Here is a 271,100-nt window from a genome sequence, read left to right as displayed (position 1 = left end):
GTTCGGAAAGTAAATTTTTTAATACATTATTATTTTTAATCCAAAGCTGTCCAACAGTTTATTGCACCTATTTTAACGCATGCTGTAATTTATTTTTTCAAATTCATTTTTGTTTTTGCTTTTATGTTTTCTTTCGCATTATATTAATATTACAGTGTGTTCGTTTTTTTAGTAATTCGTTATTATTACATGATAAATGATAATCTCCTGTAAATATCTAAATCATTAAGGGATTCCCGCATTTCCATTCTCTCTTTCGAAAGACACGAAAGCTTTTCTTTTTTTGGGATAAGGAGATTCTACAATAGGTCCAAAAATCAAGTTAAGGCGGTTCCAGCATAGGTGCAAGAGCTAAGTATGTACACTCATGGTCAGATATGCCCATACTTTTTTTGTTCTTTTCCAACTCATATGTTGCCATGACAACACGTGCGTAAGACAAGGACAGAAAAGTATAGGCATATACGGCCAAAAGTGTACAAGTAGTTCTACAAAAGGTGCAAAAGGCAAGTGTAAGTCCAAAAAAACCATGAGTGCAAGAGAGATAGACTACCAGAAATTAGGTTTCTATTCCAGAATTAGGCTCTGTCACTTGTGACATCAGGGGTCCTATTCTCGAAATCATTCGAATATTGTTCGTATGCGAGCAAATTCGATGGGTAAGTTTCGTGCACGAAGCAACAACCATATTCTCGAGCACCATTCGAAACTTCGTTCGACGATCGTTCGTAGACGAATAGGTTGTATAGTGTTGCCGTCGTTTATTTCTAGTGACTTTCCAGTGTAATTTTTTTGAACCAATGAAATTACTTATGATATAAGAAATATTTATTGACTGCATCATTATTATTATTATTATTATTATTATTACTATCATTATAATTATTCTCATTATTATTATTATTATTATTATTATTATTATTATTATTATTATTATGAATGAAACTCTATAATTGATTACAATTCGAAACTTTGAATCCCTTTTAATATGTGTACATAATATTATTAAATAATACTACTGCGCATGAGCAGTACCAAAATTCGAACACGAAACTGTTGCTTCGAGTGGTTAAGACCACTCGTTGCATTTCACTCGAATCGTTTCGTCTATGAACGCCTAGTGAACAGTTCGAGAATACAGTTTTCGACAAAGTTATTCGAAAGTCTTCGATTCGTGCACGGAACTCATTTCGAGAATAGCACCCCTGATCGAAATTTGAGGTATAAAAGCACCTTAATGGAGCGGTTACACCTCGGCTGCAGGAGCAGTTGCCCATGGCAACCGTGTAAGAGTAAGAGAGATAGATTTTCCATCTCTCTTACTCTTACATGGTTGCCATTGGCAACTGCTCCTGCAGGCGAGGTGTGACCGCTCCATAATAGGTGCAAAAGTAAAGGTGGTTCCAGAATAGGTGCAAAAGCCAAGTACAAGTGCAAGGCCAAGTGACAATCTCATGAGTGCGAAAGAGATAGGTAGTCTATCTATCTCTCTTGCACTCATGGGATTTGCACTTGGACTTGCACTTGTACTTGGCTTTTGCACCTATTCTGGAACCACCTTTAAGGTATGCTTTTAAGTTGGTTTTGTTTGTTGGCCTCTTGTCCCAAAGGTCAAATAGCCATGACTCGTAAGGAGCTTTTATATTTCTAGTATTTTGGTTAAGAAATCGCATAGGCTGGATTGAATTTTCATGGTTGTATCACTGAATGTGATTGACTCTGACAAATATTCCATTTCCACTGTGAAAATTGAATATTTTTAGAGCTAATCAAATTCAGTGATTCGCCGTGAAAATTCAATCCAGCCGATCGTTTGACCAAAATACAGGAGGTATAAAATACGGAAGCTTCTATGCGCCACCACTAAGCACTCACTCGCATTACGAAGCACGATTAAAATCGACCAACTCGTGCGTGCCTCGTAGCGTGCTCCGTATCCGTATCTCACGGAAGCTTTGACGATGCTTATTTGTTTTGATTGCAAACCCAGTATAATTATTATTTTTATTGTTATTACCGTGTTTTAATAAATAAAATGACATCAAATGTAACAAAACAGTTAAATAAAAATTAATTTATAAGCATAAATAGATTTTTATAGGTACTGGTTAACATTATCGATAGAATATTATTTACAGTGATTAAATATAATAAGTGCAAAAATGTTTACGTTTATCCAATTTGTTTAAGTCTTAAAATTTAATTTCGTTTTTTACATAAATTACAAGTTAAAAATCAGATAATAATTTCATTTCTTTATACTTAAATGTTGTTAAATATACATATATTGTTGTTATTTAAAACTTGATAAATATTTTTATTTTTTATTTAACGTATTAAAATCAACTTCATCTTGAAACCTTTTTATCAGTAACATATTTCTCTATTTCTTAATATTTTCTTTGTAAATAATTTATATCAGCAATGTATGTATATAATATGACAGAATAAATATAAAATTTCCAGAAATAATTTTTTTATTTTGTTTTTAACAAAACGATCATATATTAACCTTAAACTAATAAAACGAAAGCACATTCAAAATCCAACTGTTTAATAAAATCTATCAAGAATACGAATATTTTTGATTAAGTATATCAGATAATTTTACATTTGATGTGATTTCTTTTTTTAAAACACGGTAATAACAATAAAATAATTATACTGGGTTTGCAATCAAAACAAATAAGCATCGTCAAAGCTTCCGTGAGATACGGATACGGAGCACGCTACGAGGCACGCACGAGTTGGTCGATTTTAATCGTGCTTCGTAATGCGAGTGAGTGCTTAGTGGTGGCGCATAGAAGCTTCCGTAATAAAAGCACCTTTAGCATAGCAGTATACTGCATAGGGCGGTATTCATAGTCGATACTCATTTCTTAAGCAGCGACTTAAGCTGACACCTAGATTCATAGTCGTGCATTGTGGATTGACTTAAGTCGCAACTTAAGCATTTGCTTAAAGAAGTAAATGCTTTGATTTTGAGATGCATAGTCCCATCTTAAGAATGCCAAGTATTCATAGTCAAATAGGATTTTCTTATTTGACATTACCGGTGAACTTATTTGAACGAATTGAGGTTATGATTTAAAGTCAACGTTTTAGTTGACTTAAGCAATAACTTATTAGTGTATTTATAGTGAAAAAAGTGTTAACAATGGATATAATGCATTATTTAAGAGACATTGAGGATGATATTGATAATGAAGATGGTCCAAACAATATAAGACGTGCAAAACGATACATTCGAGATGCGGAAAATTCTTTTGAAATAGATGAGTGAGAGTTTCAGAGACGTTATCGTTTTCACTCCACGCAGCCTCCTTAGCTTTCAAGGAACAATCGCTTTTGCGATTTTCAATAACATGGGCAAAAATTTTGATAGTTTGCAGGAAAAGTTTTCTTTATCCGTATTGGTGTAATGCTTTTTAGACATTTTATTACTACAAAAAGTTTCATTAATTAGTATTAAAATTTAGTATTATTTATAATAATTTAATTATTTATTGTTTACAAATTTTATATTCCATTATATTTTTATTTTAATATATAATTTAAGGGAGTGAGAGTAGCAGATTTATATTTGGATACATTTATTATTTCTACAAGAAAAAAGAATTTATGTATGAAAGTAGTTATTTTATGTTTATAAACAATTAAAATTTTTTAGCGTACAGCACTTTTTTAAAAACGAGAGTATATAAGATAAGATATAAAAAAAATTACCAGTCTTTTTAATTTGAAAAAGAAAAAATAAATTGTGTTCTACAAATTGTACGCCTAATTTTAAAAATATTAATGTTAATATATTGATCATTATTTTGAATATTTCACTATTATGTATCATTATTTATCAAATTTTAAATATATTTCATTCGTTGATTATTAAAAATTTTTACTTTTAAACAACATTAATTATATTCACAGGTTTATATTTTTGAATTTTGTTTTATTACTGTTTTTTATTACAAACATTTAATAAGAAAAATATTTTACAAATTTACTTTTTTCAAATGATTAAACAAAACAATTTTATAAATAACATTAAAAACGCTGAAACGAAAAACTCAAATTGAATACAACGCAAGTATAAATATTCCTTGGCGCATTGAGGCGAATTTTCAAAACCATTTCTTATTGGTGGATTCAAAAGAATATTGACGGAAAAATCCGATCGTTCAATAAGATCATCTTAAGCATTTGCTTGGTCAAGAAATTCTTAAGCTGCATTTCCTTTACCAAGCAATTGCTTATTTTTGACTATGAATATATATGGTCTTAAGCTCGACTCATTCGAATAAGACCGTCTTGATCAAGCAACTCTTAAGTCCTTGCTTAAGTCGGAACTATGAATACCGCCCATAGAGTGTGAGTATGCCTTCATTCATTAAGGAGGTTCTACAATAGGTGCAAAAGGCAAGTGAAAGTCCAAGAAAACCATGAGTGCAAGAAAGATGTCTAGCAATCTCTCTTGCACTTGTAGTTAAGTTAGATTTGAAATTGCCTTCTGCACTTATTGTAGAACCACCTTTAGGGTGGCGTAGTATAGAGGCGCTTCGGTAATTTTGCCTATTGTGGAATTAACCTGATTTGTCCGTGACCATATAGTTAACCTAAAAAAAGGTTATTGAAACGTTTTAATCGGTATAAATATAAATTATAGTATTGAAATTTCTTTTTAAATTTTGAAGGGGGTTTTAATATGATTTTATGTGAAGACAGTTTTAGTTATAAATTATTAAACCTAAATTTGTGAATATTTAAGTTCTTGATATTAGGGTATCAAAAAAATTAAAATAATTGAGCAATTTTTTATGACAAAAATTTAGTTGGCAACTTAATTAAATTTTTTTAGAGGTTAAAGGTACAAGAAATACAGTAAGTGACATATAAAAGTAGTTGATTCAATGAATAATCTTTATATAATTGACTGTATTAAATAGGTATGTCCTTTTGGTTAATACAGGTGAAGAGCAAGTTTTTTCAAATGGATTTAATTGTTTATCATCAGCGAATGAAGCTCTATAGTTTATTTATCAGAACAGTTTCGAATTATTTGCCAAGTACATGTTGTCAGTCATCTATTTGTGTTACGCAAATTAATAGAAAGCTGCAAGATAGTGCTTTTAGAGGTAGGATTAAATACGTTCTTTTGAAACTGTATGTATGTTTATTATAACTGATTGTAAGTACTGTATTGTACTAAAATACTTTATAAACTAATTTTTGTAAAATAAATGAAAATGTATTTTAGAATATTCCACTAATGTTGAAAAGACAACCTGTCAACGACTTTTACCAACTTATATTTCTACAAATCAAAATTTTTTTGACCGTGGGTACCGTAAATTTCAATTGCAATCAAGAGTTTGTAAATACACCACTGAGAGTTCTAGAAAAGATGCAAACAATTCTTCCGAAGTTCAACAAACCCTTTTTCAAAGGATGAAACAGATGGCAAAGGATTATTGGTACATTTTAATTCCAGTGCACGTGGCTACTTCAATTATATGGTTTTCAGTATTTTATATAGCTGCAAAAAAGTATGTAACTTTATAACATACTACATATAATTACTAAACTAGTAGTACTCACTCATATAACTTGTTACACTTGCCTGAATATTATGGTGTAAAGTCTAAAATATTCAGGTCAGGCAAGACTGCTAATATCTGCTTTGCAGGATTCAGTAAATCTTAGTACATTCAATTTCTGCCCTCTATATTTATATATATAAAAATTGTCCATATTTAATGGTTTCTTGCGGTGCAATATTTCTGTAAAGTTATATTTTCTTAAGCTTGCAGAGCAACATTTCTTTCTGATAGTAGCTTTGTACAGCTTTAAACATGACGTGTAATATTCCTGCAAGGCGGAGATTGATAACTTTGCATTATATTCCATCACAATGTAGGAAAAAAAACTCGTAAAATTAAAATATTTATGTTTTACCTAATCTTTTAGTGGCGTCAATGTTGAAGAAGTTCTGAGATATTTAAATTTAAGTGAAACATACCTGGAAAAAATTCGCAATTCTAGTGCCGGTCACTTGGCAGTAGCATATGCTTTGTATAAAGTGTGTACCCCATTCAGATATACTGTCACACTTGGTGAGTTTCTAAGTTTAATTTTTGTATTTTTCTTTTCTTTATAGCCTCTAAATTATGCTAAACGTTTTTTTTTTAAATTTGATTTTTCTTAAGCTCTATATAATAAATAAAAATATGCATGATCAGAATCTTCCGAATATTTTGATCACCCTATTTAATGTAAAATTGTTTTTTGCAATATAAATTTTAAAGATTTATTGGAAGTTCGATGCTTAACGTTAAAAATGTTTAGTTCAAAAGCACCAACTAACTACATATAGATTAATTTATATCTAATCTTTATTGAAAAGTACATATTTTAAATTTCAGGAGGAACAACAATGACCATCAGGTATCTTAATAAATGGGGAATAATGAAATTTAAAACTCCAGAGAAAATGAAAGTAAGTAATAATATTCTTACGTTTATCTCTGCCCTGAAAATTTTTTAAGAACGCCGCTGTTATTGTAAAGAGAAAAATTATCTTGTATACGAGAAAGCGGCGCTACTTTTCATTGGTAAATTTTACTATTAAAAATTTTAACAACTTTCATGGTCAATTATCAATTTTGTCAAGTAGTTTTTTCTAGAACTTAATCAAAAATGAATTATTCAAATTTAAAATAGATTTTATATTAATTTTATATTTAGAATTTGGTAAATTTAAAATTTTCATCTCAAATTTTAGAAAATTTCTGTCTATAATAAATCGCTGGTGCTCATTCTTTCCTGCGTTTTAAAGTGAATGGCTATGGGCTACACTGTGAACCTAGGTTTTTTCCTGTAATTCTTTTTTTTTTTTTTTTTTTTTTTTTTTTTTTTTTTTTTTTTAAATTAAATTAGAGGCCAGGCCATATATTTATTTTGGTTGAACAGTTTAAACTTGAGGGGTTTCATTGTAACTATAAACATAATCTTTTAATTTCTGTTGTCAAAAAAAAAAAGAAATTTGAAATACTTTTGGTACTGTTTACTGTATATTCTCATTGTTTTCACAGGACATGCTGTCAAGTAAAACGGTTGTGCAAACGAAAGCTAAATTTGGTAAAACAAACGAAAAAACGAAAACTGTGACCAATTCTTCTAAAACGTAGCATTAAATTATTTATTTCGATGTTTTCAATTTAAAGTATGTGAGTTACATTTTAGTTAATTATTTGCGCAAATGTTTATTTTGACATTATCAACAGTAGACTTGTTCGTTTTATTGTTAAATGGCAATATAAATTGTAACAGAAACTACAAGAGATACAATTTTTTATTTATCTTAATCAATGATGAACATCTAGATATATTTATAAATAATTAATATTTTAATATTATTTTTATTTACACCTTTTTATAATATTTATCGGATGTATTTATGCGCTTTGATATGCGTGTAAGTGTATAATTTTGTCTGTGAACGATCATTACAGATTTAAATATGAGGGTCAGTTCGAAAAGCTAGTAGATAAATAATGTTTATAATTGAAGCAATGAAAACATGTTACTGTTATTCAAAAAATACAAATTATCACAGTTGCCTGCGCAACCTATTAATCTTGGTGGCATAATTCTTTGTACATAAACTCAATGTTAATATTTAAAATGATTTAAATATAAATACTTAAAAGAAATCTTTAAAGTATAAAACTAGTCAATTGAACATTCGTTTTTTAAATGAAATATTAATTTGTATATATATATATATATGTATATACAAACTCGACTGTGTTTCTGAGCGTACATATATAAATTATATAAATATTGTTTAATAACAAATACAAAAATTCAATTTATTGGTAAACCTCAATATTATAAAGTTTTCAATATATAATCTTTTCATCTACAATTTATTCTGGTCAACACCTTAATACATCTCTAATTTAAAAAAAGTTTTAAACATTACAACTCAAGAATTTTTAAGCAAATATTTGTATGAATATACATGTACAATAAAAAGATAATGTCATGTCAAGAATAATTTTCCTTTTTTAATTGATTACACTATTTAAGAAATACATTTCAAATCAGTTTATCTTTAGTGATTAACAAATTTTGCGAGGGGTGGTTAGTACTAGAAAAATTTGGAAATTTTTAATGCAGTTAATTATAGGTATGGTCCTTGTAAAAATTTAATTGAAATTTCAATATTAACTTTATGTTATATAATTATGTTGACATCCATATGAAAAAACCAAAAAAGAAGAGAAAAATTGATGATATAAAAAAAGGAGACTGAGTTTGAGCCAAGTACAGTACTTATCCTCCACTCGCTGGCATAATACTTTCGGTAGGATATGGAATATCAAAAAATTTCTTTTTGAATTGAAAGAATTTAATAATAATACGGAGTATTTAATCAAAAATAATTATTTATGGAGTTTCAAAGAATTAATTTAAAAAAATATGTTCGAAAAGTAACAAATTACGAAATGCTAGCCTCACTAAAATGTTATGAATTAAAATAAAAATTAAATTGAATTACATTAAAATGTATTGTCACAATTTGAATCAGTGCAATCAATGTTGTACGTTTAAGATTGTAAAAAATTGTTACGTTAAAATAAATTAAATTATTTGCATTAATATTTCGTTGTGCTCTTACCTTTTTGACGGCAAAGGTAAGAAAACATAGTTACCGACACGACTATATTATACAATAATTAATAATTATTAAACAAAGTATGTTTTTAACATTTTTATTATTTTGTTGCCTTCTATGGACCTAAATGCATTGTACACCAAATGTCAAATAGATTTATTAATATTTGTCCAAGTTTCGACGGTTTATGTTTTAAAATTGGATGAAATTTGAGAATAAAAATTTGTCAGTTTTTGGCCTTTATTTTCTAAAATGTTTGTTCTTAAAAAAACTGAAAAAAAGAAAGATGCACCTTTTTATTTCCTACAATAGTAGTTTTGAAAAATAAAAATTTTGAATTTGAATTTTTTTTTTAACAATTTTGTCCGCTTCACTTTAGAACATGTGGCCAAGCGCGTATCCCCTTATTATCCAAGCATTCAATTGTTAATGGAATTGACGCGGAAGCGAAACTCAATTGATCCCTGCGACAGGTGACAGGTTTTTATTGCCTAAACCTTATTGAAAAACCTTGAAATTTCGTTAACTCAGCTGTCACCTGTTCTTACATTAACTGTTAACATATATCTTTTGTTTTCAAATTTAGGAATTAAAATATAATTAACAATACATATTATATACTGAATAAAAATTGCAAAAATAAATATTATTCAAAAACTAAATTTCGAATGACGTCGTTTCTTGTTGAATGCTGTCAGACATGCAACATTTGAGTATGTATGACTAACAATAAATGAAGTGTAGTTTTTCTCAGTTAAGAAAAATTGAAGGGTATGTAGAATACTTGAGACCAATTAGTTTTTTCCACCAGTTGACATGCAAAATAATGATTAAATTAATGCATTTTGTCAACATTTGCAAATTGTTGTTTATTGGTGTGAAAAATTCCAATTGTTTTGTCTCATGTTTTTCACTGCTTATGAAATATTTTGTATGATAAGTAGATTAAGGAATGTAAAATTTTATTCCTATCTAGGGAACATTTTCAGTCTTTGAAACGTTAAGTAAATTAATTATTAGGTTCGAAATTTAAGTTTCTAACAAATCAATTAATATTCTAATGTACGTATAAATACTGTATAATATAAGCAATTCAGTTGCGTTATGTTTCGGTAGGTTATTTATTGCGCAGTTTACAAGAACTAATTAGTTTTTGTCATATTCAACCCATAAATTGATAACTAGCCGACACAGGTTGAGGAGCTCTCGGTTGGGTATGTGATATTCGCTGAATGTGGCAAGCTCTGCACATCAATCTTCCTTCTAACGGATAACATCGTTTATCAGGTTCGTCTGTCAATTGCATTCCACAGTCTTCACATACATAACAATCTACATGAAAATCTTTGTCCATCGACACAACTCGAACTGTTTCTTCTGTCCCCTAAAAGAAATAAAATATTTTTTCATGTTATCGTCGGGCAAACTGTCAATGTGGTTCAATTTATACAATTGCCAATTGAAATTACAGGCTTTTTCTACATTTTGAGTACTCTAATCTATAAAAAATTTACCTCTACAGGTGTAATTCCTTTGCCGCAAGAAGCACATTTTGGAGCGAACATGCGGTGATAATCATTTACGCAATATATTTTGTTATCTACGTCCACGGTGAACGGAACACCATCAAGACACTCATTACAAACACAACATCTAAAGCATCCTGGATGATATGATTTCCCCATCGCTTGCAAAATCTGTAAATTGACCAATGTTTTTGAGCATTTTAAAAAGTTTGTGATCAAAAAAAATATATATTTATATTACCATTTCCATTATTAAGTGACCACAAATTGCACATTTTTCAGCAGTTTGTTGAAACCCAGAATACTGAAAATAAAAAATTTATGCTTTAGTATGAAAAACAGTTACTGATCATCTTCATTTACATGGTATATTATATAATATTTTACTAAAGATTAAATCAAAATGGCCGCCCGTTTGACAAGTATTTTTTTAAAGAAATTTTTTCCGTATAATTCTAACAGTTGTCGTAAAATATTTTAATTTTCTAGCTTTCATTTGAGAACAAGAAATTGAAAAATTCCAAACAGATACTAATTTGAGATAACTGTTAGAAATGTACAGATCTGGTACTAATTTTGGATATATGGCATTCTAGAACACCGTTATTCTTCATTAGAACACAATTTGCAACTGTTTGAAATCAAAACAAGAAAAGCTTCTTTTTCACGAATTTAGTCTTTAAATACTTACAAGATAGTCCTCTTCACAATATACCCGACCATGAACATTGTAAAATGCTTTTCCACGTAGAGCTCTTCCACATGAACAACAAATAAAACAGTTTGTATGATACAGATTTCCCATTGCTTGACATGCTTGTCCTGCTCCGGTAACTTTTTCTCCACAAGTATGACAAATACCTAAGTTAATCATTTTCGATTTAAAATAATTTCTACAAAAATAATTAATACTTATTTATTTGCATGATGCAAAAATATGTATATAAATATGATCGAACTAATAAAAAACAATTGTCCAACTTATTAACTTACCAAAATATTCTCCTTCTTCTTCTTGCTTTTCCATTTCTTCTTCAAGTTGACGAGTCAGTTCTTCAATCTTCCTTTCTGCTTCAGTAGGTCCCTGTAGAAAATAAAAAGTGTAAAATATTATGTTATATTTATTATTTTTTTTTTTAAATCACATATAATGCGAGTTACTTAATTTATAAAAATAATAAAAAGTTTAAAAATATCTAACAGTGTGTGTGTAAGTAATCCGTTGTCATAACTAGTTTAGAAAGCCTGTATTTTTTCGAACAAAGTTCGTAACAGGGTTGGTTCAACGAATTTTTAATAGTATAGAGCTGGAGAATAAAAACGTATGTTTGCTACTCCAAATACGTCCTTTTTACATTTAGAAAAATAGAAAATTTATTTTCTTTAACTAATAAAAAATAAAAAATTGGAAAAGTATTTTAAAAAACAATTCAAAATTCAGTCACTAGAGCATTTACCTAAATCTAGTGACTGGTACCCATTAAAAAAAAATGAAAAAAAACAACACTTACCGTCACTTCACCCTAATTGAAAAATTGCTAATTAAAATAGTGTAATATTTAATATAAATAAATTACCGAAGGTCTAGGAGGAGTAACATTATATGGTAACAGTCCTTTTCCAGATAGTGATTTAATTGCTGGACTAATGTCTTCTGAGTACTCCACGTTTGGCTCTGTCGATCTTTGAAGTATTGGTACTCCTGCATTAAGAAACACTGGACCAGCAACTCCACTTGTAACACCAGGTGGAAGACTCGTAATTCTTGGTCTATGGATTACAAGGTCGTGTCCTGAAGCAGTCGAAGCACTTGTAACAGGAGCATGTACTTGACCTCGAAGAGGATTGTCCAGTGGAGCACCAGATGAAACAGTGGATTCTAATCCAGATGCCACTAAAATATGATGTGTGGGACTAGCTTTCGGAGAACTTACCGCAACACCGTTATTTGGAACATTTTGCTTTGTGTCACTACGAGTTGCTAAAAATAATGAAGAATTTTGTGATAAAGATGATGACTCGGAATTATCTAATCCAAAGTTTCTATCATTTTGTGTTCCAAGACGACTTTCGCCCGCTCGATTTAGGGAATAGTACATGGACGAGCTTTTAGAAGACAGTTCTCCTGGACTTTCCTGTAATATCGAAAGAACATTAGTGAAAATAAAGTCAGAGAACGTGGGAAAAATAGAAACTTTCTACCCTTACCTGAGGACGATAATGTCTTTCAATTTGAGATATAGAGCCTCGGACTGGTGAGCAACATTGTGAATTTTTGTAAGTAATAGATTCTCCAGAACGAGAAGAGGTTCCATAGCCTTGAGAAGTTTTCGATTGAGAATCTCCATGGTAGTTGGTATACTTATAGGGTTGTAAATTTTCTTGATGAAACTGAACTTGAGAACTATTGCCATCAATGGACGTTTGCCCGGGGACATGATTTGTACTGCCATCCATAGAGGAGGATCGATGATACTGCTGTGATTCTATTTGCATTCTAGTGGGAGATTCACTGTGATAAGGTAAATTAGATCTGGAGGAGTGTTGCTGCGGTTGTTGATCAAGAGGATAAGTGAAGTTTTTATTGGTTTGAAGTTCCGAGGGGGGGACGTATGCATTTCTTCCGGATTGATTGTCCGCAAAAGACAATGAGTTGGAAGAAGGAGGCAAATACTTTCTACATGAGGAATTTTCAGAAGAAATTCCGGAGCATTGAATGTTAGAACCATCATAGCTTTGACCACGAGCTCTTTGGAATTGTGTGTACGAGGAGCCCGAACTTTGGGCTGAATTTCTCGACCCCGGAATCTTTCCAGTCATAACAACATAGTCACTTCCATTTATATTAGCCGGGTAGTAACTAGCACACGGCCGGCTTGGATTGCCATCACCAAAGTGCACTTCCTGAATGTTTTCATAAACAGGAGGTGCTTCGTACGGTGGAAGATCCTTCGCAGGAGATGCCGATTGATAACGATTCCCTATTGGCATTTGAGATTGAGCTTTTCTAAAACCAATGTCATAAGAATCACTCACTATGGAATCTCTGGGACTGTTTCGAGGACTTTTTTTTGATTCAACTGAGTGATAATATGGCGGATAGTTTTGCGACTGCTGAGGATAAAAGTCGATATTTTCATAAACTGGAGCTTGCTGACTATTTGAGCGACTTTGAATGTGTTGTTGGTCTATTGATTTCGGTGTGGCAAAGCGGGAAGCCGCTATGATATTTTCACGTTCATATATTTTGTAATCAGCAACTGGAACTGTAGATCGACAAGTGTCAGGTGCTGCTTCCAGAAAACTTTCAATTGTTCCAAGAGATCTACTGGAGGATCTTGGGGTAACCTGAATCTCAGGTCGAGGACCCAGAATGCGTTCATTTGAAGTTTCATCGCTCAACTGTAGGTAACCTAACTTTTCAATGTAAGAAGTGTCTTCGGAATTACACATCGATAGATCTGTTCAAAATCAAATTGCATACAAAAATTTATTTTTAAGTGCACTAACACAGGAGTATCAAAGTTTCATTAAGTTGTAATATATGTAAACAAAGCGATTTGTAACATTTTTCTCAACTATTGATGAATGATAGCAAGTCGTTGGAAATGATTCACCTAAATTAGCAATGAAAGAATTTTTAAAGAATGTCACGGATTTTTTAAAGCACACTTTTATTTACCTTTCAAATGTCCATTCGTAAAAAGTAGAATAAATACATGCACAATTCAATTTGTATGCCGACAAGGTTTTCCTCGAATTCAGATATGCCTACAACTTTTACTTTTATTTCTACAAGTAGTTACAAATTTGCGATAGATAGGAAACAAGATATTTTTAAAATTAATTAAATAGAAAATTTACATCACAAAAGTTTCCACACGATAATTTTTTCCAAACTTAGATGGTTCGGACTTTTTGGGTGAATATTGTCCATAGAAAGTAGATAATACGAGAGTCCCGACACATGTTATGTACAGTACATAGTGTCTACGAAACGAATGAGATAGTGAGATATGTTCATCTCTTTCGTTCTCATGCTTTCCGCTTTTCGCCAGCGTTTCACGCTGTCATGCTGATTTTACACTCACCTAAAGGCCTTTCTCCAATAGGATCCTAAACTCTTGCGTTGCGTATGCATTGCGTCGGTTGCTATTGGCAACCAATGCTAAAATCAACGCGTCAGTCACGCAACGCAAAAGTTTAGGTTCCTATTGGAGAAAGGCCTTAAAACTGTGCGAGCGGTCCGCACTTGCGTTACGTTTTTTATATATAAAGATATAGTTAACTATAGGAAGCGTCACGGAAAAGCGGACCGCTCGCTCAGTTTTCGGTGAGTGTAGAATCAGCATTATGTGGCGTATAGGCGCTTCCGTATGGCCCTTTCCGAATTGGGATTTTTAGCGCACTTTTAAGGCCTTTCTCCAATAGGATCCTAAACTCTTGCGTTGCGTATGCATTGCGTCGGTTGCTATTGGCAACCAATGCTAAAATCAACGCGTCAGTTACGCAACGCAAAAGTTTAGGTTCCTATTGGAGAAAGGCCTTTAATAAAATGTATACTCGGCTCGGGAAGTATGCAGTGTCCTTTTTCCCAATTCGGAGCTGTATTGTGCGTTGCCCTTGAAGATTTGATGTAAAATGCATAATATGTTTACAAGCATTTTTATATATGTGAAAGAAATTTCAACGAACAATATAAACAAACATTTTTAATGGAGTAACAATTTATAATAATACGTATTTTCCAAATTTCTTCTATTTATTTGTAACCACAGAAAGCTTAAATTAGGTTAGACTTTGTGAAAATAATAAATAAATTTGTTTAACAAAAGTTATCTGTACAGATAATTTTCAGAAATAAAAATATCTTTATTTTTTTATGTTTACAAATAAGTATTAAATAATTATGTCTATTTCGCCACATGTCTGGTAAAATAAGTCAAGTATATTATTTTGCCAGTAACAGTAAAAAATTAAGGTTACTCGCGTCAATATTTGACTTTAACCATTTATCATTAAAAAAAAATTATAGATAAATGTGGATATTAGAAAAAATAGGTCTATTTGGTTGTTTCTCAGAGATGTATGAATTAAAAAAATTATCTTCCGCTTAACTTTCCAGAAGAAATAAAGATATTTGTCCCTTAATCTTTGATTTCGTCTTTTCAAAAGGAGGTTTTCGGTATTTTTAACTTTAAACTTTTAAATTCCACTTATTGGAAATTATAAGTCACTCTCTCGTTCACTAGAAATGTATACTTAAAATAAGTGAAAAATTCATTTATTTGAACGAAAGAGCGATTTATAACTTGAAATAAGTGGAATTTTACTTATTCAGATTTAGGGTAGTACAGACGGTAAAAACAATTTCTTAAAAGTAATTTGAAAAGCTGTAAATCACACGAAATTTTGTAAAATGTCTAATATTTTAGCACTGAAAACTAGTCTGACTGATAAAAGAAATTTTCAGAATTAAAATAAAATTTTTTACAAGTTATTGGCAACAAGTCGATCTAATTTAATATGCATTAAAAAAATTATTCTAGCTGATGGTGTAGACATACTCTTACACGAAACAAATTAAAATTTGAAATGCTCATATAGAATTAAAATAAAATATGGAAAAAATCGAGTGTCCAGTTTGCTCAAAAGAATTTCCTCTACTGGTTATTGAAGAACATGTCAGTCGATGCTTGTTCTTGAGTGAACCATCACAAGTATTACAAGAAAGCCACGGTGTGCAAAAAAGACCGGCTTCTAAAGAGAAAAACAACAGCCCTGTTTTAAAAAAATCTAAATCAGAGTACAAAAAATGTGGAAATTTGCAGAATAAGTTTTCATCTTCTAATCCTTCTAATTCGGAAAATAATGTTGAAGAAATAAGTATTAACATGAACGTAAGTAAAATAATGATATTGATAATTTAATGTTTGACATACATATAATGAATCCCGCACATTATATTTTTTCTTATTTCAGAGTAAGAATGAAGGTCATCACCATCAGAAAGATGTTGCAGGTAGTAAGGCACATCTTCCACTTGCTGAAAGAATGAGGCCTTCGTCTCTTACAACTTACGTTGGACAGGAACATATTCTTGGACCACAGTGTCTATTACATCAATTACTAAACAAAGCAGAAATACCTAACATTATTCTTTGGGGTCCACCAGGATGCGGAAAGGTTAGAGTCTGATTTTGTAAATGCTTTTTGAAACATGTACTATATTTTATTGAAAAAAAATTTCAGACTTCTTTGGCAAATGTCATTGCTGGAATATGTAGGAATGAAAAACAAAAACTTCGCTATGTTAAGCTGTCTGCTGCTTCTTCAGGCGTGAATGATGTTAAGGAAGCAGTTAGTCTCGCTGCTAATGAGTTAAGGTTTGGTCGACGAACAGTCATGTTTATGGATGAGATTCATCGATTCAATAAATTGCAACAAGATATATTTTTACCTCACGTAGAGTCTGGTAAAATAACTTTAATAGGTGCAACTACTGAAAATCCATCTTTCAGTTTAAATTCCGCTCTTCTTAGCCGCTGTCGTGTAATTGTTTTGGAAAAATTGTCAACTCAAAATGTAGTAGTTATTTTGAAAAATGCTGTAAAATTCTTAAAAGGCCATGATACTTCACACGAGGGGGTCAATTCTGAGTTTCTCATAGATTATGCGACCTTGGAGTGGCTGGCAGAAACATGCGACGGAGATGCTAGAATAGCTCTTGGTGGATTAGAATTAGCTATTCAATCAAAGGTTTCTGGTGAAAACGAAAGTCTCAGTACAAGCCAATGTGTAATAACGTTAAATGATGTAAAAGAAAGTCTTAAGAAAACACATATGCTCTATGATCGAAAAGGTGATCAACACTATGATATTATTTCTGCTTTACACAAATCGTTACGAGCAAGCGACGAAAACGCCTCTATATACTGGTTGGCTCGAATGATGTCTGGCGGGGAAGATCCAGTTTATATTGCTAGAAGATTAGTGCGATTTGCGAGTGAAGACATCGGGTTGGAAGATACAAATGCATTGAGTGAGCTTGCAATTTAAACTAGGCAATCCAAGATTTTTTTTCTCCAACGCCTGCTCTGAAAGTGCAACTTGTCAGGTTAGTAGAGGTGACGAAAAAATCTGCCGACAGTGATCTAAAATTACATATCTTCTCATCGGCCTCTACATAAAAGATAAATTAATAAATAGAAAATAATGCATTTAACTTTTTTCCATTGAATCATAAGTGACATTTCATCACTATAGGCGTTGGAGAAAGTATAATATTGCTGAAAAGAAATTAAAATGTACAATAACTTTCAGGTGTTGCAGTGAATACTATGCATGCTTGTAAAATGATTGGCATGCCTGAATGTGATGTCTTACTGGCACAGTGTGTTGTTTATTTGGCTAGAGCACCAAAGTCCAGATTAATGGAAGATGTTCTTAGAGCAGCTCAAAAAATTATTGCAGAACATAAAGGTCCACAACCTTCTGTACCTTTAGTTTTGCGAAATGCTCCAACCAGGCTAATGGAAAAATTAGGTACATATTTCATTTTCAACAATTCGAATTTAAAATTAATTTTTAATAGCATTTTATTTTTTCCAGGACATGGAGCAGGTTATAATATGCAGCACAAGGATTATTCTGGTTTAACTTACCTTCCTGAAGGTTTAGAGCATATTAACTTTTTCAACATAAAGCCGTAAACATCTTGATCGTGTATTAAGAATATAAAATATTTTTTGTATTTGTTACTCTGGGTTTTACAATATCTCTTCCTTGTAGGGGGCCATCCCCCCCTCGTTACCATTGCGTTAAATTCCTAAAGTTTTTTTCCAAGTTAAACATTTATAAATATTTAAATCTCTTTTACTTTTCTACAACATAGAAATTATGTGCGGCATTCAATTTTTAAAAACTTGAAATTGTTATAAAAATGCCTTTGAAAACAAGTTTATGTAAAGGCCAACATTTTTTAGAGTCAACTTACGTATAAGTTCCTAACTTCCTAACATTTTCCTATTTTAATTTTTTAAAACAATCTAATCACACAGGATTGATATCTTAAAAAATTATTAAGATTTCTGCACATTCAAATTCAAATTCAAACGCAAGCGCATCTTGAGAACGAATCAAATTTCATTTTTATCGGAATATGTTCATAACATCTTGCAGCCATGCTCGACTTTATTGATATTTTAGAAGAATAGGAAGAAGAGTAAAACACTTAAATATTAAAAGATTAAAAATTCTATATTTGTTGAATAATAAGTCTGTAAAGTGTGATTTCATTTTATTTACTCACTCTATAACACAGTGATATTTATTTACGTACGTACATTACATAGAAGCACTGTATTTTAATTAAAAATACTTTGTGTACATACAATATTGAAACGTAAATCATTTTTAATGTTAAACACTATTTCATAAGTGAACACAAACATTATTTTTCATCCTTGAGTCATTGTTACATTACAGTATTTACCGAAACACTCAGTTTCTTCGATTATTTTAAAAATTATATAATTCATGTCTTTTTACAAAAATTTAAACATTTCCAAATAATTCTGTAATTATACTGCTAAGAATAAGTTAAATATAATTAAACAATGGACACTGAAAAGTACAAATACAGGTTCGTAATTTTTGTCTAAAACATACACATAAATAGATAGTTGTCTTTTATTTTCATTTATTTATAATTTTTCACTGACAATAATTCTGTGCTGTATATAATGGGATGAAACACAATCTTAATTAATATTTTTTCTCGTAAAGAGAATTATTATAATAAAGATCTTTTAGTTATAATGGTAAAAATAATTCTAAAATAAAAAAATTTGATGACTGAAGCTTATTACTTTATTAAAAGTCTGATTTTATATAAAAGTATGTATATTATGTATTTAATTAATTTATTTAATTTTAAAAATCAATACATTTTAATTAATTAAAATTGAATATTGATCTGTTCTTAAGTTTCGCTAATGAAATTGTGGATTAAAGATCTTTTTAAAATTAAAATGAAAATATTTAAAAGTGAAATTAAACCTAAATAATGCATTTAAGTTTTATATTTGTAAAATGTAAATATGTATTTTTAATGCACATAATCCTATATTTTTTCCTGTAAAAGGACATCGCTCCCTGCCGAAGGACATTCAGAAGTAAATATTTGCTCAGTTTTGTCTTTGGGAAAGGATTTAAGTAAAATTACAATGCCAGTTATATTCAATGAACCTTTGTCGTTTCTTCAGCGAGTAGCTGAGTATATGGAATACTCAAATTTACTAGAAAAGGCGTCTTTGGAACCAACATCCGTTGGTAGACTACAGGTCAATTTAAAAATTTAATAATAGAATAAAAAATACTATACCAAGTTAAAGCAATAATTTTATTAATATCGACTAAATTCAAAAACAAAATATTGATAAAATTTTTTTCTTTTTATGAGGATTAAAAAAATTTCTATCGAGTAACAATACATATTTTTCAGAAAGTTTGCACTTGAAAATTTTTTGCAAAAAAAATAAATATAGTTTGAAATTAAAGGCACCATGGTTTATATAATATATGTAGCTGAAAAAGCACTACATTATAAAATTATTTTATTTATTCAGATTGGCAGATAAATGATTCTAATTGTAAATAAGAATTTTTTTTACAGTACGTGGCTGCATTTGCAGTAAGTGCTCTGGCTTCTAATTGGGAAAGATTGGGAAAGCCGTTCAATCCACTACTTGGTGAAACATATGAATTACAACAAGATGGTTTTCGGTAATACCTCTTCATGTGCATACTACATTCATTCACGGTATTTAACTCTTTAAGGCATACAAATTTTTCATTATAATAATGAAATTATTTTTCTTGCTACAAAAAATTAGTGTACTATTCAAACAATAGGTATATAAAAAAAATTGCAATTTCTTAATATTTTTCTTAGTAATTAATAATAACTTTGAACTCTGCATTTCTGCTGCGCTGCAAAGGGTTAAACAGTCAAATTTAGAATTATTTGAGAAAATTATTCCTTTAATCTGCATTTAAATCAGCAAACCAAACATTTATAAAATTGTTTTGCTGATTTTTTTATAGGGAAAATCATTTGAAATTTCAGGACTTTTACAAGATATTTATAGACATTTTATCATCTTTGAAAGTGTTATTATTAATTATTATATTATCATTTATCAAAAATATAATAGAAAATTTTTAAATAAGAAGAATAAATTGACTGAAATATACATATAGCATTTCAATTTAAGGAAAAGAATTTTTTTTATTCAGAGGTGATTGTCGTTAAAAATATCGGGGGTTTGTAACAAATGAAAAAGGAAGAATTTTATCATATTCTATATATATCATTTTTCAATTTGAAAAATGATGAAAGTATTACAAATATGACTATTGATTTGCTTGTAGAATATTATGTGAACAAGTTTCTCATCATCCACCAATTTCCGCTTTTCATGCGGAGAGTAAAGACTTTACATTCCATGGGAGTATAAATCCCAAATTAAAATTTTGTGGCAAATCTATAGAGATACATCCGAAAGGAGTATTAACAGTGAAATTGATAAAGTGAGTATACCATATATTTATATTGATTCAAAAATTTCTTGGCTACAAACTTGTTTCATATTAGAACGGGTCATAAAATAACACTTGAATCTTACTTTACTAATATTTTTTATAAGTTTACGGTAAACTTCCAATGGTTATTCCAATTTTTGTTTTTTAATAGATAAAATATTTTAATATCAGAGGGATTTTATAAGCTTTTTAAGTAATATTTTAAATAAATTTGTATCAGATGGAATGAAACATATACCTGGCAAAATGTTAACTGTATTCTACATAATGTTTTGGTTGGACAAATATGGATGGAACAATTGGGTGCCTTAGAAATAAAACAACATGAAGAAAAAATGTTAACAGCCACTTTAAACTTTAAAAATGCTGGTACAAACGGGAAAGATCTTCACAGAGTAGAAGGATTCATTACGGATCAAAAGTGAGTATTAGTATTAGAATTTATGCGTTCAGTTATCTGGCATTCTATTATACTTTTAATTTTAATTTTTAGTAAAAGGAAATTGCTTTATTTGTATGGCAAATGGACTGAGGGTTTGCGATCTTGTGACCCATTATTATATGAAGATGCACTTGAAAAAATAAGAAGAGAAACGAAAAGTCCTTTAGGAAGTTCAGGACATAAAAAAGTTTTAGCAAAATTGCATAGTTTAAAAGTGGGAGCTTTTAAACCAGTACATCAGGTTGGTTTACAATATTCATATAAATTTGTTTTTTTTATTACTATTATGTACGCTATCATCTTATGCTTGCAAACGTATATGTTTAAGACGATAGTGTACATAGAGGGTACAACTTTTATGAAACATAGTATATATTAGTTTATAGTATGAAAAAATTACAGGATGCCGTTGATGATTCTTCAAGTTTTGAAGGTGATGAAAATTCTTCGTTTCTAGATGAAATACCAGAATCAACTACTTTGTGGGAAGCAGTCTCAAGACCTGCTAACAGTTCAGATGTATGCACTTTATTAATGATTCGAACCAATGCAAGCACTTATTAGCACTATTAGATTTATAAGAAATTAATAAGCAGAATACCTTTTGAAAATGTAGTTTTTATTTGCTATCTAGAAAAAGCAACCAGAAATGACAAAAAGTTTCTATTTCTTTAATTAACTTGAGCCTTTTTGGATAAACCTGTTTATACAATTATAAACTTGAAGTGTTTTTCTATGTATTTATAGTTTTATCAATTCACAACATTCACAATGTCGTTAAATGAGATGGTGCCAGGTATGGAAAAATATCTTTGTCCAACTGATTCAAGACTGAGATCAGATATTCGTAAATTAGAATTTGGAGATCGAAGTGGTGCAGCGGTGGAAAAAGCGAGGCTTGAAGAAAAACAACGTGATTGTAAAAAATTAAGGAAGCAAAAGAAATGCCCAGATTGGGCTCCTAGGTAATGTCAATTTAATAATTTATACTAGTAACTATTTTTTACTATTCTAAATCATTTTAAATATTAGGTGGTTTCGAACTGAAATTAATCCCTACACTAGTCAAGACGATTGGATATTTCTTGGAAATTACTGGGACCGAAATTATTCAGAAATCGAAAATATTTTTTAAAAATATCATTCGCATTTTTAAACAGAATAAGTTTCAAAGTAAACAGGTACTATGACACACTTTAATTCTCATTTTTTTAGCAAATTTTATTTATATTAAGTTAATATCAAGAATAAGTAGAAGTAAATTTGAATATTAAATTAATTATTCTATGTAGAACTGCATATTCAATTTTTTTTAATGCGCATTAATTGTCACATTATTTAATAGGTATATTTGATTGATTGATCGATTGATTGTGGTGAAATATATGTATATATGTAGATTTAGCTCTTCGAGTTAAATTAAATGAATAGAAAAATCTTTACAAAATGTCATTGACACTTGAAATCTGAAATATTTAGACTTTGAAAAAATAAAAATCTTAAATGTCCTAAATATATTTATTAAAAAATTCTGTACTCTGAAAATAAAATTCAGTATGCTGTAGGATATCTTCAGTATCTGAATGTTTCCCAAATAATTCGGGAGAACTATAATTTAGTAAAAAAGTGCTTCGGGAAATACAAATTCGGGATAAAAGGAGTTCGGGAAAATGGGCGGATATCAGACGGTATTCGCATTAACGTTAACACAAAATACTTCATAATTTGAAAAAATTATATAACCATATTAATCAAATAGGTTCTGAGTTACGGTTTCTCAGAAATATGTAGTCAATTTTTCATCAATTTTGCTCGAAAACCCTTGATTCTAAGAATCTGGGGTTTAATGTTTGAATGTTTGACTTTCTGTCAAATCATTGACAGAATCATTTCTTCTGAATCCATCGAGAAAGGTGACGAACTCAATAACATTTTTCTCAAATCACTTTTCACGTATATGAGATAAGTATGAAACAAATTTTTACATATTTTTCAATTGGACGGTTATGATACAAGTTTGTAAAGTAAGTAATTATTACTATATGTCACTATTTCTCTTTAAAATGACACAGCGGTGCGTAAAGTGATCATTTTATGCACTAAAATTTACTTCACGCATTGAAAAGTAAATATTTTACACATAGTAAAGTTCGTTTATTTAAAAAAATTTAGCCTAAACTTAAACGATTTTTTCGATTTTATTATCTATATGAAATCTTTTCTATCTAGATAGTCTAGAGTGTGCAATATAAAAAAGATAAAAAAATTTTGAAAGTTAAACGTTGAAATTTAATTTACTATAATTTCTATTTTTTAAAAAGGTATTTTTTTTTAATTGACATTTTTTAGGTTAATTAAACAACTCAATATAATTTATATTCTTGAGTTATTTTAAGAAAAAAATTTATAAAATTAACTTGAGAAACATATATGGGTAATTCTCTCAAAAAGGACAAATCACGCTTTCACGGTAATTTGTTCAAAAATAATAAAATTGATTGAAATTATTAAAAATTCTGTTAGCCATACGTTCAAGAAAAGGCCAAATAACTGAAATATTAAATAAAATCTGATGTTACGGAGGGGAGTTTTAACACTACTTTTCATTTAATAATGAACCGGCTGGCAGATTTTTATTAATTGAAATTAATTTTATTATTTTTTAACAAAAACACCGTCTAAAATCGTGCACGTTTTGATTTTTCCTTTTTGAAAGAATCAACCATATAAATATTATAAAGAAAATTAAATTTCTGAGCTTACGTTGCACTCTTTTTAAAACTAATAATTTTACTTATTACAAAGCTAATTTAAAAAAATAATTTATTTTAAGTAATCTACGATAAATATGCTCAGTTTTGATTATTATTGTTTTATTTCAATGTGAAATTTAATAACACTTAACTTTAATTACTTTTTCTAACGCTCTCGCTCATGAGTTTTTTAAAAACATAATTTTAAAATTAGAACAAGAAACTTACTTATTCAGGTAATGAAGAAAAAAATAAAACTTGAAATAATATATAGAAAAAGACTCATCAATTTATATTATTTGATACTTTCAATATTACAACTTCATCAATACAAAATAATATATTAACTAAATTGCTCACATTTGACAATAAACTTTGAAGTAAACCAGTAGATGAATAAAAAATTTGTGAAATAAAACAAACTTTCCCTTAAATAAGTAAAATCGACTCACTGAATTCGAGAACAAATGAAATTGACATATAAATAATAGAAGATATAACCAGATGAACTTGAGAAATAACTTCATAATATCCACATCAGCTGTTTACCAAATTGAATCAGATGCACTGCAAAAAAAATGTTATTTAATAATATTTAACGTGAAACTCGCATTCAAAATTATACATAAAAACAGATTCTTTAAATATTTCAATATTTGTCTTGGGAATTTATCATTTTTAATGCAATTAAAATTCGGCACAAAGTTTTATTCATTATTGGAAAGATTTGAAGTTAAATAACAAATATTAGTGTAAAGCACATATTTGCTGTCCAAAGTAAAAACCCAGTATGTCGTTTTTTCATCAGAAGTTTCAAAGTTGATAGATCCGACCAAAACAGGGTTTCTACAAATTTCTCTTCGCAAAATTCCATGATTTCCAGTTGATAAATGATAAAATTTCCATGATACTATAAACATAAATTATGATACATTAAAATACTGAAAATGGGTCATTTTCAACGAACGTATAAATTCGAGTCTTAGAAACGAAAATTGAAATAATTTCCATGATATGATCAGAAATTCCATAATTTGTAGAAACCCTGCAAAAGATTTTCATCCTTACGAAAAAGCGACTTACTAGGTTTTTACTTTTAGCAGCAGGTATGTATAACGTTATGTTAGAGAGAAAAAATGTACAAATTTTTATTTATTTATTATTAAATGATGAAATTTTTCTACGCTAAAATACGCAAGGATTCGCCTGTTTCTCTAAAAATTTAGAATATTTCAGTTTTACTTAAAAAACCATAACAGCTGAATTGATGCTCATTTTAAAAAACAACACGGAACTTAACTACTAACTCACTTTTAAGGTACATCATAATCATCTTCTTCCCTCTTTCTTTTAATTGAATCTGACTCAGTTTTTAATTTTACCACAGACAAAGCTTGTCCAGGCGTTTGCTGCATTTGAGACTTTATAATTGGTGTTTTCATCGTCGGTGCTGATGTTCCTGTAAATCATTTAGACCAGCAATAAGATTTAATTCCAAAAGAATTATTTTACAAATAAATTTTTGGACTTACCAGCTGAAAATTTAAAGACAGGTTTAGGTACAGAAATAGTTTGCGTTCTTGCAACAGTAGAAAGCGTTCCTGGCCTTTTAACTACCGAGAGGCTTGCTTTATTATTATCTAATTTCATTCTTGCCTGCCCACCAGCACTATTATTTCCCATGGCACTTAAAGATTTAACAATTGTCTTCTTGGAAGTATTCTTCAATTTGTAGTTAGTAACATTTAAGCAATATCTATCTGGTGGCAATCGTAGGCCATTATTTGGCTTTACAAATGGTAAAGGAACATTATTTTTTAAGCGTGCCACATCCAGCAATACATCTCGAGGTGGTGGATTAGTGAAACTCCGTTCCAATTGCATTTTCACTGCTAATCGAACATCATCTAAATCTATAAACTTCTTTTTTGCATGATTTGCATAGATTCTACTGTCGTCGAGTATACAAGTAACATAGCCTATGTAAAAAATTTCATTTTGTATCATTAATCTGTTTTTTCATTTTTAAAATTAAGTACTGTAAACAAACTTACGATAAGTAAATTCAAGGAGTTGATTTATAACTCTAGGCTCATATTCCACTATACCCATATCCTTCATAATGGACATAATAACTTGAGCATCTTTGGGAATATGTTTTACATGACTTAAAGATTTGTTCTTCTCAGCCATTTTATTTTATTAGAATGTAATAATAATACAAGACAGTTCAAATATTAGATTATATCGATTATATTTAGATTCAGACAGACATTTTGTTGATATGTATTAGGCCTTAGCACAATGAATATTTGAAATGCAAAACTTTCATAGGGTGTTTTCGGGAGTTGCTGACAGTAAAAAATTACCCAATCAGAATAAACATGCTGATGGATCAGCCAATCACAACATACTGACAGTATACTCACAGCAGTCACAGCAACTCTCGAAAACACCCATTGTAAGTGCCAACGCATAATTGCTTCGCGAACGAGATTCATGCGTTAGAAACGGACAGAGATACATATATTTGTGTCCTTTTAAGGCCTTTCTCCAATATGTTTCTAAAGCAGCGTCTACAATAAGCGCGTCCACGTCCGACGCGCTTATTGTAGACGCTGCTTAAATGTTTGCGTTGCGTGACTGACGCGTTGTTGGTTCGCAAGCGCAGTGACGTCATCAAAGCATTGATACCAATCTCGAACAAAATGTTTGGTTTATGATTTTAAGACACTGAATTTTTTAATTATGGATATTAATTAATTAAAATTATTAAAAGCCGTCGAGAAACATTTGCATTAAAAATTGTAAAGTTGGAAAACAGGGATAAGAGGAACATAAACCAAACTTTTTGTTCGCGATTGCTATCAATGCGCTTGCGAACCAACGCGTCAGTCACGTAATGCAAACATTTAGGTCCATTCCACAATAGCTAAACGCAAAGTTAAAGCGCACGCAAAGATGACGCGCGCGTTTTTGGTTGGTTAGGTCCATTCCACAATAGCTAAACGCAAAGTTAAAGCGCACGCAAAGATGACGCGCGCGTTGGTTTGATTGGTTAGAACCAACTAGTGTTTTTAAATTCTCGGTAAAATTGAAACCTGAGAAGGTAAGAAAGAAAATTGCGGTAAATTACCGAAAAAAAGAGAATTTATGAGAATATTCATTTAAGTGATTGATAATTGCCTTTTTTAAATCTAAATATGTATTTTTATAGTATGTAAGTTATAAATAAACGACCGACATGTTATTAAATGAATAATTTGAACAATGAATATAATAGACTGTAAGGGTGCAGTCCCATGGAGCAGATTAGGAGAATAGATTTCAGCCAATCAAAAGTTAGTCTCTCGCGGCAAATTTTGCATTTCCGTTAGAGACTGTTTTTTTATTGGTCAACGTCTAATCTGCTAATCTGCTCCATGGGACTGCACCCTCATTTTCTCTGTGTTCTTACTGATAAGATGACAGTCGGGTATATATGCCTGCACTTTTATCATTGTCTAACACGTGCGTCGTCATGACAACATGTGTGTTAGACAAGGATAAAAGTGCAGGCATATAAATGTACCTGATTCAATATAATAATGTAATATTATATCAATATTAATATATTAATATATATATTATATATTGTAACAAAGATATTTTTCATTATAATAATAATTGTACAGTCAGGAACATATGTCTGTACTTTTATCCTCGTCATACACGTTGTCATGACAACGCACGTGTCAGACAAGGATAAAAGTACAAGTAAAAATTCTCATAAATTCTCAGAGAAAAAACGATCCGGTAATTTACCGGTAAATTACCGTAATCTTCTTTCTCTTCTTGACGTAATTTACTGTCTTTAGAACACTAGAACCAACGCGCGCGTCATCTTTGCGTGCGCTTTAACTTTGCGTTTAGCTATTGTGGAATGGACCTTAGAACCAACGCGCGCGTCATCTTTGCGTGCGCTTTAACTTTGCGTTTAGCTATTGTGGAATGGACCTTAGGAACCTATTGGAGAAAGGCCTTAAAAGCTGAAAGCATGAGAACGAAAGAGATGAACATATCTCACTATCTCTTTCATGCTCATGCTTTCCGCTTTTATGCTTGCGTTTCACGCTGTCATGGGACGGGGCCTTTATAATTTATTGTTATTATCGTTTTTTTAATAAGTGAAATGACATCAAATGTAAAATTATCTGATATACTTAATCTGATAATATTCATATTCTTGATAGATTTTATTAAACGATTGGATTTTGTCCTATTATATACATATATCTGCTGTTATAAATTATTTACAAAGAATTAAAATATTCAAAAATAGAGAAATATATAAATAATAAAAGGGTTTTAAGATTAAGTTGATTTTATAATACATTAAATAAAAAATAACAATATTTATAAAGTTTTGAATAATAAATATATGTACATTTTAAAAAATGTAATTATTATCTGATGTTTAACATGAAATTAATAAAGAAACGAATTAAAATTTTAAGACTTAAACAAATGAATGAACGTAAACATTTTTGTACTTCAGAGTCAAGTTCCATGACTATGTTTTGCCTTTGTTATAATAAATTATTATTTATTTATTATTATCGTTAAAAATGTTGTCAAATAATTAAATATATTAACAAACCAATTTTTTTATAATAATAAATTATGTTAAAAAATACTCTCCTTACTCTAAAAAAATATTTATAAAAATTGTATTAATATTTAAAAATAATATTTAGAACTTTAATTAATTAAAATATTTTTAATTTAACATGTTGTTCAAATTTTCTTAATATTTGTTTTCTGATTTGATTTGAAAGCGCGCGGTTAATATGATTCAATATGGCCGGTGTATTTGGATGTGTATTTGGATCATGCATTGCAGTATGAAAGTGTCAGGCTGATTATTAACTTGAATTACAAATTTTTAGGATTGTTTTCTTGTTTAATGAAAAGCTGAAAAAACCAATATGAATATTACATCTGCTGGTAAATTTATTATCTTAATTATCTAGAAATATTTTTATAATGAATTATAATATAGTTTATTAATGAATTTAGTTTTTCCTTTATTTCTGTATGTACAGTGATTTGCAAATTATGTGTAACATAACCTGAATTGAAACAAATAATATATATTAATTAATATTGTTAAACTGAGAAACATTTTGTTTGTAATAAAAGATATTTATCAAATATATATAATTGTAATCTCAGTTAATCTTTACGTTTTATTGATAAATTAATGTTAACAGCAGGTATAATATCCCTCCTTGAGGAGCCAATGCCGGAGTTGAAAGTGTTTGCTTTAAAAAAATTAGATGTTATAGTTGACGAGTTTTGGCCCGAAATTTCTGAAGCTATCGAAAAAATGTAAGTTTTTAAGAATTTGTTTTCATGAAAGTTATATGTATATAGAACTTGTTTTACATACATTTTTTAATGAAAAATATTGATGTTAATAGAATAATTTAAATTTGATTTGCATTTCAGTGAAATACTTCATGAAGACAAAAACTTCAATCATCATGAACTTGCAGCTTTAGTTGCGAGTAAAGTTTATTATCATCTTGGAAGTTTTGAAGATTCTCTCACTTATGCTTTAGGGGCAGGAGAATTATTTGATGTCAATGCTCGAAATGAATATGTTGACACAACAATAGGTTCAGTTTTAAAAAAATGATATGCATTAGTGGGTTCCAAATTGTATTAATTCATTCCTTTTAAAATATGTTTTAGCTAAATGTATTGACTTTTATACACAACAACGTGTGTTAGAAGCCGAAGGAAAATTATCCTTAGATAATAAAGGCATAGATCCCAGATTGGAAGGAATCGTCAATAGAATGTTTCAACGATGTCTTGACGACAATCAGTATCGCCAAGCATTAGGACTCTCGCTTGAAACTAGGAGGATGGATATATTTGAAGCAGCTATTATGCAATCCGTTAGAGACACATATTTATTTCTACTATTCTATTCTAGTGAATTTAATTTTTTAAGTTTTAATGATTTTGTAATTGTTTATAGGATGATGTTAGTGGTATGTTATCGTATGCTTTTCAAGTGGTAATGAGTTTAATCCAGAATCGTGGTTTCCGAAACACTGTTCTGCGATGCTTGGTTTCACTGTACCGCAATTTGGGAACTCCTGACTACGTAAATATGTGTCAGTGTTTGATTTTTCTTGACGATCCGTTGGCAGTAGCTGAACTCTTAGATAGGTTGAGTAAAGGATCTCAAGATTGCGTTTTAATGGCCTATCAAATAGCATTTGATCTTTATGAATCTGCAACTCAACAATTTCTTGGGCGTGTTCTACAAGCATTAAGAGCTACTGCCCCTATTCCAGGCGCTCTTATGGTTAAACCAATTGTCAAACCAACAAACGTCAGTACTCCTGAAACAGTTACTAATTCCGTTTCCGTTTCCGTTTCTGCAGAAGTTGAAAATAAAGTAAAGGTCACGGAGGAAGTTTCCCAACGTAGTATAGACAGTTTGGTGAGTAATATTGTATTTTCTTTAATCGTTACTTAAAAACCATATCTCAGTTTGCACATTGAGATTTCTTATTTTTTATACTCTATTAATAACTGTTCCTTATAGTATCAAATGGATTACTTTTCGAAGTCAAATGTTTCTGAAATGTGCCCATTAGCAAACAGAAAAAAAACATTTTCTTTACTTTAATAAAAAGTTTGATTCAATATTTTTAGAATTCAGAAGAACGAGAACAACAAGAAAGAGTTGATGCTTTATCCAGTATTTTGGGAGGTGAAGTGTCCATTGATTTACACTTACAATTTTTAATTCGTAGTAATCATACTGATATGCTGATACTAAAAAATACTAAGGATGCAATTCGTGTTTCAATATGTCATACCGCTACTGTTATTGCCAATGCCTTTATGCACTCTGGTACTACCAGTGATCAGTTTCTTAGGTTCGTATTACAAAATTTTCATATTTTAAATTCAAATTTGCGTTTCTTTGTTAAAAATAATTTCGGGCTACTATTACAGAGATAATTTGGAATGGTTGGCTCGAGCTACCAATTGGGCAAAACTTACTGCAACTGCTTCCTTGGGAGTGATTCATAGAGGACACGAACAAGAAGCTTTAGCTCTAATGCAGTCTTACTTGCCCCGTGATACTGGTGCTGGAGCAGGTTATTCAGAAGGCGGTGGATTATATGCGCTTGGTCTTATTCATGCAAATCATGGAGCAGCCATTACCGACTATCTACTTGGTCAGTTAAAGGATGCTCAAAATGAGGTAAGTTTTTTATTTCAAGTTTTATTCAATTTCTACGTACTCTTATTAAAAATTGATAAAATAATCGATTTAGATGGTGCGACATGGAGGCTGCTTAGGTTTAGGATTAGCTGCCATGGGATCTCATAGACAGGACGTGTACGAGCAGTTAAAATTTAATCTGTACCAAGACGATGCGGTAACTGGTGAAGCGGCTGGTATTGCTATGGGGATGGTAATGTTGGGTTCAAAATCAACTCAAGCTATTGAAGATATGGTTGCGGTAAGTCATTTTTATTCAAATAGTTGTATAAATGAATCTCATATTATAGTTAACATTTTAATTTTCTTTTCATTCAATTTTTTTTATTATTATTTATTTAATATCTTAGATTTGTGAGACTCGAGTCCTAAGTCCTCGATATTTTTAGAACTTTAATCATTTTTAAATTATCATGTGAAAATAATATTACATAGGTATGAAATTTGTTGAATTTTTCCTCAATATTTTAAATATGAAATAAAAATTAACGTAACTACTATACGGAAGCATCTAAAAAATTGAAATTAAATCTAAAAAGTGAATTTTATCAAATCCGAAGTAATCGATTTTTGATATTTTTTTTAATCGAGGGTATCGATTATGTAATACGATTTGATTCTGACGTCAAAGTCGAATTTATTTTAATTTGTCAGAATCAAATAAAATGACATAATTGACACCCTGGATTAAAAAAAATTCAAAAATCGATCACTTCGGATTTGACAAAATTCACTTTTTAGATTTAATTTCAATTTTTTAGATGCTTCCGTATAGTAGTTACGTTAATTTTTATTTCATATTTAAAATATTGAGGAAAAATCCAATAAATTTCACATGCAATATTATTTATACTGTTTTTGACGACCTTAAATTTTTAAAAATCATAACTTCCATAATTTTAATCAAATATTTTCTTATTTTTCATAAAGATTTTGAAAAAAATGTTCATGTCAAAAAAAATTTTTTAATGAAAATCTCACGTGGAATAATTTAACTTATGAATTAAATTTTTTTAACATTATCATCTTCATCATCATTTCAATTGAAAAAGTTTTCTATAATACTCTGTGAATGTAGATAACATTTAATAATGATTTAATTTAAATTTGACTAATTTAGTATGCACAAGAGACTCAGCACGAAAAAATTTTACGGGGACTTGCCGTCGGAATAGCTTTTACCATGTACGGTCGTCTCGAAGAGGCCGATCCTTTGGTGGCTTCTCTAACTGCTGACAAGGATCCTATTCTTCGAAGAAGTGGAATGTACACTTTAGCCATGGCTTATTGCGGGACAGGAAATAACCAAGCTATTCGCAAATTGCTTCACGTTGCTGTAAGTTTCATATGATAAGCAAGCTCTTGAGCAATTAAATTTTGAAATGAAAATAATTATTTTACTTTTATATAGGTTTCAGATGTGAACGATGACGTAAGACGTGCTGCAGTTACAGGTCTAGGATTTCTTTTATTCAGGTAAAATAAAAAATGTAACCAATAATTTATAAGTGTTATTTTAAATGATTTATTATTTAGGACCCCAGAGCAGTGCCCCAGTGTAGTATCTCTTTTGGCAGAAAGTTACAATCCACATGTCAGATATGGTGCAGCAATGGCGTTAGGAATTGCTTGTGCAGGTACTGGATTGAAGGAAGCAATTGTACTTTTGGATCCAATGACTAATGACCCAGTTAATTTCGTAAGACAAGGAGCTTTAATCGCCTCTGCGATGATTCTGATCCAACAAACCGAGGCTACGTGTCCTCGAGTTAAAGATTTTCGTTCCCTGTATGCCAAAGTTATTGTGGACAAACATGAAGATGTTATGGCAAAATTTGGTGCTATATTGGCTCAGGGCATAATTGATGCAGGTATGTATATACATACTACAATATTAGCAATACGTCTATTTTAACTTATTTAACTTATTTTCTTTTGCAGGTGGCCGTAACGTAACTGTTTCACTTCAATCCAGGACTGGACATACAAATATGTTAGCTGTAGTTGGAGCTTTAGTATTTACTCAGTATTGGTATTGGTATCCTCTGGCTCATTGTTTAGCATTGGCTTTTACTCCTACTTGCATAGTAGCTTTAAATGTTCAGCTAAAAATGCCTAAGTTGGAAATAAAGTCAAACGCACGCCCCAGTATTTACGCTTATCCGGCGCCCTTAGAAGAAAAGAAACGAGAGGAACGAGAGAAAGTGACTACAGCTGTGCTGAGTATAGCAGCTCGTGCTAGAAGGAGAGAATCGGAAAGACGTGCTCGAGACACCCATGAAAAAATGGATGTGGTAAGTGAAAACAGTATTTAAACAATATTTAATACATGTATTGTGCCTATTAATTGTCTTTTATTTTACATTCTCTTAGGATGTATCAACTACTGAAATAAAAGAAATCGCGGAAGTCAAAGAGACAGGCTCAAAAGATAAAGATGAGAAAAAGAAAGATAAAGAAGAAAAAGAATCCAAGGATGTTAAAGAAAAGAAAGGAAAAGAGGAGAAAGATGAAAAACTCGAGAGGAAGGAATCAGAACCAAGTTTTGAAATTCTACAAAATCCAGCACGAGTTCTTCGTCAACAGATGAAAGTGGTACAGTTAGTTGAAGATAGTCGTTATATTCCTGTTAAAGATATTCAGATAGGAGGAATAGTTATGGTTAAGCACATTCAAACAGGCAAGGAGGAAGAACTTGTGGAACCTGTCGCTGGTAACTTTGAAATACCTATATCATTTAAAGAATAATAGACTTGAAACTTGAAAAAAAAAAATACTAATTCATCATTTTTGTTGTAGCGTTTGGTCCAAAACCAGATGAAGAGAAAGAAGCAGACACTCCAGAGCCATTTGATTATACTGAGGAATAAACTTAATAAATTATTATTCATCTTCAGTAAGATAAGTAAATACAATAAAATATTCATTCATATATAACGATCACAATGTATTACATTTACTAAAATTTGTAATAAAAGTTATCAATAAAAAAAACTCACTAAAAGTGTTTTTTTTACAACTTATAATTACCTACAGGTCTTAAAAACGTGTTAACTTCACTGAATGAGTAAATTTTATCTACCATATCATAACAAATTTAATTAAAATTTTAATTCTCCTATCGAAATATTTATTTAAATCGATATATCAATGCAAAATTGAATTCATTTCAGTAAAGATAGTATAACATTAAAGCTCTTATTTTATTGGTAAATTATTTTATTTTATTCACGTAACAAAAGCGATTTGTGCACAAAAGTAAAAAATTATTATTTATACTTATCAATACATAGAATAGTATGTATGTATAACTCAAGTCGAAATTTTTATTTTCATTGAATCTTTTATTGGGGTCATTAGAAAGGAGATTATAATATGTTTATTAATTTTTTTTAATGAAAAAGTAATAAGCATTGATGATTTTAATGTTATTTTCTATTTGAAATACCCTCGACGTTCAAAGCCCCTGATTACAAAATATATGCATATACTGTGAGTCAACTTTTGGACTTATCTGGAATTTGACTATTCTTTCACATAGCACAACATATGACCGATCGGAAGTTGGAATTATTTTAAGACAAAATTATTCAAGATGAATCATCAAACTAAATTCGGGTGGGTTAATTTTAAAATAATATTTAAACGTCAATATTGACAATAGGATACGTCGAAAAGTATTTCATTGAGTTATATATAGTTAAATAGAAATTTAAAAAACTGCCCCTTTTTCTTCGTGCGTCATCTTCATTCTTAAATATGTCTTTTATAAGAATCAGCCGAAAATGTAAATTTCGACTTGACAATAATATACATATATATATTACAATAGTTGTAATTTTAAGACGCAGAATATTGTTATGTGATATTTCACAGGCAGTGCTTACGGCTATTTGAAGCTGTATAGACTTACTAATTATTTCCAACACATACAGGGAAATTTTTACCAACTAATTAATTTATTATACAAGACGATCACGGGTCATCTACTATATATGAACGAAATAAAAATATAAGTGTATCAAGAAAAAAATTGTAATACACTCTGTAAAGGTAACATAATATATACTACACTATATTCTTATTCGGAGCGTATAAATTTTTGATCGCACCTTTTGTTGACAAATAAACCTTGAAAATTTGTCATTTTTGCTCATTTATGCAATAATACGAACAAACAATAACTTTTTTCTGCATAAAAATGTTATGATTTGCAGACTGCTTATTTTTCAACCGGATCTTCAGCACACACAACCATTGTCGTTTTCTGATTCTGCTCCATTCTGTAATGACTGGTTTTGCAAATCGACAGCTAATTGTGAAAAGCGTTAAGGCACATAAGAAATATTTATGTTATTATATAAATGTAACAACATACATATCCTCAAAGTACTTGAAATGCATTTTAAATTAAAAATTTATATTTAACAATAACTATGTTTATTGTTTATACATGCAGACAGTATTTAGCCCTTACTTGTCACTTCTCTAGAGTCACGTACTTGCCACACAACAAAAATTGTTATAAAACATAAAGTCAACAAAAATATGAAAAATATGGCTTTTTTTACTAAAAAAACATTTCATAATTTCATTACTCTATAATATAAAGAGCTAATATTTTAGTCAATTCTTCTATTGATGTATTAGAAGCATCAAGAAAAGCAAATAGTTGTTAAGTAGCTTCTTTAAAGAAGATATTTTTTCTGAAAATTGAAGAAAAATAGACTTGAGATCCATTCAACCTCATAGTGACAAGTATGGGTTAATGGAAACCAAAAGTTTAAACTTTTCGCAAAATTCATGTTCGATGTCCAAGTAAAGCTTGAACCAACAATTTCCCTGCGCAATACAATATCTTTTCAAAATTACTTGAAACTTGCATTTGAATATGAATAATTGGCTACTGCAAACAAGTTTCAGGCAATCTTTGAAAGAAGTATTGTCCTGTACAGAGCATACGCATTTACGAAAACTTGTAAAAAGAATTGAAAGGTACGGAAAGAATGGAAATTGTTATAATAATGCACGATCACTATTTAGGAAAATTTGACTAAAATAATATAATTTTTTCCTCATTTTAACAAATCCATATAATTAATTTAGTTAATGAATATACAAAGAAATTTACTACCCTATTGAAAATGCTCAAATCCAAATTGGGGTATAAAAATCCATACGAAATCATATAATACACCGTTTTCGTTATTTAAAGGCTTTTATGATAACTGAGTACCAATTAATTGTCATAGGTATTCGTAACTTAGCGACCCCGAAAACTTCCGAGTAATGAATTTTAAGCTATATATCAAAAGAAAAGCGCATTATTATTGTCTTGTTTAGTTTAAATCAGTTTTTTCGGAAAGTTAATTTTTGTCGATAACACCATTTTTCAGACGCGTTCAGTGGAATCTTTTATGAAATCTATATCATGTTTAGCACCCTGTGCAGTATTATTCAATTAATTCTACTATATTACTTTCTACTTATTTCAAATTACCTTCCAAATTTATATAAAACACTAAAGAACTTCTCAGGTCAAAATTGACAATAACTATTGTGAAAATGAAAAAATTTTGTGCAGAAAATTTGATTGGAATCCAACCAATACTTGACAGATATTAATGTAGATTTCCACACCAATTTGTGTTCAAAAACCATACATGATTTCGTACGGTTTCCATGAGGGGATACTCTATTAATCTGAATCAGTGATAAGTATACCACTTATTCAAATAAGTGAAATTCCACTGATTCAGATTAAGAGGGTACATAAAGAAATCTATAATATGAGAATTTTTAATAGAGCTAACTAAACTAATGTCTAATATAGTATGTAAAATAATAATTATAATGTTTTAGACTTATAAGAATTTTAATGCTCGCATGTCTATTTTTCATTTTGACCCTGAATAGCAACCGTGTATTACTCTGTATAAGTCTTTTGTTCAATTTTGTAAGTTAACATAATTATACTCTTATTATATTTGTTATATTATGCGACCATCTTTTTTTTGATGATTGTAGAACAACATTAAACTTTAAAAAAAAAAAAAAAAAAAAAAAAAAAATTGTTTTCTATTAATTTTCTAAAAACTGAAAATTTTTTGAATGTTATAGAAAAATTAGAAAAGACATTAAAAATTGTATTTTTCTTAAATATCTAATTAAATAGTTAACATACTCTTTTCATATAGCTTTCAGAATTAACACCTTTTAAAAAATAAAAAGAATAAAATGTAATTCTTATGTTTTTTAGTTTACAGTTGTTTTTCAATCATGAAAAAAGAAGAGGGCGCATAATTCCCGCCGGTATTAGTGTATGTAAAAAAATGTCTTAAATTTTATGTAGTTATTTAAAATTTGCGAAATACGCAATTGTTTAAAATACTCGTCTTATTGGTATACAGAGTGTTCAAAAAGTATGGTAACTTGCAAATATCTCGAAAAGTACGCATTTTCATGATACTTCTTTTTTCACTGCTGGGTCCAGGGCCCACTGTTTTGGGTTCAAAAATGTGGATCTTTTTGTTGGGAACAACTTTTGTGTTGAACATTTTTCATGAAAATGCGTACTTTTCGAGATATTTGCAAGTTTCTATACTTTTTGAACACTCTGTATATTATTTATAATAAATTACAGTTATAAATCAGTCACATTACTCATTTCTTCAATTATATACCCTATGGAATACCTATCCGGCATCCACTTTATTTAAAAGTATAATAAATTTTTATAATATTAGAAGCAGATTTCTTATTTAAAATATATGAATAATATTATAATTCCGTGTTATATTTGAAATTTAAAACATAATGGCAACATTTTTATTTTCCAGATATAAAAAAATTATTACGTTTTATAAAAACGCACGTACAATTTTAGAAAAATATACGATGCAAATACACACTCTACAAAATAATGTAATATGTATAGCAAATAAATTATAGAAATAATTAAATTTGCAATTCATCAATAATAATTAAATTATTTATATTCATTTTCAATTTTTTTTCTTCTTCTCAATATCTTTTTGATTGGAATGTAAGTCATTCTTAAATTCTATACATAAGACTCTAAATTATTGAAAAAACTAACAAATTAATTTTAGAAACCATCAAATAATTTCATTAGTTATTATTCATGAAATGTTAGAGTAATTAGGTCTACAATCTGAGTATTTTTTACACACGCTATATATATAATTATATATTATAGTCTGATTTGTTCATTATTTAATTCAAAAGTTGTGAAAAAGTAGTCTATTAAACTCGTTTTAGAATGTTAACTCATTTTAACCAGCAGTATTGACTTAAATTACTTGTTTATATTTTTTCAATCAAGTCAGTATTTCAACATAAGATAAATAAATTATTTATTCAAGTGAAATAAATAAGTCACATGCAGTAAGCTGTTATACCTCTGAAATGAAGATATTTTTTCATATTCACTTAATTTTTACTTTTTATAAAATAATTCTTTTGTCACAAATTTTATTCCATTTTAAAGTTTCTCGTACAAACAATTTCTCTAGATTTTCCAACTGAACCTAAAATTACGTAATCACGCTTTTTTATACATTTTACACTGAGAAAAAATGTTATTGAATTTGTAGCACGCATATTTACATACGTACAAAAGCAAATGTAATTCGTGTAATATTATATGTACTTGATTTTATAGTATTACTGTTGGAGCAAAAACTAATTCCTTCGATTGAAAATTATCTAAATATCACATTAAATAAATTAAATTTGCGCTTCTGAACGTATCTGAATAAGCGTGCTATAAATTCAAAAGGATTTTTTCTCAGTGATACAAATAGTGTTTTTCATAATATTTGAAACTAGAAATCCAGATAGCACGATAGATTGTGGCAATATCGGCGTGGAAGCTTGCAAATCTTGCAGAGAAGGTTGCTGCAAGAATGCAGTAAAATTGCGTACAATTTCCAAAATATTTGATTAAAACTTTGTGCAGTTAATTTATATATGGCATCTAGAGGTGGTACTTGAAACGCAATAATACTTTTCATATTGCCTTCCTATTATAAAACAAAAGAAATTTCTATTAAATTCAAACATTTTTAATTAATCTTTCCACAAGCTTGTCATAACTTTGCACTGCTCGTGCCAATCTTTAACAGTATGTAATCTTTCTGACATGGAAATATTTCTTTACTCGCTGCAGTTTTGGGACAACTTTGCCGTGAAATGTTAGTAGACTTACACTGCAATGTTACCGCAACCTAACGGGATATCTGGGAATTTAAGTAGCTATGTTTCAAAGAGGAGTACATATTCCTATTAAAGTCTTTTTTTCTTTCTTTATCATATACCAGTTGAATAATAATTTAACATTTTTTTTGCTAACGCTTCTTTAAAAGAAATAATTGATATTTGCAAATTGATGCAAAAGACTTATAAATAAATAAATATAATATAATGAAACAAATAAAATGCAAAGAATGAAAATAAATAAAGACTAAAAATGACAATCACTGTGTGCGTTGTAAACGCTGTCAATTTATGTGCCTTGAAACATTAAATAAATTATCGACTCTACAGAACATTAAACTTATTACTTTTGTAAAAAAAATTTATAACACAAATTTTACTCTTTAAATTTTCTTAAATTAGATTGTGGTAATACCACTAGGACCGTTGAAGATTTAACATGCACAACTGCTCTCCGACGATTTCAGTTCAATTGGCGTGTCCTTGAGAACTACTTCTTGCACTACAGGTTAAAGACAATTTAAGGAAAACATAAAAAATTTAACTGAAAATATAAACAAAAAAGTGATTCAAATATTTAACTGAAAAGAATATAAAACCTAAGCAAACAGATATTTGAAAATACTTGAAGATACACAAGTCATAATAAATGTCAGACGATTTTCAATATTTTCGCCTGCGATTAATTTCATTCGTGAAATACTTATGAGTATTCAATTAGGTCGTATTTTATCCTAGTAGATTCCTCACAACTATTAAGAACATTTCCACTTGACTTTAATTCTGCAAGTCTTTACTTAACCAAATTAAAATTTATTTATAATTTAAAAAATCACAGATCTGTATTAATGTTTAATAATTCAAAACCATATATAAAGTGTTTAAATTAAATATTTACATTTTTCATCTTAAAATGAAAATGTAGAAATCTACATAAATGCCCATTTTCTCCGTACAGTTTTGAACTTCCTTTTTATTAAAAAATGTGCTTGTTATTTGAAAGATTAATTAAATAAAAAGCATGCATTTCTTAAATTCTAATATTTGAAAGTTATTTTTATCACAACAAAATTTAATAGTATGCTTTAGTGTGAACAGGCATTACTAAAATTTTTACTAAAAGGATACTGTCTTCTGGAGGCTTATTTTCAGTGGAATCCATTCCAGGTAAAGCTGCTGCTACTCTTCTAAATAACTAAAAAGAAAAATATTTTAACTGTTGAATAAATACAAGCATTGTTACCTTTCAAGGAAAATTAAATTAGATTTCTTTTAAATTAAAAAAAACGGTCAAATTTTGTAAAATGAACTATTAAATATTAATATTATTAAATATTAACTTAAGGCCATATATGGGAAAAAGACATCTTTTAGAACTCTCAAACTTTTTCTAAAATGAAAAAATATTTCGGGTCTATGTATGCGCCGCTTGTTGTTTGCTAACAGCAGCACAGAGTAGTTGATTTCTGCTTAATAAAGTAAGTAGTCTACAGCGCATGCGAATCTACTTTTCTGTACCCAAATCAAAGCTTTGGGGCCGCTCATTAATTATTCTTATATATGTATATGAGGCAAAATTCCTGAAATGTCCGAACAAAAAATTAAAAGTTCTCGAATTTAATCCATACTTTTATAAAATGTTGTCATTGTTGGTGAAAGTCTAAAAATCAATTATTATTGAATTTGATAAAATAGTTTTTGAATTACAACGTTTTTAATTTTTGACTTTTGAAAAAAAAAATTTTCAATGTACAATATTTATAAGTAGAATGCATAAAAGTTAACATATATATATATAAAATGATTTTTTTATTTTTAAATAAAATTTGACCTTTAAATTCAAGGTCAAAATGTTAATTTACGTATATCTCAAAATCGGATTTAAAAATTTTTTTTTAACTTTCTCAATGGAAAGCTTCACAAATTTCTTACAAAATATGTAATTTTCAGAGTGGGATCTTTTAAAGTTTTTGAGATATTAATTAATTAATTAATCCCACTCTGAAAATTACATATTTTGTAAGAAATTTGTGAAGCTTTCCATTGAGAAAGTTAAAAAAAAATTTTAAAATCCGCTTTTGAGATATACGTAAATTAACATTTTGACCTTGAATTTCAAGGTCAAATTTTATTTAAAAATAAAAAACTTTATCACCATCGTGTAGCCCGTCAAAAAAGCTTTAAAAATCATTTTATATATATGTTAACTTTTATGCATTCTACTTTTTTTTTCTTTTTGCTTTGGGACTATTGGGAAATCTGTATACAGATACCTTGGCTTCCGCATGCCAAGGTTATGTGGGGTTGGTAAAAAAAAATAGAACAATAAACAAAATAAGCACACCAGAAAAGAAAACAATAAAAAGTCAATAAATAAAATAAAAAGTAAAATAAACAAAGTCAAAAATAAAATTGTAAAAAGACAGATGAACACACAAAATATAACATAAAACTGTAAAAAGACTAAAATAAATAAACAGAAAATTGTAAAAAGACAATAAAAGACAAAATAAATAATAAAATGGAGACGGTCAATTTCGCCTATCTGCGGCCATCGAGATCCTTTCTCATCATAACAGAGATGATAAAGGTCTCGATGAGCCGCCAGTTTTCCTGGGAATGGATCATCAGCGCTACCATGTTCTCCGGTGTAACTGTAGCGTTTACACCGGTGAACCTGGCCTGCCTCTCCAAGTCCCATCGACTGCAGGCAAAGAGGGTGTGCTCTGCGTTGTCCACAGGGAACTGGCAGTAAGCACACACCTCACTCTCTCTCCCTTCTTAAAGCTTATGCATTCTACTTATAAATATTGTACATTGAAAAAATTTTTTTTTTAAACGTTGTAAGGTGAATGTGCCAGTGCTCGTCACCTTAAGACTAAATCCATTTTTAAAAGAAGTAATTAATAATCTTAGAGACAACATTGATTAATAAAACAAATTTTATCGTTTAAAGTAGAGTTTCTAGAAGAGAACTGTTATTAATTTTGATAATATTAAATTATAGGTTATATTTATTTGTAAATTAATGTTAAAAATATCTAAATGCTTTAGTAATCGGCAGGTACTAAAACTAGTCGATTCAGTAATAGTTACTGTCAGATGCACTCTCATTGGTCGGTTCAGTGTTCGTCACTTGCGTGCCTTAGTTACCGTTAGGTACGTTTAAGATGGTATTTAAACAAACAGCTTTTATCTGACGAACACTAAAACATTACGCTTTGTCATTCAATTGCTTCAGTTATCGTCATCAAATTAGATAGAAAGTATTTTTATTTAACAAGCAGATATTACCTGACGAATACTAAAATTTACTACCATTAATATGTATAGAATTAAGTATTGCAAAGAAATAACAGTTTTTTTAATGTTATACTATTAGAATATGCGATTACTTTAGTCCATGTCAATTTTCAGTGTTCGTCAGTCGCGACGACTTTACAAGTAATACGTAAATAAATGTTTCAGTCGTCGTCATTGCTATTTTAAACCAAATTTATGAAAATAAAAGTACTAAAAAACATAATTAAACAATAATAGTGATATTGACAAATACAATAAGCATAAACTTACTTTATAAAATGCAATGGTTTTGAACCTGCAATGTTTTTAATTTCTCGTGTTTTCTTAACCTCAAATTTAACGATTTCGCTACATCGAATTACGTTTACTTACCTACCACAAAAAAATTAATAATTTTCAATTGAAAATGAATTATGAGCGAAAACAATAGTTGCTATTCAATGTTGCAATATATAAACTTACTAAAAATCTTATAATTTGACCCATAAAACGACCATGCGTCTTATTTTTAGGTAATATTGTGAATAGTTGACGAGGATTAACGCACTGACGAGCACTGGCACATTCACCTTCATTCAAAAACTATTTTATCAAATTCAATAATAATTGATTTTTAGACTTTCACCAACAATGACAACATTTTACAAAAGTATGGATTAAATTCGAGAACTTTTAATTTTTTGTTCGGACATTTCAGGAATTTTGCCTCATATATTAAATTATGGAAGAGTAATACCGAAAGCCATTGAGAAATCTCTCTTAGACTGATATGCTTTCCGCTTTTACGCCACCATGGAACGCGCCCTCAATAACATTTTTATCGAGGTAGGGAGGAGTGATCAAAATTGACCAAAATTATTGATCTAATAGTTCCAGTTCTCATCCAGTACAATCATACAAAAGATTAACAATGTTAATTTGACAAATATAGTTTGCAGTTAGTATAATGTCACATAGTTTCCACAACACCCCTCTAATCATGGTCACAAATTATATACAGCAAATTTTGTTATGTTATGATGCTTTTCCTTGTTCGGTTCTCCATTTATCAGTCTTTGTCTTTTAAGTTGGTTTTACGATAGGTGCAAAAGACAAGTGCAAGTCGAAAACAAATTTAAACTTGGTCTTCAGAACTAAGTTCCCGACTTCACATACGATATGGCGCATTGAATTCAAACAAACGCAAACAGAAGATTTCTTTAGGTGCAATTTTACCGTTCGATATATTACAAGTCACACCCGCAATCGGCAAATCGGGGCTGTACGAAAAGTTCTTTATTTAGAAAATGTGATTATGTGCATTGGACCACAACATAATACATATTTTAATATATCATAGCATAATACGGCTAGTGTACATAATCACGGTCTTTGACTAGCATTTTTCATGCAGATTTCTCAGACATTTTTAGATACGCTTTCTATAGCATGTTAAGTCTCCTTAATATTTCTCCAAAAAAATATGAGACAATGATGTTTTTGGAATTCCATATTCCAATTCCATTGTTTGTCAAAACTGAAGGTTACTCTGTGAAAAAAGTATTGGGATGTCCACGCATATTTCATATAAACAAAGTAAACGTATCCTTCCGTTTTTAATTTTGACATTGTAAAATTTCTTTATAATTGCACTTGCATAAATAATGTAATAAATTTTAACATAACATGCTTTAACATAAAAAATAAAAACATGCAAAAAAAATCAGTGCCGAAATATGAACCAGCAAAAATAAATTATACATCAACTTAATGCGTTTTTACTGCCCTGTTGACCACATATTCCTTGCTATTCATCAAACCAGCAATAAGTTTTTCTCAAAAACTGCTTTGTAGGTAGTATAAATGAGAAGCAAGTTTTCAAAACCTGATAAATCCATATATTTTTATTTCGAGAAATTCAAACAAATGACTTTCCACACATAACCACTAGAGTTAATTTTAAAATAAAAAATGTATAATAATTTATTTCTATAACAATGTTTTTATATTCAATACGTTATGTTTCTAATTGAACTTTGTCATAATTGAGTGATTTACAGGTTTTGGTAATTTTTTCTAATATAAAACATACAAATTGTAAATCATCTTGGTTATGTCAATAAGTTTTTAAATTAAAAATTTGTAATTAATAAATTTTTTTCCTTAAATTTAACAGTGACAGATCGATTTGTGAGGTCCTTAAAATATTAAATTTATGGTTTTCTCCATTTTTTTGAAAAATGGATTTATCAAGTTTTAAAATTTGCTCCTCAAATTATAACACAGAACGGTTTTCGAGATATGACTAAATTTCAATTTTTTGAGTTTCGAAAAAAGTAGGTTGACCGTTTTTAATTTATTTTAAAGTAATTTAAAGGTACATAATTAAATTTCTTGTAAAAAAGTATTTATAACATTTTTTAATCAGACTTACGGTTTAGGAGCTATTTATGAATTCTTCTGGAATTTTTCATTATTTTTAACAAAATTTTTGAAAATGATTTACTTTTTCTGTAAATGACGTCATAAAAAACGTGTTTACTTCATCATTTTCAGTACCTAGATTTTCTGGCAAGAAATCCTAGTGGGAGTGTATATAGGAAATGGATTTTCAAAGACATATTTAACCTATTTTAATAAAATAGGATTAATATAAATAAAGTTAGGAAGTTAAGACTGTATTTGGGCGACTTTGTCAAATAAAAATGCCACACACTGGCATCATTAAAAATGAAATATTAAAAATTACCCTGATTTTCTTATAGTTTGTAAACATGGTTTTTATCACGCAATTTACAGAAAAAGTCAATCATTATCTACAAAGTTAAAAATAATGATAAATTCCAGACAAGTTCATAAATTAGCTCCTAAACCATCACTTAACTAACCCATTAACGCCCATGCTTAGACACATGGAAATATCTGCAAAATCAAAATTAGAAACAAGACTGTGGTCCAAACAATGACTTTTGACATTAAAAATTGTTTAAAAATAGTTTGTTCAAACAAATTGTTATAAACAAATAAAGTGAAAATTTGTTGGATTTTCAAAAATTAATATCGCCATTCGATCCTACCGGAAAAATTACTACAGGAACATGTACATATGTCTTTTTCAAATTTTTTTTTTAAATTTGTTTTAAAAAATTATTTGTTAAACAATTTTTAACATCAAAAGTCATTGTTTAGACCGCAGTCCTATTTCCAATTCAGATTTTGCAGATATTTCCATGTGTCTAAGCATGGGCGTTAATGGGTTAATATATGACATCATATTTGGATTCAGGAGAAAATTTTACATATAGTGTATATAAATTTTACTTATAGGCTTAAAAATTTCATTTTTTAAATTTAAAATCAATAAATATAATACAACCAAGTTAAACTCAAGAAGGGGAGATAAATTTAGATACATACTTTAAAAGAGCAATTTATAGACGATTGCTAGAGTAACACATATTAAGTAAAAAGTACAAAAAATAATCTTACCTGTTTAACATTATAACCTGCTTTAGCACTAGTCTCAATGAACATTACATTTAACTCTTTAGCCTTTCTTTCACCTTCTTCAGTGGACACTTGTCGTTTATCACTTAAATCAGTTTTATTCCCAACCAGCATAATTATTACGTCACTACCTCGTTCCGTTCTGACATCATCAATCCATTTTGAAGTTTGATGAAAAGAATTTGCATCTACAAAAATCAATTCAAGTAAAATATGAAGAATATGAATAAATATTATATATATATTATACACAAAAACGTGTGAAGAAACAATTTGATTGTCAAAGTACATAAGATCTATATTATTATTATTATCATCATTAATATTAAGATTTTTAGAAATTATAAAATTCATTGAGTTTTTTGGGAATTTTAAAGGTGATTTTTTCAGAAAATATTTAATTGGAGAACGTTTACAAATATAATAGTCACGCATTTTTTAAAATATTTTTTTACATAGAAAAAACACATTACGTTTGGTAAAAACTTCCTACTTCCTCCTCAGTACCCCAAGTAGCACGGAATAGTGCTTGAATGTCACGGTGATATCAAGCGGAAATATTCTTGTGAGATTCATGCGATATTATAATGTCCGCTTTACGGGGACATTCCATGACATTCGTATGATACTGAGGGAATATTAGTGTGATGCATATTGATGGAGTAATTTTTAAATGTCTATTATTTGTTTGTTTTGACTATTTAAATAAGAAAATAAACAAATACATAAAAATAAAATAAAATTTAGAATTTTTTAAATTACCCCATCAATATCACCATGAAACGGACATTATGATATCGCCTGAATGTCACATTCATCCCGCTTGATATCACCATAACATTTAAGCAATATTCCGTGCTACTTGGGACGTGGCGTCATTTGTGAAATTCCCTTTTTACAATTACCTAAGTTAATTATAAAAGACACACATAATTAATAAATCAATATTTTAATTCCTTAGATAAATAAATCCTGCAAAAAATTATTTAATTTATTTGTGAAATGTTTTTTGTTTTTGTAAATCTTTAAAAGGTTAATTGCATTAACCTTTATTCTTTATATTTCATAGACTTTTAAATACGGAAATTTGAAAAATTTATTGTGGAATATTAGGAAAAGATAAAATAAAACTTACTTGTGATATCATACACTACAACTGCCACTGTAGAGTCTCTAATGTAACTAGGAATTAAAGATCGGAAACGCTCTTGTCCTGCAGTATCCCACAATTGTAATCTAACAGTTCTATCCTCCAAGTACATAGTTTTACTTAAAAAATCTATACCTATTGTAGCCTGAAAAATGACGGTTAATAATATAACAAAATAAATTTGCGTTTAAGTCAATATTTATAAATAAAGAGAATTTTTAAAACATACCTGATAAGTGTTGTCAAAACTGTCATACATAAAGCGAGTGATAAGAGATGTTTTTCCCACTGTAAAAAACCAGAAAAATGGTTCAATTCTTCTAAAGTTGGAATTATCCATAAAGGATAACACATATTAAATTCTATTCACAACTTAATACTTAATAGTTAGCCTCTGCTAACTTTTCCTTATTCCAACGCTACATAAACTATACGTTTACATTATTCCCAAAGTCACCGCCGGGTGTTCGAATAGAAGATTTTATATTACAGTTAAATGAGTAAGTAGTGGATTAATTGGTTAAAAATTAAAATGCATTTTTCTCAATAAATATTTAGGTTTATTTCTGCGAATTTTCATAAAATATTTTGAAATATTTTAGATAAAATTAGAAATCAATTTAAAATAAACTATAACTTTTATATTGTAAATGTAATAAAATGTATACTTATAAACAAGAAATTAACATATACGTACACATGCGTTTTTTGTGTATTTACGGATTCTTAAAAAAAATTTTAATTTATTTACATTTACCCAATATATTTAATTTTTTAACAACATGCAAATGTAATATTAGAAAATACATTTGTCTACTTTAATTTAGTACTTATAATTTTTTTAAACATACCCATAAACAAGGGTCATTTTAATTCAGATGCATTCACGCATGATTGTTTATGGATTTAGGACATGAATAAAGAAACAAATGGTTTGTCTACATCCTTTATAATATTGTGAGAGTTTTTATTTAAATATACTAGCAGATTTTGTTGCATAGTTTAAATATGTATCAAATTACTTTTTCTTTATATGTGTACGTCCGCATGAAAAGGGACCACTTTGTCGATTTTATTTTAGGAGATAATCGCAATTTTCTAAAAGTAGTTCAGATTTTTGATTTCTTTTTTATTCTTGAAAATCAATCTACAAAGTGTTCGACGTTAAATTATGCATTCACGATGTACTCATGACATTGTAATTAAAACAATTATTATTCTTATTTTTAATTTTTAATTAACATGGGAATTAATGGTAGATTTGAACTTCAAACTCGTTTTTCTTTAAATTAGGTTTTTGGCACTTCTAACTTTGAATCTCTATAACTTCGCGAATTTTTCACTTAGAGCAGCTTAAGACCGTTCAAATTGTTCGAAATTTAATCAAGAATGCACTCATGTCCCTTTTCATGCAGACGTACACATATTTTGTTCTCTATTTTATTTAAGACATAATTTAATTTAATTTAATTCTTCTCAAATATCCAGGATTATAATCAATTCTTTTTATACGACACTATATTAATTTCTAGAAATTTATAGAAAAGCCTAATTTTATTACTTCAAATAGTTGATGATTTCTTATGACTCTTATTATTTTTTGTCTAAGCCACTTTTCTTTCGAAAAAAATATATGAATATTATTTTCCAGTTACAACAAATTATTAAAAGTAAATTACAAAAAAAAATTTTCTATAAATAAATAACTTATAGCAATCAATAAAATAAAAATTATTAATAAAAGTTGAGATGAAAAAATATTTATTCTCTCTTAAAAACAGAATATTTTTAATGAGTAACCTAATATTCTTTATAAGAATAAAACTTGTACAATACTATATTTCTTACGGAATTGAAGCAAACTTATAATGTTGTACACTTTCTCACCACTTTGTTCGCCAAGAAAGACAAGTTTAAACTTCCTTAATGGATTTCCAAAATCGCCTGAAGACGACATCTTTTAAAATTACTAGTTATCGTATATAATTTATTATTTCTAACTATCACTAACAAAATATCAGAAAAATAAACAGTCTTCGCATTTGATCAAGAAATCAAACTACTTTGACAGCTCTACAATGTAACAGCCACTCCTTTTTAATGCGGCAGCCACGTTTGGCATTAACTAGGAAATGACGTCACTTAAAAGTTGCAAATGTGGGAAACAACACAGTCGTACTCGTACATACAGGCCGTGATGTTTCAAACTGGATGGACACCAGATAAAGGCCTTTCTCCAATGGAACCTAAACTTTTGCGTTGCGTGACTGACGCGTTGATTTTAGCATTGGTTGCCAATAGCAACCGACGCAATGCATACGCAACGCAAGAGTTTAGGATCCTATTGGAAAAAGGCCTTAACGGAACCAAAAGTTTCTGTCAGGCGGCGCAGTTATCGACTAGTGTATAGGCCTTAAGGTACGGTCACACGACTTTTGGAAAAACCATTCATGTCTTTCTCTCTCCTAAGACAGAGGCATAAGATTGTCTCACTCTGCATTTTCTTACATTTCCCAAAGACGGAAAATGCAGAGTGAGACAAACTTATGCGTCTGTAATAGGAGAGAGAAAGACAAGAATGGTTTTTCCAAAAGTCGTGTGACCGTACCCTAAGCCGAAAGTTATGCGAAAAGCGTTCGCGAACATGAAGAAGAAGATAATATATTCGTGTCCTTTTCTATTTCATGCATCTCGTTCCCGCCGAAAAGTGTTTTGTCATAACACAAACAAATTAATTTGTTACTCACAGCAAAAAAATGGCGCTAATGTATACAAAAATCTGTTACATGGGGGAGGGGGTTCAAATTTCAAAGAAAAAGCATTACGTAATTAAGGTACGGCCCCTTAATTGTGCGTTGGAAAACGGATGCGTCAATAGGCCTTTTTATGCTGACAGTTCTGTCCTTATCTATCGCGTATAATGACGCATGAGTTGGAAGAGGACAGAATGATCAGCATGAAAAGGTCTATGTTTCGCGCAACCGTTTTTCAACGCACAATTAAGGCCTTTCTCCAATAGTGCTCGCACACCTCCGGCTGCCTGCCTGCAGGTTACCATGGCAATGCATGAGAGTGAGTGCGACAGAAAGTTTGAATATTTAAATTTTGTCTCACTCACACCCGTGTGTTGCCATGGTAACCTGCAGGCAGGCCGGCAGCCAAGAGGTGAGAGTGCCTCTTAAGGTTCTTTTATACCTCTAATATTTTGGTCAAGCAATCAGGTAGATTGAATTTTCGCGGAGAATCACTGAATTTGATTGCCTCTAACAAAATTTAATGTTCACGGTGAAAATGTAATAGTTGTCAGAGCCAATCAAATTTAGTGATACAACTGTGAAAATCCAGCTGATTACTTGACCAAAATACTAGAGGTAAAAAAACACCTTTAAAGGAGGTTCTACAATAAGTGCAAAAAGCAAGTGCAAGTATACATGTCCAAATACAAATCCTATGAGTGCAAGAGAGATAGATAGACTATCTATCTCTTTCGCACTCATGTACGGAAGCTTCTATGCGCCACCACTAAGTACTCACTAGCTTTACGAGGCACAATTTGGCTCTGTCACTTGTGACGTCAGAGTCGATTCTAGGTGTGACGTCAGAAGCCTGGAGGGACAACAAACAGACGACACAATGTTATTCTTATGGAGAAGAAAATTAGTTTCCACTTTCATCAATTTTATTCATACTTTAAATATGGAAAACGCTTGTTGACATATAATAAAATTAAAATGTGTGTTGATAATTAATTTTATTATATATTTGATTCAATTGCATTGATAGATTCTCTGAATTTGTGATAAAATATAAATTTTGAGGTTAAGGGTGTTTGTTTACTAACTTAAAATCTTTTACTGCTGCGGTTATTCCCACTTAAAATATATATTTTATTTCTTTTTTACTAACATGCATACTGGATATTGTTTAATAATGTAGTTAAAATGTAAAATGTGATTAGTAAATAAACATCGATAACCTCAAAATATATAACAAAATTAATTATCAACGCACATTTTAATTTTATTATATGTCAACAAGCGTTTTCTATGTTTAAAATATGAATAAAATTGATGAAAGTGGAAACTAATTTTCTTCCCCATAAGAATAACATTGTGTCGTCTGTTTGTTGTCCCTCCAGGCCTCTGACGTCATATCTTGAACTCGAAATATTTAATTTATAATTAAAAATTGAATCCAGTATTTTCAACTGCGCCTCAGCGACAGTTGGCAATACGTTGCGCGCGCATCCAAGTACAATAAATTTGCACTTGTACTTGTACTTGGTCTTGCATCTATTGTAGAACCTCCTTACGAGGCGCGCACGAGTGGGTCGATTCAATTGTTTGTATGTTTGTTTTGTATAAATGGCCTCCGATTCAATCGTGCCTCGATATGTGTCTCGTAACGCGAGTGAGTGCTTAGTGGTGGCGCATAGAAGCTTCCGTACTCATGAGATTGGCGCTTGGACTTGCATACATTTTTAAACGGGAACGCAATTGTGAACGGAAACGTAAGAATGAGTGAGAAAAGAATAAAGATATTTGCTATCTTTCTCTTACACATTCTTACGTTTTCGATTACGATTGCGTTCCCGTTCAAGAATCTATTCTGCTTAAGCCTATAGTGTGAGCGAAAATGAAAGTTTAATGGAGCTTCTACAATAGCTCCGTTTGGCAAGTCCAAGTCGGTTGGAGTTGGTTGCGCGCGCATGGTGTTGCCAACTGTCGCCGAGTTGAAAATGAAAAAAAAATTGTGCGTGATCTCGTGCTCACGAAATAGTTGAGGTTATGTACCTTTGAAGCTGTAAACACTTTGTAAAGTTTAATAAATTATTTGTTGTTGCTGTTGATGTTGCAGCCGTCTCATCGTTTTTTAAAAGGTAAGAAAAATATAAATTATTAATCTTTTAATAAATTTTTCTTTTATTAATAATAAAATTTTTTTCCCCGAATAATACACACACATGCAATGAATTTAATATTTGTAATATATAAATATAGTAATAAAGAAATATCCAATAAATAAGATGAACTGTCATTACAAAATTTTTTTTATGTTTTTTATTGACATTATAATAAAAGTCTTTCATCATTTTGATTTTACAATATATTAAAAAGGTATTGTTTATAAAAGAAAAATTTATTAAAAGATTAATAATTTATATTTTTCTTACCTTTTAAAAAACGATGAGATGGCGGCAACATCAACAGCAACAACAAATAATTTATTAAACTTTACAACGTGTTTACAGCTTCAAAGGTACATAACCTCAACTATTTCGTGAGCACGAGATCACGCACAATTTTTTTTTTCATTTTCAACTCGGCGACAGTTGGCAACACCATGCGCGCGCAACCAACTCCAACCGACTTGGACTTGGAGTTTGAGTTGCCAAACGGAGCTATTGTAGAAGCTCCATAACTTTTTCTTCTTCTTGCTCACATTCATGCCGCCCCCTTGCCCCGTCAACCACAGGCAGACAGGCAGAGGCAGCCGAGTTGTGACCGCACCTTTACAATGACGATTATGGTGAAATACCCCTCCACAATCCTCCATGAGAGAGAAATTAAATGATAAAAACAGTTTTATTCTAAAAGTTTTTTTAGAATCAATACTTCTTTTCAAAATCTGATTAATGCATTTATTTAAAGTATCTTATGTGACGAGTAAAAATGACTGAAGAATTTATTTTACTTCTTCAGATATATTATTTAAAATCAGTATTAAAGCAAGAGTTAAATATTATCTTGAAATATAAGTAAAAAAAAATTCTTCATGTTTTAATTCAATGTAAATAGTAATTTTTTGGTAAAACGATTTTACGTGATGTTTTCAAGTATTCGAGAAGCTGTAAGAGTTAAAGTTAAGGTATAATCGAATACTCTTATTACCTTTTTAATCAATTATTATACTTATAATTGTTTTATAATATAAATGTAAATAAATTAAATATTTTTTTAATATTGATACTTTGGAAAAGAATATAGTACTGAGAAATATAATTGAAATATTATTAGGTGTAACGCATTGATAGTTTCTTATTGTACGTATAAATATGAATATAATTATTTGCATATATACTGTAGACGTCATTTATTTTGTTTACGCACGTCCTTATTACACTTAAGGGGTTAATCAGTTTTCCATAAGGATGGAATATGTGTATATACATAAATATTGAATCCTATTTTACTGAATAAATATTATATACATATTTTTAGAAATGTGAAACACTGCATCAACCTGAATATCGAAAATTTTCTGTTGATCCTCAAATTACATCTATAGAAGTTTTACAAAGTATATTAATTAAGGCCTTTGATATTAAAGGGTACAGTATATAATTGATTTTACTTAATTTATATAATTAAACTGCCTCACATGTAAATGTGAACGATTTTTACAGAGACTTTTCTATTTCTTATCGCGCCATTGATGATTATGGTTCTGAAACTTATTTGTTTCTTCTATCCGATTGGGATTTGGATGCAGCATTTATTAGGTAAAACCCATTAGTAAATTTTACTTACAATTAAGGGCATATGATAGTTGTGATTTCAAATGTAAATATTCTCCAAAAGTTTTCTCGCAAAATACTTGACAGATTGAGCTAAAATTTTGTAAAAAAAAAAATCAAAAATAGTATATAAGAATTCGTTGTCATGTGCCAGAGTATATTAATATTTTCTTAAAAATTGCATAATTTGATAAATCACTAAAATCGTACTGCCGTCATATTAAACTTTACAGAAACATGCAATTTTTTAAGAATAATTTTTTTGACAAAATATTCATGAACGAATCATTTACTATTTTTGAGTTCTTTATACAATTTTAGCTCAATCTATAGAGTATTTTGCGTAAAAACCTGCTGAGAACATTTACATCTGGATTTAAAACAATAACGTGACCTTAAAACAATTTTTTTATTGATAATCAATATTAGTAATTTAGTAGTTAATAATTTGCGTTAAATTTTTGTTTCTGGGTAAATCTACGGAATCGTGTGATTTTAGAAATTATTTGACTTACTACTTTGGGTATTTTTTCGACTTGTACGAATATAATTTTTCAGCAGAAAACAAAATCATTTGAAATTCACGGCGCTTGATATTTCTAACATTGAAAAATGAATTATACATGACGAAAAAAGTTTTTGCTTCCTAATTAAAACTAAATGACAACTATTGAAACTATTAAAACTCCTATTTTCAATAAAATTAAAAATGAAGATAATATAGCAATATGTTTGTTCAAAATAAAATATTTTAAAAAATATAATGTTTATATTGCATTCAATGAATATTTAAATCAATTTAAATTATTTAAATTAAATCTAAAAAAATTGTCAGTTTAAATAATTTTTGAGATTTCAACATCTGTCCCCTGTTCAGAAGTCTTTATTTGTTTTGAACAATGTAATCTTTAAGCACTAAAGAAAAATGGTTAACATATAACAATTACATATTATTATTTATTGTAATTTAAATATTTTAATATGGTTCCGTGAATTTGCCCTTATTTCGTTGTATAATTTTACAGTGCATCGGAACCTTATCTTTATCTTCAAGTAAACTTAAAGCCATTAGGTAAAAAAGAGAGCTTTAAATATGACTACGATGAAAGTTTAAGAGAAGTATCGACTAGGCAAACGAGCACAGGGTTTCCATGTAAGACTCAAAAACTTCCGGGTTTAATATTGAACAAGGTAAATTATTTTATTATAAAGTAATAGATTTCTAATAGTCATTCATTTACCATAAGCTTACATCGTAATGTAACTGTAACTTTAGATCATTGCATTTAGATTTATTGAAATTCACAATTTGCTTATCTTATTAAAATAGATTTAGACACTGTATTTTAAAGTTGTTTATTTGAATTAATTGTTGTGCACATTTGAAATATATTAGGTGCTAAACCAACTCTCCAGGATACAAACGGCTAGCAATGCAGCAACATCATCTTTACAGATGGAAAGGACATTTAATTTAGTACAAAGAGCTCTTGGAAATTTAGCTGATGATAACGTTGAACCACCTCGTCCACCACTAACAGATACTGAATTTAGAAAATTTTTAGATCCAATAGGACAAATAATTTATTCAAAGGAATTAAGAGCTGTAATTTACTTTGGTGGTGTTGAACCTAGTTTGCGAAAAGTTGTATGGAAACATCTTTTGAATGTCTATCCTAACGGAATGTCAGGACGCGAAAGAATTGATTATATGAAAAGGAAAGCTCAAGAATATGAAAATTTGAAAGAGAAATGGAAGTCGTTGATTCACCAGGGTCAAAATGTAGGCGACATTGAATATGTTACAAATATGGTTAGAAAAGATGTTCTTCGAACAGATAGGCATCACAAATTTTATGCAGGATCTGATGACAATCAGAACATTGCTAGTCTTTTTAATATTCTGACAACTTATGCCCTTAATCATCCAAGTATCAGCTATTGTCAGGGTATGAGCGACCTTGCTTCTCCTCTCTTGGTTATGATGCGTGACGAAGCTCAAGCCTATATTTGTTTATGTGCCTTGATGAGAAGACTTAAGGATAACTTTATGTTAGATGGAATTACCATGACTACTAAGTTTGCTCATTTGTCCGAAGGTATAGTGATAATGAAATGAAGTAATCATTGAAACCGATATTTGTCGAGTGCTTGTACCGCATTTTTTATGTCACAGGTATACAGTATTATGACCCGCAATTTTATGCCTATCTTAAGTCTCATCAAGCCGATGACCTTCTCTTCACTTATCGATGGTTATTACTGGAAATGAAGCGGGAATTTGCATTGGATGATGCTTTAAGAATGCTTGAAGTAAGTTGGGCAGCTTTACCTGCTTTACCTCCTATTGGAGAATTAAGTTTGACGGAAGCACCGTTTCCTCCATCTTCACCACAGCCAAGTTCTGGTTTAAAACAAATTCGAGGAAATGCCTATACTAAAGTTTGCGCCATTCGTCGACAAAGTTCTCTGGCAAATATCGCGACTAGTAAAAGAGGACAAGCAGTCGCAGAAGAATCTGTTTTGGAAAGTGATTATGTGGATAGTAGTTTAGAAAAGTAATATATTATTATATAATATTTAATATAGAAAGAAAATATTAGACTACAGATTTCGTGAGAATCTTTTGCTAAGTACGAACTCTCTGATGTCTTTGTAAAATGTAATCTTTATGGCCCAATTATTAAGTCAAATATTCCAGTAAGAAGGGTTTCATTTAATAGTTCTGGAAAATTCAGTCAAATGAATGTTGGCTATTTTGAATTCAGTCCGTAGTAACACACGCACACTAACTAAAATAGAGAAAATTTTAAGTCTTATACGCGACCTTTTACATTAGGTGCTTTAAATGTCTCGTTACGTACATTTCTACAATGTAAACTAAATTAAACTTTTATATATTTAAATGAAAGAAATTATATTACTTTATTAATTTACAATCATTTCTAACAATTTGGTGATGCATGGGAATTTATATGGATTGGTGTGTGTGTGTACACAGAACAAGTTGGACCTTTAGAGTTATGTTTTGGTCACTTCGTAAGGCTGCGTCTACAATAGATTAAAAAATTTGTAACGATCGTGTAGTGTAGTGTAAAGTCGTGTATCTTGTATGACTTAGATATTGCAAATTAACATTTTTTTTTGTTTTTGTTAATAAACAAAAACATAACCTCAAATTCAGATTTTTAATATATTAAAATTTAATATATTAAAAATCTGAATTTGAGGTTATGTTTTTGTTTATTAACAGCAGTTAATTTGCAATATCTAAGTCATACAAGATACACGACTTTACACTACACTACACGATCGTTACAAATTTTTTAATCTATTGTAGACGCAGCCTAAAGGAAACCCTAAATAAACAAAAAATAGATTGAATTGATTTTTTATACTTTTTAATCTAAGTTTTGTTACTGGAATACTATATAAGGAAAAAAATAATTTATTAAATTTTATAAGATTGTTTGTATTTTTAGATATATTAATCAATTTTAATTACAAAAGTTTGTTACCTATATTTGTAGAGGAGTTTTATAAAATATTCTATAATTTCAGTAAAAAAAAGAAAATTACACTGTGCTAGTTCTAAAAATGAACAATAGTGTATTAACCTACTTTGGGTACGTTGAATTCAATGGCGTTAGCCGTTTTTCAAAATCGAATCAAATTTTTAAAATAATTGACATTTTTTTTGGTTCATTATCAAAATACAATATATCAAATTATTTCCTAATCAAAAAGTATAAAATTGACTTGAAACACGTTACTCGGGGGGTTTTCGGGATCGCTGATTTCGAATCCAGTATCAGTTTTTCAAAATTCAAAATGGCAGCTCTAATATGGCGGACTTTTTTTTAAATCGTTTGGATTCCATTGCTTAGAAGCTCTTGTAAACATTTCGAAATACATATGTGACTAGTCTACTAAAAGGAACACAAGATTCAAAAAAACAATGTTCTCTTTTTGGCGATTTTGATAGGAAAAACACGCTGTTTAGGAATCCTTCAGTCAGTTTCAAGAATTTCAAATTTAATATGGTAAATGAATTTCTTACAATACATCGAATTCACTTAAAACTCGTTACTTGTTGGTGTTTTGGGGTCGTTCATACCAGATTTGTAATTGGCGACCCAAAGACCTTTGAGTAATAAATTTCAAATTAAATACTTGAATTTTTAATAAATTCATCCGACATTTTGAATTTTGAAAAACTGACTCTAGATTTAAAATCATTTGTATTTTGATAATGAACCAAAAAAATGTCGATTATTTTAAAAATTTGACCAGATCTTGAAAAACGGCTAACGCCATTGAATTCAGCATACCCAAATTCTGTTAATACACTAAATGCCCAGTTTTTTCCAAAAAAAAGTACTTCTTTCGAGCACAGTGTTATTTAAATTAAACTTTAAACAGATCTACAGATTCTGCCAAAATTTGCTATAATACATGCTAAACATATTTATAAGAAACTTTAACTAATTATTTTTTTCCGTCAACTATTTGCATCTATTCTCATCATAATTTAAAGTTGTACTTGAAAATTTTTCACAATTTTTCTGGTACTAGAGGAGACATGTAAACGTTCAAGTAGCACTCTAGTCTGAATCAAAGTCTATTCAAGATCAATACGCTACTCGAACATTTACATGCCTTTTTTATGGTCTCACCTGTATGTATACTGAGTTCTAGACCCAGAAAGTACGCAACTTGGCAAACTCAGATTTTTGCGAAATCTTCCTGCAAGCTTGCATAGAACGCATTTGATAACTAACTCAATATTTTTAATGAAAATTATATAGTTGCGCAATAGATTTTAGTAACCACTGATGCTCAATGGATCAGTAATTCTTCTAATGCATTATAAAAACAATTATTAAACCTTTCTGAATAATTTTCATATACTCGCAGACAGCATCCTTTCTTTCTAAATCTGAATTATTACAATTTTACTAACTTTTAGTCAGATACACTCATTAAAAAGAAAAATGATGCAAGAGAATATATTTTTTCATTTCAACAAAAAATATGAGGCCATTTATAAACTATGTGACCCATTTTTTTTTTTGAAATTTTAACCTTCTCCCCCATTTATGTGCCATTTTTTCAATATATAATTTCAATATTTCGAAAAAGATTATTTTAATCAACTTCTAGCAAATTCGCTATCATTTTAGCAAAAATAACTCGTAAAAATACACCAGAATACCAAATGGTAGCCCTTTTGGTTAAAAATTGTAAAATTAATAGGGGAAAAAAATTATTTAAATCAATTTCAATTGGATTCTCTGTAATTTTTCTGTAATCTTTAGTTGAGATACACTACCAGAAACAAATTTAAAAAAAATTCATCAAAACTTTTGTTTTTGGAGGGGGGAATCAATCAGACGGATAGTTTATTTTCTAGAGCAGGATAAAATTGGACGGATGGACAACGTAGCAAAAACAATAGGGTTCCGTACTAGGATACCATAATAGGGTTTCCCTAAAAAAATAAAAATTTCACATTCATACTCGAATAATAATGTTCGAAAAATTAAGAGTTTTGTCTGCTGAATACGAATCTAAATCAGATTTAAAAAGTTGGTCGGATTCGCTTGAAACTCGTCATTCGGGGGTTTTTGGGGTCGCTTATTACGAATCACTATAAATAACTAATTCAATATCAAAATATTTCTTATTAAATTAAATAAATGTTTGTTAATTCACATTTAGAGAAGGTTGCTAACTGCATCTGTCAAGCTTGCTAATCGCATGTATGAATATGTATGTATCAAGTTTGCTTGTTATATATAAAAAGAATACATTAAAATTTATGCAAATTATAAATCTGTATAGATCATCTTCTGGGCCAACATCATCAAAAGAATTGCCTTCAGAAATGAGTACAAATGCAAAGCTCATGACAAATAAAAATATTTATTCAAAGGATGAGTCTTTAAGCACTGAAAATTTATCAAATAAAAGTCCAACTATAAAGGTAAACTTGAGAGAAGAATTAAGTCTTGTTGATGGAGGACAGAAAGTTTTAGAATTAAATGAATCTGAAAAAAAATCCTTGCGAGTCGTTAAAAATTTAAATGAATTTTTAAATTTCACAAGTTCCAATCGCAGTAAAGTTATGAGCGCAGATAATGATCATCAACAAAAGGAAATTTCTATGGAAATGACGGATGCTAAATCACTTAACGATTCTTCTCCAGATGATTTAACTGATTTTTATCCTATGACTACTGCACTGACAAAAGAATTGAAGCTGGAAATTGAATCCTTAAATCGTCAGGTTCGTTCATCTTTATGAAATATTAAAACGTATATATGTATTGTTGTATTATATGAATTCTGTCAACTCAGAATAAGGTTTTTCTGATGGAAGCCTTTTTTAAAAAATGATGGGGAAATAGGACTTTGAATTTTGATAAACCATAACTTTGTTTCGATTCAGTTATAATCTAAAATTTCAAGGTTTCAAATAATAATTTGTCTCAAAATATATTTCAACTTCTGCGTACTCAAAGTGGCCATTATCGCTTTTCTACATTTAGAGTTTATATAGCTACTTGATACTATATGACTATATTTAATTTTAATTTTTTTTATTTAAAAAAGTTTATGGTTACAAAATTTTTAGTGACATTTATTGTTTAAGACATGTGCAAATTTTGACAAACATCTATTAGACTGCAAATTATATTATAACATATCGTTGTACTTCCACTTTTTTACATCTTTTATTTGAACGAAGAAAATGAAAATTTTGTAAAGAAGGAATTTTTAAAATATTTAAGTAATAGTTTATTTCGAAAAATTGACATATAAATTTTTTAGGTATTTGGTCCATCTTCATCTAATATACACACGTACGAGGAAAATAAGGCAAATGAGTTTGACGAGTGTCAAGTAGAAACAAGTGAAGATAATTACAGTTCTGCAGATACTGAATTTAGTTGGAGGAATCCAATGTGGAAATTGGAAAAAGAAAATAATCTTTTAACTTCAAATGAGCATATAAATCTTGAAAATAGTGAGGATGGTCAAGATGAAAACGGAATAACATCTGTTACACCAGTTAGGTTATTTAAATACTCTTTGAGGTAAGTACCTATATATTTATTTAACATGAGTATAATACAAAATATACATGGGTGATTCTCGGCGTAGCGCAAAATTTCATGCTCCTCATGTTTTGCAATCAACATTCTAGTAATAAATTCAACGTGAAAATATTAATTCTATGTTCAAAAACAAAAGTCAATAATCGTTTCTATTTATAACTTTTTATAAAAACAGTAAAAAGGTGCCAAAACCTCATGGTCTGGCCTGTCCCTAAATTAATATTTTTAGTAAAATATAGTAATAAATAATATAATTATTATTGTACAAGTTACTAGAATTAAGGAAAACAAAGTACTTGTCAAAATTATTTTTTATTTTTTTGCTGTGATTATGAAACAGAATAGCAATCGCTGATAAATTGTTTAAAAAATCAGTAATTGTTAAGCGTCATGATCTGGCTCTTTTCTATTTATTTGCATGTATCATAAAATTATTAGAAAAATTACAAATATTTCATTTTAGACCCTTCTGCTTGTAGAATATGTATTGATATTAATTTTTTTACAGGCCTGAGAACTGCTCAGAAGGAGTGGGAACTGACAATGTCAAAATTGAGAGTACTCAAATATCAATTCAAGAACAGTGTCAAGAAGCAACAGAAATTATGAATCTTATACCATCTGGTGCAAGTGAAGATGCATTGACTGGATATTCACTTCCTCCTCCAAATGAATTTGGACGTGGTAATCCATTTTTAATGTTTTTATGCATTACATTGCTTTTGCAACATAGAGATTATGTAATGCGTAATCAAATGGATTATAACGAAATGGCCATGCACTTTGATAAAATGGTTCGTCGACATAATGTTACAAAAGTCTTAAATCAGGCAAGACAATTATTTGCTGGATATATGAGGACGCATTCTAAATCCGATTATATTAATGTATAATAGTATTTAAAAAGTGTTTATTAAACATTATTACGCGCTTACAATGCAAGAATGACAATTTTTTTCTATTGTATAGAAATTGAAATCCTAATTTATTTTTTAATTCAAAAGTATTTCTCAAAATAGTCAAAATGGAAATACTATAACAAAATCATATTTTGTTGAAAATGAAAAATGGATGTAAACACTATAAATAAAAACATTATTATTTAAATATCATTAAACTACTTTCTAATTTTAGTTATAAGAGATTGCACTGAAATTTGTCGAGTTTAGACTGCACTTATGATGTTTTCGACGGCGGAAATTATAAGCACTTAAGATATTTCTTCTAAGTACAGTCACCCTTCAAAGTTTTGTGTATTTTCATTGACGTATTTACAATCTTCCATACTTTGAAACTGTACCTCTAGACTTTGTCTGTTTTATGTATTGTTATTTTTCATGGATCAATGCAATTTTTTAAGTAAATGCGTATAGAAATATTTCCAATATGTTTAATACAAGTTCAAAAGCACAAAAGGTTAGTGCAAGTTTTCTATTCTAAAGTAGCAGGGTGGTTCATCATACTGTTAATCTTATAAAATTTATTCAATTTTATTCTGTAATATTAATATTTAGCATGCACAGAATATTCTGAAAGAAATGTTAATTAATTTTTATAAGCCAAATGTGCGTAGGAACAAAATTTTTTTTCATCTCCTTGCCATGCATTGCCATGTCTCTAGCGCGACTTCTATCAGTTGATTACATTTTTAGAGAAACTTTTAAATCTTTAAATTTATGTAAAAAAAACTTCAAATAAAGTTTTAATATGTATTAAATGGAAGTTTGTAACTTAATGTTTATTTTCCTAAATATTGTTTATATACAATAACAATATTTATAATGTATTTATATTATATTAAAGTCAAATATTGTTGAGAGAAAAAATTCTATTCATCTTCTAAGTCACATTATTTTCTAAGATTTCTTAAAACATGTTTGTTTAATTACATTTGAATATTTATAAAAAGTTGAAAATAAATATTTTTCATCTCTGAAGTCTTTTTGCGAAGTACACTGTAAGATTTCATTTTGTTAGATATAAACAGTTAATAATTTTTTCGTTTTGACATGTCCAACCTAATTTAATATTTTTGTAATTACAAATAAACGAAATAAATTAGAGGCTTTCAGTATGGTTTAATATAAATTTTTATTCTTTTAATAATTTTTCGCATTTAATGTTCACTGAAATTCATTCCATATATGTATAAAAATGTAATTTATTATTTCATTTTTTCTGAGACTAGGATGCATAAAAATAATTTACTGTAGAACCCATATTTTTAAAAATTAAATTTACGCCACTTGTTTTCTCAAAGTTGACTATCATTAAATTTGAAGTGGTTACAAAAAAGAATTGTAAATTTAAAAGTTTCTTTAATGAAAATTTGAAATGGTTATAGTTTTCGAAGAATCACCCAACAACATTTTTTAACAATAAAAATATTTTAGGAACATTCATAAAGAATTTTATACTTTTTAATTAATTCCCCCCCCCCCCCTCTGTTACATGCTAACGCAGGGTTTCTACAGAATTCTGTTTTTAAATTTCCATGACTTTTTCAGGTTTACCAGGACCAGTTTTGAGAAATTTCCAGGTCCACTTTTTAACATTATTAAATAGAATTTTGACAATTTTTATACAAAAAATGGGGCATTCTATGGGAAATTTTCATTGAAAATTTTTTTTGTCCGAAACATTTTTTTTCGAAATCTATATGAAAAATAAGGAAATACGTATTTTTTTATTTTTTTATTTGATGAAAATGAAGGAAGTTATGATTTTTTGAAATTTAACGTCAACGAAGTTTTTGGCACATTTTTTAATCTACTGTACTAAGAAATTAAAAATTATGCTATATATGAAATTTGTTAATTTTTTCTCAAATTTTTCAAATATGTGCTCAAAAATAACGTACCTATAACAGAAGCAACAAAAAAGTTGAAATTAAACTTATAAAGTGAGTTTTCTCAAAAGAGACACTTTCGATTTTTAATTTTTTTTTTGCATTACAATCTCTGATGATTGAAGAATTTTTTCCCCTATCTGCGAAAGTGGTACTTTTAGTTTTTAAATTACTATTTATAATTTTTTTAGTACGGCTCACAGAATTTAAGCATTTTTCATTTTTAACCCCTTTTCCCCTCTTAAAAAATTTTTTTGTTATTTTTATTTGAAAGATGAGATTTTTTCCAACAAAACTGTATAAATATAAAAAAGGGACAACATTAGGTTTAAGAGAAAATGTAAAAAAAACCTATTTTTTGCCCTGTTTTTTATATTTTCTCGCCGACACAATGTTGTCCTGTTTTTATATTTATACTCTTTCGTTGGAAAAAATTTCAGCTTTCAAATGAAAATAACAAAAAATTTTCGAAGGGAGAAAAGGGGTTAAAAATGAAAAATAAGGGTTAATTTTGAAAAAATAGGGTTAAAAATTTCTTTTTGAAAAAAACATTTTAGGCATTGAAAAGTTTATGAAAAACTGAACAAAAAATCCTCATGATAAATTAAAATCCATAAAGTTTTGTAGAATAAACGGATTAGAACTTCATTCTCCTCTACTTTTCATAATTTTTTAAAAAATAAGTTTATATTTTAAGATTTTGTTACTTTCATATAGGATGTCCAATAATTTACCAAAGTATCAAGCCATTTTTCAAAGACAAAATTTTTTTTTTTAATATGAAGTGGAATAAAATTTCAGGGATTTTTTTTTCAAATTTCCATGACTTTTCCAGGTTTTCCAGGTCCTGTAGCAACCCTATTACGTCTACTTTAGAGCAATTTTTTTTACAAATAGCTTCCCCCTATACCTAGATGCGCAAACATCTTTATGGATGTGCTGGGAGATGATCAAAATATACCAGACCCCTAAAAAAAATTTATTTTTCCAAATTGACTTTTTTTGGTTTTTAAATAGGTATAAAAAAAGTCAAGTTAGAAAAAATTTTTTTTGAGGGGTCCGATACATTTTGATCATCTTGTAGGTATATTTTTCAACTCATTTTGAAAGAAAGAAGAAAAGAGCCTCGGCAAAAAGTGCCCCTTTTTCGTATCTCGAATTTTGAAACTTTTTTTATGACAAATGGTTACATATGATGACCCAATAATCCCTGCAAAATTTCAAGATGAGCATGTGCCCCCTTTCCGAAATACAGGGGGTCAAAGGGGGCCATGTCCAAAATTAGAATATGCAATATAATCGAATAATAATGTTTAAAAAAATCTGACCAAATGGTTCCCTTAAGATTTTCGTCTGCTGATTACGAATCTAAAGTTCGTTTTTAAAAATTCAAAATGGCGGATCCAATATGGCGGACGACATTTTTCAAAATCGATCCAATTGACTTAAAACTTGTTACTCGGGGGTTTTTGGGGTCGCTGATTACGAATATGATGTCCGTTTTTACAAATTCAAAATGTCGGATCTAATATGGCGGACGACATTCATCTTACCTTTGTTGGTTGGATTATTATCTCTTATCTTTGCTGATCGGGTTGTCGATTACATCTTGCCTTCATTGGTTGGGATACTACTTCTTATCTTTGTTGATTGGAATATTACATCTTACTTTAGATGGTTTTGTAATTATTACATCTGGCCTTTGCAAGCTGAATTTAGCCTTAAATCTTGCCTTTATTCGTTATATTAGATCCGACATTTTGAATTTTTAAAAACGGACATCATATTCGTAATCAGCGACCCCAAAAACCCCCGAGTAACAAGTTTTAAGTCAATTAGATCGATTTTCAAAAATGTCGTCCGCCATATTGGATCCGCCATTTTGAATTTTTAAAAACGGACATCATATTCGTAATCAGAAACCCAAAAACCCCCGAGTAACGATTTTCACGTCAATTAGATCGATTTTTAAAAATGTCGTCCGCCATATTGGATCCGCCATTTTGAATTTTTAAAAACGGACTTTAGATTCGTAATCAGCAGACGAAAATCTTAAGGGAACCATTTGGTCTGATTTTTTTTTAACATTATTATTCGATTATATTGCATATTCTAATTTTGGACATGGCCCCCTTTAACCCCCTGTATTTCGGAAAGGGGGCACATGCTCATCTTGAAATTTTGCAGGGATTATTGGGTCATCATATGTAACTATTTGGCATAAAAAAAGTTTCAAAATTCGAGGTACGAAAAAGGGGCATTTTTTGCATGGGGCTTGCCGAGGCTCTTTATAGGAAATTGTTTTTTATAGAAAAATGCACCTTACAGAAGATTGTGCATATACTGAAGTACTGAAAAATATACTAAAAACTTTAACATTTTTGCTTATTTTTTAATTTTTTTTATTCATAAAAATTTGAAAATAAGGAAAAGAAATTTAAACTTATCTTAATTTAAATACTTAATATCAAAATATCGGTAATAGGCCTTAAAAATATTTCATTTATCATCAAATATTAATAATACTTATTTCAAAAAATTTCTTAACTTACATGAGTTATTAGAAACGATTAAAATATCCATTTCCAAAAGTATTATAAATGTAAAAACAAATTCACTTTGAAACTGTCAATAAAGTACATCTAATATTTATCTATTCATAGTCCATATAGGTACTTTTGGGTTTCGAACGAACATCCAGTTTTTATATTAATAAATAATTGTCACCAATAAAAAATGTTTAATTAGTTTATCATTCTTTAAAATACATACAGTTTAAAGCTGTTTCTTTTAAATAAATTTTTAATTTATATTCACTTTAAAAAATTTTAATTTAATCTATACCTCAAATACCTTTAATTTTCTATATTTCGCACGGCTTTTATTTGCGATTACCGCCACCAAGGATGGAGAAAACACGAACAAAAATATTAATAATGTCCGTGTAAATATGAAGCGCACTGAAAAGAATAGTATTAAATTTTTTATTTTACTATAAAAATAAATTATAAATACTGAGGGTAATGGGTACAGTATCGACGCTACATAAATAGCAGGTAAATAATAAAATATAGGGTCAGCCGGGGTAAATCCGAACGCTAATTATTTCAGCTTAATTAAAATTTTTAAAAAAAAGTTCGATATGAGAATTTTTACCTCAGATCCTCTTTAAGAGATTCTAAGTATTATCCCATTTTTCGTTTGGTAATTAGCAACAGCATAAACAAAGATAACGAGTATTGCAAAAAAGATTGAAAATCAAAGATGACACTCTTTCAGTATTTTGTCTCGTATTTGAAGAAAAAGAAGCTAAAAATTTATTTTATTATTTATAATTGTTTGTTATGAATACTAGAACAAACTATTTTTCATTTTTGCCTTCTGTAAAATTTTATTAATAATATCAGACCGTTCGTATTTACCCAGGAAAATTGGAAAACCGGGGTAAATCCGAACGGTATTTTCAATCATTTTTTTTACATCAGAGCCACACAAAATTCTTTTTATTTCATTATACTATTATTTTAACATTATAAAAGTACATAGAAAAAAGTTTTTCTTTCTATACGTATCCTCGTTAGTAATTAATAAGCAGAAACTTAATCTCTGTTCTCTCGAAGGAGTGTTTCAATTTTTTTGCCAAATGGTTTGTTGAAAAAAGTTTTTCAGGATCTTAATAAAATTTGGTATTCTACGGTTTTTGGGGTCGCTAATTACCAATTTCAAGTCAGTTTTTCAAAATTCAAAATGGCGGACGAGAATTAAAAAATTCATTGGATTCGCTCACAGTTTTCCTAAAAGTATCAAATTGAGACCAAAAATTGCATCAAATCTTTGCAACGTTTTGATGCACATAAGTTATATCAAAAAGAGATCGTTTTGTGTATCATTTTTAGAAATGATACACGAAACGGTCTCATTTTTTTATGCAAAAAATTTAATCAATTTATATCAATCATGGCCGAATTGAATCGACTCAAAATTAAACGAATTTTTTTCAGATATTTTGGTAATAGTACAATTGCGCAGACCATTTCACTATTTAATTTGAAAATGAAAATAACAGAAAATCAAAGACAATGTGCAATTCGATAATTAAAAAGTGACAGCTTATAAACATAACCTAAAATGCATGAGAAAAAATTTGTCGATAAAATCAATATAGCCGAGCTTTTTAGAAGGTAGATGTCAGCACTCATCTATTTTCTTTCTTTAAATTTTTTCTGAATCGTTTTTATAAAAAGCAAAACTGCCATCTACCTTCTAAAAAGCTCGGCTATATTGATTTTATCGACAAATTTTTTCTCATGCATTTTAGGTTATGTTTATAAGCTGTCACTTTTTAATTATCGAATTGCACATTGTCTTTGATTTTCTGTTATTTTCATTTTCAAATTAAATAGTGAAATGGTCTCCGCAATTGTACTATTACCAAAATATCTGAAAAAAATTCGTTTAATTTTGAGTCGATTCAATTCGGCCATGATTGATATAAATTGATTAAATTTTTTGCATAAAAAAATGAGACCGTTTCGTTTATCATTTCTAAAAATGATACACAAAACGATCTCTTTTTGATATAACTTATGTGCATCAAAACGTTGCAATAGAAAAAGATACAACCAAGTTTACTGTGCTCGAAAATTGTTACTCGGGGGGTTTCAGGGTCGCTGATTACGAATTTGGAGTTAGCAAATTTGATCATTTTTAAAAATAAGTTTTAGGAAAGTCCGCCATTTTGAATTTAAAAAATTTGACTTTTATTTTTGTATTTACATTCAATCACTCCAAAATACTTTCTGTAGCAAGTTTTGCAAAAATCCGTTATGATTTGATAAAGTTATTGAAGGTTTTAATTGTGTAATGCATTTTAATTTTTAACCTGTTTGATTTTTGTATTTATATATGATGCATTATTACATAATAGGTTTATTATCGTATTTTTTGAGTTTTTATATAAGTTTAACAATTGCAATACTTTAAATTTATTTTTCCTAAGATTTTTCTGAAATACAGTGGCGTTCGTATTTACCCCGGTATTTTAGGAAAGTTGCAAAGTATCGAGGTAAATACGAACGCTAAGTTTCCTGCGATTGTAATTTATCAAAAATTTTTGCTACCCCATAAAATTGTTCTATGGAAGTAAAGTAACAACTTCATGCACCAGAATACCGGAAGTATTTTTTTTTAAAGAAAAAACTTATGTTATTGTTGAAACTTACTAAAAGCGTTCGGATTTACCCCGGTTGACCCTACTGATTCATCAAATTCAGTCTAGACAAAAAATATGTATTGTAATTAATCAGATCAGAATGTTGTGTTGCATTCTCTCGAGTTTCTGGTTTTCTAGTTGATTGCAATACCTTTTTCTTTGCTTAAGGATGGATTTATATGTTGATGTAAATGCAGAATGCAAAACAGAAAATAATGAGAGTAAAGGGGATAATGATATATTCCTGTCGTTTTCACTCTCATTATTTTCGGTTTTGCATTCTGCATTTACATCAACATGTAAATCCATCGTAACGCTTTTAAAAAAATCCTCTATATATGACTTGAATCTTTTAAATATAAAAAAAAAAAATAATAACCAATAGAGAAGTCTGATTCGATATCAAGTTTGAAGTTTGAAATCAGTCATGCATGTATCTTAAGAAAAAAAAGTGAACAAGACAACTTACTTGTTTATAGGATCATAAGCTTCATAGCCCTTCATGTTGTACTTTGGATATGTTTCTGCTTTTTTAATAGCCTTTTGTGTATCGTACAAAAGAAACATTGAAAAGAGAATGAGACCTCCGTACAGGGCAACTGAATAAAGACCAGATCCCAAAACACTTGTTGGCGGAATAAAGAGAGTAGCAATGGAACTGGCGAACACGACTCCGAATCCAATTGCAAGTGGTCCACCTAGCATAAGGAATTTCTCACTAGGAGCACAAACCGCTAAAGTAGACAATCCTCCGACTATTCCAGCAGTGTAGGCACCAGCTCTCAAAACTAGAGCTCCTCCCATAAGATATAGAGGGGCAAATATTGAGCCTACGATGGCTGTATGCAGCAACCATGCCATGTGCTTCATAGTAAATTTACCCTCCTCATAAGGCAAATTAAGCACGACCGAGGAGGACAACATTAATGTTGCAATGGTGGCACCAATAGCGAGCCAACTTTGGCTAGCTACTGCTCTCATTACAATTGGTGACCGCAAAGCCACAGCAGCCGCTGCTACGGTTGATGCCACTGATGCTGCAGTATACATATATGTTGCATGAATCCTATCTTTCACATACTGCGGCCAAATACTGCACAAGTTCATAACAAATTAAACAAATTAATCTCTATTGTTGTTAGTTTATAATATTTATTTTACTAACTGTACATGATCGATGGCTCCACTTTGTGATGACAATCCTAATCCATAAAAACATAAGGCACCTAATCCTAGAGCGGATCCACCAGCAACAGCGCCTTTACCAATGTTAAAAGCTATGGCAAAATTCAAAAGCATGTACTAATTTTATTATTTTAAAATAGTAAAATTACACAAAAATGACACCAAGTTTTACACAGTTGTGTAAATGAACAACTATCTAAATGAGGAAAAACTTACAACTGAAAAATAATATATTAATTAGTTAAAGCAGTCAGTTTTTACATATCAATTTTAAATAAAAATTCTATTTGAGTGGCAAATGAGAAAACTTTGACTAGAAGAGAGCAAGAACAGAAATTGATAGTAGAACGAGTGACTAGCATTATTTTCTTCGAGCGGACATTACAAACAATGGAGAGTATGATTTGGAACACGACAATATAAATTATTTATTTTAAAAAGTACAGAATTTCATTCTCTTAATATTTACAATGAAAAATACAGTTTACGGTTTTAGAAAAATTAATTAACTAATATTCCATTTCATTAACGAATTCTTAACTTAGTCATTTATAACAGTTGAAAAGTTTCCCTGAACTTCCTTATCGAAATAATCAGAGTATCTTTAACTTGGTTTCTAATTTTTACGTTACAGTTAATAGTATTTTTAAATTGTTATATTTGTTAAGTATATAAATAAATATTATAACAGAATAATTAAGTAACTATATCTTTGGTATGTTGTTATTTTGACTGATCGACATCATTTTCTTTCCTGTAGTATCTTTTCTTGTTTTTTGATGTCAAAGATTTATCTCACTAATTAAAATACCCCCTGATCAGTGGCCACTATGAGCCTTAGTATCCGAAGCAAAAAATTGCCTCTTTGCAATAAGCAAAAATTGCTTTATTCTGCTTTGGTTAGCATAGTAGAAATTTCCTTGTTTCAAAGTATATTCTCCATTATTTTTTTAAGTGCTTTTTTAAATCGTTTCACCAACGATTCTGAAATGATTTTAAGGTTAAGTTGGCATAAATGGTACAACTCAGGGGCAATTTGCCCAAGACGGGTATGACGCATATTTTCGATGAAATATGAAATAGTTAATTAAATGATAACCCACCTTTCTAATCGAGAAATTTTAGCGTAAACAAAAGTGCCATAAATGTAAATTTACTCGATTATTTCTATAACCTAAAAAAATAATTACCACATATTGAATGAAGCGAAAAATCATTTAGGTATAAAATTGCGGTGCATAATTGTGTAATTATACTATTTAAACTCCTAAAATTCATTGTCTTTTTTTTAAAATTAATTCATCAAACAATAAATACACTTACCAGTACCCCCAGCAGGTTTCGAAAGTTTTTCAGTTATAGTTTCTCGAGAACGAGCAGTCCTTGTAAATGTTTGTTTTCCATCGTTTGTAAATGATCTAGCAATTTGCGTATTTCGGAACAAACCCGGAGATTTCAACAAGGATACTTGTGGCAATTTTGATTGGCAAATTCTCAAAAACATGCTTTATTCTTTATTTTGTTTTTATAATGTCAAAAATATCTTGTCGTTGTATACAGACTTGAATAATTGCAGATAATTCCGATTTCCAAAAAATTTTAAACTCTGTTGATGTTGACCGGTGTTGAAATATGTTGTAATATAGCAGAAAGCAAAATTTGAGACCCAAAGAAGACTAAGACTACAAACTCGATTACAGTATTCATTTGGGCCAACGCATAATAGCTTCGAGAAAGAGGTGCATGCGTTAGAAGATGATGGAGACATATTTGTGTCCTTTTCTATATCACAGGGATTCCACATGTATGCGAAGTCGGCACTAAAAGTTTAACTGGATTGATTCTTATAAATATAATTTTAACATTATAATATATTTATAATTAATATACATATTTATAACACAGGAAAGTAATATTTCATATTTAGATTCTTAAAATTACTGATCGGCACATTGCACGCCCGCCTAACAAGCAATTAATATAAAAATACAAAGCAAAAGCAAAGCAAGTACAAATGCAGGTTGTTGTGGAACCACCTTCAGGTGGCCCCTGAGTCAGAGAAGGACACAACATTTCCTCATGCTTCACGATGATTACGTCACATCCACGTCAGATATAATATTGTTCAGGTCTTTGTAAATATATATTCTATATATTTTTTCTTTGTCTGCTTCTGCTATGTGATCGTGATTCTTGTTTATTTTGAATTGAAAATCATTGCCTCCTTTGATTTATTTATTTATTAATTTTGAAATATACCTATGATAATATTTATAAAATCTAGAAGATTTTTAAAAGATTAGAGAATTAGTATTTTTCTGAAGCAATATACAAATATAAAACGAATTATTCTGTTAATTGATAATGCATTTTAAACTAAATAGCAGTGTTATGTTAATATTATGCCTACTTTCTTATTTAACAGAGTGTTTTCTAGTTGAAAAAAACTTGTCTCCTGTTATATTTAGTAAGTTTCAACATTAAGAATTACATACTTTTACTTAATTCGCTAAAGAATAATAAAATCATAACCTTTCAGCTAATGAAAATTAATTCAGAAATTTATTTCTCATAGTACCTTTAATAATTTTTTTTCTTCTACTACTGAGCATGTTAAATTACTTTTTGTGGGGTAAAAATAATGAAATACAATAATAAATTACAGTGTAGAGATATATGTTTTACTTTTAAGTTATATGCACAATATTTTTTTTATTTTCTCACTCACATAATTGTTTTAACGAATTCGTTGTTTTAATTCTAAACATAAATAATGAAATGCATTTATACATAGTTCCAGGTGATGGAGGTAGTCAGGTTGAAGCAAAATTAAATAAACCATCAGTAGTTCATTATATTTGTGAAAAAACTTCATCTGATTTTTTTAACATCTGGTTAAATTTAGAATTGTTAGTTCCAGTTGTTATCGATTGTTGGGTATGTATATTTTATATTAAATAGATTTACATATAAGGAAAATTCAGAAATTTTAAAGTTTTTTCATTTTTGAATGCTTATAACATCTTTGAAAATGCAACAATTTTAAAAGATTTTTTTTAATGTGTGTGTTTTAAACGTACTTAAAAAAAATGAAATTTTTTGCCTAGTCAGGTCGTGGGCAAACGATTTTTCTAATATTTTCAAAATTTTGAATTTTTCAACACCTTTTGAAAAAAAACTTTTAAAATTGATGCATTTTTAAGGAATTTATAAGCATTCAAAAATAAAAAATCATTAAAATTCTGAAATTTTGAAAAATTTATATCTCAAGACGTCTTAGTCTTAGAGGACTGTCACGGAACAATCGTATCGTGGCTGGTCTGGTCCTAGGTACTATACGATTATTAACTTCACAATCGTATCGTGTCCGAGTACGATACCAATAGTGACTTGAGATTTGTATATTGTCCAGATACGATACGTAAAATGATTTAGGGAATCGTACTGTACCCGGCCACGATACGAAAAATTACTAGAGAATCGTATTGTATCCGGGCACGATACGAATAATGACTTGAGAATCATATTGTTTACGGGCACGATACGAAAAGAGACTTGAGAATCGTATTGTATCTGGGCACCATACGAATAAAGATTTGAGAATCGTATCTTGTTTATAAACAATCTAAATAGTAAATAGAGAACTTATTTTAAATTTATTAGATTATTTTATAACAAAATCTTTTTTTTATGACAAATTAAATTTTTAAAACATAACCCAGAAAATATTATAATATAATATAATTAAATATTTTGTGAAACGATAAGATTCTAAAATTACAAATTGTATCGTGTCGGTCACGACACTTTCAACCCATTACTAATCGTATCGTTCTTGAGCCCGATACTTTTCTCCTATTATTAATCGTATCGAGTGGGGACACGATACGTTCCATCTATTACTAATCGTATAGTGTCTTGAACCCGACTAGATACGATCATCATATACCGTATAGTTTCCTGCAGGTTTTAGTTTTTTTAGCAGATTTTAATGATTATTAAAAAAATCGCAGACGTCGACCTTACGGCCTTTAATTTGGATTTGTTTGCCTCAATTGTTTGAAAAAAACATTCTAATAAATAAGCTATTCCAAAAAATGACTTATTCTGGAATTAAAGTTTTTTATTTTTAACAGATTGATAATATGAAGTTAAATTACGATAATATAACACGAACAACTAAAAATCAGGAAGGAGTAGAAATAAGAATTCCAGGTTGGGGTGACCCATTCAGTGTTGAATATTTGGATCCTAGCAAAGCATTTCCTGGTAGCTATTTTAAAGATATTGGAAATATGCTGGTGAATGAGTTAGGATATGTACGCAATTTGTCTCTTCGAGGTGCGCCATACGACTTCAGAAAAGGACCAAGTAAGTTATACATTTGTGACGCGCTCCAAGAAGTTAACGAAATATAGGATACCTTTACGATAGTATTGTACTTTAAATAAATTTGAGGCTTTCGCAAAGGTATTCGTCTTAGGCCTTCACTGGTGATTGCGGGTCTCACAATGTTGCATGCTTATTTTTAATCAGACTTATAGAATGTTTGCAATGATTTAAAATATTTCGGCAGACTTTCATTCCTTAAAATTTTTTTCCTTTCTTAAACTTGCGAACGGTTTAACAAATTAAACTTAAAAATTCTGGCTATTTTGCTTATAAAAGTTATTTAAATTTAATGAAAATAAGATATTGCTAAATTGGTCCCACAAGAATATTCTATTGCAACTTTTTTTAAAATTTATAAATTACAAGTTTGACAAAAAGTAAAAATAACTTAACCATAATCCGTCAGGTTAAGATGTTTTAAATTTTTATTCACTTTTAATAATTGCATTTGTTGTTAATTAATGCGTATGTGCATTTACAGATGAAAGTGAAGAATTTTTTGTTAAATTAAAATCACTTATTGAAGAAACGTACACAATAAATAATAATGCACCAGTAACTTTAATAGCTCATAGTATGGGAGCTCCTATGACTTTAATATTTTTACAGCGTCAAACTCAAAAATGGAAGGATAAATATTTAAGTTCCTTAATTACTTTAGCAGGAGTTTGGGCAGGCTCTGTGAAAGCATTAAAAGTTTTTGCAATTGGTAAGTAATTTTTGTATGTATTAAAATAATTGATGGTTGTTTACAGTTTACACAATTAAACCTCCCAATTCTGTAACTCGTTAAGCGCTCGGCCGAACGCTCTATTGGTAGTCGGGTAGCAGCGAGGGAGCCATTGACGCTCGCCGCTACCCGACTACTAATAGAGCGTCCGTCCGAGCGCTAAATAAGTTATAGAATTGGGAGGTTCAATTAAACTTAAAAATGTAGGATAAGGACATAATATTATCCCACAAATAACTTGTTTTTTGTATTAAAAAAAAATTATAACTTTCGCCTTCTCCGGTTATGTTTAAATAATCTGTGTAGCAATATTTTGAGGTTCTAGTAAGGCATTAGTTAGGCCGCCTCATCGCTAGTAGGGCGATAACTAGACTATTATAGCGATATCATTGACATAATAATTATAATCATTGAAATAATAATAAATTTTTAACATAATATATTTCATCAATAAATTTAATATAAATATTGATTATAAAATTATTGAACCATGTAATTGTACTATTCAATATTTATATTAAATGTACATAACAAAATATGTATTATTTTTCTAAGCATAAATATTTTATTAATACAAAAAAAGAATTATCACTTTTATTGAAACATTCTTTTAAACAAATAATCATTTTAAGTGTTTCAATTAATTTGTAAAGTTAATATAAATAACAAATGTATTGTTTTAAATTTTGTTGCACCATATTACCAAAAAGTTATAATTTTTTAACTATTTCATATGGTGCACAATTATATAGGTACAGTAAGCAGGAACTCTTAAGACGTACATATCTGACTTGAAGACTTTCTAAAATATTCCCATCTTCACACATGGAAAATATTTGTTCTGGCAGCGAACTTTTTGCTGACACATCAAATAACGTTAGCTAATGTAGGGACAGCGAACAAATTTTCTGTGAGGTCAAAAAAGTTTGCTGTGAAAGTCAATTTTTAAAATTTTTAACTGTTATTGTTTATCACAGCAAACTTTGTCGTTGTCATAGCAAATAATTTAACTAATATTACTAACGTAATACATTTAATAGATTCGACAGCAAACATCAGTTAGCTTCTGTAAGCAATTTCTTTTTTCCGTGTTGAATCTACTAATAGGTATGAACCACACTTGATTTTTGCTAATCGGGAAATCATTGAACTAGGCTACCATAAAATATTGCTACCCGGGAAAATTTTTTATTTCAATTCTGAGTACACATTTTGAATTTTTAACACAATATTTTTTTTTAGACAAAATGAACTCTTAAAAATATTATTTAGGGGAGACTACACTACAATAGATAATAAAAAAAATTTTTTGCATCGGCAAAGGAAGGAAAGATCACGTATCATTAATTTACTGTAAGTTACAAATTTTCATTTTATTTTTTCTTTAATTTATTTAAAACGTGTTTTCCTACAAATTTTGTTTTTGGGGCTTTCTATGTGAAGCGGACCACCCGAAATTTCTAATGTAAAAAGCAACATTTTTTAAATGTTGTTATTTTCACAAAAATCATAAAATGGAAAAAATTACGGCTGTTTTTTGTAGTAAATTTGATGATCTTTAATGTGGTATAGGGTCAGTTGGGGTAAATGGGGACAAGAAGTGTTGGAGCTTAATTTACAGTTTTAAAATTAAGTTCTACGTCAATATTTTAACCTCAGATCACCTACAAGAGGTTCTGAGTATTGCCAAGCTTTTATCTTGACAATTGGCAGCAAGATAATTTAAATTATCGCTCAATGCATAAAAACATGAAAATAAAAATGAAACTGTTTCAGTATTTTGTCGAGCATTTCAAAGAAAACAGGCTTAAAAATCATACAAAACTTTTATGAGCCAAAAGTTCTGAACGTTCAAATGAACAAAATATTTTTTTCAATCTATAAATTATTAAAAATTATGATGTAAATATAAAACAAAACAGTAAATTAAACAAATATTAAATTAATAACTTCTTTTTAGATATTTAAAACAATATTTTGTAATAAAATTCGTAATTAAAAAAAATGGCAAAAAAAATTTTGTTCATTTGAACGTTTAAAACTTTTGGCTCATAAAATTTTTTCTTATTCCTTATGACTCCTATAATAGAAATTCACTTAAATTTTTGATTTTTATCAATTTGTTTAATAATAACAAGCTGTCCCCATTTACCCTGAGTTTTCAAATTTTTGGGGTAAATGGGGACAGCTTGTTATTATTAACCAAATTGACAAAAGTCAAAAATTCAAGTGAATTTCTGTTATGGGAGTCATAAGGAATAAGAAAAAAATTTTGTATGATATTTAAGTACGTTTTTTTTTAAATGCGAGACAAAATACTGAAAAAAAAATAAATTAATTAATACTTAAGGAAACTTTTTTCTTAAATCTTTCTTAGAAACTATGCTGTACCAATTTACCCCAAATTTTATGAAATTTTCTAAATTTTGGGGTAAATGGGGACAGTCAGTTTCATGCGTTTAAAACTGATCTAAATTTTTTTCTGCTGCATAAAATTAATCCTTGGAATGTAAATAACAACTTAAAAAAATATAAACCCGCAAATATTACCTTTAAAGCAAAAAACTTACGTAATTTGTGAAAAATAGGGATTTTGTCCCCATTTACCCCAACGACCCTACTTGATTTTTAGAATTAAATTTATTTTCATTAAAAAAATTAAATTTTCAATTTTATTTTTTATGACCTTCGACCATTTAAAAAAATGAAAAAAAATAATTAAAAAAATAGTTTAAAGTATTAAGATTCTGTATGCCAAGTTACAGAATGGCATTTTTCATGGTTGAAAAATTATGAAATTTAAAAAGCTGGGATTATTTTTATAGAAAATGAGACAATTTTAATTAATGATTAGACGTTTTCGACATATATGCTAGAATGTTCAAAGTAATGTTTAAAAAAGTGACACAAGAAACGTAATATTTTGAATTTATTTAAATTAATAACCACAAAAATCTTTATTATTTATTACTTTTAAGTAGATAAAGAATTTTATCATCAACAAAATGTCTCCTCTAGGTGATAGGTGTTTTAATCCTTTCCAAATAGCTGAATTTGAAAATTTATAGACAGGGCATGACTGCAATCCAAGTTTTTATTTATTTATTTATTGAAGATAAATCTTGCGTTAATCAATTTAACAGGCAAAATATATTTAAATTATATTTTAAACTAGGTAATTATTATAATTATATTTTCAAAAAAAAATTTATTTTATTTATTTTTTAAATTAAAAATTTATTATTTGAAAATTACAGTTGAGTGCGTCAATAATTAATAAGATGACTTGATAAAAAAGTAAATAGATAAAAATATAGATGGAAAAATAATTAAATGTACATTGAAAAAACCAAATTAATAAAATATTAACTAAAACATATCAAATTATTTTACATTAAAATGTATCAAACTTCTACGATTATAAATTTAAAAAAATTCAAAATATTACATTAATATTAAAATAAATAATTATGAATATTATAATTATAAATAATTAATAAAAATATTATATTAATTAAAATTTGTTCATTTTCTATAAAAATAATCCCAGCTTTTTAAATATAATAATAATTTTTTAACCATGAAAAATGCCATTCTGTAACTTGGCACACAGAATCTGAATACCTTAAACTATTTTTTAAGTATTTTTTTTTTATTTTGTCAAATGGTCGAAGGTCATAAAAAATAAAATTGAAAATTTAATTTTTTTAATGAAAATAAATTTAATTTTAAAAATGGTGTGTGATAACCACACCGATCACCCGACTAAATTTTTTATATTGCACATTAAATTATTATCTTTATTCATAATAATTCGAGTGATGACCATTCAACCTGAGTCACGTCATTGCTTGCAGTAGCAATATTTTTTAAGTTATTTCATAAAATTTGTTTTCTGAAATTATTCTTTAATATTATTAATAACAGAGAATTTTAAAAATTGTGTTTTCTTGTCATCTGCTACATGTGCAAGTTATATATATTGTATATATTTACACATTAAAATGTAGAAATAGAATATTTAACACATTAAAATTTCTTAAGCTTTGCCGAGCAAAATTTTTTTATTTGAATAATAATGTTCGAAACTAGTTGGGAGTAATAACTACACATGAATTAAAACAAAATAACCGTTCTAAGTTAAAGTAAATTTTTGAGAATAAAATTCTATATCCTATTGGAAAAATCGTTATTTTATAATTATAAATATAAAAGTATGTGTTGTGGTAATTTTCAGGTGATAACTTAGGAGCTTATGTCTTAAGAGAAAGTGTTATGAGAAATGAACAAATTACAAGTCCAAGTTTAGGTTGGCTTATCCCGTCAAAATTGTTCTGGAAAAATTCTGAAGTTTTGGTGCAAACAGATGAAAAGAATTACACACTACTCAATCTAAAGGAGTTCTTTATGTAAATATGCTTAAAATTTACTACTGTTTGGGATACGCGCATATAATACCTAAGTTAATTTATTTTATTTTCTATTCATGTAAATTGGAATTGCTAATGTGATACGTAAAATTGAATTATGTATCGCAACAAAAATTTCGGTTTAAACCTCAGTTATCAATTCGTATTCGTCTTTTCTGGGCGACTGACTTTGGCCTTTTGTTATCTTCATTAATCCAATGACGGATGACTAAGGTTCTATCCATTTGAATCCGCGAAGTAAACCTTTTTTATTCGTTAGGTGTGATTTTACATGAGTGGTATTAATTAATAAAGACGGACATGAAATTGGATTAGTCCAGTTGGTAAAATACCTAACGGAAAAAGAAAGTTTAGCTCGCCTATAGGAAAATGAAAAATTGAAGCATATGAAAATGAAAAAGGTTAGGAATACTTTCAGAGTGGATTAATGAAGATGGATAGATAGTTAAGGATAGCACGTATGCTTGCGGCAAGCTTACACTGCAAGTATGCTACTTACCCCAGTCAACAAAATCTACTGTGCAGCCCTAGATGCCAATGCAAATTATTGTGGACCTTACCTTGCAAGAGACTTACGCTGCAAGTTTGCCATAAAGTGGATATTTTGCAACTTGCGGAATGGTTGCAGTGTAAGCTTATCAAGCATGTCGAAAGCATGCGTGCTATTCAGGTAAAATATGTTTGTAGCTTAGTGGCCGTCCACAAATTAGGTAAGGCTTATTTTGGAAATTTTAATCCCCTCCTCATACAAGAACCTGTTTCATACATTAGCGCAATCTTTTCTGCTGATCGTAAAAAATAGCTTGACCCTCCCCCCTTAAAGCCTTACGTAATTTGTGTACAGTTCCTTACTGAGTCTTTCAAAAAATGTTTATTTACAGTTTGTTTTTCATAATTGTTTTTGCAGTGATATTAATGTTCCAAATGGATGGGAATACCGGCTAGATAATGAAAAATATCAAGCATACTTTGAAGCTCCTGGAGTAACACTGCATTGCTTACATGGTGTTAAAGTGGATACAGTTGAAAGGTATTATTTAAATGTATTAAAATAATAAAAAAAATATATTCCTATGTGGGGTAAAATTCCTGTACTGTCTAGGTCTAAAGTAAATTTTCGTCCTATATATGAGAGTAACAAATCCCTAAAATATTAGCTCATTTAAATATAGGGCAACAATTTACCAAAATTACAATCCAACTCAATAACTCAATTTCAGACCTGGACAGTTAAGGAATTTTACCTCATATATATACTTTTTATATCATTTTTCACGTCCTTTCGATTGGTAAAATCGAACTGACTAAGAAGAGTGAAAATAAAATATAAATTTGATTTTTTTTAGTAAAATATCTATTCATTTATTTTGTACTTTTTGACAATAAATTATAATGCGTAACTAAAGTCGCTTTTATTTTATGAACGCAATAATTTTTGCTGTAAATTTATTTAGCTCCATATATTATATTATAAAATTATTTTCAGGTTATACTATAAACCTGGTACATCAATTGATGGGTATCCTGAACTTATCAATGGCGATGGAGACGGTACGGTTAATCTTAGAAGTTTAAAAGCTTGTCTTAATTGGCAAGAAAAGCAAATTCAGAAAATATATCATACAGAATTTGATGGTGTAAATCATATGGATATTTTGAAACATATTGATGTTTTAAATTACATAAAAAGTGCACTACAAATGAAAACATAATTAGTGATTTTGTTAATCTGTCAACAATAAAAATCTTTCATATTTATACATAAATATATTTAAAATTTATTTTATTATTAATTTCTAGTCAAATCTACCTATCTGCTATTCTATTATCTTAAAACTCAAATTAATGTTCTTCTCAAATCCTTCTACATTGGTTGAAATGAAGTTCCATGATTTTTTCTATCTCTTTTTTTTAATAGCGATTTAAGAAACAAATGTTTTTGAAAAATTACCTTATTTTTTTTAAAAGCTCATAACTCGGACAAATATTTACTAAATTAGACGTTTTTTGTTTTATACGTACTTTTCAAAAAAAAATATAGAAATTTAAATGTATCAGTTGATTCTACGTGTTGAAAAATATCTAAAAATATTTTACGTTATTAAAATTTAAAAAAATATATTTTTGACTGTTGAAGTATTTAGAAATTTTATTTTGTGAAAAAATGACAAATTTTTAAAATCCATTGTCGAAAATGGACGAAGAAAAATATTTAAAATTGTGGAAAAAGTTCTATTTTAAAAGAATTACCAGTTAAATAATAAAAATTTTTACATAATATAATGTATTTATTACTTTTTAAATTAAATTAATAGAAAAGTATATTTCCCAGTGAATAGAATTTGATAGAGTTTTACTACAAAAATTATATTATATTTATCAATTTACTTTAGAAAACTTTAAATTGCTTTAATCATATAGGTATAAGCTCCTTTCAACCAGTACTAAAAGATAAAACATAGTTAAAATAAATCAGAGATACAAAAACAAAATGGTGTCCAATTTGACGTGGAATGCCCCATATTCTATATACCAAAACATATTTATTTAATTTTAACAGTGGATTAACAATTTGGAAATAATTCATAACTAAAATTAAATAACATTTTAAATAATAATAATAATAAACATAATTTGAGATAAATTTTACATAGGTGTTTTTGTATTGGAAACTTACAATTCAGTTAATTGTATATTAGTTTGTTTAAGAGTCAGGCAAAAAACCGATTCACATATGTTATTTTCCCCTCTAAATAGACAAGGTGTAACCTAACAACACCTGTCAGAAGCGTAGTTGTTTCAAACGACATTTTATGCTGGGGTCAGCAGAAAGTTTAGTTGCTTTCTTATAAGTACAGTAAAAACGAAGTAATGCTGCGTACACGATCACAAACTAATATATGGTATTTATTTTTTCTATTTTATTTAAATATTATATAAAGTTTATTATCTATAAATATTTTAATTGTTAAAAGTGAACAAGAAGCGAAATTTGTTCAAGAAAGAATTTCTACAACAGAAAAAAACTTTTCTGAACTTCATACAGCTTTTGCTGCATATACGAGGAAGTTGGCTAGGTCAGTATATATAATTTTTTATGAACCTATAAGTTTATTGTATAGTTATGACACTTTTTTAATTGATTAATTTATTTTATATTTTTAAAAATTTCAATTTATTAATTTTCGCAAATGTATATCAAAACTCACTCGAGGAACCTTTAAATAATTTAAAAAAAAAAAAAAAAAAAAATTAAGAAGACTGAAACCGCAACTTTTCCTCTCCGTACCTTAAACGAAAGACAATGCATTGATCCTATTGTAATTTGCATTTCAGGCTTAGGGACAAGAATGACGAAGTTGCTGAAGTAATTAACACTTATGCTAAATCAGAAAGCATAAATCGTTCTTTAAGCATATGTCTTAATAATTTTTCATCCACTTTCGCTGTTATTAGTGATTACAGGTAAGGCAAACATCAGCACATACTTCTTAAGTTTAACCCTTAAGAAATATGAATGCCAAACAGAATCCTAATAAATGTACGATTCTAATTATTATAAGAAAAGACAGTCTAAATTTGCTATAAGATGACAAAATGTTAATGTATTATCAGTAATAGATCCATAAATTTTTCAATTTTTTCATATCTACAATAATTTTTATTAACAAAAACTCTCAAAAAAGTTGCAAAACTGCATTTTTCCTGGATTGTTGCGACGGCGGTCATCTCTAATACGTGGAGCGTTAAGCAATTATTCTTTTCTTACAGAACGATTTACAATTATACGTGATGAAGTTCTTTTACGAATAAAATTTAAATCAACTTATTTTCTAGAGACGCTGCAGTAAAACGAGTTGATGCAAAAGTTGTTTCTCCGTTATTCCAATACTCAACAAGTTGTAAGCATGCTCGGGAAGATGTTAAAAATACATTTTCTGTTCAAGAAAAAGAATTTAATCGAAGACGTCAATTGGATAAAATTCGAGAACGAAATCCGAAAAACCGTCAATTAATTGTATCCTTTTTAAAATATCTTGTTATAATGTGCCTGCGAAGTTATGAACGTTCAAATGAACGCAAAATTTCTTTACTACTTCTTTAACTTTAAATTTTATTATAAAATATTATTTTCTTTATCCAAAAATAAATTAAATTTAATGTACTTTTTTATGTTTCATTGCTGTAGTAATGTTCAGAACTGCAGGCACATCCTTTATCGAATTAACATATGGATTAGCTTTCAAAATTACAATATTATTATTATTATTATTATTATTATTTGAAACCTTAAACACAAGTATTAGTCCCAAGCAGAGACTGAATTAATTAAGGCTTCAATGGAAATGACGCGAGTGGTTAAAGGATTAGAAGAACAAATTGATTCATTTGAAAAGCAAAAGTTGCATGACGTGAAATCAATACTTTTGGATTTTATAACTATTGAGCTCTGTTTTCACACTAAAGCTGTTGAGTTGTTAACAAAAGGATTTCAAGACATTTCTGATATCGATGAAGTGAAAGATTTACAGGTAATAAGTTACGATAGATGGGTAGTTTTTTTTATTACCGAGATACTTTGCCACAAACTTGCAATTTTTTAAGAATAATTTTTTGACCGAATATTAATATATACTCTGGCACTTGGCAACGAATTCTAATACTATTTTTTATGTTCATCACAAAATTTATTTAGTTCAATCTATCAAGTACTTTGCCTAATCCTTCAAAACATTCCAAATAACTATTATAACATAGTTCCAAGCGAATCTGGTCAGTTTTTAAAATTTTTTGTCGATGCACATTGGATTGCCTACTTTGTATTTTTTAAATATAACATTTAATTCGGATTCAACTATCCCGAAACGAAAAGCATCGAATAAACAAGTGTCAAAAGTTAATTAAACTGTCGGAGGCTTTAAACTAATTTTCAACATTTTACAGGAATTTCGAGAAGTAATGCAGATACCAAACTTTATGACTCGAATTGATGCTATTAAAAGAAAATCATTTCGTCAAGCTAATTCTCTGTCAAATTTAACAAACAGATTTTTGTTTCTTGGTACACAAAAAAAAACTACTACTTGGACCGTGAGTATAATTTATTAGGATAAATTAAAAAAAAATGTGGACTACAGAATTAGAATTAAAAAACAGCTCATATATCATCAGAATATTTCCAGAATGTATTGAATGTTTTAAAATACTGAAATGTGAGTTTGAAAGATACTATAGTATGAAAATGTTTGCTTACGAGGTACTGTTTTGTGTCAAACTTTAGATTAGAAAATATGTACTTGATTCATGTACATAATACATACAGGGATTTTCAATAGAGTAGTAGACAATACGGTTTTATCAAATAATCAATTCTTATGAAACTTATACTTTTTAAAAAGTATACCGATAAATTCGTCAACGAAGTCAAACGTAATTTAATTTAAATAATTAATTTTTCTATATGCAACATTATCTCATAAGCGGATAATTTATACTCGAGTTTATACTTATAGTTTGACAAAAACTAAAAATGATTCTTAACGAGATTCTTATTAAATTTAACATGCGTTTTTGTATTTATTTTTCCACATATTACAGGATTCATTAAAAGCAAACACTACTCATTCATCTGAATCAGCTCAAATTGAAGATTACGAAGAAACATCTGTAGATACAGAATCCGAGTTTGAGCAAACGATACCAGTGAGAGTTAGGCATAAAACTGTATGATGTTTTTCGATGATTTTAGATTATGTGTAATGAAATGCTTTCTAAGTATAATACATCTCTTTTATTTTATTTGAATACGATTACATATTTTAAGTACTAGAAGAAATTATATTACATTTAAACCAAGCCAAAGCACTTATAAACTTACAGCGATATTGCAGAAATAATATGTGACAGACAAGTATCATCGCAGGCAACTACATTAAGAAATCGTTGAAGAATTTATGTTCAAGCTATGTGACACTGACACTGTCATTTTCAAATTCGTATAAAATACGACAAAACTTTATAGATTTTAATTTTTAAATAGGGTTTTTTGAAGGATTTTTCATAAACTTTGTAATTTAAAATAAAAAAATTTTTTAACTCCCTTTTATTGAAAATTAACCTGTATTTTTCACTGTTGACCCATTTGTGTATTTTAAAAAAGTTCTATTTTATTTTCATTTCAAAGCTGAGTTTTTTTCTATTGGCCCCTTGTTGCTTAATATACCATTCTTTTATATTTTTCGCAAAAAAATATATATTAAGCAACAAGGGGCGAAAGGCAGCCATTCTTTACGTTAGCGTTTGCAGCACGAGTGGCAGACGAGCCCAAGGTGTGAACGAGTGCATAGAAGCAAATTTAAAAAAGGTTAAAAAATTTTTTTTATAAACAAAATATAGTCATTTCAATTTATTAATTAAATTTATTTTATAAGAACAAATATTACATTGATTTTCAATATATTATTCAATATTATTTCTCTGTTCCTTCTACTCCAGCTTGCGTCATAAGGTCTGCAATATTTTTTTCGAGATCATCTATTTTGTTTCCCATATCATCAAGTAAGTCTTGTTAAGGATTACTATAAAAATATTAATTTGGACATTTGCCATGAACATGCCTAACAGGAATTATGTTTGATTTTTTATTATCTGTCAATAATCAAGATATTTACTTCGGTATTATAATTATGATATTATTATATTTTACAATATTCTAACATCTAAGAATTTCCGAAAAAAGAAATTTGATTGTTTTCTCATGGTGGGATTCGAATACCACATACACCCATTGTCGGTGGGGTGCTCTGTAACAAATTGAGCTACACAGTTTGGGAATTTTAGTTATTATATCAGTGGATTTCTATACAGCTTTCCAGTGTTCGAAACTCACCATGAGAGAACAAGAAGATTTGTTTCTTTCAGAAATTCTTAAAACAATTTAAATTAAATAAAATTTAAATATAATAACATTATGTATAGATAAACAGGCCTCGTAAAACAATTATTACCATCACTCAAGCCAGTTGAACGGACAAAAAAGTGAAGAAAATTGAAATTGAACAATTTTTTTTTCAAATTTTAAATAATAAATAATAAAAACTGAGAATCTTGATTCAAAAATTTCATTAATTTTTAAAAAATAAATCATCGTATTTTCAAAATTATTAATTGATTTGATTAAAACTTGGTGTACACATGAATTTGGGTCTACAGAAGGCGACAATATATTGAAAAATTATTGACCTGTCGAAAATGACGTTTTTTTTACATTCAGCGACAAATACCGAGTGGGTTACGTTTCAATAATGGCGCAATATTGGTAACCAACATTGGCCTAAACTTCCAGAAATCTTGGGATGATCACGACATTGCCAATAATTGGTTTCCGCATCATTGGCTCATCAGTGGCTGCCAATAATAAACCAAGAGTAAACAAGTTGTAAATTCAGATGTTCATTACATGAACATTTTGCTTCCTCTTTACGATCATCAAAAAAATTTGTTTCCTCGTGGAGAAAGCATTAACATTGAAATAAACATACAAAAATAATATAATAATAATATAAACATTTGAGTACCTATAGATTTGAGTTAAATTTAAAGAATTAATGGAAGTTAAAAAATCAAAAATTCACATTTTAGCTGAAATTCCTAAAAATTAATGAAAAATAATATATAATTTATAATTATTTACAATTATATCGGTTTGTTTCAATGCAAGGAACACAATTATTTTATATTTTAACTTGAATTTAAAGAAATATAAAATTTTTCAGCTAAAATGGGAATTTGTTTTTTAACTTTCATTAATTTATTAAATTTACCTCAAATGTATACTTTATATATACCAATCGATTCGTTTTCATTGAAGGAATACAATTATTTCATATATAAACTTCAATTTAAAAAATCACAAAATTTTATTGCCAAAATGTGAATTTTTCTTTTTTTAACTTTCATTAATTCTTTAAATTTAAATTGAAACTATACTTTATATATACCAATCGATTTGTCTTGACGTAAGGAATACGATTTTATTATATATAACCTTAAATTTTTTGTATTTAAAAATTTTTTTGGGTATTTTTTAAAATCCTTTGGTTAGATTTGAGATATTAATATGATAAATGAGCCTACCAAATTTTATCTAAATCCATTAAAACCTGTTAAAGTTATCGTCTAAACAAAAAAGGGATCCACACACACACACACACCCGGACAATTGATCAGGATCTCATATAACATGTTTCTATATAGAAAAAAATTTGTTTCCGCCACTTTGAAAATTTTTATAAACGAAAGGACTACAAAGCTTCCTCCACGAGGAAGCAAAAATTTTTTATTTTTTTAAATAACCAAATTAATTAAAACTTTATTTTAATAACGTTTTTAAATATTTTATTAAAATAAATATAAAATTATTTAATTTATTTAAAGTCTATGACAGTAATTTTTACTAAAAAAAATAATATTTAAACATTGTTATTTGCTCAATATGCACTTCGCAATAGAGAGGAATAGGAAATTCAACTATGTACGAATTAATCAAGACTGTTATCGTTTTATATAGGGTAACTGCACCAGTGGTGGATCAGTTAAGCCCCTTAACTTTCTTATTTTGACTTTGAAGTTCTGTATAGGTTGTTTTTAGACAAATTCGAGGTTATTCTTTATAGTATTCTGCCGCCCCAACAAGAATAACCGTATCTGCATTTAGGATGAGTCACCTACTTGCCACTGCCACTGCCACTAATAAGTGACTTATCCAAAATGTAGTTACTGCTACTCTTGTTGGGACGGCAGTATTATGGACCAGATAGTTCCAATAGACATTTCCTTCAAGGTTAGACTTAATTTTGACACCTACGTTTACTTTAATGCTCCATCAAAGATAATTTGTCAATGATCCTATTCTGGATCACTGTTTGCACCAGTCATGGTTATAGATTGCTCCAGTGCACGCACTGGTGCATGATCCACCACTGGTGCAGTTACCCTACATAATATGACAAGATTATCTCGACAGTGAGAGGGAAAGTGGTGGCCATCTATTGACCACAGCTCCAAGTGAAATTGTCAATCAAGTTTGATCGTTTACTTACCAGTGATACAAACTTTTCTTCTTATGCGGAGAGAAAAATCTAGCTTTTATAGCTTGAAAATGATACCTACCATTAAAGCATGAATTTTTCCTAAAAAGAAAGCATGAATTCATACTTTCTTAGTATGATTGAGAAACATGCTTTCGTAGTATAAATTTAATACTTTGAATGCATATAAGCGCCACGAGCAAATCGTATGAAACCATAACCTACTACTATTGCAGGAGTCTAATGCTTTTTCGGTATTAGAGTCCTGCAACTGGCGATCACCAAGTTTGAGTCAAATTGAGAGTGTACGATTTGCGCGTGGCGCTTATGCATTTAAAGTATTAAATGCATACTACGAAAGCATGTTTCTCAAACCTTTTAAACATGGACACCAATCATACTAATAACGTATGAATGCTTACATATTCATGCGTTAAACGTATGCCTTATCATGCTATAAAAGCTAGATTTTTCTCTCCAACATTATATAAAGGGGTAGTGATTTTGATCAAGACGTAGTTATATGTTCTTGTATTACAGCTCTCCACTAATAAGTGGATATTTCGAGCAAATAAATTTCTTAATATTGAGGGTATCCAGCAAGAAGTAGAAAAAAATTCCCTGACTTTTTCCTAACCTTTTTCCAACATTTTTTTAATAAATATTTAATATTAAAAAAATGAAAAGTATCAAATATTAAAGTATTTTTAATAATAATTTAAGATAATAAAAAACATTTTATTTATTAGCATTATAAACTTTTTCTTGCACCAAAAAATTTAAAAAAGTCATAAAAATGTTCATTTTTGGAAAATTTTTAAAGGTATGTGGGAACCTCCCACGTGACCTAGTATGGGAAAAAGTGTTTTGGTAGTATACATTTCACTCTAAAATGAGAAAAGATTTTTGTCTACAATTTTGAGGGATGATAGATTAGGGTACAAGGAATCTCGCTGTTCTCCGAAAAATACATAATTTTGCGTTAAATTATTAAAAAATGAAATTAAAGTGTGATTTTTAAACGAAAATGAAAAGAAACATGGCGGTGCATACACAGACGTTGCTTTAGTGTGTCAGTGTTCCAGTAAACAGAGTCAATTCGAGCAAGTGGTCGCTGAATCAACTATGATATAATACATTATTTTACTATTTATTGCTTTATTTTTATTATTTTTGCGTTAAGTTATGGTAAATGAGTAGAACAGCGAGATTCCTTGTACCAAACAAAATCATTTATCCAAAATTTTAACCCGAAATCATTTTTTATTTCAGAGAAAGTTTCAAACCACAAGAAAACGTCCTTTGCCCACATACCCTTTTTTTTTTTTTTTTTTGCTTAGGGACTATTGGGAAAATCTGTATACAGATACCTTGGCTTCCGCATGCCAAGGTTATGTGGGGTTGGTAAAAAAAAAGGAGAACAATAAACAAAATAAGCTGGCGAACTACTACCAGCCCCGACCCACCAAAAACCGTTGGACACCCTTATATTGTTCATGAACTAGAAAGTTTTCAAATTTGGTATACAGAATCTAGACAATTTTAACCATCTTTTACAAAATTTTTTAATATTTTAAAAATTGTCGAAATGTATTTTCCGATCGAGGTCAGTGTAGATAAAAAAAAATTTTTATTGATGTGTAAAATTTCATTAACAAATTGTTAAGTTCTATGAAAAGGATATTTCTTCCAATAATTTGGTCGGACATCGACTGAAATTTGTCCTGCATATTTTGTAGAAGCGTCTGAACCTAAAAATTATGTATTGTTAAACTTAACAAATCATAATGTTATTGTTTTTCTGTTGCTAAATATCTTAAAATTTTTTAAACATTTTTCATCTAATTAGAGAGGAAATCGAGGGGGAATTTACTCAGGTAGTCAAGTGTACACTCTTCCTGTAATACTTGTGTAATAACGTGTAATACCGTGTAATAATGCGTTATTACGGTGCTGTAATAACGCAAAAAACTCTGTAATATCTCTGTAATAATGTGTAATACTCTGTAATAACGTGTAATACTTAGTAATAAGGGTAATATGAGATGTAATACTGGTAGTCAAGTGTACACGTTTTTAACTAGTAAATTCCTCCTCGGAGGAAATATACAGTTACAGTAGGACTTTGGTCTACTACAACTACTATAAAAATAAATTTATAGAAGGAAAATTCAGTAAAATGTATACGACGCACGGTGAAACTAGCCATTAGATTAGGGATGAACAGAAAAACTAAAAATCGTCTAGACTAAAGCTTCTAGTATCGCCAACATAACCGCCGCCACTTGAAATGCCGAGAAAAATAAATTATGTTGTGTCAATTATGATTAAAATATTCTTTGTCACTTATGTATACTGTATACGAAAAGGCAGAGATTGTTGGGATAAAAGATATTACTGACAAATGGATTTTCTTATTGACAGAATGTATATAACGAGTAAGATTATTTTTTTGTGACTTGATAGTAAAAAAATAAGATTTTTAAGTAAAAATTTTTAAATATAAATATTAAAATTTTAGAAATAAATATTTTTGATAAAGTCAATGTTCGATGATTTTTTATAATCTTTGAAATTACAAAAAATTAGTTTTCCTAAATATTTTTTTGTATTTTCTATAAATATTTCGTTGCAAATGAAAATTTAAAATTTATGTTTTTTTTCAAAAAATTTAATTAATTGATAATTAATAAATATTAAAAAATTATGTAATCAAAAAGAAAATTAAATTAACTGAAAATTATTAATTATATTTTAAAAAGTATTGAGCAATTAAAAAATATTTAAAAATTTTGAAAAAAAAGTAAACTATTTTTATATTGTTTACAGATAAAAAAATATAACAATTTAATATTTAATAATAAAAACAAATTAATAATAATAAATTTATAAATAATAATAAAAATTATATTATAATTGAAACTTTTTTTTCTATAAATACCAAGTAGGAAATATACTGGTACTGCACACAATGAACAATATTTTTTTTTTAGTTTAAACTGTCACTTAGTATATGACTTAATTAATGACGATGAATAAAAATATCCGTCGCGTTAACCATAAAATATTACGAAATCAAGAATTGTCAAAATTTTAGAAAAACAAAAGGAACAAAATAAGAGTAACTTCAAGTGTGGACAGACGGAATTAATGAATGAATGAATACGGAAATTATTATAGTTAATTTTTATAATAATCTTCGAAAATACGTCCCTATCAATAATATTTGTGTTTTTAATGTTTTGTTTAAACTATGATTTTAACCTCCGGTCACTGGATTTGTGGAACTGTCAATGACTGATTATTATGTTAAATAAATAACTTACGTATTGGGTTAGTTCTTGCATATTTTTTGGATCTGCACTATTACCAACATTATAATTTTCAGAATCTTCCGATTTGGGATCTTGTTTAATTTCAGCCATAATAGGAATTTACTAATCAAACGCTTGTTTGAATTGCTTTGAATCTAGTACGAACTTGAGAGAGATTAAGTTTTAGATAGACAAACTTTCTATAAAAAATTTGCTGCTCTTGATTTTATCTATAATGCATAAGAAACTTGCATAGAAACATTCCTTCGATTTAACAATATAAGAATTGATTTAACATAGAACTATGAAATTATAATTGTTCAATGTATGTTTATATACATGTTTATTATGATAGAAATGCTAGTTAAGGGTCAACGCACAGTAGATTTGTGTAAGTCATTTTCTAAAGCCTTAAAGGCAAGAGCAGAATAAATTCGCAAACTTAGGGTACGGTCACACCTGGATATTAGATATTGACAGAGATGGGTACGTAGAAAATCTCGAGTATAATACAAGGTATTTTACGTGTGATATACACGTATCATACATGAATTTGTAACACGCAGGAATATGAAACTATATAATGGTCCGTCTACAATCTCGCTGACACAAAAACTGAATGGTCAGGAATATGATTTTGTAGATGAAGTTGTGTAGGAACAACTAACGGTTGGTTTAGAGGTGTTTTCATAACATAATTAGTATAAACATTTTAAATAGTTCACTTTGTTTTTATTGTTTAAAAATGTTAATTGTTTATACCAATTTTTTAACTTCACTATAGTTTTATTCATTGAGTCCGAATCTTATTAAAATCCTTAAGGATTAACTTGTTGAGAGGAATTAAATATAAAATAAAACACAATTAAATTTCATATAAAATCGCTAATTGTTTTATTCAGTAATTAACTGAATCTGAGTTCGATTAAATTAAATCTTTCTATGATTTATCACAAAACATTTCACTACGCAATATTAACTTAAGGTGCTTTTATACCTCTAGTATTTTGGTCAAGCAATACAGGTGTGCTTGCAGGTGTCCATAAAACGCAGTTCTTGTACTAAAATACGCATTATGAGTCACGTTCTTGTTTGCGTATTTTAAAGAGTGTCCTTGACATTTACAAACGGTCATTTACATTTACGGCATGAGTCATACATAACCTTCTACCTCTGAGCTTGAAAGGCTTGAAATATGCAGGTGTTCTTGAGATGACTCATCTAGCCAAAGTAATTCCTTAAATCTAACAGTAGCTTTTTGACCTTGTATTTATTATTCGTAAAAACTTCCTTTTGACAAATTTTAACCTTTCTATCAAAGTTTGATCAAAAAATAATTAATTATTTACAAATTAAAAATATTTAAAAGGAAGAACTCAGATTCATTGTAAAAGGACATTAATTACATTATTTCTTATGTCTTTTTAACGTCTGCAGACGATTTCTAAATAGGTACTCGCATTCGCCTGAAACAACCTTTCAGAGGATAGGGGAAACTGCAGAAAACCCTTCCAAAGTACCTATTAAATTTTATCATTTCCTTATCATTATTCTCATCTCTCTCTCTCTTTCTCATGTCTCTCAATGTATATATATATATATATATATATATATATATATATATATATATATATATATATATATATATATATATATATATATATATATATATATATATATATATATATATATATATTTACATGCAAATACACAGATACATACATATACACATACTCCTTTTATCAAATTTCATACTAACTCACAAATATACATATACATAAACATATTCTTATACATATATACTTTTATTCTTATTTGCCCTTTTTAAACCAGTCAATTCGTTTTTCCTTCCCTTTTCTCTCTCCTCTTTTTTTGAAAGTTGGTATCAGTTCTCAGTATTGCTTAATAATAACGTTAAAATATTTTATCAAGTTTCCCAACCCTGTTGGTTGGTAACAGCGCAGCGTTACTTTTCTACATGTGTATTATACATAAGGCATAAGAAACATAACCCTGAATCGGCTTATTTCGAATTTTCAAAAGTTCTGATATTAGCAAAAATTAATTATCGGTGCTTTGATAAAATTTAAATTATATTAGTATTTCTCTTCTAAATTGAGAACGGAAGCACATTTAAAATGTTAACAATTTTTACGTAATTATTGCAAATAAGATAATATTAGTTAACTCAACTGAATGTTCACAATTGACCAATATTTAAGTATTTTATTTATTAATTAATACTTATTTACCAACAATAAACCAGAAAGTAAATAACCAAAAAAGGTTATGTTGCCTTTGATGCAGATTCAATGTAGAAAACTTGGTTTTCTACAGTATTATACGTTTAATACGTCATTTATGTATTATACGTAGAAAACTTCCAGAAAAGCACTTTTACCTATCTCTGGATATTGAGGCTATCTCCCTATAAATATAGTATTAGAGTGAAATATATATGAGTATATAATATATATAAGAATACTAGGGGGGCTTCGCCCCCCTGCGCGCTTCGCGCGCCAACCCCCTATTTTTTATTTTTTATTGGTTTTGTAGATGTTTGAGTTAATGTTTAAATAATTTCTGGAATTTAAAACTATTATTAATATTTTATTATTTATTTCTTCAAATGTTATTTACGATTTTTATTAACAATAATTTTTATTATTTTTAATTTTTAAAACAAAATTTATCTAATTTTTTAAATTTTCCAGCTAAAATTTGACCTACATTTAAGGTTATGTTCGTTTTTTGGTAATTTTCCTTCAAAGTTTGACCTACATTTTGAAGTTATGTTTGTTTCTTTGTCTTTTTGCACTAAATTTTCGCCTAAATTTTGAGGTTATGTTTGTTTCTTGGTCGTTTCCCGACAAAATAACATAACCTTAAAATTTATATCAATTTCGGCGGAAAATCCACCTCTCCTTCAACGTAAGGAAGGAGGGGGGGCTTGCGTCTATATTCACAGTCTTGAAACGAAAATAACCTTTAAATTCAGGTCATATTTGGCGGGAAATCTACCTCCACTTGCTATATTTAGAGGCTTGAAACGAACATAACTTCAAAATTTAGGTGATTTTTGGTGGGAAATACGGAGAGAGGGTAAGGGAGGGGGGAGGACTTGCGGCCCTATTCAGAGTCTTGTAACGAACGTAACCTTAAAATTTAGGTCATTTTTTGCGCGGAAGGGGGAGGAGAGGGGGGGACTTGCAGCTATATTCAGATGGGTCATTCCATATCAAATGTAACCAAATATTGTACTATCCATGTAAAAAACATGGGTTGGCTCACCCTTACCTAACCTTGTCAAAAACATGTGTTGGGTACACTTGACACGGAATGACCCATCCTTGTCAACATTTCTGAAATAGCGGCGGCGGCGAAATCTTTTTATAATATGGGTCATTCTACATGAAGTGTAACCAACCCATGTTTTTGATATGGTTAGTAGTTTTTGGCGGAGGAGGGGAAATGAGAGGAGGGAGGGGGGACTTAGGCTATATTTAGAGCCTCGAAACGAACATAACCTCAAAATTTAGGTCATTTCTGGCGGGGGGGGGAGAAAGGAGGGGGGATATCCCCCCTCCTAGGTCAAAATTTGCTGAAACAGCGGCGGCGGCGGCGAAATCTTTTTATAATATAGTAATGATATAAGAAAGAAAGAAAAAATGTTCTTATTTCTCTCACTCTTATACGTTATATTAATTGTAGGGAGGTAGCCTCCTATCTATCGAGGTGTGACCGTACCCTTAATGACCCTTAGTAACTGAGTCTAATGGAGCATTTACACCTTTGGTAAAAAAAAAATGTTTACTTTGATTTTCCGAAATGCAAACATCTGATTGGTTGTCCATTATCAATCAGATTGTGAACAACCAATCAGATTTGTGTACTTCGGAAAAAGCAAAATAAAATTTTTTTTTACTAAAGGTGTAAATGCTCCATAAACTGAGTACACTAATGGAGCATTTACACCTTTGGTAAAAAAAATTTTTTATTTTGATTTTCGGAAATGCAAAGATCTGATTGGTTGTCCATTATCAATCAGATTGTGAACAACCAATCAGGTTTGTGTATTTCGGAAAATTCAAAAATAAAAAATTTTTTTACCAAAGGTGTAAATGCTCCGTAAAACGTCAATCGAGAACACGTCAGTCGAAAACAGTGCTTGGAAACACTTGATGGAGCGTCTCCAATAGGAACCTAAGAGCATTCGTAAACGTAGACGTATGACGTCACCAACGCTTAAAGTCGGCTCTACAATGAACGTGTACGTGAACGCGACGTGCTGACGTCACAATGTTAATCAAATGGGTGACGTCAGCACGTCGCGTTCACGTACACGTTCATTGTAGAGCCGACTTAAAGTCGGTTCTCCAATGGGCACGTTTGTAAGCGAACGTGAACGTGTACGTGCTGACGTCACAATGTTCTGCAAATGGGTGACGTCAGCACGGAACGTATACGTTCACGTACAAACGTGCCCATTGTAGAACCGACTTAACTACATGGGAACCAATGCGACGTGTACGCTACGCAAACATTTAGGAACCTATTGAAGAAAGGCCTTGAGGGGAAGTGGGTAGAATTTAGGTTATGACTGACGCCAGTGTCGTACTTGTGATTTTTAAATTTAAGGTATATTCAGTGCCCCACTAGTGAAAATTCCCTAGATAAAGTTCACATTGTTGCGCAAGTACGGAAGCTTCTACGCGCCACCACAAAACCAAGTTTATGCTCGATTCATTTTAGCCTCGAAAACTAAAGAACCGTTTGTGATTTCGCTGTTTCCATGTTTTTGACGTGAAAAACCGCGAGGTGGTTCGGGTGTTCGGTCGTTCGCAGATTCGACAATTTGTCCAAAATCGTGTAACATTGTCTTTTTAGTTATATTTATAGATAAAAGTAAATAAGTTGATATTTCAATTCTTAAATTTTATGTAAGATTTTATGATGTCCGCAATTAAATAAAGTTTTTGCTTTTATTTTGAGTAGAAAATATCGTTATTTTGAGGTGGATTGGTCATATCATATAAAATAATTTTTTTTGGAATTGATAGTTATTTATTGTATTAATTTAGAAATAAAATGTCTAAAAAAGTATTCACATGTAATTATATGTCGTAATAATTCTAATTCTTTTGTTAAGTAACTTCTCTTAAGAGTTACAATTTTCTTTTTCTTTTATTTGTAATGAAATCTCGCATTATTCGTAAATTTTATAAATTTAAAAGAATCTCATTTTCAAGTAAGATGTACATGCGTCTTTTTTTAATTTACAAAACGAAATATATCATGTACTATATATAATAAAAAAATTTTATAAATTGTCTGAAATTCATAAAAAAGACTTTAGCAATTCAGACAGACATTCAGTCAGACATTCATTTTTGTAAAAAATTTGTACATAAATTTATGTGTCAGTGATTGTTGAAAATCAAAAATTTGTTAGTTACATTCAATATTATATTAAGTATTAAAAAAACATGTTTCAAAATAATTTGGACTGATCGAGAATCGAGAACAGCACTACACATTCGTCTGTTCTCGACTGACGTTTTAGTGTACTGGATATGATGTGACCGTAACTTAAAGGTGCTTCTGCTTCTCCAACTTCAGCCTGATGCTGATTCTACACTCACCGAAAACTGAGCGAGCGGTCCGCTTTTCAGTCACGCTTCCCATTTTCAACTATATCTATATATATATAAAACGTAACGCAAATGCGGACCGCTCGCGCAGTTTTAGGTGAGTGTAGAATCAGCATGAGCACTTCTTGCCTGAGCAGAATAGAAACGTAACCGTGATCGCAATCGTAACGGAAGAATGAGTTAGAGAAGGATAGTCATAAGACATATATTGTTGTTCTTCTCTTACTAATTCTTCCGTTTGCGATTACCTTTCTTTGTAGTAAGATTAATGGTGATGAACAGTACAAAACAATAACAATCAAATTTGTTATTATAAGTATTTATGAAAAAGAAAGAAATAAAAGATTCAATCCATATTTAATTGTATTGTTGAACCGTGTTATAGGAAAAAAAATGAAATTTTATTTAGTTTAAGTCATAATAATTTTAAGTGAATATTTTTATTTTTTATTACGAATGTTCAAAGTAGTGTTTGTATTGTTTTTTAATTAAATTAGGAAGAAAAACTTTCTTCTTTAGCAATTGTGTGAGAAAAAGTTGATACATTTGCAAGAATGGATGAGTGTAAAATAAAACTTAACATTGAAGAGGTTAAGTCAGACCTAGTTCAAGCTATAAATGAATGTTCACAACGGTGTCTAAATCATTCAACAAAATGGTACGTTTTAAAAAAATTAACAAATATGTATATTAAAAAAAGAATTACTGTTTTCAACTGTAAAAAATCAAAGGGTTAAACGTATTCAGGGGAACTGTATACAATCTATTTTACTGAAATAAATAAATTTTTTGCATTCAATTCTATACTGTTGGACTCTATACAAATTAACTTGATGAAATTTTAATATTGGACTCTAAATTATGGAATTACATACAATGAAACTCAATACAGTGAAATTATATTTTATTTATAAAATTGTATACATTTGATCAACTCTACACAAGAAAAATTAAAACATTTTTAACATAAAACTATACAACTAAACTCTACACGAGTAAATTAAAAACATTAAACTGTTGAATTCCATATCGTTGAAATGTGTTTTGATAAATTTAAAAAAATATTAATGATAATTTCTATACTGCTGAACTCTACACATAGTAAAACTGAATACATTGAAATTGTATACAAATATTTTTTGCTAAAAGAATGTTTTTAAACTCTATACGGTTGAACTAAGTACAATTGAATCCTATGCACTTGAATTATTTTTTATACGTTTTTAAGATATGCTTTATTTTAATTCAATAAAATTTAGCACTTTTTTGTAAAAAAAATCCTTAATGTAATTTTGAACACTGTTATATATAAGAACTACTATGAATGTTCAGTTTTACAGTTTTCTGTAAATTTACCACTTTCAAAGCAGGTAATAATTGAATTCATTCAAAGTAGTTAAACAAGTGCTTCAATAATGTAATTTTACAAATTTTTATACAAGTGCAAACCGTGATGTGTACAATTAGAAGAAAATTTTTTTGCAGTGTATTTTTTTCACCTCAAAACAATTTTGAACAAAATTTTAACGAAATTTCTTACATAATAATCCTGTAATTTTGCTATTTTAATTGCAAGATTTATTACCTTTTTCATAGCGTATATTCGATTTATAGTAATTAATTTATTACTTTTTTAAAAAATTTAACTCAACATGTGCATGTTTAGATTTTGACTTACCTTAATAAATAAATGATACTATTATTTTGTTAATTCATATATTTACATAAAAATGAACTTTTCTACACGATAATCCATACTTATTTTTAAGGTAGTGTTACTTACATATTTTTATATTTTTGATAAAAATGATATTATTTCCTTAGGCTTGCAGAATTGAACTACTCGCTGAAAAATATTAAAGTAAATACACACCAAGCGAAAGTTAATCAGGATGTATTTAATAACAGTGAAGAGGATTTGTATGTGTTGGGAAAAAGTTATTTCGATTTAAAAGAATATGACCGTGCTGCATATTTCACTGAACAGTGTCGTACTCCAAAAGTTCGTTTTTTGCATCTATATTCTCGTTACATGTCAGGAGAAAAGAAAAGAGTTGACAATATGACTGATATACCTCCAGATCCTTTAAAAAATGAAAACTTAAAGTCACTTTGCACTGATTTGAGAAAAGACCATATAACTGGAAATTTAGATGGGTTTGGGTTGTATTTATTTGGTGTTACTTTAAAAAAATTGCAACTAACGAGTGAAGCTATTGATGTGTTAGTTGAGTCAATTCATGAACAACCGATGCATTGGGGCACATGGCTGGAGTTGGCTGCATTAATTACTGACCGAGAAAAATTGGAAAGTCTTGTTTTACCTAATCATTGGATGAAACATTTTTTTATAGCTCATATGTATTTAGAATTACAACTTATAGAAGAAGGATTGGAATTATATCATGTACTGCAATCAGCTGGATTTAAGAAAAATGGTTACGTTTTAGCCCAAACAGCCATTGCAGTACATTACAGAAGAGGTAATTAATTGTATCAATAGATACAATCTTAAAAACTTGGTCGGCCCTTCATTTAATTTAAAAAATGTTTCATATTAACTTTTTAATACCATATCTGTAGAAAATTATTCATTAAAAACTTATTTTTATTTCAGATGTGGATAATGCTATTCAGACCTTTAAATCAATTATTAAAGAAGATCCTTTTTGCCTGGATAATATGGACACTTACTCCAATTTGTTATATGTCAAAGAACTAAAAGTTGAATTAGCCCATCTTGCGCATCGAGCTACTGAAATTGATAAATATAGGTTAGAAACCTGTTGTATAGTTGGTAAGCAGCAACGAATCTAAGATTTTTAATTTCTTTTACATATTTAATGTTATGGGCAAGTATAGCCTCTTATGATATTTGGTTGCAAATTACAGGCCTCGGATTGTACGACTTTTTTGACTTTTATCGACTTTTTCGACTTTTTCGACTTTTTTGGAATAGAATGCTACTGTAATTGTCTTTTTCACTAAAAAAATTTTTTTTTAAGCTTGCAAGTTATTTGAAACTGCGCTACCGAGTAAAATTTAGATAAAGACATCAATAAAATTTCTAAACAATTCGAAGATAAAAACAAACGAGTATTGGACAGACTACAGAAAAATAAATTAAATACTATTGTAATTTTGGATTCCATTCAACAATTAAATACTATAATCAGAAAAATCAAAATGAGAAATTTCGTGCTACAGAACAGTCAATAAAAAGAAGAAGCGAATTGAAAAATGAAAAACCATAGAAGAAGCCTAACAGCATGTGATGGTTAGGTTACGTGATCGCCCAATATTAACTTTTCGACCACTTTTCTTGTAAAATACTGAATGAATTAAGTTGATATTTTATGGAGATGTCTAAATTATGTTGATGAAGGGCTATGATGTACAAGAATTGTAATATTTTTTGAATTAATTATTATAAAATACATGAAAATCGTTAAAAAATACGAGCAATGACGTCACTCCTAACTTCAAATTTTCTAACGATTCACAAGTATTTTATAATAATTAATTCAACAAAATATCACAATTTTCGCACATCACAGCCCTTCCTCATCATCTTTTAGACTTTTACACAAAATATCAATTAAAAATTAAAATCTAAAACTAAAAAAAATAAACACAAAATTATATGAAAAAATTGGTCGAAAAATTAACATTGTCATGATCACGTAACCTAGCAATCACATGTTGTTAAGAGCAACTTAGAAAGCAAGAAGACTAAACAGCCTAATCTGATAAATATTCATAAAAAGAAACCTTAAATTTAAAGTTATATTTTTTAAAGAAAAAATCTTTGATAAATAAAATCGGTAATAGATTTTTTAAGAGATGTTTATTTGTTGATTTAAGACATTATTTTTTTAAAATAATTTAATTCATTTTTAAGACATCTAAAATGTGTTCTTTAAGTATTGTAAGAAAACTTTTTTATTTAATGTTCTCTATGCAATAAGAAAAAAAATCATTCTATTTTTCATGTGAAAATATTGTTTTACAACTTAAAAAAAAATAATATGTTTTAGCAGTACATTCTTTTGTTATTTAAGTTAAAACTTCCAAATATCCAAATCGACTTTTTCGACTTTTTTTGATGATTTCAATCGACTAAATCGAATTTTTTAAACTATAAAAGTCTATACGAGGCCTGAAATTACAATTTGAGTTACATCCCGTTCTGAATATTATAATAAAATATTATTGTGATTAGAAACTTTTCGTTTTGTACAATGCGTATACTTTAAATTTATTATTGGCAAATTAATATTTGATAATTCTCGTTCTCTATTGTTGTTTTTAAAAATTATATTTTTTCAGGAAATTATTATAGTTTAAGAGCAGATCACCAGAAGGCCGTTATGTATTTTCACAGAGCTTTAAAACTTAATCCGCAGTATTTGTCCGCATGGACTTTATTAGGTCATGAATTTATGGAAATGAAAAACACTAATGGTGCAATTCATAGTTATCGTCAAGCTATTGGTTAGCACTATTAATTGAATTTTTAACTTTTTTAACTTTGTCTAATTAAAAATAAAAATTATATTTGACTCAATTCATAGAAGTGAATAGGCGAGACTACAGAGCATGGTATGGATTAGGTCAAACATATGAAATATTAAAAATGCCTTTTTACGGTTTGTATTATTACAAGCAGGCACAGCTTTTACGACCTCATGACAGTAGGATGGTTCTTGCTTTAGGCGAAGCATATGAGAAACAAGATAAAATACAAGATGCTTTAAAATGTTATTACAAAGCATGCAATGTTGGCGACATTGAAGGAATGGCATTAATTAAGTTAGCTACGTAAGTATTTATTTATTTATTTATTGCGTGCAGTAAGGGGATACACCTGAATTTTAGCTGATAATGACAAGACTAGTTGAAAGGGTCGATTTTAAAAATCTATCTATCCATGTTTAAAAAAACAATTTTTAATTTAAAAGTTTTTTAGTGAAAGTGTGGACAAATTTATTTTTAAAACTTTGAATTATGGAAAGTTGCATTTAGATGAAGATTACAAATTTCTGTCAGTAAAAATTAAGAATTGTGTCAGTCCACCTCAGAAATATTAGAAGGAGTAACTGAATTGACTTATTCTATAGGGGGTAACTGGGGTACAAATATACCCCCAACTTGAAACTTGTGTAAAAAGGTTTATATTTTACATAAAACAAATTTTATATAGTGATTTTTTTTGGTTTTTTAGTCAGAAAAACAATAGTTTTATGCATTTTTTGATAAAGTAAAAAAATTTGTAAAAAACTTATAAGAACAAAATAAAAAATCGGAAAACTTAGAAAATTGATCTTTTTTTTTTATAAAAATGGGGTATATTTATAGCCCAGTTACCTTTTATGGGTAGATTTTCGTAGATGATAATAGATCTCGATTTGAGTCGGGAGATATTTTATTTTTATAACTCTTTTTTAGACTATATGAAAAAATGGGGGAATATGATCATGCTGCTGCTGCCTATACTGAATTTGTTACTGATGAATCCAGAAATGCAGATCGAGCAGAACTGAGCCATGCTTACAAGTACTTAACGCAATATCACTTAAAAAGAGACGAATTAGACCAAGCAAATCATTATGCGCAAAAATGTTTACAATTTGAGGAAACAAAAAATGAAGCAAAAGCATTTCTCAAAACTATAGCACAGAAAAGAGTTAAAATTGAAGATAATCCAATGATGGTAAGTTTTTTTAAAATTATAAATAGTTTAAGGGTTCCTCCCACTTTACATGAGCAAAAAATTAGCTTATATGTTGACATTCAACATTTCAGAAAATAATTTTAGCTTAAAAAGTAAAAACAATACCAGGGTTTTTATTTATTTATTTTTATTTAATAAAATTTCTTACATTTACCTAGGAATTTGAATATAATATACATACTTACTTATGATATATCGAACCAGTTGGAAATTTGAAAAAAAGTTTAAAAAATACCTATTATAAAAAGTAAAAAAATGTCTTTTTCACCCCACTCTATACGAGTGGGTGGTACTTCGATGTACATACGTGATTATAAGTATTATAAGTAATCTTTGTGGAAAACGTGATTACCTGAAATTATGTAGATCACTGTGTTCAGTTTAATCAAAGAAAAAATTAAAACCTTAAATTTAAAAATAAAAACTTTTGTAATTTTCATATATTGAATATATTTCAGGTCGAAGATATGAATGAAACAGACCCTGTCGTAGAACTCAATCATCGTAATGAAACTTCAAGAAATCAGTTATCACCCATGAATTTATCATTTACACCAAACTGAATATTAATTAAATGGTACTGTAAAAGGATTGTAATGAAAAATTAACACAATTTGAAGTTTATTGAAGACAGTTTTAAATTTATACTTAAATATTTTTCAATAAAACTAAACATAAAACTTTTTCAAGTGGAAATCAAATTTAAAAATAGAATAATTAAATACAACGAATAAATTAGTCGTCATGAAGGAGAAACAAATGAGCTGAGAGGATACCCCATAAACCTGCAAGCTTGTTTAATAAGTTTCCAGAGCAAACTTACATGCTCCAGAATTGAGAGGAAATTTTGCTATTTGCATCAAGCTTATTGATTATTTGGGTATAGTGTAAATAAACATGTATTTATGAATTTGTGACCGCCTTTTTTTAATACAAAATAACAATTTTTCTTTCTCTATGTGAAAATGGAAAATTGATATATAAATCTGAAGGATCTCCTTTTATTTGACTAATTATTACTGTAACTAACTAATTACTTACATTTGCGGTTTGTTTACATTTGACGAATTTGTCCTGGCCTTAAGTAACCACAACAACGAGGTCACATTATCCATAATAGAAAGTAATGTGAACTAATTTTTATTTTACCTATAATTGATAATTAATTTCAAGAATGTGTTTTGAAAAAAATATTAATTTCTCTAATACCTAAAAGTTTAAAGGTTCTAGAAATATGCCTATATAGAATATTAAGTGTTCTCAAAAAAAATATTTGACTTTTACCAGATTAAAAAAATTTCATATTAAAATTTAAATAAGCAATAATTTTATACAGTGTTTTTTAGTAGAGGTAATCGGTGGAAACTTTGATTGAAAAGATAGCCAAATATTGAAAATAGTTCACCTCATTAATTAATTTCGTTCCTTCAAAATTATTAATTGTTATAAAAGTTTAAAGTATATTAAAATTTTTAAGTACTTTTGAATATTAAAAATTACACACATAAAGTTTTTAATTTGACCCCGTTCTTTTTATGTTTAATTTTTTATTTGTTTTGAACTTGTAGCGAAACTCTAAAGAGAAATTTGATTTAATTCGAATCTGAAATGGATTAAGAAAGTAATTTACTTTCAGTTAATTAATTGTCAACACTGTTAACTGACTAATACACTGGAACTTCCATCTTATGCAGTGTGATCTAACGCAGTTTTTTCGAGTGCGGCTTGTCAGTAGTGAAGAAATTGACTGGATTAGAAAATGAGTCAAAAGAAGCAATAGGCGCCAATATGAAGGGAATATATGGTACGCATTCTGTTAATTGAGTAAATAAATTATAATGTTATTATAATTAATTTCATTAAAATAATTTCAAGTTTAATTTTCTAAATCATACACTGTCATAGCTAGAGTAAATATTAATAAAATTCAGTTGAACTTGATAAATATAGGGCAGACAATAGCAGACTACAATCGCTGTATAAACAGCTCATTGAGAAATTTTACAGATTATAATTCAGCAACAAACCCTTGAACAATTATTCCAGGAGCTAGCTCTGTAGTAATTGGTTTTCCTTTTTTGTACATATTTTTATCATCTTTCCAATTACTGTTTTTACCATATTCTTCAGACATTCGAACCATTTCATTTGGACTCCATTCTGGCGAATCTTTTCTGTTCAAGTTGTTTTTCATATTAGCACTATGTGAGAAATCCTTTTCATAATTTGATGCAGAATAATCAGTGTTTCGAGGTAGAGCAGAATTGTAACTTTCAAAAATTGGAGTCCGTTTCATTGATGCTCGTTGATGGTGAGTTTTTCGTAACATTGCCTAAAAATAAATTTTTTTATTTAATTAAATTATCATTAATATACATGATTGACTGTCACCAACACGAATCTGTCTAAAAGTATAGTTTCAGATCGCTAGACCTTTCTCCTAATGGCAGTCGCTTATCTTAGCTACTACGTTTGATAAAATGCCCTATAACGGAAAAACCTACGTGAGTGCAGAATAGGTCGAACAGAAGAATTTAAGAGAAACCATTGGCATCAACTAATTTGTCTAGATATCATTTTTCATTAATAAAAATAACCCTATTGGATAAAACTTATGTGCTCTTTCTATTGTTGCAATTCAAAATTCATTATTTAAACAATTTCTAATAAATAAAGCGCTTGTGTGATTTTTTTATAGTGAAAATACAAGGTGAAAAACATAAGGTCATTTGCGGAGTGTTTTGCTGTAAAGTTACCAAGTAGAGCAAAGATGGGTAATTTGTAGATTTGTAAGTGAGACCGGAGAAAAAAATCAGGACCTTCTAGCACAAATGCATGGTTCCTTACTAAAATGGGACGGAACTTTGCAAATATGTATGTTTATTTTCACAACGCCCCTAACGAAAACTGCACTTTCTACAGCTCTGTAGAGCTTTGAAAGTAGCCAATGGCAGACGAGATCTCACTTGTCCACTTTCTTCCCGCTACATAATCCTAGGGAGGAAAGAAAATCTGGAAAATCTAACTTATTGGTATATAACCTTGTATAACAGATATATACACAATTATTAAATAAAATTATTTTTATCAAGATGTGTGTCTTTGATCGGATTGTTGTGAAAAGTATAGTGCGTGCCTCGGAGAGACGCATCTTTCTCGCCTTGGGTGACTCAGAACGTCACCCTCGTCAGAAAAAAGTGCGTTTCTCCCCTTGGCACGCAAAATACTATTATTTATTTGTTTAAGAAAAATAAGTTTCTAGAGTATGTAAGTTAAGACTGGAAATATGTCATTGAACTGCGCTGTACCTATACTTATTAATGTATACGTATTTTTCTCACCTGAAAGTTAAAAGGAGGATCATCATCAGAGTTGTTATTGTCGCCTCTTCGACCACGCATTTGAAGTTCTTGAATTGGATTAACGCTATAAAATTTTAAGTTTAAAACTTATGAATATCACAAGAATCTTAGAATACTATGCTCTCTACATTTGAGTCAGTGAAAAGAAAGCTGATGGAGAAAACATGCAACTTTTTTGCTGAAATCAGAGCATCTAAACTCTACATCTAAAAGGGCCACCTGCATATTATGTCACACGAATTTAAACGGTGTTAGACCCCAACCACTCTCATCTCTCTAAATTTGAATCAGCAATAAGTATACCACTGGTACCAATCAGCGTATATGCGCTGAAAAATCAGTTAATTCCACTAATTCATTAGGGAGATTTTACTAATTCAAATTTAAACAGATTTTTAGTAAAACGTGATTGATCTTCATTAAAAGAAAGAATAATACTGCAGTTAACGTTTGAAGAAAGTCACTATTTACCGAATGGCAGTTTTATCTTCAGAAATTTCAGTATTTTGGGGCTTCCACGACTGATTTGGAGAAAAACCGAAGAAGAAAAATCTATTTACTCCTCACTGGAAAAGGGTTTGGTTTTGATAACAAAATGTTTAGTTTGTACTTAAGCAACAAAAATCCTTTTTTTCTAATTTTTGTTGTGTCAACTGAAGATAGATTGAGACCATCAAAATTTGGGTGAGGCAACAAAACAATTTTGGTTGCTTAAATACCAATCAAACGTTTTGTAGTATAAGCCAACCTTTTCTCAGTGCTAAATACGTAAATACATGAAACTTCTGTATTTAGGAATCGCCGTCAGTTTTCTCTACAATTTTGTGCATTCAATACGGTACTACATATCTACATTTTTGCATATATGCAATTAAAATTTATAATTTTTTTTTATTAATCGATAGAGCGTTATCCACATTAAGTGAGAATGTTGAAATGGTAAAATATAAAGTAATTATAAACATATTTTACCGAGTAATGTTTCCAATATTACTACTGATTATGTCATCCTGTTTCCAATCACTTTCCATATTGTTTCTACTCCTAGAATTTAGCTCATAATTATTGTTGATTGAGTGTAACTGACTTGCAGGTGTATGATTATATGAAATCGGGGATTGAGTTGTTTTTATCTTTGAGTGGATCGACCCAGAATTGTAGATATTCTAAAATATACATAATTTTCCAATCACTTAACAAGGTTAATCCTTTAAGGACGAGAGTGACACATTTTATGAACAATATTTAATGGCATTTTTCTAGGCGATTATTATCTTAATGATAGAACGTCCAAGCGCCTGGCCTGCCGGAAGCCTACTCTCTAAATTTTAATCAGCGATAAGTATACCATTGGTAGGTACCAATCAGCGTATATACGCTGAAAAATCAGTGAAATTTCACTAATTCATCAGTGGTGTACTTATAGCTGAGAAAATTTAGAGAGTATAATGCTAATTTTAAAAATAGATTCCAAAAATTCTTTCATCTGCCCAGCTCTAAAATTTCAATTTAGAGTTTCTATCTTTCGTGCACTAAAAATATTGTTTAATTACCTTTCGAACCATATATTTAACTTTGTTTTAACTAAATACATATTAATTTTATAACGTCTTGTAATAGAGGCCTCCGGAAGGTCAAGTTTGCCTGCCGGTAGGTTATATACGCATTTGATAATACTTAATCTCTTTACAAAAAATTCTTGTTAAATGTGGTCATAATACTTAATGGTTTTTAATTATTTCAATTCAGACTGCGGATTCTAAAGAGCGATATCATAAACATAAAGAATATATAGTATACTTCTAAACACTGCAAAAGCTGTCCGTCTTAAAAGTGCAAAAAACATCTTGCTTTAAGACACATTTGGTGTCTTAGACGCGGAAAACGTCTTAAAACAAGACATTTTTTGCACTTTTAAGGCGGAAAATTTTTCCGTGAAATTTGTTTAAATCCTAGTCGGCAAGAAAAATGACGTTAAAAATTGCTTTATTAAAAGTGTCCACCCAACTGAAAATATTCGCCCGGATTTTCCACGCCAAAATTCATGTGGAAATTTGGAATGATCTGCATAAAATCCTCCCGGATTTTAAAAGATAAAAAATTTTTCATGCAGATTTCCGCCCGGATTGTTTTAAATCTTCACATGAAATATCCGGCGGATTTTTTCAGCTAAGCGTACTCTCCTTAAAGAGTTTATGTGTTAAAAATTACAAATAATTTTGATTTTATTGCTTACTGAGTGAGGATTCTGAACTGAAAATGATTTCTTATAGTTATTATTGCTGACGTGTGGTTGAAAGTCAGTAGATATTTTATTTTGGATTGTTTCTTCTGGTGGACAGCAAACTGGTTGGTTTGGATCCCTGGAAAATGGAATGTTGATCAGACTTTGAACCCCGACGTTTGAAGAATGAGTTACGCGGTGAGGAGAATTCGTGGTTTGAACTTGAACGTCTGAAAATATAAATTAAAGTATACACTATTGTAAGAATGACAAAATAAATTACTAATGAGGATATTCAAAGCTGTCACTTATTATGTTTATTATAATAATCACTTTTTGTCCCGTTTTACGCAAGGTAAACGAGAAGTCACATTCAGAATGAAGGCAATAATTGGCTTTATACCTTATTCTCCAAGTTAGTATGAAAGCTTGCAGTTCTCTGTAAGATTGTCAGACATAGACTTCTTCGGCACTTAAGGTTGTGCAGTCCCACATGGCACATTATATTGCTGTAAACTTAGCTTGAGCATACAAGAAATATTTGTCAAGTTTACAGCTCCAGGTAAGCTTCACTGAGAAAAACAATTTAGTGTTTGCAACAAAATTGTTTGGTTAGGCAATTTTGGTTCTAGTAACCAAATTTTGGTTGGCTAAAACAAAGTCGTAGAGTTCTCTCAACCAAACATTTGGTTAGGCCAACAAAATTATTTGGTTGAACATTTTTAAATTACAACCAAAATTTGGTTACGACAACAAAATAATTTGGTTAACACAACAAAATAGTTTGGTTTAAAAAACCAAATGATCGTTTGTTGTCCTAACTAAAATTTGGTTGCGACAACCAAACATTTTTGTTAAGCCAACAAAAAACACTCAACAAAATTTTTTGGTTGACTCAAACAAATAGTTTGGTTGCTTGAATACCAACAAAACTTTTTTGTTGGCCCAAACAAATTTTGGTTGGCTCTGACTAAACATTTTTCTCAGTGTTACATCAATATATCCGCTTCACTGTAAGCTTACACTGTATAAGATCACTGTTAGCTTACCGTGTAATAAAGTATAATAAAGTGTAATAAAGTTTTCTTGTAAACGTACCGTGAACTTACAACAATCTTATAGTAAGATCATCTTAAGCTCACAGTAATATTACTGTAAGCTTCTTTTGTAAATTCAAGGTAAGGTTACACCTTAAGTTTACAGTGATCTTACTGTGTATATATAGACTTACCTTGAACATAAAATGTAAGCTTACAGTAAAGCGGATATAATACATTGATTGCAGATTGTGCAAGCTTGAAGTGAAAGCTTTTCTCAAGATTGTCGTAATGAAGACATTTCACTATTTACAGCAAGTTTGCCTGCAAGCTTACGAACCTTACGCAGCAAACTTGTTGCAAGCTTTCGTACTAATTGGATTCAAATGTGTAGAAGTTCTATTTTTGTTCATGTGGGATAATCAATATCATTAAATCAAAGACCCAAGCAGCACGGTAAATTCCCTGAATATCTCTTGAGTACCACAGTGGAATATTCTCATGATCTTCTAGGAAAATCAAAATGTCCGCATCATGGGAATATTCCACAGTGACATTCAGGGTATATTCCAGTGGCATTCATGGAATATTCCAGTGACATTAAGGGGATATTCAGGTGATATTGAGGGAATATTCCAGTGATATTGAGAGAATATTCCACGGTTATATTGAATTTTTTTTAAATGTGTTTTTAATCTTCCTGCTTATTTAAATAACAATTTATAACATATTTTTATTATTTCAACACTTTAAAAAAAATTCAATATAACCGTGGAATATTCCTTTAATATTATAGCTTTAATGTCACTGGAACATTCCCTGAATGTCACCGTAGAATATTTCCATGAGGCAGACATTTTGATTTTCCTGGAAGATCATGGGAATATTCCACGGTGGTATTCAGGGGATATACCGTGCTGCTTGGGGGAATATTTTTCTAGACCAATTGTCCTTAATACATTTCACAAAAAAAACTGAACTCAGAATGAGTTGTGTAGGCGGCTCATTTTGATGTTCAACAAAAATGAGCCAAGTTGGTGGAGCCACTTTCTATGTCGTTTAGCATTGACTCATTTTGAGTTGAAACAAAAAAGAGACTAGGTTTTTGCTGTGTTAGACAATTGAACAGGAAAGTTGCTAAATCATTTATTTTATTTATTTGCAAACTTTTATTTAAAAAAGAAATAAATATGACAATTTTTTTATTTAATAAACATCTTACATATAATAATCTCCGTATTCATTTATTCATTCCGCCTGTCCACACTTGAAGTTATTCGTTTTTTCTGTTCCTTTTGTTTTTCTAAAATTTTGAAAATTCTCGAATTCGTAATATTTTATGGTTAACGCGACGGATTTGTTTATTTATTGTAATTAATTAAGTAATAATATACTAAGTGACAGTTTAAAGTAAAAAAAAAAATTGTTCATCGTGAGCAGCACCAGTGTACATTTCCTATATACTTGGTATTTATAGAAAAATAAGTTTCAATTATAATAAAACTTATTATTATTTTTTTTATTATTATTTATAAATTTATTATATCGCATATTAATAATTTTTTATATTTTTTATAAAATTACAGATTACAGAGAATTATAATATTTTAATATATTATTATTTTTTTAATTATTTATTATGTATTATTATTTACAAAGTATCTAAACGTCCGTCTATATCCACCCGACTTTCTTTGTCCGCAGAATACTTTCGGGCATTTCCGACCCCCCCTTCCTCCAAGGTTTCCTTAAAATTTACGTAGACGGACAAAATTATCAAAAATTATTTTGTCCGTCTAGTCGGACGAATAAACGCAGCATATTATTTGTGAATTTATTATTATTAATTTATTTTTACTATTAATTATTATTGTTATATTTTTTATCAGTAAACATTTAATATTAAAAAAACAAAAAATTTTTTGATATATAAAAATAAATTGTTTTATTTTAAAAATTTTCAATTTGCTTCCAATTTTCAATTTAACCTGGAAGTTCAAAACATTACAAAACTTTTTTGGTTTAATATTTATTTATTAATATTTGTCAAAATTTTTAAATATTTTTTATTTGTTCAATATTTTTTAAAATATAATTAATAATTTTTAGTTAATTTAATTTTCTTTTTGATTAATTGATTAATTTTTATTAATTATCAATTACAGTAAAACCCCGTTTATCCGAGCTCGCTTTATCCGAGGTCTCGATTATCCTACACTGAAAAAAATTTTGGCGCCGTGACGTCCTAGTGGTGGTAACGCTGCGATCTCTTACTCAAAGGAGCACTGATATTCGGTTTACGGGATCGCAGCGGACCGGCAGTGGTGCAGCAGCTCTCCCACACTACGAGAAAGCTGCGCGACTTGCTCTCTAAATCTGAATCAGTAGAAATTTTACTAATTCAATCAATATTTTTCATTGTAACTGAAGTTTCAGTTATTTTTTGAAATTTATTAATATAATTAGTGAATATACAATCAATAAAAAATAACTTATGTAAAACAGTAATTAGTATATAACATAACCTTTAAAATTAACTATTAAATCAGTAGATTTTGCGGCCGCCGCCATATATTTATATTACTGATTCAATCAGTAATTGATATTTTACTAATTGAATCAGTAAATTTCTACTAATTATCAGTTGCTCAATTCTCGCTATGACAATTAGTAGATTTCTACTGCTACCCAGTCGAAAATGGTAAGTTTCCCTGAAGGGTTCACATAGCCTTCAGGTAACTGTTATGAAGGTTTCAAAAGCTTCATGGCAACTATTTATACATTAGACCTAAAATTCTGTGATATTTGCTTTCTGACTTCTTAACGGGAAGCTTTTTCTACAGCTTGTTGAGTCTGTTTAACTCTACTTTACTCCTTCTAAATTAGGGCTTAAATTTCGCCTCGGGAAATTTTGGGTTGTTTAACCTTCAAGATAAAAGCTCTAAAAATTTTTTCTTTCATATTCAATAATAGTTATTTTCGTATCAAGGGCGCAAAATAGGTGATTGTGGCGCAGGCGAGATTTAGGAAACCGAGGGGATGTATTTTAAGAAAATAGTTTTATTGCAGTTATAGAAACAGTAATTCAAGTATTTAGAACAATTGTTTATAATTTAATTCAATCGTTAATGACTTTTGAGATCGAAAAAAAATTATCTATACCGCTTTCAGTTTTATATCCCCTCTGATATAAATTAAATTACTAGACAAAAAGTATAAGTTGCATAAGTGTGTGTGTGTGAATGTAATACTGTAATATATTATAAACAGTAAAATTCCATTAGGCCTTCTGGACGAAAAGAAGCGGGCGTAAAAGTACTTTTACGCCCGCTTGCCTAACCCCGAGCGACAATGAGATACTTTGGGCCCGCTTTAAGTGCCCGAAATGACATACTTTTCAGGCAGGTAGGATAAAAGATTTTTTTACAGAAAGAAGTCTAATTCTAAAAAATATAATTGAAAATTAAATTTTGTTTATTTTATTTTCTTACAAGCAACATGATTATATTAAAATTTGTTTGTTGTGTTTGTGTTACACACATTCGTAAGAAAATTTAATTTAATTGCATAAAAATAACAATTATAATTAGAAATTTTTGTATATGTATTAAAATTGTTATGTGGATAGGTTCAAAAAAAAATTTTTATAGTTTATTTTTAACTTTACGATTATGTACAAGATGTAAAAAAATAAAATTAATAACGTAAATAATATAAATATATAAATATACTTTCATTACTTACTAAATTCTGCAATATGCAAAAATAGATTTTCTAAAAATGAAACAGAACAATAAAATATCACGTCTAACCACATTCATTGACAAACATATTTTATTTCGTATACTTCTCCCGCCCCGGTTGAAAGGTGTGCTGTCGCGCGAGTTCAATAAGCCCGCTGCTTTCTCGCTGTGGGTTACCTACGATCCCACAACGAGAACTCAGCCGATCCAATGAAGGGGTCACACTTCATTTAGGAAAGCTGCGCCACTCGCCGGCACAGCATGTCACCCAAATTTTTTCAGTGTAGGTGGTGTCCCAGTAGGAAATTCTGTATTATCTCTGAGTGTAGTCTACGTCATCTGAATTATTTTTAATTTAAGTTTTTTATAAATATGAGTTTATGTTTAATAAATTAAAATTGTTTAAATTATTATGGAATATATACAATATTATTTTCCCGTTTGTAATAAATAATAATTATTTAAACAATAATAATGTTAAATTGTAATAACAATTCGGATTATCCGAGTTTTCGCCTTATCCGAGATAGGTCCGGTCCACATTAGCTCGGATAACCGGAGTCCTACTGTGAGTGACTATACACCGCAGTGAGAAGAGAAACATTGTCATGTGAAAGTAAGAAACTTTTCTCATCGATGAGTGAGTGAAATCAAGGTTGCCAACCTAGAAGACGTGTTGGTAAGGTAGGTATTGAAAAGTTTCTTAAGAAAAAATTCAATACCTACCTTACCAACACGTCTTCTAGGTTGGCAACCTTGATTTCACTCACTCATCGATGAGAAAAGTTTCTTACTTTTCGCATGACAATGTTTCTCTTCTCACTGCGGTGTATAGTCACTCTGTAACTAAATTTTTTGAAAAAAATGTATATTTAACCCCCCAGTAAAAAAAAATAATTGAGAGTAAGGAAAAATAATTGGGAGTTAGCTTACTTTGTATTCGGTTTGGCGTCTAAACCGTGTAGGGACGTTACGGCCAATTATTTTTTCTTATCCTGAATTCTTTTCACCTGGATTGTTTGAATTGATGTTTGTTGATCAAAATTTGCAATACAAATGAATAGAATGCATGTTCCAAAGTGTCAAAATGCCGATTTGGAATAAGAAATGTGAAATTTTATGAAAACGACAAAATGTGAAATATGACAGATTTATCGACAATTTTACCATGTGAGTAAGATTCATATGTTATATGTTCATATGATAAATTTACCATACGAGCACTACTCACATGATAAAATTGTCGATAAATCAGTCATATTTCACATTTTGTCTTTTTCATAAAATTTTACATTTCTTATTCCAAATCGGCATTTTGACACTTTGGAACATGCATTCTATTCATTTGTATTGCAAATTTTGATCAACAAACATCAATTCAAACAATCCAGGTGAAAAGAATTCAGGGTAAGAAAAAATAATTGGCCGTAACGTCCCTACACGGTTTAGACGCCAAACCGAATACAAAGTAAGCTAACTCCCAATTATTTTTCCTTACTCTCAATTATTTTTTTTTACTGGGCCTTCGTCTGTAAACGTGGGTCATTAAAGTCCCACTGTGTTTTTAATTTGTTAATGTACTCAAAAAAATTCAAAAACAATTATGGTACCTTTTACAACCCTCAACTTCTTATATTAATCATAAAAATGCTAAAGAAATGTATTGTTGGATTTATTTTTTATAAACAAATGGAGAAAATCAGTAAAAAACAGCAATTCATTAATAAAATCATAACTTTTTAAAAAAATAAGATATCTGACCGTTCTAAACGGGAAATTAAAGGTTAATTATGTGGCTTTAGGAAAAAAACTATTTGATTTTATTTATTTAATAATAAATGCTTAAGTTTGGATAGGTAAAACAGTCCATAAATTATGTATTATGCATTGGTAAAAACACAATTTATTTTTAAAAAGTTATCAAATTATTATTATTTTATCTTATTATATTATTTTAACGCTTTAGCCGTTTATATATACATGTTTATAAAACTGACTGAAAAAAATTTAGTTATGCAAAAAACACGATGAAACAAAAAAAAATTTTTGCTTAGCTGCGATTCGAGTGCACGCCGTCTGTAAACGCCCAGGTGCGAATTGTCGGTCGGGCCATGATTGGGCCAACCTTGTGAATGGTCGTACCAACTTTGTCAGCCAAAGGTCGGCCGAAATAGCGAATTGATAACGGCCGCCAACCAATGGCTGACAAAGTTGGACCGACTATCGGTACCAAAGTCGGGCCATCTATGGGCGCCAAAGTTGTGCCGACTATGGTGACGAAGGTCGGCTTGACATTGGTAGTCTTTGTCGGTCCACCTTTGGTAAATATGGTCGGGCCAACTATGGGTGCCAATGTTTGGCCGACCTTCGGAGAAAAGTTTAAAAAATGATTATTTATTTCTACAATTAATATACATAGGGTATTATCTTAAATTCATAATTTATGTGTTGCTTACATCTTAACAATAAACGCAATCTTATACATACATATTTAAAATAACTAACGCTTACTGGGATCGAACTCGCAACCTAACGCACCGAAGATTACTACGCTAACCACTACGCTACGCTCGCATGGGAACTTAAGAACAAAAATGATTTTATAAGGTGCAATTAAAAAAAAATTAAATTTGTAATTTATAACGATAAATGAATGAGATAACCTTTGTAACTTTTCAGTAAATCAATTACAGCTAAATCGATTAAAACATAAAATTTTTTATCTTCATTATGGTAATATTGAAATCTACTTGATAATGGTCGGCCCAACTGTGGGCCACTAATTGGCCGACTTTCTCCTCAGAAAATTTAAATATTATTATTATTAATTGAATTAATTATTAAACACATTATTATTACATAAAATTATAGAATATTAAACTGAATAAAAACAAAATTATTCATGACAACGATTTTTTCTGTGACAAAAAATACCATTTTTATAAAATAAAAATCCTACTTAATTCTATATAAAAAATTACACAAAAAACTAGTCAAACGGTGTTCATTGAAAAGTCCATCCACAATAATCTTGATATATACCGACTGCCGACAACCATCGGCCCGACTTTGGCCAGAGTTGGCCCGACCTTTTAGAATTAGGGTTTTTGAACTTTGGATGCCATAGTTCTGCCGACCATCGGCCCGTCTTTGGACAGAGTCGGACCGACCTTTTAGAATTAGGTTTTTTGAACTTTGGCAATCACAGTCGGTCCAACTTTGGGTGAAAGTAGGAATCAAAGTCGGGCCAACTTTGGCTGCCGAGGTTTCGGCAGACATAGATGGACCGACCAAGGCCCGACGTACCAACTATGGCTGCCGACCTAAATTCGCACCTGGGCGTGGGTCAAATCTGTCCCAGCGAAAATATTTAAGTTTATTGTAGCTGTCAATAAAAGACTAGGATCGTCACCTTTGGGCGTTAGTACTCTTTCCTACGTTACTTTTGTAGGTGAAGACAGCAGCAGGTTCTAATTACTTCTAAAAAAGATATTTAACTAAACAGTTTTGGCTGGGATACAAATGACCCACGTTTACAGAAAAAGGGTTAAAATTCCTTTTTGCAATAAAATATTTATAGAAAATGTAAATCTACAAAAAAACATTTAGCAAAACTAATTTTTTTGTAATTTTAAAGATTATAAAAAATCATCGAACTTTGAATTTATCAAAAATATTTATTTCTAAAAATTTAATATTAATATTTTAAAAATTTTACTGAAAAATCTTATTTTTTCCCTGTTAATTCACAAAAAAATTGATTTCTCTCGTTATATACATTCCGTCAATAAGAAAATCCATTCGTCGATAATATCTTTTTTATCCCAATAATTTCTGCCTTTTCAGTATAAAATATAAGTGACAAAATAGTCAATATTGTAATCATAAATGACACGACATAATCAATTTTTCACGGCATTTCCAGCGGCAGCGGTTATTTTGGCAATATCTAGAATTTGGTTTTAATTTATGTTTTTCTTATCATCATCACTTTTTTGGTGAAATTTTTTTATGGGGTTTTCATTGTTGTTACCGATAACAATCGAACAAATAGTTTTAAAAAGTTTATTAAATTTAAAAATTAACTTAGCTAAATTGTTTTGCTGTATTAGATAATAATTATGAGCTGCCTCAGTTAAAAAATCATTATTTATATAACATCAAACTGATTTTTCTCTGTGTATAAAAGAATGATAATGTGAAAATTAGAAATATATTATTAATTTATTACTCCACGACGTAGAAACTACACGCGCGCTATATTTTAGCTGGTAAAATCAATAAATATCAGAAAATTAAATATACGGGAAAAAGTCTAATTTGTGTTACAGGCTAGTTTTTATCTCCCTTGTTTGCATTATATCCGCCTAAGTCTATGTCTGTGATTATTTTGTCCGGTTAGACGGTTGTATATAGACGTAACGTTCATTTTATTATAATTATTAATATTATTCATATTATTAGTCAAATAAAGGGAGATCCTTTAGATTTATATAGGGTCTATCCATTATATTTCGACTGAAGTTGTTGCTGACTAATTTTTAAAAATTATAATATATCGATTTTTTTCAAAATTTTTTCAAAAAAACTACTTCTTATTACGATATTTTTAAGCCTAGCCCGATAATGAGCAAACGATTTTTTACAATATTTTCGTAATTTTTCAAAAATTTTTGAATTTTTTAAAAATATTTTTGGGTTTTTTTTATATTACGTACTTTTATGTATTTTGATGCGCTGATTACGAAAATTATAGTGACAATACACAAAAATTTGATTTTTATGGTGAAAACCATAAAAAAGTCCCAAAATTTATAGTTTTTTTCGTTTATTGGGTAAAATATGCAAAATTAAAAAAAAATGCATAAGATAAGAAAAATGTATTTTAATAAGATCTATGTCTTTGTTTAAAAGTTTTTTTTTAATTTTGCATATTTTACCCAATAAACGAAAAAAAACATAAATTTTGGGACTTTTTTATGGTTGAATTACAACTTTTTGAAGTAGAAAAGTTAGGTACGTTATTTATAGATTTTTCAAGAGAGTGAAGTATATTACTCGCTTGAGAAAGAGAGAAAACACGACAGTGAAGTGAGCTGTTGATTAGTATAAACTAGTAGCAAGGAACTGAGCACCACTGGAGCTGAAGATATACCTTAAATATACCATGTGTTAAATAATTATTATAACAGGATAAGAACCGATGAGTGTAAGTTAAAGTAGCGACAGATTCATGTGCGTGTCAATGACTTTTTTCAGTTTAAATAGTATAACTATTTCTAGAGATATGCCTATATTTGTATTAAAAAAAGGCGGTCACAAATTAGTCAGTAATTACTTACATTTTCGGTTTGTTTACATTTGACGAGTAAGACGTGGCCTTAATGTGAATTCAAAAAATATAATATCAAAAACGACTGTATTACATTCAGGGTAGCCACAAGATTGAGTTATCAATTTTCCTGACATTTGTTTAGAGTAAAGAAAACCTAAGAAAATTTTTGTAGAAAGTAAAAGATCCTGTTTCTTCTATCAACTACTGCCCAAATACTAAAAATGATTTTTCATAGGATGTGGTTTCAAACTATTTTAAAGTTAACGAATGTCATGGGCGTCTCAATTTCTATAATCTCGCACTGACAAAAAATTTTTTTCCCTGACTTTACTGATATGTGGCCACCCTGGCTACAAAATGTAATATATAACGTATTAAGGTCGACATTATTTAAAGGGAATTTTCTGCTTTAGAGTTAAAAATAAACACACTTTCTTAAAATTTATTTTAAAAACAGTATGCGCCACCGAAGATTTTTATGTACACGGACTGCCAAAGGCTATACCTGGGGAAACCCACAGTTTTTTGTATTATATAATACAAAAATGACTTAAATTCATTAAGGTTTCTCAATATAATTGTTGTGTGTTAACAAACAATGTAATTTACTAATGTTGCGATGAGTTTTGCATCAATTTATTAAAAATTTGTAAAATTTTCAAATAATAAACTCATATGGAATTGCTCATATGTATATAAAACACCCCACTGTGAAAAGGACCTTAGCTGCAAAAATATGAATTGTTAGTTTTATATATCACTGAGAAAAATGTTTAGTCACAGCAATTAAAATTTGGTTGGGCCAACAAAAAGTTTTGTTGGTATTTAAGCAACCAAACTATTTGTTTGAGTCAACCAAAAAATTAGGTTAAGTGTTTTTTGTTGGCATAACAAAAATGTTTGGTTAGCTCAACCAAATTTTTTTTGTTAGGTCAACCAAAATGTTTGGTTGATGATACCAACAGTTTTTTTTTGTAAAATTAAAAATTTTATTATACCTTATTATCTCGTTTCTTTTTATCTTCTTTATTTGTTTCATTATTTATTTATTATCAATTTAACATTGAATTTATATTTATCCAATTGAAATATTTAAGGTCCTTTGAAAAATCTCATCTCCGCCTGGGATCGAACATCTGTTTTAAAACTGAAGGTCGGGAGCTCTAACCACTGGACTACCCATCCTTGTGATAGATTTAAACTAACTGAGAGTGAATCAAATTATATGGTTGTTGCAACCAAATTTTGGTTAGGACAACAAACGATTATTTGATTTTTTAGACCAAACTATTTTGTTGTGTTAACCAAATTATTTTGTTGTCGTAACCAAATTTTGGTTGGAATTTAAAAATGTTCAACCAAATAATTTTGTTGGCCTAATCAAATGTTTGGTTGAGATAACTCTACGACTTTGTTTTAGCCAACTAAAATTTGGCTACAAGAACCAAAATTGCCTAACCAAACAATTTTGTTGCAAACACTAAATTTTTTTTCTCAGTGTATGAATATCAATAAATTTTGAGTTGTTCTTTTACATAAAAAAGTCAAAAATTGTTTATGGTTAATTACTTTTTGTGTTATTAACGATTAAACATGGGCATATTTGCGCACGCGACATATCGGCATACGATTGTCGTATTCCCACTATCTAATACTTTTTCCCAAGAAGACTAGAACCAGGAGGTGAAACTTCCACGCTTTACCGCAGTGAGTAGTGGCATGGTAAGCGTGCACACGGTGGGCGTGTCGTTTAAGTTCGTGCACTGCTAATAGAACGAATTTACGAATTCTGCGCATACTATCCATGTAGGTTTTGAAGGGGAAATTTCGTAGCAAGCAGCTGCAAATGTTTGCGTCTGCTTGGTTAGGTAAATTATATAATAATAAAATGCTTGGTCTGTCCTTCTGTCCTAACTTGAAGTTGGCCTTTTCTGATTTCACGTGTTTTTTTGAATAGTAATCTTATGACGTGTCAAATTTTGACAATTCTTTTTCTTATTTTTGCCAAAGTTGTATAATTGTGTTTCCAAATTTCGGAATAAGTTTCTTTAAAATTCCAAATTCCAAAATTCAATTCACGAAGCTGCACAGTGGGCCAGGAACGAGTAATTCCTGGCAAAAATTCATATCGCTGAAAGTATAAGAAATTTAAAAATTTCAATTATGCTTTCTACTGTTTTTGGGTACGCTGATTACGAATCTGACATCAAATTTTCAAAATTCAAAATGGCGGATCCAATATGGCGGACGACTTTTTTAAAAATTTATCCAATCAGCTTAAAACTGATTACTCGGGGGTTTTCGGGGTCGCTGATTACGATTCTGACATCAAATTTTCAAAATTCAAAATGGCGGATCCAATATGGCGGACGACTTTTTAAAAAATGTATCCAATCAGCTTGAAACTGATTACTCGAGGGTTTTCGGGGTCGCTGATTACGAATCTGATATCGGATTTTCAAAATTCAAAATGGCGGATGCAATATGGCGGACGACTTTTACAAGATTTAACAAATCTACTTAAAACTGATTGGTCGTGTGTTTTTAGGGTGTCCAATTGCAAATCTAAAGTCAGATTTTATGTATTCAATTTTAGAAAATCTAACTCTCATAATTTTATGTTTGAAATTTACGTTTAGGATTAGCTGCTTTTTTAAGCACTCAGGATATGCCACGAGAAGGCTCCTAATCCGATTTAACATCCCGTTTGTTAGTTTTTTTGTGATTTTTTTTATTTTATTTTTTTTTTGTTTTTTTTCTTTTTGTTTTCATTTTGTTTTTTAATTATATTTTTTTTTCGTTTTTGCACACTTATATTTATATTAAAATTTAAATAAAGACTTTGTAAAACTTTGTATTTACAGGAAAGTAAAGAAATTCTATAATTATAAATTAGTCTTTAGTATCATGAATATTTAAATTTAAAGGCATTTTAATATGCAAATTAATCTTCGTTATCAGATAGCTCTATTTGATCTAATTCATCTAGCATTATGGATAAATCAGTTTCGTTCATTTCATCATCGAGATCAGCATCATCATTCTGGATTGAGTTGCACAGACTTTCAGTATCGGAAATTAAAAATAGGTTGCTTACCTCTTTAGGTACTGACAATAATTGTTTGTGTTGGAGTCGCGAAGAAAGATTCAAAGAAGATATTTTGGGATCAGATGTATCCATTGCGCGATTGAAAACATCCTCCAAATTGACTGTACGATTATGCTTCCTACTAAAAAACTGTCTATAATTTTTATAATTTTTATTACGAGCTTCAGATGCCTCCTCTCCAAGCATACCTACTGGAAGAAGAGACGTACTTATTATTTCAGAACCGTGGATCAAAATTTTGTGTAACGTTGCTGGCATGGGGTACCAATAATAATAATTAATATAAATTTTTGCAGTGGCAGTAGCAAATTTATCGAATTTGTTGCAGTCAAGAGGACACTTCGATGACAAAGCAATCAAAATAGTTCGAAAGTTACAAACTAATTGTGAATTAAGGCTTAGAATTTGAGCAAACAATTTTGGATTCGAAAAAGCTCTGCGGGCTGTATTGCCATCATTCGTAGTTCCAGAACCACCAGGTTTTGGTTTATCTACTCTTAATCCTAATTCTTTCCAAAGCGATTCTTGAATATGTTTTTTTCGTGTCTGAAAGGATTCTTTTTGCAACTTAGTTCTCATCTGCCAAACTTTCACATTAAGTCTATAGGCGATATGTAAACATAATTCTAAAAGACGAATCCAGGCATGTAGTGGACTAATTCCGTGTTGAAGAGAATTTAAATTTGGCAAAAATATGTCTTTTTGTTTATTCGAAATGTCATTAAATGTCTTTGGAGTTGCATGGCAAATCGCACAAGTTTGCATCGATTTTGTACCCGTTATAATATTTAAAACTTTGCCGTCTATCAATGTTAAGAAAAGACAATAGTGAATGAAAACATGATGGTTTTCGTCTAGCGAAACTTTATAAACTTCCAGCTTGTTAATTTTATTTTCAATGTTATTTTTTTCTGATAAAATTACGTCTGCTGTTTCTTTAGTAAACTGTAATTTCAGTGGACGGCAAAATCTTGCTGATTGTGATGACTCATTGTTCCATATTATAACATTATTATCAGTCAACAATCGTAAAGGTATCAGCGTGGTAGCGAATAAATTTTGATCACTTTCTTCCTCATTTGTAGGTAAAGTTTTATAGTTTTGTTTATACGCAGAATGGCCGGAACTTCCATCAAAACCCCAGGAGCACATTAAAAGAATATTCATTTCTGTTATCTGACTTTCATTTAAATAAAGAATTATAGACTCATGTTTAATTTCAATAATCCTTTTCGAGGTGTGATTGAGTAAGGCTTGAAGATCTACTTCGGCAACGGTTTCAGTTATTGAAAATGACTCTCTTGGTGGTCTGCAGGCGAATTTAGCTTCTCTAACATTATTATACGGAGGCCATATATCTGCTTTAGAGTCTTTTGAGGCTAAACGCATTTTTACATATAACTCTTTGGACATAGATCCATCTAGTAAAAATGCTAAAGCTTCTTCGGCAGATTTTTTCTTGATTTCAATTTGTGGCTTGTCCAACAATTTGCGAATTTTACTAGGCTGTTCAGGTGTTTCTGAAATGTTTCTAAGAATTTCATTTAAGTCAACCTGCTTAGAGTGTCTTGCCGCATAGCGACATGCCATTATTAACTTTTGTGGATCGTGATTATTTTCAGCGCTTATATTTGCAATTTCTTGTCTTTGAGAGCGATCCTGTTTGAAATTAAATTCTTTTTTTGGACGGCCAGGGCCTGCAGCCTTTACTTTCTTTTTTAAAAGTAATTCCTTTGTATTTATATTAAAAACAGAATTTAGCCAATCTTCGTTTTGAATTAAAAATCTATCTTGCTTTCTATTTGCCTTGTTTAGTTTAATTTTGTACTTCGATCTTAAGGTTCTTAATGATATTCTCAAGCGATTCTTTGCTTCTGAACAAATATTATTTGGATCACATTCTAATTTTTCTAAAATGTATCGAATGACAGACTCGATATCATCTTTAGAATTATTTATTTTTTCTAAAATTTCTTTTTTTGTAAAAGTGACCATGTTTTAAACAGGCGATATTATGAACATTACGTATACAATTCAAATTAAAAAATAGAATAGAGACAACACAACATATATAGTCTAACGTATGTTTTTTCACGCAACGCGCTATATGAAGCAGTAGCAGGCGACGCTCCTCAGCGAGCGCTATATAACAAGTGCTGCGCGCGCAGATTTTGCTTGATTTATCTTGTAAATAGAAAAACGCGCAAAAAGGCGCAACTTTTTCATACAGAGTATATTTCAAAGGATAGATCCACATAAAGAAAAACTTAATATCTCGTGGAACGAAGGGGAACGATAATTCGAAAATGTGTGCAACATTAAAAATCACATTTTTTTTAGGAAAATGAATTAAAAATATATATTTACGACTATTTTGAAGATCACTGACAATTTTTTTGGGCTTACATAACATTATTAATTGAGATAAAACAATATAAAACTTTATATTATAGAGAAATAAAAATTTATTAGTTCTTGAAAAAAACTTATTTCAACGTTACCTGCACAAAATTTTAAAATACATTTTCTTATCGACAACATATTTTTTAACTGAATGCTTTGAAACTTTGGTAAATACTAGTTAAATATGTCTTTATTAAGAATAATTAATTATATTTTTGAAATTCCAAAAAGTGTTTTTTGCCACTTTTTGGTCTTTCCCGGCCCACAGTGAGCTGAAGTACACAACGTTTACCAACGAAATTCTTTTTAAAGTTGTATATTGATTCAAAAATTGTACAAAAAATGTATGATGAGAAAAAAGATGCGCCAGGAAATTTCGTATAAGATAGTAATTTGAAAAACATTTATTTTTAAAAATTAATTTTTAAGGTACCAGGTGCCAACGAATACCTATTAAATATTAATTATAAAAACACAGGCCTCGAATCAACTTAAAGACACAAAAAAGTCGTTTTAGTCGATTTATATTCAAAAAAAAAAGTGGATTTGTTTTTTATTTTAACAAAAATATTTTACAGATTTTTAAATAAAATTTTTTTTTTTTTTTAATAATAATCCTTTTCGAAGGGTTAAAATTGAAATTTTTAGAAATAATTAAATTTCAAAGATATTGTTAATTTTCAAACAATTATTAAATTTTCCAGAACTGAAAATAATTTATCAAACAATTTTTGGAAAACATTTTTTAAATTTAATTGAATTTTCAAAGATTTAAAATTGAGATTTTTGAAATTAATTGAAACTTTAAGTGTTTTGTAATTAAAATTTTAGATGATTTCACTAAAAATTTATTAGAAAATGCGGACAAAATACAATAATTTGAAAAATGGTTTCAGATAGTTGAATTTTCAAAGAATATTATTAAAATAGTTAAAAATAATTGAATTTCCTTAGAGTTATAATTGAAATTACTAAATTTCAAAAAAAAAAAAAATTTCGATGTAAAATTTTAGAAATAATTAAATTTTAGATGCTTTTAAATTCAAATTATTGAAAATTCAATTAATTTTGAATTCCAATTTTTGAGAATAATGAAATTATATTTGATTTTAAATTGAAAATTTTTGGGAAATAATTGAATTTTAATTGAAATTTTGGATAATAATTTAATTGAAGTTCATTTTTGATTGAAAATTTGGATAATTAATTTTGAATAGAAATTTTAGAAAATAATTGAACTTTATTTCATTTTAAATTGAAAACTTGGTAAATAATTAAATTTTAATTGAAATTTTGGATAATAATTTAATTTAAGTTCATTTTTGATTGAAAATTTGGTTAATTAATTTTGAATAGAAATTTTAGAAAATAATTGAATTTTATTTCATTTTAAATTGAAAACTTGGTAAATAATTAAATTTTAAATTGAAAATTTTGTATAATTATTGGATTTTTAATTGATTTTGAATTAAAATTTTGAATAATAATTGAATTTTAGTTTATTTTGAATTGAAATTTTTAAAAAATAATTAAATTTTATTGTGATATTTTTTTTTAAAAATTATAAACAATTGTTAAATTTCATAAAAATTTTAATTGAAAAATAATTTTGATATAATTGAATTTGTGATGTATTTCATTAAAATTATTAAAATTAATTAATGTAGTGAAGAATCATTTTAGTTTAAAATTTGTTAAATAATTTAATTGAAGAAGATATGATGAAGATCTACATTTTATACTAGAAAAATGTATTTTATTTACATTTTTTTCAAATGTTAAAAAAAATGTCGCATTTTATTAAAAGAAGTCGATAAAAGTCTTATTTTTGAAAAAAGTCAGAAAAAGTCGTATAATCCGAGGCTTGTAAACATATAATTTTCATTATTATCATTTAATATGTAATAATATTCTAATAAATTAAATTATTATTGATAATATTAATCTTTAATTTCTTTATAACAAACAATTAAACACTCAATTTGGCGCGCTTGGGCGCGTTTAATTTTGCTAGTTACATATAATTAATTAAATATAATCGCATCAAAAAATTTATGGGTAAACCATTTGCCATAACCGCATAAACAGAAACTTAAAAACAGCGTCTGCTACATTTCAAATATCAGTGTCAAGAAAGTATGCGCAGAACACTGAAATTCGTCTGAATAGCAATGCACGAACGATAAGCCACGCCTTCTAGTGGCTTGTTTGCCACGCCGCATCTTTACAACGGAGTTTCCCCTCCTGGTTCTAGTCTTCTTGCTTTTTCCTCTGCGTCGTCATTCATGGGGAATCCACATTTCGACCTAAGAAGCAGAAGCGGATGAATTTCCGTAGCGACTATGCGTTTTTAGGAATGGGGACTATTGAAAGAGCATCAGGTAGATGGCGCAGTGGGGGTACGGCCCACGATTTTGTCTTCATGAGAAACCGCTGTTAAAAAAACCAGCCCCTCTACTTTTCACTACTACCATACTCGCCATATCCATGTGAGTCTCTCGTTTTGTCCAACATCGGCTAAGTCCCCTTACAACAATATGTATTAGTATTTAGTGGGGCTGCTTTTCCCTGGCAAATCACAACCAATCAAATTTCTCTTCTTTATTTGCTTTTTGTAAGGTCTCTTTCACCGCGAAGTGTCATATACATATATATCTCTACAAACTTATGAAAATGATATGCACCTCTCGTTTGAATGTTGCTATTTGCCCAAAGGACTTTCTGTCTTCGTAATGGCGCGTCCCATGCTTCATGTTCGTCATCAGATGTCGAAGGTGATAAGGATCTGCAGAATGTATTATAGATAATAAAAAAGGAAAGCAAATATTAACTTACCTTTATTAGACAGCAATCATGTGTTAATTTTAGTTTAATGATTTAGGAAAAAATATGTACATGACGTAGAATAGGCAAAATAAGACTTGAATATAATTTGCTAGTTTACATTTAAAAAATCGTATTTTAAAGTAACTTACCCAGCTTTTTTTTTAATTTTTGTTGGGTCATTCATGAATGCTGTATCAAAGAAAGGTAATTCATGATGGATGTTAAACGGTAATTTATAAACTTGAGGTGGCTTCAATGGACCTAAGTAAGAAGAAGGTCTGATTCCGGGGTCAATCCTTTCTAAAGGAGTTCGTTCATTGATCATTTGTAGTTCCCCCACTATCGCTTGATTGAATAGATGAACCTGTTTATAATTAAGAAAAATAAGAATATTTAATTGATAATTTAAATTTTTTGCAGACTGATATCAAAAAAACAACTATTTGCATCCTAGCATGAGCCCTCCTTATTGAAAAAATATACGTATATTTATACGTATATTTATACGTATTATTATACGTGTTTTTTCAATAGGGCTAATATTAATTTTAGACGTTAAAAATTTTATGAAAAAAATTGTTTAAGACAATTTGTTATAAATAAATTGATAATTTTATAAAAAATTATTTGCGCTTTTCGTTTCTACGTGAGAAATTACTATGGGAATATGTATCATTTGAATTGCTTGTCTGTATAGCTACCCACATAGCACGACTTCTTGCTGTGAGGTTACTGTAAGGATATCTGTAGGGTTTGTAAGGTTACCGTGTAAGCCTGCAGTAAACTTGAGGTCATCTTAAAACTTCCGCCTTACAGTAAGCTTACACAGTAAAGTTAAGGTAAGCTTACACAGTAAGGTCGTGGTAAGTTTACATGGTAAGATTGTGGTAAGCTTACACGGTAAGGTAGTTATAAGCTTCCTTTAAGGTTACTATAAGGTTGATGTAAGGTTACTGTAAACATAGAATTTTGTTAATAAATAAAATTTATTAATATTTATGCGCAGTAGTTTTCTATGGCACATACGGCTGCGCAGTAACTTTTATTTGACAAACCCTATTGGGGTTCATAAAGTACTTTACCAAATATATAATTTTTTATGCAAAAAAATTTATAGTATAATATATATTATAATATAATTATTTTTAATATATTTTCATATTACTTTATATTAACAGTAACCTCACTGAAAAAAAAGTCTGGTTAAAATAACCAGAATTCTGGTTAATCTAACCAGAATTAAATGTTATATATACCCTTACTACTTTTTCTGGTTAAAAGTACTAGAAAATTTGGTTAAAAAATTCTGGTTAAAATTCTGGTTAATTTAACCAGAATTTCAAGTTAATCTTACTAGAATTTTTCTAGTTAAAAATTTCTGGTAAAAAAATTTCTGGTTGATCTTATCAGAAATTCTAGTTAATCCGAGAATTAATTAAATTTATTATTATTATATTATATTATAAAATATGTATTAAAAAAATTTGTATTATGCACATATAAATGCAATCAAATAATAACACCTTTACAATGAAATTCTCTTAATAATGTTTATTTAAATATGATTATTCAGAGCTAAAATTCTGATAAAACGTGTCGAGCACGTTTTCAACATAACCTTCAAACTATTTTCCACACGAACGGGTTTGCCGTTCGTCAACAATTTTTTCACTTATATTATAAAATTAATTAACCTACTTTTAAACAGATCTTTTAATTCTCCGGCCCAATTTTCCAGAGCTTGGTTAACTTTTTCATCCATTCTTGCGATCCGCACGATAAACTATTCGAAAAAGAACAACAGACGCTATGCAGTGTTCGCGAACGCGCGTTTTTAACCAGAATATTTTAACCATACTTATTTAACTAGAACTGTTTAGTCTTTTTAACTATATTTTCTTGTTAAAATAACTAGAAATTTTTTAACCAGACGCATCTAGTAACTTTAACCAGAACTTTTTTTTCAGTGCTTACAGCAACCTTACAGTAACCTTACGGGAAGCTTACAACAACCTTACCGTGTAAGCTTACCACATCCTTACCATGTAAACTTACCACGACCTTACTGTGTAAGCTTACTGTAAGGCGGAAGTTTTAAGATGACCTCAAGTTTACTGCAGGCTTACACGGTAACCTTACAAACCCTACAGATATCCTTACAGTAACCTCACAGCAAGAAGTCGTGCTATGTGGGTATGAGCTGGAACGAGTATAAGTTTATTTTAATTGTTCATAAATTTTGCAGCAATATAACTTTATAAAAAAATTCAAGTAATACATGTTTTCTTAGTAATTTTTCACGTAGAATCAAACTAAAAAATTAGTTTAATAAAAGACACAATTACGTTTGCCGCTTAAAGTAAAATAGTCTAAAAATGACATTTGAGGTTAGGTTATGCTTACAAGAGATGGGAATCTGAAAATTAGTTTAAAAATAAAAGATTGACAGAGGTATTGCGCAAATACGTTATAGTTTTGTACGCGACTCATCAATAAAAACTTATTTTTGCTATTCACTCAGGAACACCGTGATATAGGATACTTAATTTTGGTAAATCATTAAATTATTCTTAGTTACTTCTTTAATTTAAGGCTAGATTGAAAGTTAAGTTATTTAAATTTAAAAAAAACATTTTAGTGTGTATATATAGTAGGGATTAAAAATTTTTTTATAATACTATTTTATAGAATTGTTAATGTAAAGGATGTATTTACTTGCTGAGAGAAGTGGACCAGATCTTGATATCGGGCTGCACGGTAACGTAGGAGGACTTGGAACATGCTCTTCGCTCTCCACTTTTGGCTGTAAAACATCATGAAGTCTTTCGTCTCCTGATCCATATCCCCTTTCAGAAGTGGATTCACTTCCTTCCTCACAGAATGCCCCCTGTATGCTATTTCAACAAAGGTAAAGGAAGACTTTTTTACATAAAAAAATCTTACATAAATTCAATAATATTAGATTATCAATTACTTATTGCTCGTTTCTTTTAGACTAATTAAAAGTACATGTTCAAAAATTTAAATTTAGTTTAAATTGTTTTGTTTAAAATTTGACGCTAGTTGTTTTTACTTAATTTCATTAATTCGATATTTCTCATACAAAACTATCTAGTCTAGCTTTGTTCCTCTAAAAATTATATATCCAAATTAGAAATTGAAGGTGATGGTCTAGGCATTTCAGAAATATATGTAAGCAAGTTACAAAATTTTTTTTCTATGCAGGATAAAATGGACCTTTTTTATTCTGATTTTTTGCAATTTAATTAAACCGTAAGACAGTTAAACTAAAACTTGGAGTTCAGCCAAAGAGATTTGAAATTATATAATTGATATACCTATACATCATATATATATAGTTTCTTACCTTTTTGTATCATCAAAGCCGCTTCCTCCTGTGACATCTCCAAACTCTCCTTCTTTTTTATCGATGCTTTCTTCACTGAAACAATTCCCGTTAATTTCGTTCGGCACAGAGTCTGTGAAGAAAAATCATGATACTCAAAAATATACTTTTATTTTTTATGGAAAAAATGTTATTAAATTGATCTGCGCAAAGTAAGTTAATACTCCTAACGTCGCATCAAATATATCAAAAAATTCGAAACAATGTCGAAGCAAGTGCATATACAAAAATCTTTGAACAAAAATTGCAAACAAAACATTTTATTTTTAAAAAACTTTCAAGTTTAATAAATATCCGCATAGCACAACATTTCTCAACAAGTTTGCAGTGCAATGTTTGGAAGATTGAAGGAAAATAGCGAAATGTTTTTCTTGTGTCAACTTAGAATACCCGATCTCGATTTCCCATCTCACCGAGTTCGTTTTTATAATTTTCTCCTTAATGTTAGGTTTTCAAAACAAGGCAGAGCAACCTTTTTAATTTTCAGCATAAGTTCTCAGAGTAAACTTTTAGAAAGTTTGCGGTGCAAAGTGTGTTGCAACCTCTTGTGCTATGTAGATAAGTTACTCATTTAAAAATGATATAATAATTTCAACATACACACCCAACTCTCTTTTTACTTTAGTAGATTTTGAAACCATTGTCTTCCGAGCAAGAAAAGCTCTTAGCATACATTGGACTTTGATAATTTTTTTTACTTGCGTTTCATAGAGACGTGATAAATATTCTTCATTGTAGTATTTAAGAAAAACTTTGCTTTTACCAATAAGCCAGCCTTCCATTTTCAATCTTAATAATAACAATCGGCAATTATCTTTTGTTATTTCAACATTCTCGTCAAAATCAAAAGCTAGAAATTTATATCTGTAATAATTAATATAATTCTTAAAGTTATGTATATAATGGTCATCGTAGTTTTAATATGCACAAAGTATACTTATATTTTAACAGTTGTATTTGATGTTGGAATTAACATAAAATGTATATTAATTTTATAAATGCATGTATATTAAATTTAAATATTATTTTCTTAATGCAGTAAAGTTTAATCTTGATAAGTTAATTGTCTAGTTATTATTTTACTTGCCTTGTTGGTCACATGACGAACCAAAAACTGTGTATTTAAAATTTAATACACATATATAAAACTTAACATACATGTACATTCCAGTTAGTAGACCAATAGTTATTAAGTCGCACTTCATATCATATTTTTCATGAAATCGTCTGGTTAGTGAAAAAAGCTGCCATTTCAGAAAATAGTTGAAAAAAATTCCATTTCGTGTGATGCTTATAAAAGGTGCCATCTCGGATGATAATATCATGGAGATGACACCTTTTGTAAACATCACACGAAATGGAACCTTTTTCAACTATTTTCTGAAATGGCACCTTCTTCCATATGAAATATATAGTGAGCTTCAATTTTTGTTATTCAATGTCAAATTGTTCCTTACTTTCACAACTTTTAAAATATTATAAAAATGACAATTTTTTTATTAAATGTCCCAAGAAGCACGTAATATATCTTCAATATCAAGGTAATATTACACGTGAGATTCGTAATATAACGCTGTAATATTACAGTAATCTTACAGTGATCTTAAAATGTCCGCCTCAAGGTAATATTACCGGGAATATTACTGTAATATTAACGGTAATATTACAGTAATATTACAGTACTATTACAGACTGATTTGAGTTATTCATAAAGCATAAAAAACGTAAATATATTATAAGTCAATTTGGCTTGTTGGTGAAACTCTGGACTCGTGTGCTTTGAGTTCGGGGTTCGATTCCCTGGATGGGTAGATTTTTTTCGTAAAGAAATGTTCCCATAATATTACTGTAATATTCTCTTGTAATATTACCTTAATATTAGCGCGTAATATTACAGTAACATTACCGGTAATATTAGCTTGAGGCGGACATTTTAAGATCACTGTAAGATTACTGTAATATTACAACGTTATATTACGAATCTTACATGTAATATTACCTTGATATTGAGGTTATATTACGTGCTTATTGGGGTACATTTTACCTCCGTAAAAATTCTTGAAACGGTATTCTGTACGGAAAACCTTGTTGCTTCGCTTTAGCCGTATCAAGAATAGCTAATGCTCTTATTTGCTGTTTAACTACTTCTCGATAAAATCCACGAGGGCTACTTTCAAGATCTGAACGAATGCATCTAACAAAGTGAGTTCCTCCCCCTACAGACAGACTTTTTAAAATTTCAAGACAAGTTGAACGGAAAACTGCTGCACAAGTTCTCATTTTGGACGTCTGCGAAAATTGTCCTCTGGAGATGGTGTTATATTTCTGTTATAATAAAAAAATTAACATAGTTAAAGTTTTTGGTATTAAAATTGTTTTTTAACCTTTTAAAATAAAGAGAACGATTAAACACGGCGCGTTTTACAGTTAAAATTTTGACATAACAACGCTGTTAAAACAAATTCTAATCAATGTTCGTTATATTTTTCATGTAACTTACACATAACGCACATATGTGAATCATAAGTTTAAGCTTCGCTGAATTGCAAATACAGAATTAGGTTAACTTACTCTAATTTTTGTTGTTTCTTGCATAAGTGCAGCTCCCCATTTGCTTCTTGGCGTTTTGTTTGTGGAAGGGTTTGGATGTTCCACAGTGATGGTAAGGTTCCCTGAACGTGTTAGCTGATTGAGAAACAATGATTTAATTATATCAAAAACAGACAGCCTTAAAGTTTCAATCATTTCTGGAGCTAAAAAGTCTCGATTTTTTTCTACTATATCACTTGCATCGTAAATTAACTTTCCTGTATAATGTGCGACGGTGAATTCATGTTTTCCTATTACTTTAATATGGACTGTTTGCGATCTTTGGTTAAGTATATCAAATATATATTGCACATCTTGTTGTTGCCTTGACGCATCATCTATTATGTGAAATAATCCATAGTTTTTGTCCATAAGTTGGTCAAGGGCATCCTTGTTATCATAGTAATGGTATTTTCGCAATGGTACTTCTTCTTCTTCTTGTTCTTGCTTTAAACATTATAAGAAAGTTAATAATCATATATAAAAAATAAACCAGGCTTAGAAGGAATATGCCCTAGTGAGGAATCTTTAAGTCTCACGATTTGCATAATATTGGACGAATCCCATACAGCACCTAAACTTGGCCTCAATATTCTATTAAATTACAACAACATTGCAGAAATAACGGGATAATTGAGGAAATGTTGTCAATATTGCTGAAATTTTGGATGCTGTGAGGGATATTATTATATATTATTATCATTATCTGCGGGAGACTAATATCATACCAACATTATATTAGGTCATTAGCAAATGTTTGGGATGTCCACGCCTAGCAAATATATATATGTATGTCAAGTTTTGGCTATTCAATATTTGATTAACTCGTTCCAGATTGGCGACCAATGTTTAAATTAATAAATAAAATTAATAATAAATTCGTTTTTAAATAATATTTTATTGTAAATTGCCAATTTTAGAAAGTCTTGAAGCTACACTATGATAAGAAAATTGTTTGTAAATTTTGCACTACTTATATAACATAAAATGTGTATTAAACAACAAGAAAGTGCAGAACAAGTCTTCTCTATAGAACTTATCACAACAAAAAAATAGTTGTGCTTTCCTCTGTTAACCTAATCAAGATCCATTAATTCATATTTATGACTACATTGGTTAAAAAAATATTGGAAGAAATAGCTTTCAAAAGACTCAAGTCTTTTGCAAAACTTATTTGAAATAAATAAAATCTGGAAAAAGCAATTTATTTATATTCAATTTAAATGATAATCTTCAAAAATCATTGTAGAATCGAAAAGAAACGCATTCGAGAAAAACGAAATATAGCACGGAAAAATATGTAATTTAAAAAAGATTTTTTTGCCTTTGAGGACAAAATTTTTTCTTCAAAAATCACTATTTTTGATTTTTAATCAAATTTTCAGACAATACTATTATTTTTTTAGATTAAGTGTATTAACGTTATAAAATTATTTATATAGCAAATGAACTAGACTACTCGAGAATGATACCTAAAGTTGCGAATATGTTCTGAAGACAAATGGAGTATTTATAGATAGCAAATACGAAATGAAGTTAACTGATAATCATATAGTTTGACATGATGAAAAAATTCTTACCATTTCCCAAGCAAAAATTTGTTGATTGTAATGACATTGCAATTGCTCGTTCACGGTGTTTATAACAAGTTGTTCAATTTTGTTGACTGCAAAACATTCAAATCCAAAAAGGTCGAGAACACTTATACAAAATTTATCACCACTGAAATAAAAGTCATATTTCATAATAAAAAAGCAATAATATTTTACTGCATTAATACTTTTAATAAATGAATGTTTTATTAATTCATTTCATTTATTAATATAATTGAAATCACATAAATAATACCTAACATAATTAATAGTTAATTTAATTAAAAATATTATTTAGTGACAAGATTAATTATTTGTTTGGCCATATGAATGGCTTCAGTTTGATTACAGATATCTAAAACCGCTTAGTTGTGTCTTTGCAATTAAAAGTATCGTATAATCCAATAAGAAATTATATCAATTGTTACACTGAGAAAAAAGGTTTGAGCTGACAACCAAATATTTCATTTAATATATGTGCAACTAAAATTTTTTGGTTGACACAACTAAACTTTAGTTGACATCAACCAAAGTTTGGTTGAGACTACCAAATTCTTTTTCATTTTCTTATTTAGTCGTCTGAAACAAACTTTGGTTGTTGTCAACTAAAGTTTAGTTGTGACAACCAAAAATTTTAGTTGCACATATATTGAATGAAATATTTGGTTGTCAGCTCAAACCTTTTTTCTCAGTGTATACAATGATCAAACTAAATGGTTTATATATGAAACAAAAAATTTAGATAAAAACAATGAAATTTTTGTTCATGACACCAAACAATTTTTTTTTGTGTGAAGGTGCATTAATATTCCCAAATCTCAATTATTAATATAACTATAGAATGAATCATGCGAGACTAAAGGAACCCATTTTGGAAGGGTCCTATCTAAATCCTCAAAATAAAATGTTCTTTAATCAATTTCAACATTATAAATATTGATATAAAAAACTTACAATAATGTTCGTGAGATAGAAAATTTGTAATTAATTATATTAATAATCCAATCAACTAAGCGTTGGTAAAGAGTATTTGCGAAAACATCTCTTGCCTCTTTGGCTTCATCACATGTATGCTTTTTTCTTATTGCTGCTCCTTTCTTAATTAGGCAATAATTTACTAGTGACCAAGTGAATTTCTTTTGCTCAACACCTAATAAGTCTGCAACTGTAAATAATAAAAATTACAAAACACATATAATGACAGTGAGTTTAACAACGCACATGATCGATCACTTTTTTTGTAAAATACTGAATGGATTGGGCTGGTTTGTGGAAAAGTCTAAAACATCACTGAGAAAAAAAATTTAGTATTTGCAACAAAATTGTTTGGTTAGGAAATTTTAACCAACCGAGCTATACGAGCAACTATGATTGGAAAAAAAATCTTGCTCTTAAGCTACAAGTGATTTTATTGGTTGCGGAAAACGGCACGAATTGTTTCGATGGTTAAGATAATATTTATTTAATATTGGTTTTCGCAAACCAATAAAATCACTTGTAGCTTAAGAGCAAGATTTTTTTTTCCAATCATAGTTGCTCGTATAGCTCGGTTGGTTAGGTATTGCGTTTGCGTTCGTCGAACCCGCGTTCGATCCCCGGTCCCCTCAAATTTAAAGTCTCTAAAAAATTGCTTAATCAAGTATTAGTCCCTAAATTTAAGAAATTATTTTTTTTTTCATTTTTGAAAACTAAAATTTCTTAAATAAATTTATTCATTAAACTGATTCAAATTAAAAATATAATTATATTCCCAAGCAGCACGGTATATCCCCTGAATATCCCTTGAATATACCACCGTGGAATATTCCCATGATCTTCTAGGAAAATCAAAATGTCCGCATCATGGGAATATTCCGCAGTGACATTCAGGATATATTCCAGTGACATTGAGGGTAATATTAAAGGAATATTCCAGTAATATTGAGGGAATATTCCACGGTTATATTGAATTTTTTTTTAAGTGTTGAAATAATAGAAATGTGTTATAAATCTTGTATGAACCTTGCCACTAAAGTTTCCTAACCTCGCCATGTGAGGTTCTGTCAAGTTTCAGGGAATTTTGGGTGCTGTGTGGGGCATTATAGGGGGGTTATACTAGGGGTGTTTTTTATAGGGTTGAACTGAATTTTTTTGTTAAGTATAATCTTTTTTTGAAGTTTTTTGTAAGTTTTTGTTGTGTTTATGGAGTAACTTAGATTTTAAAATTTCGATGATCATAATCGATGTGAACTTCCCTAATGAAAATCCCTGTATAAGATCTTGTACAATTTTCTGTACAGGATCAGCAACTGAACTTGTACAAGTTCTGACCAGTTCCTGTACAGGAAAATCCATACGAATTTGGAACAAGTTCATGTGTGAGATCTTGTAGAATTTAATGTATAAGTACTTGTACATGAACACGTTCATGTTCTTGCACATGTATAGTTGTAAAATTATTTTTTTTTAATAAAATTTGAGATTTTTATAATTTTTAACCACTAAGATTCGTAACTCATGCATGCTAAAAACTATTGCGCAGCTGTAAAGGTTAAAGTAAACTATTGCGCAGCCTTTGAAGTTTTTAATTTTTAGTAAAGAAAAACATGAATTAACATGTGCAAGAACATGGACGTGTTCATGTACAAGTACTTATACATGAAATTGTACAAGATCATGTACATTTTCTTGCACAAGTATCTTTCTTGTACAAGATCTTGCACCAGATCTTGTACAAAATCTCACACATGAACTTGTTCCAAATTCGTATGCATTTTCCTGTACAGGAACTGGTCAGAACTTGTACAAGTTCAGTTGCTGATCCTGTACAGGAAATTGTACAAGATCTTGTACAGGGATTTTCAGTAGGGTTCATCGGCCTGGTTAAGTACCGATCCGAAAAGTCGACACAATAATTTATTTTTATAATAAATAAATAATTTTTTACCGATAAGTCTGTTCATAAAACTTATTAATAAATTATAACGGTCACTTACTTCATATATAAATAAAATATTTTTGCTTTATATAAAATGAACTCAAAATTTTTTCAGATTTTGCGTGTCTCTTCCCGTCTTTGACATATTTACAAATTTTATTATTCAAATTTCGACCCCATATGGGATCCTATATAATATCTCATAGAATCCAATATGGACACTCATGAGATTCTTCTTACGAGGTGTCGTTATATAAGATTTGGTATAGTCATATAAGAAATCATAAGCGATCTTATACAGGATCTCAAATGGGAATTAACAGTAGGGCGACAAGTAACAAAATGGCCCATTGTTGCAAGCTTGCGCGACAAGTTTGTAGTAAGTAAGCACTTATGTAGTAAGCTTACTGCTTGGGTACTAAGTATATACGGTTATTATGAGTTATCAGGGATGGCAACCGAAATTTTTTCGGTTTCTATTTTTTTCTTAAAACATTATAGTTTCGGTATTCAAGTTTGGGTTTTTAATGTAAAAAATTTCGGTTTTTTTGGTTATCGGCAGAGATGGCAACTGAAACCGATAACTGAAAAATCAAAAAACAAAAATTTTTAAGAAACCGAAAAGCGAAACCCTTATTATAAAAATAATTCAAATCCATGCAAATATTTTCATTCATATTATTATCAGAGGGAAACAATCGAAACCGATAACCAAAAAATCAAAATTTTTTACATTAAAAACCCAAACTTGAATACCGAAACCGTAATGTTTTAAGAAATAACAGAAACCGAAATACCGAAAAAATTTCGGTTGCCATCCCTGTGAGTTATTAACAAATAACGTTTAAAAATAGTTGTTAAACCTTTATTTGCAGTTTCCATGTTTTCAATTTCCGCTTCACCGTTGTTATCCTCCACGAAAATTATTTCACCTAGATTTAAAATAGCTGACAAAATTTTCCAAATGGTATCAGAATGCTCTTCCAATTCTAAAGATTGCATATCCTTTATAAGACTATCAAATTTTAAAGCATTGCCCTGGGGATCATTTCTTACTTTAAATGACCGTTTGTTTCCGGCACTTTTGTCTCCTAGTCTTAAATATCGGTATTTTCTACTTGATGATAATAAATAATCATCTAATTTACCGGAAGCATTCAATCCATCATAAAAATAATAGAGAATATGAAAGTTTGATTGTGCTCTGAAAAACATACATTATTAAAAGTACACACTCGCGCAAAAGGATTTGCCCATTCTACAGCAATCATTGGCATTACAAAATTCTTTTTATTTTCGTTTCTAGTAAAGATGTGATTATTTTAAAGATTATACCTTGGGCTTGAATGGTGTCTAAGAAAGAAATTAAAAATATATTTTATTTCGTATCAAGAGCACAAAATAGGTAATTGTGGCCATGATGTAAACATATAATTTTTTGTCATGACCAACACTCTTGCTTAGCAGGAAGGACAAAAATTTTTATTTAAATTATTGGAACAATTGGTTCCAAAAATGTTTCATTTTTCATGCAGAATAAGAAAAATATTTTTAAAAAAATTTTTAATTGTGTTGCATTTTGAAGTTTAATTTATACATTTTGATTTTATACTATCTGCAGCAGATCAATGAATTTAACATTGTACTAATATTTAATAGAATTTAATACTTTTACACTTATAAAAATTAAAATAGCTTCTTTACAATAAAAAAAGATCATTTAACTATTTAACTGCTTATAAATGTAATAGTATGGAATTCTTTTAAGTAAACAAATGATAATATTTCTGTCAAAAATAAATTATCGTAGAATAATTTTCAAAAAACGTCTTAAAGATGATAAAATATACTATAAGATACATTTTGACAAATTAATATGTGGCATTCCACGTGAGATTTTCATAAAAAAATTTTTTTTGACTTGACCATTTTTTTCAAAATCTTTAAGAAAAATAAAAAAATAAGTATTTTTTATTTGATAATAATTATGGAAGATATTAGTTTTTTAATATTTAACGTTGTCAGAAGCAGAGTATTTTTGAAATGCATTTTTCTCTGTGCTACTAACAGATGAAAAATAATATTATATATGAAATTTCTTCGATTTTTTTCAACATTTTGAATATGAAATAAAAATTAACGTTACTACTACACCCAGAAAAAAGTTTCTTCGTTTCAAAGAACGTTTTTTTGAATCAAAGAAATTTGTGCATTGTTATAGGGTCAAAGAAAAATTTCTTTGATTTAAAGCAATTACTTCTTTCCTTGATTTTTGTTGACTCAAAGTAATATTTCTTTGATTTTACGAAATCTTTTATTTGTGTCACGTCACCGTAACATTTTTGTTATAAATAAATAATAATAATTATTAATAATTAATTTGTATAAATAAAACAAATAAATATTTATGTAAAATTAATTTTTTAAATAAATAAAAATAAATAATTATTTTTAAATAAACAAATATTTGTAAAAAATATTTGTAAATAAACAAATATATTTATAAATAGATATTTATTTATAAATAAACAAATATGTTTATAAATAAATAATTATTTATGATTAAAACTAATACTTAAAAAACAAATGTTACAAATATTATAAGTATAAATAAATAATCATGTAATTAATATTTAAAAATAATCAATATGTAAAATTATAATATTTCTTGAGGGTATGGTGTTCTTGATATTTGGAGTTATGAAAGACGATCTACAAACAAGGAAATCAACATACAGAGTCACCAATGCATAGAAAAAAGCAATAAACACTTTTCGTGTCTGTGAGGTACCGATTTTGAATCGAACCCAAAGAGGCGAGCTGGTACCGCCGCGAGAAATGCATTGGAAAATATTAATATATGATTTTTCTCAAATTTTTTTCAAAATTCGGTAAATTGTAGTGATAGTGGTGCTAAATAAGTGTACAAATTTTGAATTTGAAATTTTTAATATTTTTCGAGATATTTACAATAACAAATTTGAGCAATATTTTTTTGCTTTAGTTATAATTTTTTTCCTATTAAAAATAGAGAAAAATTTTGTAAATGTTTTTTACGCGGAAGATCTTAAATTTTTAGAAAAAAAATATTTAAAAAAAAAATATTAATTTTTAAACAATTTGTTTAAAAAATAAAATTTGTTTATAACTTTTAACCATGTTCTCCCTCATTTAGAAACGCGAAAAAAATCATAAATATTGTTTAAGTCATAATAAATCGATAGTTAAATTTTTGAGATGGCATTATTTTTTGTTTTCCAAATATTAATTAATTAACTAACAAAAGTTAATAAAAAATGAAATATTTTACGAACAAATAAAATTAGAGTAATTTGAAAAACACCATTATAATTATTATCAAAATCCGCATCCAACGAGCCCTATATGAACTGTTTCTAATAAACGGGTGTTAAATTAATAATTAATAATAAAAATTATTTAAATAATTAATAACATTTAAGGAAATGAAGATAAACCGTCAATTCTTTTTTTATTTGGAAGATCATCTAATTCTGTATTAAATAAAACCAGTGTAAATAACATTTTTAACAAATCTAAATTATTAACAGATGATTATTGAAAATTGAGGTTTCAGCACCCTACGACACAAGTTGGAGGGGGCTGCCTACCTACTCGGCATGGTATTTTTCAGTCTTTTTCTAAATAACATTTTATAATTAATTTTTGATTCTTGGTAATACTTTTAACTTTTTTTAATTTAAACAAATTTTATCTTTGATTCAAAAAGTGAGTTTAAACAAACGATTTCTTTGTTTCAAAGAAATCTTTTTTCTAGGTGTACGGAAGCATTTAAAAAATTGAAATAAATTCTAAAAAGTAACTTTTCTTAAAATCGAATTGATGGATTTTTTTAAATCCATTTTCTGATAAAATAAAGAATTTTTTCGTGTTTTTTGTAGCAAAAAATACTATTTACAGTTTTCTAGTACTACTAATAGATTTTTAAACATTTATTTTATAAAATAATATAACCTTTTCTCCTTATCATTAATTTTATTTTTGTATTATTTTTAGAAATACATCATGAAAATCTTTGCATCTAGCTTAAAAACTGTAAATATTATTTTTGCTACAAAGAACACCATTTTTGCATAACAGGAAAAAAATTCCTTATTTAGGTATTACAGATTGAATTTAAAAAAAATCCAAAATCTATCACTTCGGTTTTGAGAAGTCACTTTTTAGATTTAATTTCAATTTTTTAGATATACTTCCGTAATAATTACGTTAATTTTTATTTCATATTTAAAATATTGAAGAAAAATTGAACAAAATATATAATATTACTTGTTATGTAAAAGTACTCTGCTACTGACGACCTTAAATTTAAAAAGATAATAAATTTCATAATTTTTATCAAATAAAAAAATACATATTTATTTATTTTTCATAAATTTAAAAAAGATATTTTTTTTCTTTTTTATTTTTGCTAAACAATGTAAAATATATTTCTCTTTTAGATAGTGTTCCTGCTCAAGGTATAAGCTTTAAAATAAATATTTGTTGACCTTTGCATCTTTACTAGAAACGAAAATATAAAAAATTTTGAAATGCTTTTGATTGATATAAAGTAGGCAAATGCTGTTGAATATTAAAATTTTTATTTAAATGTTCATCATAATAGTTCATTTTTATTTATTGATGCAAAAATTAATTAAATTACCGTTCACGTGTTGAAATGCGCCACTTTTCTAACTGGTACAACCAAAATATTGCGCCGGATGCTTTTCCTGTAGATCCGTAAGTTGTTTGGATTTGTAAAAGACATCGTGTTGAATTATGGTTTAACGGTGTTGCTGCATTCGTGAAAGCGTGTATGATGTTGATTGCCTTTATAAGTCTAGCTCCAATATCATTGATACTCTGAGTAGTAGACAGTATTGATTATTAGCACTTAATAATATTTTACAATTTGTATATGTTTAAATAATATAATACATATAGTTTTGCTACACAAATGTGGAATAGGTATCGTTTACAATTACATTTTTTTAAAAGTGCGTTTTCTGTTTATTTCAAATCATAGTTTTCGTGAAATTTATTTTCCATTACATATCATTCACGAAAAATAACTGCATCTCTAATTATGTCAAAATAATTAGTATTTTCAATTATTTTTGCAAAAAACTTAAGCGTTGACTTTAAAGCAAGATATTTCAAGTTAGAAAAAAGTGAGACTTCTAACTTAGATGGTTGGAAAGCTGATAAAATTCCGCTTCTGAATGTATATCAAGAAAATTTTTTTCTTTTTTTGTATTTATAATACCGAAAAGATTTCAAGCAAAAATTATGCAATTTTCGTACTGTCGTACTGTTTTTGACTTCCGGCATATTCTAGAATAATGTATGGAAAAATTTGATAATTTTACAACATAATCTTTAAGATCTCAGCTTTAATTTGCATTTTTGAAACTTAAAAAATGTTTTGTTTTGATCATCACTTTTTGCCGCCTCGCTGCTGGGTTGCAGAAAAACATGCTCGAACATTTTTTAACATATTTCAGGAACTACAAAACATTTTTTTTATCAGCTTTCCAACTATCTAAGTTAGAAGTCTCTAACTTTTTTTCTAACTTGAAATATCTTGCTTTAAAGTCAGCGCCGAATTTCCACTCCTGGAACGTTATTCGTACCGACAATTTCCGACGGTAGTGTAAGTATGTATATTGCGAATTGATACACGGAGAGAAATCTGCTGCGATTTGCGCATGAGCAAGTCCATAGGAATATAGCATGGACACTTCCAAGCAAAAACTATAAGATTCCATCTGAATATCAGGTGAGACTCATACAATAATACCTCGCTCACTTAGGATTTTTGCTTGAAAGCGTCTGTTACTATATTCCTAAGGACATGCTCATGCGTAAATCGCACCAGATTTCTCTCCGTGTATAAATCGTGATATAAATATTACATATGTCATTAAAATACAACAGAATTAAAGGCCAAGGCATAATAGATTCTTAAAGCTGTTTCTACAACAACTTTTTTTTAAAGGCTCTGAAAGGAGATTCCACAATAACTTGCATATGCATTGCTTTGACTTGCTTTTTTTAAAGTCAAATCGGTGCGCGCGCAACACTTGCCGAAAATAAAGAAATTATTAATTAATTAAATTTAATGAATAAAAACAAATTAATTAGTAATTTTTTTATTTTCGGCAACTGGAAACTATTGCGCGCGCATCGTTTTGACTTAACAAAGCAAGTCAAATGCAAAGCAAAAGCTTAAGCAAGTTGTTGTGGAATCTCCTTTAATTCGGAAAGGGCCATCCTGATTCTATACACTCATGGAGGTTCTACAATAGGTGCAAAAGGAAAGTGCAAGTACAAGTACATAAATACATATCCCATGAGTGCAAGAGAGATAGATAGACTACCTATCTTTTTCGCACTCATGAGATTGGCACTTGGACTTGCACTTGTACTTGGCTTTTGCACTTATTTTGGAACCGCCTTTAAAGTCTTGTTTAGAGATGGGTAAAGGCTCTTGTATATATAACCAATCTCGAGTATACTTACATCTCTTTTACTCCAATGGTACACGACAGAAGTATACTCGGGATCGGTGAGGTATACAAGCGCCTTAATACTATGTATTATTGGGATCTGAAATACTGCGATACGCCATCTGGTGAGAGCCTTGTTGTGGTGGCCATGTTTTCATTCCGTGTTTCTCTAATATATACAAAAGAAAGAGATAAAAAACCAAGATGGTTGTCACAAGAAGGCTCAGGGGTGGGTCATTTTCGCGTGATTTCTGATCCCAATACATTATTATAGATATATTAAGGCCTTTCTCCAATGTATTCCTAAATGTTAAGGCCAACGCAGAATAGGAATGTAACCGGAATCGTAATCGCAAACGCAACCGGAAGAATGAGTTAGAGAAGGATAGACATATTGTTTGTCCTTCTCTAACTCATTCTTCCGGTTGCGTTTGCGATTACGATTCCGGTTACGTTTCTATTCTGCTCATGCCTTTAGGGTTGCGTGACTGACGCATTTGTTCGCAAGCGCAGTGACGTCATCAAAGCATTGATACCAATCGCGAGCAAAAAGCTTGGTTTATGATTTTAGAACACTGAATTTTTTAATTATAAATATTTTGTTCATTAATTTTTCTTTAATTCAATTAAAATTATTAAAAGCTGTCGAGAAACATGTACATTAAAAATTGTACATAAACCAAACTTTTTGTTCGCGATTGGTGTCAATGCTTTGATGATGTCACAGCGCTTGTCAACCAACGCGTCAGTCACGCAACGCAAACATTTAGGAACATATTGGAGAAAGGCCTTTATATATTATATTGGGTGTTTTCGGGAGTTGCTGACAGTATACTGACATTAAAAAATTACCCAATCAGAATAAACATGCTGATGGATAAACCAATCACAATATACTGACAATATACTGACAATATACTCACAGCAACTCCCGAAAACACCTATTATATTATATTATATTATATTATATTATATTATATTATATAGAAATACCCCCACTCCCTCTTATTTTCGAAATATTCGTGTATAATACGTCACGCATTATACGTACCCATCTCTGACATCGATTCTTCTCGAATTTTACTTCACGTTTGTTCATATTGTGTGAACTATCAAGTTGTTTTTCTCAATTATTTTAATGTTTTTCGCGGGTATTTATAGTTTTTACAGATTTTTCAAGTTTCTTTTATGTTTTGTGTATAATGTTCAAAAGGATTCTTTTACGGAGAAATTTGCTCTTGCTCAGAAAATTATTATAGGTTAGGGCGGATATCGTGACTGCACAGAACTTGATAAACAAATTTTCTAAAAAACTAAGGTATATATATATACATATACATAATTTTTATACATATCTCGTACTCGAGAAATGTGATTATTTGCTTTTGGTTTACGAAAAAAAATTTTAAATGTACTATTCTAGAAAAAAATCGATTGAAAACAATACGAAAGAAATTTCTATTGTCCCCAGTCGCGTTTCTTAATCATGTTTTTCCAATTGAAGACGTTTGACTTTCTTATTATATTCAATCGTCTTCAATCGTATTTTATAAATTGTATTTCATGCACTATTGTTTGACGGGAGTTTTTGAAAATTCTAAAAAGGGTTTACTAATTAAATAGTCTAAAAAAACATAATTGTTTCAAAGATTATTTTCCGAACTAAAAAATTAAAATATTTATCAGTGTATTTGTCACCCAAGGAGAAAATCAAATATTTTAGCAAAAATTAATTAAAAATAATTTCTTCATTTATCTTTGGATGAAGCTGCACAAGACAAAATTTTTATAATTTATCGAAAAAAATGTTTAAAAAATAATTTTTGACAAATACATCAAGTATTGTTTTTAATTGAAATTTTTATTAATTGATGAAATTTTTTTTAATTTCAGTCAATATTGAATTTTTTTTAAATAATCGAATATTGGAAGATCTACAATTAAAAGATTTAAAATTGAAAATTTTGAAAATATTTTAATGAATGAAAAACTATACAAATGTAACGGGTTTAACATTCAACACTTTTCTTATTAAAAACATACTCTAACTTCCGATTTGAACTATTTGCGCATATGTGTGTATCGTTCTCTCGATAGCACCCAATTAAAAACAATTGAAAAAGTATAACTTATTTTATAAAATTGAAAACATTTCGAATCAATTGAATAAATATGTACTCCAATTGGAATCAATTCAAAACAATTAAGAAATTTTTGTACTCAATCATTCTAAATCGTGTTCAATTGATTTTTTCTAGAAGGGTTGTACATGAACATTTTCACCTGGGGAAAAAGATATTTAAAAAGAAATTAAGGTGGGTTTCTCATGAAAAAATCGATTTTTTTTGCATAAATTTACTTCTTAATATGTCAAAAATGCCTTCCTAAAATATTAAGTTGATCCGAGTGTTAGGCACACCTGTCTTCAGTCTCTGAACTTGAATCAACTGAATCGGTAACCCTTCCCCCCCTTATACCCCCGCTAGATTTAAGTACGAATTTTTTATTTAAAAGCCTGACATTTTTTTATTTTTTGGTTTTAAGTAAAACCCCTAGTTTAGAGGCGGAATCGTGTCTACAGCAAAACGCTTTCTGCTTTTAGAGTCAACTTCACCACACTATGACAAATGCTTAATTTAATAATTTAGATGTAAAAATATTATTTTGTTTTAAAAATACTTCAATTTTAATAAGTAAAAAGATTTAGATTGATATTTTTAAAACTTAAAAAAAAATTTAAAAAAACAAAAATGTTCGTTTTTTGACTTTTTCTTGAGAAACCCCCCTTTAGAAAACCATTTCGAGTTCTTATGTTTTACCAGAGAAAGAACAATTTTTTCATATAAACCTATACATATTAGCGAAAAAAATAAGGAAACTTTGGAGGATTCGTTCAATCAATCTCTAATTGAGGTATCGCTCAAGTTTGATTTGGAACAAAATATTGCGCAACTAAATAGTACAGTATGACGAAATAAATTATAAATACTGCTAAACTGGTCACTATTTAGTTCTTTGTGGAAGATTTAAGTTAAATTATACTTCAATTAATAAGTAACTAATGTGCACATTAACTATTTATTAAAGTTCAATTTATCATAATTAATTACACTGTTAAAAAAAGTGAATGAATTGGAAGTTTTTTTCATTCATGTAAAAGAATTTTAAGAACATTAAATGAAAATTAAGTTATAATAACTGAAAATTTATGCGTTATTGCTGAATACACATGCACGTTCATGAATTTTCAGTCAATGTTCTTAAAATTCATTTACATGAATGGAAAAAGCTTCCAATTCATTCACTTTTTTTAACAGTGTAAGTTAATAATGAAATTAAATTTTCATTTTTGACTGAAAACAATTTTATTAATGAAATAATTATAAAAACCTTATTTAAAAAAGAAGGTAAAGGTGTCGATTTTTTATCATTTTCAAAACCTAAATTAAAGTAACTCTTATAAAGAAAAACGAATAAATATTTTAACCATTAACCGTTAAAGTATTTCTTCGGCAAATCGATTTTCGCTAGAATTTTTTTAAATTCTGGGAAAATGTTCCTTTTCATGTACTTTATAAGTGGTAAAAAACCCACTTCCCCTTGCCATGCTAAAAACTGAGAAATCTGGGGTCAAAGTTGCACCAGTTAACATAGGATTCCTAATCTGAACATGCAAAACACACATTTTATTGAATTATTTAAAAAGTTATCGATAGATTTTTTTAAAAACGAGTATATTGTAGAATGGAATTAATAGAATAATATAAAAAAAAGTTTTAGTAGGAGTATCCATGCTAATTTTTTAATTACAACTTTTTGAAGTAGTAAGAAAACATCTTAAAATCAAAATGCCTGGAAACTAGAGTAATTTTTATCTTAAAACTAGATTAAGTCAATTTTAGGACTTAAAATCATACACTCAAGGCTGAAATTCAGTAAAACTGGTTCCGAATGGTTCTAATGTTATCGGTTTTAGTCAAAAGTGAACTAAAAGTAAGTATTATTTTTTAGTGTGCAGTTCTTCCATTATTCACTGTAAAAATCTCACTTTGGTCTCATAATTATTTTTTAAGATAAATGTACAAAAAGAAGTTAGCTTTTTATGATTCAAAATTAAAAAGTTTAAATTTTTTGAAAATTGTGAAATCGAATATAATATACAAGCTAAATTCAATTTAAAAACAAGTGAAAAAATAAACCTCGAAAAGACAAATTTTTAAAACCTCCTGTTTAACGGCTTGTGGGAAACTCCCACGTGACCTAGTATGGAAAAATGTGTTTTGCAATATTTCAACTTTCTCTATAACATGAAAAAAGATTTTAGGCCAAAATTTTGTAGGTTGATAGATTTGGGTACAATGCATCGCGCTGTTCTCCTGAAAAAACTTAATTTTGCGTTAAATTATTTAAAAACTAAGTTCAAAAAGTGACATTTTTAAACGAAAATGACAACAAAGATGGCGGCACATACACAGACGTTGCGTGAGTGTGTCAGTCCAGTAAACAGCGCCAATTCGAGCAAGTGGTCGCTGAATGAACTATGATATAATACATTATTTTACTATATTTATTGCTTTATTTTTTTTGCATTAAGTTATAGTAAATGAGTAGAACAGCCCTATGCTTTGCACCCTCCTTTATAAAGACTTGAATATTTTAACCCGAAATCATTATTTATTTCAGAGAAAGTTGGAAACGACAAAAAACGTCCGTTGCCCACATGGTCTTAAGGCCAAAAAAAGTTAGGAAATCCCTTAACTTTTTATTATATGATTAATAAAATTTATGAATCAATATTTTTCAGTTTTTGGTATTTGTTATTTAAGGGAACTTTCTGGTTCAGAATTGACAAAAAAGACACGTTTTAAAACTTTTATTGTAAGAAAAGTATTAAAGAAATTGAATAAATTCTTTTTGGACATTGTTGCACATTACGTAGAGAAAATTTTTAAAAGAATATTTGAGTGTATTTAGTTTAATTTTTTTTAGTCTTCCAAATGGTACCTTTTTTGGTGAACGGCTTTTCTCGAAATCTACCAAACCGATTTTAAGAAACCAAAGATCATTCGATTCCTTATTTAAAAAACTAGAGAATAAACCTTAAAAATTAAATATTTCTACTCCCTGTTTTTTTATACGAAGGTAAATTGTTTCAACAACAAGGCGTTTTTGAGAATATTTGAGAAAAATCTACATAAAAAAAACCTTTTAAAAATCGTTTTTTAGGTTCATTGTCTAAAATAAATCCTTCTGAAGAGATTCCCTTTTGAATTTATATATTACAGGTTGTCCGGAATCAAGTGCACCAAAAAAGGTACCTTTTGGAAGACGCCACCTACAGTTACGAAATCGAACTAAATAAACTCAAAATTTTTTTAAAATTTTCTCTAACGTCGTACCGAAGATGAACGGTAGAGGCGCGTACGAAGAGAGCATACATAGGTCCATGTAGAGGCTCGTTTTTTTTTCTCTGTGTACTTGGGTGAAAAATGAAAATTGCACTGATAGAAACAGGTTGGTAGATCTTGCGACGAAAATATGTCAAAGTGTATAAGGTTAATTCGCAATGATGAGCAGGCCTTTTTAACCATCAGGTTATAATCGCATTGCTCTTTTGTTATGTTTAGATTTTTCATTTTTGGTTAAAATAGCCATCACATATGGCTGTACCTATTCCAACAATTTTGTATGATAAGCGTACAAATAATTCTGCCAATATTAAGCAGTTATTTCTATCAGTGTGGTTATTGCATAATCGTCTAAATTGATTAGGGTAAGTCCGGGGGAGTTGGCCATGCGGGAGAGATGGCCAATTCAAATATTTTATAGAATTTGCTGCTATAGGTATCGCTTATTAAAGATTAGTTCGCTTTGTTTTGTGGCAAAATACAATTAAAAGAAAAAACTTCACGAAAAATATTGAAAAAGTATGTAAAAATCTGATTTGTTATTTTGACTAGTTCGGAAAAAAGTGATGAGTTTACGTTTCTCACTGGTGTTATGTTATTTTATAGAATAATTTTGAATTTCATTTTTTTTGTAAAGTACATGACCCAAGCTTTGTCATAACTGTATATTTATTCAAAAATTTTATTTATTTATTTAAATTTTAGTTGTGTCAATTTGTCTCCTGCTCTCTAAATTTGAATCAGCGGAAAATCGCTGATTGGGCAGCTATAAGTATGCAGCTGATTCAAGCAGCGTATATACATTGATAATTAGCGCATATAAACTATTTCATCACCCGAGTCGAAATTAAGACTCTCTATAAGTTCTCTAAAAACCTCCTTTTATCCTCCTTTTATTCTCTCCAACACTTTCATACCCTCTTTTCGACCTCGAATTTGCAAAAGTGGAAATACATATCTGCTATATTGGAGGCTGAAAGGAGGGTTTAAAGATGACTAGAGAGGCGTAAAGGAGGTTAAAAAAACAAAAAAAAAACGAAAAAATAAAATTAAAAAAATGTAAAAATTGGATTTTTTTTCTTATGGACATTATTTATTGATCCTATTGAAGATATGGGCATATCTCTAGAACTTTTAAACTTGAGATATTAGAAAAATTAATTTTTTTTTCAGGGCACATTCGTGAAACAAATTTTATTGTCTTCAGTATTGATCAAATACTATAAAAAAATTTGCGTAACTCATTTTTACACATTGTTACGCAGCACAGTGGGCCTTATTGCAAAAAACCTGCCCAAAATCTCTAGATGTGTTTAAAAAAATTAAAAATTTAAGATCTTCCGCGTAAAAAACATTTACAACATTTTTCTCTATTTTTAATAGGAAAAAAGTTATAAGTAAAGCAAAAAAATATTGCTCAAATTTGTTATTGTAAATGTCTCGAAAAATATTAAAAATTTCAAATTCAAAATTTGTACACTTATTTAGCACCACCATCACTACAATTTACCGAATTTTGAGAAAAATCTGAGACATGACCTCGTATTCTCATATGAAATGCTTCATATATACGCTGTTTGAATCAGCTACATACTTATAGCTGCAAATTAATTACGTTTCGCTGATTCAAATTTAGAGAGTGACATTAGGAGAGATGGCCATGTTTTTTCGAGGTGAGATGGCCATACTGTTTAAGTTATTGGCAACCTTGAGATTCCTGTGTTCGCTAAAAAAAACATTCATTCTGTGGCAAATGACATTTTTCATTACATATATTGCAACAAGACACTCCAACAAAGATTTTCAAATTTAAATATGATCGAATAAAATAATCACTATTGTGTAATTAAATCTTAAAAACGTTTATAAACAATCATAACACAGGTCTACAAAATAAGACTTTTTTATATATATAGCGGAGTGGTTTCCAATGTATTTTTGTGTGTTGAACCCGATTCTGGGTTCCAAAATTGCGTATCACATCAGGATTTTGAATAAAGTGGAGGCAAAGTCTCCAAAAACAGTTTTTTTGAGGGTTTTCATTATTTTTTTATTCCTTAACCAGACGTGCTAGACACTTCTATATATGCTTAAATTAAAGCTTAGATCGTACACTTTAAGACTCATTTACGCAGGATTAAAAAAAAATTTGAAATTTTGAAAAAATGGGGGTAAATACCCCAAAAATCTTTTTAGGTGACTTGAACCTAATTTTTTTTCCTTGCGCATATGAGTCTTAAAGTGTAAGATATAAGCTTCAATTTAAGCCTATATAGAAGTCTTTATCAAGTCAGGTTAAGGAGAAAAAAAATATTGAAAACCCTCAAAAACACGGGTTTTGGAGTCTTTACCCCCACTATACTCAAAATCCTGACGCGATACGCAATTTTGTAACCCGGGATAGTGTTCAGGACACAAAAAAAAATTGGAAACCACTCTGATATCTCAAAAAAATACCTTGTAGACTTGTTGTGTTGGTGAGGCAGACAAACAGAGAGCGCTTATCAAAGTCTGGATTCAGTGCAATGATTGTCACCTTTGGCTTCATGAAAATTGCACTGAATTTAATGATAAATGTTCGAAATGTGGTCAGAAGAAGAAAAGAAGACATTAATCACTTTAAATTAATAAGAATTCTGATAAACCGAAAAGCCAAAGAATGATTTTAAAGTATTGGTCATCTCCCCCGTACATTCCGGGAGAGATGGCCAAACGTGTTTTTTAAAAAATATTAATTTTAAGATTGTTTACATTTAACAAATTTATTATTTCTATTATTATTTTTAAGTTAAATGTTCAATGTTTAATTAGCAATAAAAGTTAATACATAAATCACTTTCTTCTTATTTTTACAGGCCTTTAAAAAAACTATGGCCAACTCCCCCGGACTTACCCTATACTCAGTAGCACGTAATATTAAAATGTCCGCCTCATGGTAATATTGCCGGTAATATAGTGTCAAAAAACACTTAAAAATATTTGACTGATTACACTAATATTACCGGTAATAATATTACCATGAGGCGGACATTTTAATATTACTGTAATATTACGTGCTACTTGGGTATAGACTGTTAGTATTACCTTGCCAAGATACATAAGATGTCTAATGAGATGAATCATGTTTGTTGTCTTGCCAGAATTACTTTCTCCAGAAAATATAATATGTTGAATTTCTTCATGATGAAGTACGTCTTGGTATGCACTATCAGCCACTGAATAAATATGTGGGGCATTATCTGATCGTGATTTACACTGATATTTGGCATGATACTAAAAAAAATAATTGATTAATTTGTTGTTCGTAAAATTTTAAATTGTTATTTTAAGGTATTTCTCCGGCAAATTGATTTTCGCTAAAAATTTTTCAAAAAGTTGCACACAATTAAGAAATTTGTATACTTCTGCGCTTGATCGAGGGGAAAGGAAATGCGAGGCCGGAGAAATACCTTATTAAATCCTTGATTTTGTTGAGAATTTGCCGATTAATAATAATAGTTAAACGGAAATTATTCAGTATATACGAATATTAATGTTTAAATTAAAATTTAGAAAAAATACTTACGTTAGATTCATAAATGTTTTGTTCTTCATTTGGATTAAGTATTAGTAGTATATCACCTACAAATGTATGAAAAAATCCTAATTTTAATCTTTCATGTAATTCGTTTAAAATGCTGTCTTCCGTAAGATTGTCTAATGCTGATAAATCTTCTGTTAACATTGGTTCCAATGGCTCAGTTTGGTGAGTCTAAAATATTTTATGCTTTTTATTGCAAATATGTGACGCTTTAAATACATTGTATTAGAAACATTTTATACTTCTTATACAAATCACAAGAAGATTTTAATAACATCTCATAATATGTTTGTTTTCGCTACTTATATTTTCGTTGTGATATGACTTTTATGACAAGTCATAAATTTATTTTGTTAAAATGCATTTAGTTACAATGTTTGTTAGTGACATTTTAATATAAATGTCCGCCGTGCTTAAATGTTTACATATGCTAAAAGCTTATTGTGTCTTCATCTTTTAAATAACTAGTTCTGCGATACCGATACTAATTGTAAGTTCATTTTTTTAAAGTTTGCAATTTTAATCTTTGATGGATTATAGCGCTGCATTTTATTTTAATCCATTTTAATATTAAAAAAATATTCCAAAATTTACTGTGTATATACCTAATAGTTTTTGTATGTTCTTTGAATAATTAATTACTTTATTGAAAATATTATAATAGATGCTGAAGAGGACCACATATATAGCCGTCGAAAAGTTTTCAAAATAAATGAATAAATTTATGGATTTGATATAAAACTTTATTACAACCGATACACGAAAAAAAGTGGATAAATAGGAATAAGAGTAGAAAGTACAGGCAGCGAAAACATACCGATTAAAACGTTACCTTTAAGAATCCTTCATAAACAATAACTTCAGGTTTTCTGTTTCTTCTGCCCATTGGACATACATCCATAACCAATGCCTTTATTTCTTGAGTCAACTGTTACAAAATGAAAAACTGCTGTTAAGTTTTTTTATTTTATTATTGTTTCCTCATAGTTGTACATTTATATTGTGGTTATTTCATACGGGCGATTCCACGTGAAATTGGTATACATATATATTGTAATTTAACTTACTGTATAATCATTTTCTGGCAATTCTGATAAAAATGGGTGTTCTAAAATTTCCATCATAAATGGTCTGTTGTCTGGATTTTTTTCTAGGCACCTGAAATTGCGAGATTTTTGTCAAGTTAAATTTAAGAATAAATTGTTGTCTTTTAAATGATAAAATAATAAATAATGTTTTGTTTATATTTGAAAACTAACTCGTTAATAAAGTCGTTAAAATTTTGAGACCAGTTAGATGGTCTGTAAAGAGATGGTGGAGGATTCCTGACAATTTGAAAAAGTGCTCTAGTTGAGTGCATATCTTGGAAAGGTGCTTTCCCATCAGCCATTTCAATCGCAGTGATTCCAATAGCCCAAACATCTGCTTTAGTATTGTATCCAGAATCTTTGCAGGTAACAGTTTCTGGTGCTATCCAAGATGGTGAACCAATGCATACATGTTGATTCTCATGTTCTCCTTTCATTATTTTAGCAAAACTAAAATCAACAAGTTTTACTTCTCCTTCTCTAGTTAAAACCATATTACTAGCTCGCACGTCTCGGTGAATTATTTTATTTTCATGTAAGTGTATTAAAGCCTACAAGAAAACACATTAGTGTCAAGAGCTTGGATAGCAAATTAGAAAATAATTTATCAGTTGCAGGTGTTAAATATTTAAACCCTTGACTGTGTTGCTCGAAAATCAAAAAATAATCCAAATGTGCGTTAGCGTTTTTAGTGAAGATATTTACGACAGTTATTATGGGATTTTCCGAGACGCTGAATACTAATTTGAAGTCAGATTTTCAAAACTCAAAAAAGCGTATTCAATATATGGTTGCCTGATTTAAAAAATATTTTTTTTCCATATATATAATATATTTTTTAAAATGATTTTTGGAAAACAGGTGAATAAAACACATTCACATTTATAACGACAATGTTTCGAAGGCACGGTTCGCCACCATCATCAGGTCGCTTTATTAAAATTAATCTATTCAAATTCAATACATGTGGAATGAAGAATAAGTAACAGAAATATAAAAAAAAATGTTTAATTTTTAGCTAATATCTATCTATCACTGAGAAAAATGTTTAGTCAGAGCAACCAAAATTTGGTTAGGCCAACAAAAAAATTTTGTTAGTATTGAAGCAACCAAACTATTTGTTTGAGTCAACCAAAAAATTAGGTTGAGTGTTTTTTGTTGGCATAACAAAAATGTTTGGTTAGCTCAACAAAATTTTTTTTGTTAGGTCAACAAAAATGTTTGGTTGATGAAACCAACAGTTTTTTTTGTAAAATTAAAAATTTTATTATACCTTATCTCTTTTCTTTTTATCTTCTTTATTTATTTCATTGTTTATTTATTATCAATTTAACATTGAATTTATATTCATCCAATTGAAATATTTATGGACTTTGAAAAATCTCACCTCCGCCTGAGATCGAACCTCTGTTTTAAAACTGAAAGTCGGGAGCTCTGACCACTGGACTACCCATCCTTGTGAGAGATTTAAACTAACTGTTCTCTTAAGCTATGAGCTAAGAGCGAATTAAACTATTTGGTTGTCGCAACCAAATTTTGGTTAGGACAACAAACGATCATTTGGTTTCTGAGATCAAACTATTTTGTTGTGTTAACCAAATTATTTTGTTGTCGTAACTAAATTTTGGTTGGAATTTAAAAATGTTCAACCAAATAATTTTGTTGGCCTAACCAAATGTTTGGTTGAGATAACCCTACGACTTTGTTTCAGCCAACCAAAATTTGGTTACAAGAACCAAAATTGCCTAACCAAACAATTTTGTTGCAAACACTAAATTTTTTTTCTCAGTGTAATTAAAAGAAATTGCATCAAATTTTGTCAAAGAAGTACAAAATTAAATAAATAAAAAATTGTTTTTTTATTTTTTTTATTCGATTCCAAAACTCGATTTAAAAAAATATTATGGTTGCCTAAAATTTTGAACATTTACAAAAATTATCGTGTTCTCATAAAACTTTGTTGTAAAAGTTTTCCTCCTACAACGCTAATTATAAGTTTAAATTAGTGAGCTTTTTATATTTTCAAAAAGTGTTAGTATACTCTTCGAATTATTAAGAGAATTCTTTTAAATTAGTAAAATTTTCTACTAATTTTTAGACATTTTCATTAAAACCGAGACTAAAACTGTAGTAAAAAAAATATTACTAAATCAAATAGTCATATTTTACTACAAATTAGTGAACAAATTCTCACTAATTCAAATTCAGAAAATAGACTTGTATGGGATATATTGTTTTGAATTTTTGGAAATTTGATTTCAATATTTGTAATCTATGATACAAAAACCTATACGATATAGTACCAATTATACCTGTAATGCACAGTCAAGGGATTAATACATGTACGACTGTTAAGAGTATTTATTACCCTATAAAAACTGTGAGTTAGAACTCCCCTTGGGATTCTATTAAAATCGCACCCTTTATTAGGAGTTGCAGTAAAGGGAGTTAATCTAATGATTAACTCATTTTTGGAGTTAATTTTTAACTTAAAAAATTTTACTTCTAACTTCGGTTGCAATTATTTACCTAAATTTCTTAAAGTGTAAGGATATTTTATTTGATTAAATTATTTTAATGAAAATTGTGTGATAAACAAGTTTCTTGTAATTTACCCTAGGCATGCACTGAAAGAAACTGTATGCTGAATATAGAGGCTGGCTACACGGAGAGCCAATAAGGAGGGTTAAATTTAATCCTCTGGCGTACTAAACAAGTGGACTAAATTTTGCGTCTGCGCAAAATGTTGGTGTACATCTGCGACCATGGTTGCTATAGCGACAGGTTAGAAAAGACAATCACGTGGTTGCCAAAGCCAGCGAACTTTTCTAACCTGTCGCTATTGCAACCATGGTCGCAGATGTATACAAACATTTTGCACAGACGCAAAATTTAGTCTACTTGTTTAGTACGCCAGAGGATTAAATTTAACCCTCCTGATTGGCTCTCGGTGTAGCCAGCCTCATAGATATGAAAATAAGGTTAGATTTACAGCTTCTTCCAATCGAACAGTATTGGCGTTCTTCACATACATATGAAAGATTGACAACTTCATATGGCTAAAACACATATACTGCATTATTAGTACTAGCAGAAATCCTAACCTCACTTTTATGTCTGTATACGTCATATTAAAAGGACAATATCACCTATAATTATGCCAGTGTCTCACTAATATATTTTTTAGTGTATAATTAACTCATTTAGCATCAACTCCATTTGCTTCAACTCAAAATGGTGTTTATCACCGATTCGCCATTAGAACTAAACGTCATTTGATGTAATTTACAAATTTTAAAATTACATAAAACAAACCCAAGTAGCACGTAATATTACAGTCATGTAAAATTTGGTTTTAATTACAAATACATTATTATTTAAAGTCTCGAAGAATATATTTAGACGTCTGCATGAAGAGGGACCACTTTGTCAATTACAATAAGGATTACTTTTGTGTGAATATCATAATGCGAATATAATCCTTATTGCAATCGTTAAAGTGGCCCCTTTTCATGCGGGACGTCCACATATATTAGACTATTAGAGCGCGATTATAATAATTCTAGTCAATAAAAAAGAAGATCGTAGAATTATTTGCTAAAAATACCTTTAATTCGTCATTTTAAGTAATATCAATTTTAGTAAATATATACATATTTTAGTAAACGAATTTTAATGTTGGTTGCAATTTGAAATTTGTAAAATTACTTTTACTTCTAATGTCTTGTCAGGGATAAGCATGCTTCTTTTACATTACTTTATGAGGAAAAATAATTTCTTTACCTATATTGATATAAATCTGTTCAATATTACGATATATTTTTACAAAAAGCAAATAAATTATACCTTAATAACTTCTCGTATAATATAACCAATATGCTCTTCTCGCATTTTTTTCCCCTGCAATACAAGTCCTTTACAAAGATCGATTACTGGACCTCCTTCGCAAAGCTGGAAAAAAGTTAAAACATTGCATGTACGAATATGTTTATCGAAGAATTGTTGCAATTTAAAAATATTTTCTTCAAAAGATCCTGTTCTTAACGAGGATAACTCAGTCAAAAAGTAAGATAAAAGTTTGATGCTAGAACAACATTCATAAATTAAAACCAACACGGAAAAAAAGTAATTTATCTCTAAACATGAGATAGCTTACATTTAGCTATCTTAACTAACCCCAGTTGCTATTCAATGGAAAGCAATTGAGCTGCAGCGTGCAATACAACACAATCTCTCAGACTGTGGGTCCCAACCGCGGTATCTACTTCGAGTTTCGCAGTAGAAAATAGACCGGGCCAATAAGGAGACTAGATTATTTAGAAAAAATACAAGTGAATCAATTTTTCCCATTGTTGTTTTGAAGTTTATTATTCAAATTTCAATACCTGCACATATAATCGTTAAGGGTAATAATATAAGTCCAAGTTGTGAAATGTAAACAAACATGAAAATATAAGCAATTATTGACTAACTTGTGACAGAATTTTTTTGGAAACAAAATAAAAAATTTTCTTCTCTATATGCGGAAATGAAAAATAAATATATAAAACTACAAAATGACAACTTGTTTGACTATTATATGAAAAAATTAGTACAAGGGTGATTCTCCACGAAGCGTACAATTCTATGTCAATTGTGTTTTTTAAGAAGTAAATTGTACATATTGTATTGAATCTAACGTGAAAAAGTAACTTTAGTGTTTACAAACAAAAGCCTATAGCCACTTTAATTTATAAAATTAAATATTATTTTTAAAATGCAAATTAAAGAGCCAAATCGTCATGGGGAAGCCTGTCCGCAGTGTCATTTATGAAACAAAAATAAATATTTTGAGGAAAAAAACAATAATAAAAATAATTATTGGTAACAGTTTTTTATTTATTTATTATTTCACATGAATATTAAAATAAAAGATTGTGTGTGACAAATTTTTAAAATTAATAGTTAGTTAAAGGAAAATTTCTTTTTATTATAAACTAGTGGAATGAAACAATAATACAATACAATAAAACATTTAATTTTTAATCAATAACTGGAAGGTTTTCATAATATTCCCTAGCATTTATCTTTAAAAATTTACATGTATCAAGAAGATCAGCTTTTTTTTCTTTTTTCAAAGGCAATAAACTGCTGTACAAAAGAGGCAGTTGATGTGGTAAAATTGAAGTGTTATTAATCGAAGCCGGAACTCGTTCGGGTAGCTTCTTTTTTTGTTTTTTTAGATGTAGTTTGTGTTTTACTTCGACCTTTAGTTTTAGTTTGTTTTTTATTTCGACATTTAGATTGAACGGGTCTAGTTTCCGAAGAGGAATTCTGCTCATTTTCTAGGGTTTTCACGATTTAAAATATTTTCCAAGCATCGGATGTTATGCGATGCACGAAAATATACGAAATTCAGATCATCAGCGCAGACTTTAAGCCACATAACTTCAGTGATTTTCATCTTATCATTATTGACTATTTCCGCTTCAATAGGACTGAAATCTTTGAAGTCGCTTGATTGCATTTCATTGATTTTAAACGGTTTAGATAAATTAGCTTCAGCGATTACATACTTGTAATCTGATGGACGTATTACATTAGTTTTCTTCTTTTTCTTTTCAATTAAAGCAAAATCTCGATCACATGGAAGAAAACTGTGTCCAATAGTTAAAAACTTTTGATGTACTTCGCTGAAATATTTCAATTTAACAAAATAGTGATACAAGGTTAAAATTCGCCAATTGTTGTTCTGACCAACACAACGATCACTTCACACGATATGTTTCCTTTCTTCATTTTTTCTAAGAATAGGATAATATTATCCAGAATGTGTTTCAAAATGCAGGAGGCAATTTCAGCTAAAAAATTATGAATCGCAAAATTGTAGGTTGAATGTTGTTTTTGATAAAACATGTTGGAATGAGTGAGTGTAGAACACAATAAGACTTGTTGTAAGTGAACGCAGAGTGTAACAACGTTGTTGTCGATTTTAGCTCTCGAACAATATTCTTTTAAAAATTCGTATGATTTTTCTGCCGTTTCGTGATGTTTTTGGCTTAATATGATTATCTTCTCGAATTCCTCTGGTGAAGATGCGGCGATTTGTTGTGCATGCAATAAGTCACTATAGCGGTAGTCGATTTTTCCTGAATTTCTTTCACGTTGACACACCCACGAGGTTTTGACTTGCTTATCGGTGTCTTCGGTCTAGCAATAAAATGAATAGCGGGAAACATGCTGGCTGTTTGGGGAGCGATGATAGGAAATCACTCGTCATCGTCCCTTTGAGGAGACAGCAGGATCCGCACCACATTCTCAAGTGTTGGCCGCGGACACTTAAAGGTTGGTTTTTGTCGTATAAGCTATTTTATCCATTAAAAATAAATTAAAAGAATCTAAATGTAAAGTATTTTTTTATATGGTGTTTATAAAAATAGTATGGTGTTTATTTCGTGTTGCGGATCCCCTTGGCGGCGTATTCCATTTTGTGTGGACTTTACACCTCACACACTGGTCTCACTGAGATGATAATATTTTCCATGAAATCGATCTTTTATCCACCTTACGGAATTAAGGAATAATCTATACAATACGAGACAAACTGAGATTCAGGAAGGAGATGCCTAAAGCCTTGGACACGAATCTGTGACTTTTAAGTATCATTTATATCAATACACCCACACAGCACATAATATTTCCAAAATATTTTTGAAATATTTCAATGCAAAGTCCTTGAAATATTGCTGCAAACAGGAAAATGTCCGCTTATGAGAAAATATTGATGGTCAACTTGAGAAAATATTTCACTGAAATATTCTGGAAATTTTCAACTTAAATGATGCGCACTGGGTCGATCTCAGTTACTATGGCCTGTACAACTGCGCAGTAGTCTTATTTATTTATTATCAATTTAACATTGAATTTATATTTATCCAATTGAAATATTTGTGGATTTTGAAAAATCTCATTTCCGCCTGGGATCGAACCTCTGTTTTAAAACTGAAGATCGGGAGCTCTGACCACTGGACTACCCATCCTAGTAAGAGATTTAAAATAACTGTTCTCTTAATCTATGAGCTAAGAGTGAATCAAATTATTTGGTTTTTGCAACCAAATTTTGGTTAGGACAACAAACGATCATTTGGTTTTTTAGACCAAACTATTTTGTTGTGTTAACAAAATTATTTTGTTATCGTAACCGAATTTTGGTTGGAATTTAAAAATGTTCAACCAAATTATTTTGTTGGCCTAACCAAATGTTTGGTTGAGATAACTGTACGACTTTGTTTCAGCCAACCAAAATTTGGTTAGTTTATTTTTTAAACTCGTTTGGTCATCACAACTGCTGAGTTCGGTCAGGTCAATACCAAACGAAAAGTTCAGTTGGGAAAACCGAACTTTTAGTTAGCTATACCAACCATTTTTTGAGTGTAGAAGTCTCTAAGTCTCTAAGACTTTACCTCCACTTTACTCAAAATCCTGACGTGATACGCAATTTTGTAACCCGGGATCGTGTTCAGGACACAAAAATAAATTGGAAACCACTCTGATATTTCAAAAAAATACCTTGTAGACTTGTTGTGTTGGTGTGGTAGACAAACTTATCGAAGACTGGATTCAGTGCAATGATTGTCACCTTTTGCTTCATGAAAATTGCACTGAATTTAATGATAAATGTTCGAAATGTGGTCAGAAGAAGAAAAGAAGACATTAATCACTTTAAATTATTAAGAATTCTGATAAACCGAAAAGCCAAAGAATGATTTTAAAGTATTGGCCATCTCCCCCGTACATTCCGGGAGAGATAGCCAAACGTGTTTTTTAAAAAATATTAATTTTAAGATTGTTTACATTTAACAAATTTATTATTTCTATTATTATTTTTAAGTTAAATGTTCAATGTTTAATTAGCAATAAAAGTTAATACATAAATCACTTTCTTCTTATTTTTACAGGCCTTTAAAAAAACTATGGCCAACTCCCTCGGACTTACCCTATAGATTTCGGAATATCAAACTTTTTTACGATCTGAGATTTTGTCAAATTTTTGTTACTCATTTCGTCTAAAATTAATAATTTTGTTTGAAGGTCAATTTGCTCCTTTCATTTATTTTAGCTATTATAATACACTGTTATTAGGGGAGACCGGGGCTGAAAGTGCCGGGGGTTAGTTGTGCCGATAGGAATATCTCAAAAACAAATTTTTCTTTTGAAAAGTGCAAGTGAGATAAGTATTGTTTTACTTATGCGCATCTTTGGCAACTATTTTGATTTTGTCTGCTTCACGGAATAATTAGCTGTTAGTAATTTGGTGCTTTGGCGTCACTTACGTGCAAGTTTTCATGTTTACACTTTTTGGTCTATTTTTTGCATTTTTAAAGATATCGATACGTATTTTGTTTTAAAATGATCCAAATTTATCGACGGATTTAATAGTGTATGAAACCTAACATTTAATTTATCTAGTTTTTTAATATTTGATAAAAAGTGAGCGTCGACGTAACGAAGTTAATTGTGCCTTTCGCTTGGGGCTGGTTGTGCCGCTGTCAATCGCTACGTAACCATATATTCTACTATTGCCTCGTTTTTTCAAATTGTTATTCAAACCCGAAATCAAGAGAAAAGTTGATTCAATGCATAGTTGGTAAAAACTGGGTACATTTAAAATGTGTGAAGGGTAAAGAAAGGGTCAATTGTAATTTCAATAAATCGCATTCGGAATAAGTATTCACGTTTTAAAAATATTTATTAATCAGAAAGTAGAGTTTTACCAATTAATTAACGATACAAATAATTATTTCAAAAAATATTTTAAAAGACTGACTAATTATGTAATTGTAAAATTTAAGTCAAAAATGTTTATTTTTTTAGAAAAATCTATAAATTTTATGATTGTTGGAAAAATCATTTGAATGTTTATAATAAAAATAATTATTACGAAAACTATATTTTAAGTGACTGACTATCTATGCAATTATAGAATATAAGTCAAAAAATGTTTATTTCTACTTACTAAAATCTAGAAATCTTAAGATTGTTCCTAAAAACCTTTAAAAGTTTATAACAAATGATTAATAAATAATAGTAAATCATATATTGGGAATAATTATTTTATTTCTTACGCGTAAAATCATTTGCTTCAACTGAAACAACTAAAAAATTTGAGCCGCACAACCGACCCCGGCGTCGGCACAACTCTCCCCAGCGCGGAGTTCAACGTGCCGAGTTGCCTCGCTGCACAAAATAATTTTTTACAAAAAAAACTCTTCAAAATTATAAAAAAATAGTAATGGATTTAAAAACTACATTAAATTTTAAAATAGATAGACTATAGATTAAAACAAAAAGTTCTCATTTTACTAGCATTTTATTTTTTATTATTTTTATTTTAAAAAAATTTGCCTGAAATTCGTTACTCGGGGGTTTTTGGGGTCGCTGATTACGAATATCATATTAGATTTTCAAAATACAAAACAGCGGATCCAATATGTCGGACGACTAAGCGGTTCTCAGCTTCGTTACGTCGGTAAGTTCAAGACGCTGTAGGAACGAAAATATTCTTCGGATCAAAAAACGGCTTTACATATTCCACTCAAACAATATAGTTTTTAAAAAATTCAATATAAAATCGACTCCTACGTGTTTATTGATATTAAAAATAATTCTGTAACATAATAACTAAAGCTGAACCTCTTTGTACAAATCTATATCAATTTGAGAAAATAAACTATGATTATTAAAATAGTTTTAATCAATTATAAAAAACTAAATATCTCTTTTTTTTAAAGGTAAAAATGGATTTACCCTATATTGTGTTGATGATTTTAGAAACAAAATCGATGAAATAAAAATTTTCTTTCAGTGTGGATGTGAGATAATAATTGAACTTGAATTTAGTTTAGTTCGTATAGTAAGTAATAATATTTTAGCACACCATGGAGGTCCGACAGTAAATTAGTATCATGACGTTGCAGGCCTCACCTGCGTATACGAACGAGTTTAATGATTGTTTAATGGCCGCATATGTCATAAATTATCCGTATATTCGACCGTCGCAAACGCTTGAAATTGCCTCCAGCCGAAACGCAGGAAGGGTGGGTGAGGCATTCTTTGTGTGGCGCGTTTGGCATTTGTTTAATCTGAATTATGTCAGTGGAAAGGTAATATGTATGGGATTTGAATTATCTGTACTTTCTCTAGAATAAACTAGTTTCTTTTCTATTAATAACATAATCGATCAAATTTATTCATATAAAAAGTAGACATCAATTGGGTAGTAGAAGATATTGTAAAAATTATTCTGCAGTTAATTAAGCTTGCCTTATATAAAGTACCTCACCTGCTCATTAGTCAATTTCTCAAATAAATGTTAAGAATTTAGAAATTTAAGAATTGGTACTTAATGGACGATTTATGAAGCGTGCTTAGGAAATTAGTATCACTTTAACGGATATGAAACAGTACGATATTTATATTAATTATCAGTTCTCAAATTTCTATTAAATTAACGATCTTTTTAAGATTTATGTTGTTTTGCTTTGACATTACTCTCCCATGTAGCACGTAATATTGTAAACGTAGGTATAGCTTATATCGTATATCTGTACACTGAGAAAAATGTTTAGTCAGAGCAACGAAACTTTGGTTGGGCCAACAAAAAAATTTTGTTGGTATTTAAGCAACCAAACTATTTGTTTGAGTCAACCAAAAAATTAGGTTGAGTGTTTTTTGTTGGCATAACAAAAATGTTTGGTTAGCTCAACCAAATTTTTCTTGTTAGGTCAACAAAAATGTTTGGTTGATGAAACCAACAGTTTTTTTGTAAAATTAAAAATTTTATTTTACCTTATCTCTTTTCTTTTTTTTTTTATTCATTTCATTATTTATTTATTATCAATTTAACATTGAATTTATATTTATCCAATTGAAATATTTGTGGACTTTGAAAAATCTCATCTCCGCCTGGGATCGAACCTCTGTTTTAAAATTGTAGGTGGGGAGCTCTGACCACTGGACTACCCATCCTTGTGAGAGATATAAACTAACTGTCCTCTTAAGCTATAAGCTGAGAGCGAATCAAATTATTTGGTTTTTGCAACCAAATTTTGGTTAGGACAACAATCGATCATTTGGTTTTTTAGACCAAACTATTTTGTTGTGTTAACCAAATTATTTTGTTGTCGTAACCGAATTTTGGTTGGAATTTAAAAATGTTCAACCAAAAAATTTTGTTGACCTAACCAAATGTTTGGTTGAGATAACTCTACGACTTTGTTTCAGCCAAGCAAAATTTGGTTACAAGAACCAAAATTGCCTAACCAAACAATTTTGTTGCAAACACTAAATTTTTTTTCTCAGTGTAGGTGCACTCAGAACTTCCACACTGATAGTAGGGTTACACGTAAAGGTTGTAGTATGCTTACGCGGTAATGTTGTGGTAAGTTTATATTGTAAACTTACTGTAAGATTATTCTAAGCTTGGTGTAAGCTTACTGTAAGTTTAGAATAATTATTAAAGTTTAATAAAGTTTAATTATATTAAAATATATTTATTATAATGCAAATTTTTTATAGAAAATGATATAGTTTGTAAAGTAGTTTAGAGACCCCGATATAGTTTGTGGAAAAGAATTTACAGCGCTCGAATAATTTGTTAGTTAACTTATTAATTATATTTCTGCTGACACAGCAACTTTACAGTAACTTAACATTGAACATCAAGCTTAGAATAAGCTTACTAAAACCTTTACATAGGGCGGAAGTTGTAAGTTCACCTTAAGGGTACGGTCACACCTCGGTAGATAGCGAGGCTACCTGTCTACCCTGTTGAAAATTCCGACCTCGTTTACGACGTCGTATTCTAAGTAGTTTGCGACGTAGTAAACGACGTAGTAAACGACGTAGTAAACGAAGTAGTAAACGACGTCGTAAATGAAAGCGGAATTTGGGATAGCAAACTACGTCGTTTACTACGTCGTTTACTACGTCGTTTACGATGTCGTTTACTACGTCGTTTACTACGTCGTTTACTACGTCGTTTACTACGTCGTTTACGATGTTGCAAAAATTATTTTAATATTATTTATTTAGTAATTTAGTAAGTCCAATATCCAATATTAAAAATTTTAATAATAATTTAAAAAATCAATAATTTAAAAAAAAATTTATTTTTATTATTTTTTTATAGTTATTATTATTATTTTACTTTTAATATTTAAATTAAAATAAAAAAATGGTCATCAAAATATTAGTGAAACCATTTCTTCCAAAAAAGAATTTGTCTCAAATCCAATAAAGGAGAGACATCGGGCAGAAAAAAATTTCGACAAAAAAAAATTTTTCGATCACTGCTTATATACCAATCTAAAGGCACCTCAACTGCGAGAAACAGTTATGATGTTCGCCCTCCCTGTGGCGTTGAGCGAACTTAAGTCCAGAGCTGAGCCATCAGCGCAGCGCGGAAACATTTGAAAAATTTGATTTTATTAGATATTTTATTTTATTTTAAATATGACAAATAATTAACTTAATAAATAATTAATGTCATAAATAATTATTAATAACATAATGTCATACTTAATAATTCGTTAATTAATTATTTTTAACGAAAATTTGACAAAAACAAAATTTGTTGGCCAAAAAAAATATTACCATTAAAAAATAATTTTTTTGTTAAAATTTCGTAGTAAAAAAAATTTTTTCAAGACAATTATTTGTGACCTAAAAAAATATCACGATGAGAATATAATTAACAAAAAAAATTACTCGTAGCACAGAAAAAATTTCACCATGAGAAAATAATTTTTTTTAAATTTTATTTGTAAAAAATTTATTGGTAGCTCAAAAAAAATATCACGATGAGAAAATAATTTTTTGTCAAATTTTCTCTGTAAATAAATTAATTAACTAAATAACGTACCGTAAAACGGGGTTATTTCGCTCATTGCGGGTAAATTCGCTCACCCACTTTTATGCTTTATTTCAGCTTTAAAATAAAGTTTAATACCTTTATTAGCAGGTAAAAATGTTAAATTTGTTAATAGAAATACTAAATTTTAGTTTTTAATCAAATTTAAAGCAAAAAAATGGGTGAGCGACTTTACCCGCACTGAGCGAAATAACCCTGTTTTACGGTAATTATTATAGTTACTTAATTTTTTACTACGAAAATGTAACAAAAAAATATTTGTAGAACAAAAATAATATCAAGATGAGAAATTTAATTATCTTTAAATTTTCTCTGTAAAAAAAATATTTTGTGGCCTAAAAAAATTATATCACGATAAGAAAATAACTTTTTTGTCAAATTTTCTCTTAAAAACAATTAATTCACTAAATACCGTAATAAATCGTTGATTTTTTTTACTACGAAAATTTACCAAAAATTTATTCGTAGCACAAAAGAATATCACAATGATAAAATAATAATTTTTTTTCAAATTTTCTTTGAAAAAAAAAATTCGTGTTTTTAAAAAAAATCACGATGAAAAATAATTTTGTTGTAAAAATTTCTCTGTAAAAAAATTTAACAAAAAAATTATACGTAGCACAAAAAAATATTACGATGAGAAATTTACTTATTTTAAAATTTTCTCAATAAAAAAATTATTTGTGGCCCAAATAAAATATCACGATGAGAAAATAATTTTATTTGTCAAAATTTCTCTGTAAAAAAAATTAATTAAATAATTATATAATAATAAAATGTTTGGTCTGTCTTTCTGTCCTAACTTGAAGTTGGCCTTTTCTGATTTCACGTATTTTTTTGAATATAGTAATCTTATGACGTGTCAAATTTTGACAATTCTTTTTCTCATTTTTGCCAAAGTTGTATAATTGTGTTTCCAAATTTCGGAATAAGTTTCTTTAAAATTCCAAATTCGAAAATTCAATTCACGAAGCTGAAGTACACAACGTTTACCAACGAAAATTTTTTTAAAGTTGTATATTGATTCAAAAATTGTATACAAATACAAAAAATTTATAATGAGAAAAAAGATGCGCCAGGAAATTTCGTACAAGATAGTAATTTGAAAAAAATTTATTTTTAAGGTACCAGGGGCCAACGATTACCTATTAAATATTAATTATAAAAACACAGGCCTCGAATCAACTTAAAGACACAAAACAGTCGTTTTAGTCGATTTATATTCCAAAAAAAAGTGGATTTGTTTTTCATTTTAACAAAAATATTTTACAGATTTTTAAATAAAAATTTTTTTTTAATAATAATCCTTTTCGAAGGGTTAAAGTTGAAATTTTTAGAAATAATTAAATTTCAAAAGATATAGTTAATTTTCAAACAATTATTAAATTTTACAGATCTAAAAATAATTTATCAAACAATTTTTGGAAAACATTTTTTAAATTTAATTGAATTTTCAAAGATTTAAAATTGAGATTTTTGAAATTAATTGAAACTTTAAGTGTTTTGTAATTAAAATTTTAGATGATTTCACTAAAAATTTATTAGAAAATGCGGACAAAATACAATAATTTGAAAATCATTTTTAATTGAAAAATGGTTTCACATAGTTGAATTTTCAAAGAATATTATTAAAATAGTTAAAAATAATTGAATTTCCTTAGAGTTATAATTGAAATTATTAAATTTCAAAAAAAAAAAATTTCGATGGAAAATTTTAGAAATTTTAGATGCTTTTAAATTCAAATTATTGAAAATTCAATTAATTTTGAATTAAAAATTTTGGGAAATACTTGAATTTTACTTGAAATTTTTTATAATAATTTAATTTAAGTTCATTTTTGATTGAAAATTTGGATAATTAATTTTGAATAGAAATTTTAGAAAATAATTGAATTTTATTTCATTTTAAATTGAAAACTTGGTAAATAATTAAATTTTAAATTGAAAATTTTGGATAATTATTGAATTTTAATTGATTTTGAATTAAAATTTCGGGTAATAATTGAATTTTAGTTTATCTTGAATTGAAATTTTTAAAAAATAATTCAATTTTATTGTGATATTTTTTTTAAATTATAAACAATTGTTAAATTTCATAAAAATTTTAATTGAAAAATAATTTTGATATAATTGAATTTGTGATGTATTTCATTAAAATTATTAAAAATAATTAATTTAGTGAAGAATCATTTTAGTTCAAAATTTGTTAAATAATTGAATTGAAGAAGATCTGAAGAAGATCTACATTTTATACCAAAAAAAATGTATTTTATTTACATTTTCTTTTCAAATGTAAAAAACAAGTCGCATTTTATTAAAATAAGTTGATAAAAGTCGTATTTTTGAAAAAAGTCGGAAAAAGTCGTATAATCCGAGGCCTGTAAACATATAATTTTCATTATTATCATTTAATATGTTATAATATTCTAATAAATTAAATTATTATTAATAATATTAATCTTTAATTTCTTTATAACAAATAATTAAATCCTCAATTTGGCGCGCTTGCGCGCGTTAGTTTTGCTAGTTAGCTTAATAATTAGTTCATTAATTTTTTTACTACGAAAATTTAACCTGCTAATAAAGGTATTAAACTTTATTTTAAAGCTGAAATAAAGCATAAAAGTGGGTGAGCGAATTTACCCGCAATGAGCGAAATAACCCCGTTTTACGGTACGTTATTTAGTTAATTAATTTATTTACAGAGAAAATTTGACAAAAAATTATTTTCTCATCGTGATATTTTTTTTGAGCTACCAATAAATTTTTTACAAATAAAATTTAAAAAAAATTATTTTCTCATGGTGAAATTTTTTCTGTGCTACGAGTAATTTTTTTTGTTAATTATATTCTCATCGTGATATTTTTTTAGGTCACAAATAATTGTCTTGAAAAAATTTTTTTTACTACGAAATTTTAACAAAAAAATTATTTTTTAATGGTAATATTTTTTTTGGCCAACAAATTTTGTTTTTGTCAAATTTTCGTTAAAAATAATTAATTAACGAATTATTAAGTATGACATTATGTTATTAATAATTATTTATGACATTAATTATTTATTAAGTTAATTATTTGTCATATTTAAAATAAAATAAAATATCTAATTAAATCAAATTTTTCAAATGTTTCCGCGCTGCGCTGATGGCTCAGCTCTGGACTTAAGTTCGCTCAACGCCACAGGGAGGGCGAACATCATAACTGTTTCTCGCAGTTGAGGTGCCTTTAGATTGGTATATAAGCAGTGATCGAAAATTTTTTTTTTGTCGAAATTTTTTTCTGCCCGATGTCTCTCCTTTATTGGATTTGAGACAAATTCTTTTTTGGAAGAAATGGTTTCACTAATATTTTGATGACCATTTTTTTATTTTAATTTAAATATTAAAAATAAAATAATAATAATAACTATAAAAAAATAATAAAAATAAATTTTTTTTTAAATTATTGATTTTTTAAATTATTATTAAAATTTTTAATATTGGATATTGGACTTACTAAATTACTAAATAAATAATATTAAAATAATTTTTGCAACATCGTAAACGACGTAGTAAACGACGTAGTAAACGACATCGTAAACGACGTAGTAAACGACATCGTAAACGACGTAGTAAACGACGTAGTAAACGACGTAGTTTGCTATCCCAAATTCCGCTTTCATTTACGACGTCGTTTACTACTTCGTTTACTACGTCGTTTACTACGTCGCAAACTACTTAGAATACGACGTCGTAAACGAGGTCGGAATTTTCAACAGGGTATCCTGTAATATAACGTATAAGAGTGAGAGAAACAAGAACATTTTTTATTCCTCTCACTCTTATACGTTATATTACAGGATAGACAGGTAGCCTCGCTACCTACCGAGGTTTGACCGTAGCCGTAGCGTACTATAGGCTTACGATGTTTACTATACGTTTAACGCATACCTTAACCTTACTCCAATATGTTGTGCTATGTGGGTATATTTAAATTAAGAATACTTTTTTCTATAAGTGTGGGTACATATACATATAGAAATCGCTGATACGTCACTTACTTCCATGATAAACCATATTTGATCATTTTCGGACTTCTTTCCTGTTCTCTTGCGATAAATTCCATAAAAGTTTGGAAGATTCGGATGTGATGAAAATTCCCGTAAAACTTTGTACTCTTCCATAATATGATTTTGAGTTTCTGGGACTAGTTTCCGAATTTTTATAGCGACTTTTTTATTTCCTATAAAAGTACAAATATATACATCTTAGGACATTCTTTGTTATATGGTGAGACCCCCTCTTTATAAAAATAATTATGCAAGCTTTGAAAAATTTTATAGAGACATTTAAGGTTGCTGACAGTGATTTTGACGTTAAATTTTCGAAACATAAACTTATGTATTAAAAATGACTTAACTAAAGAAATATAAAAAATTGATACTTCCAAGCTCGTATGGCCATTAATTTTATTATTGATATTAATTATTTATACATTGTATTGATGCATTAGAAAAGTGCAAAACAGGTAGGCAATGCAATTCTAAAAAGCTACATTTAGCATTCTTATATATATGTATATACACCTACCACTGTTTTCATCAATAGCTTCATATACATCGCCACAGACTCCTGAACCTATACACTCCTTAAGAATAAATCTTTTACCAGGATCTTGAATGCTGTCCATACGTGACAGATTTGCAAAATTGGCGTCACCTCTTTCTTGATAATTTCCTTCATCGTACTCACTACTATAATCCTCTCGTCTGCTATTTCTACCACGAGTTTTATATTCATCCATTTTTGTTTACTGTAACAGATTTAAATAATTAAAAATTACATATTTCACTATATATATAGACTCTTTCATCCATATATCCCTTGAGGCTTTCCGTTTAGAGATTGCCTTAACAAAAATCTATTTGTGGCTTGGTCCTGATCAGGATTGACTGATCACAGCCAGGTTTCAGGTCCTGATCAGGTTTGGTCAGGTTTCAGGTTACCACGTTCTATGCACGCACTGAAAAAAAAATTTATTTGATTCAAATACCGGTATATTTGGTTATTATCAAATAAATATGAACTTGAATCAAATATATAATATTTGAATCAAGTAAATATTTATTTGATAATAACCAAATATACCGGTATTTGAATGAAATAAATTTTTTTTTCAGTTATTTGGTTATTATCAGATAAATATTTACTTGATTCAAATATTATATATTTGATTCAAGTAAATATTTATTTGATAATAACCAAATACACCGGTATTTGAATCAAATAAATTTTTTTTTCAGTGCGGAGAGAAATAGATGGTACGGGGTACTATCTAGATAGTACCAGGTACCATATTTGATCTTACATATACGGATAACTATCTAGATTCTATCTGTTACTCTCTAGATTGTACAGAGTAACATCTTGATTCTAGTGGGTAACATAACTATATTTTTTGTAACATCTTTGATAGTACCGAGTAGCATAAAGATGGTACCGGATAACATCTACTTTTTACCATCTTTAGATTATAAGTTCTTACCATCTATTTCTCTCCGTGTGTCGTTTAGCGTTGGCTCATTTTGAACAGCAGCAAAAATGAGCCCAGGTTTTTACTGCGTGTAATTTATTATTGACATTATGGAATAATTGGAATCATTATTTATATTCTTGCATTTTATATTTAATTAACAATTTATTTATGTTGTGAATAAAAAAGTTTTTTAAATGAGATAGATGCACAAACATTTTTTCGAAAATAATATGTTGTAAATAAAAAAAAGTTTTTACATGAGATAAACGCACTAACGATTTCACAAAAATTATATTCTTTTGATTGAAAAAGCAATTTGCCACTTTTCTCTTTTATATTAAAAAAAGTAATTATTATAAACAATTTTATTGTAAATTGTAAATAAAAAATATTTTCCACGTGATATAAATGCACTAAAAATTTTATTCAAAGGATATACGTTTATAATTAGAAAATCATTTACTTCTTTAGTTTATTATTGTATCAAAATTAACCTTTATTTCGTATACATCATAACGCAAATTGCAAATAAATTTAAACCGCAGACAGATTAATCTATTTGAAGCTAAGTAAGGCCCTGATCTCAACCTGATTTTGCCCTTATTTTGAAAATATCTCTTCGGGACCTGATCAGAAAAAGCGTTTCATTGAAAATCCAGATTTCCAGATATGGACTGGATTGTTACCACGTTTAAATTAATTTAAATTAATTTAAATGATAATTTTTATAAACTTGAACACTGAAAAATATTAGATTTCAAAACCTAGAACTCGGTGTAGTTAGCAAGCAATTCATTTCCTTGATAACTTTCAGAAAACATGTACAAAACTTTTTGCACTCAGTATATAGTCAACTATGACTGAATTATATATGTTACTTATACTCAAAGGTAAGAAGTTTTGGACTTAGTCCTAAACCGAGGGTGGATAAAAGGGCTCCCAAGAAGGGTTGACGGGTTTTTAGTGGGTCGGGGCTGGTAGTAGTTCGCCAGCTTATTTTGTTTAGTGGTGTCCTTTTTTTCTTACCAACCCCACATAACCTTGGCATGCGGAAGCCAAGGTATCTGTATACAGATTTCCCAATAGTCTCTAAGCAAAAAAAAAAAAGAAAAAAAAAAACAAATAAGACTGAGCTATGAAACGTTGTCATAGAAATTAATTGCTGTACGAACTAGACTCATTACAGTATAATAGTATACGTTTCACTGTAAATTTATTAGTATTCAATATAATTCTTGAGTTTTCCATTTTTGCTTTTATTTATTCTCAAAAATTATTTAACTTCAAAATTATAATACATGCAATTATTATATATGGAAATAAATAACTAAACTTACCTTTTTAAGAAATTTTTAAAATTAAATAAGTAATAAAATTAAAAAATTATACATACACGGAAAAACTTTGTTTAAGAATCATTCCTGAATTTGTTTCGGAATGGAGGATATGAGAAAAAATCTGCAAAATTTACAGAAAAATACAAAAATCATTCAAGAAAATACTTGTATGTTTATTATGACATTGGAAGACTTCTTGTTAATGCCGCGATTGGAATATCTCAGTCACTGGGCGTTGAAAGTTTCTTGAACTGATTTAGAAGACACAGTACAGTAACCAAGCACTAGGCAGGGATTGGTTGCGTCAAATACGTTTCCAATGCATAATACCATAAGCTGCTAAGGTAGCTGAGAGATGTAAAGCGGAGTTTTTGGACTCTCGAGGACGTGGGATCGAGTCCTCCCAGAATAAATTTTTTTTTTGCAAACGTAAAAATTTATTCTAAAACGAGTTCAAGACTTTCTGTAGTGAGTTTAGGAAGTTGTCTTGAATTTCTCTACAATTCTTATAGAAATACTGCTTAGAATTTTTCAAAGAAAATATAAATAAGATTTCTTAAATTATTCTCATATCCTCAGTTCCTGAACAAATTTAGGAATAATTCTTGCACAAAGTTTTTCCGTGTACACTGTAAGAAATTTAGGAAGGTAATGGTTAACCAGACATGGGAGTAAATTTTTTTAAGTTAAATATCAATTCCAAAAGAAATGTTAACATTAGATCAACTCTAAAGAAGAGTCCATAGTTAGGAGTTCAAATTTAACATTATTTTTTTAGAGTGTACTAAAAACATAAAATTATAGGTATTCTTGTTTGTTATTTCCGAGAAAATGCCTTTATACGGTTTTCGTAAAAAGTGCTCATATTTAATTTATCGACATTTATTTTTTTTCATTATTTTAACTCAAAAAATTTTTCACTAGTGTATTTCTTGCTAATCATCACTTATCCTAAAGAACAAAGCATTTTATTTTCTTGTTTTCGAATGAATAAGTGATTCAAAACCTTTATCTGGATAACTTTTAATTTTTTACAGGGATAAGTTTTAATATGTCATTTTTAACAAAATTTTGAACTTTTTCATTTTAATAACCTGACTCAATTTTATCCTTATAATCCCTTGCATTATTGTAAGCTTAGCAAATAATTATTCTGATGGCGTAGGGAGCAATAATATTTAAAAACGAAATTTTGACTGATTCTAGAATGCAAAAAAGAATTATTTTTACAAATGATAAGCTTTTTGGTGGACAGATACTGTACTTAACTACACCTAGAGAAAAAATTTATTAGTTTTGAATAAAAACGTATATTTAAATCATTTTTATTTATTTCAAATAAATATTTTATTTAAATTAAATAAATAAATGTTTGTTTGAAATTGTCGTATATGTTTCTTACAAATAAACAATTTTATTAGTACTTTTTAAAAAGGTACATTTGTGTCAAATAAATAATATATTTAATTGAAATAAAAGTTTATTCGAGTTCAACGCAAGCATGCGCAGAATACTGTATACGATATAACTTTAAAGATGTCGGACGTAGTGAAAACGAGGTGACAGATTAACGCGACCAAGCAGTTGTTTGTACAAGGATTGATTATTATTTGATTAAAACAAATACTAATTTCTGGATAATTAAAGAAATGTTTTTATTCGCGAGTGTTTATTAATTAAATCACACTTTCCTTTTATTTTGAGTGCCTTTCTCCCTGTTGTGTCTCAAATGTGAAGCAGAATTCAAATCAACTTATCATTGACACAAAGAAATGGAAATTGTTATGTTTCAACAATATCCACGGAACATACAAAAAAATAACCACGAAATGTAAAAATTTAAGATTTTCAATTTGAATCATAAATTTTAATTATATCAATTCCAGAATATTTGGCTGAATACCGGGCAATTTTGCAATTAAATTTATTACATTCAAAACTTTTTATTTATTTGTCCTAAATATAAAATATATTTGTAGCAAATAAAAATTTATTTGTCTCAAATTTAAATATAAAAATTTATTTGAGACAAAGAAAACTTTAGTAGGCTCTGAGACAAATATCCATTTTTATTTAAGTCAAATATATTTTATTTAATTCAAATAAAACATTTCTCTGGGTGTAAATCGTTTACCCCACAAGTTAGGTTAGAATCCGTACTTGATTGGCGCTGCTGCTGTTCAATTTTGGTACTGTGTCGCTGCACATAATCGAGGTACAATAATCTGTCCCTAAAAAAGTTGAGATGCTGATCTAAATTTCTCAGTGTGAGTTCCCACAGTGAGAGGCTTAACTTCTTGCACGTTGTAGTCGTTTACTTGGAATGGTGGTACCTCTGTTTTAATTTCTACCAGCTTGACACACTCAAAAATTTTCTGCATGGTGGTTATAGCGTATATTACATGCCAAGTTTGGGCCTAAACACCATTTTGACATAATAAATCTTAATTATAATTATTGTACAGCACATAATTATCACATTGAAATTGAAAAAAGAGGGAAAAAAGTAAGCAAAGAAAGTGATGATGGTATCTGAAGAAAAGGTAGAATAATGATACTAGAATTGTTAGTTATAGTGGCATCAAATCCACAGGCGGTCAAGTGACAAGGCACGAAGCTAAAGCTAGGTCGTTAGCCAATTCATTTATTCTTGGTGGGTCTCGACTCCTCGTCCAGCATAATCCATCGATTTGTTGGCACGACGTGTCTCTTGTAATGCAGTTTCTTGTTGGTTGTAATCGAAACGCGTCACTGACTATATGTGAGCACTGCAAGAACCCCTTTGATGCACGATCTGTGTGCTTTAACCGTTTTCCCCACAACCTCTATAGCGATTGAACTTGCTTTGTCGTTTGCTTTATTCGATGGTCGATCGTTGGGGCGCTAAATTATTGATGTCAGATCGCAAGATGCGAAAAGAAGACACGACAAGGACGACTACTGTGATTTAAGAAAAAGGTCTCTTATTCTCCATTTCTTCTCTTTGTTTCTCTTTTCTTTTAAACTTTTATACAATCTCCTTGTTTCTCTATCATTTATTCTTTCGCAAGACTTCTCTCTTTAAAAGGAGTCAGATGAAAAACACAAGTGCACAGTATGATAAGGGTACTTCGTTCACATACATGGGTTTATTTCTCGAAATGGTGTGGGATAAAGTTTGTATCTTGTAGTACAGTTATGTTAAAGTTAAAAGTATTTAATATTTATCGTATTATTCATTACATTGATTCTTAAAACATTATCATAATTTCAATTCAAAACACGATTAAAACTAAACTCGTAAATATATAATTCCAAAGTTTGATAATTAAATTAAGCTACTACAAAATATGAAATTTAGTAAATATTTTTGTCAAATTGTCAGTTTGACAGCTGTCAAATTAACTGTCAACTTATTGCCAACTTAACATCAAATTTGCAACCAATGACACCAAAAACCCTTTTATTTTTAAAATATCTCCAGTTTTTTTACGACGTACTTTTATGTATTTTGATGCGCTGATTGCGTGAGAAGCGGGTTGTAACTCGAAGTTTTTAGGTTAGCTGTCGCCAGAGGGGAAAAAACAACAACCGCTTCGCCTACAAAAACACGAGATCTTAGAAACAATGAGAAAATAATTTTTAAATTTTACGGATTTTTTACCATTGTTAAAATCTTGCGAACCATTAGAAATTTTTTAAAATTATATTTTCCATGGATCGCACAATTTTTGCAAAGGTCCAAGTTCTGAAAATTGAAAAATTAATTTTCCCATTTTTTCCAAGATTTTACCAAATTTATTTTTTCGAATTTTTATTTTCCCGAAAATCGTTTTATCTAAAAGGAATTGACTATAATTTTTTGAATTCGAATCGTCAGATTATATAATAAAAATACTTTCGAATTATTACCTATTTGACAGAATTTTTTAACTTCGAAAGAACATTTTTTATAGTTTTTAATTTACCGTATAATCATTTCTCATAATTATTATTGTAGAGAATTAGAATTTTTCATATTTTATATTTTTCCTTTTGTTTATATTATTTTTGATTTTACATAATTAACATTTTTTATAATTTTTTTTCTTCGAATTACCATTTTGTATAATAAATATTTTTTCGAACAATTATTTGTTCTAAAATGTAATTTACCAAATTTATACTTTTTCTATTTTTAAAAGTAACGATTAGCTATTTTATATAATTTTTAATTTACCGAATAATCATTTCTCATTATTATTATTGTAGTGAATTAGTATTTTTTATCATTTTTATTTTTCCAAATAAAAGTTTATACTATTTTTGATTTTACATAGCTATCATTTCTTATAATTTGTTTTCTTCGAATTACCATTTTGTATAATAAATATTTTTTCGAACAATTATTTGTTCTAAAATGTAATTTATCAAATTTATATATTTTCTATTTTTAAAAGTTACGATTTGCTATTTTATATAATTTTCATTTTACCGATTTGCCATTTCACATAATTTCTAAATTTTCTAATTATTATTTATCCGAATTTTAATTTTAACGAATTATTAATATTAGAATTATTTCTTTTGCGAATTACCATTTAACATAATTTTAATTTCCCCTATAATATTTATTTATTCTAATCTCTATTTTCTCGAATCGTTATATGCCATAATAAGAATTTTATAGAAACTCCTTTGTCCTAACATACTTCCGGTCAATTTGAGTACTGTAATTTCCCATCTACATTAATTTCTGGAATTTATCCTCGCTAGGGAAGAATTACAGGAAAAGCTGATTGGCAGCGAATAGTCGCTGATTGAAAAAGCTATAAGTATGCAGCTGCGAATCAGCGACTAACAACTATTTCAATCAGCGGAATACTCCATTTTAAAATAAATTTAAATATTTTCGCTGGGACAGATTTGACCCATGTTTACAGACGGCGCGTGCACTCGAATCGCAGCTGAGCAAAATTTTTTTTTGTTTCATTGTGTTTTTTGCATAACTAAATTTTTTTTTCAGTCAGTTTTATAAAAATGTATAAACGGCTAAAGCGTTAAGGTAATATAATAAGATAAAATAATAATAATTTGATAACTTTTTAAAAATAAATTGTGTTTTTACCAATGCATAATAAATGATTTATGGACTGTTTTACCTATCCAAACTTAAACATTTATTATTAAATAAATAAAATCAAATATTTTTTTTCTTAAAGCCACATAATTAACCTTTAATTTCCCGTTTAGAACGGTCAGATATCTTATTTTTTAAAAAAGTTATGATTTTATTAATGAATTGCTGTTTTTTATTGATTTTCTCCATTTGTTTATAAAAAATAAATGCAACAATAAATTTTTTAGCATTTTTATGATTAATATAAGAAGTTGAGGGTTGTAAAAGGTACCATAATTGTTTTTGAATTTTTTTGAGTACATTAACAAATTAAAAACACAGTGGGACGTTAATGACCCACGTTTACAGACGGAAGGTGTCGAAAAAACGTTTACAGACGAAGGGTTAAAAGTGTCAAAAGATCTATAGTTATAAGTTTTTAATTATTTTTCTCAATTATTTAACCAGTTTTTGTATCACTAAAATTTTATGGAAAATATCTATTTAAAAAATATCACGTCTGTATATTGAAAAAATTAAAAAAAGTTAATTTTAACAAATAATTAATACTAACTTTTACGAAGGAATATATAAGACTTAAATTAAACTCTAAGATTAAAATAAGCAACTTTTTTACTAGTTTGAAATTTCATTGTTAAATATACTAGATTTCACTATTCAACTAAAGTTAATGTACAAATTAATTTATAATTATACAGTCATTTACCGAGTATCATAATTTATGCCATACTGAATAATAAGTTTTCTTTTTAGTTTATAAGGTCTTGTAAGATAATTTTTACCTTAATGTATTTAATTAATTGTTAATTGTTTTTGATTAAATCCACATTTTATTTTTAAAATTCGTAATTATATGAGCTTTTGCCCGTCAACGTCGGGCCTCATCAGATTTAAATACTGAAATTAAATTTACATTTTTGAAGATTGTTATAAAATTAAATTAGATTGACAAACATAACCTAAAACTCACAAATATGGATTTCCACCCTCATTTAATAATTTGAAATAAAAAAATATATAATTAAAATAAATTTTTATGAAAATATATAAAATAAAATCTTATCGAAAATAGAATTAAAATATAAATTAAATTAACCCGTGTGGAAAAGTGATGTGGGCCCCCAGCGGGGGCCCTTATGGATCGCCCTCATGCCATGAGGGCCGCATATGGATGATCCATAGGGGCCCCTCATGGAAACGACATGCTCATCGATGAGGGCGCCCGCATGGGCGATCCATGAGGGTGCCCCTACGGGCGCCCTTATGGGCCCTCACGTTTGCCCTCATCTTGCCCTGAAGTTTGCCATAATGTTTTTTAATCAATAATATTAATAATAAAAGTTAATTAATAATAAATAAGCTTAAGTTATGAATAAATAACATATTTATTTAATAATTATTCAATTTTAAATTAAATTCTTACTCAAATTGAATTTATTAATTAACGTTCTAATTAATTAACTGTCGCATATAATTAAAAGTAATAATAAATTAATTAATTAAAAAATTAAAAAATATGTAATTTATGCATACTATTAACGGATATTTTCATTTTTCAATTAATTCATACATAGAATTAATGATTAAACGCAAACCTGAGAAATAAATAAATCTAACGCATGGGGGGAATCGAACCTACGACCTACGGACTATGAACCTAACGCTTTACCAACTACGCTACGCACGCTACTTCAAAACGAATGCTAACTTCTTGATGCTATTTAAACTTCAAAAATACCTAACAAAGAAAAGTGCTTAATATCATTTAGTTAAAGTTAAGATATTAAATTATATTTTCCAATCAAATGCAATTTATAAAATATAATTAATTATATGCTTTATGATTATTATCATGAATCATCTCAGGTGAATTTTCAAAAAAAGTGTAAATATATTTTTATTAAAAACGCGTTTTTCGTTGTTTTGAATCATTGGAAACATTCATTTTTTGTTGACGAAAAAATATTTGAATTTTGGACTTAGAAAATTTTGCTAATCGATCATGAGGGCGATCCATGCGGGGCCCCTACGGTGGCCCTCATGGATTCGCCATATGGATCAGCCCTCATGGGCCCCCGCCGGGGGCCCCGAACTCTTGAGGGCATGATCGTGGCTTTTTCCACACGGGAATTAAATAAATAATTAAATAATAATAAGAGAATTTAGTTTATTTTGTAGTACCTAATTTTCAACTTTTTGAATAACCCAGGTGGGGTCTAGCTGGCGCTCACTTACAGACTGGGCTAACTTGGGAACTTTTTTACACTGGAAATAATTTTCTCATGATTTTCAAGTTTTTAGCAATGGTCCAAAATCAAAAATTTTTTTTTAATTTCCAATGGTTTCCAAGATTTTAGCTGTGGTTAAAATTTAGTGAAATTAATAAAAAAAAATCCCGTGTGTTACAAAATTTTAGCAATTGTCAAAAAAGTAAAATTAAAAAATTTATTTTTTAATGGTTTACAAGATTTCAGACATGATCCAAAAAGGAAATATTAAACAAATAATTTTCCCATTGTTTCTAAGGTTTTATCAATGATCCAAGTCCTTAAAATTAAAAAAAAAATCCCCATGGTTTGTAATATTTTAGCAATGGTCTATAAGTAAGAATAATGTTAATTGTACCATGAGAAAGGAACATGAACAATGGTTTTTTGTATTGACGAATACATCGATTTCCTGATCCGTGGCACGTCAGTGGATGAAGAAGTCTCTGGTGGTTGAAGTAAATATTTACCCACTTGGTACATGCGCATCATATACGAAATCCAATGCGCATGTGTCAAGTGAGAAAATAACACTCAAGTTATTTATTTAGTAACGATTATTTATAAAGCCTGTCTTCGTTTTTTGTGGCTTGACCATAGAGATTCTTTCTGGCAGACGACATTTTATTAAGTCAGGCAAGTCAAATGTGCATTCAAAATATGAAATTTGTGAAATTAAATTAAAGTTTATCTTCTGATTTAGTTGTTTTGTATGAAAAGGGCTTCGCCCCGCCACAAGCGCGACCCATCTCCAATATAATTTGATAGTGGATTAGGAAATCGATTTATTCATCCCCTCTCGACTAACTTCTAAGTCACACTTTCTGCGCTGCTTTTGGAAAAATTATCGAATATCGTTTATATGTCTCTCACTCCTTGCACAATGTACTATTTTTATTCAAATGATTATTGAAACCATAATCATTTTTCAGAAATATTATAGTATAATTTTAAATTTTTCGACAAAAAATCGCATCTATATTTTTCGGTATACCGAAAAATAGTGAGAGGTGTAAAAACACCTTTAAAAAACTCACCCGAAAAAGATATAACATTTTGGACTTTTACTGTAAATTGCACATAGTAATTTACATTCTCAACTGTGCTTATGTGTCGTCTGCAGTTTAATATTTATTATCTCTACATATCATTGTTATTTCAAATACATAATTGTTTTGTAATTAATTGTGGTTTCAGTAATAACTTTAAAATTCAAAAATATTCGAATTGTAAACTCACTTTTAATATGTTTGACAACCATAAACACAGGTCAGTGTATTCTACTTTATCTTTAGAATATAGTCAAAATATAGTGAAATCAAGAAATCAATTAATAAACTTTTCAGTAACTGTATACCGTCCATGACAGTTGTACTTTGATACCAATTTTGGGTATCAAAAATGATTCCAATTTTCGTATCATTTCTAAAAATGATTTAGGAAAACTGTTTGTTTGAAACCCGTTACTCAGGAATTTTAAGGTCTTTAACCACGAATTTGACATTATAGATTTAACAATTTTTAAATGTCGGATCCAATATGGCAGACTTTTTTTTAAATAATCTCTCTGTAAGTCATGGTATGGTGAGAATATTACTTTCAGACTTGGTAGACTGGCGTACGTTATGTAATAAGACAGAAATTTGTCCGGTTAAAAATTAATCAGCGATTAAAGCCAATCATGATTGGTCGGTTAGGGATTTAATCGCTGCATAACTTTTAACCGGAGTTGGTGAAACTGGCCTTAAATAGATAGTAAAATTTATTACATTATTGTTAGATATACTAAATGGACAGCCGGCTTTGTATATTCTATTAAACAGATAGTTGGTGCTACTACCGGCGTAGTAAATGCTTTTACTGTAACTTTTCTCACCGTGTAATTTTTTCTTATGTGAATAAAAATGCGGCTATGTAATGATTATTTTGTTTTGGTAATTTTCTTAAATTTTGTATTGCATCTTATTTAATAAGATGCAATACAAAATTTAAGAAATATGTATACTCAAAGAGCACTGCCTGTTTAATTATAAAATAAATAAAATTCATCAGATTCGCTTAAAACTCTTTAGGGGTCGTTCATTAATTACGTAAGGATGATTTGGCTATTTTGACCCCCCCCTCCCCCCACGTAAGATTTTTTACATGCATTAGCGCCATTTTTTCTATTGAACGTAAGAATTGCTGGACCCACCCCCCCTCCCCCTAAGAGCCTTACGTAATTAATGAATGGCCCCTTACCGAGGTGTTTTCAGGGTCGCTGATTTCGAATTTGACGTCAAATTTATAATTATTGATTCCCAAAAATCTCTGAGTAATGAGTTTCAAGCGAATTTGATGAATTTTTAACCAAAATCTTCCGTCACGTTGAATTTATAATTAAAAAATTGGATATATGATCTGTAATATTGGATTAGCCATTTTAGCAATGTCAGTTAGCATTGATTCTACACAAACAAACAATTGCTAGCAAGAAAACTCTACTTTTAAACCTTCCCAATACTGGAGATTTTTATGTGAACGGATTACTGAATACCCAGCAGTGTGACCCAAATATTTTTTTTATTTGTATATTGCAAAAAAACTTAAAATCGTAAAAGGTATTCAATAGAACTGTTTTATATTAACAAAAATTTGTTTAGTGACTTATTAAACTCGCTAGTGTTTGATTCAAGATATTACCCAGACAGCACGTAAACTTGCAGCAAGCTTGCCGCAAGCTTCAAATGACCCACCTAACCTAAGCTTTCACCAAGCTTGCCATAAAGTTGCCGAGAAAACTTGCATGGCAAGATTGCTGCAACATTCTGTGCTGATTGGCAAGGTTATTTGTCAATTTTGCACCAACCTTGCGACAAGCTTACCGTGCAAGCTTACTGAGCAATCTTGCGATAATCTTACTGAGCAATCTTGCGATAATCTTACTGTGCAATCTTGCAGTAACCTTACACTGCAATCTTTCGGTCAGGTGGGACTTTTGAAGCTTGCCGCAAGATTGCTGCAGGCTTACGTGCTATCTGGGTATATTACATAACATTAACATGATTAGGTCACGTCACTCAAGGTGGGTATTCGGTAAGGCGAAGGTTAAAATTACATTTACGTTATTTATAAGGGTTCCATTATGTTTTATGATACGGAAAAAACAGTGTAGAAAATACTGTGTAACAATGCAAAATTGTTCTTCTTTAAGCGGAACAACTATATTAATTTCTTCTCTGGAAAAGGCTGTTTTTAAGATAAAATAAAAAAATATATATTTTGTTTTAAAGCAAATTTTACAGCTTTATAAAGCAATTTTTTAAAAGGTTTAATATAAATGTAAATGTATTTAAAAAAATTATTTATTATAAATATAAATGCATAAACAATAATTAGATAACTAAATTTAATTTTCGTTATGAGACATAAGTTTTATCGCATGCATACTTTTTAATATATGCAATATAATTCAAGGTACTTTTTAAATTTTTAACTTTTTTAAGCAATACATTTTTTTCATGTTTATTTTATTTTTTAGTTTCTTCAATAATTAAATAATTTAAAAGTTTTAAAAGGACTATAACTTTAAATGGGTAAAATAATTTTTTAATATAGATTTTTAAGTTACATTGATGTAAAATAATTTTAATTTTGAGTTTACACGTGAACACGTGTAAGGAGAAAATAAAGTGCTCTTATTACGTTGTAGTGTTTGAACTCACCTTTAATTAAGGCGTCTGGTAAGTTAGCAGGCAGTGCAAACCCCGCGGCGTTCGCTCTAGCAATGCAAGTATCTTGAAGGGAACAAGGCTCTTGCAAATTGTGAATAGTGGCTAAGATAGTAGAGGGGTACTTGGCTTCCATAATTCAATAAAGCCGACTTAATTAACTAACTGCTAACTTAGAAGCCTGTTAGCTATTATTGATTTTATTCTATTGAATCCACTTTTTCGTATTACTTCATACAGGTTGAATTTATGTTTATATTATTCTGTACTGGTTGAATTCATATGAAAAATGGCACAAAAATAAAATAGTATAGTTTTTATGTATGCTCTTTCGGGGTTTTACATATTAAAACCCCCATGTATCTTCGAATCAAACGATATTAGCTATATATAAATTTTCATTTGCTTGAATTAAGCGATATTGTTTATATATATGTCAAGACATAATTAATGAAGAAAAACATCTTTTCTGTTTTCAATAGCCTTTTTAATTTTGTTTTTAACAAAATGTATATGTTTTTAATTGTAAAAGCTATTAGCTTACATCTTTGTTGTCAAAAATTAATATTTTACAAGATATGATTATACATCGATTTAATTAACCAATTTTTAGCTATATTATAGCTAAAAATTGGTTGTCTCTCAGCACCAGGACCATCAATTATAATCGTCCTCGCTATATTTTTTTGTAATCTACACGTAAAAATATATAAATTTTAATTACTTTAGATAAAATTTTCTTAGTTTTTGTTCGAAAAATACATTTCTCCCCTAAAATTATCATTTTTCTTTAAAAATTTGATAAAAATTAATCATTAATTAATCATCCAATCGTGCTCACATCTTTTTCCTTGTAATTTTCACGCAAAAATACATTTATACACCAAATATGAACTTTCTGGGTTGAATATTGTGTGCGCTAGGTGGATAAAACCTTTTTTTCGACATTTTTGATTTTTCCTTGACAACGCTATGTGTAAATCGATCCGAATCAAGTTCGCTATATTTTTCCTGTACTTTTCACGTAAAAATACATAAGTGTACCAAATTTGAGATCATTATGTCAAAAGATGTGGCCGTTAAGGAGGGGAGGTATATAGTCATTTTCAGGCATTTTTCTTAAAAATTCATGGTTTTTCCTTGACAACGCTATGTTAATTAATTCAAATCAAGTTCGCTATGTTTTTCCTGTAATCTACACGCAAAAATACACATTTGTACTAAATTTTAGCCCTCCAGATAAATTTGTGTGGCCCCTATGGGGGGGGGGGGGTACACGATTTTAAAAAAACCGATATTAATAGGGTTCCGAACCAAGTACGAAACCCTAAAAAGCTTCAACTTTTTAGGAGGGGGATCAGCTATTTGTAACAATTTGTATAAAAAAAATGTCGTTAAGGTATAAGTTTTAAATTTTTTAAAAAAATGTTTGCACCATTCGAAAAAGAAAGAAAAAACCTTTCGAAAACATATAGGTCAAAATTTTGTTCACTCTTTTATACAATAGTTATGATTTTTCAAAAAATCCACTTTTCATATTTGACAAAAATTTTAATTCTCTTCTCCTTTTCAGTTTTTGATAAAAATTAATAATTTATGGGTCAAGTACTCACTCATAGCACTAAATGTTATGCAAATTGCAGCCTGATCTGAGAATTTTTTTTTTGAATTGGTACACTTTAGAAATTTTGCCTCTTATGTATCGCTTTGACTTGCCGTCGTTGGGGTTAATCATCATTGAGTAGGGGAGACCAGAGACACTTGATACAAGAGGAATATTTCCGATACGGTCGGTTATAGAAATGGAGTTCAAGGAAAAAGTGATCAGTTTCCATATGCGAACCAGTTGAGATATCGTTAGAATCCCTACGAGATTACACGTAAAAAATGGACACATTAATTTTTTAGACTCAAAAGTATGAATTTTTCCACTTAATCTTTTGTAAATAATTATTAAAATACTTTTTTTAATTGTTGTTTAGGATATTAATTCCATGAGGATTTATAAAAATGCTTTAGTTATTTACATAATGTGTAAATTTTTTAATGAAGTGATAAAGTGTATTAAAATTTACCTAAGGGACGGTTGATTCAATTTTCTGAGGGACAATTAATTCATGCTTTAACTTATGGAATTTCGTGAGGATTGTCACAACTTTTTATAAATCAAACAAAACATAGTTCTAGGGAGCTTTTGAGGCCTTTTATTGATAATTATGTATTGAAAATGAAAGTTTTTATTCATATATTTTTTATTTATTCAAATTGAAATACAATTCAAGTTTTTTTTATTGTTCTAACATTCTTTTGTACTGAAAATGATAAAAAGTTACTAAAAATGACATAGCCACACAAAAAAAATGACCGGGTTGGGAGATCAAAGTACCCTACCCCCATGTATTTTTGGCCGCTGAACACGAATCTGAAGTCCGTTTTGCTCCTGCACGTGTACGTTTCTTCACAACCTCAAAAAACATTTCACATTTTTGGTGGCATACGATTTTTTTAAATTGATGGATTTATATGAAACTGGGTATTTAGGGGTTTTTGAGGTCGCTGATTACGAATCTGATGTCAGATTTTGAAAATTCAAATAGGCGGATCCAATATAGCGGACGAAAAAATTAAAATTATTCGGATCGGTTTAAAAATTGTTACTCGGGGGTTTTTGGGGTCGCTGATTAAGAACCTGAAGTCAGTTTTTTAAAATTCAAAATGGCTTATCCAATATGGAGGACGAATTTTTAAAAAATTGTTGGATTTTTATGAAACTTGAAATAAACGTATAAGAAGTATAAGAATACGGGACCGTCGTGTTGAATTATAAAATCTGACTTCAAATTCTCAATCAGCGACCACAAAAAACCCTCGGTATCAAGTTACATAAAAATCTAACAATTCTTTAAAAATTCGTCCTCCATAATGGATCCGCCATTTTGAATTTTGAAAAACTGACTTCAGATTCGCAATGAGCGGCCCCTAAAACCTCCAAGTAATAAATTCCATAAAAATCCAACAATTTAAAAAAAAATCACCTAAGTAGCACGAAATATTGCTTAAATGTCAAAGTGATATCAAGCGGGAATATTCTTGTGACATTTAGGCGATATCATAATGTCCGCTTCATAGGGACATTCCACTGTGATGTTCGCGTGACATTTGTATGATACTGAGGGAATATTCCCGTGAAATTAATGTAATATCCCACTTGATATCAACGTATTCAACTAATATTCCGTTCTACTTAAGCATTAATTTTCAAAGAAATTGTCCGCTATATTGGATCCGCCTATTTGAATTTTCAAAATCTGACATCAGATTCGTAATCAGCGACCTCAAAAACCCCTAAATACCCAGTTTCATATAAATCCATCAATTTAAAAAAATCGTATGCCACCAAAAATGTGAAATGTTTTTTGAGGTTGTGAAGAAACGTACACGTGCAGGAGCAAAACGGACTTCAGATTCGTGTTCAGCGGCCAAAAATACATGGGGGTAGGGTAATTTGATCTCCCAACCCGGTCATTTTTTTTGTGTGGCTGTGTGATTTAAAAAAAATTATTTTACATCTATTTAGAGGATTCCCGTCACTGCTTCAACTGACCCTGGCATAGAGGCAGTTGAAACAATTTACAAGGGATCACTTAAATGCTTCTAGTTATTTAAATAATATATGTAGAGCTAAAAGAATTATGTCCTTTCAAAACTAGATAATACAAATATAATTTAATCACTTTGCCAATCAAATAAGAGTTAAACTCTAATCACTGCAGGAGATTTTCTCAAAATTGTATCGACTGTTCCTGGTCTCCATTACGGTTGGTACTTCTAACTAAAGTCGGCGTGCAGTCGAGATTTGTAGGTTCCAAAGGGATTATATATGGTTAAGGTCAAAGGAAGAAAAAGAGAGGGTTAAAAAAATGTAAAAATCCTACAAGGATAAACATAAAGAAAAATTTATAAAACTTTTAATAAAAAAATATAATAGTCAATATATTGAGATTACTTTCATTGAAATTTTTTCAATTTGTATTTGCTAAACAGCAAAACATGCTTTATCTTAGCAGCATTGCTATACTCATAATCTCTTTCATGGTATTCGCCCACATAACAGCACATTTTTCAAAAAATATTATTATAAAAATTGCTGCACTGATGGGGACATTTTAATATGTTTAGCAAGTCTCCAGTAAATTTACGGCAACCTTCCTGAAAAGATCGTGTTATGTGGGCATTCGTTTTAAACAAATAAAATGTGAACGCTGATTAGAACTATATTTCTCTCTACTACAATCTAAGGAAGCTATTTTGGCATTATTTCTTATAATTTCCATACGCAACTCTTCCTCATAAGTTACGGGACTCTAACACAAAATTGTGTGTACAATCTTTATTATACGAATGAAAAGTGCGATGGTTTGTGTGAAAAACGTGGAATAGGGAAGATAAAAATGATGAATGTGTTACAGAGTTAAAACATTTTCAATGATTCGATTGCAACAAAAATTAATTCTTTAATTTCTATTTTTACAAAAAAAATGGTTCTTATTTTTCAGGAGCTATGTTTCTAAATTCCTAAGATGGTAATAGCTTTTTATTTATTTACGTTTAAATGTGTCATCGAATTTCTTTCGTATCCCGGACTAAGATTTAAAGTTTCTGAATATTTATGAATCAAATTTCCCATGTAATATTTTCATGAATATTGTGAGAATTTGTTTAGATCACTAATTAAGGTCCTTGAAAACAAAAATTGAATTAAAAAATTATGTCAAATGTAATATACATATAAGAAAATGTATTTATACTATTTTAAATTTTCACGTATACACCCAGAGAAATATGTATATTTGTCTCAAGGTCAAGTATATTTTTATTTAATTCAAATAAATTTTATTTATCTCAGATAAACGCAAATAAAAGATTTCTCTGTGTGTAATTGAAATTTCTTTTTTTTTGATTTAAAGAATATAACATTAAAAATGAGATTTATATAATTCGATTACAAACGCACAATTTATCTGCTTAAATGTTCATCTATGTGACAGAAATTCACTTACAAACTGTAATCCACTCTTCAATTGTACAATTTTGACATTGAACGAAACAACACCAATAGAATTTGCAGCGACACTTTTCAATTCTGCGCTGTCGCACAACATTGTAACCTCTACCACAACACAAAGAAGCACATCCGTCCCCAGCTGAGCTTGTCCTATTACATCTACGCCCTGTTGTACCAGCAATATCAGCAGTTTGATCCTTTTCACAAAAATTTGGAGATCTTTGATAGTAGAACAATTGCTTAGATAAATCGCGAACTTTTATTTTTCGCTCTCCTATTTTATTTGGTCGCTTTCGATGTTTTTGGCGTATTGGTCTTCTACGTCGAGAGCCTCTAGTTTTCGTTAAGGGAGTTATACTACCCAAATTACTTTGCGAAACAAGTATAGCTTTTCTAAAACGATCCTTTAGAGTTTTGCCTACAACTCGAAATTCTGATGCTACCTTCCAACAGGTTTTTAATTCACAAGAACCCGACATACCGTGGCACTTGCATCGAACCTGCATTGTATTTGCAACGGCCTGAAAATAATGTTATTGTTATTATCAATATAAATTGAAATTTAACTTAATTTACATTATTAATATCGGTCAATAGGCTAACAACACTTTATTATAGAGGGAATAATATAAATAATTTGATGCAGGAGTCTATTAAGACTTCAAGCTTAGTCTACATTGCGGCTACAAAAACGTGAACGTCTACTTCTGTGCAGCCAATTTAGACTAAAGGTATCATGTTGGCGTGAAAGCGTCAGTAGAAAGTGAAAACCACGTGATAAAAGAGATAAACAAATATCACTCTCTCTTTCCCACACATGGCTTACGTTTTTCGCCGCCCAGTAAAAAATAAAAGATGCAAGAACAGCGGATTCCGGTTACAAGATCAATAGCTGGTAAACGAATCCGTGAGAATCTCGGATACGAGCAGTTTTCGGTATCCGAAATGATGTAAAGCTTGTAAACGCACTGAAACGGACGACTTTTGTAAAGCTTTTAATCAAGAAAAAGCAATTAAATGGATTCAGAAACGATGGGAAATGAAATTAGTAGCAAAAATAAATGATTCTTTATTAAAGAAACATACATTTAAACATAAAACAATTATTCTTACTATTTCTAACCCCTGCGTTAAAAACATTGGGAAAACAGTGTTTTCTTGGTAATTTTACCTTGTTATTGGGAAAATATGGTTTTCTACCTTACCGACATTGGATATTAATTTAACGCAGGTTTTGTCGAATTTTCAATTTCAATAGAAATCCAAAATTATTTAATAAAAAGTGGTAAAGGAAATTAAAAATAAGCACTTAATTATGTTTAATAACATTTTGATTATTTTGAATTGCTTTTGAAATTAGAAAATCAAAAAAACCGCGTTAAATTAATATCCAATGTCGGTAAGATAGAAAACCATATTTTCCGAATAACAAGGTAAAATCACCAACAAAACACTGCTTTCACAATGTTTTTAATGCAGAAGTTAGAATTAGTAAGAATAATTGTTTTTTGTTTAAGTGTACGTTTCTTTAATAAATAATTATTTATTTTTGCTTCTAATTTAATTTCCCAACGTTTCTGCAATCATTTACTTGTTTTTCTTGATTAAAAGCCCTACAAAAGTCGTTCGTTTCAGTGCGTTTACAAACTTATGAGCATTTCGGATACGGAAAAGTGCTTGTATCCGAGATTCTCACGGATTCGTTTACCAGCTATTGAGCTTGTAACCGGAATCCACTTTTCTTGTATCTTTTATTTTTTACTGGGCGACGCTTTTACGCCTAATTGTATTTCGTAGGTGTTATTTCTTGTTGAATTGCACTAATACTTTTATTTTTTTACTACGTTTGGCATTTAATATGGGAGATAATTAATAAAACAATATTTCCATGCATATTAATTTAAAACAATAAGTAAAATATAAATTTTGCGTACTAATCTGCCAGCTCGATTATTATGTAAATTAACAGTAGATTGAATATCTCCAGCTTTTTCTATTGAATCTAGGAATTGTTTTGAATAGTCCATTCCATATTCAACATTGTGAGAACAACCACCCCATTTCCACTGAATATTTCTATCTTTGGTAATTGGTTTTCCTTTGTAACTTGATGGATCGCAACCACAGGATAATAAGCGCCCCATACTACAAGCACGAGCTACACTGTGGGCTATTCCGGCTGCTGAAATAGCATAAGCAAAAGCAGTTTCCTTGTATCCTGAAACAAACAAATTTTACTTAAATAAAAATCTGTCATATGAAATAATTTTAGAAAGTTAGACTAATTTTAGGTATTTAAAATTTGTTGATAATAATATGCGATCGAACAAGTTCCCAATTGGAAATAAACGATTGGTTTATTAATGGGCCAATATTGGTAGCAAATGGTTTCAATAATGACCCAAGCTTGTGGAAATCTTAGAATGACAAGATACTGCCATAATAACCCTATGGGAAATTTGCCAATGCTTACGATTTGTTCAATATTGGTCCACGGTTGGCAGCCAATCTTTTTTTCTTGGTAAAACTATTGGAACCCAATATTGGACCGCGAATGGTAAAATCTTTCTATGATCACGCCGTTGCCAATCATTGGTAGCCAATATAGTTCCATCATTGTCAACCAAGGCAAAACACGGATTCTCAAAAGCTTGGTTATTAATTGGCTACAAAGATTGGGCCAGTATTGGAAGCTAATCATTGGTCATCAACAACGGTCCAATCTTAGTAACCAATTATTAACCAAGCATTTGAATATTCGTTATATGTCTTGTCAGCCAATGAAAAAACAATATTGGAGACCTAATAATGGCAATATCATCCCAAAATTTAATAAAACGGGGTCCACTATTGGCAGCCAATAGTCCGACAAGAAAATAATACAAAAATTTCATTTCACATATGGAGATAATTAAAATATCCCTTCTCAAGAAATGAATTCGAGGCAGCCCTATCCTCCTGTAAAAGAAACTCCGCCCCTGGAATTGACAGAACAACTGGAGAGGTAATTAAAGGATTAGGTCCTACCTCCCTGGAATTTTTATTGATACTGTTTAACAGAATGTTTTTAAGATCATCCTTCCCGAGCGACTGGCAGGAGACAATGGTCATTCCCATACCTGAACCTGGAGGCAAAGGTCTTCGACCTATAGCTCTTACCTCTGTGTTCTGCAAGCTATTCGAACGGATGATTCACCAGAGACTGGAGCATCGACTCGAGAGCTTTCGCTCCATCCCCAAATATCAATTTGGTTTCAGGAGAGAAAGATCCTCAATGGATTGCGTTTCCACTCTGGTGGCTGACATAATGAGCGGCTTTGCCGAATCTGCTCACACACTGGCTATATCTATTGATATAAAAGGTACTTTCAACAATATGAGACCAGCGATATTGAATAGACACCTGATCAACTTAAATATTCATCCAAATATAGTTAATTTTATTACTTTTTTAACCTCTAAAAGGTGGATCTCCTTTTCCAATGGTCCTGACAGGAAACTCTGTGGAGTTGGTGTGCCACAAGGAGGAGTCCTCTCCCCACTTCTTTTTAATATCTACTTAAGAAATATAGGAAAAATCCTACCTGTTAATTTTAAATATGTTATGTATGCCGACAACCTCCTCTTATATGTCAGGTTTTCGGACCTTGATTCAATCTCTGAGGAGGTCTCAGCAGTTCTGCGCATTCTCAGAACTTGGCTTGCAGAATTGGAGCTCGACGTTGCCCCACATAAGACCAAATGTTGTGTTTTTTCCAGATCCAGAATTAACTTCGACGATCTGGAAATCCACTTGGGGGACACCTCGATTAAATGCGAAAAGACCCTAAAACTGCTCGGCATTATAATAGACAGGAAACTTACTTGGCTGCCTCACATAAGATATATTGCTGACAAGGCAATTAGAGCTCTGAGTATAGTGAAAATTATAGCAAAGGTCACCTGGGGAACTTCCCCTCTACTCACACTCATGGTAGGGTAACTGTGGGTAATTCTGCTGATTTTTAGTGTGGGTGAACTTTGCAAAGCTTGTCTGAGCTGATATTTAAACCAAATGTCGTTATTTCAATTACAAATGAAAGTTTTATTATTAAATTTTGCTAATAAATTAAAGTTAGGTTTATTGGACACTCCCCGCATTTAAAAATATCAATTAAAAAATAATTGTAAATGAAGGTATTGCTGTTGAGATGTCGGTATTCCTGTGTGTCAATTACTAACGAAACACTAATTCCTGTGCGGGTATAACTGCAGAAAATCAGGCTGCGCATGAAACAATGATCTGAGTGACCGGTATAACGTCAACAAAGAAGTTAGGTTATGTCTTTGCGAAGAGTTGCGCAGTGAACGTATTTAAAAATGGCAGAAATACCCACAAGCAATGAAAGTATTGCTGGTAATACAGTTTTAAGGAATATTAATTATAAACAAATAATAAATGGGTAACTAAATATTTATTTAAAACAATAAAGCCTACTTTATTAAATATCTATATATATATATATATATATATATATATATATATATATATATAATATTAAATATATAAAATAACAATAAATTGTGTATATTATTGAAAATGTTGAAAATATAAACGTTTTCTGATAGGTGTTCATGGCTGCCATATTCCATAATTTCATTGAATTTAGTTATAGTCTACTTTAAATTTAAATAATTACATTAATAATTAACGAAATGCACATTTTTCTTGGCTATTTCATCAAGTAAGATGTAGAATAATTTTTGCTGTCATTTTGAACAAATCATATATTCATAAATGATAAATAATAATAACTTTATAAAAACTGCAGCAATTGGTACACCCGCAGGAATACTTACAGTTACCCTACATAAAGGACTTATCCGTTCCATCTTGGAGTGGGGTTCTCCTCTTTTTGCAGATTCTTCCATAACCAATTTAAAAATCTTAGACAGAGTACAGTTCGCCTCCCTTAGAATCACGTTAGGGCTTATAAAAACCACCCCTACGAATATCTTACTTGTGGAAGCTGGGGAAATTCCCCTAGCAATGCGCAGAATCAATTTATCAAACTCCTTCATAATACGTAATCTTAAATGGAAAGACAATCCTCTCATTCCAAAACTATTATTGTTGAGAGGTAAACTCTCTGGTCGCACTCTTAAGGAGTACGTAACAAAATATGCCCTACTCAACTCTTTTAACAGAATTCAACCACCATCTCAAATATTCTATAGAACAAATAGAACTTCGCATTTTGACTGGGACTAGACATCCATCTCGTCCACTGTGAATTGTGACCTAGTCTCAGGTTATGAATTTAAAAACCACCCTCACTCTGAGAAGGCTTTTAGAGAATACATTAAAAAAATTACACAAATCATACTTTAATATACACAGATGCCTCTTACAATAAGAAAAGTTTTGTATCCTCTGCATCAATCTATGTTGAGGATCGGGGTTATATAATGCACGGAAAAAATTTTGGTGCACCGGTTGTACTGGTTAGTTAAAAAATTGTTATACTTTAAAAAAGGACATCAGTTATCCCGGTTTGCTGCAACCTATGTCCTGTACAGTGCATCTGATGGCCCTTAAAGCGCTTCCGACGCGCCAAATCAGGATAACAGTTGCCCGCAACCCATAGTACAACAGTTCTACCGTAGATTGCGCATCTAATACACCAAAATTTTTTCCGTGTGGGGACTCCTCGCCAATGTGGCACTTCGATCCTCACAGCCGAACTGTTAGCCATCTATAACGCCCTTAAATATGCTGAAAAGAACACCATTAAAAAAATACTAATTATTTCAGACTCTCTATCTGCCTAAAACAGGATATCAAATTGCTTAAAACACAAAGACAATCCCGAAATTATATATGAAATTAGTTCCCTGCTACATACAATTATACACATCAATAGAGACGACAACTTATCCTATCAACGCTCAGTCTACTTTCTCTGGGTCCCTGGTCACTCTGGACTCGTGGGCAATGAGAAGGTGGACGCCACGGCGAAATTAGCCAATACTTACTCTAATCGCATCACCATTCACCCACCTATCTCTGATTTTAAAAATGAGATCTTGATACCTGACATGAAAGTCTGGTTATCAAGACTTTGGCCCTACTCCACACAAGTTAGTGACAATCCCTATTTCCGCAACGTAAGCTATGAAACCATCAGACCCTGGTTCAAGAATATTTCGCGACCCAGACGGGAAATTGTAATCATCCACAGACTTAGATCAACTCACATAGCGACAGCAGACCACCTCAGTAGATTTTATTATGATGTGGCACTGGATTGTGGGTGTGGGTCAGCCTGGAGGAGCTTGGATCACATACTTTTCGACTGCCCCTTACTTGAGCAAGCAAGACCGGACCTAATAAGGTATCTGAAGAAAAAATTTCCCGGAGTTGAACCGAGAGAGATCTCTTTGGAGGTTCTTCTATACTGTCCTGATGAGGAGCTAGTCAGGGAGTTGGGAGGCTTTATGGTCCTTGGTGGAGTTAATATTTAATAGGAGTTAATGCCGGGGTCTCCCGCATCCTCCTCTTCTTCGGACCGTTCATGCAAAATCCACAAGATCACTTGCTATGAATCAACCAAACGGCAGGTCCCAAGTAAGATGAGGTGACGGTTGCTGGCTATGCTCTTTGACAATCTACTCTACCTAATCTTTGGGCAGTGAAACTCTACTTATTAAAGTCTCAATGAAATTATACACCTAGATGACAATATAATTTTGAACTCGGACACATTTCTGACATCTACGGGGACTGAACTTACTGAACTGCTCATCTTTCCTTCCCTGCACTTTTACGATATTACTAATGAGGGGTGACACTGATCCGACAACTCTGACCAATGTGAACTCACCTAATGTTCAACCGATATAGACCATAATGCCTCGCTAGGATCTCGGAGACATTCCACTCTATTCTGTTCTTTTCCTTCATGTTTGTTGTTCTGACAGTTGGCTGTGCCTGAAGTCATTTAAGAAGAAAAAAAAAAAATTAAAATATCTGCGGCCATCAAAACGGCAAAGTGTGAAAAAAATTGAATTCTGATTTCAACGACAAAGAAGTCTGTTCTTATAGTGTGAGGGTAACACCTTGATTGCGAGTGGAAACGACTATCACACATCCTTTACGCCACTTGTCTGAATTATTGTCATGCGCGCATCTTTCGACCCAGCGCGGGAATCTTCAAATGTGATTTCAAACATTGTGTGAAAGATTTAATAATTTTTTATTACACTACATTTTAAAAAAATTAATATAATTAAAAAAATGAAATAATATTTAAAAAAAAATTTTTATTTTAAAAAAATATTTATTATAAAAATAAAAATTATTTTATTCAATCTAATTGTTTTTAATTTTAATAATAAGTATTTCACAAAATAATTACAGATTTTTTCAGGATTCTTTCTTTGAATCTATAATTATTTATTTAAAGCGTTAATTATGAAAAAATACTAATTTTTATAAATAATTTTATTCAAAAATTTGTAAAACAAGAAATTTCCTCTAAAATATTTTTGAATAGGGGAGACCGAGGAGGAAAGTAACAAAGCTTATAACTTTTAAACAAATTATCGGATAGACATGGTTCAAACATATTTTTATTCGGCACTGTTCCCCCTTCCTCCTCCATAGTGTGTCCGAGCCTGACAGGAAAGGTTAGGTCTGATTCCGGTGTGACGTGCAGAAAAAACGTCAAAAGTAAGTTTTCGTTCAAATTTTCAAAGTCTCGTATTTCTTTAATTTTATTGTTTTTCAAAATGTGCCTTTCGTTATTTTGTAGCCTTATTATCTGTCTTTAAGTTGTGCTTAAACAAACAATTTAACATTTGTGTAGTTTTAACTTTTTTGTTGACATACAAGAAAAAAGCGACCGAGGAGGAAAGTAACACGCTACTTTTCTCCTGTTGTCGATATTGTCCATGTTTTAACTAATGATTGAAGCAAATCGTATTTAATTTTACGAATAACAGAGATTTATTTAAGAAAAACCTGTGATCTAGGTAAGCATAAAATATCTTTAAGAAAAAAAATGAGCTAAATTCATAAAATGTTCGAAATATGTCCTAAATATGTCCCAAATATGTGCCAAATAAGTATAAAGTGTACTTAAACTTTTATGTGTTCCTAATAAAAATATTTCTAATTAATAATAGTCATTAGTCTAAAGAATTTTACATAATTTTATACTGTTACTTTCCTCCTAGGAGCTTGTTACTTTCCTCCTCGGGGGTGAGGAGGAAAGTTACAGATGAAGAGCTTGCGTAAAAGTTATACTGTGAACTGTCAATTTATTATAAATGTTTAATTCAAATTTTATTTAAAAGGTGAATGACCAAGCTTTCATTTAATATATTGGACAAATTTATCCGACAAATATTTTTAATGCTAGCATAAAAAAACTGATTTTTGTTACTTTCCTCCTCGGTCTCCCCTACATTTTGATAAGAAAATATTTTTATTTAACATATATACATATAATAAATATTAAAAAAATATAATTTCAATAATGGACCAATTTAAAAAAACTATGTTTTGATTGAAATTCTGAAATCAGTAAGTTTTTTATTGGTTTTATTTCATATTTCTTCGGTCAAATCGTTTTGTTGTTTCCTTCAAAACAACTTTTTACTTAATCTAACACTCATACCCAAGTAGCACGGAATATTGATTGAATGTCACCGTGATATCAAGTGGGAATATTCCTGTGACATTCAGCGGATATCAAAATGTCCGCTTCATGGGGACATTCCACGGTGATATTCCTGTGACATTCCCATGATATTCGTATGATACCGAGGGAATATTCCCGTGAAATTCATGTAATATTGAGGGGATATCCCTGTGATATTGAGCGGAATATTCCTGTGATATTGAGGGAATATTCTTCTGATATTGAGCGGAATATTCCTGTGATATTGATGAGATAATTTAAAAAATTCTAAAAAAAAATTTTTTCTATTATTTTTCCATTTACTTATTTTTTTATTAAAACAATCAAAACAATCAAAACAAACAACATTTTAGAATTTTATAAATAACAGGAATATTCTCTTAATATCACAGGGATATTCCCTCAATATCACACGAATATTCCGCACAATATCACAGGGATATCCCCTCAATATTACATGAATTTCACGGGAATATTCCCTCGGTATCATACGAATATCACGCGAATGTCACAAGAATATCACCGTAGAATGTCCCCATGAAGCGGACATTATGATATCGCCTGAATTTTCGTGAAAATATTTTCTATTTAATTCAACGCTAATATAGTCTTGAGTCAAGAAAATGCGAATGTTAATATTTAAGTAAATACTTGTTTTAAGGGGAGGGACCTGTGAAATTTCAACCCCTTGAAGTTTACGTCGTTGAGAGGTCCCAATTTTTTTTCTGGCATAATTCAGGTTCTAAAATCAAGATATAGTGTCAAAATTAAAAAAAAAAAATTTTCCGCCATTTTCAAAATTCTATTTTTCACGAAAATTTAAATTTTCAAAAATCCATACGATTGATTGTAGGGAGTCGTGTCAAAAGCATGTAAAAAAATTTTTGTGAAAAAATATTAAAAATTGTAGAACTAGTTCCACTTTTTTGATAAAAATATGAGAAATATTACATAAAATACGTTATATTTTCAACTACTTTTTTATTTTTCATATAAATACACCCATACATACATGTACACATACATATATACATACATACACACATACATACATATATTCGTACATTCATTATTACATACATTCTCAATACACAGGTACACACATACATACATACATATATACGACATTCATACATACATACATTCTCAATACACAGGTACACACATACATTCTTGTACACATTCTAGAACATGCCCGCTGCGTAAGTTGTACCTTCATCTTCTATCAAAATTTTCTCTCTGTTGCTCTGTGCCAGAGCTATAATTCTTCGCGCATTTTTGAATTTTTCTGTTGATTTGTTTATACCTGATTCTATTCGCTTTATATCCCGTGATTCAGCGATTGAGAGCGTGTTATTCCCTACTGGTAGCATCATTTTTTTAAGTAACGCTTTGACAGTTTTTGTACTACCGAAATTGTACTCACAAATCGCTAGAGACGTGGCAATTTGTACCCTTTGTTTGCAAACAAATACCTCTTTTGGACATTTATTCCATATAACGCTATGCAAACTCTCATTGGCATTTTGAGTCAAGCATCTTGAACACCGAATCAATAATGACTCTTCTGTCAATCTCTTGTAAACAGGAAGTGCCTTTTCAAAACATTTTTTATTTAGCGGTGTATGTACGTTTTTCTTGTGGTCTCCAGGATTTTTGTTTTTTGCTAGTGCTGCGTTGTAAAAGCACCAGGAAGATTCACCATCAGGGCACTTTGTATGTAATGGATCTTCGTCGGTAGAAACGGCATGATAAATGGTCGCTAGTATTGCGTCTTTCATTTTCTATAAAAAATTTTACATTATATTCAAATACAGAGTAGGAAGTTTTTTGATTTTCAAATGAACCGCCGGCAACCAAAAGAGCTTACGCGAGGTTTTCTTTGACCCCTGGAATAGCTGGAAACTCGCTGAACGCGGGGCCAATGAAAGTCACGCGTAAGCCATTTTGATCGCCGGGAGTTCAAATGCATTCAAGAATCTGAGACAATTTTATATCTAAGGATTATTCACTTCTTGAGACTATTTGAGATTACAAAAGTAATGAATAAATACATACCGGAATATCGCCCTTATTTGAATATATGGCTTTCTTATAATATTCAGCAAGCTTTTGTATGGTTGACTGCTTTAGTTGTCCATGTCCTCTTCCCCCAAGTGTGTTTTTTCGTGCTCTTTCCTCTACCACAGTATTTGTCAGTCCTGTATATAACCTGTTGAATATTGTAATTTAGAATCGAACTCAGAAATAATTCATATGTTACTTACCTTTTTCCGACATGATTCACGCAATCTTCTTTGATTATTTCGAAATCGTCTCCATATATATTCAGACTAAGCAAGTGATTGAAAGTTTTAGCGTCCCCATCTGAAAGTATTGTTGTAAATCGGAAACCATATGACTCCGAACGTCTCCAAATACTTTCTGCTATTTTTAGTTCCATGGAACCTGAAGAGCCAGAGTGGTTGCATTGACAATCATTCGCATGTCCTTGTTGCCACATATAATATTCAGGAGAAACTTCTCCTAATTCGGCAGCTGCAATACTGCAAGCCTGACAAAATTTTGACATGACATCAAAGTCAACAATCAGTCCACTCTCCAAATCGATAACGCAACCAATTCCATGCTTAGATTTGAAGCCACGAGTATGCCAGGATCCATCATAACTAACGCCAATATTCAATATTTGTTCGGGATTTATTTCATTTGTCATTCCAACATCATTTGACAGTTCAACTTCAGAATTTGATGTCTGCATTCGAAAGTGATTATTATCAGGGCAAATATCTTCCAATAAATCTTTGTTTTTAGCATATTCTTCTCTAATCAGAGATCTGCTTTCTTCCATAAATTCTTTTGTTACTTTATCAACGCATGTACTTGCCGTTGTAACATAGCTTTGAAAATTAGATTTTGCAAAAGGTCGCATGTTTAGAAACATAGCAAACTGTTCTATTGCAGCGTAACCTTTTCCTATATACAAAAACGCAGTTGCTATACGTAGATTGATATCAAAAGGTGGTCTTATACTTTTTTCCGATGTTGTTCGTCTCGAAGTATAAACTTCCGATTTTAGAGAGTCAAGTCCGTTTCTTTCACACTCTTCACATTTCAAGCTGAGTTTGCATGCAAATCCATAACCTTTGCTATCTAAATTAAACTTCAATGCATTTCCATTACAGTCACTACATTTCACTTTCATTAGAAGAGGATTTAGCTGCGTGACATCAATAAAAGCGTATTGTAAATCAGTATCATTTTCACTTACTTCACCGGACAATATATCAATTTTGTTTTGAATTCTTTTATTTATCTCAGGCTGGTGATCCGTCTGAATATCACTTGAATGATCGAAATTATCATTACTTGAAGAGTCAAAATCACTGTTTATATTACAAGCGTCATTCTTTTTCCAGCGAACATTTACTAAATCGTGAAAATACTTTTTCTTCTTATTGGCAGGCATTTTACTTACAAAACACTTAAATTTCGTCAAAACTGAGTTTCGCAATAGTTGCTTTTAAAATAACTATTCACAATCAAATCCTGATCTAAATTTCAACCTTCAATAAGCAATTTTTATGTCGAACCGGTAAAAATATATGTAATTACTTGAAAGAACATGTTTACGGTTGTCATGACGAATTGAACTGAAAATAAACAAATGACATTACATATATTTTCACCGGTTCGACATAAAAATTGATTATTGAAATTTGAAATTTAGATCAGGAATTGATTGTGAATAGTATTGATATTGATTGTGAATACTTGAATTTTGACTCTTCAAGTAATGATAATTTCGATCATTCAAGTGATATTCATACGGATCACCAGCCTGAGATAAATAAAAGAATTCAAAACAAAATTGATATATTGTCCGGTGAAGTAAGTGAAAATGATACTGATTTACAATACGCTTTTATTGATGTCACGCAGCTAAATCCTCTTCTAATGAAAGTGAAATGTAGTGACTGTAATGGAAATGCATTGAAGTTTAATTTAGATAGCAAAGGTTATGGATTTGCATGCAAACTCAGCTTGCAATGTGAAGAGTGTGAAAGAAACGGACTTGACTCTCTACAATCGGAAGTTTATACTTCGAGACGAACAACATCGGAAAAAAGTATAAGACCACCTTTTGATATCAATCTACGTATAGCAACTGCGTTTTTGTATATGGGAAAAGGTTACGCTGCAATTGAACAGTTTGCTATGTCTCTAAACATGCGACCTTTTGCAAAATCTACTTTTCAAAGCTATGTTACAACGGCAAGTACATGCGTTGATAAAGTAACAAAAGAATTTATGGAAAAAAGCAGATCTCTGATTAGAGAAGAATATGCTAAAAACAAAGATTTATTGGAAGAAATTTGCCCTGATAATAATCACTTTCGAATGCACACATCAAATTCTGAAGTTGAACTGTGAAATGATGTTGGAATGACAAATGAAATAAATCCTGAACAAATATTGAATATCGGCGTTAGTTATGATGGATCCTGGCATACTCGTGGCTTCAAATCTAAGCATGGAATTGGTTGCGTTATCGATTTGGAGAGTGGACTGATTGTTGACTTTGATGTCATGTCAAAATTTTGTCAGGCTTGCAGTATTGCAACTGCCGAATTAGTAGAAGTTTCTCCTGAATTTATATGAGGCAACAAGGACATGCTAATGATTGTCAATGCAACCACTCTGGCTCTTCAGCTTCCATGGAACTAAAAATATCAGAAAGTATTTGGAGACGTTCGGAGTCGTATGGTTTCCGATTTACAACAATACTTTCAGATGGGGACGCTAAAACTTTCAATCACTTGCTTAGTCTGAATATATATGGAGACGATTTCGAAATAATCAAAGAAGATTGCGTGAATCATGTCGGAAAGAGGTAAGTAACATATGATTTATTTCTGAGTTCGATTCTAATTATATACAGGACTGACAAATACTGTGGTAGAGGAAAGAGCACGAAAAAACACACTTGGGGGAAGAGGACATGAACAACTAAAGCAGTCAACCATACAAAAGCTTGCTGAATATTATAAGAAAGCCATATATTCAAATAAGGGCGATATTCAGGTATGTATTTATTCATTTCTTTTGTAATCTCAAATAGTCTCAAGAAGTGAAAAATCCTTAGATATAAAATTGACTTAGATTCTTGAATGCATTTGAAAATCAAAAAACTTACAAATTGACAGAAAAATTCAAAAATGCGCGAAGAATTATAGCTCTGGCACAGAGCAACAGAGAGAAAATTTTGATAGAAGATGAAGGTACAACTTACGCAGCGGGCATGTTCTAGAATGTGTACAAGAATGTATGTGTGTACCTGTGTATTGAGAATGTATGTATGTATGAATGTCGTATATATGTATGTATGTATGTGTGTACCTGTGTATTGAGAATGTATGTAATAATGAATGTACGAATATATGTATGTATGTGTGTATGTATGTATATATGTATGTGTACATGTATGTATGGGTGTATTTATATGAAAAATAAAAAAGTAGTTGAAAATATAACGTATTTTATGTAATATTTCTCATATTTTTATCAAAAAAGTGGAACTAGTTCTACAATTTTTAATATTTTTTCACAAAAATTTTTTTACATGCTTTTGACACGACTCCCTACAATCAATCGTATGGATTTTTGAAAATTTAAATTTTCGTGAAAAATAGAATTTTGAAAATGGCGGAAAATTTTTTTTTTTTAATTTTGACACTATATCTTGATTTTAGAACCTGAATTATGCCAGAAAAAAAATTGGGACCTCTCAACGACGTAAACTTCAAGGGGTTGAAATTTCACAGGTCCCTCCCCTTAACTTGATTAACACATAGTTCTTGAATTAAGAATTTAGTATTTGGCAGAAGTAAATATGTTATTATACCAACCCAATATTTTATTTTTTCGAAATACCAAAAAGTATTCAATCAAGAATATTATGTTCTTAAGCAAAATAATAAAATATTGTCTGAAGAATTTTCATTTCTTGAATCAAATAGTTTTATTCATTTTCTTTGAATTCATTTTTTATTGAATACAAATCCCGTATTCTTCATCCAAGAAAATATTTCTCTCCAAATGGATATAAAACTATAATAGGAGTTTTTGAAAATCGTCAATTGAGTCAGGATGGCATAGTGGTCTACGAGTGACTATATACACCGCAGTGAGAAGAGAAACATTGTCATGCGAAAGTAAGAAACTTTACTCATCGAGGAGTGAGTGAAATCAAGATTGCCAACCTAGAAGACGTGTTGGTAAGGTAGGTATTGAATTTTTTCTTAAGAAACAATAAGAAACTATTCAATACCTACCTTACCAACACGTCTTCTAGGTTGGCAACCTTGATTTCACTCACTCATCGATGAGAAAAGATTCTTACTTTTCGCATGACAATGTTTCTCTTCTCACTGCGGTGTATATTCACTACTTTACAGCTTCTGGTGCGCGCAACCCGGGTTCAGTTTCTCGGACCGTGAAAAATTTTCATTGAAGGTATACTTATTTTAATTGTGTTAAGTATTAATTAAATATAAATATGTATGTAAAATAAACATTATTTAAATAAATAATAAAAAATATCAATGTTAATAATAATAAATAAAAATGTTTGACTTAAGAATTAGACATGGTGGGATGAAGAAGGGGTGTAGGAGGGGGGGGGTAATTCAAGTAAATATTTACTTGTATTGGAAAAATATTTTTTTTGTTGAACTCCATAAGTTTTCTCAAGTCAAGAAAATATTTTCTTGATTTAATATATGAGGCATTTCATATGAGAATACGGGGTCATGTCTCAGATTTTTCTCAAAATTCGGTAAATTGTAGTGATAGTGGTGCTAAATAAGTGTACAAATTTGGAATTTGAAATTTTTAATATTTTTCGAGATATTTACAATAACAAATTTGAGCAATAATTTTTTGCTTTACTTATAACTTTTTCCCTACTAAAAATAGAGAAAAATGTTAAAAATGTTTTTTACGCAATATTGTTTAAGTCATAATAAATTGATGGTTAAATTTTTGAGATGGCATTATTTTTTGTTTTCCAGATATTAATTAATTAACTAACAAAAGTTAATAAAAAATGAAATATTTTACGAACAAATAAAATTAGAGTAATTTTAGAAACACCATTAGAATGCTTATCAAAATCCGTATCAAACGAGCCCTATATGAACTATTTCTAATAAACGGGTGTTAAATTAATAAAAAATAATAAAAATTATTTAAATAATTAATAACATTTAAGGAAATGAAGATAAACTGGCAATTCTTTTTTTATTTGGAAGACCATCTAATTCTGTGTCAAAAAAAGAATATTAAGTATTACCAAGAATCAAAAATTAATTATAAAATGTTATTTAGAAAAAGACTGAAAAATACCATGCCGAGTAAATAGGCAGCCCCCTCCAACTTGTGTCGTAGGGTGCTGAAACCTCAATTTTCAATAATCATCTGTTAATAATTTAGATTTGTTAAAAATGTTATTTACACTGGTTTTATTTAATACAGAATTAGATGATCTTCCAAATAAAAAAAGAATTGACGGTTTATCTTCATTTCCTTAAATGTTATTAATTATTTAAAGTTTAGGAAGTTGTCTTGAATTTCTCTACAATTCTTATAGAAATACTGCTTAGAATTTTTCAAAGAAAATATAAATAAAATTTCTTAAATTATTCTCATATCCTCAGTTCCTGAACAAATTTAGGAATGATTCTTGCACAAAGTTTTTCCGTGTGAGTTTTGAAAGTAACCGAAAACTTAAGTAGTTTTGATCCGGAGTATGCGAGATACGTACATTCTGCACTGTTCATAAAAGTTAGTTAACTTCCAAAACATTTTTCATTTATACGTACGTTCGACTTGGGGTGAACGAAATATTTAAAAAATGCGTTTGCTCAATATACAGTTTGCAGTACTCTCTAAATCTGGACCGAGATTACGACTAGCAATGCTGCTAAGTTAGCAATTATTGCTAATTAGCAAATATAACTTAACAAAATTTCATGACATTTGTAGGAAATTTATCCCACAATCACATTTTATTGCTATTTGGTAAAAAAAAATTAAGTACAAGCTTATACAATAGAAATTAAAATCAAGTTAACCTAAAAAACCAGCAAATTGACACCAAAGTTTTGTCAAATTGCTCGGATTGATATAGCAGTGAGCATGAAAACAATTGAAAGATTTCATGCAACATAACAATTTCAATTGCTTAATCATATACAGGGTAGCAAGGAAAATGTTAATCATTTATAAGATATTATTTATTATAAGTACAATAAAATAGAGGATTAAATAATAAATAATTAAATGAAAACGTAAAAGAATCAAAATGAAATAATTATTCAATTAAATATATTAAACCATAATAAAAAATAAATTATAAATAATCATAATGAAATGTTTCTCGAAAATATTATGATTATTTATTAAATAAAAACAATTATATTAATACTATCATATTAACAATATTTATGAAATGAAATGTTTAAAGTCTTTTTTTTGAATTAATATGAAATCAAATGTTTCTATTCTTATCAATTAATATAGTTTTTAAGTGTGTATTTTTCTGTAAATAATTCATAGGTTAACCTAAATCTGTCAAATGATTAGAATTTTATTGAACACCCGGTAGCAATATTTTTTTCCAGCGTGAATATAACTGACATTGCCAACTAGCAGTTTGCTAACTTAGCAGTATTGCTTGTCGGAATCCCGGCCCTGAATTAGTAAAAATGTTTACTAATTTGAATTAGTGACTCACTTTTTGCTTCTGAATTAGTGAAATTTTACTAATTAATAGTAACTGTTACTAAAAATTAGTAAAATTTAACTAATTCTTAAGCAAAAAGTGAGTCACTAATTCAAATTAGTAAACATTTTTACTAATTCAGATTTAGAGAGTAGAGAGCACTAGGAACTTCAGCTACTAATTGAGAAAGATATCTATTGCCCGCAGCTCCAAGTTTAATATACGACCCGTAGATACTTGCGCGAGCATTGCACTGATATTTAAAATTGACCAATAAGATAAGCTTGCTACGGGGAATCCCGTATTAAACATCAATCGTTGTCACACGAGTGGCGCACTCGTATATTTGGAACGACTTATTTTTAAAACAGCGCGCGCTAAGTTGATCCATAAGGTGAATCCAGTAAAATTTTGAATTTCGTGGTGAGTGTCCAGTTTCTATAAATGTAACTTTGCTAGGCCATTATTTGAAATTGACCTTGCTGTCGCATTTACCATCAAATGTCGCCGAGTTGCGGCTTTTACAAACTTCATTTTTTAAATTTTGATTTTTTCTATTCATAGAAGACAAAAGACTTACCTCGTTGAAGTAGAACGCTACTTTGTTGTGTTCTGCTGCTAGGCGTAAGTGAGGAACAATTCCACCTGTGCCACATAAACTGATGCTGGCATTCGGATATAGCCATCTGCAGACCTTTAACAGCAGCACCTGTTACGTCCGGCTTTTTATGACATAGCTCTCGCTGTTCCTTAGTTAAACCTGGTATTCCATTACATACTACAGAGTTTCCACTCATCCATTCATCCATAGAATTACTTATGATGCATGTCACTCTACAATAAAAAAATTAATTTGTCAGAATTACCATTAATTGATTACTCTAAGCAACAAATTTTAACATTATTTGGACGTCCGCATGAAAAGCGACCACTTTGGAACTACATTCAATACGTGACCGCATCTGAAGAAGCTTGTTTACGACTTAAAATCAATTTTTTATCCCTCATGCATAAACATCCCAGCAAACACTGTTACAGGTCAGTTATAGAACTGTTACAAATGTTTTAAGAATATGTGGATATAATTCCGAAGTAGGGGTTCCTCCAATTTTCATAAAACTTGGTATACTAACGTATTTTGGTGCGCTTTGTTTGGCGGGGGGATCACATACAATGACTGTGATTGGTATATATTATGTATTAGTTTTCATGGTTTTTTGGATTTTTCTCGAAAAATTATTACTTTTGGTAAAAAAATTTATAGGAGATAAAATGTGTGTTTTTTTAAGACCTACAACTTTTGTTTAAAACATTTTTCGAAATTTTGCGTTTTTTACGAGTTAATCGCAAAAAACGATGATTTTATGGTGTTTTTTATGATTTTTACCATGATAATCAAATTTGCACCAATTGTCACTATCATTTTCGTAATCAGCGCACCAAAATACGTTAGTATACCAAGTTTTATGAAAATCGGACGAACCCCTCCTTCGGAAGTACACCCAAAGAGATTCTAAAATAAACATAATAAATAAATAAACTTTCTAGAAAACTTTATTTTTGGTGATGTTTTTTGGTTTCAGCGACTCAAAAAACATAGGATTAGACACCCTACTCGACTTTTCGTGAAAAATGAAATTCCAACCCCCTCCCAGGGGTTGTAGGGGGTTAAGGGGGTAAAGAATTTGTTTTTGATGGTGTTTTTTGATTTCAGCCACCAAAAAAACATAAGAATAGATACCGTTGTCTATCCTAGTCTCATGTATAAGCTACTGTGTGTGGAAAAAGGAAAGACGAAGCAATTTTTATGACAAATGAGTTTTATGTCAAATGAATTACCTATTTTTTAAAAATTATTTTAATAGAATATCCCAAACTTTTGCACTGTTTCGAACATAATATCCTACATCTTAAAATTTTAGACAAGTACCGCCAGAGGGATATAAAACATTTTTTTAATTTTACTTTCTGATATCGTTTATAATAATAATAATTTTTAATCTCTTGTGCAAAAAGGAAAGAGAAAAATTCAGGATATCTGCCCAAAGAGCACGTAATATTACGTTAATATCACAGTAAAATTACATGAAAGATTTGTAATATTACGGTGTAATATATACAGTAATATTAAAATGTCCGCATTTTAATATTACAGATAATATTGAGGTAACACTACAAGTAATATTGAGGTATCACTACCAGTAATATTGGGGTAATATTACAAGTAATATTGAGGTAAAATTACACTGTAATATTAAAATAATATTTAGATAATATGTATTACATCACTTTATATTTAATGAAAAAGTTTTGTCATGGCGGGAATCGAACTTCAGTCAAGACTCTTAACCAATGGACCACTTGTACTTGTAATATGACTTGAACTTTTTGTGAAATATAAAAAACTTTCAGCAACGAATGTATTTATATCTTTCGCAAAAAGTAAAAGCCGTACTACAAGCACAAGTGGGCCATTGGTTAAATTGATGTACGGTAGGTTCCAAGTTATCGATTCCCCCCATGTCAAAATTTTTTCATCAAGTATAAAGTCATGTAATATTATCTAAATAGTATTTTAATATTTCAGTGTAATGTTACCTCAATATTACTTGTAATATTATTATCATGAGGCGGACATTTCAATATTACTGTAATATTACGAATCTTTCATGTAATATTACTGTGATATTAAGGTAATATTACGTGCTGCTTGTGTGGTATTTTTTCAGATTTCGCGATGACTTTCCTATGTGTGAAAAAAACATAATTTTATTGCTTGTAGTATTTTTTGACAATCTCTCATGTGTCAAAAGACGGACATAGTTAATTAAGGTATAAAACTTAGTTAATGACTAAATTAAATATACCACTGAAAATTGTAATTCAATTTGGTATTAAAATATATAAGAATTGAATTTTGAAATAAATTTCAAAATAGTGTGCATAAACTATTCGCTTTTTTCCCTATCTATTTTTTTAAACCATGTAAAATGATTTTTCTTTTTTTGAACTGCCATTAATAAACTCTAAAGACATAGGTCAGTCCAGATACTGCTAAAAGCTGTTCTTTTGAAGAAACAAGGTTACAGTATCGGAAATCTTATATGTCTGTATTTTATGACTTCTGTCTCATAAAGAATTAATACGTAAAACAGACTCACTTGCACAATCTTGAAAACATATAGAAAACTAAAATACACATGTATTTTAGTAAACAAAAAGAAGAAGAGAAAAGAAAATTAAAAATCAGTTTTATTAAAATTTAAAATGTTCATTCCATCATTTCTTGGTTATAATAAAATGTCGAATATTGATGCTTACAATTAATTTTGAAATCTTTGAAATACTACCTTAGGGGTCGTCTATAAATGACATCACAATAAAACGAACATTATTACATCTATATTTTATTATTTATTATAATAATCATCTTTGGGAATTTGTCTTCCATGGCACAGTCTTATTAGGAACATTTGTTACATAATAATTAAATATAAATTAACAAAACGTAGAAAAGTTAAATATATCTCCATCTTCACTGAAAGAAATGGTTTGGGGTAACTGACAAATAAATATGGTTGGGGTTTTGTTTTCAACTGGCGATAAAGTTAGGTTATGTTACCCACTTTTTTGGTGATTTAAACATCTATATGTATGAAACGCCATTATGTGTGGCTGAACTGTCTATATAAAATATAGCTGTATCCAAATAGCAGATTACCAATTCATTACACTCAGAAAAAAATTCCTTTGAAGCAACCAAATTTTGGTTAAATCAACAAAATAAATGCATTGATATACAGTTAACCAACATTTGGTTGCATAAACCAAACGTTTATTTAGCTCAATCAAATTTTTTCTTTGTTCAAAAAATTTATTAAAATAAACCAAACAGTTATTTAGATCAAATAAATATTTATTTGAATTGAACAAATTTTGTTTGAACTAACCAAAAATTAGGTAAATATAAAAAAATGGTACATTTGGATCAAACATATCTTTTTTCTGAGTGTACGGGAAAACTAGGAATAATTCTAACTGTACCAACGAATTATTTCTTTCAGTGTAGCCCTCCCCTGCGGGTAAGATGGGATACTCTAAGAAATAAGCTTGGGTTTGCAAAGAAATTATCCTATTACACTGAGAAAAATATTTAGTCAGAGCAACCAAAATTTGGTTGGGCCAACAAAAAAATTTTTGTTGGTATTTAAGCAACCAAACTATTTGTTTGTGTCAACCAAAAAATTTGGTTGAGTGTTTTTTGTTGGCATAACAAAAAAGTTTGGTTATCCCAACCAAATTTTTTTTGTTAGGTCAACAAAAATGTTTGGTTCATCAAACAAACAGTTTTTTTGTACACTGAGAAAAATAATTTCGTAATAATAAGAAAATAATTTAGTTGAGCTTTTTTAGTTGGCGTTACTAAAATATGGTTGTCACAACAGAATAGAAAGTGGCAATAAATCGGGAAGTTTAGTTGGCTCTACCAAAAAATATATTTGAAGCTTTCATGTTTACGAACTAAATAGTTTGGTTCCCAGTACTAAATAGCTGACATGCTGTATTGCGCACGCGCTCTTCTCGTAAATATGGCGTCGCTTCCCATTCACGGGATGTCAACATTAACCATATGTCGTTCGCGTCGTGAAGTTTCAGTGTTGAATTTTTTATGTTTTTCAGACATTTTTTAAAAAAAAAAGTTTGTGTAGTGAAAATAAATAAATAAAACTTGTTACAAGAACGAAAGTTTTTTTCCAGCTTTTATACATTGTGAAAATGATTTAATCTCAAATTGTTAGTAGGATTCGTAGAGTAGTGGTCAGCGTTCTCGACTAGCGTTGCGTAGTCTGAGGGTTCGAGCCCCAGCAGTGTTAGGTTTTTTCCGCGATAGAAATTAATTTAAGTAGGCATAGGTAGGTTATATAAAGAGAAAAGGGTGAAACAAAAAAATAAGTTGGTTGAGAAAACAAAAAAAAAATTTTCATTTAACTAAATTTTTTGTTTGCTTAAAAACAATAAGTTAGTTGTGCAAAACAAAAAATTTGGTAGACCGAACAAAATGATTCAACGAAAAAATTTAGTAGCCCGAACCAAACGGATTAGTTGCACATATATCAAAATTTGGTAGAGAGAACCAAACTTTGGTAGATGATACTAAACATTTTTCTCAGTGTAAAATTAAAAATTTTATTCTACCTTATTTCTTTTCTTTTTTTTATTCATTTCATTATTTATTTATTATCAATTTAACATTGAATTTATATTTATCCAATTGAAATATTTGTGCACTGGGAAAAAAGGTTTGAGCTGACAACCAAATATTTCATTTAATATATGTGCAACTAAAATTTTTTGGTTGACACAACTAAACTTTAGTTGACATCAACCAAAGTTTGGTTGAGACTACCAAATTCTTTTTCATTTTCTTATTTAGTCGTCTGAAACAAACTTTGGTTGTTGTCAACTAAAGTTTAGTTGTGTCAACCAAAAAATTTTATTTGCACATATATTGAATGAAATATTTGGTTGTCAGCTCAAACCTTTTTTCTCAGTGTGGACTTTGAAAAATCTCATCTCCGCCTGGGATCGAACCTCTGTTTTAAAACTGAAGTTCGGTAGCTCTGAACACTGGACTACCCATTCTTGTGAGAGATTTAAACTAACTGTTCTCTTAAGCTATGAGCTAAGAGCGAATCAAACTATTTGGTTAACGCAACCAAATTTTAGTTAGGACAACAAACGATCATTTGATTTTTTAGACCAAACTATTTTTGTTGCAAATATTAAATTATTTTTCTCAGTTGCGAAACTACACTTAAAAACTGACCAATAATTAATTGACATTGATCAGTAAATTACTACAGCTGGATCTATATCTTTCTGCAATGAATCCACAGTGGTATAAAAATCTCATTTTCCATAAAAAAAACCGGTAAAATATTACATTGATTAAAACACTCCTAATCCTTTAAAAAATTGAATAATGCACGAAAAAAAATGATAAGGTTGGGGCATCCATATTTATGAATATGGAAGGAACATCAATTATTTATATATGGATATGCCAACCGTAGATCTGGATGTGTCAATTTAAAAATTGGATATGGTAGCAATATAATATTGATATCCCATATTTATCATTATATATTATTTTTATATTTACAATAAATAAACTTATACACAACACCACGATAAAAGACACACGCAAAACCGGTAAAACAAACGATGAAAATTGAGGATGATTATCAGAATCAACAACTGTCATCGCGGCAAACTAGCGCAACTGTTGGTATCAAATCTTTAAACTAGATATGGAAAACTGATCCATAGAAATATGACTGAGGCAGCTATATATGTGACAATCAACAGCTGAATTGTCAGCATAACCACAAATATGGATGCCACATCTAAGGAATGTAGCAATAGCATATGCCTCCCACAACCATTGTATTTTGATAGTGTTTCCATACTAAAAGTTGCCGTCAATGTTTAACTCTTTAAACTCTTTAATGTTAATAAATTACATATAAAATTGAAAAATTCAACTTTTTTTATTTTTAATATCGGAGTGGTTTCCAAAGTATTTTCGTCCTCTGAACACGATTCTGGAACCCAAATTTGCTTAGCACGTCAGGATTTTGAGAAAAGAGGTGGTAAAGACTCCAAAAAAGTGTTTTTAGCATATTCTTAACTTAATAAAATTTATTTCACTCAAAATCCTTAAGCGGCGTTTACAGGAAAAACAAAGTGTTATTTTAACACCAGAATTGGTGTTAAAATAACACGTAACAAATTTTACCCTAATTGTGGGTTAAATCTTATGGGTTTTAGCATTGGAGAAAATTACCCGCAACAAAAATAACACCAGCTTTTTTTTGTGTTTTTGTGTTCAAATATACATATGTATGAAAATGTTTCGATCACACCATAGATTGACCTGTTTAAGGCAAAAATGTAGTTGTGCCTTTCAAAAATGTATAAATTTAAATTAAATCACGATTTTTATTATCATCTTTAAATACAATTAGAGGCACATCATTGAAAAAGGTCTTATAATTTTTGTTTCTTCATCACCTTTTAATAAATGCATTGAACTTTTATTTTTATCCAACGCCGTAATAGATATTTTCATAAGAAGACGTTGAATTGAATTTTTTTAAAAAGTGTTATCACTCAATCAAACCTTCGTATTTTTAGTTTTAATGGTGGCACACTAATGGGATAATGAAAATTTTTTGACAAAATATGTCTGTTTGATATTTCCATAGTAGCTGAACTGATATTTTACACGCCGCAAAAATAAAAACGTTAAGAATATAAACTTTTTCAAGAAATTCAAATGAAATTTAAGCATTTTTTCACTTTTTAACTTATAAAACTAATTGTCAAATAAATATTTTGTTGTAATATTGTACATAAATGTTCCTTTGTATATAATTTAGCAAAAAAAAATGATACCTAAAGTTTTAATTGAAAATAATTCAGATTTTTAAGTGTTCGATTCGAAAATCACAAAAGTTAAAAGTTTCCTGGATTTGCCCATATGCTTTTATAGTTTCTGCACCAATCGATTCAATTATTCTTTGTCATTGATTAAGCAGTAGGTACCAAAAATAGGATGATTTGTTATAAAGTTATATAAAATTCACATAATTTTTATTTTCAAAGTAGAAATGCTTTCCTTTGTTGTAATTTTTTGACATATTTCAAAATATATGTATAGCTTAGTAGAACTGTAGTATTATAAGTTTTTGAGATAAAAGAGCGAAATCATGCAAACAGAAAATAAAAATAAGTTGCAACTAACCCTCAATTAATTTAGTGTGTAGGAAAGGATAAAAGTGAAGGGCTGTCTAAGTTATTGAGAGCTACCATTAAAGGTACACAGTTTACTCAGGACTATCTTTCGCACTATAGATGGTCTACCGAAAGCAAATAAATGAACTTAACTTGATCATCAGTCTCATAAAATTCCACAAGAGGTTTAATGTTAATATGTATTACCAAATGAATAAATGCGAAATTATAATTATACACTGAGAAACTCTTCGTTTCAATTATTACAATTATTTATACTGTGTCGCATATGATGACGTTTCAAAGTGAGGTACAACGGAATTTTCTTTCAAAAATCCATATTAATTTTTTATGATAATACTCATAAAAAATTATCAGCAAAAACACAATAACTTACTGCAACTTCACAGCAGACTTACATGTAAGTATTGTTAAATTACAATGTAAACTTACAGTAATAAGATTATAAGGTAAACTTAAAATGTCCGACATACACAGTAAGGTTACAGTAAGCTTAGGATATTATAAGCATACATATAATAAATTATAAATATTTATCTAAATTATACAATATATCATACATTTTTTTTACAATAAATTATGTACTTTTTTATATAGGTGGGAGACCATGACAGGATTTGGCTCAATAAAATTTACTGCAAATTCTTAAGTGCTATAGGAAGTTACTGCGCATAAATATTGTTTAAACTAATTTATTAATATTTTATCCTTACCATGTAAGCTCACAACGACCTAACAACGTATTTTTACAGTGACCTTACCATGTAAGCTTGCAGTGGGCTTACCTTGTGAGGTTACTGTATAGCCTTATTATATGTAAGATCACTGTATGGCGGACATCTTAAGTTTATCTTAATCTTAGTATAAGTTTACATTGTAATTTTACAATGCTTACATGTAAGTCTGCTGTAAAGTTGCAGTAAGTTATTGTGCTGTGTGGGCAGTTAATCAACATTTTTTATTGTTAACACTGATTGTATGAGAAAAACGTAATAGAGAGTGGGGCAAAACCGGATACCTTTTTGTAATTCTCGGTTTATAAAGAATCTATTAAACAAATTAGTTCAAGTCTCGTTGAAAATTCTTCCTTGAACATTAGAGAATGAGAAAATAAGGTCGGTAGCATGAAAAAAAATTTTTGATCAATTTAAACCAGGTTATGCTCCACCGTTTGGTATCCAGTTTTGCCCTGCACTGCATTTTTTAACAAAATGTAAAATTCTCAGCTTATTGTTAATAATTTAACAATTACTTTTAAGGAAAATTACTCGTAAATAAATGCTGAAGAAAATGTTATACTTGCCAAAACGAATATATCAACACAAAGAGTTTTATAAGGGATTTTCTTTTGATCTAAAACTTAAAAGTCGCATAAAATATAATAAATAAATTTTTATATAGTGGTTAGTTATTTAGTTTCGATGACTCAATACAGTTTTCAGCCCTCATTGTAAAAATATACATATGCATCAAAATATATACAGGCCCAATGGAAAATTGCTACGAGTCACCATTGGCGTATTAATGGCCCAATAATGGGAGCCAATGAATAAACATTGGCACCCAATAATGGCCCATAATTGGTAAAGTCATGGAATGTCCACGCCGATGCCAATGATTGGCAACCATCATTGGCAAATTATTGGCAACCAATAATTAGCTAATATTAAAAATTTTAATAATAATTTAAAAAATCAATTATTTAAACAAAATTTTTTATTTTGATTATTTTTTAATAGTTAATATTATTATTTTATTTTTAATAATTGAGCTGCCGGATCAAAGAACGGCACATAACCCATTTAAAATACATTAGTTATGTGCCCTTCTTTGATCCGGCAGCTCAATTAAATTAAAATAAAAAATGGTCATCACAGTATTAGTGAAACCATTTCATCCAAAAAAAAGTTTGTCTCACATCCCAATAAATAGGAGAGACATCGGGCAGAAAAAAATTTCGACAAGAAAAAAGTTTCAAGTTTTAGTTTTTTATTGAGATCAAAAATTTGTACAGCAAGTATTGAGCGAACTAAAGTTCAGAGCTGAGCCATCAGCGCAGCGCGGGAACATTTGAAAAATTTGATTTTATTAGATATTTTATTTTATTTTAAATATGACAAATAATTAATTTAATAAATAAATATTAATAACATAATGCCATATTTAATAATTAGTTAATTAATTTTTTCATCGAAAATTTGCAAATAAAAATAATTTGTGACCAAAAACAATATTACGATAAAAAAAATAATTTTTTTGTCAAATTTTCGTAGTAACAAAAAATTAAGTAACTAATAACTACGTTATTAAGTTAATTAATTTTTTTACAGAAAATATTTGACAAAAAAATAATTTTTCATCGTGATTTTTTTTAAGACACTAATAATTTTTTTATATAGGGGGCATTCTATTTTAAAATTATACCCCTAATAAACAATTGACAATATAAGACATTTTTTAAATAATTATTTCTCCCTTTTAATTAAATCAAATTACTTTTGCAATGAGTGGTTTCGAAAGAGAAATTTCTAAACTTTATTATTGTAAAAAAAATTTTTTAAAAAAACGTTTAATTAACATAAAAAATTTAGTTTGAAGGTTAAACTTATAAATATCTCAAAACACGTTGTCTCCGATTTTGACAAAATCTGTGTCGAAAGAAAGCTTAAATATTCTATTTTTTATTTCCGTAAAGTTTATAATGGACATTTTCGAGGATTTCGAGAAATTAATTAAAATTCTCAGACGTTTCAAAGGTTAAAAAGGGTTGAAATTTGCATGAATAGAGAACCTCTGTTCAAATACTGCGGCATTTGTTTTTACGAAATTTTTAAATAAATAAATTTTAAAACTTCAATTTTAATCTTAATAATTTTTTTAAATTTGAAAAATTTTTAATTGCAAATAGCTAAAGATCAATATATTTATTGTTTACAATAAATATTTTTTTTCTCTAATGTCAAGTGATGTAATAATGTAAGGTTAATGGAAATTAAATTTAAAAAACAAAATCCGCTCTTAAAGAAATGGTTCTCCATTCATACAAATTTCAATCCTTTTTAACCTCCGAAACGTCTGAGAATTATAATTAATTTCTGGAAATTCTCGAAAATGTCCATTATAAACTTTACGGAAATAAAAAATAGAATATTTAAGCTTTCTTTTGACATAGATTTTGTCAAAATCGGAGACAACGTGTTTTGAGATATTTACAAGTTTAACCTTCAAACTAAATTTTTTATACTATTTAAATGTTTTTTTTAAAAAATTTTTTTACAATTGTAAAGTTTAGAAATTTCTCTTTCGAAACCACTCATTGCAAAAGTAATTTGATTTAATTAAATGGGAGAAATAATTATTTAAAAAATGTCTTATATTGTCAATTGTTTACTAGGGGTATAATTTTAAAATAGAATGCCCCATAGATAATTTGAAAAAAAGAATTATTTTCTCATCGTGATTTTTTTTTAAGTCCCAAATAATTTTTTTACAAAGAAAATTTGAAAAGAAAATTTTTTTCTCATCGTGATATTTTCTTAGGCCACAAAAAATTATCTTGAAAAAAATTTTTTTTAGAGAAAATTTGCCAAAAAAATTATTTTTTTATCGTTATATTTTTTTTGGCCACAAATTATTTTTTTTTATCAAATTTTCGTTAAAAAAATTAATTAACTAATTATTAAATATATGACATTATGTTAATAATATTTATTTATTAAATTAATTATTTGTAATATTTAAAATAAAATAAAATATCTAATAAAATCAAATTTTTCAAATGTTCCTGCGCTGCGTTGATGGCTCGGCTCTGGACTTTAGTTCGCTCAACGCCACAGGGAGGGCTAACATCATAACTGTTTCTTGCAGTTGCAGTTGAGGTGCCATTAGATTTGTATATAAGCAGTGATCGTAAATTTTTTTTCTTGTCGAAATTTTTTTCTGCACGATGTCTCTCCTATTTATTGGGATGTGAGACAAACTTTTTTTTGGATGAAATTGTTTCACTAATACTGTGATGACCATTTTTTATTTTAATTTAATTATTAAAAATAAAATAATAATAATATTAACTATTAAAAATAATCAAAATAAATTTTTTTTTTTAAATAATTGATTTTTTAAATTATTATTAAAATTTTTAATATTATATTATTATATTATTATTGGATACCAATAATTTGCCAATCATTGGCATCGGCGTGGACATTCCATGACTTTACCAATTATGGTCCATTATTGGGTGCCAATGATTATTCATTGGCTCCCAGTATTGGGCCATTAATACGCCAATGGTATTTTTCCTATTGGGGGGTGTATCTAAAGTCTCGGAACTGTTGAATATCTCTTAACCCTTTCAGTAATATATTTTTCTATTCAATAAAGTTTACGGACTACTGTATTCTTAAGGGTTTTTTCGGGTCGCGGATCACGAATCTGCAACCCGTTTTGAAAAATTCAAAATGGTGGTTCCAATATGGTGGACGAATTTTTAAATATTGATCGGATTCGTTTGAAACTCATTACTTGGGAGTTTTCGAGGTCACTGATTACGAATTTGGTGTCAGTTTTTCAGAATTTTATTTAAGTAATTTCTAAGCACATCTATGCAACAGCACAGAAAAAGCTGGTGTTATTTTTGTTGCGGGTAATTTTCTCCAATGCTAAAACCCATAAGATTTAACCCAGATTTAGGGTAAAATTTGTTGCGTTGTTTGTTGTTTAACACCAATTCTGGTGTTAAAATAACACTTTGTTTTTCCTGTGAGCATTGCTTTACGTTCCGCGCGCAAAAAAATTGGGGGAGAACTATATCGTCCACTTTGAGGAACATATAGGTGTTACCCAAAACCGTCCACTTAAGGGATTAATTGTCCACTTCAGAGAGCGTCCACTTAGGAGAGTCGTACTATAAAAGAATTTTTCTAATATATTAAGAGAAATTGCTTAATAGTAAAAAATATTGTAATTTATTTATAAGAAAAAATTCCTTTTAACGTCAAATTAAATAATTTAATCTTAAGAATATTTTCTACATATTCGATAGTGCCGAAGATGTGCGTTATTAATTTTGTTTTATTGTTTTGATGTAAGTATGACATTTGACAGAAGTTTATCATTAGAAGTTTATCCCATTTAAAATAAAATAAAATTCTTTTATGGATAAAGGATTTGTTTAAGAAGAAATTTATTTTGCCAATAAAGGAATTCCTCTTCGAACAATATTGAGAGGAAAATCTGATTATGGTTCAAGGACGTACTCTTCTTACGGTGCGTTAGTGTAAGAATCACACACTTTTTTGTAGTCGTTAACTATATTTTGTAATTAGTGAGAAAAGTTCAAATATATAGTTTTCTGTCTTAAAAATTTAGTGACTACTGAAAATTAAAAGACACATCAGTAAACGCTATAATATATTCTATTTCAAGTAAGTGATATCAGTTTCCATAATTTTTTAATATTAGGAAAGAAATTGGTATTAAATAAATTGTAAATTATATTCATCAAAAAATAATAAAAGCTAATACTATACTTAAAAAAATTAAGTTTTAAACAAAAAATAGGCAAACTTTTTAAATAAAATTGATAGTGTGTATAACATATATTACTAATAATTGCTTGTCAAAAAAAACTGGAAGAAATTACTGAAAATCTTTAAATATAAGAGATAACATAGAAAGAGCTATATACTTGCTGAGTAAGAACGCGAATGCATGTCCCGCATTTTTGTAATAACCCAAGGGTCGCAAAAGAATCCAAGATGGCGTAACGATGTGCGTGTTTTATTTACCCTTGTATCTTGTGGCAAACGAGATGAGAGAAACACGGAATGGAATTTCGCTTTTAATGGGGAATACGCTTCAAAAGAAAGAACGCTAAGAAAAAATAAAAATGTGGATGAAGAAGAGATAGTTACGGTAAAAATACAAAAAGCACAGTGAATGATTGTAGTTTGTGTTCTTATGCAATAAACATTATTGGGGCAAAAAACACGAAGGATGAGAGGACGAAGCTGTTATAGTTAAAAGGTCGATAGGTGTATCCTATTTTTATATTTACTTCTAAATTTAATATTACAGGCTGCCTATAACTATTAGCCAAATAAAATCCTACTTTCAAATTTTCCAGACCTTTTAAACAAATTTTCCACTGTTTAAAAAATACATTACGTAATAGTAATTAGGGTTCCGTACCCGAAGGGGGAACCATATTAATGAGACTAGTAAAGCAAGGCATGTACCCCCCCCCTAGCGGCCACACGAATTTATCTAGAGGGCTGAAATTTGGTACACATATGTATTTTGACGTGTAGATTACAGAAAAAATATAGCGAATCTCAAAGGAATTGATTATCATAGCGTTGTCAAGGAAAAACCATGAATTTTTACGAAAAATCCCTAAAAATGACTATCCCTAGTAGAAATTTGTCCCAGTAATTATCGTGGCACTGGACAGTTGCGCTAGAAGCTGTCTAGTAACTTAACACTGCAACTGGCTAATTACTCGAATGGAATGTCACGCTTTCTTCGTCTAGTTATTGTCTAGCCCAACTTGATAAATTCTGATCAACGGTCCGTTAGAAAAACTAGACAAATTATTTCTTTCAAATATTCTCAAAATTTGTCTAATATTAAGATTTAATGTAAGAAACTAATTATACAATAATAAATTATATAATTACATTAATTTTTTTAAATTATAATCTAAATTATTTCAAGAAAATATAATGTATAGTAAATTGTTAAAAGCATAATATTTGTCAATACTGTTTAATTTTTAATTTAAAAAAAAAATTTTACTTGTGTAAAAGGATCACAAATATTTTCTGGTACACTGAAACATCCACTTTTTGATTGCACTGTAATGACGACTGAAACAAATATTTTTGTATTAGTAATTTATGGGTAAGTCCACGTCAGAAATATCAGAATCTGCAAGTGGTTCTTCGATTTTAATGATACTTGGTAAAATTATAGCTTTATAAAAGAGCAATGTGTAAGTAAAAGGAATTTTTAAAATATCTAAAATTGTAGGAGTTATATCACTTTTTCAAAAACGATTTTTTTCAGAAAATTACGTATTTTCAGAAAATTTTAAAATAAAAATAAAATTTTGTTATTTAAATAGAAAAAAGTAAAAAACAAAATTTCTTTTAGATTTTTTTTCAATTTCGACCTCTTTTTTTTAATTTTTTAATAATATTCCTTTTTATTTTATCTTTAATTTTAAAAAAATTCATCCTGGAGACTTTTTTAGATCTCGTGATATCGTTCTTTAAATATCCACATTTCAAGAAAACTAGGATCCAGATTTGTGTTTCTACTTTCATTTGTTTTATAATATTATTGTTACAAACTAGAAACTTTCGCGTAATAATGTTTTTATTTTTAAATTACTTGACTAAAACAAGTGAAAATTCAAGCAAATCAATATTTTATTAATAGATTTGAAGCAAAGTTTTTATTTTTTGTAATATTTATAATTTCAAATAAATTGTAAAGAAACCTTAACAATGCAACCTGAAATTGTTGCTGAAGTTTTTAGCGCTTTCTTTTAGAGGATTCTAAAACAAATAGTTATTCATAACCATAAAAAATTTCAACAAACAAATGAAAGTAATGATAGAAGCAAGTCCTGCGGTTTTCAAATTGATGAAGACTTATAATACTTAAAGGACGAGATCTAAAAAAGTCTCCAGGATGAATTTTTTTTAAATTAAAGATAAAATAAAAAGGAATATTATTAAAAAATTAAAAAAAAGAGGTCGAAATTGAAAAAAAATCTAAAAGAAATTTTGTTTTTTACTTTTTTCTATTTAAATAACAAAATTTTATTTTTATTTTAAAATTTTCTGAAAATACGTAATTTTTTGAAAAAAATCGTTTTTGATTCATCAAAATCGGTTGAAAATTGACCGAGATATAAAGGAAAGAAAAAAATACAGTATCAAAATTAAAAGTGATATAACTCCTACAATTTTAGATATTTTAAAAATTCCTTTTACTTGCACATTGCTCTTATATAAAGCTATAATTTTACCAAGTATCATTAAAATCGAAGAACCACTTGCAGATTCTGATATTTCTGATGTGGACTTACCCTATTATACAATTATTGTTATCAACTTTTAAACACGAAGAGAACGCAATTTCAACGAAAAATCTCGGGGGTAACGGGGAGCGAACACGGGTCCGCTGGGCGCGAGGTACGCAATCTGCTATACTAACGATATCCATCAAACGAAAAATATAGCAGATGTATTTTAGTTCAGTGCTGTAGCTAGAAATTACATGCTTTATATAAATATTTTTTACTATTATCTGCCAAAATACATATTTTAGAATTTTAATTTTTTATAATTTACTGAAAAATAAATTTACACTTGAAATAACAATTTTAATCAGCACAAATTTCATTAAACCATTATTGTATTAAACAATAGATATTTTAAATTTTCTAAAAATTTAAATTTAATTTTTAATTTTTTACAACTTAATTTTAATATTTTCTAATTTAAAATTTTTTTTTAATTTAGCTATTAATCCACCTATTATTAAAATTATATATTTTATTTAAAAAGATTTTAAAAATTTAAGGCATAAAAATATTTTAATTTAAAAAAATAAAAAGAGAAATAAAATATAACCTATCTATGTAACAAAGCATATTTTTATTATTGCATTTTGACATTTTTTTAAAATAATTACTATTAAAATTATTATTTATTGTTTTCTAAGTGAAAAACTCAACGAAAACAGTAATTTTTATTGTTTTTTAATATCAAAGGATAGAATTTATAGGTTAGGTTTTCTAAATTACACATTTTTTTCAATATCAATTGAGAATAAACTTTCTTAATAAAAAAATATATGATATATAAATGGAACAATAAATAAAATGCCAATAATAGATAATAGAATAATTTAATTTATAAAAAAGAAAAACATACTAAATATCAGAAAACATGTGAATATAGATTTTATTTATTTATTATATTAAAATAATAAATTATGTTAATTTATATTTACCTGAATTAATTACAATTTTATTATTTATGAAAATAATGAAATAATATAATAGTTACATGAACACAGATTTCTAGCACTTTTTTGTCTAGTTATTAGACATGTACTGCAGCGCTGCTGCCACGAAAGAAGACGAAAGTATAATTTCTAGAGACACTAGACAGTGCCATTCAAGCAACTTTTTTTAGAAAAAATCATGGATTTTTCGAATAAAAAAATTGATCAAGTACGACTTACACTCGCATAATAGGGTTTCGTTCACGATTATTTAAAAAATATTTAAATATAATGTTTTAAAATAATATATTTTAATATAAGATATATAATTTTAATATAATATAATAATATTAATTTTTAATTCTACTTCAATTTCAAAGGGATTAGATATATTTTTCGTGAAATCTACATATGAAATCGGGTTCGCTATAATTTACCTTAAATCTACTCGCAAAAATACGTATGTATACCAAATCCAAAACTGTGAAAGTTAAGGGGGGCGGGTCACACTTTTTTCCTAAATTTCGAGTTTTGATACTATAACTATATTAAATTTAATTCCAATCGGGTTCGCTATAATTTTCCTTTAATCTACTTGTAAAATTACATATGTATACCAAATTTGAACATCCTAACTCCAAAACTGTAAAAGTTAATGGGGAAACACTTTTTTCCTAAATTTCGAGTATTTGCACTATAACTATATTATGATTCCAATCGGGTTCGTTATAATTTTCCTGTTATATACTCGCAAAAATACGTATGTATACCAAATTTGAGCCCAATCGGTTAAAATGGCTAGATTTTAGGGGGGGGGGGCAGGATTTTGTGGACGGACATGAGTGAAACCATAAGGGTTCCGTTTCGGTTCACTGCGTGAACGGAACTCTAAAAAGGAGAAAATTTTATCTCAAGGGATTCAAATTTATACATTTTTACGTATTTTTACGTGTAGATTACAAAAAAAATGTAACGAGAACGATTGGAGTTGATTATCATAGCGTTTTCAAGGAAAAACTGATAATTTTCGTTATATGTGACTATGTGTCTATCTATGTGTTTTCATACTCACATTATGGAAAAATTAAGCAAAATTGGAATTTTTCCACCTGCCTTCACACTTTAACTCCCTTAAATTTTAGCTTTAAGGGTACGGAACCCTCGGTTTTAATGCGAGTGTAACTCGCACTTGTCCGATTTTTTTAAATTAAAGAACAAATTAATTTTTACTTTGCGAAACATTAAAAAATTCTTATAAACTTTTTTTTCAATAATTAGTATCGAAAAAATTTCCTATAGGTATAGCCCAAAATGTCCCGAAAATATTCCAGAGAAATATTTGAAGTATTCCGCTGAAATTTTCTTGAAAGATCCTCCCATGTAGAAATTTATCGTGGCCTTCCTAGAAATAGACTAATGCTAGACAATAATTTGTTGTGGAAATTTATTCTGAAAAAACTGTCCTGGCCCTGAAAAGTAAATGTACATTTTTCTCTTTATTTTCTTCGATATGAATGCTTGTCTAGAATCTGGCTAAAATTTGTCCACGACACTGATTTTAAAATTCAGTACAAGTTCGTACAGTAGGTTGTCTAGGAATTAGCCATGCCCTGTCTAGGATCCTGACTAAAGAATTGAGTACAATATGTCGTAGAGAAGGTGGTACTGCGAATAATTCGTTAATCTAGCAGTCGAAATCAGTTCTTGACATAGTGCACAGTAAAAGCAAACCAAAGGTTGGTTATTGTATTTTATTTTGTTGTGAAGAAAATCCAAATTTATAAATCTAGTGTTCCATATTTTTGCATTTTTGAACAATGTCAGTGTGCAGGTTAAAATATATAGCATAAAACAAATATTTATTAGAAAAAGGACATGCGATATGTGTCATTCATAGTCTCAGAGGTTGTCTCTCAAAATATACAATCTTTATATAATAAATAATAAAACTTGACCATTTTTGACTAAATTTTTTGTGAATGCAAGAATATATGTAATTAGTTATCAATATACAAGTACGATTTTTGTAGTGAATGTGTTTCTGTTTTAAAGAAAAAAATCCAATTTAACAAAATGTATTACAATTAATTTTAAAAATAACTGTAAGAGGGATTGTGTTATTAAAAATACTTTTGTAATACAATTTATGTTAAACAAACGAAAGAGTAAAATTGAAAAATATTCTTTTATATTCACAAATATCAATTATATTCTATGCAAGTAGAAACTGCTTTTTTATTATCGTGGAACTGGCTAGAATCACTTTATTTTACTAGACAAGGACTAGACAGATTGCAAGACCGGTGATATAGGTATTCATAATGATCATTTTTAATATTATTGATTCTTTATTGTTATCAATTTCATAAATACATGTGAGATCTGATGCTCTTGCTACATTTAATGAGAAAGGATTCAACGCTAATAGGTACATTATCATAGAATCGGATGTGCGTGAGGATTATTCAAGAGTGCCAGGAAGACGAATCGATTGGGAGGAGATGCCACGTCAGAAGATATCGTTTGCGCAAAGACTCGGCGTCCAAGTATTAATTTTCTGATTGATCACCTTCCTAAAGTATTTTACGAAGTAGTCGACTTCTTGAAACTTTTTCATAAAACGTAATGATATTAAAAAAAAAATGTAAATTATAAAAAAAATAAGGGTTCAGAAATGGATGGTTTGTCACCTTCTTTTCTTAGGTCGTGTTGATACCCTTTAGTAAAACCTATGTGAATTATCTTTAACAGTGGTATCTTTTTATCTTTATGGAAAAAGGGATACTTGTTCCAATTTTCAAGCAAAGAAACGTGCAAAAAATCGATTTTTTATTGATTGGTGATTCTGATAGAAAAAAATTTTTTCTATCAGAATCACCAATCAATAAAAAATTAATTTTTTTGCACCTAAGCCCCCTTTTCACTGGCCAGGTCACATATATATTTAATCCGATGTTTGGTGTTAAAAGCATTTCAGCATTGCGTAAAATAATGTTTCAAGAATTACTCTTTTAGATACTGCAATAAAAATTTTAATAACTTTAAGGAAAAAAGATATAGTTACTTTCTGACAAAAAATGATATTTTTTCAACATTGTCCATCGTAAATGGTTTTTTTTGTGGTTTTACAGTATCAGGATATGTATGAACGCTTTCAATATCGCTTCCGCAAGTCCTGAGCTACATAAAGTGCACTGAGAAAAATAATAATGTAATGTTAATAAAATAATTTGGTGGAGCACTTTTAGTTAAGATTACAAAAATTTAGTTGACATAACAGTAACGAAAGAAGCAATCAATCGAGAAATTTAGTTTGCTGTACCAAAAATTTCTTTCAAGCTTTTGCGTCTGTTAACTGAATAATTTGGTTCTCCAAACCAAACCGTCTGAATGCTCAATTGCGCATGCGCTGTTCTCGTAAATATGGCTTATTTCTCTGTTTACGGATGTCACACGTTAACCATGCTTCGCTCTTCGTGTCGTCCAGTTTTATTCAAGTGTTTTCGGGATTTTTATGTTTCAGAAATTCGGTAAAAAAGTGTGTGTAGTGATGCATATCGAACAGAGAGAATAAAGCTTGTTAAAAGAACGGAAGTTTTTCTCCAGCCTGTATACTTTATGAAAATAATTTACACTCACATTGTCACTAGGATTCTTAGTGTAGTGGTCAGCGTTCTTGATTTGCGTTGCGTAGTCTGAGGGTTCGATCCCCAGCAGTGTTAGGTTTTTCCGCAATAGAAATTAATTTAAGTAGACATACACTGAAAAAGTCTTGGGCGTTTAGAATTCCCAACGCATGTATGAGAAGCACCAAATAAAGAGATTCTGCACAACTTCATTGTGGGGCTAACTGTTTCCCATCTTGGGTGCTCTGAGTGCCCAAGTCTGATGCTGCAGCATCACCAAATCTTGGTAACAATAACGTGGAACATCTACTCGCCCAACATTTAGCAGAGAGGTTGCTTAAAATCATGCTCCAGACACTCCAAAGCAAAGAGCTACTGCATTTCCACTGTTGGAACTGCTGATCGCTTAAGACTTTTTCAGTGTAGGGTGGTAGGTAATATAAAGCGAAAAGAATAAAAGAGGATAACTAAAGTGCGATAAAATTAAGTGAAAAATAAAAAATATAAGTGTGAGCCAAAAAATAATTTGGTTGAGAAAAGAAAAAAATTTTTTTCATTTAACTAAATTTTTTGTTTGCTTAAAAACAATAAGTTAGTTGTGCAAAACAAAAAATTTGGTAGACCGAACAAAATGATTCAACGAAAAAATTTAGTAGCCCGAACCAAACGGATTAGTTGCACATATATCAAATAAAAAATTTGGTTTGGAGAACCAAACTTCAGTAGATGATACCAAACAGTTTCCTCAGTGTGTATTTACGATTTCAAAATTCATCATGGCTGTCTTTAAAATGGCGGTCAAGAGTCTTAAAATGTTGCTTAATATCGAATATTATGGAATTTAATACTACATTCTATCACATACACGGAGAGAAATATCCGATAGGAATATCTCAAAAACAAATTTATTTTTTTGAAAAGTGGAAGTCAGAGAAGTATTGTTTTACTTATGCGCATCTTTGGCAACTATTTTGATTTTGTTTGCTTCACGGAATAATTAGATGTTAGTAATTTGGTGCTTTGGCGTCACTTACGTGCAAGTTTTCATGTTTTCAATTTTTGGTCTATTTTTTGCATTTTTAAAGATACGATACGTATTTTTTTAAAAATGATCCAAATTTATCGAGGGATTCAATGGTGTTTTGATCTTAACATTTAATTTATCTAGTTTTTAAATATTTGATAAAAAGTGAGCGTCGACGCAACGAGTTTAATTGTGCCTTTCGCTTGGGGCTAGTTGTGCCGCTGTCAATCGCTACATAACCATAATCTACTATTGCCTTGTTTTTTCGAATTGTTATTCCAACCCGAAATCAAAAGAAAAGTTGATTCAATGCATAGTTGGTAAAAACTGGGTACATTTAAAATGTGTGAAGGGTAAAGAAAGGGTCAATTGTAATTTCAATAAATCGCATTCGGAATAAGTATTCACGTTTTAAAAATATTTATTAATCAGAAAGTAGAGTTTTACCAATTAATTAACGATACAAATAATTATTTCAAAAAATATTTTAAAAGACTGACTAATTATGTAATTGTAAAATTTAAGTCAGAAATGTTTATTTATTTACAAAAATCTATAAATTTTACGATTGTTGGAAAAATCATTTGAATGTTTATAATAAAAATAATTATTACGAAAACTATATTTTAAGTGACTGACTATCTATGCAATTATAGAATATAAGTCAAAAAATGTTTATTTCTACTTACTAAAATCTAGAAATCTTAAGATTGTTCCTAAAAACCTTTAAAAGTTTATAACAAATGATTAATAAATAATAGTAAATCATATATTGGGAATAATTATTTTATTTCTTACGCGTAAAATCATTTGCTTCAACTGAAACAACTAAAAAATCTGAGCGGCACAAGCGACCCCGGCGTCGGCACAAATCTCCCCAGCGTGGAGTTCAACGTGCCGTGTTACCTCGCTGCACAAAACCATTTTTTAAAAAAAACTCTTCATAATTATCAAGAAATAATAATGGATTTAAAAACTACATTAAATTTAAAAATAGATAGACTATAGATTAAAACAAAAAGTTCTCTTTTTACTAGCATTTTATTTAGTTTTCTCAAAATCGGCACTTTCAGCCCCGGTCTCCCCTACTAGTAATTTAAGTCTCATTCCTAAAGTAGTCTACCTTTCCCGCTCCACGACGTAAAATTTAAAAATGAATAACAAAAGGGGAAAAACACGTTAATAGACTTTATGCATTAAGGTTCATATGCTTGCTTATAGACGCGGTGCAAAACAGATGAATATATCGGTATAGGCGCTTCTGGAATGAGTTTCACTCAAGTCTATATAGTACTGAGTCCTGAACGGACTATAATGTGTGCAAATCAGTGTGGATCGTGTTATTTTCAACTAAATGCAATAACTAAAATCTTTTTGTAACCTAAATTATTATATTTATTAATCAAAACATTCATATTTCTTGTAATTATTGATAAACTAACTCTTTATTATTATTATTGATTTATATTTCTATCAGAAATATACATTTACTTTTATGTATTTGATTTTAGATTTTTTATTGAATTTCCAATTGAATATTCCACAAAAATGATAAATGCTTCCTCATGAATGAACATTCATCCATTTTAAAACAATAAAGCACGCACACTGCACACAATTTTCACAATTTATAACTACATGAGGGCATATATAGACATATTAAGGTAAGGGCAAGCAACACACTGACGTGAGAGCATAACACAACGCCGGCGCGTCGCAGATTTATTGTTGTATTCAATTTTTTGCAACTTATAATTCATTCCTTTTTCAAAGCACTAAAATGTACACTGGATAAAATTTGCTTCGCATTAATGACTATTAACCATAGCAACTTTAAATCTAGTCAGCGTAACCAAGCATCCTAGTCAATTCAGTTATGTAGCTTGGTTAATATTGTCAAAGTCGATTTAGTAGAATTGACCCCTTGTTTCCTAGTTATATTAACTAAGGTGTTTGGTTAATATCGCATGTATATGTATAGTCAATTTTGCTAAAGTTTAATTAGTCAAAGTGATTCTAGCCAATGTAACTAAGATACCTGGTTATTCTGATAAGCGTCCCTAGTCATTCCGACTAATTGTCGAAATCAACTTTGACCAAGATTGCCTAGTGGGTTCCTCTCGTAACCAGGCAAATTAGTCAATTCCTGGTATACGGGGGTTAGGAATTTTTTTCAGTGTTTTACAATTAATGTGACCGCTAATATGAACTTCAATTAAGATTATATGTCACTCTAGAACACGATCATAAAATTTATTTCATACACAGTTTTCTGAGGCTCTCAAATTGAGACCACAAACAGCATCAAAACGTTGCATTATAAACAATTTGATACACTTTATGGTCTCAATTTGATATCCTCAGAAAAACTGTGTAGTAATTCCTTTACGATTTAAAACAGATCACGGAAACTGATAACACTCACTTAAAGGAAAATATTAGCGTTCTCTAAGATGTTTAGAATTCAGTTTACTTGATAATCATTACTAAACTTTTTGAAATAGAAACCTAAAATTTTCTATTTATTCCTACGGTAATAGAAATTATTCCAATTGTTCTATACTCAGTCCGAAATCTCAATTTTCATTTTTCTCCGTGTATTGATAACAATACTGTTAGGGATTTTAGATCGTTTACTGTAAACCTCACAACACAGTAACCAAATTCAAAATGGCGGATCTAACATGGTTAACCAAAAGTATAAAAAAGTACGTAGAAATTCCCAGAAATAACTACTCGGGAATTTTCGATCTCGCTGATTGTAAAACTAGTCCCATAGATTTTACAAATTCAAAATGGCGGATCTAACATGGCGAACCAGAAGCATAGAAAACTATACGCAAAAATACCTAGAAATAACTACTCGGGGCTTTTCGATATTTATGGTTGCGAATACGATATTAGAATTAGTGAAAAGTCGCCTATTAATGTCAAAATGACAGTCGAAATTTGAAATTTGTAATTGAAACTTGTATATAAGAGTCTCTTATATAATTTTTTTAGAGAAGGCAGAAGCTGTCTAGACAATACTTTTACACTAAATAGCATTGTTCAAATTCATTCAAGACTTCCAAAAAGAAACGTTTTCGCATTTTTTGTCGATCTGAATGGGGCTTTTCCCTCAGTGAATCATAATAAACTGTGGGAAAAACTTTTTCATCTGAGAATTAGCTCGAAATTAATTAGAATTCTAAATTATTTCTATGAAAATAATTCACTGCGTCAAAACTGAAGAGGGTATTTCCGACTCGGTGGATGTCACCTTGGGGGTTCTGCAAAGAGACACGTTAAGCCCAACTCTGTTCACACTTTTTGTCAATGACATAGAGCAGTATTTCATTAAAAGAGGAGCCCGCGGTCTCTCCATAAATGCAGAAAAAAAAAATAATAATACTAGCATACGCGGATGATTTTGTTATCTTGGCGGAATCTCCGAGAGATCTACAGCAAAAAATTAAAATAATGAAAGAATACTGCGATGAAAATCTTTTGTCAATAAATTGTAGCAAATCAAAAATTATACACTGAAAAAACTGTTGCCGAGAAATTCAACTACCATTAAAATAACTCATTTTTAAGTTAATCTAATCATGTTGATGTAGTTAATGTTCAATAGGCTTTAAGAATATTTATGTCGTGGAATTAAAAAATCCTTTGCAATTAAAATTATTACTTTAAGTAGTAGATTTTACTGCACTATGCAATTAAACAACTTATAATATAATTAAAAGATGAAAAATTTACAAGTCAAAAATTAAAAAGGATAGTTATAGCAACTAATGAAAGTAGTAAAAATGACTACTTTAAAGAGTTAAATTATCAATTGGACAAGCAGAAAGTAGTCTTCGAGTAGTTTGCAGACTGTCGTAGCGAGCGTGTGTGGTTAGTCGGTTAAGGTATCGGATTGCCAGCGTTAGGGTCGAGGGTTCAATTCCCGTCAGTTAGAAATTTTCTCTGTTAGGTACATAATCGTTAGGACATAAAATAAGCATCAGTATAAGAGAGAGGATGAAAAAGTCAATTCTACTGATAATAAACAATTATAAATAAAAAATAATTTTATTTTTCTATTTTAAGTAGTAAAATCTACTACTTAAATTAGTAGTTTTAATTGCAAAAGATTTATTAATTCTACAAAAAAATGTTCTTAAAGCCTATTGAACCACTTTAACTAGTAAAATCTACTACTTACATCTTGAGTTGTTTTAACATTTTTAAATTGAGTTAATACAATCACAAAATGTCATTCTACCAACTATATTTTTAATTGGTTTAACTATTTTTATATAGTTAATAGAACCGTTTAAATTCAGTTGAGGGCCTATTGTACTACTCATATAAACATTCAAATGATTTTTCCAACAATCGTAGCATTTATAGATTTTTGTAAATAAATAAACATTTCTGACTTAAATTTTACAATTACATAATTAGTCAGTCTTTTAAAATATTTTTTGAAATAATTATTTGTATCGTTAATTAATTGGTAAAACTCTACTTTCTGATTAATAAATATTTTTAAAACGTGAATACTTATTCCGAATGCGATTTATTGAAATTACAATTGACCCTTTCTTTACCCTTCACACATTTTAAATGTACCCAGTTTTTACCAACTATGCATTGAATCAACTTTTCTTTTGATTTCGGGTTGGAATAACAATTCGAAAAAACAAGGCAATAGTAGATTATGGTTATGTAGCGATTGACAGCGGCACAACTAGCCCCAAGCGAAAGGCACAATTAACCTCGTTGCGTCGACGCTCACTTTTTATCAAATATTTAAAAACTAGATAAATTAAATGTTAAGATCAACACAGAAAATTAAAAGGCATTAAAATAAGCTGCAACGCTTCTTATTTTAATCCAATTTTGCTTATTTTAATCCATTTTGGTATTAAAATAAGCAAAATTGGATTAAAATAAGAAGCGTTGCAGCTTATTTTAATGCCTTTTAATTTTCTGTGAAAACACCATTGAATCCCTCGATAAATTTGGATCATTTTTAAAAAAATACGTATCGTATCTTTAAAAATGCAAAAAATAGACCAAAAATTGAAAACATGAAAACTTGCACGTAAGTGACGCCAAAGCACCAAATTACTAACAGCTAATTGAGGGGCTGATAGTAAAAATGGTTTAAAATAACATTGGGAGCAAAAGTGGGATAAGTGACTTGGGAGCAAAAACCGGTTAAAATGATTCGTGTAATTTATTGATAAATTCATTATATTATCGATTAAAAAATATTAACAATAGGAAAAAATGCATATTTTATTATAATTAATATTTTTTAATCGATAATATAATGAATTTATCAATAAATTACACGAATCATTTTAACTCGTTTTTGCTCCCAAGTCACTTATCCCACTTTTGCTCCCAATGTTATTTTAAATCATTTTTACTATCAGCCTCTCAATTATTCCGTAAAGCAAACAAAATCAAAATAGTTGCCAAAGATGCGCATAAGTAAAACAATACTTCTCTGACTTCCACTTTTCAAAAAAATAAATTTGTTTTTGAGATATTCCTATCGGCATAATTTACCCCCGGCACTTTCAGCCCCGGTCTCTCCTATTTGAAAAAGGCGAGTTTTCAAATGCATTCCCATGTGCGAAATGCCAAGACTGACAATACGGCCCAACATTGGCCCAGTAATGTCTGCCGAAGTATGGCAAACGTTACTGGACCAGTACTGGTGATCAATTCGTTCCATTATTGGGCCAATATTGGCACCAATTCTCGGTTACTCTAATTTGCCATTATTGGGCCGAACTCTGTCCCATTCCTGAGCCAATATTGGCAATGCGTCTCAGTTACTCCAATTTGACATAATTGGGTCGAACTCCGTCCCATTATTGGGACAATATTGGCACCGTTTCTCGATTATTCTAATTTGCCATTATTGGGCCTTCTCTGTCCCATTACTAGGCCAATATTGGCACTGCATCTCAGTTACTCCAATTTGCCATAATTGGGCTGAAATGTTGAATTTATTTTGACAAGTCATTTTTTCCAAAGTTGAAACGAATCTTGACCCAGTAATGGCGCTTTAACGGCTGAAATGTTCCTCAAATGCAGCTTATCAAAACATTTTTGTGTTGAGATTCTCATATCCGCGTATAGTGTAGTGGTTAGCATGTTAGACTTCGGTGCGTTAGGTTGCGAGTTCGGTTCCCGCGAGCGTTACAAATTTTCAAATGTTTAAACAATTGTGCTTTCTGTCAGGACTTGAATTATAAATGTATAATGAATTAATTAGTTAATTAATTAATTATTATAATTTTTTAAACTTTTTTAAACTTTGACAATACTGGGCCACTAATGTCAGCCAAGATTGGCCCAATATTGTCTGCCAAGACTTGGTGCCCGATTTGACAATGCTGGGCCGATATTGGCCCATATTGGTTTTCGCACATGGGTTCATACATAAAAATCTTGACCTCGTTATTTAGTGATCAATTTATAAATTGAATAATTTCTACATTTGAATATGAATTTTGTAAATATTATTTACTCGATATTAAAAAATGAATTTTAAGAATTTAAGTTTAATGTTATGCTAAAGACTAATATATATTATATGGTAATTATTTTATTTAAAGTTAATATTTTTGAAAATAATAATTTCAAACGTTAAAAAAGTGTTTTTAAATTAACTATTTTTTTCTGTTATTTCAAAATTTTTCTATTATTAATTAATTATGGGTGACCGCCTCGGTACCCGCCATAGCCCTGGTGTTTTCGCTGCAAACGAGATATACTAAGCGAGAGGTTTGACGACGAGGATATGTTTGTGCATTTGGATGACTATTTAAATGTAGGTACATTCATGACTCGACAGTCAATAAACCGGCTGTACTCAGTAGAGGTTTTCCGTAGTTTCCCTCTACTCTGATCAAGAAAGGGTCAGGCAAATACAAATACTTCTAATAAAAGTCGGCTACGGACCGTAACTTTAGGGACTTTGGGGTTTTACAGAAGTAGGGTTAAACGTGGGAAATAGAATGCGTAAAAACCTTTAAAGATGGTGTACGCGGGAAATCTAAAAAAAATAATTAATTATTATATTGTTCCTTCAGTTTAAATTTTGAAAAAGAAAATTACTTCTACACATTCTTTAATTTTATTGTTTATAATTTTAAACATTATTATAAAAAAATGTTTCGATTGTTCGTTTGGATCGTTAGATTCGATGAGAAGATCGCTCTGTCAAACGATCCATAATGACAGTTCAGTTGTCAAAACGACAATAAAAAAAAGAATTTCGATCGTTTCTCGGTTCATCGTTCGAATGAATCACTATAGAAGGAGGTTTTAAATAGGGGAATTTGGAGCATTGTCAGACACGACATTACTTTCTTAGATTTACAAAAATTGACAATGATATGACTTATTTTCTTGTCTTAGTCAAAGGCAATTTTTCCATTAGCGCACTCTATAATTTAACTGACGTAGGATCGTATATTTTCCTGATTCGGCATTTATATATCTATGTATGAATATTCAACACTTTAATTTAATTGAATCGTAAATTTCGAAAAGGTAAGGTAAGGTAAAACCGTAAAAGTCATTTTCACTATCGATTATTATGTGAAAATGACACATATGCTTTTTCATGTTGAGCTCTTTTCGAAATTCACGATTCAATTTTCCCTAAGATTATATCGTTTGTTATAGATTTTCAATTATTTGCAGTGTGAGTTTTCCAACACGAAGAGAAATTTCTAGGAATATTTACCGTGCTGCCACCTGAAAATGAGTGCAAAGTACATTCTGGCAGTTTTTATTGTGCTGTCTCCTACAATCTGTAATGCAAAATTGTAGGGGCAGCACAGTAAAAACTGCCAGAATGTACACTGGAACCTCCAACCATTGCAGCGCGCGATTCTTATGTGCAATGGATGGAGTTTACCCTTGACGTCAAGGTTATATCAAAAAGTGGAAACACTTAGGGCCGTACATATTATATACTTATGTATGGGATATAATATCGATAACTCCGATCGATTGTTTAAATTAGAAAAAAGGAAAAAGAAACTGGGTCTAAAAGAACACGTAACTGTGACGTTACTGCTTTTTCTTGACTGACGCCATTTTTTCCCCTCTGACTTTTCTTGCCGCTGCCCACCAAGTTTTGGTAAACAACTGCAATGGTCAGAGATACAATGGTTGGAGGTTCCAGTGTACTTTGCACTCACTTTCAGGTGGCAGCACGGTAAATATTCCTAGAAATTTCTGTCCGTGGACCAACATTTTTTTAAAAGTTTAAGGGAACATACTTTAATTACGTTTGTTACACACAGCAAAAAATGGCGCTAATGTATACAAAAATCTGTTACATGGGGGAGGGGGGTTCAAATTTCAAAGAAAAAGCGTTACGTAATTAAAGTATGGCCCCTGATAAACACTTTCTTTTTTCCATATTTGATTGAAAGAGAACTCAGTTTTCTAATTAAAATTAAAAAAATGCTATTGAAAAGTCCGTGAAAAATGCATTAAATAATAATTAAAATTTGTATAAGATTTGTCATTTTACTACGTATTTGAGAATGACAGTATATCATTCAAAACGCCAAAAATTAAAAAAATATTAATCAAAAATAATTTATTAAAATCACGAATCAATTCCAGTTACAAGACCCATACGTGAATCCTACTGTAATTTCTGAATTAATTTAGTTGGATTAAATTAAGTTGAAATTGGATTTAAATAATACTCAGATAATTGAGACATATCAATATAAGATGCAACGCTCTTATTTTAATCCAATTTGACAGAATATAATAGCGTTCAATCAGTTCATATGTAATTACGCTGCGCTATTAATAAATTGAACATGATAATTAATATTTAAATTATTTCCCAGTTCAATTACTTGAATGACACATCTAATTAATTGAATAGTTAGTCGTCATATTCAATTGAATTCATTTGAATATTTTAAGTCCAATATTGACGCGTAGCTATAGAGTATATGAATATATTAGATGTTCCGTTATAAATTATTTTATGCAGTTTTTTTTAATAATTTAACAAACTGTGCATCAGTTTTCTCAACTAAGAAAAAGTAATTGATTACTAAAACGTTAGGTGCGAGCATTACTAATGAAATAGATTGTCTTAGATATTTAAATGAATCCACCATACTTATATTATGTTGCTTAAATAATGAAAATTGTTTTGCTAGCTTAATAAATATCAATATTTATGAATTATACCAAAGTTACTTTTTACAATTACTACAAATGTAACGACTCATATTACAAATTCTAATATTGCGTAATTAATTATGCAAAATAAAAACTTACCGATAATGATTAAAGAAGATTGTAATTAGAAAAATGGCAGAAATGTAATTGGTAATGATATGTGTTTGTTCTAGTCCTTTTGGAACTTGCCGTTGGAATAGAAACGGAGGCATTCTGTCATTGCCTCAACTTGTCTCCTCGTGGGCGCTCCTCCTCAATACACAGTTTGTCCACTTTGAAAAACAAGTCGACGTTGTAACATCCCCTTGTTTTGGCCAGGGGACTGCGTACCCCTAACACCCAAATGGAAAGACCCTTCGTTCAAGATATCTCTGCTTATTCTTGCTGACGTTCTACCCCTTTTCACTATTTCCACTTCTCTCCTTTCGCCTCTGCTTGCTTTTTTTAATCTCCTATATACTCTTCTTAGACTTGCATCACACAACCGAGCGGTCTCTCTGATCAGAGGACTGGCACGCGTCGAGTATGTACTTCTCCTTGCTAGAGGCACCGGCGTACCGACTTTGACGTTCGACAAGTTCGAGAGAGGCTTGGCGTAATTCAGCGGGTGCATCCGTCCTTTCGAGAGATATTGAAATTAATCCAGAAACAGTCGGCTACGACTGCCAGCAAAGCACCAAATATCAATTATTTCCACTAAGCTTTCTTCTGCCAGAAGCATTTTCACGACTTTTAATCGTAAGTTATGTACGTTCATTGCTTTCATCACAATATTTTTATTCTTAACTTGTGAATAGTCTTTTGTAATTCAGGATTAAACTTTGTGAAATTCTTTGGTACCTTGTTCAAAATTCGTGTCTAGAAATATTTAAAAAATACAATTGAATTTTGCATTGGTGTTATCTTCGCTTTCACTAAAACATTGACGGTAATGATAAAATTGATGATAAGCAACACTGAAATACATTTCACATTTTCTGCTAAACGAACTTGTAACCACTTTATTGAAGAATACCTGCCGTTATTTATTTATCTTTAATAAACATCTTAAAGATTCACCGTACTGCAGTCTGCTTAAACGGACTCCATCATTTTTTCTAATCTATTTGTAATAAAGTTGAATCAATTATTGACAGGGAATCTAGAAACATCATATTTGCATTTCAAAACACTATTGGGGTAGAAATGTCGTAACTTGCATATATGCATTTTTATAAAAACTATAAAGGTTTGACCTTTCTTTTTATTTATGACGAAAGACAACATTCTCCTGATTAATTTCTACACTTTCCAATTTGCTGATTCAACTCCTGCGAAGACAGATGACTCTTGATTTATGCAAGTAACTGATTGAATGCTAGAAGTAATAAGTTTAAAATCTTTCACGAGTGTACTTCCGGTGTGCGCGCGTTCGCGTCCAAGTGTCAGACTCAAATAAAATAAGTCGCCCTCAGGGATCTACTCCTACTCTTCTTTCTCAACCTCCGCCTTCTTTCTTCTCCTCCAACTTCTTTCACTCCGCCTCCTTAGATACTTTCAAAATCTTCAATAAAGTCTTCATCATTCTCTTTACCATCGATTAATCAACACATAATTATAATTAGTTGAGTCTACATTAATAAGCAAGTCAAACAATATTTGCACGTGCACGCTTTCAAAAATGAGAACAATAGTGAAAAAGAAGAGTATAAGAAAAGAAACGCTTTTCATATACCAACTTAACTAGATATTAACTTTGATATTAGACGTTTTGAGCAAATCTGATTACACTGTTATCTAGGCAGAACGATGGGATATCAGAGCGATTCATTCGTTTGTGATGAACTCGATGCGCAGTGCGCATTAGAGGCGCTGTTCTCATCTCTCATAGGGTGAAAAAGACAGGGAGTGGAGATCTGAAGGAACCAACCCCTACTATAGGTACGGTATATGCATATGAACAATTGTTGGAGCTCCAAGCGGTATTCTCTTAGTATGTAACCAAATTAATATTTTTTTTTATTATTGTTTTCAACGCAACCCAATCACAAATCTACCACAGGTAGAGTAGGGAAGATTGGGGCGTAGTGAAACACTTCAATTTACTCAAAAGTGTTAAGTTTAAATAATTTACCTCTCTAGTCAATCTTACGTACATATGGTGTATGTTTCATTGTTATTCATATATTATTGTACAAGATATATCACATCAATTGATTTTGACAAGCGAATGTAACATTTTAAATCTTTATTTCTTTGTTATATTTTTTTCCAAAATAATTATAAACTAGGTCATCATCTTCATACTCAATAACTTTTTGCTTCTTCGTAGAGTAAAAAATTTTTTTTAATACAAAAACTTTATTTACTCATAAATCATTTAATTTCTCTCTAATTATTTACTTTCAGAAGTTAAAGCAAAAAAAATAATTTAATTTCTTTTCATCTAAATTGAATGTCACGATTCTTTGATATACATAAAGGCAAATATCAATAAAATGTTGTTGGCTGAAACAAAGTCGTAGAGTTATCTCAAGCAAACATTTGGTTAGACCAACAAAATTACTTGGTTGACATTTTTCAATTCCAACCAAAATTTGGTTAACACAACAAAATAGTTTGCTCTAAAAAACTAAAATTTTGTTACAACAACCAAATAATTTACTTCGCTCTCAGCTCGTACCTTAAGAGAACAATTAGTTTAAATCTCTCACAAAGATGGGTAGTCCAGTGGTCAGAGCTCCCGACTCGTAGTTTAAAAACAGAGGTTCGATCCCATGAAATTTTTCAAAGTTCACAAATATTTCAATTGGATAAATATAAATTAAACGTTAAATTGATAATAAATAAATAAATAAAAAAGATAAAATGTAAAGAAATAGGGTCAGTCGGGGTAAATCCGAACGGGGGGTAAATCCGAACGCTAATTATTTCAGCTTAATTAAAATTTTTAAAAATAAGTTCGATATGAGAATTTTTACCTCAGATCCTCTTGAAGAGATTCTAAGTATTATCCCATTTTTTGTTTGTTAATTAGCAACAGCATAAACAAAGATAACAAGTATTGCAAAAAAGATTGAAAATCAAAGATGACACTCTTTCAGTATTTTGTCTCGTATTTGAAGAAAAAGAAGCTAAAAATTCATTTTATTATTTATAATTGTTTGTTATGAATACTAGAACAGAAACTATATTTGATTTTTGCCTTCTGTAAAATTTTATTAATAATATCAGACCGTTCGTATTTACCCAAGAAAATTGGAAAACTGGGGTAAATCCGAACGGTATTTTTAATAATTTTTTTTTACATCAAAGCCACACAAAATTGTTTTTATTTGATTACACTATTATTTTAACATTATAAAAGTACATAGAAAAAAGTTTTTCTTTCTATACGTATCCTCGTTAGTAATTAATAAGCAGAAACTTAATCTCTGTTCTACTCTCGAAGGAGTGTTTCAATTTTTTTGCCAAATGGTTTGTTGAAAAAAGTTTTTCAGGATCTTAATAAAATTTGGTATTCTACGGTTTTTGGGGTCGCTAATTACCAATTTGAAGTCAGTTTTTCAAAATTCAAAATGGCGGACGAGAATTAAAAAATTCATTGGATTCGCTCGAAAATTGTTACTCGGGGGGTTTCAGGGTTAGCAAATTTGATCATTTTTAAAAATAAGTTTTAGGAAAGTCCGCCATTTTGAATTTAAAAAATTTCACTTTTATTTTTGTATAATTACATTCAATCACTCCAAAATACTTTCTGTAGCAAGTTTTGCAAAAATCCGTTATGATTTGATAAAGTTATTGAAGGTTTTAATTGTGTAATGCATTTTAATTTTTAACCTGTTTGATTTTTGTATTTATATATGATGCATTATTACAAATTTTTTGGTTCACTCAAACAAATAGTTTTGTGCTTAAGGAGAGGTTCCTATTGCGGGAATAAAAAAAATAAATTTTTTTTTTGCATTTTTTGAAAGCTATATACAATGTGTGGAATATGTGTGATGTAAAGCGATTTTTTGATCCGAAGAATATATTATCGTTTCTACAGCGTCTTGAACTCACCGACGTTCTGAAGCCCAGTGGGAAATTGCCAATACTGAATATTGGCTAAATATTGGACCAGTTATTTTTACCAATATTGGTCCAAGGCTGGGAGTGTAGAGACCAATGCCAAGGCTCGAATTTCAATATTGGCCCAATATTTAACCAATATTCAAAAATACAAAAAATCAGACCTCAGTCAAGATTAAAAAAATTAATTATTAAAACTAAAATATAATAAAATTTTTTGTTATATTTATATATTATATTTTATTATATATAATACCATTATTATTTCCCTTCGGATCAAGGGTTATATATATAAAATCATCGACAATAAACGGAGAAAAAGAAAAAAAAATTTTCTAACGTCCTGCTGGGCATTAACAATTATCAGCTAAATAAAAGAGATATTGTGAAGATTCTGTACATATCGCGGATACTTATATACCCTAACCGATTGATGTTGTTTATGAGAGAGAAAAACATTGCCATCTGGGGGATAGTTGGAAAATTAACGTAGCGCGAAATTCAAACTGCATGAAGGAAAAACTGTAAGTATAAAGAATTAAAATTAAAAAAATTATTTGTGATCATTGTAACATTAATTAAGTTTTTTTCAATGCAATAGTATGCATTCTTAAGTAAATACATTTTCAAGTAATTCTTTATACTTACAGTTTTTCCTTCATGCAGTTTGAATTTCGCGCTACGTTAATTTTCCAACTATCCGCCAGATGGCAATGTTTTTCTCTCTCATAAACAACATCAATCGGTTAGGGTATATAAGTATCCGCGATATGTCCAGAATCTTCACAATATCTCTTTTATTTAGCTGATAATTGTTAATGCCCAGCAGGACGTTAGAAAATATTTGACCAATTAACTTCGGGTCCGCCATTTTGTCATTTGTTTAACTTTTTAACTATTTTATAGGTATAACCTATTCTTTAGGATGTGTAGAATGCCCACCTTTTTCCCTAATTAAAAAAACATTGTTTACTAGGAGCGCTATATTGATCGCCATTTTGAAATTTTTTTGAAAATGAAATATATGTTTTAAAAGTTGATGGATGTACCTTTTTTAAAAAAAAAATATCACTAAGTCATAACCGTTCCCCATAAAAAAATGGTCAAAGTTTGTGTTGATTTTGGCCTCCGCAATGGAAACCTCCCCTTAAATACCACATGGAGAGAAAAATTAAATTAAAACCATATAAATAATTATTAATTAATTAAATAAGTCACAGAGAAAACGCTGGATAAATTTTGTTGTGGATAATTTTGACCAATGCTAATTCACATAGACGGTGGGGCCCCCAACTAGGATAAAATTTGTTGCAGTTAATTTTTATACCGATTTTGGGGTAAAAATTCTACTTTTTTTTAGTGTGCGTATTATCTGAGAATATTTTACAAATCCTAAATTCTATCACTTTTTTTCATACAAAATTTTTTAACACTTAACTGGATTTTCTAAGTAAGTCCAAGTTAGGACTAGTCTAGAATATATAAACAGGGGCTTCCAAGGTAGGACCAATGTTGGGTTAACAATCATTTTAGGCATACGTTGGTGATTTCTACACGGGCGATAGCTATATGTCCGTATATGTAAGATATATATATTTATCCTCCATATTGGATTTGTCATTTAATAGTTTCTAAAATCTATTTCAAATTCGTAATCAACGACCCTAATAACTCTTACATGTCAAAAGATTTATTTATGGAAATCCGTTAATTTATTACTTCACTTTCTTCACAAAGCATGTGAAGAACAGTAGAAACTCACAAGGAGAGAAGAGTTTCAGTGTATTCTACTAAAACACGTTTAGTGTTATATAGATTACTATAGTTCTGTTACAAAAAGAAATTTACCGACAGAAAAGAAATGCATGTTTATATGTATAAACGCAGAAAAAACTTAAACTCAAAACGAGTTGAATTCAGATTCACTTCTATGCTTTCGTCTAAAGTAAAAAGATACGTCGGTGCATTTGAAATATATAACACGGACGTATCTTTTTACTTTGGACGACAGTATGTGCAACAAAAATGAGCCAGTACCACATATAATGTAAACTTACAGTAAGTTTAAGGTAAACTGAAAATGTCCGCCGCATACAGTGACCTTATACACAGTAAGGCTACAGTAACCTTACAAGGTAAGCCCACTGCAAGCTTACATGGTAAGGTCACTGTAAACATACATATTAAATTCGTTGTAAGTTTAAGGTAAGTTTACAGTAAGGTTGTCATGTAAGTTTACAGTAAGGTTACAGTAAGCTTACGATATTATACACTCAAAAAAATGCATGGTAAATTTGACTACATTTTAACTATTTCTCCTAGTTCCAGGAGGCGCCTATGAACAAACAGTAGTTGAAACAACTATAGTTGTTTTTTACATATACCCAGTCAAAAATCCTACGCTATGTTAAGCTGAACAAAAAGTTGTTTTGAAGTATTGAGATAACCATTAGAGAATTGTGAGACAGTAGATAACTAGCTACAGAAAACTTTCAGGAAGCCTATGTTATGGCCGATTTTTCGCTTCCACGGAAAGCTTGAAAATAACAAATTTTGTACGTTTTAAACAAAGCATTCAAGTAGCTTTGAGAGAGTTATCAAAGAGTTGCAGGATTTTGCATATATAAAAAGAAAGCGTTCAGGTGGCGAAAATTAAATGAAGCGTCATGGATGTTTCAGGAAACAGCGGAAAAATGACAATGATCAAAAATTAAATTTAACCTTTCTTTCCATCTTTATTTATCTCGTAAAAATATTGTTGTCAACCAAAATTTGTAAATAAAAATACGCTGTTAAATTCATTTTCATAAATTATGAAATTCTAAAAGAATAAAGAATATATTATTTATAAAAAATATTAATAAATATCAAGTATAAAAATAATAATCTTTTTTTTTAAATATTAAATATTTTGTCTTTTTTTTAAGAAATTGTATTCATTATTCAATATAAAAAGTTTTCACCGTGTATATTATATTATATATATTATATTATATTATATTATATATTATATAAATTATTTTTCGATTTAGTTTAATTTAATGAAATTATTCTAGTTTTCAGGAAGTGTAAAAAAGGTAATTAAATTACATATTAATTTGCAACTTGTGAAAAGCGAATATTAAACTAGGCATTAGGAAAGCATTCACCAAGCAAACTGGTAGACCTTTTGCTAGAAGCTGTCCACAGATATTCAACAAGCTGTAGAAAAAGCTTCCCGTTAAGAAGTCAGAAATCAAATATCACAGAATTTTAGGTCTAATGTATAAATAGTTGCCATGAAGCTTTTGAAACCTTCATAACAGTTACCTGAAGGCTATGTGAACCCTTCAGGGAAACTTACGATTTTCGACTGGGTATGTAAAGATTGTCAGATTAACTGTAAAGTATAGTAAAAATTACCACTTTTACAGTAAAAAAAACAAAGTTGTCTGCACTTCTATATAGACCTAGTACAAGTTATAGGTCTAGTAAAACTATAAAAAATGGCATATGCGAAATTTCCAAATCACCCACAAAATTTCATTTTAGGGTCAAAAAACCGTTTTTTGGGGTATTTATGTAAAGAATTACTCATAACTTTTTTAATTTTCAACCGATTTTCAAATTTTTTTTTTGTTGGAAAGGAAAAAAGCACACCTTTTTAACCCTGTATTGCTCGTTTAGTCAAAATAAGAATTGGCGAAGCCGCAGTGGAAACTATTTGCGATTTTTTTTTGCTTTTTTCAAATTTGATATTGTTTTGAATATTATTCGACTTTAAAGATTTTTTTCATAATAAATTCTTGAAAGTACACTTAATTCTGCGTGAAATGAGCGTTTTTTGAAAACATTTGAATCAAAATTGACGGAGTTACGTGAGTTTAAAGATTTTAGAATTTTTTTTTGAATTTGAAAATACATCAATTTTTATGTGGAACTAGCAAAATTACACGCGCGCAAGCGCGCGTCCAACTTTAATTACAATGGTTATTTTAAAATAATAATAATATTAATAATAATAATAATTCTGCATCAGTGGAGTAATAAATTAATAATAGGTATATTTCTAATTTTCACGTTATCATTTATTTATACACAGAAAAAAATGAGTTTGATGTTATATAAATAGTGATTTTTTAGTTAAGCCAGCTCATAATTAGTTAATACAGCAAAAATAATTAAGCTAAGTTAATTTTTAAATTTAATAAACTTGTAAAACTATTAGTTAGATTGTTGACGGTAACAACAATGAAAACCCAAGAAAAAACCTATCGAAAAAGTGATGATAAGAAAAACATAAATTAAAACCAATAGTTACAATTGACGGTGTAAATGTTGATAAAAATAAGATTTTTAAGTAAAAATTTTAAAATATAAATATTAAACTTTAAGAAATAAATATTTTTGATAAAGTCAATGATCGATGATTTTTTATAAGCTTTGAAATTACAAAAAATTAGTTTTGCTAAATATTTTTTTGTATTTTCTATAAATATTTCGTTACAAATGAAAATTTTAAATTTAGGTTTTTTTCAAAAAATTTAATTATTTGATAATTAATAAAAATTAAAAAATTATGTAATCAAAAAGAAAATTAAATTAACTGAAAATTATTAATTATATTTTAAAAAGTATTAAGCAATCAAAAAATATTTAAGGGTCATTCCATTTTATTTCACCTATAGTCGTTGCGGCCTATTTTTAGGCATTGGGAAATAAAATTCATACAAATAAATCAATATTGAGAAAACCAACTTCAGTTTTATAAAATTACTTGTTTTTTAACCTTCAAATTCGTATTTTGCGATGAATTTTTTAAAGTGAATAAAAATAAAAAATAGCTCGTTCCCCATCACCAAATTTTGATAAGATGAATAAAGAAGATTTAACTTAAATTTTAAAACCAAAATGGGATTTTTTCATTAATCGCCTGCGAAGATATAAGTGTTCAAAATCAGATAAAATCCTGTAAAGTTCAACATTCAAGGTAAAATTTCACAAATTTCTATATTATAAAAATAAAAAGCCAACATATCATGTGAAAGTACTTGGAAAGTACTTATTGTTAGGTAGTAATGAATTTTATAATATTTATCAACTTTCTTGGAAAATATAAATAAAAATTTATAATTTGAAAATTCAAAACAAATTTTGACATTTTACAGGTAAGTTTGAATATTAATTTTCACGTAGTATTTTGACCTTTTTTACACAATTATCAATTAACATTGGTAAATTAGACTATTTTCAACAAATATCAATGAAAAAATATTTACTAATTGAATTATTTCTGTTCTTTTATTTAAAATTTCCAATGCTGTCAAACTAACCTATTTTCCGTTCAACTCAACTTAAAAACTAAATTTCAACGTAAATAAAAAAAAATTTCATAAAATAATTGTCAAAAATGAATTGTACGGATATTCAAAGTCATTAATACAAAATACCTAATTTTTTTAAAAATAGGCCGCAACGCAACGACTATAGATGAAATAAAATGGAATGACCCTTAAAAATTTTGAAAAAATAAAACCTAAAAAAACCAACTGTTAAAGAGGCTGGCTACACCGAGAGCCAATCAGGAGGGTTAAATTTAATCTTCTGGCGCACTAAAAAAGTGGACTAAACTCCTGATTGGCTCTCGGTGTAGCCAGCATCTAAGTTTAGTTAAAATGGTTCTGAATATGGTATCTTTAATTGCTTTTTTTTAACTATACATTGTTAGTCATTTTTACCAATGTAATTTTTTTGTGTGTAAATATACATATAATAAATTATAAATATATAAATTATACAATATATGGTAAATTTTTTTACAATAAAGTATGTATTTTTTTATGTAGGTGAGAGACCCTAATAGGGTTTGGCTTAATAAAGGTTACTGTATGGCGGACATTTTAAGTTTACCTTAAACTTACTATGTTATATTTATAACAAGAATATTTATTATTAAAAATAAATTCAACTCTCTTACTGTAAATAAAAAGTGATTGTTGCAATTTCTATTATCTATACTGATAATATAATAAGATTAAAAAATTTTAGATGTTTAAAAATAAAAATTATTAATTTTTTTTAAATTTTTTCCAAGTAGAATTTGTAACTTAATAATAATTATTTTACAATTATTAATGAAGGTTTGTACAAACTCAGATTTGGAGACAGAGGGGACTTTAATGCTTGGATAGGAAATAAATTAATTTTAACACATTTATTCACGGAAAAAACTTGAACTCATTTTTGTTTCAACTGTTTTTGCGATTACAAGCAGTGTTTAATCAAGAGGAACAGTATATTAAGTTTAGAATTATTTTACGTTAAGCAATTATTATGCTTCATATATTTGTCCAAAATTATTCGTTATTTGACAATATTTTCTTCTTTTTATAGGGTTCCATACACTTTCGATGTACCCACACGATCCTTACGGGAAGAGTCGTGCGTCTGACCCACCTATGTGTCCCCCCTATCTGGACGCCACAATTTTGACATAGAGGGCTGAAAACTGGTACACGTATATATTTTCACTTGTAGATTGCAGGAAAAATATAGTGAATCTGATGGGAGATGATTTTCATAGATTTTCATTATGATTTTCATATAGAGCCTCAAAATGACCATGTTTTCTACCGCCTAGCCGCTATACTATATTAGAAATAGAGAATTCTGAAAATTGGTACACCATATAGGAAAAATATGGCGAACAGGATTGGTGGTCACAGTTATAAATTACACAAGCCTGAAAAAAAAATCCGTTGTCAGAGATCGAGAAGTTATTTTCCGTAGTTTTTGGTGCGCTGAATCCGAATCTGACAACGAAAACCTCTCATCACGTCAGGATTTTGAAAAAAGTGGGGGTAAAAGTCCCAAAAATCACGTTTTTGGCTGTTTTTGAAAATTTCTACCAGGCAAATCCGACGTGCTAGAGGTTAAGTTATTTTGTCGGGAAACGACCAAGAAACAAACATAACCTCACAATTTAGGCCAAAATTTGGCACAAAAAGACAAAGAAAAAAACATAACCTCAAAATTTAGGTCAAACTTTGAAGGAGAAACACTAGGCGAGAACTTCGACGCTACGCGGTAGCGCACAGTACTCGCCTACCATTCAACTCACGAAGCATTCAGACTCACGTACCATTCATAATTTGTCTCAAATGAACACTAGGCGAGAATTTCGACGCTACGCGGGAGCTCACAGTACTCGCCTACTATTCAACTCGCGAAGCATTAAAACTCGAGTATCGTTCAGAATTTGTCTTGAAAATTTCAGATATTGTAATATCTATATCAAAAACATAAGTTAAAAATTAACATAACATCAATACTCAAGGTCAAACGACAGAATCATAGATTAAAACGAACATAATTTCAAAAATCAAGGACATATGTCAAAAACCAAAGTTTTTGATGGAGTAGAGACGGACATAACTTCAAAATTATTATCAGAGATCAAGATATGACCCTCCCTTTAAACTTTTAAAGGTCATAGGTCAAATGAGAACATAACCTTAAATTTACGTTGAAAGTCATAGGCGTGTAGGCGAACATAACCTCAAAATTTGGTCAAAGTTATAGAAAAAATCTGACATTACCCCAAAATTAGGGTCATAGGTTAGAAGGACGTCGTCCGTGGTGCATCTTAAAAACAAATTCTTTAAAATGAAATAATAAATTTTATTTAAAGAAATTGGGTAAAACTAATCTTTAAAAACATATAAAAACTTATTCGGTCCCTAATTAATTTTTCAATTGCAGAATAGATGAAAATTTAGTTTACGGATGCAAGTTCAAATATAGTAGTTTATGTTCAGATTAAAATATAAATAAATTTCTGCTGTTCAAATTTAAAAATTTTTGATTAAATATAAATTTAATCAAAATAATATTTTTAGTAAATTTAAATAGGGGGTTGGCGCGCGAAGCGCGCAGGGGGGCGAAGCCCCCCTAGTATACCTGATATATATATATATATATATATATATAATATATCATATAAATAGTTATAAACACATCTGAAAAGCGTAATTCTGCTCAGCTTTTTAATATTGTCACAATTAAGAAACTATAAAACAGTCAATCTGGTGTCATCTTTGAGAGAAAACATGGATGAACAGTGCTGAATAGTTATGAATTATCAAATGAAAAATATGCATTTTACCATGTAGCTCAATAAGCTTCTCCCTTATCCAATTGAGATTATAAAAGGAAAGAATAAAAATTTCAATATGAGAATGTGTTTCGAAAATGGAATCTATTTTTGTTTATAGTATTGTTCTATTGAGTGTGATAATTCTTTGCATAATTGAAGTTAAGGTAGTTCCAAAAGCTTGTTAATTTCCCAGAGTTATGAAAGCTGTATGGTAACTCATTTAGTAGCAAAATTCTTGGAAAGAGGGTAGGGGAGTTTAAGCTATGCGTGGAATGTTTTATTAAATACATTCCTCTTAAATGAATAAACTTTCTCGTCAGGAATTTAACTATAACAGTATGTGCGCGTACTCACAAAATTTTGAATCAATGACAGCCGTAAAAGAGGTGTTAAAGCAACAATTCAAGTTTTTGTTATAATATTGTTAAATTTTTTTTGCGAAGGTAGAGTTTACTATATCAACTATTGATTACATACTGCGTCGAAAGAAAAAAATAAACAACGAACACTAATTTTTTTATTGATCGCGTTTTTTAAAAATATTACTTGTAATGCTTATAAGAATTGTGCAGAGAGGAGAATCAATTTAACAATAGGATGAATTTTTTTTTTTTTGGAAAATCCCTTAACTAACTGCGTAATTTTATATTAATTAATTTTTTATCTTTAGTTTTATGTACCAATGAGTTACTGTGCCCGTATGATTGAATAAATAAGTGAAATCAATAAAGCGAGTTTTTTTGAGAATTTTCATGTTTAAATTTTAAGAAAATAATTTTTTTAGGAAAATCCACGATGTTCCTATAGCATGTTTTTTAACAAAAAAATTATTCTTTATTAAACAAATCGTTCAAAAATTAATTTTTTTCAACTTTTTTTTTAATATTAGTAATTCTTGAGAACACGCTTTTTTACAAATTAAATTTTGATGCGATCTGAAGAAAGGGACCTTAGAATAGCAAATAAATTATACGTTATGTTTGCGACATTTTTATTTGAACTAAAAGTTTTTTTTGGTTTTGTAAAACTGAAATAATTTTTTATTCAATATTTTGGATGTAATAAAGACCTAAATATCATTAGTTTGCATTACCAGTTGAACGTCTTTGTGTATTTTCACTTTAAAATTTCAGAACATAACTTATAATTTCTTGCTTCTAAGGTCCCATTCTTCAGATCGCGTTTCGATTTGAAATTAATATAATTTATTTTTGCAAAACTATTTATAATCCGAAGTTCCAAGAAAAGCGTACTATGAACAAAATTGCTTTTCACTTGTTGGCCAAAAAATAAATTTTCACTTTTGTGTTAATTTTAAAGTAGGAAATACAATATTTTAATGTCAAATATGTACTTAAATTACGCATTAAGTTTAAATTTCCCTAAATTTTTTTTTAAATTTCTGAAAACAGTGAATCTTCTCCTCTCTGATAGTAGGAGTTGAAAACCACATCTTTTCATTGCCAGTGAGATGTTCTGGATAATTTTAATAATCCCATAAACTTTCATAGATATTTCACATGGATTTTGTTAGGAGAAATATAAAATTTCCTGAGCTTTATAGGTTATCCCTCTGTGATATCCAAGATATTTTTTAATCTTAATGAGACATAATTTGGATATTCACACACTCACACACACAATCGTATAAGATGTAAAGCACTCTGTATTTGGAAGGTTGAATGCAGCTCTTTGACACGTGTCACTGTTGACGAATGTAGTTTTAATGTACAGAGACCCCATCATTAGCTATTATGTGTTGCAAGAGGTAGAGAAGGGTTCTGTACAACTCCCAAAAACACAGATGTCGTAGGCACGCCCTCATCTTTTCAAGTACGAACAATTCATATAGGTGCCCATTTCAGTATAGGCACATCTAAAAATAAACAATTAGGGATCATCCTATGTTTTTCATCGCGTGAATGAGCCGGAATTGAATCAGAATGGAAAAGACCTAGACAGTGGATCGTAAAAGACTTTAGTGAAAACCAGTTTGTATATGTATTCTCTTGTGTTGGGATTTGGTGGGCGTTTATTAGTTTAATATAATGGATCTGATTACGTTGTTCTCTAACAATTTATGTCTATTAAAGACGTTTGTGCAGGGAAATCAAATCGTGAGAAATTTTTATTTATTATGGTCTTCTATTCTATATATCGAAGGTATACGACAAAAAATAACATGTAATAATTTCATCTTCTCAAAATGAAAACATTTTTTCACAAAGAAGAAGATATTTTCTTCAGAATTCAAAAGAAAATTGAAAAAAATTGGTGTATATATCATAAATAGTTTTGGTGTATCACCTGTACTATGTAGGTATCATATTTAGGCAGTACGCAAAGTGCCTATAGGCAGTCAGCTAAACGCGGGTTGTTAACAAAAAACTATATTGAAATTCACGGAGAGAAATAGATGGTAAGATCTTAAGATGGTTAAAAGTAGATGTTATCCGGTACCATCATTATGCTATTCGGTACTATCAAAGATGTTACAAAAAATATGGTTATGTTACCCACTATAATCAAAATGTTACTCCGTACAATCTGGATAGCTGTCTGTATATATGTAAGATCAAATATGGTAGCCATGTTTTAGGAAATTAGAAAAATAAATTTTAAATTTCAATATTTTATTATTAATAACTAATAAGATTATTTATGTGATTATTGAATTAAGCTGTTTTTAAGAAGGAAAAAAAATCAGAGGCGTTATGCAGAATTTTATTATCTTTAAAACAAGACCAAGAACGTCAAAATCGGTTGAAATTTGTATAGGCTCTATGTTAATTTGTCCACGGCCGTGTTTTTCGTCCCACTGTGCAAGATCAGTTCAAAACAAATCGTTGTAAATGTTTTAAAAGTAAGATCGCATGAATGATGGCAAAATAAGTCTAGTTCATATTCAATTTCTAAATTAAGTTAAAACAAATATAATATATAACGCGGTACTGAAATGTAGAAATTGTCGTCAAACTCGACTATTAGACAAATATACTTTTAGTGTATACTTTAAACTGTGTCATTTTAACAATTTATTTGTTTATAACAAAAAACTTTAATTAAAAAAGTTGTAAAAATGACAGATTTAATATCTTCTAAGTTGATTTATTCTTGTTATCTTGGGACACTTTTAATTAATAATCTTAGTGAAATTTAATAATTTTATAAAAAGTAAATAACGTTTTCAATGATGAAATTTTGAGGTTATGTCTTGACATTGAACCGAAAATGAGAATATTTGCACTAAGAGACAATGCATGACTAATATTGTGTTATTTGATAATTAATTTTATAGCATTTTTCACAAAAAGACGTCTTATTGTTAACCCTTTTCAATAGACAACATTAATCAAATTCTTTTGCACTTGTGTGAACACAGAAAATTAAAAGGCATTAAAATAAGCTGCAACGCTTCTTATTTTAATCCAATTTTGCTAATTTTAATACCAAAATGGATTAAAATAAGCAAAATTGGATTAAAATAATAAGCGTTGCAGCTTATTTTAATGCCTTTTAATTTTCTGTGAAATTTCTAAACCCGCCTTTGCTGGGTTTTCAAACCAATTTGTATAAAACAACTTTGACAAATGTCTATATGCTATTTTACATAGTATTTTTTACATAGCATGCACTAGTGCAGTCATCACTTCGTGAATGCGATATGTGTGCGTTATAACACGCATTGACTGACTCGCACGTCAAGTGCGTAACATGCGTCGCACGATTGTTATCTGGGAAGCATGAAAATGTAAACAAACCATGAAGATATAATATTTTCTCACCGGAAGACCGAGTCTAGACCCCTTCCTACCTGTGACCATCCAATTGCTCGGCTTAATCTTTTTTTCACTTTGGTCTTCTCGGTCCTTGCGTCTGTTATACAAAGAAAATGAACACTTTATTTCTTATTCAAAAAATTCAAATGTTATTTAACAGCCCTGGTTTTTAATTTTATAGTTGTTATTGCATTCCTGAAAAACTAAGTAATTTGTGGAAAAACTGTCAAGACCCTACTGATTGCATAGGAATAGTATTGTAATATTGTAGCATAACTTCATGAGACGTTTACTCTCTCGGCGAGTGTAGAATACGACGGAATCACGAACATTGCATATATTGGCTGTAGTGTTGAAATAGGTTGAGAGAAATGTCAGAATATATTAGTCGCTCACGCGGACTTCCAGAATCATAGATATGCACGTACTCAATGGGAAATTGTCTACTTGGAATGTAAGGCGCCTAGTAAGTAGTCAGTTATGAGACAGATTTCCATACTCTCATATGCCCTTCGATATATTTGTCCATATTGTACTTATGTAGCTTTTCATCCCTTCATTCATTTGTAGGGCTTTATATTCTTCCCTCTGGCTACCTTCCTTTCATCCTATACTTACGGTCTTTTCACCTCACTGTTTAAGGAACAATGTTGTAAGAGATATCCGTTTCACAAGAAGATGCTCGATCGCTCGATCGAACAAGGATCTCTGATAGGTGATCGGCTTGGACCGTTAAAAGCCACTTGTTGAGATGCGTCCGAGCGTGATCTATTTGCCCGCTAAAAGTACCCTGTGTAATCTGCTTTCAAGGATCATAGACGTTCCGCCTGTTGTGTATCGTCTTGTTATTGTTGTTCTTATTTTCTATATGCTTGATCCGACAATCTGTCGGATCAACGTTGCGCTGTCCAGTGGAGAGGAGTAATACATTCAAGTTCATTCCGATTGTTGCACATCTGCAACTTAATAATATCTGTAAATCTAATCACTTGAATTCATTTAAGTCAAAAGTCAACCTTTCTTGCATTGATCTCGGTATTTTCTCACACATATCATTTATTTATTTTATTTAAATCACAATTAATAAAATTACCTTGTAATATAAAACATTTTCTGGTATAAAATAAAATAATTATATTGAAAAAATGCGAAAAAAGCCATAGAAAAACGCTACTCATTTTGAGTTGCAACAAAAATGAGACTAGGTTTTTTCCTGTTTTATATAAGATAACGTAAAGTACTGTACCCAGAAAAAAGATTCCTTTCATTCAAAGAAATCAATTTATTTGACAAATTCGTCTTTAATACAAAGAAAATTTATTTGTTTCAAACAAATTATCTTATTCGTTTTAAAGAAATTTTTTATATAATTCAAATAAATGTTTCTTCGAGTACCCCATATAAATGTTAGAATTTCTTTCATTCAAAAAACATTTCTTTGAAACTAAGAAGCTTTTTTTGTTTCAAAGAAAATTTTATTATGAATGAAAGAAAACAAGTCAAATAAATTGGTTTCTTTAAATCAAAGAAATCTTTTCTCTTGGAGTGTAAAACAATATTATAAAAATATTAATGCGCAACAAAATAAAATATTAAGCGTACACTCTTCTATAGGCTTTACCCGAGTCGAAATTTAGGTCCTACATAACTCCTCCAATAATCTCTTTCTAAAGTCTACCTAAGTCTACTCTACTTATACTATGCGCTTTTAAAATCTACTTAACGACTCCAAATAAGAAGATTTGGATTTATCTGCCCTTTTTGAGGTGCAAAGTAGTAGTAGTAGCAGAATTGGAAAGGAGTAAAGTAGGGTAAAAATTAATTTTTAATAAATTAGTCACAGAAAATAATAATTTTTTTCATTTAAGAATAGTAGAAGAAATGGACATTTAATAATTTCAACTTTAGATAAAATTTCTCAAGTCTTACTCCTAAATGCTTAATTATTATAAAAATAGCAATATTATTCTTGTCGAATAAAATAGAAATCATTAGTTCAACATTGAAATTAATTTAAAATGTTATATATGCGTTTAAAAAAATGCACGTGCATCAAGTTACCCGACGATGTCGGCAAAGAACGGTGCTGAAAAATGGCCAAAATTTGCCCATGCGGGAATTATGAAAAACGAGTAGTTTCCCATAGTTTGAACCCTGCTGAATCCGAAAATGATAGTTAGAATCTTGCAAACCTGAGGGAAAAGGATGAAAAACTACCCCTAAATAAGCAATTCCAATAATTCACGACAATTAAAATGCAGTCAAGTAACATCTAAAAAATAAACCAAAATCGCTTGAAAATTGTTACTCGGGGGTTTTCGGGGTCGCTGATTACGAATATGATGTTAGTTTTTGAAAATTCAAAATGGCGGATACAGTATGGCGGACGACTTTTTTAAAAAATCTTGAGAATCGCCTGAAACTTGTTACTCGGGGGTTTTCGAGGTCGCTGATTACGAAAATGATGTTAGTTTTTGAAAATTCAAAATGGCGGATCCAATATGGCGGATGAAAATTTTAAAAATCCACAAAATTTGCTTAAAACTCGTTATTCGGGGGTTTTCGGGGTCGCTGATTACGAATATGATGTTAGTTTTTGAAAATTCAAAATGGCGGATCCAATATGGCGGACGAAAATTTTAAAAATCCACAAAATTTGCTTAAAACTTGTTACTCGTGGGTTTTCGGGGTCGCTGATTACGAATATGATGTTAGTTTTTGAAAATTCAAAATGGCGGATCCAGTATGGCAGACGACTTTTTTAAAAAATCATGAGAATCGCCTGAAACTTGTTACTCGTGGGTTTTCGGGGTCGCTGATTACGAATATGATGTTAGTTTATGAAAATTCAAAATGGCGGATCCAGTATGGCAGACGACTTTTTTAAAAAATCATGAGAATCGCCTGAAACTTGTTACTCGTGGGTTTTCGGGGTCGCTGATTACGAATATGACGTTACTTTTTCAAAAATTGGAAATGGCGGTTCCGATACGGTTGGACAGTTTTCTATGAACCGTCGTATTCGCTTGAAACCACTAATATTTACTATTTGAATTGTTCTAGACATCACTTACTGTTTATTTATACGTATACCCAAGAAGCACGTAATATATCCTCAATATCAAGCTAATATTACACTTGGGATTCGTAATATAACGTTGTAATATTACAGTAATCTTACAGTGATCTTAAAAGGTCCGCCTCAAGGTAATTCTACCGGTAATGTTACTGTAATATTACGCGCTAATATTAAGGTAATATTACAAGAGAATATTACAGTAATATTATGGGAATATTTCTTTACGAAAAAAATCTACCCATCCAGGGAATCGAACCCCGAACTCAAAGCACACGAGTCCAGAGTGTTACCATCAAGCCAAATTGACTTATAATATATTTACGTTTTTTATGCTTTATGAATAACTCAAATCAGTCTGTAATATTATTGTAATATTGCCGTTAATATTACTGTAATATTACCGTTAATATTACAGTAATATTCCCGGTAATATTACAGTAATATTCCCGGTAATATTACAGTAATATTCCCGGTAATATTACCTTGAGGAGGACATTTTAAGATCACTGTAAGATTACTATAATATTACAGCGTTATATTACGAATCTCAAGTGTAATATTAGCTTGATATTGAGGATATATTACGTGCTTCTTGGGTATACGTATAAATAAACAGTAAGTGATGTCTAGAACAATTCAAATAGTAAATATTAGTGGTTTCAAGCGAATGCGACGGTTCATAGAAAACTGTCCAACCGTATCGGAACCGCCATTTCCAATTTTTGAAAAAGTAACATCATATTCGTAATCAGCGACCCCGAAAACCCTCGAGTAACAAGTTTCAGGCGATTCTCATGATTTTTTAAAAAAGTCGTCTGCCATACTGGATCCGCCATTTTGAATTTTCAAAAACTAACATCATATTCGTAATCAGCGACCCCGAAAACCCACGAGTAACAAGTTTTAAGCAAATTTTGTGGATTTTTAAAATTTTCGTCCGCCATATTGGATCCGCCATTTTGAATTTTCAAAAACTAACATCATATTCGTAATCAGCGACCCCGAAAACCCCTGAATAACGAGTTTTAAGCAAATTTTGTGGATTTTTAAAATTTTCATCCGCCATATTAGATCCGCCATTTTGAATTTTCAAAAACTAACATCATTTTCGTAATCAGCGACCTCGAAAACCCCCGAGTAACAAGTTTCAGGCGATTCTCAAGATTTTTTAAAAAAGTCGTCCGCCATACTGTATCCGCCATTTTGAATTTTCAAAAACTAACATCATATTCGTAATCAGCGACCCCGAAAACCCCCGAGTAACAAGTTTTAAGCAAATTTTGTGGATTTTTAAAATTTTCGTCCGCCATATTGGATCCGCCATTTTTAATTTTCAAAAACTAACATCATATTCGTAATCAGCGACCCAGAAAACCCCCGAGTGACAAATTCCAAGCGAATTCAAGTATTTTTTAACCTAGTTGTATTTACGAACTGTTGTGAATCAATTTTTAAGCTTAACAACTTAAAAAAACCATTTTTGCCAGCTAATTTATTTTGTTGTTGTCAATATCGCTATATCGTCGTTAGGTACAGGGTTCAAGCTTTAATTTGACTCCTATAAATCTCTAGCACGTCGGATTTACCCGGTAGAAGTTTTCAAATAATACTGCCAAAAACGTGATTTTACACTGAAAAAAAATTCTAGTTAAAATAACCAGAATTCTGGTTATTCCAACTAGAATTCTGGTTAGGGTATATTTAACATTTTGATTCTAGTTAGGTTAACCAGAATTCTGGTTATTTTAACGAGAATTCTACACTGAGAAAACTGTTTGGTTCATCTACTGAAGTTTGGTTCTCCAAACCAAATTTTTTATTTGATATATGTGCAACTAATCCGTTTGGTTCGGGCTACTAAATTTTTTCGTTGAATCATTTTGTTCGGTCTACCAAATTTTTTGTTTTGCACAACTAACTTATTGTTTTTAAGCAAACAAAAAATTTAGTTAAATGAAAAAAATTTTTTTCTTTTCTCAACCAAATTATTTTTTGGCTCACACTTATATTTTTTATTTTTCACTTAATTTTATCGCACTTTTGTTATCCTCTTTTATTCTTTTCGCTTTATATTACCTACCACCCTATGTCTACTTAAATTAATTTCTATTGCGGAAAAACCTAACACTGCTGGGGATCGAACCCTCAGACTACGCAACGCAAATCAAGAACGCTGACCACTACACTAAGAATCCTAGTGACAATGTGAGTGTAAATTATTTTCATAAAGTATACAGGCTGGAGAAAAACTTCCGTTCTTTTAACAAGCTTTATTCTCTCTGTTCGATATGCATCACTACACACACTTTTTTACCGAATTTCTGAAACATAAAAATCCCGAAAACACTTGAATAAAACTGGACGACACGAAGAGCGAAGCATGGTTAACGTGTGACATCCGTAAACAGAGAAATAAGCCATATTTACGAGAACAGCGCATGCGCAATTGAGCATTCAGACGGTTTGGTTTGGAGAACCAAATTATTCAGTTAACAGACGCAAAAGCTTGAAAGAAATTTTTGGTACAGCAAACTAAATTTCTCGATTGATTGCTTCTTTCGTTACTGTTATGTCAACTAAATTTTTGTAATCTTAACTAAAAGTGCTCCACCAAATTATTTTATTAACATTACATTATTATTTTTCTCAGTGTAGTTAATGCAACTAGAATTCTGGTTAATTTAACTAGAAAGTAATATTAAATATAGCCTAACCAGAATTTTTTTTTAAGTGTAGGACTTTTACCCCCACTTTTCTCAAAATTCTGACGTGACAGGAGGTTTTCGTTGTCAGATTCGGATTCAGCGCACCAAAATGAACTACGGAAAATGACTTCTCGATCTCGGATAACGGAATTTTTTTTCAGGCTTGTGTAATTAGAAAACATGCAATAAAAAAATGTTTTTTATATCAAATTTTAGATTTTATGTAGAGAAGAAGATTTAATACTTCTGCATATTTCTATTTACTTAAAAAGCATTGTAAATTATATTTTTAATGTTTGAAGTTAGGTTGTGTTTGAAATAGAGATTTATTCAAAAATCTATTGTTAAAAAACATGAATAGACAGAAATTTTCATTAATTTAGTCATTTTTGCTTCCTCTCCTCCCAAGGAAGCTTTGTATTCGTGACGATTTTCGATTTTTTAAAAATGGGTTATATGGGCTTATATTTTTATCTAGAATGCATATATTTAAATTTTTAAACAAATGTCCAGATGTATTTATGTATGTATATGAGAGATTCTTTTTCAATCGCCCCAGCCCAAAAAGTCAATGTTCTGGGATTGGCTTCATACTTTGGTAAATTGTTGTCCTATATGATAGTAATAAATCCCTAAAATATAAACTCATTAAAAAAATATTTGTAGAAAGTAGAGGGGGTTGAAGTTTTGACGTTAAGGGTAACATTGTCATTTTCAAATCCGTATAACTATGACAAAAGTTAATGGATTTTAATTTATCCATAATGGATTTTAATGCATTTTTCACGTACTTTTCAAAAATGTATACGAAATTTAAAAAAAAACATTTTTAACCCCTTTTTTTCAAAATCAACCCTTATTTTTCGATTTTCACCCCTTCGGATATTTTTTTTTTTTTTTTATTTTCATTGGAAAGCTGAGGTTTTTTCCCATGAGCTATGTAAATATGAAAATGGGACAACAATAATTTTGTGAGAAACAGAATATTAATGTAGGCGGTGCCGATAAGGGTGCAGTTAAGGGTAACATTGTCATTTTCAAATCCGTATAACTATAACAAAAGTTAATAGATTTTAATTTATCTATAATGAATTTTAATGCATTTTTCATGTACTTTTCAAAAATGTATACAAAATTAAAAAAAAAAAAACTTCACCCCCTTTTTTTCAATATCAACCCTTATTTTTCGATTTTCACCCCTTCGGGTATTTTTTTTTTTTTTTTTTTTTTATTTTCATTGGAAAGCTGAGGTTTTTTCCCATGAGCTATGTAAATATGAAAATGGGACAACAATAATTTTGTGAGAAACAGAATATTAATGTAGGCGGTGCCGATAAGGGTGCAGTTAAGGGTTACATTGTCATTTTCAAATCCGTATAACTATGACAAAAGTTAATGGATTTTAATTTATCTATAATGAATTTTAATGCATTTTTCACGTACTTTTCAAAAATGTATACAAAATTTAAAAAAAAAATTTTTGACCCCTTTTTTTCAAAATCAACCCTTATTTTTCGATTTTCACCCCTTCGGGAATTTTTTTTTTATTTTTTTTATTTTCGTTGGAAAGTTGAGGTTTTTTTCCATGAGCTATGTAAATATAAAAATGGGACAACAATAATTTTCTGAGAAACAGAATATTAAAGCAGGCGGTGCCTACCTAAATCCTCCTCTCTAAATTTGAATCAGCTAAAATCCGCTGATTGGCAGCGAATAGTCGCTGATTGAAAAAGCTATAAGTATGCAGCTGCGAATCAGCGACTAACAACTATTTCAATCAGCGGAATACTCCATTTTAAAATAAATTTATCTTCCGACGAAAATGACCGACGTTCGCCGATTCGTGTTTCGCTATTTTATTAGCTGTAACCGCTGATTTGCAGTGAAAACTTTATTCGCTGATTCAAACAGTGAAATTTTCGCTAATTCAAATTTAGAGAGTCGAAGATGATCTTTAGGTATACCCGTTATCGGCACCGCCTACATTAATATTCTGTTTTCCCCAAAATTATTGTTGTCCCATTTTCATATTTACATAGCTCATGGGAAAAAACCTCAGCTTTCCAATGAAAATAAAAAAAAAAAAAAAAAATACCCGAAGGGGTAAAAATCGAAAAATAAGGGTTGATTTTGAAAAAAAGGGGTCAAAAAATTTTTTTTTTAAATTTTGTATACATTTTTGAAAAGTACGTGAAAAATGCATTAAAATCCATTATGGATAAATTAAAATCCATTAACTTTTGTCATAGTTATACGGATTTGAAAATGACAATGTTACCCTTAACGTCAAAACTTCAACCCCCTCTACTTTCTACAAATATTTTTTTAATGAGTTTATATTTTAGGGATTTATTACTATTATATAGGACAACAATTTACCAAAGTATGAAGCCAATCCCAGAACATTGACTTTTTGGGCTGGGGCGATTGAAAAAGTATCTCTCATATATGTGTGTGTTTAGGTCACAAAATCTTGTGTACAAATTATCTCTAATTCACTTCGATGGATTGTCCTGAAATTTTGTAGGCTTATTACAGTCATCAATATCTAAAATCAGACGCAAGGATTTCCAAAAATATCCACATAATTTTTGTTATGTAACTTTTTCAAAAATTTGAAAATACGTTTTTTAACCAAAAATTTTGTTACACTGTAATTATTTATAATTTTTTTTTGTTTAAAAAACTGATTTCTCGCATTAAAACGAATTGGTCAACCTATATAAAGTCTATATTTTACTTAAAATCTATAAGTTATATCATTTTTTAATTTTTGAAAAAAAAAATTTTCGTATTTTTTGAAATAACTATTTTCTTCATGGAAATTTTTAATAAATTTTGTCAAAACTGTATTCCTGGCATGAAAATGAATCGATTGATGTATATAAAGTTTACATTTTACCAATACCTATTTATAAAATTGATCGCTATTTTAGTTGTAATCCTTCTTTAAATATTTAATATAAGTGTATCATGAGGAGGAAGCTAAATTGTCATGAAATGAACACCTTGTTTAACAAAATTATGTTCTATTTAATGACACAATTTTTTTATTTACTTTCCTTATGTTATTAATATAACGTACGCCGTTTTTCCCGCCAGTGAGTATAGTTTGTAAAAAATTCTTTTTTACAAAGTAAACTAATTGTATTTTCCTTATGAATTATTTGAAATACTTTATTTATTCATTTCTCTTGTGGCAGTATTTATAACATCAACAAATAAAAAGTGACTCATCTTTTTATTTAACGCCCCATAAAAATTTACCTGTACATTAAAATTCTCAATTTTTTACTATAGCTTTTGGAATACATAAATATTTATAATTTCGCCTTAATCTGTCTTGTAAAATACTGTAATAATATCTTTAAAACGACAGTGCGCCAAGTTACCCGCTTTTCTCATAACGCCTCCAAATAGAAAGAATTGGAAGTGTATGCCAATTTAAATAACTTGAATAGGCGAATAGAAAATAAATTATGTCGACTCGGGTACCTATTGAAATCGAACATATTTTTGTACAGTTTTATTACAAGTACTTGGTAAGGAAAAGTTTCTTCCGTGAAACTCGAGGTGAAACTTTATAAAAATTTATTGTGTAATTGTGATGCTGAAAAAAGTATTGCACAATACATAAATAATTAATTAAAAATAAATTATTAGGATTGATTTACGTATTGATAAGTTGCAGTTTAGAAATAATTGTTGACCATTCAAATTTTTATAAACTTGTTACATCTCCAAAACATAGTCATGGTTAATTGCGGTCGTTTACGATCCATAAATCAATGCTCATATTTTTTTCTCTTTATTGTTAAAACAACACTAACAGTGATCGGTGATACTGGTAGTAAAACGATCGTTAATCGCGTGACAAAGAAGCCGACTCAATAAGAACTAAAGTTCAATCGCTTAGTATGCGTTGTGTTGAAACTTTCTTGAATTTATCAGTTTATTTATGTTTCAAAAGTGCAAGAGAAGTTTATTGCCCATAGTTTAAGGGTGCAACGTAACTTATGAAATTAAATTCTTAACTACTTCTTTATGTTTAAAATTAGAGATTGGATTTTTGAGCATCTGCTGATAGTCAAAATTTTTACATTTTATTAAAATTATATATATAGGGTGGATGTACCGTTTGGCCACTGCATCGGTTGTGGACACTTTTAGATTTCTTTTAATATTATTAAATTTTTTAAAGTTACTATTAGATTATAAGTGCATTTATAGTATTCTGAAATAAGTGGGCAACACTGTCCACTTATTTTTGATAAAAATTCAGTTGGCTCAATTAAAAAAAAATATTTATTTTTTCCAATGCAAATGCAAACAAATTTCTGTTAATTTTTAATGGAAGCTGTCATAAGGTAAAGTGCTGTGTTAAAAGAAAGCGCAAAGCTAACTTTTATTTAAGAGAGCAACTGCCCTTTTTAATTGAGCTGTAGAACTCTGGTTGCGCAGCCACGAACTTAAAAGTTCGTATTAAATGCCGATCATAGTTGCTTACTTTCTGAAAGTTAGGAGTGCAGTTCCTCTAGGTTTTAAGAGAACAACTTTCCCAATTTTGACTGCGCTGTGCGACTAACGTCGAGTGGCGCTGAACGCTACTGTCACAATTTTATGAATATTTTTTGATTGGTTGATTTTAAAAATCGCGCCGAAATCTTTCTGTCGATTGTTTGTTCGGCCATTTGAAAATTCGGACAAATGAAAATTCTATCAATTAGAAATTCTATTAAATGATTTGTCGGTTAAGTAAAAATTCTGTAGTATGAAAAATCGATTATATGGAAATTATATCAAATAATAATTCGAACAAATGAAAATTCATCTAAATGAAAATTCTATTCAATGAAATCCTACCCAATAAAAATTCTTTAAAATGCCGATTATGTTAAATGAAAATTCGAGCAAATAAAAATTCTGTGAGTTGAATTTTCCGTTATATAAAAATTCTGCCATATAGAAAATCGGATTGATGAAAATTATGCCAAATGCTATTTCGAACAAATTAAAATTCGGCTCAAAACTAATTAGGACAAATAAAATTCGATAAAATGTAAATTATGACTAATGATTTTTAGAACATAATCATGCGTCCCGATTAATCGGTCCCACATTTTAATCATTTTTAAAATTGAAGAAATTTTGACGACTTATTAATTTGACCATTTTTTAATCATTTTCAAAATTAACCCAATTTTGTCGACTTATCAATGTAGATCTGTTTTTAATCATTTGAAAAATTGACTGAATTTTGACAACTTACCTATATTTGATATAAAAATTATATATTAATTTTTTTAAATTTCTATTAATATCCAACTTATGATTGTCATAAATAAAAGACGTACCAAAATATATTATATCCACTATTTTATCATTGAAATAATGTAATAAATGTTTATATATATTGTAATAAACACAAATAATGTGTTTATTTTTAAACTATAATTAATTTAATTATTATTTAAGATCAACTTTTACTTTCTTTTAGTATAATTGAAACAAATAATGCAAATGGACTTGCTTTTATTACTGCGAGCAATCTCAATTTTAAATATACGTTATTTTCATTGTAGTAACTATAGTGCTGAATATTATATATATATATATATATATATGCATATATACGAGGGGGCATCGACCCCTGCGCGCCTCGCTCGCCAACCCCCTATCTAAATTTACTAAAAATGTTAAATATTATTTTGATTAAATTTACATTACACAGGCCTACAAATTTTAGACCCAGAAACCGGAACAGTCATTTCCGATGTAATTTATCACGCTACATCAAAAAATGATAAGCAAATTGCTCTATCACGTCAGCATTTCGAGATATTCTAACCTAAAAGTGTAAAAAATGCCGTTTTTGGCAATATTTGATACTCTTTTGAAATTTGGACCAATGATTAAAAAAATTTTTTTGTCGATTTTATAGAGTGTCAAATATTACCAAAAACTTCATTTTTCACGCTTTTAGGTTAGAATATCTCAAAATGCTGACGTGATAGAGTAATTTCCTTGTCATTTTTGGATTCAGCGTGACAAATTACATCGAAAATGACTATTCCGGTTTCTGGGTCTGACAAAATCCAAAATTTTGTAGGCCTGTGTTATTTAATAAAAAGTTTTTAAATTTGAACAGCAGAAATTTATTTATATTTTAATATGAACATAAACTATATTTGAACTTGCATCCGTAAACTAAATTTTCATCTATTCTGCAATTAAAAAAATAATTAGGAACGAAATAAGTTTTCATATATTTTCAAAGATTAATTTTAGCCAAATTCTTTAAAAAAAATTTATTATTTCATTTTAAAAAATTTGTTTCTAAGATGCACCACAAATGACGTCCTTCTAACCTATGACTCTAATTTTGAGGTTATGTTCCCCTCCATGCCTATGACCTTTGACGTAGATTTGAGGCCATGTTCTCCTTTGACCTATGACCTTTCATATTTTAAGGGGGAGTGTCATCTCTTGACTTCTGATACTAATTTTGAGGTTGTGTCTATCTCAACTCTTTCAAAAACTTTGCTTTTTGACATATGTCCTTGATTTTTGAGGTTATGTTCGTTTTAATTTATGATTCTGTCGTTTGACCTTGAGTATTGATGTTATATTAATTCAAACAAATTCTGAACGGTACGCGAGTTTGAATGCTTTGCGTTATGAATGGTAGGCGAGTACTGTGAGCTCCCGCGTAGCGTCGAAATTCTCGTCCAGCGTTCATTCTTGAATCAGCGGCGGCGATATCTTTTTATAATATAGTAATGATATATACCATGATTACTTTGCGGACTTTCCGTTTTTTGTTGTTTGAAAAAAAGTTTTTATTGGTACGCCAATAAAATAAAACATCGGTAAGGGGCCATCCATAAAGCAAGTGATGCTTAAGGGGGTAGGGGGGGTCAGTAAAATATCACACTACATGTTAATCGTAAATGGAAAAAGCATCAGAAGGGGGAGGGGGGGGGTGTTAAAATTTCGAAAAAATGTATCACATGCTTTATAGATGACCCCTAAACTAAATTTTTATCTATTCTGAAATTAAAAAATTAATTAGGAACGTAATAAGTTTTCATTTTAAAGTTGCACCACGGTATCTTTAAATCTATGACCCTAATTTAGATGTTATGCTATTTCTACACTCACCTAAAACTGGGCGAGCGGGCGCTTTTCCGTGACGCTTACCATATTTAAGGCTGGTTCCAGAATGGAGCTAAACGCAACGCAGACGCGACGCATCACAATGCTAAGGCCCTTTCCAGAATAGAGCTAAACGCAACGCAAACGCGACGCATCCCCATTTGCTTAGCATTGCGATGCGTCGCGTCTGCGTTGCGTTTAGCTCCATTCTGGAGAGGGCCTAAGCAAATGGGGCTGCGTCGCGTTTGCGTTTGGCCCCAATCTGGAACCAGCCTGGAGCTAAGTCCAGAATGAGCACGTTACGTTACGTTATAACGTTAACGTGTGATGTCACATTTGAAATAGCATTGTGACGTCAGCACGTTAACGTTATAACGTAACGTAACGTAACGTGCTCATTCTGGACTCAGCTTAACTATATCTATATATATATATATAAAAAACGTAACGCAAATGCGGACCGCTCGCGCAGTTTTAAGTCAGTGTATAGAATCAGCATTACGTCTTATAACATAACGTTTTCCGCCAAAATCACATAAACTCAAAATTTAGGTGATTTTTCAAGGAAAATCCACCTCCCCTTAACGAAAAGGAAGGGGGGACTTGCGGCTATATTCAGAGTCTTGAAACGAACATAAACTCTAAATTCAGTTCATTTTTGACGGAGGTGGAGGGAAGAGAGGGGGGGGGGACTTGCGTCTATATTCAGAGTCTTGAAACGATCTTAACCTCTAAATTTAACTCATTTTTTGGTGGGTGGAAGAAGGGGAGGGGGGACTTGCGGCTATATTCAGAGTCTTGAAACAGCGGCGTTGGCGGCGATATCTTTTTGTTATATAGGTAGATATATACCCCAAATAGCACAATTTCTTACATGGTACTTGTCACTTGCAATATAACATTGCAATATTGAGGCAAGTTTCGTGCAAGATTGAATAGTTCCGCCTACACGAAAAAAAATTTGCTGTGTTATCAACAGAATCTCTGGCGCCATCTAAAAATCGCAGTTGTGGTATTCACAAAAAGCTGCTTGGGAAACACACAAATCTCATTTAGTTTGTCACACTTACATTTTTTGCGCATGCGTATTATACCTATGTATTAACGCAAATGGAATTGTGCTATTCCAAATTTATGTGCCGGAAACTCAATTTTCTTATATAATCTACAAGGCAGTTTATACAATTGTCTATTTTGAAAATTGCTGTTATCGCTACAAAAACTTTTTGTCCGTGTAAGAACAACAATATTACATGGTAAGTCTGAGGCAATATTTCCGGGTAATATATTCAGGCAATATTGATGTAGTATCGCATTGTAACATTACAGTAATTTGAGGTAATATTGTCGCAATATTGAGACAATATTACGACTTTTTGTTTTAGGAAAAAAAGAACTCAAGTATATGACAATTTTGCTATAAAATTTGTAAATTTTTATGAGTATTATTATTATGGAAGAAACAGGTGAAAGTGCATTAATTTTAAAAAGGCCCATTTTTAGGCGACATTTTCATGCATATTACTTAATAAAATAGAAAAAAAAATTTCATTACATTAGTTACATATAAATTTACGCGCAGATAAACAAGACTTATTTCATTGTTTACCTCAAATTTCTACGTTTTTTTTTCTTAAATTATCATCCTACAAAGACCACCAATTCTCAGGGGCAAAGACTTTTTGTGCCGACATTAACAGCTTCCGACGAAAATTGGCTGTTTTCTTATACACTACATTGGTCTTCTGTAGTCTATTCACCATGGTAGTGTATCAGAAAACGGACATCTATCTATCTATGATCTCTAATGATATTTTTGGGTTGATGCGTAAAAAAACGGCCTTCTACATATATGAAACCAATATACGAATATTCTTCATTTAATAAAATACCACAAGAACAATTTGAAGGTAATTTTACATGATGTACATTTTTTAAAAAATAATTTCAACTGAAGTCCATTTTATTCAAAATATTAACCCTAAAATATAAAATAATAAATAATTGTACACAATCTGTTTCAACATTAATAGATAAATAATATAAATATTAAATTTTTAATTTGCCCGCTGATAAATCAAACATAAATTCAAAATCAATTTTATGGTAAAATAATTTTCAAAATAACAACAAAAATGTGTATTACATTGCGATAATTTCTTACGTAATTTTAATAATAATATAACTTTAATTTAATATTCATTAGTTTCTTAAATGCTTAGGCGAAATATGTTTTCTACAAAGAAACATAAATACACATATACACTTCACGTATGTCAAATATTAATTACATTAAAGTTGAATAAAATATGTATATTTGCCTAAAGTTAAAAAAATTACAAAATAAAAAAATCAATATTTTTCAATCATATAAAAAATTTACTTGTTTCAATAGATTGAAAAAAAATATTTTAATTAATTAAAAAACGTTGTCACGATCTAAATTCTCCGTCCGCGTAATAAATACAGACCCCCGCTTTAATTTTTTTATTTTCTTTTTTTCAAAGTACTCATCTTGATATCAGAGTGTCCATTTGACTTTTATTGGAATTTCTTACATTTCGCAAAAATTTACAAATATTTAGCAAATACTATCAGTAAACAGTAATATTAGTTAGTAGATATAGTTTTTTCTAAAATTCTTGATCGTCAAATTTTTTTGAGAATTTGATCATTGGCAATAATAATTGAAACTGACGTCATTTCGATTGACGATTTCTCACTGGGTCGGTCCTTCGGTGGAGGTATAATTTTAAAATTTTACCCTTTCCAACATGTGACCGTCCAATTGCTCAACTCCTTCTCCCGCTTAGGTCCTCTTCAAGTTTGTTTGCACTTCACATGTTGGACATACCCTTAATTAACCGTTCAGAAAATATTCTACTTGTATCAACTTGTATCAATTTCAACACGGAAATGAAAGCGAATTGGTTGTTTTGTCCCACTCTACTAAAATAAGATTATTTTCATACCAAACTGTGTATTAAGTATATTTTAATTATTTCTGTCAATATAGGCTTTTTATTGTTGAAGTAGGTTTTTGTAAAGAAATTCTCATTGTTAGTGTATTTTTAGTAATGAAATTAATTTTTTCAAACTCGATTGTATACTATATAAAACTACAGACAGATCAATTTTTTAACATAAAGAGAGAGAGAGAGAGAATGATACATGTTCATAATGTGAGATCAGTCAGCTTCGGAGGTGGCAATGAGTCGGGGTCCCGCCTGCTGCCACTCCCACATGCATATATTTTATTTTATCTTATTATTTA

The 271,100-nt window shown here is 29.5% G+C and overlaps 15 protein-coding genes across 29 annotated transcripts; 8 read left to right on the top strand and 7 right to left on the bottom strand.

The window, feature by feature from the left end:
• Positions 1–4,552: 4,552 nt before the first annotated feature.
• Positions 4,553–9,029, top strand: LOC127279817 (protein FAM210A). Its single transcript, XM_051302411.1, has 6 exons — positions 4,553–4,878; positions 4,967–5,132; positions 5,255–5,543; positions 5,965–6,110; positions 6,420–6,493; positions 7,089–9,029. Exons 2-6 carry the CDS (start codon positions 4,988–4,990, stop codon positions 7,182–7,184), a joined length of 750 nt encoding a protein of 249 aa, XP_051158368.1. The 5' UTR covers positions 4,553–4,878; positions 4,967–4,987; the 3' UTR covers positions 7,185–9,029.
• Positions 9,030–9,779: 750 nt separating this feature from the next.
• On the bottom strand, positions 9,780–14,134 carry LOC127279799 (LIM domain-containing protein jub). Its single transcript, XM_051302384.1, has 8 exons — positions 13,886–14,134; positions 12,412–13,664; positions 11,781–12,338; positions 11,197–11,287; positions 10,895–11,064; positions 10,445–10,507; positions 10,192–10,374; positions 9,780–10,061 (listed from the first exon to the last, which is right to left on the bottom strand). Exons 2-8 carry the CDS (start codon positions 13,654–13,656, stop codon positions 9,840–9,842), a joined length of 2,532 nt encoding a protein of 843 aa, XP_051158341.1. The 5' UTR covers positions 13,657–13,664; positions 13,886–14,134; the 3' UTR covers positions 9,780–9,839.
• Positions 14,135–14,771: 637 nt separating this feature from the next.
• Positions 14,772–17,963, top strand: LOC127279804 (ATPase WRNIP1-like). Of its 4 annotated transcripts, none has more exons than XM_051302394.1 (6): positions 14,774–14,923; positions 15,753–16,103; positions 16,186–16,389; positions 16,456–17,245; positions 17,527–17,748; positions 17,815–17,963. In XM_051302394.1, the coding sequence occupies exons 2-6, from the start codon at positions 15,825–15,827 to the stop codon at positions 17,913–17,915; spliced, it is 1,596 nt and encodes a 531-aa protein (XP_051158351.1). In that variant the 5' UTR covers positions 14,774–14,923; positions 15,753–15,824; the 3' UTR covers positions 17,916–17,963. The 4 variants fall into 4 exon arrangements, 3 of the variants coding, with proteins under 3 accessions (XP_051158351.1, XP_051158350.1, XP_051158352.1); XM_051302393.1 differs by having other exon boundaries at positions 14,775–14,995; XM_051302395.1 differs by lacking the exon at positions 14,774–14,923 and adding an exon at positions 15,161–15,388.
• Positions 17,964–18,004: 41 nt separating this feature from the next.
• LOC127279808 (oxysterol-binding protein-related protein 2) lies at positions 18,005–22,817 on the top strand. The gene is made up of 9 exons (XM_051302401.1): positions 18,005–18,847; positions 19,349–19,547; positions 19,880–19,989; positions 20,638–20,796; positions 21,029–21,229; positions 21,302–21,491; positions 21,653–21,769; positions 21,998–22,215; positions 22,283–22,817. Exons 1-9 carry the CDS (start codon positions 18,822–18,824, stop codon positions 22,383–22,385), a joined length of 1,323 nt encoding a protein of 440 aa, XP_051158358.1. The 5' UTR covers positions 18,005–18,821; the 3' UTR covers positions 22,386–22,817.
• A 1,450-nt stretch (positions 22,818–24,267) lies between these two features.
• On the bottom strand, positions 24,268–26,314 carry LOC127279818 (transcription initiation factor TFIID subunit 9). 2 transcript variants are annotated; one of them, XM_051302412.1, is made up of 4 exons: positions 26,058–26,313; positions 25,536–25,982; positions 25,315–25,462; positions 24,268–24,570 (listed from the first exon to the last, which is right to left on the bottom strand). In XM_051302412.1, exons 1-3 carry the CDS (start codon positions 26,194–26,196, stop codon positions 25,317–25,319), a joined length of 732 nt encoding a protein of 243 aa, XP_051158369.1. In that variant the 5' UTR covers positions 26,197–26,313; the 3' UTR covers positions 24,268–24,570; positions 25,315–25,316. The 2 variants fall into 2 exon arrangements, with proteins under 2 accessions (XP_051158369.1, XP_051158370.1); XM_051302413.1 differs by lacking the exon at positions 24,268–24,570 and adding an exon at positions 24,682–24,913 and having other exon boundaries at positions 26,058–26,314.
• Positions 26,315–28,834: 2,520 nt separating this feature from the next.
• On the top strand, positions 28,835–34,301 carry LOC127279796 (26S proteasome non-ATPase regulatory subunit 1). 2 transcript variants are annotated; one of them, XM_051302381.1, is made up of 14 exons: positions 28,835–28,989; positions 29,256–29,373; positions 29,494–29,663; positions 29,740–29,948; positions 30,032–30,502; positions 30,718–30,944; positions 31,024–31,276; positions 31,350–31,538; positions 32,418–32,633; positions 32,709–32,773; positions 32,834–33,168; positions 33,239–33,591; positions 33,671–34,010; positions 34,097–34,301. In XM_051302381.1, the coding sequence occupies exons 1-14, from the start codon at positions 28,971–28,973 to the stop codon at positions 34,165–34,167; spliced, it is 3,036 nt and encodes a 1,011-aa protein (XP_051158338.1). In that variant the 5' UTR covers positions 28,835–28,970; the 3' UTR covers positions 34,168–34,301. The 2 variants fall into 2 exon arrangements, with proteins under 2 accessions (XP_051158338.1, XP_051158339.1); XM_051302382.1 differs by having other exon boundaries at positions 28,858–28,989; positions 29,259–29,373.
• Positions 34,302–34,533: 232 nt separating this feature from the next.
• On the bottom strand, positions 34,534–49,673 carry LOC127279819 (ras-related protein Rab6). Of its 2 annotated transcripts, none has more exons than XM_051302414.1 (6): positions 49,362–49,673; positions 47,704–47,762; positions 47,460–47,619; positions 46,307–46,512; positions 40,664–40,730; positions 34,534–35,609 (listed from the first exon to the last, which is right to left on the bottom strand). In XM_051302414.1, the coding sequence occupies exons 1-6, from the start codon at positions 49,429–49,431 to the stop codon at positions 35,539–35,541; spliced, it is 633 nt and encodes a 210-aa protein (XP_051158371.1). In that variant the 5' UTR covers positions 49,432–49,673; the 3' UTR covers positions 34,534–35,538. The 2 variants fall into 2 exon arrangements, with proteins under 2 accessions (XP_051158371.1, XP_051158372.1); XM_051302415.1 differs by lacking the exon at positions 34,534–35,609 and adding an exon at positions 38,657–40,037 and having other exon boundaries at positions 49,362–49,666.
• Positions 49,674–52,994: 3,321 nt separating this feature from the next.
• On the top strand, positions 52,995–62,829 carry LOC127279798 (TBC1 domain family member 25). The gene is made up of 9 exons (XM_051302383.1): positions 52,995–53,342; positions 53,696–53,805; positions 53,881–53,976; positions 55,017–55,182; positions 55,388–56,090; positions 56,168–56,549; positions 59,836–60,280; positions 60,826–61,091; positions 61,621–62,829. The coding sequence occupies exons 1-9, from the start codon at positions 53,301–53,303 to the stop codon at positions 62,003–62,005; spliced, it is 2,595 nt and encodes an 864-aa protein (XP_051158340.1). The 5' UTR covers positions 52,995–53,300; the 3' UTR covers positions 62,006–62,829.
• A 3,865-nt stretch (positions 62,830–66,694) lies between these two features.
• Positions 66,695–72,078, bottom strand: LOC127279814 (growth hormone-inducible transmembrane protein-like). The gene is made up of 4 exons (XM_051302408.1): positions 71,681–72,078; positions 70,338–70,449; positions 69,642–70,265; positions 66,695–66,920 (listed from the first exon to the last, which is right to left on the bottom strand). Exons 1-4 carry the CDS (start codon positions 71,859–71,861, stop codon positions 66,842–66,844), a joined length of 996 nt encoding a protein of 331 aa, XP_051158365.1. The 5' UTR covers positions 71,862–72,078; the 3' UTR covers positions 66,695–66,841.
• A 402-nt stretch (positions 72,079–72,480) lies between these two features.
• Positions 72,481–81,675, top strand: LOC127279809 (phospholipase A2 group XV-like). The gene is made up of 7 exons (XM_051302402.1): positions 72,481–72,824; positions 73,152–73,294; positions 74,494–74,728; positions 75,231–75,458; positions 79,717–79,888; positions 80,817–80,939; positions 81,396–81,675. The coding sequence occupies exons 1-7, from the start codon at positions 72,722–72,724 to the stop codon at positions 81,619–81,621; spliced, it is 1,230 nt and encodes a 409-aa protein (XP_051158359.1). The 5' UTR covers positions 72,481–72,721; the 3' UTR covers positions 81,622–81,675.
• Positions 81,676–82,189: 514 nt separating this feature from the next.
• On the top strand, positions 82,190–86,172 carry LOC127279815 (CBY1-interacting BAR domain-containing protein 1-B). The gene is made up of 7 exons (XM_051302409.1): positions 82,190–82,812; positions 82,885–82,986; positions 83,246–83,374; positions 83,747–83,927; positions 84,217–84,441; positions 84,854–85,000; positions 85,508–86,172. The coding sequence occupies exons 1-7, from the start codon at positions 82,781–82,783 to the stop codon at positions 85,637–85,639; spliced, it is 948 nt and encodes a 315-aa protein (XP_051158366.1). The 5' UTR covers positions 82,190–82,780; the 3' UTR covers positions 85,640–86,172.
• Positions 86,173–86,308: 136 nt separating this feature from the next.
• Positions 86,309–92,704, bottom strand: LOC127279821 (heat shock factor-binding protein 1). Its single transcript, XM_051302416.1, has 3 exons — positions 92,325–92,704; positions 90,683–90,749; positions 86,309–86,467 (listed from the first exon to the last, which is right to left on the bottom strand). The coding sequence occupies exons 1-3, from the start codon at positions 92,421–92,423 to the stop codon at positions 86,379–86,381; spliced, it is 255 nt and encodes an 84-aa protein (XP_051158373.1). The 5' UTR covers positions 92,424–92,704; the 3' UTR covers positions 86,309–86,378.
• Positions 92,705–98,222: 5,518 nt separating this feature from the next.
• Positions 98,223–104,607, top strand: LOC127279802 (cell division cycle protein 23 homolog). Its single transcript, XM_051302391.1, has 7 exons — positions 98,223–98,621; positions 99,788–100,446; positions 100,581–100,760; positions 102,293–102,457; positions 102,538–102,784; positions 103,412–103,676; positions 104,156–104,607. The coding sequence occupies exons 1-7, from the start codon at positions 98,518–98,520 to the stop codon at positions 104,258–104,260; spliced, it is 1,725 nt and encodes a 574-aa protein (XP_051158348.1). The 5' UTR covers positions 98,223–98,517; the 3' UTR covers positions 104,261–104,607.
• A 940-nt stretch (positions 104,608–105,547) lies between these two features.
• LOC127279794 (neither inactivation nor afterpotential protein C) lies at positions 105,548–185,794 on the bottom strand. Of its 9 annotated transcripts, XM_051302368.1 has the most exons (24): positions 185,677–185,794; positions 172,325–172,547; positions 171,796–171,977; positions 158,693–158,797; positions 155,018–155,397; positions 154,826–154,916; positions 154,591–154,686; positions 153,744–153,929; positions 153,263–153,451; positions 142,925–143,124; positions 139,104–139,444; positions 136,278–136,488; positions 135,312–135,453; positions 133,714–134,178; positions 133,187–133,467; positions 131,747–132,006; positions 131,104–131,178; positions 130,452–130,630; positions 127,886–128,100; positions 127,595–127,695; positions 109,296–109,513; positions 108,032–108,225; positions 107,039–107,123; positions 105,548–106,029 (listed from the first exon to the last, which is right to left on the bottom strand). In XM_051302368.1, exons 2-24 carry the CDS (start codon positions 172,536–172,538, stop codon positions 105,706–105,708), a joined length of 4,734 nt encoding a protein of 1,577 aa, XP_051158325.1. In that variant the 5' UTR covers positions 172,539–172,547; positions 185,677–185,794; the 3' UTR covers positions 105,548–105,705. The 9 variants fall into 9 exon arrangements, 8 of the variants coding, with proteins under 8 accessions (XP_051158325.1, XP_051158326.1, XP_051158328.1 ...); XM_051302369.1 differs by lacking the exon at positions 127,595–127,695 and having other exon boundaries at positions 109,296–109,422; XM_051302370.1 differs by lacking the exon at positions 107,039–107,123 and having other exon boundaries at positions 105,748–106,029.
• A 3,430-nt stretch (positions 185,795–189,224) lies between these two features.
• On the bottom strand, positions 189,225–240,642 carry LOC127279812 (protein Wnt-10a). Its single transcript, XM_051302404.1, has 4 exons — positions 239,021–240,642; positions 208,797–209,050; positions 192,682–192,965; positions 189,225–191,268 (listed from the first exon to the last, which is right to left on the bottom strand). The coding sequence occupies exons 1-4, from the start codon at positions 239,131–239,133 to the stop codon at positions 190,735–190,737; spliced, it is 1,185 nt and encodes a 394-aa protein (XP_051158361.1). The 5' UTR covers positions 239,134–240,642; the 3' UTR covers positions 189,225–190,734.
• Between the last annotated feature and the right edge of the window lie 30,458 nt (positions 240,643–271,100).

This window comes from Leptopilina boulardi, unplaced genomic scaffold (assembly GCF_019393585.1).
Source record: "Leptopilina boulardi isolate dan_hultmark-lab unplaced genomic scaffold, ZJU_Lbou_2.1 LbouV2_223, whole genome shotgun sequence".
Classification (NCBI taxonomy): Eukaryota; Metazoa; Arthropoda; class Insecta; order Hymenoptera; family Figitidae; genus Leptopilina; species Leptopilina boulardi.
Note: the sequence above shows the minus strand (reverse complement) of the source record. Positions and strands in the feature narration are given on the sequence as shown.

What these genes read in the sequence shown, in the direction of transcription:
- LOC127279817 (XM_051302411.1), top strand. Translation starts at nt 4,988, where the DNA reads ATGGATTTAATTGTTTATCATCAGCGAATGAAGCTCTATAGTTTATTT. An exon ending in GCAAGATAGTGCTTTTAGAG is followed by an intron (nt 5,133 to 5,254) that starts GTAGGATTAAAT and finishes AATGTATTTTAG; the next exon opens with AATATTCCACTAATGTTGAA. An exon ending in TTTTATATAGCTGCAAAAAA is followed by an intron (nt 5,544 to 5,964) that starts GTATGTAACTTT and finishes CTAATCTTTTAG; the next exon opens with TGGCGTCAATGTTGAAGAAG.
- LOC127279799 (XM_051302384.1), bottom strand. Translation starts at nt 13,656, where the DNA reads ATGTGTAATTCCGAAGACACTTCTTACATTGAAAAGTTAGGTTACCTA. An exon ending in AAAGACATTATCGTCCTCAG is followed by an intron (nt 12,339 to 12,411) that starts GTAAGGGTAGAA and finishes TCGATATTACAG; the next exon opens with GAAAGTCCAGGAGAACTGTC. An exon ending in TTACTCCTCCTAGACCTTCG is followed by an intron (nt 11,288 to 11,780) that starts GTAATTTATTTA and finishes TATTTTCTACAG; the next exon opens with GGACCTACTGAAGCAGAAAG.
- LOC127279804 (XM_051302394.1), top strand. Translation starts at nt 15,825, where the DNA reads ATGGAAAAAATCGAGTGTCCAGTTTGCTCAAAAGAATTTCCTCTACTG. An exon ending in GTCCACCAGGATGCGGAAAG is followed by an intron (nt 16,390 to 16,455) that starts GTTAGAGTCTGA and finishes AAAAAATTTCAG; the next exon opens with ACTTCTTTGGCAAATGTCAT. An exon ending in GGAAGATACAAATGCATTGA is followed by an intron (nt 17,246 to 17,526) that starts GTGAGCTTGCAA and finishes AATAACTTTCAG; the next exon opens with GTGTTGCAGTGAATACTATG.
- LOC127279808 (XM_051302401.1), top strand. Translation starts at nt 18,822, where the DNA reads ATGGACACTGAAAAGTACAAATACAG. An exon ending in ACTGAAAAGTACAAATACAG is followed by an intron (nt 18,848 to 19,348) that starts GTTCGTAATTTT and finishes TTCCTGTAAAAG; the next exon opens with GACATCGCTCCCTGCCGAAG. An exon ending in GACCTGCTAACAGTTCAGAT is followed by an intron (nt 21,770 to 21,997) that starts GTATGCACTTTA and finishes ATGTATTTATAG; the next exon opens with TTTTATCAATTCACAACATT.
- LOC127279818 (XM_051302413.1), bottom strand. Translation starts at nt 26,196, where the DNA reads ATGGCTGAGAAGAACAAATCTTTAAGTCATGTAAAACATATTCCCAAA. An exon ending in ACTCCTTGAATTTACTTATC is followed by an intron (nt 25,983 to 26,057) that starts GTAAGTTTGTTT and finishes TTTTTTACATAG; the next exon opens with GCTATGTTACTTGTATACTC. An exon ending in TGTCTTTAAATTTTCAGCTG is followed by an intron (nt 25,463 to 25,535) that starts GTAAGTCCAAAA and finishes AATGATTTACAG; the next exon opens with GAACATCAGCACCGACGATG.
- LOC127279796 (XM_051302381.1), top strand. An exon ending in ACCAGTGATCAGTTTCTTAG is followed by an intron (nt 30,945 to 31,023) that starts GTTCGTATTACA and finishes CTACTATTACAG; the next exon opens with AGATAATTTGGAATGGTTGG. An exon ending in CTATTGAAGATATGGTTGCG is followed by an intron (nt 31,539 to 32,417) that starts GTAAGTCATTTT and finishes TGACTAATTTAG; the next exon opens with TATGCACAAGAGACTCAGCA.
- LOC127279819 (XM_051302414.1), bottom strand. Translation starts at nt 49,431, where the DNA reads ATGTCGTCTTCAGGCGATTTTGGAAATCCATTAAGGAAGTTTAAACTT. An exon ending in CTTTCTTGGCGAACAAAGTG is followed by an intron (nt 47,763 to 49,361) that starts GTGAGAAAGTGT and finishes GGTTTTTTACAG; the next exon opens with TGGGAAAAACATCTCTTATC. An exon ending in CAGGTTATAATGTTAAACAG is followed by an intron (nt 40,731 to 46,306) that starts GTAAGATTATTT and finishes TTTTCTTTTTAG; the next exon opens with TTATTTAGAAGAGTAGCAGC.
- LOC127279798 (XM_051302383.1), top strand. Translation starts at nt 53,301, where the DNA reads ATGTTTTCAAGTATTCGAGAAGCTGTAAGAGTTAAAGTTAAG. An exon ending in AAGGCCTTTGATATTAAAGG is followed by an intron (nt 53,806 to 53,880) that starts GTACAGTATATA and finishes CGATTTTTACAG; the next exon opens with AGACTTTTCTATTTCTTATC. An exon ending in TTGAATCCTTAAATCGTCAG is followed by an intron (nt 60,281 to 60,825) that starts GTTCGTTCATCT and finishes TAAATTTTTTAG; the next exon opens with GTATTTGGTCCATCTTCATC.
- LOC127279814 (XM_051302408.1), bottom strand. Translation starts at nt 71,861, where the DNA reads ATGTTTTTGAGAATTTGCCAATCAAAATTGCCACAAGTATCCTTGTTG. An exon ending in GAAACCTGCTGGGGGTACTG is followed by an intron (nt 70,450 to 71,680) that starts GTAAGTGTATTT and finishes ATTTTGCCATAG; the next exon opens with CTTTTAACATTGGTAAAGGC. An exon ending in GCTTATGATCCTATAAACAA is followed by an intron (nt 66,921 to 69,641) that starts GTAAGTTGTCTT and finishes TATTCTTTTCAG; the next exon opens with TGCGCTTCATATTTACACGG.
- LOC127279809 (XM_051302402.1), top strand. Translation starts at nt 72,722, where the DNA reads ATGCATTTTAAACTAAATAGCAGTGTTATGTTAATATTATGCCTACTT. An exon ending in CTTGTCTCCTGTTATATTTA is followed by an intron (nt 72,825 to 73,151) that starts GTAAGTTTCAAC and finishes ATTTATACATAG; the next exon opens with TTCCAGGTGATGGAGGTAGT. An exon ending in CAGTTGTTATCGATTGTTGG is followed by an intron (nt 73,295 to 74,493) that starts GTATGTATATTT and finishes TATTTTTAACAG; the next exon opens with ATTGATAATATGAAGTTAAA.
- LOC127279815 (XM_051302409.1), top strand. Translation starts at nt 82,781, where the DNA reads ATGCTGCGTACACGATCACAAACTAATATATG. An exon ending in ATGAAGTGAAAGATTTACAG is followed by an intron (nt 84,442 to 84,853) that starts GTAATAAGTTAC and finishes AACATTTTACAG; the next exon opens with GAATTTCGAGAAGTAATGCA. An exon ending in AAAAAACTACTACTTGGACC is followed by an intron (nt 85,001 to 85,507) that starts GTGAGTATAATT and finishes CACATATTACAG; the next exon opens with GATTCATTAAAAGCAAACAC.
- LOC127279821 (XM_051302416.1), bottom strand. Translation starts at nt 92,423, where the DNA reads ATGGCTGAAATTAAACAAGATCCCAAATCGGAAGATTCTGAAAATTAT. An exon ending in TGCAAGAACTAACCCAATAC is followed by an intron (nt 90,750 to 92,324) that starts GTAAGTTATTTA and finishes CATAATTTTTAG; the next exon opens with GTTCAGACGCTTCTACAAAA. An exon ending in CGACCAAATTATTGGAAGAA is followed by an intron (nt 86,468 to 90,682) that starts ATATCCTTTTCA and finishes AACAAGACTTAC; the next exon opens with TTGATGATATGGGAAACAAA.
- LOC127279802 (XM_051302391.1), top strand. Translation starts at nt 98,518, where the DNA reads ATGGATGAGTGTAAAATAAAACTTAACATTGAAGAGGTTAAGTCAGAC. An exon ending in GCATTAATTAAGTTAGCTAC is followed by an intron (nt 102,785 to 103,411) that starts GTAAGTATTTAT and finishes ACTCTTTTTTAG; the next exon opens with ACTATATGAAAAAATGGGGG. An exon ending in TTGAAGATAATCCAATGATG is followed by an intron (nt 103,677 to 104,155) that starts GTAAGTTTTTTT and finishes AATATATTTCAG; the next exon opens with GTCGAAGATATGAATGAAAC.
- LOC127279794 (XM_051302368.1), bottom strand. Translation starts at nt 172,538, where the DNA reads ATGGATGAATATAAAACTCGTGGTAGAAATAGCAGACGAGAGGATTAT. An exon ending in AGCTATTGATGAAAACAGTG is followed by an intron (nt 171,978 to 172,324) that starts GTAGGTGTATAT and finishes GTACTTTTATAG; the next exon opens with GAAATAAAAAAGTCGCTATA. An exon ending in TGGTCCACTTCTCTCAGCAA is followed by an intron (nt 128,101 to 130,451) that starts GTAAATACATCC and finishes AATTATAAACAG; the next exon opens with GTTCATCTATTCAATCAAGC.
- LOC127279812 (XM_051302404.1), bottom strand. Translation starts at nt 239,133, where the DNA reads ATGCCTCCGTTTCTATTCCAACGGCAAGTTCCAAAAGGACTAGAACAA. An exon ending in ATCTTCTTTAATCATTATCG is followed by an intron (nt 209,051 to 239,020) that starts GTAAGTTTTTAT and finishes TTTTTATTGTAG; the next exon opens with AGTGACATGCATCATAAGTA. An exon ending in ATAATCGAGCTGGCAGATTA is followed by an intron (nt 191,269 to 192,681) that starts GTACGCAAAATT and finishes CATTATTTTCAG; the next exon opens with GCCGTTGCAAATACAATGCA.